The sequence below is a fragment of the Aquarana catesbeiana genome, linkage group LG10 (assembly GCF_042186555.1).
Source record: "Aquarana catesbeiana isolate 2022-GZ linkage group LG10, ASM4218655v1, whole genome shotgun sequence".
NCBI lineage: Eukaryota > Metazoa > Chordata > Amphibia > Anura > Ranidae > Aquarana > Aquarana catesbeiana.
The window spans coordinates 58,951,515-59,239,872 of NC_133333.1; the positions used below are offsets into that span (position 1 = coordinate 58,951,515).

At 43.2% G+C, this 288,358-nt stretch overlaps 2 protein-coding genes across 5 annotated transcripts; one reads left to right on the forward strand and one right to left on the reverse strand.

The window, feature by feature from the left end:
* The first annotated feature begins 1,080 nt into the window (after positions 1 to 1,080).
* Positions 1,081 to 126,483, forward strand: AP2A1 (adaptor related protein complex 2 subunit alpha 1). Of its 3 annotated transcripts, XM_073602245.1 has the most exons (24): positions 1,081 to 1,431; positions 45,503 to 45,571; positions 51,372 to 51,514; positions 53,751 to 53,944; positions 54,342 to 54,471; positions 68,271 to 68,372; positions 76,814 to 76,922; positions 79,025 to 79,175; positions 79,334 to 79,502; positions 81,252 to 81,389; positions 83,461 to 83,643; positions 83,888 to 83,985; positions 85,419 to 85,650; positions 88,475 to 88,639; positions 94,673 to 94,830; positions 96,011 to 96,073; positions 99,421 to 99,486; positions 105,796 to 105,878; positions 105,981 to 106,069; positions 113,142 to 113,266; positions 113,344 to 113,460; positions 113,871 to 113,940; positions 114,482 to 114,616; positions 121,644 to 126,483. In XM_073602245.1, exons 1-24 carry the CDS (start codon positions 1,365 to 1,367, stop codon positions 121,719 to 121,721), a joined length of 2,934 nt encoding a protein of 977 aa, XP_073458346.1. In that variant the 5' UTR covers positions 1,081 to 1,364; the 3' UTR covers positions 121,722 to 126,483. The 3 variants fall into 3 exon arrangements, with proteins under 3 accessions (XP_073458346.1, XP_073458344.1, XP_073458345.1); XM_073602243.1 differs by lacking the exon at positions 96,011 to 96,073 and having other exon boundaries at positions 1,083 to 1,431; XM_073602244.1 differs by lacking the exons at positions 96,011 to 96,073; positions 99,421 to 99,486 and having other exon boundaries at positions 1,086 to 1,431.
* Positions 126,484 to 224,522: 98,039 nt separating this feature from the next.
* On the reverse strand, positions 224,523 to 249,713 carry LOC141110713 (transcription factor Spi-B-like). Of its 2 annotated transcripts, none has more exons than XM_073602247.1 (6): positions 249,549 to 249,713; positions 242,576 to 242,603; positions 239,991 to 240,078; positions 232,527 to 232,699; positions 229,483 to 229,627; positions 224,523 to 227,178 (listed from the first exon to the last, which is right to left on the reverse strand). In XM_073602247.1, exons 1-6 carry the CDS (start codon positions 249,569 to 249,571, stop codon positions 226,859 to 226,861), a joined length of 777 nt encoding a protein of 258 aa, XP_073458348.1. In that variant the 5' UTR covers positions 249,572 to 249,713; the 3' UTR covers positions 224,523 to 226,858. The 2 variants fall into 2 exon arrangements, with proteins under 2 accessions (XP_073458348.1, XP_073458347.1); XM_073602246.1 differs by having other exon boundaries at positions 239,991 to 240,081.
* Positions 249,714 to 288,358: the final 38,645 nt, after the last annotated feature.

The window sequence follows — 288,358 nt, forward strand, 5'->3', positions numbered from 1 at the left end:
TCAATGTTAAGTTGGCCCACCCTTTGCAGCTATAACAGCTTCAACTCTTCTGGGAAGGCTGTCCACGAAGTTTAGGAGTGTCTCTGGGAATGTTTGACCATTCTTCCAGAAGAGCATTTGTGAGGTCAGGCACTGATGTTGGATGAGAAGGCCTGGCTCACAGTTTTCGCTCTAATTCATCCCAAAGGTGTTCTATGGGGTTGAGGTCAGGACTCTGTGCAGGCCAGTCAAGTTCCTCCACCCCAAACTCACTCATCCATGTCTTTATGGAACATGCTTTGTGCACTGTCATGTTGGAACAGTAAGGGGACATCCCCAAACTGTTCCCACAAAGTTGGGAGCATGAAATTGTCCAAAATGTCTTGGTATGACATGACGCCTTAAGAGTTCCTTTTACTGGATCTAAGGGGATGAGCCTAACCCCTGAAAAACAACCCTACATCATAATCCCCCCTCCACCAAAGGATTTGGACCAGTGCACACACACAATTTTGATGATTTTACATTTTTCCTGAAAATATATGTTTAATAACAAGTTGTACAAATATTCGATTACGTAAAAAAAATGCAACTACCTCAATTTTATTCTGCAGGTCCTCTGCTGACAAAATATATAATAATCTGTGTGTGTGTTTGTGTGTGTGTGTGGGGGGCGGGGGGGTAATTTTTTGGTCAAAAATGCACATTTTTTGCAATGTGTACAAAAAAATGCTCTAGATCCGGATTGGTTAATATAGATGAGTGACGTTTCCACCAGCACCAGTGATTTACACCGTCATCTGTGATGGGTATCCCCGCTGGAGTGACGTCATGGCAGGCAATCACCTCCGCCCTCTTTAGGATTGGGAACCGTTAGCTTCTACTGTATATAGGATACCAATTACGAACGGGGGCCGCCTGGAAAGCCCACCCACACCATGACATTCAGTCCAATCAGCGCCTACCACTGAACCCCGCCCAGCCACTAGTATTGGTACTCTGTGCAGAACTCGGCAGCGTACACTGATACACTAAGTTGGAAGAGAAACGTCATTTCCCACTCCACACCCTTCTTCCCCGCCCTCTGGCCGCTGCTTTGATGGACATTGCGTTGGTACAATCCCTGGCGAGACGTATCAGGCGCGGTCCAATGACGGAACAGGCGGGGCGGGAGAAGCCTGCGCGGCGGATTTCCTGCTGTTCTCCGTCAGCCTGTCTGTTTCAGGCGCTGGTCAGGTCCATTAATTAGCCGGGGGGGTCGCTTTGCTGCAGCGGAGAGTTCAGGATAAGCCCGGTATTCGCCTCAGTCCCTCACTGCCTGGCCTGTTCCGCCTCCGCTGTGTGAAGTCTTCCTTTCCTGGGTCTGGACACTCGTAGTCTACAAGATGCCGGCCGTGTCAAAAGGGGACGGGATGCGGGGACTGGCTGTCTTCATCTCCGACATCAGGAACTGTGAGTGGGGCCCCGGGGAGAAGGGAGGGGACTGCGGCCTGTATGTGTGAATGTGGGCGGCTGTCAGGAAGTTTGAATGGGGTGTGGAGAGCCTGTCATGGCAGAACAGACCTCCTACTAAGGGGGGGTCATTCGTATATCTAGATCAGGGCCTGACCCCGACCATTGATTGTCACATCCACAACCTGATCTGTGAATATGGTACTCAATATATATCAATGTCTGTTCAGTCACCAGGGTCGTCGTGCGGGGCGTCTGTCCGCCGGGGTCATCGTGCGGGGGCGTCTGTCCGCCGGGGTTGTCCTATGGGGAGCGGGGGCGTCTGTCCGCCGGGGTTGTCCTATGGGGAGCGGGGGGTCTGTCCGCCGGGGTCATCGTACGGGGAGCGGGTGGTCTGTCCGCCGGGGTTGTCCTATGGGGAGCGGGGGCGTCTGTCCGCCGGGGTTGTCCTATGGGGAGCGGGGGCGTCTGTCCGCCGGGGTTGTCCTATGGGGAGCGGGGGCGTCTGTCCGCCGGGGTCATCGTATGGGGAGCGGGGGGTCTGTCCGCCGGGGTCGTCGTACGGGGAGCGGGGGGTCTGTCCGCCGGGGTCGTCGTACGGGGAGCGGGGGCCCCATCACTCACCTTTCTCCTGACTTCCATGTGGCATCATCCTCCTCTAAGGAAACCCTTTGGAATGCAAAGAAGGCCAAATCTTTTGAGAAGAGAATATTAAAGCAGAAGTAAACCCTCCTAATCTTTTCAGCCATGGAAGCTGCCATTTTAGCCTTTTTTTTGATTTGCAACTGCCATGGGGCTGCATATGTGATCAGTTGTGACACCAGTCATTTGAAGGTTTGACAGTTGGGTTGAGAGCACAACCAATGTGACAGTTAGCATTCCTTGCGTGCTGATAATGTAACTTTGATTTATTTATTTGTAAAACCACTAAGGCCCTTTTCACATTTTGCGACTTCAAAGTCGCGTAATTTTACTGCGAATTGGGATCAGTACTGCTTTGTACGACTTTACAGGGTTGGGGTTTACAAATGCTGCGTGTGCTTACAAAGTTGTACTGAAATTGTGTCTATATTATTCAGGTACGATTTGCATGCTATTTGAAGGTTTAACATTGAAGTCTATGGACATCAACTCGCATGGAAGTTGGACCAAAGTAGTGCAGGGACTACTTTGAAGTCGGTACGACTTAAAGTCGTGCCAATATGAATGGTAGTCATTAAAAATCATGGAGAATGACTTGTCATGCGATTTTTGTAGTACAAAATCGTGGGACAAGTCATATAAGTGTGAAAGGGGCCTAAATCGTTTGTTTCACTGTCATTTATCCATTTATACTTCCATCAGAGGACCCGTTAAAGGGGAGTTCCAGTCCCCCAAACATTAAAAAAAAAAAAAAAAAAAAAAAAAAAAAATTATATATATAAAGACTGCTCTGTAACTGTCTAAACCTGTAAATGAACATTTCTAACATGTCCTATTTTTTTGCGCTTTTACTTTCTTTAAAAATAGTTACTTACTGATTTCGGAAGCAGGCAGGTTCCATTTTAGTTGTGGGCATCTGAAGCCCTCTCCTGTTAATTTCCTGGATTTTTGTGCAGCTGTTTACCCATCATGCACCACCAACACCAAAATCTCGCTATATATAATAGAAATGCTGGATTAAGATCATGTCTGGGGGTCGGATCGCAATCTTTTAACAACTAATCGTGCAGCTCTTGCTATAAGCATAATGTGTAAAAAAAAAAAAAAAAATATATACACACGCGCGTATGTAGCCCACGCTGAGACGGTACAACATTACATAGGTTGAAAAAAGACACAAGTCCATCCAGTTCAACCTTACTGAGCAGACTTGTAATCTAACTGTGTGCAGGGAGAGAGAGGAGCTGACAGAATTCATCAGGGGTGGGCGGGACAGAGCAGCTATTGAACACCAGCCAATTATTGGGCTTCTTAAGAAAGGGGGCAGAGCCGCATACATGTAGCGTCCCGCCTTGACCCCATCCTATTGGCTGGTGTTCGATAGCTGTTCGGTCCCGCCCAGCCCCGACATCATCGATGAATTCTGACAGCTACTCTGTCTCCCTGCATACGCAAGATTTCAGCAGTAGGTGATTCGCAAGGAGTCATGGGATACGTGATGCCGCTATCCCAGGGACACTTGCGAATCACCTAGTGACGCAATCGCCTAGGCGATCACAAGGAGGAAGTAATGTATAAATAGAAAAAAATGGGTATTTATCAGCAAAAAAAAAAAAAGGCCATTGTGAAAACTATGAGCTAAGGGCTTTTCCCTCACTTCCATATATCATAATGTTCCAGAGAGACTGTTTTTAACCACTTGCTACCCTGGGCAATTCTGACACTTTCGCTTTTATATGTAAAAATCATTATATATATATATAGCAGAGACCCTAAGGAATAAAATGGTGGTCGTTGCAACTTTTTATCCCACACGGTATTTGTGCAGTCATTTTTCAAACGTTTTTGTTTGGAGAAAAACAGTTTCATGAATTAAAAAAAATAGCGCCATGCAACGCTGTACCCAAATAAAACTGATATCCTTTTTTTTTCTCCACAAATAGAGCTTTCTCTTGGTGGTATTTGATCAAAAAAGACAGACAATTAAAAAAAAAATTTTTTTTTTTGCTTTAATACATATCCAAAGAAAAAAAAAAAAAGATCAGTTTTGGCCAATATGTATTCTATATATTTTTGGTTAAAAAAATCGCAATAAGGGTATATTGATTGGTTTGCGCAAAAGTTATAGTGTCTATAAAATAAGGGATAAATTTATGGTGGTATTATTATTATTTTTTATTATTAATCAGCTATTTTTTTAGCTGCACTGCAATATTGTGGCGGATAGATCGGACACTTTTTTTTTATTTTGAACCAGTGACATTATTAGAATAATTAGAGTTTAAAAATAAGCACTGATCGATGTATAAATGACACTGGCAGTGAAGGGTTTAACACTAGGGGGCGATCAAGGGGTCAAGTGTGTCCTAGGGAGGTGCTTACTGACTGGGAGAGATCGCTGTTCCCTATCGTTAGGAACAAACATTAGGAACAAACAATCTCTCTGTACTCCCATCTGCTTTGCTTACGTAGGCAGATCCCCATTCTCCCTTTCTGAGGAGCTATCACGGGTGGCCAGCGCAACAGGTAAGTCGTTTAGCACAAAAGGGCAGCCCTGCCACAACATATGGGCAGTCCCTAACCACTTCAGCCCTGGAAGGATTTACCCACTTCATTACCAGGCCATCTTTTTGCGATACGGCACTGCTTCGCTTTAACTGACAATTTGCGTGGTCGTGCGATGTTGTACCCAAACAAAATTGATGTCCTGTTTTTTTGTTTTTTTGTTTTTTTGTTTTTTTTTTTCTTCCCCACAAATAGAGCTTGCTTTTGGTGGTATTTGATCACCTCTGTGGTTTTTATTTTTTGCGCTTAAAACAAAAAGAGGCTGACAATTTTGAAAAAAAACCCCAACATTTTTTACTTTTTGCTATAATATCCCCCCAAAAAATGTGAAAAAAAAATTTCTTCCTCAGTTTAGGTCAGTAAGTATTCGTCTACATATTTTTGGTAAAAAAAATCTAAATTTTGCACAAAAGTTATCGCGTCTACAAAATAGGGGATAGATTTATGGCATTTTTATTATTCATTATTTTTTTACTTTTACTAGTAATGCTGGTGATCTACGCTTTTTATCGGGACTGCGACATTGCGGTGGACAGATCGGACACTTTTTTTTTTTTTTGTGACAAGTGACATTTTATACAGCGATCAGTGCTATAAAAATGCACTGATTACTGCCAAGACACTGTCAGGGAAGGGGTTAACACCAGGAGCGATCAAAGGGTTAAATGTTCCATAGGGAGGTGCTGTCTAACTGTGGGGGGAGTTGACTGACGGAGTGGAGAGAGATCACTGTTCCTAATCAATAGGAACAGACAGTCATACTCTACTCCCCTGACAGAACAGGGGTCTGCTTTGTTTACACTGGCAGATCCCCGTTCTGCCTCTCTGTGGAGCGGTCACAGGTGATCGATGGACCGGCTGATTCGCTCCACCGCTAGAGAATGGGCAAGCGCGTGCCCACAGATCTTAGTGGACACGCCCGACATACAATGACGGTGATTCGCGCAGCCAAGCCAACCTGCCGCAGTCTAACTGCGGCAGTTGGTCGGCAAGTGGTTAATGAACAAAGCGAACAATTTTTTAAAATGATTAATAATTAGAAAATAGAAGTAAATGGTGAAAAAAATCTCCTCCAGTAAAATAATTTAAATGGAGAAGGAGAATAAGGCATTAATAAGGCTGTTTTGGAGTAAATTAAGGGTTAACAAGGGGTTAAACAAAAACAATTTAATAAAAAAACAAATTTCCCTCTCCTCCTCATTTGCTGGGGGGGGGGGTTAAGTCATAAGAACGTCAATGAGAGCTGCAGAGCATCTGTGTGTCTGTAAATCCAGGAACTGAACAAGCAGCAGCTTCAGCTTCCCACAGTTAAAATGGATGTAGCCAGACTCGGTGGAGGGAGACTTCTGCAGCATATTTGGCAAGTACAGAATCACAGTATATATGAAACAATATGTAAAGTGGTTGGAGTGAAGCTTCAGAATGGCAAATGTGGTTTTTATTACAAATTATGTGAGCAGACTGCAGTTCCTCTTTAAACTGACTTCACTTGCAGACAAGTTCATCCCTTTTGAGCTGTAAATGAATAAACAGAAGGACAGCTACGACGATACAATGCTTCTTTTTATCTGTTTTTTTTCAGCAGCTGAGCAATGTTGTTGATAAATATTGGCAGCTGTTTGTTTGGTGTTTTTTTTTTTTTTGTTTTTTTTTTTTTGTTTTTGTTACAGCTGTGAGCAGGGAAACTTCTCTGACAGCTGATTGAGTCATTGCTTGTTAAGCAACCAATAGAAATGCTGGATTAAGATCATGTCTGGGGGTCGGATCGCAATCTTTTAACAACTAATCGTGCAGCTCTCGCTATAAGCATAATGTGTAAAAAAAAAAAAATAAATAAATAAATACATTTTTTATATATATATATATATATATATATATATACTGATTACTTCCCCAGAGCAGTACAGTGTTACTATGGTAACATATTGCTTTGCTCAGTGTGTTTTAAAAAACAGTAAAACTATATATATTTTTTTTTTTCCTCTGTAATGTCTTCAGTCGGTGTCCCTGACCACCTCCACACCAGTTATGACAACGCTGTACTGCACTGGTGACAGTATTTAAAAAAAAAAAAATTGTGGAAACTTAAAATCCTGCCATGCCTCTTACTAAATATCTTGGACTGTCTACTTTCCAAAAAAGGGTAATTTGGGGGGTATTTCTACTGTCCTGATGTTTTTGCATCTCAAGAAATGATAGACAGCTGAGAGTAACATCAGTACAATTTTCAGATATATCATAGTTTGTGGACTTTCCTACAGGCTAAATGTACACTGATTTGGGTTAGTTCCACTAAAGAAATGTAACAGAATACATTTTGTGTTACATTTATGAACAATTATTTGCAAAATTGTATAACCGATTGTAAATGTAGGGTAGAAGCTAGGGATTATACTGTGCTCAGCGTATAATAGTAAACAATATGTTTGTGGTATAAAAATACTTTTTATTAATTAAAACCAACATCCATACATACTAGGGACAATTTAGACAGGATCCAATTAACCTACCAGCATGTCTTTGGAGTGTGGGAGGAAACCGGAGTACCCGGAGGAAACCCACGCATGCACAGGGAGAACATGCAAACTCCAGGCAGGTAGTGTGGTGGTTGGGATTCGAACCAGCGACCCTTCTTACTGCTAGGCGAGAGTGCTAACCACTACACCACTGTGCCGCATGGTCAATACTGGCCAAAATATCCATATAACTAGGGTTGTCCTGATACCGATACTAGTATCGGTATTGGCACCGATACCAACCATTTGCCCAAGTACTTGGGCAAATGCTCCCGATGCTTCACCCGATACCTGGACAGTCAGCGGTGATCGGTGAGTGGGGGATTTACAAGCTCCCCCCCCCCCCCCCCCCCGCTTTCAGCTGCTTTAGTGAAATCTATACAGCGGTGATCGGTGCTTGCAACTCTCCCACACACAATCACTGCTGACTGTCCCCTCATCCTCCTCCAGTCCCCCTCCATGCCCCCTCCGTTCTGCTGTCCCACTCCTTTCTTCCTCCATATTCTGCTGCTGTCCCCCTCCGTTCTGCTGTCCCCCTCCTTTCTTCCTCCGTGTTCCCCTCCTTTATGCTGCTGTCCCCCTCCGTTCTGCTGTCCCCCACCTTTCTTCCTCCCCCCGCCGTTCTGCTGCTGTCCCACTCCAATTTTCCTCCGTGTCCCCCTCCGTTCTGCTGTCCCTCTCCATGTCGTCCTCCTTCCTTTTCTGTATGAACAGAGTCACTGATCACTGACTCTGTCCATTCACATAACTAAAACATTGTAACCTGTGATTACGATGTCTCAGTTTATGAATGGAGAGGAGCCGCTGTCTTCTCTCCATTCATTTTCAATGCAGCTGAGACTGCAGAGAAAGGAACTGGGGAATCTCTATCCTCTGTGTCTTTCTCTGTCTCAAGGGGGAGATTTAAGGGGTCTATTAAGACCTCCGATAACTCACAAAGCCCCCCAACAGGGCTAATAAAAAAAAAAAGTATTGCAATAAATAATAAAAAAAAATTATTGAAAAAAATAATAAAATTTAAAATAAAAAAAAAACACAGACACCATCCACCCCCTCCCTCCCTAAAAAACAAAAAAAAAATTGTAAAAAAAAAAACCCCAAAAAACACTGTCACGTGACATTAAAAAAAAAGTATCGGTAATCGGTATCGGTGAGTACTTGAAAAAAAGTATCGGTACTTGTACTCGGTCTTAAAAAAGTGGTATCAGGACAACCCTACATATAACGGCAATTACTGGTAGCGATCCCTACATGTTTCGCCAAACAATGGCTTCTTCAGGGGAGTTAGTAATTGCCAAGCGCGATAATGGCTCTAATAGTAATGTATACAGAAAAACAATTTAGCAAAAAGTGATAAAGTATACATAACCATATTAAGTACTGTGTTGATCGTTCGGCATGGCTCATAAACCATACTCCCAATGGTCCACCGCCCCACCTACCACAAGCGTTCCCTCCCCACTGAATGAAACACGCATCCGGGCCGTCCAAAGGCAGCAGAGGGGATACAATGAAGGGCAGTTGCGGGGGGCATATAAGGAACCAAGCTAAAACTAAAAAGGAGGACGAAAAAAAGGGAACAATAAATGTCTAAGGATGGACATAATTAGTCTATTCCAGTGGGCTAACGTAGCCTCAATACTTACAATTACTCTGTAGGAAAATAAGCACAAGTACAGGGGTGCCAAAAGTAGTTGCGCTAAAGATAATAAATTTGAACAGGTGGCAAATAAGCCCTGTATGTGAAATAATGAAGAAAGGAAGGGTTAAAAGAAACAACGATGGAGGAGTAAGTAAACTTAATAAAAATTGAAAAATGTGAATAAAAATCACAAAAGGATTACAAAAAGAAGGAAGGGAAGTGTATGTGTGTAAAATACATATATAAATGTACACTGGATTAGGTGCACACATGCATCAGTATGCCTGATGGGGCAAGGTGCTAATCACCCTAGGTCCCTAGCAACCTAATTGTAAATTTATATTTTGTTGCACAACCAATCAAGGGGCTGAAGTGGCAAGGAAAGAAAACAATTCAATGGGAAACCAAAAAACAAATGATAACGTTATGAGTGAAAAGTTGCTACTAAAAGATCAGGAGTGCATCAAACAATTAGTGGGATAGCAAGGCAAAACAGATATACCTGGGTATCGTGCAGTATCAGCGAGGCTGCCCCTGAACACCAGCAGGAGTTGAACTGGCAATAACGGCCGTATATAGCACCCCCACTCAGTCGGCGTCTGACGTCACCGGCCGAGTGCGGACGAGGAAAGGCCATGGCGCATGCGCAAGTGTGTCCACCACCCACCCACAATTCCCCAAGGTGCCGTGCAATCACATGATGCTGAGCGTCAGACAACACTAGTCATGTAGAGCGTGGCGTCAGAGGCACAGATAGAGGTATAGAGTGAATGGGTGGGATCAAACAGCTAGATGACCCGCCCAGACAGAGCAGGTGGCAGGGAAATGGTCTTGGAAGTACTGGCAATCTTGCCAGTAGAAGGAATGGGCGCCATAGGCACATCATGTGACAGATGGGTCCCCCTGCTGGCCTATAAAAGGCTGCCACTGTCTGACCCAAATTGCTGGATTGTCGTCAGCTTCCTGTACTCCTGAACCTCTGTTACTTTTTGAATCTCCTGTTCTTGTCCCGGCTCGTTCCAGACCTGTTGACCTCCTCTCCTGGCTCATCCCCTGGCTTGCTCCTTGACCTTCCTTCTGATGATTATCCGTGCATGACCCTGGCTTTGCTATATGGACTTTGCCTTTGCCTGATAACCTGTGCATGACCCTGGCTAGCTATATGGACTTTGCCTCTGCCTGATTTCCTGTGCATGACCCCGGCTTGCTATATGGACTTTGCCTCTGCCTGATTACCTGTGCATGACCCCGGCTTGCTATACCGACTTTGCTCCTGCTTGATTACCAGTTTATGACCTCAGCTTACTTCCCAGACTTGCTCTTGCTTCTGGCCATCCTGTGTTTGACCCTCAGCCGGGTGTCCACTGCTGTCCTCTGAAGCACGGTCTATTCCAAGCACAGCGGGAAGTTCCTGTGCACCACCACAACCTGGCAGTCCTCACAAGGTGACGCTCTTCTGGACCCATCCGGATCCTGCCGGCAACCCATGCTACTTCAGGCTGTATACCTTCTGTGGCACTTTCAGAGGTATACCGCACCTAGCCGCAAGGGGAGCCCCTCTCTGCATATTTGCTTTGGCTCAGGTACATGACAGCAGGCAGCCAGATCCCAGGGGAGAGCATATGGAGTGGACGAAAACAGCATATAGGGCACCGGCCAAAAGGTGGGCGAGAGACCCGGAGGGTACCCAAGCCCTGGGCGTCCGTACAACCACCCATGGTACCCGATCAGTGCCAAAAGAAGGTGCCCAAATGCGCCACCAGGCAACAAGGGAACACACAGGCAGGGGGCGGCAAAGAATCAGTCCCTGTCATCAGGAGCCATGATGGTCGATCAACAGAGTAATACAAATTTACACAAGGAAACGTGACAAAAGAAACAGAATCCTATGATAGAATAACAATTATTAAAGACAATAATAAACAAGTATTAATGCATACATAGGACAATACTACTGTGAAAAAATTAACAAGAAATAACGGAGTTAAACTTGGCATGGTAATACAAAAAATACAACAAAACAGCATCATATGAACAGATAAGGAAATCACCAAAAGATAGTGGTCAAGATGGAAACGGGGGAGAGTATAGGAGGGAAAAAGACCTTATAAACAGGTATTGTTAAGGCCAAAACAGCTGGTATTAAGGGTCAGACACCAAATGATGTTCCCAACAAGGGCAAATCAGAATAAATATACATTCTGTTTGATTCAGATTTTATACGGAGGATTTGAAGCTAATATATTTAGTTTAGGCCCGGATATTGGGTGGCATCTAAGGTATGGATCCACCGAGTCTCTAGTTGTAATAAAATACGATCGATGCCTCCGCCCCTAGCATGTAAGGGGACATGCTCAAGGGCAGTAAAGCTAATCATGCTGGGATCAAAGTCATGTTGGAGTCCAACATGTCTGCTGATGGCAATAGTCATGAGACGTTTGGAAATGGGTATTGTATGATCGCTGATTCGTTTAAAAAAAAAAAAAGACGCTTGGTCTTGCCGAAGTAGAAATGTCCACACTGGCCAAAAAAACAACGCCTATAGTATTGCAAATGACTCTGTGTTTAATATTATGAGTAAGGCTGCTGGGTAAAAATTCTGAACCACCAGGGATAAAGTGGCATACATCGCATCTCTGGTAAAAGTGCCAGCAGGAGGGCAGCTGTCTGAAGTAAAGGGGGAATGGTGACGATCAGACGATCCTTCAGGGAAGGTGCATGTCGATACGTGATCTCAGGGTAGGGATTAAAATATTTAGTAATGATAGGCAGTGAGAAGGGCCCAAAATGTGGTCAAAACATTTTTTACTTGAGCATGTTGTAGAGCCCTTGCACACGGGGGCGGCGTCGGCGGTAAAACGCCGCTATTATTAGCGGCGTTTTACCGTCGGTATGCGGCCGCTAGCGGGGCGGTTTTACCCCCCGCTAGCGGCCGAGAAAGGGTTAAATACCACCGCAAAGCGCCTCTGTAGAGGCGCTTTGCCGGCAGTATAGCCGCGCCGTCCCATTGATTTCAATGGGCAGGAGCGGTAAGGGAGCGGTATACACACCGCTCCTTCACCGCTCCGAAGATGCTGCTGGCAGGACTTTTTTTACCGTCCTGCCAGCGCATCGCTCCAGTGTGCAAGCCCTCGGGGCTTTCACACTGGAATGAAAGCAGCGGCACTTTCGGGGCGGTTTGCAGGCGCTATTATTAGCGCAATAGCGCCTGCAAACCACCCCAGTGTGCAAGGGCTCTTAGAATACTGGGTGATAATTCTGACTGATTGTTGGGTATTCACTACCTTATTAGAGAAAATAAGATCCTTTTCTCTCCTTTTTTGTTGACTTGATTGAATGCTTTCTTTAAAAGTTTGCGACTATAGCCTCTTTCTCAATCTATTGTGGAGTTCCCTAGCAGCCTTCTGAAAATCAGAGTCAAGCGTACAATTTCTTTTGAGTATTAAATATCGACTGCAAGGAATACTTCGTAATAAGGGTTTAGGGTGTGCAACTGTGCATATAAAGAAGAGTAAAGTGCTCCCTCTGCGTCAACAAATCTAATTTGATGTTGGCTACATTCCATAGTAAATTTTAAATTAAATTCATTAACAGCCAGTTTGTCCATGAACTGAGAGCTCATCCCTAGTACCAGACCAAAAGAGCAAAATATCATCTATATATCTGTGCCAAGAAATGACATGACAAACTATTAGATTAGCACCTGAACGACCACAACATACAGGGATATACAAGGTAATACTGACATATAATCACACACATAGGTTGGACTTGTGTCTTTTTTTTTCAACCTCACCTACTATGTAACATATTGCAATAAGCCAGAAGAGTCACCAGCTCCAAAAAGTTCCCTTTCCCATCCCCCCAGGTACAGGTTGGCGTAAGATTGGGCACAATGTGTCCCCATAGCCACCACCTGCACCTGGAGGAAATGGGAGGGTCCAAGCATAAAAACATTCCGCTTAACCACTATCTGACCGCCCACTGTCATATGATGGCGGGACGAGGCAGCTGTTGTTGTGAGCGTTCTGTTGTTATGACGTGATCGCCCTCCTGAGCCACTAGGGGGCGCGTGCCCGCCGCGTTGCTCGGGACCCTATGTGCGTGCCCGGTGGCCGCGATGTCCGCTGGGCACCCGCGATTGCCGGGTAACAGAGCAGGTCCGTGGATCTGTGTATGTAAACGCACAGATCCACGTCCTGTCAGAGGAGAGGAGACCGATGGTGTGTCCCTTGTACAAAGGGACACCGATTGGTCACCTCCCCCAGTCAGTCCCCTCCCCTACAGTTAGAATCACCTCCCTAGGACACACATTTAACCCCTCGATCACCCCCTAGTGTTAACCCCTTCCCTGCCAGTCACATTTACACAGTAATCAATGCATTTTTATAGCACGGATCGCTGTATAAATGTGGTCCCAAAAATGTGTCAAAAGTGTCCCGATATGTCTGCCGCAATATCGCAGTCACGAAAAAAATCGCAGATCACCACCATTACTAGTAAAAAATAAATAAATAAAAATGCTATAAATCTATCCCTATTTTGTAGACTCTATAACTTTTGCGCAAAACAATCAATATACGCTTATTGCGTTTTTTTTTTTTTTTTTTTTTTTTTTTTTTACCAAAAATATGTAGAATACGTATCGGCCTAAACTGAGGAAAAAGTTTAACAAAAAAAAAATTGGATATTTATTATAGCAAAAAGTAAAAAAATTGTGTTTTTTCAAACTTGTCCCTCTTCTTTTGTTTATGGTGCAATAAATAAAAACCGCAGAGGTGATCAAATACCACCAAAAGAAAGCTCTATTTGTGGGGAAAAAAATGTTAAAAATTTCATTAGGGTACAGTGTTGCATAACCGCGCAATTGTCATTCAAAGTGCGACATCGCTGAAAGCTGAAAAATGGCTTGGGCAGGAAGGGGGTGAAAGTGCCCAGTATTGAGGTGGTTAAGAATGAACTCTAACAGGTCAAGGACAAACTGGCTGTAAGGATCTGCCAAGGGTCCCCTCTCTTAAATGGTTACAAATTACTTCCACGCCCTTTCTATGTGGGATGTTCATATAAACTTTTCACATCTATGGTTACAAGCCAAACATTTTTGGGGAGATGTTTACCTTCAAGTGTACGGAAGAGATCAATGGTATCCTTGATGTATGAAAAAAGGGATGTTACATGAGGATATAAGTATTTATCAACAAGAGAACTGTTATTTTCTGTTAAACCCTGGCAGCCCGATACAATTGGACGGCCTGGGGAATTGATAAGTGATTTGTGCACTTTAGGCAGTGCGTAAAAGGTAGAAATTTTGGGCTCTTGGATATTTAAGTAGCTCCAAGTATTTTGGTCAATTACTCCTCGATGAAGGGCTTTGAGGATAATGGTATGGTATTTAAGAATGTAATTCTCAATCATCGTTTGGGCGGTAGCAATCCCTGTTGTCAAGGATGTCGAGGCACATACGTTCATATCCCTCGACATCCATGACAACAACATTACCACTCTTGTCGGCGGGTTTAACCACCAGCCTGGGGTGATTCTGAAGGGATCTAAGCGCCTGTTTTTGTTTCTTGGAAAGATTGTTAGTATGAAGGTTTTCAAGATCAATCTCATCTATCTCGTTAGTAATCGGTTGAACAAAAGCCCAAATGTTGGCGTTAGTGCTGAGAATAGGGAAAGCTGGTGATTTTGGTTTAAGAGGCGACACCGGGGACAACGACGCCAGCCATGAGAGGGAATGGAGACGCATCATCGCCAGTGTGTCCCTCCTCCCACAGATCAGTTAGATCATCAATAGCCTGCAGTTCCTCAAAGCAAGAGATTGATGTTCTCTAGTCCTGTGTCTCAATGTTGTCCTTGCATATTGGAGGGGTCGAAGCTAAACTCAGAGTGCTCCGGTGTGTGGATGTAAAAAAATAGGAGCAATTTTGGGATCAATAGATTGTGCACAAATTAGAGCTGCACGATTCTGGCTAAAATGAGAATCACGATTTTTTTGCTTAGAGGATAGATCACGATTCTCGCGACGTAACATCATCTTTCACATTAAAACAAAAAAAATTGTGCTAACTTTACTGTTTCGTTTTTTTTTTTTTTTATTTATTGAAGTGTATTTTTTCCCAAAAAATCGCATTTGAAAGACCGCTGGGCAAATACAGTGTGACATAAAATATTGCAGCAATTGCCATTTTATTCCCTAGAGTCTCTGCTAAAAAAAAAAAAAATATTGAGAGATAAAATATATATATATATATATATATAATGTTTGGGGGTTCCAAGTAATTTTTTTTTAGCAAAAAATATTGATTTTAACTTAAGAAAGAAGTGTCAGAAAAAGATTTAGACTTTAAGTGGTTAAACTTCCTGCATTTACATGTTTAAAGCTTGGCAGATTGCCCAGGTTATTTGTTTACACAGAGAAGTTTATCCCTTTGATCTAAGAAGGAAGTTAGATACAATGTTTCAAGTTCTAAACTTGGCAGACTGCCTGGATAATCTCTCCACTTGTTTATATGAAAGAATCGGCAAACTCAGCAGGAGAGATCGTCAGGGGAGGTGAATCGAGATCACGATTTTTTAACGATTAATTGTGCAGCTCTAGCACAAATAGGAAACATAGGGCTCACTTACCCGTCTAGTGGTGATAGAGGCCAAAGATGAAGGCGTTATAGATGTGACAGTTCTCTGTGCAAGAGTGGAGGATGGAGAAGACGTGCCTAGTGTACTCGGCATAGAACGTGAGAGAGGAGTGAGGGATTGTGAAGTGGAGCGAACCATGGATTGTCATTGAGTGAGCGTAGGCCTGAAGGTACGTTGAAGTGACTCTTTGGATGTCGCGTTGAGTTCACCCTTTCGTTTCTTTGGTACTCTGTGGTGGGATACATCCTGATAGGTAGTTGATTGATTAGATGATAGGGAGGAAGCAGAAGAAGCATTATGCATATCGTTATCCATTTTAGGTGCAGTAAAAGTAGAAGGTCTAGTCATAGGTTTACTATATGTAGATTGATTCCACTTGTATGCATATCCGTTATCGTGTGCAGATTTGTCTCTAATAAATTTACCTTCCTTAGCATTGATAACATCCAATGTGTACAAATACTGCAGCTGCTGACTTTTAAAATATGGACACTTACCTGTCCAGGGTGCCCGCGATGTCCTCACCCGAAGCTGATCTGACCCTCTGCTCTCGGGTAGAGGCGCGTCCATCTTCGGTAAGGGAACCAGGAAGTGAAGCCTTGCGGCTTTACAGCCTGGTTGCCTACTGCTCATGCGCGAGTCGCGCTGCGTGTCCTCACTGATCCCTGCTGTCTGGGACCTGTGTCTCCCAGAAGACAGTGGGGGGGGATGGATGAGGGCCGGACATGGTGTAGATCGCTGCGGAGCCTGCGGTTATCTATGCCCAGAAGTGGGAGCAAATATCTGCATGAGCCAGGTATCTGCTCCCCCCTAAAAGGTGCCAAATGTGACACCGGAGGGGGGGAGGAATCCAAAAAGCAAAAGTTCCATTTTTGGGTGGAACTTCGTTTTAAGTATTATTGCTAGGAAATTACTTATAACCCCCAAACATTATATTATTATTATTTTTTTTTTTTATTATTATTTTTCGGGGTGCGATTTCCATTGACATCTGTGCACAAACCCGCACAGATGTCTCTGAAATCGCCATCAAAGTCGGGACTGGCATGCGAGAATTAAATTGTGCAAGTTCAGCTGAACTTGCACGATTTCATTCCCGCAGTCAGTGTGAACCTAGGCTTAAAGTGCCTCTGATCAACCCCAAATAAAGTTCAGCAATTCTAGTAGGTCTTTCCTGACATTTTCTCAGTGGCATCCTACAGCAAAAGCCATGGTCCGCAGAGAGCTTCCAAAACATCAGAGGATCTCATTGTTAAAGGGTATCAGTCAGGAGAAAGGTACAAAAGAATTTCCAAGGCATTAGATATACCATAGTGCAGACAGTCATCATCAAGTGGAGAAAATATGGCACAACAGTGACATTACCATGAACTGAATGTCCCTCCAAAAATGATGAAAATACAAGAAAATTACTGGTCAGGGAGGCTACCAAGAGGCCTACAGCAACATTAAAGGGGCTGCAGGAATATCTGGCAAGTACTGGCTACGTGGTACATGGGACAACAATCTCCCGTATTCTTCTTCATTTGTCTGGGCTATGGGGTAGAATGGTAAGGCAGAAGCCTTTTTTTACCAAGAAAGACATCCAAGGCTGGCCAAATCTTGCAAAGAGACATCTGAAGTCTCCCAAACGCATGTGGGAAAATGTGTTCTGGTCTGAAATCAAGGTTGAACTTTTTAGCCATAATTCCACCACCAAAAGAACACCTTACCCACAGTGATCCATGGTGTAGTATCATGCTTTGGGGCTGTTTTTCTTCAGCTGGAACAAGGGCCTTAGTCAAGGTAGAGGGAATTATGAACAGTTCCAAATGGCAGTCATTATTGGCACAAAATCTTCAGGCTTCTGCTAGAAAGCTGAACATGAAGAGGAACTTCATCTTTTAGTATGACAACGACCCAAAGCATACATCTAAATTACATTACAAAGGAATGGCTTCACCAGAAGAAGAATAAAGTTTTGGAATGGCCCAGGCAGATCCCAGACCTGAATCTGATTGAAAGTCTGTGGGATGATCTGAACAGGGCTGTGCACAGGCGATGCCCACGCAATCTGACAGGTTTGGAGTGTTTTTGCAAAGAGTGGGTAAATATTGCCAAGTCAAGTGCTGTAATAAAATCAAAAGGTGCTTCAACAAAGTATCCTTTTAACCACTTGCTTACTGGGCACTTAAACCCCCTTCCTGCCCAGGCCAATTTTAAGCTTTCAGCGCTGTCACACTTTGAAATGACAATTGCACGGTCAAGCAACACTGTACCCAAATTAAATTTTTATAATTTTTTTTTGTTTCTCACACAAATAGAGCTTTCTTTTGGTGGTATTTAATCACTGATGGGTTTGCTAAAAAAAAAAGGAAAAAGACCGAAAAAATAAAAATTAAGTTTGTTATAATATTTTGAAAACAGGTCATTTTTTTTTTCTTCATTGATGTGCGCTGATGTGGCTGCACTTATGGGCACTGATTAGAAGGCCTTGATGAGGTGGCACTGAGAAGCTGCTCTAGTAGGTGGTGCTTGTGGAGGGCACTGGTAGGCACAGACAAGGCAGCAGCTCTCTGTGTGAGGGGCCGATGTCCCTCTGACAGAAGCCAGTTATCGGCGATTACCGATCTTTTGTTTACATCACTTGATCAGCTAAGGGGCTGGGATCGGCCCCTTACTCCGATCTGTGATCAGCTGAGTCTCAGGCTCAGTGATCACAAAGCGCACCCTGCAGGGACGCGCTGGCAGTGCATGCTTGATAGGACGTCTATTGACGGCCTCCCGGCAATTAAGGCCCGCGTTGTAGCCATCATTCTGCTATAGCACGGGCGGGAGGTGGCTAAAACATGTTATGACAGTGCTTGTCCTGTGTCATTTGACCCCCTGTAACATCTAAAAAACCTGACTGATCCTGCCAGTTTCTTCCCTCCCCTATGTAAACTGACCACGATGTGTCATGGCTGCTGAGCCCTGACACCGCGATCAGTTTACGTGCCTCCGTCATCTGCAGCCTGCTGTCCTGCGTCTCCTCTGTGCTCCTGTGTTGTCCTCCCCCTCCCCTCGCTGCCTGTTGGCTCATGAGTGTGCCGCCCCCTCCGCTCCTGCTGCTCAAATAACTGTAATTTGTATGCACCATCTGCGCTGTCTCCTTATGCAGTGTCCCCCCTCGGTGTATAATTTATAAAAGTAAATGCCTCATGTAAGAGCCGAGATTGCGATCACATGACCGGCCGGGTCTCTCCTCCTCCCTTCCCAAGTGACATCAGCGGGAGAATCTAGGCCCCTCCCGCTGCATCTGACAGGAGGAAAGGAGAGACCTGGCCGGTCATGTGATCGTGGTTATCGGCTCTTACATGAAGTATTTACAGCATTTATTTTTATAAATCGCACACAATGAGGGATACTGCATAAGGAGACGGCGCAGATGGTGCATACTTGTTAGAGTGGCTTAACAACAACTTTAAAGGTGGAAAAAGTTCTGAAATGATTTCTTTGTCTCATGTTTTTTTTTTTTTACATCACAGAAACCTGACATTTTAACGGGTGTGTAGACTTTTTATATCCACTGTAAGTATGCATTTGCTTCTGTGCGTGAGCACGGAGGGATGAGGGCGCTTTTAAATTTTGTTTTTTCATTTTTTATTTATTTTTTTTATCACTTTTATGCCTATTACAAGTAATTTAACCATGTCTGCCCGGCCTTCATTTTGCTATATTCCATTATCCTGACTAGACATCTTATGACTTCTTTCAGGATAACAGCCGGCGCGTGCCTGCAACACACACTGCAACACCAATCTCGGTAAAGAGTCTCTGACGGATACTCTTTACCACGTGATCAACTGTGTCCAATCACTCACAGCTGGTGATGTGAACAGGAAGTGCCGTGTATCGGCTTTTCATCACAGACGCGAGTGTGTGTGTGTGTGTGTGTGTGTGTATATATATATATATATATATATAAATTTCTCTAATATAAGCAAACAAAATTGGTGCTAAATTTTGTAACAGCGGTGAAGTAATCGGCGTATAAAAGAGAAACGTCCAGATCTGCAACAAACTTATAAAAAATTTATTCATAAATGTCCATGATCAAAAATTCCCAAGTGACTTGTGCAGGATACCAAAGTGATACTTTATCACAGCTTCCGTGTCAGATAAAGTGACTTTTCGTGATCCCCTCTTGTTTATGCACTCACCAGATCTCTTTACCCCTGCAGGGGTAAAAGGCATATAATCAGATCTTCCTCTGGTCCTGATGTCCCGGGGGTCAATATGACTGCCTCCTCCGTGGCGTTTATGCAGTGGGGTATTCACATGTAACTGAGTGTGAATAACGGGCAGACCACAGTGCAAAAAAAAAGTTCTTTTTTTTTTTTTTCTTTTACGGAACGTCCGTTTTTTGCGCTGTGTTCTGTGGAACGCACACAGTCCAGACCTAGGAAGCTGTTTTATTTCTGTGTACGTTTGGGCGAGTGGAGCCCCTTTTTTTTTTTTTTTTTAAAGATTATACTCTTTTAGAAAATAAATTTGTTTAACCGAATTTATGCTGAGTGCCTGTTTTTCACACTCATCGCTCTGAAAAAGCAGAGCGAAAGCACACCGGTGTGAAAGGAGCCTTATTATGTATTTCTTTGTGGCATTTCTCAGAAATGCAGAACTGAAGAAGAGGTAATGATCTGTGTGCAGCAGATATTATTGGGAAGGGTGGAATTGTCAGCTCAAACGTATATAAAACACAGAAATATGAATAAATGGAACTGGAAAACCTATACCTCAGCCCTGCAACCTGCCCCTGTCCACACAGCATCTTCTTTTTCTTTGAGACTGAATTCATGGTGTACAGATGCATCTTAAAAAATTTAGAATATCATCAAAAAGTTTATATATTTCAGTAATTCAATTTGCATTCAATTCGCACTGAAACAACGCAATGGTGTCAAAACGGCAACCTTTGAGCTGGATCTTCATCTTTGAGAAGAGGGCGAAGTCCACAGGAGCCAAATCTGGTGAGGTCCATGATGAAATAGCGGACGTGGTAACGCATGTTTCAGGCAGGGCACCCTTAAGCCCAGGTTCACTCTGAGCTGCGGGAATGAAGCCATGCGAGTTCAGCTGAACTTGCACAATTTCACTCCCACATGTCAGTCCCGATTTCGGCTGCGATTTCAGACTTCTGTGCGGGTTTCTACACAGATGTCAATGGAAATCGCACCCCAAAATCGCAAAAGGTAGTACAGAAACGACTTTTTGAAATTGTTGCGGCGCCGCAAATGCAGCGTCGCACTGATTAGGAGGGTGCAATTGCCGCCGATTTGACATGTCCAATAAACCAATAGTTTTACATAATGCAGCAACATCCAACACGTAGGACACCCAAAATTAGAAGTGAATTATTCTTACAAAGCAAATACACTGGTACTGACTAGAATTCTAGTTTTTCTCTTCTCACTCGATTTTTTTTTTTTCCCTCACTCAACTAATGTGACCCCAGTGCTGATGGAGAGGGGCAGGGAAAGGGCAAAAAAGGATGGTGTTCAGGTGTCATGTGACGCTGTACCTAAACACAATTGACGTCCTTTTCTCGAATCGTCTTCCAGAGCAGCATCCGAGAGATAGGCTCCTCCTCCCTAAAACAGGAAACACATTAGTCCACCATTATAAATTTCACAGTCTTACCTGTGTGCCTCAGTTGTTTTGTGTTTCCTCCGGACCCACAGGAGCTGCAAAGAATGTTTGTTATTTTTTCACTTGTCTGTGCTTGTTGCAGGAGACCCCCTGCCAGCATCCCATAAAGCCCAACGGGCCTTGGGAGGGCGAGCAGGAGCAGCACTGAGCAACCTTGCTCAAAGCCTGAGATTTTGCCCCTACTGAGGGGTCTGCAATCATCCTCCCAGGCTGCAGGAGGACTCTGTCATCCCCCCCCATGCCGCTGCTCTAGGGCCTGCCATTCTGTTTTTTTAGCAGGTTTGACCATCCCTCTGATATGCTTTCTATGAAAGCCGTTTCTCTAGACAACTGTGTCTGGGGGCCGCCAGGGGGATACATCAGCATGTACTGGATGGCCGCCAACCCCCCCCCCCCCCCCGCCGCCGCAGCACTCCGATTGGATAGGTTATTTTTACCTTCCATCTAGGTCCCAGAGCGATGCGGCTGATCCAGCCGGCCGCCCGCTGTCCGTGCGGCGCGGTGGCGTCCTCGGCACGCCGCCATACAGGGCGCCCCATGGAGACTGTGGGTGTGCCAAGATGGCGCCGGAGCAGAGGCGTTTCCGGGTGGCGGCCATTTTCCCGTAGCCTATCTCCGGGAGGAGATAGAGCGGGACACCCAGGACTTTCAGGGGCGGGAATTTAAAAAAAAAAAAAAGAAAAAGCAGATATATACACTTAGATTACAAATTAACCTTTTGATACATGCCCTTCCTATCACTACCATGGAGGAGTATACCAAAAGGCAGCGGCATGTGCAGGTGTGTCCACCAACCTGCACGGGGTCAGCTGGGGGCGGGGCCGGAGCTTATGCAGGAAGCAGTTAAAAAGGCCCTCTAAGCAGAGGATCCTGGTGGCTGATCATGTCTGACGCTTCTCCACCCTGCCCTGCAGATCCTGCGAGCCAGGACAGCTCCACGGTAAGCCAGAATACTCTAGAATTATCTCTGTCTTAACCTCTCTACAGAACTGCCTACCTACAGGCAGTCTTTGACCTCCTGCCTCACGGGGACTTTGTTTACTATGCTTGCTTCTAGGCAAAGACCCCCGAGGAAAGGAAGGCGAAAGGCAAAACGTGCCTCATGCAGCCACAGGCTTTCCCCAGATTGGAAAAAACCCCTATGTCAGAAATGCATAGACAAAATGGTGGCCAAAGAATCGCAGGGATTTTTGAAAGACCTGCTCAATTCTTTTAAGAAAGAAATTCAGTGCACCATGGCGCCACTACGCTCAGCTATTGAAAAATTAGAAGCGCCATCAAGTGTCGGTCAGGCCAGTATCCCATCTACCAGCGGAACATACATTCCGGCGGGTAACAAGGTACAGGCAGAACAAGAGGTGGATTCAGATGAATCCGAGCAATCTGAATCGGAAGACGGAATCTGTTCAGACTCAGAGGAGGAAGATGACACTGCAGACTGCAACCTGTTTCCCTCAGAGGACACAGTCAGTCTTCTTAAAGCCATCACTGACACTCTAGGCATTAAAGAACAGAAAACCGCAGAGCTCACTATACACGACAGGATGTACAAGGAGCTACAGCCCAAGAAGCCAAGAACATTCCCTGTACACCAAACCCTTAAAGTGGAGTTCCACCCAAAAGTGGAACTTCCACTCATTAGATTCCTCCCCCCTCCGGTGACACAGTTGGCACCTTTCAGGGGGGAGGGGGGTACAGATACCTGTATATTACAGGTATCTGTACCCACTTCCGGCGTAGATAGCCGCAGAATCTGCGGGTATTTACGCCACATCCTGTTCCCCCCCCCCCCCCCCGCTGCCTGCTGGGAAACACACGGGTTCCAGAGGCAGCAGGGACCATTCGTATTGCGCTGCGCGACTCGCGCATGCGCAGTAGGGAACCGGGAAGTGAAGCCGCACGGCTTCACTTCCTGATTCCCTTACCGAAGATGGAGGCGGCAGCACCCGAGGACGGAGAGACGCTTCGGCCTCGGGTGCCGACATCGCGGGCGCCCTGGACAGGTAAGTGTCCATGTTTTAAAAGTCAGCAGCTGCAGTATTTGTAGCTGCTGACTTTTAAAAATTTTTTTTTCGGTGCCGCTCCGCTTTAAAGACATAGTCAAAAAAGAATGGGAAGACCCAGAGAAAAAACTTTTTATACCCGCCACAATCAAACGCAGATACCCGTTTGCGGAAGCAGACATCAAAACCTGGGCTAAATGCCCCAAGGTGGATGCCTCTCTGGCAAAAATTACAAACAAATCTGACTTGGCCTTTGATGACGCAAGTACCCTAAGCAACCCCATGGACAAGAAAATAGAAGCCCTCCTGAAAAGGGCATGGGAAGCAGGGGCGGCAAACCTAAATCCGGCTATTGCTTCCACCTGCACAGCCCGGACTTTGCTAATCTGGTTAACCCAGCTGCAAGAACTGCTGGAAAACGACACGCCCAGGGAAGAACTAATAAAAACCATCCCCACACTAACTAGAGCGGCAGCCTTCTTAGCAGATGCCTCAGCGGAAACTGTCAGAATATCCTCTAAGACCACGGCACTACTGAACTCAGCCCGCAGAGCCCTGTGCAGATACAGGTATCTGCACCCACTTCCGGGTATAGCTAGCCGCAGACTCCTCGCCCACCCCCGTTGTGTTTTGGGAAATACCCAGTTCCCACAACACAACGGGGACCAGTGTAGACGCGCAGCGCGACTCGCGCATGCGCAGTAGGGAACTGGGCAGTGAAGCCGCAACGCTTCACTTCCTGATTCCGTCAGTGAGAATGGCGGCGGCAGTACCCGAGGGACGGTTCGGTCTCGGGTGCTGACATCGCTGGACCCCGGGACAGGTAAGTGTCCTTATTTTAAAAGTCAGCAGCTGCAGTATTTGCAGCTGCTGACATCTAAAACATTTTTTTTTCGTGAAACTCCGCTTTAGGACCATGTGATATTTCAGTTTTTCTTTTTTAATAAATCTGCAAAAATGTCAACAATTCTGTGTTCCTCACTCCCCACTGTGTATAATGCGTGTGTGTGTGTGTGTGTATGTGTGTGTATATGTATGTATATATGTATATATATATATAAAAATTCACTTGATCTTTCTGGTGTGAGTATGCGATGCCTTGCCTGTGTTTTGCCACCAGAGGGTGTAAAAGCTACTACACTACATACCTGGCTTCCAGCATTCCATGCTTCCCCTGTGATGTGCTCAAGTGTTGCTATTTCTCCTGCTCTGTCAGCAATCAGTTGGGGTTTGGGGGGACCATCCACCATCAGAGAGGTCAGGTTCTCCCCTGCTGAAGACCCCCACCCCCCCTCGATCCGCCCTCACTACAGGGCCGGCTATCTCCGCGCAGAGCGCGGGAAAGGGGAGTAGAAATGAAGCTGGCCTTGAGTATATAATCAAAGGTCAAATTTCGGCCTTGGCAGTGGTTTTCCAAAGGCCTCTTGCTTCACACTCTTTAGTCCAGGCATTCATACAAAGGGTAACTCGGATAACTCCAGCAGATAGAATACACTTGTGCTGAAAAGGCTTTTTACAGCGTGGAGTGGCCCTACCTCTTGGAAATCCTGGCAAGATTTGGTCTGGGAAGTCAATTTTTGCTTGGGTAAAATTATTATACTCGGGACCCAGGGCTAGGATTGGTGTCAATAACAATTTGTCCCCACCCTTTAATCTACACAGGGGCACTCATCAGGGATGCCCACTATCCCCATTGCTGTTCGCCTTGGCGGTAGAGCCTCTAGCCATCCTGATTCGCAATGCTTCAGGTTATAGGATTCCGTAGAGACCTATTGGAAGACAAGATATCGCTGTATGCGGAAGACGCACTCCTTTATCTGGGTGACACCGCTGCATCTCTGCGAACAGTAATGGTGATTATAACTGATTTTGGCGGATTCTTTGGCTTTACCATAAATTGGTATAAGTCAATCTTAATGCCTATTGACCCCCTGGCGGCACCTTTGCCGGCAGGAGCAAGTCAGATTGACATAGCACACAGCTTTAAGTATTTGGGGGTGGTGGTGTCCCCAGACCCTACACATTATCTCAGACTGAACTTGGGTGCGTTAATAGACAGGCAGAAGGCTAAATGCAACAGTTGGTGTAAATTACCCTTGTCAGTAGTAGGACGAGTAAATTTAATTAAAATGGTATGGGCCCCGCAACTTTTGTACATGTTCTATAATTCACCTGTGTGGGTCCCAAACAAATGGTTCAAACGCATAGACTCCCTAATGAGAGATCTGATATGGAAAAAGAAAAAAAGCAAGAATCAGCCTGACCACCCTGCAATATGGAAAGGATGGGGGGGGGACTAGCTGTACCACACCCTAAAATGTATTTTCTAGCCTCACAAATTCAACTAGCGGGGTGGGGAAGGGATGCAGGTGATGACTCCGTAATTAATCTGGTAAAAATGACTAACCCCTCACTGAAGGCAGCTTCCCATATGGAAATGGACCTACCAAGTATCCCGCACTCGGCCCCTATCAATGGCCTCCTTAAAAAAGCATGGGAGGGATTTCAGAAGGCAACCCTAGATATCCAGAACTTCGGGTATTACAGGGGTTCTCCTCACGGAGAGAAAGTGGAATCTGGTACATCCCGCAGCTATACGAAGGGACAGTACTGAAAACCTATGAACAGATATGCAGGGAATTTCACTTGACACCAAGGGGTTTCTACAAATACCTCCAACTTAGATATGCCCTGAGGGCGCAGCAGCAGACCCAGTCCTTAATAGTGTCGTCGTCTCCTCTGTTGATGGAGGTCCTCCAGGCTGAGACCTGGAAGGGACTTATATCCAGGATATACTTGGAACTGTTGTCCTCCCTCCAGGATCATACCTCTCACAAGTGGGTAGAGGATATCGGAGACATAGACGGTGATCAGTGGGACATGGCCCTGGAGTCAACACCCGCGGTATCGGTTTCAGCGTTTCATAAACTGTCACAATTATTTATTCTACATAGAGCCTATAGAACACCAACACAACTCCACAGTTGGGGAAGTAGAGACTCCACCCTGTGCCGAAAATGTAAAGTACATCTGGGAGACTTTATACATTTGCTATGGAGGTGCCCGAAACTCCACCGGTATTGGGCGGAAGTATCACAATGCATATCCAGACTGGCTCAGGTTCCTGTTCCCCATAACCCCCTGGTGTACTTGCTTGGGGCAATAGATGAAGAAATGTACCCAAAGGGCACGTATTATATGATCACTAGACTGATGTACCTAGCCAGAAAACTCATAGCACGGTATTGGATGGCACCTGCGATCCCCACAGGAAAGCAGTGGATTGCATATGTTAATTCTTTACTTCTAAGAGAACAGTTGGCCTACAGCCATGGAAAGGCTGCGGGAAAATGTTACCTTTTTTGGCAACCATGGCTGGATGACCCTAGTTTAAAGGTTATGCACTAGACTTCGCATTATTCGTGAAATGAAGAAAAGTATAACACAGGTTTATCATACTTGGTCGAAAGTGCTGGTTAAACCCCTTTCAAATTTTTCTTCTTTAGGGATGGAAGGGGTAAAAGAAATGTATTATATGCACTATTTTCTGTTATTGCTCAGACCCTTTGTATACCCACAGAAACATATACTACATGTATTGTTTTTCTTTGTCTTTATACTGCAACAACTGTGTGTATCATATGAGCAATATATTAATAAACAAGTTTTGATTAAAAAAAAAAAAAAGAATACACTTGTGCCCATGGAATTTGAATCTGGTTTTGTCGGTGTTGCAAAGACAACCCTTTTGAACCTATACGGAATATTCCTTTTGATCCTTTTGACAAGGAAATTGGTATTCCTAGTTGCGATAACCTCTGCAAGAAGCGTATCAGAATTGGCTGCTTTCCCCTGTAAAGAGCCATACTTAATTATTCACAAGGATAAGGTTGTGCTGCGTCCGCACCGAACCTTATTGCCAAAGGTAATGTCTGGTTTTCATCTGAATCAAGATGTTTCTTTACCTTCCTTTTTCCCAGAACCTTGCTCTGCTGAAGAAAAATTACATTCTCTCGATTGTAGTGAGAGCAATTAAAGCCTATATGAAAGCGACTGCTTAGATACGGAAAACTGATGTTTTGTTTGTGTTGCCGGAAGGCCCTAGAAAGGGTCAGGCAGCATCGAAATCTACTGTTGCTAAGTGGATTCGTCAGGTGATTAGTCAGGCTTATGGCCTGGAAAGAAGGGTTCCTCCCTTTTAAGATTAAAGCGCACTCTATCAGGGCAGTCAGTGCTTCATGGGCAGTGCATCACCAAGCCTCTGTGGCTCAGGTTTGCAAGGCTGTTACTTGGTCGCCAGTACATACATTTACGAAATACTATACTAATGGATGTAAAATGGCAGGAGGACACCGCCTACGGGCGCAGTGTGCTGCAGGCAGCAGTATAGGTTCTCACGCCTGGCGGCTGCTATTTCCTTTGTGTCTCCCTTCAGGTGGCATTGCTTTGGGACATCCCATATAGTTATTACTATGGTGCTCTGTGTCCCGTGATGTACAATAAAGAAAATAGGATTTTTATAATGGCTTACCTGTAAAATCCTTTTCTTGGATTACATCACGGGACACAGAGGTCCCTTCCCTCTTATTGGGATATGTGTATATATTGCTTTGATACAAAAACTGAGATACTCCCAGTATGGAGGGGTTATATAGGGAGGGGCACTTCCTGTTTCCTTTTTGGTTATATCAGTGTCCATTCACCTAAAGGTGGCCTATAACCCATATAGTTATTACTATGGTGCTCTGTGTCCCGTGATGTACTCCAATAAAAGGATTTTACAGGTAAGCTGTTAGAAAAAATCCTATTATTTACTTTGGCATATTCTGGTACCAGTCCAATTGCTGCAATATGGTAGCTTTAGGGCTTATGTATTTGCTTTTGGTCCTAGCATTCTTTGTTTTCACGGCACAGGCTCCTGTTTTGGGGGCTATTATAAGATGCTAAGCATGTTTTCAAGGTTATTTTCTTTAACTACTTGCCGACCGCCACATGTCGGCAGAATGGCACGGGAAGGCTAAAGGGCGTACCTGTACGTCCCTTTTAATTAGCTGCCTAGTGGGTGCGCGCGCCCACAAACTCGATGTTTGCTGGCGGCCCGAGATTGCGGTGGAGAGATGCCTATGTAAACAAAGCATTTCCCTGTTCTGCCTAGCAACATGACAGGAATCTAATGCTCCCTGTCATCGGGAGCAGTGATCTCTGTCATGTTTTGTGAGCCCATCCCCCCTCTGGTTAGAACACATCCAGGGAACACACTTGACCCCTTGATCGCCCCCTCGTGTTTAACCCCTTCCCTGCCAGTGTCATTTATACAGTAATCAGTGGCTATTTGTACTATTTGTAGCTCTGATCGCTGTATAAATATCAATGGTCCCAAAATAGTGTCCCATCTGTCTGCCATAAAATCGCAGATCGCCGCCATTACTAGTGAAAAAAAGTATTAATAATAAAAATGACATAAATCTACCCCCTATTTTGTAGACGCTATCCCTTGTGTGCAAACCAATCAATATAAACTTATTGCGATTTTTTTTTTTTTTTTTTTTTTGGGGGGGGGGGGGGGGTAATATTTATTATAGCAAAAAGTATTTTTTTTTTTTTTTTTTTTTTTTCTTTTCAAAATTGTTTTTTTTTTATAGCGCAAAAAATAAAAATTGCAGAGGTGATTAAATTCCACCAAAAGAAATCAATATTTGTGGGGAAAAAAAAGGACGTCAATTTTGTTTGGGTACAGCGTCCCACAAGCGCGCAATTGTCAGCTAAAACGACGCAGTGCCGAATCACACAAAAATGCTCTGGTCAGGAAGGGCGTAAATCCTTCTGGGGTTGAAGTGTTTAAAAGCAAATTTTGATAACTAATTGTTAAACATATGCACTTTCCGGGGAATTGCCTAAGCTTCATGCATTATAATAATGTCAGGAGTGGCCAAAACTGTTTTAGGTCTATCTATGTCAGAGTGAAATACAAACTAGCACAGGTCTGCCCTTAATTAACAGAAGGAATGTGTCAGTTTTCTGCCAGGCGTGACCTATCGTTCAGGATGTGAGCTGTCAGGCAGTTCATATCCGTTTTATCTGCTCGTGCAGTGGTTGCACAACATGAGCAGAGTCTGCAGGGGTTACAGCTCCCTCCTGCTCTGAGTTGAGCAGGGGGAGAAGATGGCAAAGAAATTGGAGCATGCAGCGCCGGTTGCCTGTTCAGATACGGTAGAACAGAGATCTGGCCACTCCTAATTAAAGGAGAAGTAGGGAACTCTTTGAAAGGGGGGAAGAAGAGAGGCCCCAAGCCGCCAATGGTGCAGTAGAGTTTTATTGAATCAAACAATGGTAACATAGAAGTATGCACTCACAAGCATTTCGGTGGGTAAGACATGGAGGTAAAGTCTGGCTGACAGTGTCCCCATTGAGCTGCTGGGATTGCTGGAGCGCTGTCAAAGCCTGGGTGAGGATGCAGAAAAGCTGACAGGAAGCCGCCACAGGGTACCCAGGAGAGCTGCAGCGGTGCCCATTCAGTTCAATGGGCAGGAGCGGTGTATACACCGTTCCAAACATGCTTCTTGCAGGAGTTTTTTTAACGTCCTGCAAGCACACTGCTCCAGTGTGAAAGCCCAAGGGCTTTCACATTGGAAAGACAGGAGAGGCACTTTACAGGCTCTATACAGGCACTATTTTTAGCGCCTTTAAAGCGCCTCAGTGTGAAAGGGGTCTTAAGCCAAGATAGACTCCATGGAGGTAGTTAAAGTACAGAGGAAAATCCACATAGTGTAGTATTTCACCAAGATTTTAATAAAATGACACTTACATTTTTGAAAGGAATTACATAGCATGTGTTACAAACAACCAGTAGGTCCAAGCAGTCAGGTCGACTTGCAGAATAACGTCACTCGTGAGGCTCCTCCCAACACATAGTTACATAGTAGGTGAGGTTGAAAAAAGACACAAGTCCATCAAGTCCAACCTATGTGTGTGATTATGTGTCAGTATTACATTACATATCCCTGTATATTGCGGTCATTCAGGTGATTAATAGTTTCTTGAAGCTATCAATGCTCCCCGCTGAGACCACCGCCGCTCTTACAGTAAAGAACCCTCTACGTAGTTTAAGGTTAAACCTCTTTTCTTCTAATTGTAATGAGTGGCCACGAGTCTTATTAAACTCTCTTCTGCGAAAAAGTTTTCTCCCAATTGTGGGGTCACCAGTACAGTATTTGTAAATTGAAATCATATCCCCTCTCAAGCGTCTCTTCTCCAGAGAGAATAAGTTCAGTGCTCGCAACCTTTCCTCATAACTAAGATCCTCCAGACCCTTTATTAGCTTTGTTGCCCTTCTTTGTACTCGCTCCATTTCCAGTACGTCCCTCCTGAGGACTGGTGCCCAGAACTGGACAGCATACTCCAGGTGCGGGCGGACCAGAGTCTTGTAGAGCGGGAGAATTATCGTTTTATCTCTGCAGTTGATCCCCCTTTTAATGCGTGCCAATATTCTGTTTGCTTTATTAGCAGCAGCTTGGCATTGCATGCCATTGCTGAGCCTATCATCCACTAGGACCCCCAGGTCCTTTTCCATCCTAGATTCCCCCAGAGGTTCTCCCCCCAGTGTATAGATTGCATTCATATTTTTGCCACCCAAATGCATTATTTTACATTTTTCTACATTGAACCCCATTTGCCATGTAGTCGCCCACCCCATTAATTTGTTCAGGTCTTTTTGCAAGATTTCCACATCCTGCGGTCAAGTTATTGCCCTGCTTAGCTTAGTATCGTCTGCAAATACAGAGATTGAACTGTTTATCCCATCCTCCAGGTCGTTTATGAACAAATTAAATAGGATTGGTCCCAGCACAGAACCCTGGGGAACCCCACTACCCACCCCTGACAATTCTGAGTACTCCCCATTTATCACCACCCTCTGAACACGCCCTTGTAGCCAGTTTTCAATCCATGTACTCACCCTATGGTCCATGCCAACGCACCTTATTTTGTACAGTAAACGTTTATGGGGAACTGTGTCAAATGCTTTTGCAAAATCCAGATACACCACGTCTACGGGCCTTCCTTTATCTAGATGGCAACTCACCTCCTCATAGAAGGTTAATAGATTGGTTTGGCAAGAACGATTCTTCATGAATCCATGCTGATTACTGCTAATGATATCATTCTTATTACTAAAATCTTGTATATAGTCCCTTATCATCCCCTCCAAGAGTTTACATACTATTGATGTTAGGCTAACTGGTCTGTAATTCCCAGGGATGTTTTTTGGGCCCTTTTTAAATATTGGTGCTACATTGGCTTTTCTCCAATCAGCTGGTACCATTCCAGTCAATAGACTGTCTGTAAAAATTAGGAACAACTGTCTGGCAATCACCTGACTGAGTTCCCTAAGTACCCTCAGATGCAAGCCATCTGGTCCCGGTGATTTATTAATGTTAAGTTTCTCAAGTCTAATTTTAATTCCGTCCTCTGTTAACCATGTAGGTGCTTCCTGTGTTGTGTCATGAGGATAAACACTGCAGTTTTGGTTACTGAAGCCCCCCGATTCACTCGTGAAGACTGAGGAGAAGAATAAATTCAATACCTTTGCCATCTCCCCATCCTTTGTAACCAGATGTCCTTCCTCATTCTTTTTTTTGGCCAATATGGTCTGTCCTCCCTTTTTTACTGTTTACATACTTAAAGAATTTCTTGGGATTTTTTTTGCTCCTCTCCGCTATGTGTCTTTCATGTTCTATCTTAGCCATCCTAATTGCACCCTTACATTTCTTATTGCATTCTTTATAAATTCTGAATGCTGTGGATGATCCCTCAACCTTGTATTTTTTGAAGGCCTTCTCCTTTGCTTTTATATGCATTTTTACATTGGAGTTAAGCCATCCAGGATGTTTGTTCGCTCTTTTAAATTTATTACCCAATGGGATACATTGGCTAATGCCCTTATTTAATATGCTCTTAAAGCAAACCCATCTCTCCTCCGTATTCTTTGTTCCTAATATTTTATCCCAATTTATGCCTTTTAGCAAGGTTTGTAGTTTAGGGAAGTTGGCTCTTTTGAAATTCAGTGTCTTTGTGTTCCCTTCATGTCTCCTATTTGTGTGATTTATACTGAAACTAATTGACTTGTGATCGCTGTTACCTAAATTGCCCCGTATTTCCACATCTGTTATCAGGTCTGTATTGTTGGTAATCAGTAGATCTAGTAATGTTTTATTTCTAGTTGGTGCGTCTACCATCTGACCCATAAAATTGTCCTGCAAGACACTAAGGAACTGGCGAGCCTTAAATGAATGCGCGGTTCCCTCCGCCCAGTCTATGTCTGGATAATTAAAATCCCCCATTATGATAACACTTCCCATCCTTGCTGCTAATCCAATTAGTGATAATAGATCCGTCTCCACTTCCTCCCTCAGAAGGAAGGGAGGGGGATATGAGGCTTTTAATGTTGGGATCCACCCAGAAGCCTGGACCAGCAGCTAACTCCGCCTCTCAGCAAGTCGCTGAGTGCCTGAGCTATCCACTCCAACCCCCTGCACAGACCGGCGCTCCAGTGAGCATGGGGGGGGGGGGGGCAGAGCAGAAAGTTGGTGACTGACAGTCACGGGCTCACTGAAGACTGAGCACAATCAGAACTATCATCTGTCTTTGACCACTCTCAGCTCTCAGTCTTAGAGGCAGCAGGGGAATGATGCTGCATCTACCTATTTGAGTATAATTACCCGGTGTTTGCTATTATGGATATTACGGATCAGTAGAATCACAGACATCTCTTGACTGTTGAATCTCAGTGACTATGAATTGAGTACAGCGTTAATTTTATAAGGAGCATGCAGAGTGCAATAACCCACAGCAACCAATCCAAGATCCTTTATTATTTGTGCCTAAACTGAAGGAATTTAGTAATCTGATTGCTCTGATATATACCTGTGCTTCATCTTCATTCATTTCTTTACCATCTTTTCAAGTTTTTAAAGTGATTGTAAAGGATTGTTTTGGTTTTTTTTTTAATATCATACTTGCCTCCACTGTGCAGCACATTTTGCACAGAGTGGCCCTGAACTTTAGGGGTGCGCATCTTCACTGGTCTCACGATTCGATTACGATTATCTGGTCAACAATTCGATTCGATTCCGCGATGCATCACGATTACCGACGAGCTCCCACTTCCGCTTGGGCCGCCTAGGCGGCCCTTCCACCCTGCAATCTTCTGGGAGACATCACAGTTCCCAAAAGATTGCCCGGCTATGCAGGAAAGCGCAGTGAGACATGCGCACCCGGCTGTGAAGCTGCAAGCTGTCACAGCCGTATGCCCACAGTAGTATTGCCAGCGCTGTGGACAGGCAGGGGAGAGAAGGGAGGGTTTGGGTGGCCACGTCGCTGGATTGTGGGACAGGTGAGTGTCTATTAAAAGTCAGAAGATACTTTTTTTGTAGCTGCTGACTTCTAATAAACAAAAAATTGACTGGAACTCTGCTTTGAATTAGGAATAACCTCACTCCCTTAAAGAGTGCACTACAGGGTACAGAGATTCACACACACACACGGCTGCTTGGAGGTCAGAAGGGATAGAATCCACAGATGACAAACAGCCCTGTGAAGTTCCCTGTACTGTCTTTGTGCTGACCAGTGGCAGCTGGTGCTCAAAATTTTTTGGGGGGGGCACAAACAAACTGAAAAATACTGAACCTCCCCCATCAAATGCAGCCTCACTGTGCTCGTCAAACGCAGCCACCTGTGCTCGTCAAACGCAGCCATCACTAACCCCCCCCCCCCCCAATTACTTTCTTTTAATAAATGTTGTATTACAATGGATGCTGTGCCCCCGCTGTATGTGCTTTTTAAAAAACGATGTCACTTCATACCGAATTTCTCCGTAGTACAATCATGTGACTCCCGGCTCGTCTCTCCGCTCTCCTCTCCGCTCTCCTCTCCGCTCTCCTCTCCGCTCTCCTCTCCGCTCTCCTCTCCGCTCTCCTCTCCGCTCTCCTCTCCGCTCTCCTCTCCGCTCTCCTCTCCGCTCTCCTCTCCGCTCTCCTCTCCGCTCTCCTCTCCGCTCTCCTCTCCCGTGTCTCCTGAGTCCTGATGTCAGCAGGGAATTCTCAGTCCCGCCCGCTGACTATAGTTATCATATCAGAAGAGAGGCGGGCGGGACTGAATTCCCCACTGACGTCAGGACTCAGGAGACGAAAGAGGAGAGCGGAGAGGGGCGGGACAGGCAGGAAATCTCATATGATCGTACTACGGAGAAATTCGGTATGAAGTGATATCGTTTTTTAAAAAGCACATACAGCGGGGGCACAGCATCCATTGTAATACAACATTAATTAAAATAAAGTCATTTTAAAAATACGCTCAGAGCGCTTTCCCGGGAGGGGTGGGGCTAGTAATAATGACGTCACCGGACATCGATTTTACGGTCCTTATGCATCGATGCCGCATTGGGGACACCCGAATCGCGATGCAACGATTAATTTCAGCACCCCTACTGAACATCCTCTCCTGGGGTCCCCCGGCGGCTCTCACGGCTCACCCCTGCATCAGATAACCCCCTAGGAGAAGTGCTGTCCCAAGGGGGTTACCTTGCGGGCGCACTCCTGAGTCCAGCATTTGCGTCCACAGACATGAATGCCGGACTCGGCCCCACCCCCTGGCGCCCGCGTCATTGGATTTGATTGACAACAGCAGGAGCCCATGGCTGCGCTGCAATCAATCTATCCAATCAAGAGCCGGGACACTGAGGAGATGAAGGTTTCGGGTAAGTAAAACGGGTTGGCTGGGGGGCCGGTGACTGCCAGGTGTTTTTTCACCTTCATGCACAGGATGCATGAAGGTGAAAAAACACGAGGGTTTACAACCCCTTTAAACTTGACATATAATATTATGCGTACTACGGTTGCACTGATACCAGTTTTTTAAGACCGAGTACCAATACTTTTCTTGAAGTACTCGCTGATACCGATTTATTACCTATTTTTACACTTATTTTTTTTTAAATTTACATTTTTATAACTTTTTTTTTTTTTTTTTTGTGGGGGGGTGTTGCTTAGGGTGGGGAGGGGGTTATTGTTTGGGGTGGGGAGGGGGTTATTGTTTGGGGTGGGGAGGGGGTTATTGTTTGGGGTAGGGAGGGGGTTATTGTTTGGGGTAGGGAGGGGGTTATTGTTTTGTTTTGGGCGGAGAGGGTGGAGGGGAATGGGGGGTATTTGGGAACCCAATCACTGCACTAAAACACCCAGCAGACCTGCCCTCCCACTCTAAGAAGTTCTGCAGCAGCAAAGCCTGGCTCAGTGCAGGACACACTACTCACCAGGCAGGCAGATCTGGTCTGTAATTCCCAGGGATGTAACCTGGCCCTTTTTTAAATATTGGCTTTTCTCCAATCAGCCGGTACCATTCCAGTCAGTAGACTGTTCGTAAAAATTAGTAACAATGGTCTGGCAATTACTTGACTGAATGCCTTAAGGACCCTCGGGTGCAAGCCATCTGGTCCCGGGGACTTATTAAATGTTAAGTTTCCCAAGTCTATTTCTAGCTCTATCCTCTGTTATTATTATTACTATTATTATAATACAGGATTTATATAGCGCCAAACGTTTACGCAGTACTCTGAAAAATGCTCCTTGGTTTTTACCACGGAGCACTGTGAAAGTAGCCTTAGGCCAGTGTCACACTAGCAAAGGGTTCTTGTCGGCAACAGGATTGCAAGTTTCACATCAACCTTACAAACTTGCAAAAGACCCATATTCTGACACTTCTAGTCTAAAGTAAAGATTTAGCATCAACGTTAGAGCTTTCCAAGAATTAGTTAACTCGCCAACATTAACTTAAGAATGTTCCTTCTCATTTTTATTGGACATAAGCTCTTAGACTCCTGGTTGTTTTTTAGTCTGCTCAGTACTTGAGTTTGTCTCCCTGCAGACTGAACCTTTATGTCTCTGAGGCCAGGACAGACACACACACTCCTCATGTGTTTGAATGTACCTCCTGCTGCCTTTCAACACAACAGGCTGCTGGGGATGGAAGAGACCTTATCAAAGTGACTGCCTTTCCTGGGGGCAACACCTATAACTTCTAATCAGTCCATTACTAAAATCTTGTATATAGTCCCTTAACATCAATTGTCTTGGAGGGGATGATAAGGGACTATATACAAGATTTTAGTAATGACAACAGTATCATTAGCAGTAATCAGCATGGATTCATGAAGAATCGTTCTTGCCAAACCAATCTGTTAACCTTCTATGAAGAGGTGAGCTGCCATCTAGATAAAGGAAGGCCCACATGGTGTATCTTGATTTTGCAAAAGCATTTGATTCAGTTCCCCTTAAACGTTTACTGTACAAAGTAAGGTGCGTTAGCATGGACCATAGGGTGAGTACATGGATTGAAAACTCGCTACAGGGGTGAGTTTAGAGGCAAGTGATAAATGGGGAGTACTCTGAATGGTTCTGGGCGGAAAGTGGGATTCCCCCAGGGTTCTTTCCTGGGACCAATCCTATGTAATTTATTCATAACCGACCTAGAGGATGGGATAAACAGCTCAATCTCTGTATTTGCGGACAATACTAAGCTAAGCGGGGCACTAATGTCTCCGCAGGATGTGGAAACCTTGCAAGAAGATCTGAACAAACGAATGTGGTGGGCAACTACATGGCAAATGAGGTTTAATGTAGAAAAATGTAAAATAATGCATTTGGGTGGCAAAAATATGAATGCAATCTACTCACTAGGGTGAACACCTCTGGAGTTATCTAGGATAGGAAATGACCTGGGGGTCCTAGCAGATGACAGGCTCAAGCTTCTGCAAGCAAAGCAAACAGAATATTGGAATGTATTAAAAAGGGGATTACCTCCAAAGATAAAACGATCATTCTCCCACTCTACAAGACTCTGATCCGGTCGCACCTGGAGTATGCTGTCCAGTTCTGGGCACCAGTCCTCAGGAAGGATGTGCTGGAACTGGAGAGAGTCCAGAGAAGGGCAGCAAAGCTAGTAAAGGGGACTGGAGGACCTTAGTTATGAGTATAGGTTAAGAGAACTGAACTTGTTGTCTCTGAAGAAGAAACGCTTGAGAGGGAGTATAATTTTAATGAACAAATGCAATACTATCTTTTCCAGAACAGCCCGGTTTGGATAATGGCATCTTTCTTTCGGGATGTGGACCACTGTATCAGCTCCTTTTTATATGGAATGGCTCCATCCCTCGTCTAGCAAAATCCACACTCCATTTACCAGTACACCTGGGGGGGTCTGGCATTTCCAAATTTACAGGTATATTACTGGGCAGCGATGCTGGTTATGACCTACTGGTGGTTCGAAGTGTTGCGTTCTAATGCCATGGTATGTGTGGAGGCGGCTTGGTTGAGCTCCTTGCAGGAACTGCAAAACCTAGTGTACAGTGGGTGAGGGCTTATGCTGAAATGCCTGATCCAACTAGGAAGACGTTGCGGGTGTGAGTTACGGCTCGACGTCGGTTCCTCCCAAGTGGAGCGCTGGTCTCCTCCTGTCCAACCTCTCTGGGGGAAACCTAATTTGTCTCACTTTAGAACGATTCTGGACCCCCAGGTGTGGGCAAGATTTGGCATTAAGACCTTAAGGGAGATTATGTCTGAGGGTGCATTATTGACCTTCTCCCAGCTCTCTAGGCTGCACAACCTGCCCGGCTGGATGTATTTTTGCTATGCCCAACTCCGTCATGCTGCCAGGGCCCAATTCCCTGAACCTCCGCTCCTTCAATTAGACCCAGTGGAGGATCTCCTGTCTTGCAGTGGTCTAGAGAAGCCTTTATCTGCCTTATATGGTACCCTGTTAACCATTGACTATCCTAAAATGGATAAATTGTTGGACATGTGGAAACTAGATATTTCTACCTTGGACAGGGAGGACTGGTTAGACGGCTTGGAGCACGGTCCTAAGTTGGTAATCTCTTCAGGGGATAAAGTAATACAAATCAAGTTTCTACATTGGGTCTGTTTTACTCCTATGCGGTTGTGTAGGATATATCCTAACAGAGACCCACACTGTCCCTGTTGTCGGATGCAATTGGGCACTTACCTTCACATGTTCTGGGAATGCCCCACTCTCTCGACCTTCTGGTCAGGGATTTTTGAACAACTTAATGCCCGGCTTGAACTGTCTGTCCCTATGTCACCAGAGCTGGCCCTGTTAGAGATTCACGAGGATGAAGAAAGACCCCACCACAGTAAACTGTTGATTTTGTATCTTTTATTCTACGCAAAAAAAAATTTTCTGTAAATGGTCTTCCCCTGCTCCCCCTACTCTGTCGTCCTGGGAAGGTAAAATAAATGCCGCTCTGCCCCTCTACAAATTGACGTACGTTAGTCGTGGCTATCTCTGGACGTTTGATAAGGTGTGGTTGCCTTGGACCTGGACCCGGCTCCTGAGTATGTTATGTTTCTTTAAACAACCTGTCATACTGTTTTACCGTTCTTAATGCTGTTTGGACAATGACTACAGATCACCCAATGTCTCTTTTACCGTATTATACCATGTCTTGCTGTTTATGATGATTGCATACTTCATTGTATTGTTATTTAATCCTTCAACAAAGCTCTCCTGATTGTTAAAGAAAAAAACAAAACAAATACCATACTGGTGACCCCACAATAGGGATAAAACTTTTCCGCAAAAGGGAATTTAATAAGACACGCGGCCATTCACTAAAACTAGAAGAAAAGCAGTTTAACCTTGACCTGCGTAGAGGGTTCTTTACTGTAAGAATGGATAGGATGTGGAATTCTCTTCTACAGGCAGTGGTTTCAGCGGGGAGCATTGTGAATTTCAAAAAACTATTAGATAAGCACCTGAACGACCACGACACAGGGTTATACAATGTAATACTGACATAAAGTCGCACAAATAGGTTGGACTTTATGGACTTTTTGTCTTTTTCAAAATGGTTTTGCACTTTTTGCACAGAGCAGGTAGGTAGAACATGTTTGTTATTAACCAAAAAACAAACGGCCTTTACTACTACTTTAACCACTTCAATACCAGCCACTTAGACACCTTCCTGCCCAAGCCAATTTTCAGCTTTCAGCGCTGTAGCAATTGGAATGACAATTGCGCGGTCATACAGCACTGTACCCAAACACATTTTTTTATCATTTTGTTCTCACAAATAGAGCTTTCTTTTGGTGGTATTTGATCACCTCTGCGATTGGACACGGCTGATCACGTGGTAAAGAGCCTCTGTCGGAGGCTCTTTACCGAGATTGGTGTAGCGGTGTGTCAGACTGACACACAGCACCACCGATCACCGCCCCCACGGGCTTGCGGCGGCTTTTATCCTGAAGGACGTCATATGACGCCCAGTCAGGATAACTGAACCACTGCCCGGCCCTTATTTTGCTATAGGCCGGGCGGGAAGTGGTTAAACCCTCTCTAGGGCACCAAATCTTATTAAAGAAGTGCAGCCCATTTATTTAAATCTAAATCATTTTTTATAAAATCGTGGTATATTAATATTTGCTAGCAACCAGTTATGCTATCCCTATAAAACAGGTTCTTTTTGTTTGTATAGCATGTTTGGTCTGCTGCTTGTTTGTTTTTTTTTGTTTTTTTGGGCTTTACAGCTTTTAAAGGATAAGTTCACTTAATTAAAAAAAAAAAAAAAATGCACATTTTTTTTGCATGTAAAAAATGTGCAGCATTTTTTGTTGCAGGAGCCTGGAAAACATTGTATCAGCAGATCACTGATGCAGTGCAGGCTTCCTGCACACTGTCAGGGATATCTGCTTTCCCATATGGGTAAGCCGATACTTGCTTGACAGGAAGACTCAATGAACTACCACAGCACTGTGGTAGTTCATTGAGAAATACAAGCCGACAGCCACAAAGGATGTCGGGGCTTGTAGTTCATTCAGACACACAAAGCTGTGTGTCTGAATGACGTGGGCAGAGGGAGGTGGCTGCAGCGCTGGGAACATATTACATGTTCCACCCTAAAATCAAGTGGAACATATAACATGTTCCCAAAGGTGAACTTCACCTTTAACATAATGTAACTTTTTTTTTTTTCTTTTCTATGAATGTTCTGGCAAATTGAATGGCTTGCATGATCTATTGCCCATTTTGTGCATCCTTTTTATTATATGTATTCCTGGCTAATGGCACTTCTTTTAGCCCCTTCCCACTCACAATCTCCAGCATAAATGAGTACATCCCAACAGATTTGTCAGAAAACCTTTCCTTTCCTTTCAGAATCAACATTTTCTATGGGCCACTGCAGTTAGCTAAAGAAGTAGAAAGCCAAACTGTGGTAATTGTTTCTTGTGACACAATACGGTGCACACTGCAGGAATGGCATGCATGGGTGTCGTCCACAAATGAAGCCTCTCCCAAAGCCCATGCACAAAAAAGCCTGCCTAGAATTTGCCAGGGCCCATGCTGAAAAAGACTGCTGGGACTCTGTACTCTGGAGTGATGAGACCATGATAAATGTTTTTTGGAACCAATGGCTTCAAAACTGTATGGTGTCGTAAAGGTGAGGAATACAAAGAAAAATGCATGGTGGTGGCAGTGTCCTGTGGGGCTGCACGAGTGCTGCTGGTGTCAGAGAGCTGCATTTCATTGATGGTATCATGAATTCACAGATGTACTGCTCTATATTGAAAGAGAAGATGGTACCATCACTCCGTGCCCTTGGTCTTTGTGCACTTTTCCAACATGATCCAAAACACACATCTAAGGCCACTATTGCATTTCTGAAGAACAGGGTGAAAGTGATTCAGTGGCAGAGTATGTCACCTGATCTGAACCCAATCGAACACGTATGGGGAATTCTGAAGCGACAAGTTGAGCATCACTCTCCATCCAGGCTCTAAGGCTGCATTCACACCTGAGCGTTTTCAGCTCATAAAACACCTGAAAAAACGCCCAACAAACAAAATCCTATTCATTTCAATGGCACCTGTTCACATCTGAGCGTTTTGACCTGGACAAAATTGCAGTAAAAACGCACAACTTTGAAACGCTTATGGGTGAATGCAACCTAAAAGAGGTCATTCTTGAAGAATGGAAAAAGATGTTGCAATATGTTGCCAACTTGTTTATTCCATGCCTAGAAGTCTTGGTGCTGTCCTTACAAATTATAAAGGTCATACAAAATACTAGATGGAGTAGTTTTGTTGTGGGGTGTGTATTCCTTTTTGCATCAACTAATTTGAGTAAAACTGAAGATTTTGTAATCTAAGTTATATTATCAACCTTGCTTTCATGTAATGAGCTAAACAAATGTTATATAAAACTCAGTTTTGTCAAAATTTTGAAAAATTTTCTTGTGTTCATTGAGATATTAAAATATATTTTCTTTTTTAATTTATGCTGAGCACTGTCTTTGTTAACCAGCACAATACCTGTTTCAAGGATACAGTAATATACATTCCACCTTTTGAGAACCAGCAGCTTACATTTCACATGGCTGCTAGTTCCTAATCACTCTATGGGTTTTCGCTATCGCTGTATGGGTTTTTATTTATTTTTTGAGTTTTGGAAAGAGTGGGGAAGTATTAGAGCACATCAGGTTTTTATTTCTGTTTGTGTCCCCATTAAGAAGATTCACCCTCTCTTTGGGCTGCAACTAACCATTATTTTCATAATTGATTAGTTAGCCGATTTTATTGTTTCTGTTAATTGGATAAAAACCAAAACGTGTATAATTTTTAGTTATCTGAAGTTTAAAAAAAAAACAACCATTTATTCTTCAATATCTATATGTAGGGTTAAGTATAAATAACCGGCTATATGATTGGGGAACAAAATATTTTTTACTTTCTACTATGAACCAATCCAATAATTAAAAAAAAAAAAATCAAATTTCTTCATAAACTTAGGCCAATATGTATTCTGCTACATATTTTGGTTAAGAAAATCCCAGTAAACGTATATTGATTGGTTTGCGCAAAAGTTATAGCATCTACAAGCTATGGTGTGTGTGTGTGTGTGTGTATGTATGTGTATATATATATATATACATTTTTTTTTTTTTTTGTCTTTTTTACTGATAATAGCGATCAGCTCCCACCCCCCATCGGAGCGGCTCTGTGTCTTCCCCGCAATTTGCAGGTGCCAGCGGACATCCAGTGCCTGGCACCCACAGATCAGCTTCTACTGTGAGTAATCACAGCAGAAGCCGCCTCCCTAAGTGGAAGTGCAGAGTTACTTTATACATTTAGAGCTGCACAATTCTGGCTAAAATGAGAATCGCTTTTTTTTTCCTTGGTTAAAGATCACGATTCTCATGGCGTAACATCCTCTTTCAAATACTACAAAAAAATTGGGCTAACTTTACTGTTTAGTTTTTTTTAAATTCATTGAGATGTGTTCTTTCCAATTTCCAAAAGAATTGCATTTGAAAGACCGCTGCACAAATACAGTGTGACCTAAAATATTGCAATGACCACCATTTTATTCTCTAGGGTCTCAGCTAAAAAAAAACTGTATAGATAGAGATATAGATGTGTGTGTGTGTGTGTGTTTGGAGGTTCTAAGTAATTTTCTAGAAAAAAATACAGATTTTAACTTTTAGTTTAGTCTTTTTAAGTGATTAATCTGACCTCATTTGCAGACGTTATTACCGCTCTGCACTTGTTTAACATGAATCAGGCAAATGCTCTATTAAGATCGTGGGGGGGGTTTGAATCACAATTTTTTTTATGATTAATCGTGCAGCTCTACGCTGATGCTAACTAGCGTCACCCGTGAGACTGATTAGAAAAAAACTCTGTACACTGTACCAATGACACTGTGACATGGAAGGAAAGGGTTAACTGGGGTGATCAAGGGGTTAATGCTTGATTAGGGAATATAGGTTTAGGGTACCCGCCCTATCTGGGATGAATGCTAACTGCCCCATTGCTGTTTAGCATCACAAGTGACACCAATACAGTAATCTGTAAAAAAATCTGTACACTGTACTTGGTGACACTGTGGCAGGGAGTGAGAGGGTTAACTGGGGAGGGCGATCAAGGGGTTAAATATTTGCCTATGTGATCTGCAGTCAGTTTAGTGCTTGTGTACTCACGGTACATGCTCTCTCCTCTCATGCTGGAACCAAAAAGGGCTCCAGGAGGGGAGATTGCATTGTTTCCTGTACCTGTGTTTCATTGCACAGGACATTCTGTGATTCGTCAGAACTGATCAGTAGGTCCAGGCCATAAATCATTGGCCTGGGCCTGTAGATCAGTTCTGTAACAAATCCGATCACTGCAGGGACAGCGGGCGCGCATGCGCACCCCCCACCCGTGGGCACGAGTGACATACAGGTACATTGTTTTGCGTAGCCGGGCCGCCTTGCCGCAGTAAATGTATGGTGGGCGGTCCGGAACTGATTAAAGTAGTACTAAAGGATGAGACTTGGATTTTAACAAATTTGTCATACTTACCTGCTCTATGGAATGGTTTTGCACAGAGGAGCCTCAATTCTCCTCTACTGGGATCCTGTACGGGTGCTTCTAGCTTTTCCTGCTTGAGTGCCCCTATAGCAAGCCGCAAAGTATAGTAAAGATTGCCCCTATAGCAATGTAAAAAGAACTTTGGAATCACTCACTTCCTTCTTCTGCCAAGGACTACATGTCCCATAAGGCATTGCTTCTCACATTCACAAGTTCTCAGGCACTTACTGACATGTATACATGGTGTACTGAGCTGTATGTGTGCTGCACTGTATTTCCTGATATGTACACAAATAATACATTTTGTATGCAGGCCAAATAATCGGCTTAGCAACAAATTGATTATGAAAATAGTTAACTATTATGTCGATCAGATATTTTCTGCCCTGCCATCTCTATTTTTCCTAGTGATCATTGTCACAGAGAGTGAAAGAAAATCTAAAATTTGAGATTGTCCCCGGAACAGTAATAGAGGGGAAATTTTACCTTTCGTTCTGTTTGAAGGCTCCATTGAAATCCATCTGCAGATGATCACAGCCACCTTAAGGCTGCAATATATAAAATGTTTGCTTTTAGGTTCAGGCACACTTTTATTATTGATTGCTTCTTATCCATAATTATCTGTGGGCAATTTTGGAAGCACATTGAAGATATTACCCTGGTGATTTTGCTGCTTTTGACGTTACCAGGGGCAGAATTATGGAAATCCAGCTGCCACCTTTCCCTGTAGATGTTGCTTGCAGACAGTCTGTGTTCAGGGCCAGTTATGCGGTGATGAGAGAGAAGAAACGAGTCAGTTTGGGAGCACGAAGGGAGGAATCCTATAGGGTTTTAGTTTTATGCCACACTTATTCAAGAGCACGGCTGCATCTTTTGAGACTTATGGTGTTGTCGGTCTGTCAGGGTTGTAGCACTCAGGGCCTTATTCTGTGTGTAGTGAGGGGAGCAGGTCACATTCCTTTTATTTATATTTTTCTCTACATTTATATGCTGACAAAGCTGTCAGATGTTGTGATTTCAGGGGCTGAAACACACCAAATGAAAGTAGTTCTAACTTATCCTAGAAGGATAAGTTCACCTTTAGTAACATGTTGCATGTTACGCTCATATTCAGGGTGTAACATGGAATTGAAGCATCTGTCTTGCTCGACCCGTGTTCCTCCATTATGACGGCGGGCGGGGGATCTTCTCTCTGGAGCCCAGCACAGCCACGTCATCGACTTACAATGAGCAGAACAATGAGCCTGCCCATAAATGGAATGAAATTGGGCTGGTTCCAGCTGAACCAGCCCAATTTTGATCAGTCTATGGCCAGCGTAAGATGACCCTGTCTACAGGGTAACAACCCAACCCTTTTTTCTTTTTTTTTTTTTCTGCATCAAAAACGCATGGAAAGTAGGTTATACAGGTTGTTCACACCATCAGTGCTTTTCTGTTCCAGAAAAAAGTACAACATGCTGCTTTTTTTCCCTGCCCAGAACTGTACTGAAACGCTGTAAAAAGCATCAAAAACGCACCGGACCCAGTACAGTGGGAAAAAATGCAGGAAAAAAAATGCATCTGGAAGCACATCAAAAGTGTAACAAAAATGCTGAAATGCATTAAAAATGGAGGATGTTTTTATGATGTGACTGGGCATTTAGGGATGTATAGCTACAATGAAGCAGCCGCTGAGGCACAATCCTTCACATTCTGTCATGCTTTTTAGGTGAGCTGTTCAGTTTTGCACTGGGTAGATCCCTTGTCCTCCCACAGTAGTGAGTCTGTGCATGAATGCTTATTAAGGTTTTGGGGGTGAGCTGTCACTCTACCTAAATCTTGGCAGTACCCATATATGTTGAAACATTAATAATTCTCTTTTCTAATTGTAAAGCTTTAGTAGTGTTGGAATTTCAGTTAGTTATTGTTAATGGCACTTTGAAAGCCTAGTATGTAATTATTCTATGGAATGAGTTGTTTAGGTTTTTGCTTTTCTTGTTCCAGGTAAAAGTAAAGAAGCTGAAATTAAGCGAATCAACAAGGAACTGGCAAATATACGGTCTAAATTTAAGGGTAGGTAACAGTTTAAATGTTTTCTGAGTCTATTTTTCATGAAGGAGAACACCCTTCTTTTTCAGTATAATAAATAAGAATGGCTAAACCAGTGTTTAAAGGAACACTATTGTTAGTACGAGACCAGGAGCTGTTGGGGACAGCGCGGACTCTAAGCTGGGAGAGTGCTGTGTAGTGCGTTTCCAGAACCCAAATGCAGGTAAGCACTTATCACGGAAGACAGCCCATTCATTTTATTTTGGCCACATATGTGCTGAGGGTTAAGCTTATTGTGTGTGTGTGTGTGTGTGTTCAGTTGGGCTACAGTTTCCACAGCTTCCTGCAAAATGTTTTTTTTTTTGTTTCTTTTTTTGTTTTTTGTGGAAGGAGTTTCTTGTCACTAAAATGCTTACAAGTTCCCATATTGTCCTTTTTTACCAGTTGTAAGCCGTATTGTGAGCAGGAGCTTGGTGATCTGCGGTTCCACCCTTTTCCTTCTTTCCTGCAATTGTATGCACTGTCTGATCATCCCTGACAAGAAAACAGAACAGTCTTATTTCCTGACCATATCTACATTTACATTTGTTTTGTTCGATTGTTGTATCCTAGGCATATATGGGAATAAAAAAAAATAGCTTTTTGTTTTTTTTCCTCTTCTCTGTATATTGGGTTAACCCATAGGTTTGGCATCTTAAACTGCAATTCCTTATTGTCTGGTAAAACTTGGGACCACAGTCCCATAAAAAAAAAAACCCACTGACTATGTCAGGTGATAAGAACACACTTGGGAATTCATAAAAAAACATCTGCGACACTCTGGTAATCTGTCATGCCTCTGCGCAACAAATGTCTGGACATTAATTTATCGGAGACATGGTGGGGGACAGCAGTGAGGTCAGTGTCCATAACACGGACACTTCCGTCCTCAGGGCCAGTTCACCCTGCATGCAGTCCAGTGCGTTTTTTTTTCTGCATCAAAAACGCATGTAAAGTAGTTTATATGGTTTTCAATGGCATAGTTCACACCAGTGCTTGCAGTTCCAGTGCATTCCAATTACAGAAAAAAAGTTCAGCGGAGAGCGGTCTGAACTCCGCTCTCTGCTGACGTCACTGGAATCAGTCCAGGCAGCGCATCATCCCGAATTAGGATGTCTGGATTTGCCAGGTGCCTGGACTGATGGCAGTCTCAGCATCGGTCTGATGCTGCATCCACCTAGGTAAGTATGGTCTCCTGTGTCCTGGTAGCCACAAGCTCTCTGCACGAAGCTGTTACAATCATGACCATGTCCCAGCAAAAAATGTCCCACTCAGGGCATCGGCATCCCTCTGTACACCTACTCTGAGCTGTTCCTAATTACTGCCAGTTTGCTTATCTGTGAACAGTGGTAATTCTTTTATCATCTGTTGCAACCATAGCAACAGATTCCTAGTGGCAAAAGAAGAACTAACTATGGTGCATGTGTTGGATACTGTGTTGACACTGTTGTAATGCTTTTCTAAATTAGTTTGAGGCCGTTTGAAAGGGGCCACGCCTCCAAAAAAGAGTCATAATTGCTTTATTGAATTCTCCCCAACAGTGTTTCCCATTGACTTGGACCATGAGCTAATGTTGATTTCATATGTGAAGATGTCAGGTCTTCTGACCGTAACATTCAATGCAACAGTCTCCGGCACCGTCAGGCCTATCAATTAGGGATTCTGTTATACTTCAGGTCATTGCAGCTGCCTATGTTCATTATTGCAGCCTCAAGTTACAAATAGCTGGTTCTCAGCTCGTCACAACCTCTTTATTCATGATGTAGAATGATGTAACTGGCTGCAAATGAGACTTTCACGTAACAAAATAATAATGATCTTTGAATGGTGCTCTTGTGAACAGAAGTAATGGGAGAGCTCAATGGAAAGGTGTTAATGAGTGCGCAAGTCTTGAATTTATGGGTGTAGGCTGTGCATTCTGTTCAGGAGGAGCTTTAGTATGGGATCACCAAGCTGATTATTTGTAGAGCGTGGGTGTTTTGAAAATTGCACCTTTTTAATTGCGTTTTTCAACAGATATAATAACTCTTTTAAGGTAGAATAAATTGAACCAACCAATTCATGTATATGAGAGATCGAAGCGTAAGCATAGAGGCATTTTGCAAATGTAGTAAACAAGTTCTAGGGAAAAGTGCTAACAAAAATAAACATTTAACATATTGCATTTTAGAAAATCTTAGATGTGATGGCTGCATATATTTCTTGTTTTTAGCCTTTTTTTTTTTCCTTTTTATTTTTACCTTGTGATCATTTAGTTTGTTACTTTCTCATCTTCCTGTAACAGACCAAGCTGTCTAGCAAAAGTGGCAATTGGCGTTGAGGCAAACCATTTTGACAATGCTGCTATCCAAAGGGGTCTCTGTTGCTTCTCGCACGTAAAGTATCACTAAATGCCAAACTTTTAGGTTTTGGATAGAGTAGAGAGGGATTAGAATGCCTGTCTGGTTTTTATTGCTGTCTGTGTCCCTGTTTAGTAGATTCACCCTATTTGTCCTGTTTACCATTATCACTGAGAGTTAAAGTAAAGGAAAACGCCCAAATTGGGTTGTCACCAGAACAGGATTAGAGTGGAAATCTTCCAAAGTGACACAGGTGTGCAGAGTGGCACAAATGTCTATGGATCTTGCTAATAGCAGAGCCAGATGTGAAGTCCAGGCCAAGCAGCAGGAAGCTGATGGACCATAGCGGAGCAGGTAAGCTGGGTAGTGGTAGGTCAACAGTAGGCTGGAACAAGTTGGCACTGGCAGCAGTGAGCTGGTGTGGAGTATGCACTTGACAGGTAGCAGACAGATGCTTGCAGCGAAGGAGCAGCAGCAGATAGGACAGTAGCGAAGTCAGACAAGCTGGGTCAGATGCTGGTAATCGGATCAAGGTAGCACAGACAGGAGCATAGTCAGGATACAGGCCAGAGTCTATAACAGATCAGCGTTGCAGAAGAATAGGTCAGGAGACACACTGGGATTGGTGCAGGCAGCGTTCAAGTAATGAATATATGCAAAATAATCCTGCGCTGCTCATAAGGGAGAAAAAGCAGCTAACACAACCAACAAAGTGTATATGCAAAAGACGACAAAAAGTGTAGCGCTAAACCTTATCATACATAACCCTAGATGGGTAGGTATACAGTGAAGGGGATCACCAATATAAAGACCCATACATAGATGGGAAGTCCCGTTATAGGTGTTTATGGCCAAACAATAAATAACAATGTTTAGTCCTTAGATAGAAAAATGAATAAATCCAGTATCTCAAAACAGCAGATCAGCTCACTACCACCGAGAGAAAGGAAGGCTTACCAGATGTGGTGGACCCGACAGGGCATACGCCGAATTGGGTCAGATAAGGCTTGAGTGGTACGAGGCTGTGGATGTCTGTGGAGTCGCAGATTGCTGGATTCCTCCAACTGGTGTCCGGGTCCTGGAAGGTGTGCGGAGTCCCAAGAATATGGATGGTTCTGTAGATCCCAGGGGGGAGGGGATGAGGTGTTCCGTGGATGGATCCCTCAAACCAACATTCATTGGGTATAGATAATGATATTAATGGGGAAAAAAGAAAAGAAGGGCCACATAGTGTAAATCCGAGTAAAAAAAAATTTAATAAAAACTTTAAGGAAATACACTCACGTATAAGTCCAAAGAATAATACAGCGCTGTGACAAAGTGGCGACAATGGGGTCCTTCCCGACGCGTTTCGTCCTAAAAAGACGTCATCTGGGGGGTTCCCCAGATGACGTCTTTTTAGGACGAAACACGTCGGGAAGGACCCCATTGTCGCCACTTTGTCACAGCGCTGTATTATTCTTTGGACTTATACGTGAGTGTATTTCCTTAAAGTTTTTATTAAATTTTTTTTTACTCGGATTTACACTATGTGGCCCTTCTTTTCTTTTTTCCCCATTAATATCATTATCTATACCCAATGAATGTTGGTTTGAGGGATCCATCCACGGAACACCTCATCCCCTCCCCCCTGGGATCTACAGAACCATCCATATTCTTGGGACTCCGCACACCTTCCAGGACCCGGACACCAGTTGGAGGAATCCAGCAATCTGCGACTCCACAGACATCCACAGCCTCGTACCACTCAAGCCTTATCTGACCCAATTCGGCGTATGCCCTGTCGGGTCCACCACATCTGGTAAGCCTTCCTTTCTCTCGGTGGTAGTGAGCTGATCTGCTGTTTTGAGATACTGGATTTATTCATTTTTCTATCTAAGGACTAAACATTGTTATTTATTGTTTGGCCATAAACACCTATAACGGGACTTCCCATCTATGTATGGGTCTTTATATTGGTGATCCCCTTCACTGTATACCTACCCATCTAGGGTTATGTATGATAAGGTTTAGCGCTACACTTTTTGTCGTCTTTAGCGTTCAAGTAATGGTCAAGACGAGCTTGGTCAGTAACTGGAATCAGATGCATAGTAACAAAACACAGGTTGCACGGGAATGCTGTGGATGAGACAGCACTGGGGCCAAGCACATGCACATTTCTTAAGTGCAGGGTTAAGGGCAGTGAATTGGTCTGCAACTGCGCACAGAAAACTGCCCAGAGAGGCCATCTTGCTTACAGGCATGCCTCTCCTGACATTGTGTGAATCCCAAATGTGGCCAGACATAGTTCAAAATATTTTACCAGTTTGTTTTTACCATCCAGGAAGTATCAAATTGATCTTCCTGGCTGTGGAATTAGGCAAAGAAATGTAATGAAACTGAGTAATGGGCTTTTTCTTTGACTTCACAGTCTCTCTATACCTTCTTGGTAACTTTTCTTTAAAAAAAAAATTAATATATTTTGCACAAATACAGGCACTTTGACTTTAAACTCAGAAACAAATGCCAGAAAAATAAGGCACCTGGGTACACAACAATAAATCCACAGTGTTAGTCATGTACAGCATAATTGCACTACCACACTGTGAGCAAGTGAGACCCCGCTATGACAGTTCTTACATTATAGGTTAAGCTGGGCACAAGATACGACATCTTAATTAGCCAAATTGAATGGTGCCAAGACCTAAGTGCACAAGAGGCCAGTGCCTTGAACAGTGCAAAGTGAGAAAAACAAGGAGAGGAGTTAGGAAAGTAGAGAAGATGTCCTCCTTGCTAACTTTTCAAGTGCTTCACTAGTACCATGGGAGATCTGTCCTTGCAAGCTTGGAACGTTTAAAGCGGGGGTCCACCTATCTATCGTTTTTTTTTTTTTTTTTTTGAGTTAATTCACAAACTTTTCTTCTCAGCATCACATACTCACATATTGTGTGTAATATGTCCGCCTGTGTCAGATTTCGTCGGAAAGAATAACTTATATTATTCACTGCAGGCAGTTTCCATCTTCATTGTGGGCATTTGAAGCCCACAAGCATTTATTTCCTGGATGTGGTGAATGCTGTGCTCCCAGCATTCACCGCTTATTCCCGCACATGCTCAGTGGCATCCTGGGAAGCCTGAGACTAGCTCCCAGGAGTCTGGGAGAGGCTAGAAACACGCCTACTCCCACGGGAGGAGAACCAGGAAGTGCAAAGAAGAATAGAAAAATAAAAGGTAATTACGGCGATTTCAATTTTTTTAAACGGCACGTCAGCATCTAGGCAAGGAAGAGAATACATACAGATATTGTTCAAAATTTGGGTGGAACCCCGCTTTAAAGTGGAGACACTTTCTGTTGTTTAACAGCCTATTTTCTTGTGCAAATTCATTTTCCCTAAGTAGCAAAAGATTATTTTTTTTCCAAGGCTTCATGTCTGTTCCCATTTTTTATTTTTTTTTCTTTGGATTAGGAGATAAAGCCCTGGATGGCTACAGTAAGAAGAAATATGTATGTAAACTGCTCTTCATCTTCCTGCTTGGCCATGACATTGATTTTGGACACATGGAAGCGGTCAACTTGCTGAGCTCAAACAAATACACAGAAAAGCAGATTGTAAGTAGCAATGCAAGTGTTCTTGTCAACATTTTCCTGAGAATATATTTTTAATTTTTTTGTAGACAGGGAAATTTACCCTATCACACCCACTATGGGCTGTCTGCAACATAAAGAATGTATAATGTATCAAGGTGTTAGAACTAGGTTCGGTGGAGTTACTTAATCACAGCCATCAATCCGATTTCAAACCTCGCTGGAGAGCTTTTAAATCTTGTTGATGCATGAAGCTAATAAGAAAAACAAGTCCTTAACCCATCACACATGTGAGGGCTCTGTGAAATCTGGCTGCAGTGGGTTACATAGAACTTGGTGTAAGTACATTGAGTAGACTTTGCGACTTTACCACAGTTGCAGTACATGCTCAGCATTAGTAGCTCGCTAGTTGTCTTTACTTGAAATTGCTCTGTAAAGTAAGCCTTTCGTTCAAGAAATATGAATGTCTTACTTTTTTTTTTTTTCTCACTGCTTCCCACCTGGCCTGTAGACAAATAACTGCCAGACGGGAACTCTGTTATTCTGGGTGGATGCCATATGATGTCCTCCCAGGATCATGCCTTACACATGCCCCACGGGCAACACTGTAGTGCAACCTGTCACCCACTGTGGATGACAGATTAGTGTACTGGGCCGCTGCCGGTACCATGTGATTGCTGTGACCAATCACAGCCGTTCACATGTCAATTTTAAAGAATGGATTGCTTCCATTCATACCATTGTGTACTACTGTGTTGTTCTCTCTAATTGGTCACAGTGATCACATGGTACAGACATAGCCAATCACAGTCCATCTCTACCATGTTATCACAATAGTATACACTGACTGAATGGATTTCATTTAGAAAAAGATGGTCGTTTATGTTATAAACGATCATAGTGTGTAAAAAAAAAAAAAAAAAAAAAAATCCTGACCACCACCCCAGAGTACTACAGTGTTGCTATGGTAACGCTGTGTTTCTCTGGTCACAGTATGTAAAAAAAAAAAGTGGGGGAAAAATTATATAAAAGAAAAACATATATATATTTAGAGAAATTGAAGAAAAAAATGTATTTACATTTTTTTTTCTTCTTTCTTTTTTTTTTATTATTACTTACTGCCAGTCGGTGTCCCTGATCACCACCCATATCAGTTATATGATGATGCTGTACTGTACTAATATATATTTTTTAATTACTTCATTTTCCAAAAATTTTAAAACTTAAAAAAAACTCACCATGTCTCTCTAAATATCTTGGGCGGTCTTCTTTCCAAAAAGGGGTCATTTGGGGAATATTTGTCCCGGCAATAATATATACTGATTTGGGTTGTTTTTTTTTTTTTTTTTTTTTTTTTGTTTGTTTTTTTTAACCAAAGAAATGTAGTAGAATAAGTTTTGGCCTACATTTATGAAGAAAGAAAGATTATTTGCAAAATTTTATAAACTAAGATTTTTTTATTTAATTTTTTTTTATTTAGCAAAACATAATTCGGTGGTGATTAAATACCAAAAGAAAGCTCTGTGTGAAAAAAAAATTATAAAAATTTCATATGTATACAGTGTAGCATGACTGCGCAATTGTTATTCAAAGTGGGACAGCGCTAAAATCAGAATATTGGACTGGACAGGAAGGGGGTGAAAGTGTATTGAGATGGCTAATATGTTTTTTTTGTCAGAAACATCATTTCCTATTTCCCCCCAACCCCAGCTTGTTTTTTTCCTGACCTCCTAACTGTTAAACTGGGTTGTCCTCAATTTGCATACTTGCCTGTCCAGTGAATCCCATTTTCTCCTACTGTGATCATCTACTCAGGTGCCGCATCTTGGGACATGCACTACCATCTTCTCCTCTTAAATCAGAAGCTCAACTTTCTCTTCTGGGCTGTTGCAGCCCGCCCCCATGATGCACGCCAGGCTGCCCATTGGCTATTGTGAGACCCTGTTCCTGCAGCCTCCTGGGAAATGTGACAAGGCTATGCGGGACAGAGACATGTCCTTCTTGCCTAGTCTAGAATAGGGTGGTGGGGAAAGACATATATAGTTAAAAAAAAAAAAAAAATATGAAAACAAAAGCATTTTCATATTGCAGAGGATGGGGAGGTTGTAGGGAGCAGAACTTCCTTTCCTTAGTAAAGGTCCTTTTAAATATTTGCCTATAGCACAAACAAAATCTTATAAATAAATACTAGGAGCATAAGAAATTATTTGTGGTACTGCCAGTGACTTTTCTAATGAATTGTGTTTCTTCTCTGTTCTAGGGCTACCTTTTTATCTCTGTTTTGGTGAATTCCAACAGTGAACTAATCCGCCTTATTAATAATGCAATCAAGAACGACCTGGCCAGCCGCAACCCCACTTTCATGTGCCTGGCATTGCATTGCATCGCCAATGTTGGCAGCAGAGAAATGGCAGAAGCTTTTGCATCAGAGATCCCCAGAATCCTTGTTGCTGGGTAATTGCTTTCTAAAACATAGGTGGGAGGCTTGCCAACTGAAAGTGGCAATCAGGCCGGTGGTGCCTTGGGTTTAAAGGAATGGCCTGAAATGAAATATTCAGGTGGGCCAAGTTGAGAGGGAAAGATTCTGAGTGGGCATAACCAGTGTGGCAATATTTAATTGCAGGCAGGAGATGGTGTCTGCAAAACTGCAGCTTCTGTTGTGTTGTCGCCCTTCTATTGAGCAGCCAAACCGCATAAGAGCAGAAACATTTCTTCTGTGTGTTTTTAGCAGATAGGCTAAATGCAGATATATAGCAGAAGTTCCTCTTTTGGATGCATAATATCGGCCATCCTGATCAGAGTAACTCCTGCAATCCTCCTAACACGTTTTCTTGTCATGTCCTTTTAATAGTGACACAATGGACAGCGTAAAGCAGAGTGCAGCTCTTTGCTTGTTAAGACTCTACAAGACCTCACCCGACCTTGTGCCTATGGGCGAATGGACATCACGGGTGGTCCACCTCCTTAATGATCAACACATGGTACGTGCTTTAGATTTGTCTGGAGGTAATTCTTTGGTTGGAGAATAACTTATAAAAGTTAAGTATTGTAATAAGGCAAATGTTGGATTTCCTGCTTTATTTGACAGTGTTAACTATACAGACTCCCATTCCATCATATATATAAAAAATTGTTCCCTATTACAAGACAGTGGACAGAGTCAAACAAATCATTTATTTGTACCCCAAACAACCAGGCCAAAATGTCTGAAACTGTATGCAGTTTGGAATAAATGGCTCTACTACATCATGTTATATTTTATATTGCAAACCAGTAATTCTGGATTTGCAGTTGGCTGTTTTGGATGTAAAGCAATGATTTGCACAGTCTCTTGAAATGGGGAATATTTCTCTTATCTTAGGATATACAGTATGATGGAATGAGACATGTGAATTCCTTCTGTTTTATAAAGGCTTTATTGTATTGCACACTTGCTTTGTTAGACTAAAACAACATAAATATGGTACAGTGCATGCTTGCACAGGCTGCATTCTGTGGGTAGTCCCTTATTTTCAATGGGCTGCCCTATTTGCAGAAACATAGTTGGAAGAAGTCCCGGGTCCTTTCAAAATCCCGGCGTAGGAAATTTTGGATTTTCATGTTTTGCAGGTGGCAAAACGTTGGCATTTTGCCAATATGTTTGCACCCTCGTGCATCTAGGCAGCAGCATGTTTCAGGATCACACAATGGTGTGAACTCCACGCATTTAAAAACGCAGCACGTTTGTGTTGCAGCTGCCCTGTGGGTGCATTTCGGGAAAATGGGGCCAGGGAAAATGTTATATATAATAATTGTTTGTTTAACCCCTCAACCCTTAGGGCAAGTTCACACTATGTGCAGTGATCTGTGTTAATCTGCACAGACCAAGGCGGGCTCACTGCAAGGCTGCATAGTTTTTTTTTCTGGTGTTTTTTTATTTTCTGGGAGGGTTTACCAACACCATTGTACCTTTCTTGCCATGCATGCAATATTGCCTAAAGAACGTTTTTAGATTTGTCCTGAAAAAAATGTATAGTACTTTATCTTAACATCCATAGTCATTTTTTATATATATATATTTTTAATTTCTAGTTTTAAATTGGGCAGAAAAGGGTTACGACCCTTGTCAGTTTATCCTTTGCTGCCTGTTACCATTGGGGAAATTTCCCTTCCTGGCCTGGAGACACAGCAGGAATAGAGATAAAATCTTAAAAAAAATGAGAGTTGTCACTGAAACAGGTGGAAGACTTACCCTAACTTCTTGTTTTGATGGCAACTCTAGAATTTTAGATTTGTACATAAGCTCCTATTTTGCTGACAATTTTCACCAGGACTAATACAGGTTTAACGACATCTCAAAAACTCAGCAGGGGTTCTAGCTAGACTCTAAACTCTTTTTATCAAAATTCTTAAAAAAGAAAAAAACATTGGCTATATCTGCACTTTAAAGTGGTTGTAAAGGCACAAGGTTTTTTTAAAAACCTGTGTGCAGCAGCCCCCCAGCCCCCCCCCTCCCAATACTTATCTGAGCCCCCTCTCGATCCAGCGATGTCCACAAGAGCCTTGCCTCTACGGGGACTCGCACTCCTGATTGGCTTTTGGCAGCAGCTTGATTCTCCTTTCACTGTCAATTTATGGGCTAGGACGACTTGGACTTTGAGTAAGTGGTTTTAATTAAGCCCCTTTTACAAGGACAGATGACAGGTCTGTGTCTGCTCGGTTTATGCAGAGCACAGCCTGCTCTATGGGCAGTTGGATGTAAAAAGGCCGGCTGTTCGTTACATCTGACTGCCTGCCGATCCGGTTAGATGGAGGTGAATGGATCCCCTTCTGTTTTGGTTTTTATCTGAAGTTTTTCCAGGTGTGTTTTTTTTTTTTTTTTTTTTTTTGTTTTTTTTTTTTGTTTTTTGTTTTTTTGTTTTATGTCAAAGCTTATTTAACAAGCTGAAGTTAGAAGCTGATTGGCTACCATGCCAAGCTGTACCCAATTTTCTACTATTCAATTTTAGTAAATCAACCCTATTGAGTTTTTTTTTTTTTTCCATCAACCGGGCTGAACAGAAATAAATTCAGATTCCTGCATCCACGCAAGTGAGGTGGATAAATGACTGGCTTCTTTTTTTTTTTTCAAAAAAGTTTTTATTTGAATTTTCAGAGAATACAAAAAAAATATACAGTATAGTGTACAGTATGTAATTGTGACATATACGGAAGTAACAAAATAAAAGGGTTACTTAATTGTAAACTAAATTTTAAACTAAATTTTTAAGACGTGGGAGGGTTTCCGGTATATATACCCATGTAGGGTGGCTGCTTGGAGCGTGTGTACCTGTACATAGCATTTCAATAAATGATAACAGTTAGTGGGTATCTGGATACCTGGATGGATCTGTTTGAAACCCTGAGTACATATTATAATTGAACTTGAAAAATAATAATAAAGAAAATACGAAAACTGGGGGGGGTGGGTTGGTTGGTTGAGTGTGGGGGGGGGGGGCCCTGGAAAGAGTAAGAGAGTTGTTATGGTAAGTTGTAAAGCCATGCAGAATTATCCAGTAATCCCATTTACATTTGCATTGGCAAAGGGTCGGTTGGTGCCAGGGATAGGAGTGTGGCATCGGTTGTGGTCTTGAGATGGCAGCGGATGGGAGGGATCGTAGTAGGAAAAGGAGGACGAGGAGATGTTTGCTATTTCCGCTTGTGAGAGAGATGATCGCATGAAGGCGAGCCATTTGAAGTAGAAATGTTCTGAAGATTTTTTGTGCTTGAAGTCCGTGTTTAGGCGGTCCTTGTATAGAAGATGCATGAGGTCCCGTTTGACTTGAGAGATATTGGGGCTTATTGGTGTAATCCAGTTTTTCAAAATGGTTCTCCTTGCGATTAATAGGCAAGTCAAGGACCACCCTTTATGTGATGTGATTTCTTTCGGGTTTTTTGGGGAGCCGTCCCTGGTGGTGGCGGTTTTGGACCAGGGTAGTAGAATTGGGTCCCAGTGGCCGAAGATAAGAAGCAAAGGATCCTTGGGTAGTTTGATTAGGGTCACTTCAAATATGTAGGCAAGAACTTGGTCCCAGAAGGCGGAAATGTAGGAGCAGTGCCAGAAACGATGAGCTAGGGATGGTTTCTGATGGTTGCAATGTGGGCAAAGAGCTTTGTTTTTGTCAGTTTTCGAGGTTGAGAAAGGCATGTATGCTCTGTGGGCTATTTTCAGTTGTGTTTCTCTCCATATTTCATTGGGTGTTAGCTTTTGTACAGCGTTGAGCCCTTGGATGATTTTTTCTACTAGGTTTGGATCGGGGAAGTCTTTGTTCCAGTTTTTGATTGAGGATGAAGAGAGAGGTGGAGAGGACTTGTTGAGGAGTGGTTTGTATATGTCTGAGATTTTGTAAGCATTGCTCATTATCATTAGATCCGTGACGTTTGGTTGGAACCTTTTTTCGTTGTGATTGCACGCCTCCTTTAGGAAGCTGATACATTGCCCATAGTGGAAGATATGTGTGGAGGGTAGAGTGAAGGATTCAGCGATATCAGCAAAGGGTAATGGTTGACCCGTCTGGGTGTTGCAGAGGAGGGAGAATTTCGTTAAACCTTTTTGTTCCCATGTTTTGAAAGATTTATGTTCTAAACTCGGCGGGAATGCTGGATTTCCTTGGATCGGGAGGTGTATTGACACAAAAGGGGATAGCTTGAGGATCTTTCGTGTTTCTCTCCAGGCTATTGCTGTATCTCTTAATAGGAGATTATGTTGGTGGGGATGGGGGATCGACTTCCATCTGCAGTGTAGGAGGGCTACTAGTGAGTAGGGATGGGCCATGGCAGATTCCAGAGAGAAGTTTGAGTAACGAGAGGACTGGGTTATCCAGTCTAGACTTGTTCTTAGCAAACATGCAAGGTTATACATTCTAACATGAGGGAGACTAATGCCCCCTTCGCGTCTGGGAAGATAAAATTTTTTAAGAGCAATGCGTGGTCTTTTGTTCTGCCATAGAAATTTAGATATAGCGTTGTTAAGGGAGGTCACATCTTTATGGTGGAGGAGTAATGGGATGGTTTGCATTGGGTAGAGTAATCTTGCAAAACTGACCATTTTCACTAAATGACATCTTCCCAAAAGCGAAAGGGGCAGATCCATCCAGGTATTTAGTTCCTGAGTTATTTTTGACAATAAAGGAGGGTAATTGAGGTGGTATAGTGAAGAAGGGAGTTTTCCTATTTTTATTCCTAAGTAGGTGATGTGAGATTTAGCAACAGGGAAGATTGATTGCTGGGTCCATTTTGGTGTGGAGTGAGTGCCGATGGGAAGAATTTCGCTTTTGCTGTAATTGATACGGAGGCCCGAGCACAAGCGAAATTCATCGAATACGTTTTTTATGGTTAGCATATCTGATGTAGGGTTGGCTGAAAATATAAGGACGTCATCTGCAAAAAGTGAGGTGTGTAGGTTATGTGGGCCTATCTTTAAGCCATGTAGTGGGGCTACTGTCGTTAGATATCTGGAGAGTGGTTCTAGTGCTATATTGAAGAGGAGTGGCGATAGGGGGCAGCCCTGGCGAGTGCCCTTATGGAGGTGAATTTCTTCTGATAGCAGGCCTGCTGCCACTAACCTTGCTGTCGGAGCTGTGTACATGGCAGTAATTAGATGTTTGAAGGGGCCAGTGAATCCTATTGCCGTCATTGTCATGGATAACCAATCGAAACTGACGTTATCGAAAGCTTTTTCCGCGTCTAGCGTGATAATGGCATGATCGGTGTTCGGGTAATGCATTGCATGTTCTAGGGCCAGCATGACTTTGCGGATGTTAAGGGTGGCCGTACGTCCTTTAATAAAACCTGACTGGGCGGGGTGGATAAGGGAGGGCATAATATCTGCTAGTCTAGTGGCAACGATTTTTGAGAGGATTTTCACATCTAGGTTAAGAAGCGATATGGGTCTGTATGAACCCGGTTCTAGGGGGTCTTTACCCTTTTTTGCCAGTAGTTTTATGATGGCTTGGTTCCCCGAATGTAGGTATGCACCCCCTGCCCATATATGTTGATATACTTGGAGGAGAGTAGGTTCTAGTAGGGGTTGTAGGGTTTTGAAGAATTCGCTGGTGAATCCATCTGGGCCTGGGGCTTTGGACAGGGTTAAGTTGCGAATGGTTGTCGATATTTCAGGGATGGTGATAGGTGCGTTTAAGGTTTCTAATTGTGTTGGGGATAGTTTGGGTAAGGTTATTTTATCTAGAAAAGCGTGCGCAGTAGGTTTGTCTATGGGGTCTGGGGCATAAAGAGTGGAGTAGAATTTTTGCATGACTTTGTTAATCGAAAGTGGAGTGGCGTGTAGGGCGCCTGATTTGTCACGTAGGGACGTGATGTGAGTGGGGCGATATGGACCTTTGCATAATCTAGATAGGAGTTTTCCTGCTTTGTTTCCAAATTTATGGAATGTGGCATCTAAATGGGCCTTCTTGGTGTTTTCTAAGGTGTTTACCCAAGTGTCAAATTCCCTCTTCGCTGTCTGCCATTCAGAGCGTGTTGTTGGGGAGTCATTAATGTACATTTCTCGTTGTGCTTGGTGTAAGCGTGAGCTGGCCTCTTTGTATTTAGTTAGGGTGTTACGTTTAAAAGAGGTTGCATACGATATGATACGACCCCTTAAGAAAGCTTTACCAGCGTCCCAGAATAGGTTGGGGTTGTGTATGTGTGGGGAGTTATTGGAGGAATATTCAGCCCATGCGTCAGAGATGTAGTTTTGGAAGTCAGTGTTGTTGTGTAGATAAGATGGGAACCGCCATAAGTTGGGGTGTGGGGGTAGGTCTAGATTGTCCAGTGTCACCTCAATAGGGGCATGGTCTGAGATAGTTATGTCGTGGATGGTGGAGTTCTGGAGGTAGGGGAGAATGTTGTCAGAGCCAAAGAGGTAGTCTATCCTGGTGAATGTTTTGTGAGGGTTGGAGTAGAAAGTGAACTCCCTGTCTGTTGGGTGAGAAAGGCGCCAAAGATCTTGGAAATGTGTGGATTCCATGGTGCTGGCCAGGAGGGAAGGGGGTGGTGGGTTAGTGCCCTGTTTTGGACGTTTTTGTGAAGATCTGTCGTCTATCTGATGGATGATGTCATTGAAGTCTCCTCCGATTAGATGAGGGAGATGTGGGTTATTTAGTATCCAACTGGATAATTCAGTGTAAAATTGTCTGCCTGGGTTATTGGGTGCATATACATTAGTTATGAGTAGTTCTTTGGAGCCTATTTTGATGTGGACCGTGATCAGACGCCCCTGAGCGTCGTTTTTCACAGACAGGACTGTGCACGGGAGGTTCTTGTGTATGAGCAGGAGAACGCCAGCTTTGCGTCCTGCTGCCTCTGAGCCTAGCACAGTGCCTACCCATAGTTTCTGCATGCGATGAAAATCTGAAGCTGGTAGGTGGGATTCTTGTATTAGTGCTATATCAGTTTTGAGACGTTTGAGATGCCTTAGGATTTTCATTCTCTTTTGGGGGGATCTTAGACCCTTTACATTCCATGAAGTTATTTTCATATCAGGGGGGTCGAAAGGGGGTATGTGCTGTTAAGTATGGTTTACTATTGTGAGGTAGGTATGATAGAGTGCCAGTTGTGTCCAGGGGCTTGATGTTGTTGTATGGGAGGGATAGAAAAAAGGAGGTGGATTTGAGTTGGCTAGGGCCGTGTGGGAGAGAGGGGAGATGGGGAGAGGGGTTAATCTGTAGGAGAGTCAACATAGGGGAGAGTATCACCAATAAAACAAATGAACATGGAAACTTCGCTTTTTTCCGCATGGAGTCACTGTGAGGGTCAACTCCCATTTCGGGACGGTAATGATAAAGCCCCAGAGAGCCCTTGGCCGTGAGACAGATGTTTATGTGGACACCAAGGGGTCGCATACATGGGGGAGGGGGAGAGGGGAGTGGTTGTCCGCACACAGTGAAGCCAGGAGGATGTAGAGAAAAACACTTAAAAGTTGTAACTTGCTAGGATGAATCCTAAAAGGAGAAAAACATTTAAAATGGAAGAACAAACATATGTATAAGAGACATTATACATTACGTGTTGGTGAGGAACAGAGGATATGTGGAACCTGTGGGGGGACAGAAAATTTACTGTCCAAAAAAGAAGATGGTGGAAACCAGGTGAAGGTAGGTTTCTGGTTTCTGTTCAGCGGTGGGTGTAGCGATGCTGGTCCGGAACCGAGGGTCTGAATCGCTTGGGGGAGTCTTTGCGCGGGCTGCGTTGATCCAGGGAGCGGTTGATTGAAGTGCCTTTCGACGGGGTGTGTTGTTGGGCGTTGGGGAGCAAAGACCGCATGTAGGCTTCTGCTTCTGAGGGTTCCTGGAAAGATAGCTGGTCCCCGTTGGGTGTCTTGAGGCGTAGGATAGCCGGGAATGCCAGAGTAAATTTGATCTGTTGTTTAAAGAGTTCAGAGCATATCTGTTGGAAGGCCTTGCGCTTTTTTGAGACTTCGATGGAGTAGTCAGCAAAAATCAGGACCCTCACCCCGTCGATTTGAAACGAGCGGGATTGTCGGAATTTTTGAAGAATTAGAGCCTTGTCAGAGTAGTTCAGATATTTGGCTATGATGGGCCGGGGGTTCTTGCGTTCTTCACTATATGACCCCATCCTGTGAGCGCGTTCCACCGTGCAAGGGCCTGTTAGGCCTAGCGCCTCAGGTATGCGTTGGGAGCAAAAGTCCATTAGGGCAGATGCTTGGAGAGATTCGGGAATCCCCACGAATCGCAGGTTGCTCCTTCTGGACCTATTCTCCAAATCGTCGAGTTTTTGGATAATGTATTGGTTGGTTTTGTCTTGTGCTTGTTCCGTGGCTTGAGCTTGATACAACTCTTCCTCTATGCTTGATTGGCGATGTTCTAGCTCGTTTAGCCTAGTGTTGTGTTCTCCTAGCTGGGCCTTTATCTGTTTCATCCCCGCATTAACAGCCTTTTCTACCGAGGCAGATATCATGGGGGACAGAAGTGCTGCCACTGCCTGTGCAATGCGTTCAGTTTTGTGGTCCCCGGCGAGCTGTGGGGATGTAGCTGGCATGGAGAAGGCTTGTGGAGAGGGTACTTGAGGAGAGGAGGCCTGAGAATGTGGGTGGGCAGGGGATGCCTGTAGGGATGTGTGTGGAGCTGTGCTTCCACTTACTTCCATCTCCGCCGTGTACTGATGCTGCTGCTGCGCGCCTGTGTAGACTTCCGTGCAGGCCGAAGCCGGGGCCTCGATTTGCGGCAGGGCCGGCGGCGCCGTCAGGGCCGTGTTGGAGCGGGAGCCGCGGACCTCCACGAATCGGTCCATAGAGCGGGTATAGGTGCCCGAGGTGGTTGAGGGGGGTTTCTGGCTTCTGGGCCGGTTTTGTAGGCTGGTTTGGGCGTCCTCAGAGCGGGAGCTGATAAAGGGTGCAGCTACTCCATGCGGCGCCGGAACCGGAAGTAATGACTGGCTTCTGTTGAACTGGGAGGCCTACACACAGATCCGGATTCAGCCAGTCCCTGCTAAACCGGCCGTTTGAATCGATCTTTAGGGCAAATCTAGTGGCAGAAGTAAATACTAGGGTTGCACCAATACCACTTCTTTAAGACCGAGTGCAAGCACCGATACTTTTTTTTTTTTTTTTTTTTTTTCCGAGTACTCGTCGATACCAATTACCGATTTACTTTTTTTTTTGGTCATGTGACATTCGGTTGGTCGCAGGCTGGTTGGTAAGTTGAGCTTGGAAATTCTTTGGTTTTATTTTACATGCGTTTGCCCTTCCAGTGCTCCTTACTGTGAAGACCAGTTATAGGTGGGGGCAGTGACCTTTTTTTGCACTAATATGCAGCACTGATGACGCGTGGACTGTCAGTAGTTTTATTTTTATATATTTTTTACAATTTATTTTTAATAAAAAAAAAATATATATATATATATATATATATATATATATATATATATATATATATATATATATATATATATATTAAGCCCTACCCTGTTTCCCCGAAAATAAGACCTAGCGTGATTGTCGGTGATGGCTGCAATATAAGCCCTACGCCCCAAATAAGCCCTACCCTGTTTCCCTGAAAATAAGGCTTATTTGTCTGGTAGGGCTTATATTGCAGCCATCACCGACAATCACACTAGGTCTAATTTTCGGGGAAACAGGGTAGGGCTTATTTGGGCCGTAGGGCTTATATTGCAGCCATCGCCGACAATCACGCTAGGTCTTTATATATATATATATATATATATATATATATATATATATATATATATATATATATATATATATATATATATATATATATATATATATATATAAATAATAAGACCTAGCGTGATTGTCGGTGATGGCTGCAATATAAGCCCTACGGCCCAAATAAGCCCTACCCTGTTTCCCCGAAAATTAGACCTAGTGTGATTGTCGGGGTATATATATATATATATATATATATATATATATATATATAATTTATATTTTTACAATTTTAGCTTCTTAAATAAAAATGGTAACATATCTATCGAGGAGGAGAAGTGGCTGTCAGCTGCTTTATTGAAATATCTACATTCAAGGATAGAGGGGGAAGTGCCAGGGAAGGCCGATCCTGGGCTGGAGCATCCCAATAAGTATGCTCCATTGAGTGACATTGGTGAAACCGGACAGGGACCAGCACTGCTGGAGCTGAGGGACTCTCCTAGCTGCCAGGGGAAGAACTCCTCCAGTGAGAGTGGGGGGGGAGCGGAGTGAAAAATATAGACAGATTCTGGTTGGTAGGGGACTCAATTCTTAGGACAGAGAGGGCAATCTGTGACAAAGACCTGAAGCGCCGAACTGTATGTCTACTGGGTGCTCTCTTTCGGCACATCACGGATCTGGTGGACAGATTACTGGGAGGGGCTGGGGAAGATGGTGCACGTTGGCAGATCTGCTAGAGATGAAGATGGCCAAAAAGTTAGAGGGGTTTTTAAACTAGGCAACCGGGGAGGGTCCAGAGGTAGAGATAGTCAGCAATGAACATATTCCAGAGGGTAGTATTGGGGGCATTAGTGGTAGGTTGACTAAAGCACATAAAACCGAGGTAAGTATAGAAACGAGTCCTATTTGCAATCTCGGAACACCCAATAAGAGGACAGTATGCAACTGGTCTAAACTACATGGCATGTTCACCAATGCCAAGAGCCTGGCGGACAAGATGGGTGAACTAGAGATACCATTGAACGAGGAGGATTTATATTTTGTAGGAATTTCAGAGACCTTGTTCAGCAGCTCTCATGATTGGCTGGCAACCATTCAAGGGCATACCCTTTATCGCAGGGATATAAAGGGGAAAAAAAGGGGGAGGAGTATGCCTATATATCAAGAACAATGTACAAGTGAATGTGAGAGATCACATCAATAAGAGAGCTAAGGAGGAGGTGGGATCCTTATGGGTATAGCTCCAAAGGAATGACGCTAAGGAGAAAATACTGGGAGTATGCTATAGGCCCCCTAACCTGAGGGAGGAGGGAGAGATGGACCTCCTATCACAATTTGGATTAGCAGCAAGGATGGGAAGTGTTATCATACTGGGGGATTTTAATTACCCAGACATAGACTCGGCAGGGGAACCACCCATTCGTCTAAGGGCTCTTTCACACGGACGTGTCCGTGTATGGAGCCCGCTCTGCTCAGCGGGGGATCGCTCCGTCGGTCCCCGCTGAGCAGGCAGATGACGGGTGCAGCGACGGACCTGTCAGAGCGCCGCTCTCCCCTTTGGGGGATCGCATGAAGACGGAGCGTAGAGTCCGTCATCATCCGATCCGATGACGGATGGAAAAGTAGGTTTTTCCTCCGTTACACTTTTTCTGATCGGAGTGGGTCGGATGTCAGCGGACATGTCACCGCTGACATCCGACGCTCCATAGAGGTCTATGGAGCGTCCATTCAGGTCCGCCTAAAAAACTGACAGGCGGACCTGAACGGATTTTTCCTGTGAAAGAGCCCTAAGGTTCGCCAGTTCCTAAATGTCTTGTAGGACAATTTCATGGGTCAGATGGTAGACGCACCAACTAGAAACAAGGTGTTACTAGATCTACTGATTACCAACAATACAGACCTGATCACGGATGTGGAAATAAGGAGCAATTTAGGAAACAGCGATCACAGGTCAATTGACTTAAGTATATAGACCCCCCTAAATGTTTCACTCTTTGTTATATTGCAGCCATTTGTGCCTTGCCACAATTCTGTCTCTGAGCTCTTCAGGCAGTTCCTTTGACCTCATGATCCATTTGCTCTGACATGCACTGTGAGCTGTAAGGTCTTATATAGACAGGTGCATGGCTTTCCTAATCAAGTCCAATCAGTATAATCAAACACAGCTGGACTCAAATGAAGTTGTAGAACCATCTCAAGGATGATCGGAAGAAATGGACAGCACCTGAGTTAAATATATATGAGTGTCACAGCAAAGGGTCTGAATACTTAAGATCATGTGATATTTCAGTTTTTCTTTTTTAATAAATCTGCAAAAATGTCAACAATTCTGTGTTTTTCTGTTAATATGGGATGCTGTGTGTACATTAATGAGGAAAAAAATTAACTAAAATGATTTTAGCAAATGGCTGCAATATAACAAAGCGTGAAAAATGTAAGGGGGTCTGAATACTTTCCGTCCCCACTGTAAATCATACAAATAGGAAACACAAGGATGCTGACTTTCAAAAGAGCCTAATTCCCTCATCTACGAACTTTGCTAGAAGATATAAATTGGGATAAAATCTTAGAAACAAAGAACACGGGGGAGAGATGGGTTTGCTTTAAGAGCATATTTAATGAGGGCATTAGCCAGTGCATCCCATTGGGAAATTAATTTTAAAACGGCGAACAAAAGTCCTGGATGGCTTAACGCCAGATATGTTAGGGCGGCTAAGATGGAACATAAAAGACACAGAGAAAAAAAAATCCCAAGAAATTCTTTAAATATATAAACAGTAAAAAAGGAAGGACAGACCATATTGGGCCCCATAAAGAACGAGGAAGGACCTCTGGTTACAAAGGATGGCGAGATGGCAAAGGTATTGAATTTTTTCTTCTCCTCAGTCTTCACGAGGGAATCGGGGGGCTTCAGTAACCAAAACTGCAGTGTTTGTCCTCATGACACATCACAGGAAGCACCCTCATGGCTAACAGAGGACAGAATTAGACATAGACTTGGGAAACTTAACATTTATTAAATCACCAGGACCAGGTGGCTTGCACCCAAGGGTACTTGGGGAACTCAGTCAAGTAATTGCCAGACCATTGTTCCCATTTTTACTGACAGTCTACTGACTGGAATGGTACCAGCTGATTGGAGAAAAGCCAATGTAGCATTAATATTTAAAAAAAGGGCCCAAAATACATCCCTGGGAATTACAGACCAGTTAGCCTAACATCAATAGTATGCAAGCTCTTGGAGGGGACGATAAGGGACTATATACAAGATTTTAGTAATGAAAACGGTATCATTAGCAGTAATCAGCATGGTTTCATGAAGAATCGTTCTTGCGAAATCAATCTATTAACCTTCTATGAGGAGGTGAGTTGCCATCTAGATAAAGGAAGGCCCGTAGACGTGGTGTGTCTGGATTTTGCAAAAGCATTTGACACAGTTCCCATAAACATTTACTGTACAAAATAAGGTCCGTTGGCATGGACCATAGGGTGAGTACATGGATTGAAAACTGGCTACAAGGGTGAGGTCAGAGGGTGGTGATAAATGGGAAATAACCGGAATGGTCAGGGGTGGGACGTGGGGTCCCTCAGGGTTCTGTGCCGGGACCAATCCTGTTTTAATTTGTTTATAAACGACCTGGAGGATGGGGTAAACAGTTCAATTGCTGTATTTTTAGACACTAAGCTAAGCAGGGCAATATCTAATTCTAATAATTCTCCGCAGGATGTGGAAACCTTGCAAGAAGATCTGAACAAATTAATGGGGTGGGGCAACTACAAGACAAATGAGGTTTAAATGTAAAATAATGCATTTGGGTGGCAAAAATATGCATGCAATCTACTCACTAGGGGGTGAACCTCTGGGGGATCTAGGATGGAACAGGACCCGGGGTTCCTAGTAGATAGGCTCAGCAATGGCATGCAATGCCAAGCTGCTGCTGCTGCTAACAAAGTAAACTGAATATTAGCATGCATTAAAAAGGGGATTAACTCCAGGGATAAAGCGATAATTCTCCCACTCTACAAGACTCTGGTCCAGCCTCACCTGGAGTATGCTGTCCAGTTCTGGGCACCAGTCCTCAGGAAGGATGTACTGGAAATGGAGCGAGTACAAAGAAGGCCAACAAAGCTAATAAAGGGTCTGGAGGATATTAGTTATGAAGAAAGGTTGCAAGCACTGAACTTATTCTCTCTGGAGAAGAGACGCTTGAGAGGGGATATGATTTCAATTTACAAATACCATACTGGTGACCCCACAATAGGGATAAAACTTTTTTGCGGAAGGGAGTTTAATAAGACATGTGGACACTCATTAAAATTAGAAGAAAACAAGTTTAACCTTAAACTGCGTGGAGGGTTCTTTACTGTAAGAGCGGTAACTACCCCCACGGCCGTATCGATCACCCTGACTGCCCAGGTATCGGGTCAAGCATCGGCGCAAATGCTCAGTATCGGCGCCAATGCTAGTATCGGTGCAACCCTAGTAAATACTGTGGGTGAAATCTCTAGACTGAGATCGAATGTTGCAGCAAACAGTTTTTTATATTTTGTCTTTAGCCAGCTGTTTTATTTTTATCTTTATTTTTGATTGGTTTCACGTCCTACATCTACTTTTTATTTTTGTCATTGATACAGGGAGTGGTGACTGCAGCTGTCAGCCTCATTACTTGCCTCTGCAGAAAGAATCCAGATGACTTCAAGACATGTGTGTCTCTGGCAGTTTCCAGACTCAGTCGGGTAAGTTTTTTTTTTTTTTTTTTGTTTTTTTGTTAAAGGGAGTCTCAACTACAAAGAAAAAACACTTGGGCATGCAGATGTTTGCTAATGAAAGAAGCATGTGTATATAGAGCTTGTCTGCGTCAGAAATATTATTGGGTTAAGTTTACAACTGTGGCAGTCTGCTGCCCCTCTGAAAAGGAAGGCGGATCGCTTTTCAAAGATGTTTACCAGGCTTTGATGAGACGATATGTGGCTATAGTCTTTTTTAACATTGCACTGCACACTGTTGCAGGCCAGTTAATGATGCGGCCCCATTTACATAAGTGTGTTACTTCCAGCAGCAGTTCAGCCCGCTGAATGTGACTGGGGTGTAATTTTTGTTGTGCCATGTGTACAGCCTTTGCAGTTCACGGGGGAACGGTAAAACATCGCTCAGACACCTGCTTTTACCATTCACCTGACCACAATTCTTAATGAATACTTATGCCCCATACACACGGTCGGATTTTCCGACGGAAAATGTGTGATAGGACCTTGTTGTCGGAAATTCCGACCGTGTGTAGGCTCCATCACACATTTTTTCCATCGGATTTTCCGACACACAAAGTTTGAAAGCAGGATATAAAATTTTCCGACAACAAAATCCGTTGTCGGAAATTCCGATCGTGTGTACACAAATCCGCCGGACAAAGTGCCACGCATGCTCAGAATAAATAAAGAGATGAAAGCTATTGGCCACTGCCCCATTTATAGTCCCGACGTACGTGTTTTACGTCACCGCGTTTAGAACGATCGGATTTTCCGACAACTTTGTGTGACCATGTGTATGCAAGACAAGTTTGAGCCAACATCCGTCGGAAAAAATCCTAGGATTTTGTTGTCGGAATGTCCGAACAAAGTCCGACCGTGTGTACGGGGCATAAGAGTGACACAAATGGACACTAGGAACTGCCATTTTGAACATGGCTTGCAGCGACCTGTGAATGGTTGCATTGGGCTTTTAGGGCTCATGAACATGGGCGATTAGTGATGGACACTGCCCAGATCAGTATATTCTCGCAATTGGTGCTGCTAGGGGTTTCTGTTGACTTGCAGACCGTAAGCACGTACACATCAATGACAGATTGATACTGTCCACAGCTATTTATTGTAATCCCACACAATGTATTATCTGTGGTTAGGTACAGATGTGCACCCTTGGATGCTGACACATCTGTCTAATTTGTTAATAATCGCTCCATGTGCAATTACATGTAGTGGCTGTAGACAGCATCAGCCTGCCCTTGATTTGTAAAGGTTTACTGTCCGCAGCTGAACAGAAACACTTGCCAGTATCTGCCACAGAAATAGGCTGATCTGCGCAGTGTATGGTCCTAGTCCATGTGTGTGAGCACTTAAATCCTTTGGGTATAGCTTTGGTAATGACTTTCTATTTTTTTTTCAGCTCAACATGCACTTGGCAATCTGATCCTCCTATCGTACAATTAACTTTAGATTTTCCAAAACTATGTAAAAAAAGGGACTGACCTAAACTATCCAATCAATCTGCATCCAATAAAGCAGTTGCATTTGTTTTTTGGTAGATCTAAAGGGGATTTTAATGTCAGATTGTAACGTATATGGTGGCTTCTTGCTGACTTTAAACCCAGTGTAGTGATTTCCTTTCACTTATCTTTCCGACCCCACGACAAAACATGGTTGGGGGGGGGGGACAGCTGTCACTGGGAAAGAAGGAATCGGTAAAGAAAACCTTAACTGATTGTAACCTTGTCTTGCTTTACAAAAAAAGTTTTCCTTTCACTCCAAAAATATTCTATTGCTTCTGCTCTGGGGACACTCCGTCAGCAGTTCTGAAAGTTGGGGGAAATCTCCCTAAGGCTAGAATCAGATCTTTGCATGATTTGGAACACGCACAACATCACACGCTTTCCCAACACACAGAAATGCATTGCCCTTTAGCAGATATGTGGTGATGCCATTAATTAATGGCCATCCCCACACATCTGCAAGCGTGTAAGTTTTCGCGTACGCCAAACCGCATGGTGTCGTGTATTTTTGGAAGAGTCCAGGGCTTTTCTGTATTTCTTGTGCATAGGGAAGCCCATGGACTGCTCTAAATGTGATGTGCAGAAACTTGCCCGTATATGATCACACCTGGTAGATGTAAACCTTAAGCCTTAACAGATGGCCTTAAAAACGTGACAGCCTTTACAAGTTTTTGGTTTCATGTGGGTTTTAAAGTGTTTTTTTATTTTTAGCTCTGCAGTGCAGTATCCTCACTCGAAACTAACACCAGGTGCAAAAAAAAGTGAGCACACAAAAAGTGAAGAACACAAAAAAGTGCACAAGGTGTACACATGGTCGTCCTCTGAAGAGAAAAGATCCTCATCCCCCCCAGGTCACAAGATACCTGACGGGGACTGGGGTACTCATGGTCCACCTGACCAAAACCAGGTGGACATCATTCTTGAGGGACCGGCTGAAGCAAGGTCCCCCAAGTATTGGGAGGGGCTTTACCAAAGGGAGAACCCTATGGCAGGGGGTGAACCTGACCAAAAGACTTTCAGGGCAAGTCCGAGGATCTACACTCTACTAATCGTGAGTGCTATACAATGGCTGGCCCTCTGGCCGGTATAAAATACCTCTGGTCTTGGCCAAAAGGGTCCAGCCCAGGAGACAGGTGTGCAATGAGTGATGTGACTAAGGTGCCGTACTTAACTCAAACTGAGTTGTTCTGGCAGTCCTGGACTGCCACTCCAGGGGCGCAAGCACTGCAGGCTTTTCTCTGCCCAGCCCCTAGCTAGACAGATGTATCACCATCCCTACCAGTAAGGCAGTAATATTTAAGGAGTTCTCTGGCCAAATTCAACTCAGGAGGAAAAGAGCCCTCCTACAGCACCACCTTATTACATTGGGAAAAGTTGGGCCTTATAGGAGAAGTCCAGCCAAAGCTTGTTTGGCTGGGCTTCTATGAATCCCAGGAGTGCAATTCGTTTTTTACTCCTGTGACCCGTTTTCAGCAGAGATCAGGCTGAAGTCTCTGCCGACATCACAGAAATCAGTCCAGGCACTGCGTCATCACGACAGTCTGAATCCGCCAGGTGCCTGGACTGATACCCATCTCAGAGCTGAGAGCCTGAGACGGCCGCTCCCCGCCCCTCCACAGGTTAGCTCTCGGGGCTGGGGGGGGGCAAAGCGGAGAGCAAAACAGTCTGACAGGCAGCAGCTCTCTGCTCGGCGTTGTTCGATCGCTCGGTTCTCAGTGCAGAGGTGTCGGGGGGACAGATGCAGCATCGGTTTGATGCTGCATCCACCTAGGTAAGTATGATTCTGGGGAGGGGGGGGGGAATATCTGTTTTAAAGTATGACTTCATTTTTTTTTTTTTTTTTTTTAATGTAGATTTTATACAGCGTACAAACTTTTTTGGAATTAGGGATGTAAAAAAAAAAAAAAAGTGATTTGCAAATCTCATAAACCCATGTTTTATTAACAATAAAAAAGTAGAAAACATCTCAAATGTTTAAACGGAAAATTTTCCATTTCAAGAAAAAAAAAAAAAAAGGTAATTTTAAAATTGATGGCAGCCACGCTTCTCAAAAAAGTGGGACAAGGCAACAAAAAGTTGGCAAAGTGGTACTAACAAGGACGAGCTGGAAGAACATTTTGCAGCTAATTAGGTTAATTGGCAACAGGTCAGTTACACGATTGGGTATAAAAAGAGCATCTTAGAAAGTCAGTGTCTCAGAAGAAAAAATGGGCAGAGGTTTACCAGTCTGTGAATAGCTGTGTCTAAAAGTAGTCAAACTATTTCAGAATAATGTTTTTCAATGTAAAATTGCAAATACTTTAAATATATCATCATCTGCAGTACAATATCAAAAGATTCAGAGAATCTGAAGAAATCTCTGTGAGCAAGGGACAAAGTTGAAACACAATATTAGATGCCCAAGTTCTGCGGACCCTCATACGGCACTGTGTTATAAACAGGCATGATTCTGTGAAGATCACTGCACGGGCACAGGAATACTTCCAAAAATCACTCTCTGTCAAGGTAAAGCTCCATCATGCAAAGAAGTTTGTCCTATCTGAACATAATCCAGAAACGTTGCCGTCTTGTCTGGACCAAAGCTCATTTAAAATGGTCTGTTGCAAAGTGGAAAGCTGCTATGTGTTCAGACAAATCAAAATTTGACATTCTTTTTGGCAACCATGGGAGCTGTGTCCTCCGGCCTAAAGAGGAGTTGGGCAGCTGGCTTGCTTTCTACGTTCCTTCCCGGATCCTGCATCCTTTACCAGGCATCTCACCCCATTTGAAGACCTCCTACCTCAATGAAGGTCCTATTCGTAAATCGCTCTCTTCCTCATATCATATCCTGCATAGCTTATCTTCCCAGCAGGATCCTCCATACCTATCCAAATGGGAAAGGGACCTGAATACCACATTTACTGTCGATCAGAAGAATGGTATACTCTTCTTTGCCCACAAATCTTCCTTGTGTAGCAAATACCAAGAGACTACATTTAAAATGCTGTCGCAGTGGTACCGGACCCCTCAGTTGTAGTGTCCATGTTTCTTGGACACAGCCCTTGTTGGCGATGCGGAGCTCAGGTCAGTACGATATAGGCTTTTTGGCAGCAAGTCTTGCAAATTGATCACAAACGAACAGACGTCTCCCTTTTTGACAACCAGCAATGCTTCTCAACTTAACCCCTATGTTCAGTAAGAGTTACTGTAAATCACTACTAAAGCATTTACTGAAGGCTCTGAGCAAGATGGTATCTCTTCGAAACGCGTCAACCAGCAGTGGTCCTCGTGTCCTCTCGTTCAATACCTGGAGACTGTTGATATCGGGCCGATTGCTATCGGTTATAAGCTTTTATTTTGCCGGTTTCTTTCACATGCTTGTGAGTAGTTTTCAATTATTTTTTTTAATAAACCTATCAAAGGATAATGCACAAGGCTTGTGCGCCCTCTTTTCTCTTTCGTTTCTGACTGCTAGGATACCCCTATCCTGGAGGGCAGCAAGGCCTGAGACATTATCCACCCTGAACTTTATATCACCTGATCATCACACTTGTGCGCAAGAGTATTTGTTCGCTGCTATTAAAAATTTACTGAATGCTGTCAGGGACTGCATACCCAGTATGTGGAAAAAACAATCTCCACCTACCATTTCTCAGTGGTTAACCGGGGTGAAGGACATCCAGCACATGGAGTATTTGACTGCCACCCTTAGAGACAAAATAGAGGAGCACAACACGCGATTGTTTTACTATTCAAATGAATACTTTGTTATCCTAACCTGCAAGCATTTTCTGCATTGGATTCGATTTGAAGATTCGTCGCCCCCGCCATGGACTCCTACCCCTTCCATTCGCCCACTTATTCCACTTCTTCCTCTAGCCCTCTTTTTTTCCCCTCTTTTTTTAACCTATTCCCTCCCCCCCATTATAAATACGTCAACATGTTTTATGGTGTGCAATAATACCATGGGTATGACTGCTCAGCAGGTTCTGAATCTTGTGCTCCACCTGAACTCTTTTCACTAGCCAATATTTTAAGGTGTATGTATATGGGATTTAATGAGTTCTCAATTGTAGTTTTGATTTGGAAGTGTGCCTTTATGGTGCTAGTGACTCCAAGCAGTCTTCTATACACTCTTGTTCTATAATTTTCTAATTTTGTTTTGCTGCTGATTGTTCTTCATGGCCTGTTTGTACCCATTCATATTGTCTTTTCATGTTGTGGTGTTTTGATGCATACCAATAAATAAATAAAAGGGGGGGGGGACCTTCTGGCTTTTGAGTGCTCAGTTCAAAAGCCAAAGCCTACATCTCCGATAGTATGGGGGGTGCATTAGTGCGTATGGAATGGGCAGCTTTCACATATGCAAAGGAACCATCAGTGCTGAAAGATATATATCCATGTTTTAGAGCAGTATATTCTCCCATCTAGATGACATCAGGGAAGGCCTTGCATATTTCAGCAGGACAATGCTAAACTTCATACTGCATCTATGACAACAGCATGGCTTTGTAGTAGAAGAATCTGGATGCTTAATTGGCCTGCCTGTAGTTCAGACCTTTCACCTGACAAAATATTTGGCAAAACAAAAAATAAGACAAAGACGACCCAGGATTGTTGAGCAGTTAGAATCCTATATCAGGCAAGAATAGGACAACATTCCTCTCCCAAAACTCCAGCAACTCCGTTATCAGGCGTTTTCAAAGTGTCATTAAAAGAAGAGGAGATGCTATACCCTGGTAAATATGACCCTGTCCCGACTTTTTTTGAGATGTATTGCTGCCATCAATTTCAAAATTACCTTATTTGTTTCTCAAAATGGTATGTTTTCCCAGCTTAACGGCTTTCCGCCCAGCATATTGTATTATGACAGCTGGGTGGGGGCTCTCTAATCTTGAGTGGACGCTGTATGACATCCTCCCAGGATCGCAGCGCTCTGAACACCGGACATTGCAGATGACAGATCAGTGTACCAGGCCACTGCCCGTACCATGTGATCACTGTGACCAATCACAACAGATCACATGACAATTGTACACAATGGATAGCTTCCATTCATTATGTACTATTGTGGTGTTCTGTGATTGGTCACGGTGATCACACGGTACAGAAAGGGCCAACCACAGCCTATATGTACCATGGGATTGGCTGTGACCGATCACAGCTAATCAACATAGTGCACACTGAATTAATGGATTTCATTCAGAAAAAATGGTTGCTTATGACAATGAATAATCATTAATAGCAATCATAGTGTGGAAAAAAAAAAATCCGGATCACCTCCCCAGAGTAGGAACAGTACATTACTTTTGTAACATTGTATTGCTCTGGTCACAGTATGTAAGAAAAAAAATATATAATTTTTTTTTTTCCTTACATAGTGTCACCATCACCAGTCAGTGTTCCTTATCACCACCACACCAGTTATATGATGACGCTGTACTACACTGGTGACAGTATGTGTAAAGGAAAAAAAAATATATATTTTTTTTTAATTTAACTTTTCAAAAAATTATAACAAAAATGACAACTTCAAAAAAACTTGCCATGCCCTGTACTAAATACCCTGGGCAATTTTCTAAAAAGGGGTAATTTGGGGGATATTAGTACTGTCTTGGCATTTTTGGGCCCCTAGAAATTAGGCTGTCAGTACACCAGGATTGATCAATTTTCAGATATATATCCCATAGTTTGCAGACTAACTTTCCTACAGACTAAATAATAAAGATGGATTTGGGTTATTTTCACCCCAGAAATGTAACCGTACGCATTTTGGCCTAAATTTACAAAGAAATATTTTTTATTTTGTAAAATTTTATAATCGAAACGAAGAAAAACACTTTTTTTGTTTTTTTTGTTTTTTGTTTTTTTTCTTTTTTTTTTTTTTTTCTCACAATTTTCTGTCTTTTCTTTCATTTATTTAGCAAAAAATTAACAACACAGTGGTGATTAAATACCACCAAAAGAAGGCTCTATTTGTGTGATAAAAACTTAACTTGGGTAGAGTGTTGCATGACTCCACAATTGGCATTCAAAGTGTTACAGCGCTGATAACTGGCCTGGGCAGGATGGAGGTGAAAATGTTCCGATTATTGAAGTGATTAAACATTTGATATGCCTTCTATTTTTTTTTCTTGTGCTTTAAAATATGGGTTTGAGATTTGTAAATCCTTGCATTTTGTTTTTATGTAGATTTTACTGTGTCCCAGGTTTTTGGAATTGGTTGTAGTTCTGAATAGAGTGGAGAAGGGTTAGAACCCCTGTCAAGTTTTCTTTGCTGTCTGTGTCCCCGTTGGGGAGATTCGCCTTCTCTATTTGTCCTGTTTACTATTATCACCGAAAGTGAGTGCCCCAAATTTTGGGTTGTCACCAGAACAGTAATAGAGGGGAAATCTTCCTGTGGTAACATTAGTTTTGGTGAGAAACAGGGATTCCCTCACTTTAGAGATATTTCCTCCTTCCTGTTTTGGGTATGGGATAGGAAGTGAAGAGAAATTTCTGCAGAGAGACCTAGATGGCAAAAAAAATCTCAAGTCTTCTAACCCTTTCTTTCTTTATCCAGAATGAAGAAAATGTGTTTTTTGTTCTACTTGAATGTGAATCTGTGGCTAGGCAATAGATATGAGCCATTTACATATTCTTAGTCATATTTACGTTAAAACATTAAGGAGGCTAGGGGCATGGAGATGAGCAGGAATTTCTGTACCTCTTTTGTGAAATTTTTTTTTGGGGCGGGGGTTTATAAGTTACTGTAAAATTTTCAATAAACATGAATAATTACAGCCTATAAGGCCAGCTTATCAAAAATGCTGCCTTGTGAAACTACTGGACCGTCTGGAAACCTGTGTATATTTTTTTTCTTAAATATGCGTGGAACAATATGATTAAGTAATCGTAGTACCGTTCTCTAATATCTCTGCCCCATTTTGACAGATTGTATCTTCAGCCTCCACTGATCTGCAGGATTATACATATTATTTTGTCCCTGCTCCCTGGCTTTCTGTAAAGCTGTTGCGCCTTCTCCAGTGTTATCCTCCTCCAGGTAAAGTCATTTTCTTAACACAATCTCCTACGCTCGGGGGCCTAGTCTATAGGTGGGTGGTGCAGCCAACCCTTTGGCTAGAGTGTGTAATGTCAGTGGTTTTGCTGCCTTCCTCAGAACAATGGGTATCCTTAGAACTGAAACATATGGAGAAGAAAGGAGGGTGCACCGACTTTGTGCATTACCAACGATAAAATTTATTAAAAAATGTAAAGCAATAGTAATAGTCACAAACGTGATAAAAAGGCTTGTCAGTACTCCAGCAAATGGAACCGTGTCTCTAGACACCTGCAACCTGGACCGAGTGTTAGGGGGACCAGATGGCATTGCAAACGGCTTACGCATTAGGAGGGAGGACCCTCTTCCTCAGAGCCACAGCGGTAAAAAAAAAAGCTGTGCCTCTGAGGAAGAGGGTCCTTCCTTCGTAACACAGAAGACGTTTGCAATGCCATCTGGTCTCCCCCAACACCCGGTACAGGTTGCAGATGTCTAGAGACACGGTTCCATTTGCTGGAGTACTGACAAGCCTTTTTATCACATTGGTTTGTATTTACTATTGCTGTTACATTTTTTAATAAATTTTATCTTTTGTAATGCACAAAGTCGGTGCGCCCTCCTTTCTTCTCTATATGTTAAAGTAATTTTCTTGACATTAACAGTCGTATGTTCATGTTGTTAGTGGAGTTTAAAGGGAATCTGTGTTCACTTTAAAAGCAATAAACCTTACAGTGTTTGTTAACCTAAAAAAAAAAAATCCTGTTCCTTAAAAGCATGTTATACAGCACAGTGTGTCATTTGGCCTCCTGTATCACCTGAAATACCTGGCTGATCCTGCCTGGTTCTGCCCAGTTCTGCCCTCCCCTTTGTAAACTGACCACGGCGTATCACGACTGCTGAGCCCTGACACCCTGGTCAGTTTACATGCCTCTGTCATCCGCTCTCTCCTCTGTCCCCCCCCTCTCCTCTGTCCCCCCCCCCTCTCCTCTGTCCCCCCCCCCTCTCCTCTGTCCCCCCCCCCTCTCCTCTGTCCCCCCCCCTCTCCTCTGTCCCCCCCCCCCCTCTCCTCTGTCCCCCCCCCCTCTCCTCTGTCCCCCCCCCCCCTCTCCTCTGTCCCCCCCCCCCTCTCCTCTGTCCCCCCCCCTCTCCTCTGCCCCCCCCCCTCTCCTCTGCCCCCCCCCCTCTCCTCTGTCCCCCCACCTTCTCCTCCGTCCTCTCCTCCCTCCTCTCCTCCCTCCTCTCCTCCCTCCTCTCTCCTCCCTCCTCTCCTCCCTCCTCTCCCCTCCCTGCTCCCCCCTCCCTCCTCTCCCCCCTCCCCTCCCTGCCTGTCAGCTCCGTGTCCGTGCACGCCCCCGCCCCCCTCCCCTCCTGCTGCTGAAATTAGGGTTAAATTTACACTATCCTCTCTGTTCATGTAATGTGCCCCTGTGTCTCTCCTCCTGACTGACATTGGTGGGGGATCCTCGGCCCCGCCCCCTGCAGCTGTCAGGCCGAGAGAGGCGAGGCAGAGGGTCTTTTTCCTTTTTCCTTTTTATAAGGCACAGACACAGAGGCACAATACATGAATAATCAGAGAAGATAGTGTACATTTAACTTAGTGGGTTAACAACCACTTTACAAGTTTTGTTAAGGTGCTGACTGGGTCAAGGCCAGGCAAAGGCCTTTGCTTATTAGTGCATCCCAGGCTTTGTGCCTCCTGAGGATCTCTGCAGAGTACGTAAACATACATGTTTTCTTTTTAGCTTAAAGTGAACACTAGTGCATGTTTTAAAGGAAACCCATTCTTAAGGCAGCCACTGAGTTAGCATGCTTGCCAGACCAAAAGTATTTTTGTAAGAAAGTTACCATTGCTATCTCTTAGGCAAAAATCTTTTTTCTTTCTAACAAGCATGCTGACTCTGGCTTAGTTACATTGAATCACCAGGTTGGAAAAAGTATGTAGTCCTGGATTTCTGATTACGTTACTTGTCCAAAATCTGTAAATAAAAGTAGGGAGATCTGAGGAACAGCACCAAATCCCAAGCAGCTGTTGGGCCAGCAACGGAAGTCGAGGTATTTCTGTCAGCCCAAGTTTTCTGAAATAAGTCACCTCTTGTGTTTTTCAGAGGATGCTGCTGTGAAGGGTCGTTTAGTGGAGTGCCTAGAAACTATCCTGAACAAAGCACAAGAGCCACCAAAGTCCAAGAAGGTGCAGCATTCCAATGCAAAAAACGCTATTCTATTTGAGGCCATCAGTCTGATTATCCATTATGACAGGTAGATGATATAGTAAAAGATTTTGTGGCTTTAGTGGAACTGTTTGTTGGAGCTAAAATCTTTATGTAACCAAGCATTGGGCTTTGTAGATAGTTATATTATTTCTTGTTTCATGTTTCACTGATTTGATGCATTTATTTTGTTTCTTTTACTCTTAGTGAACCTAATTTGCTGGTTAGAGCCTGTAACCAGCTGGGCCAGTTTCTGCAGCATCGGGAGACCAATCTGCGCTATTTAGCCCTGGAAAGTATGTGTACATTAGCCAGCTCTGAATTTTCCCATGAGGCTGTAAAAACACATATAGAAACAGTCATTAATGCTTTGAAGGTAAGTAAATACCCATCTGCATACTGATGCACTTTAAAACTAATCTCCAGACAAACTGCCCAGATAAAACATGAATTGTGAATGGTTACCTGCTGAAATATTTTCAATTGTGTTAAAACTTTCATTGACCTTGCTTTTCTTCATGCAGTTTAGCAATATGTCCTCGAAAATAACTTTAATCGTTTTAGTGATCTGCCTAAAATTATTCTTTAACAATTTGCCTTTTAACAGTAAAAACTGCCAAGAGAGTGTTACTGCAGCTCTTTGTAAACAGGCCTAAACAAAATTAGAGCCTGTATGGGCCTGGGCACAGGGTGTAGCTCAAGACCATCCTTATGTTTTGCAGGGCACTGTCCTTTTTAGTAGGCTTTAGAGGAATTTTTCTTTTAAAGTGGAATTAAACTTTTTTTTTTTTTTTCATGGGCCACCAGGTGGTTTATGTCATAGTGTCATAGTATGCACCGCGTATTAGCACATTATGGCAGACTTGCCTATCAAACAAAGCCCTCCAGCGCCATGGCTTCAGCTGGACCCGGGCGCTTCCATCTTTGCTCAGTCTTCCAAGTTTGCTCTGTTTGGCCATTTGAATGGCCTGGCTACAGTGATGTCAGTCTACCACATAGTCATATCTTCATTGCACAAAGCAGGGCCATAAATGTAATGTGGGGAAACATTTATGACCAAGACCCCAGTAGTTATAAAAACCCTGCTTGCCAATGTTTTTTCAAACTTGCGAGTTTAATTTTGCTTTAAAGCGGGGGTCCACCTATTTATCGTTTTTTTTTTTTTTTTTTTTTTGGAGTTCATTCACAAACTTTTCTTCTCATGATTATCTACTCACATGTTCTGTGTAATAAGTCCGCCTGTGTCCGATTTCGTTGTAAAGAATAACTTATAAAATTCACTGAAGGCGGTTTCCATCTTCATTGTGGGCATTTGAAGCCCACAAGCATGTATTTCCTGGATGCGGTGACTGCTGTGCTCCCAGCATTCACCGAGATGTTGTGATGACACTGTTGCACAATGCATGCTAGCTAGCTCCCAGGGGACTGTGGGAGGTCTGGGAGAGGCTAGAAACACGCCTACTCCCATGGGAGGAAAACCAGGAATTGCTAAGAAGATTAGAAAAAAAAGGTAATTACGGCGATTTAAATTTTTTTACACAGCATGTCAGCATCTAGGCAAGGAAGAGAATGCATAGAGATAATGTTCAAAATTTGGGTGGAACCCCGCTTTAAGTCCTGTTCACACTATCGCATTGCAGTAACGAAAATTACACCAAGCATTCAAATGACTTTTACACTTCCAGTACAATGGACCTCATCTCATGCAACATATAAGTTGTTCCCGCTCCTGCAGCTCTCCCCCTGCCTACTACAGCCTTTGCGGCTGATGGCTTGTAGTTCTCCATTAACTTCAAGGGTGCTGATGAGTATCCTCATAGTACATTGATTCTTCCTGGACTGAAGTAACTGCCTGCCTTGCCGTATTGGAGGTAGGGGCAGTAGTAGCTACATTGACAGTTTGCAAGAGCCTGCCATTGCACCCATAATCTGCTGATTGTGGGTGCAATGCTCTACAGGCTACTAAGAAAAAAAAAATAGTAAAATTTTTTGTAATTTGTCATTTTTTTTTTTTTCTTTTAAAGGTGAAATTCTTTAATTGGAGAATCAAAAAGATGTGTTTCTTTGTTTTGCACTCACTAAATTTGCCGATACTATTTTTATCTTTTTTTTTTTTTTTCTGTAGACAGAGAGGGATGTAAGTGTAAGACAGCGGGCTGCTGACCTCCTGTATGCAATGTGTGATCGTACAAATGCTAAGCAGATTGTATCCGAAATGTTGAGCTACCTGGAAACCGCGGACTACTCAATTCGTGAGGAAATTGTAAGTGGGTTTGGTTCTTTGCAATCAGACTGCATAATAGCTGCTTCACTTAGCAGTGTAGCCTACACTTTATCCATTTGCTTATGAATGTTTTGTTTTTGTTTTTTTCTACAGTGATAGTGTTTATCGTGTGGTTTTGCTTCGTGTTTATCTTCATCAGTTGCGTAGGGGAATTTTAAGGATGTTTCGAGGCAAAGAAAATGCACCCTCTAATTCTTTTAACCACCTCAATACAGTAAACTTACATCCCCCTTCCTGCCCAGGCCATTTTTCAGCTTTCTGAGCGGTCATACTTTGAATGACAATTGCGTGGTCATGCTACACTGTAACAATGTGAAATTTTTATCATTTTCTTCACACAAATAGAGCTTTCTTTTGGTGATATTTAATCACTCCTGTTTTTTTTTTTTTTTTTTTCCTAAAAAAAAATAAGACCAAAAATTTTTTTTAAAAAAAGTGTTTTCTTTAGTTTCTGTCAGTAAATTTTTAAAATAAGTAACTTTTCGCCTTCACTGATGGTCGCTTATGAGGCAGCTCTTATGGGCACTGATTAGGTGGCACTGATGAGGCACGAATATGCCACACTTATTGGCACTGATGGTGGGCACGGATAGGCGGCACTGGTGGACACTGACTGGCGTCACTGATGGCCAGCACTGACTGGCATCACTGATGGCCAGCACTGATTGCTGGCAGTGGCATTGCTGGCACTGTTTGGCACATAATTGTAATCAGGGCACTGATGATCAATGCCCTGATTACATCCCTAGATGTCCTCTGTGAGGAGATGCTGATCGGCTCTCCTCTCCTCACACTCTGTCAGTGTGAGACAAGGCGCGCCGATTACTGGCATCTCTGTGTTTTACATGTGACTGACTGTGGTTGGACACAGCCAATCACATGGTTAAAGAGCCGCAGCTCTTTACACAGATCAGAGTCGCGACATGTCCCAGCAACACGGCGCTGCCGTGGTTGCCGCGCTGCGCGCCCCAAGTCCCTCTGGAGGGCCGTCATATGACGTCCACCCAGAACGAGAGCCGTGCCGCCCAACCGTCATTGGGCGGGCAGGAAGAGGTTAAAGACTGGAAAATGCCTGTTGATGTGTCACCGATGTACTTGGCTCCTAAGCCTTTTTATGGACTTGGAAGACACAGCTTTTCTTGTGTGGACTGAGTGGTATCATCCCTGCTCACTGTATTTGTAGCTAAACTACTCAACCACTCCAACTCTGACATCTCTACAACATAAGACAAGACTAATTATTCTGTAGTCCATGTTAAGAACTGAGGGCTTCATTTTTTTTCAAGTGGTTTATTTTTCAGACCAAAGAGGAGCAAATAAGAGAAGTCCACAGATAGGGCTTGCATACATTGTTTAAAGAGTTTCTCCTTCTCACAATCAGATCTCTGATATATAAGCACAGAATCATTTCAATTTACCGCTCTTCATATTTTAGAAACTTGGGCATTTTACGTAACTGCTAATCCTACATTCTTCCTTCCATCTGATCTTGGCTTTACTTTGTTACTAACGACTCAGCTTTTCAACTTTGCACCTAAACTAAATATGTGCATTAGCCAGCCCGTCTCATAAGAGCACCTTTGTAAGGCACTCTCACTGGACAAGTGAAAGACAATGCAGGGCTCCGCTCTTGGGGTGTGGGTTATATTCAAAGTCGAGGTTAAGCTTTTAGTAACAAAGCATGCACTCCGCAGAAGAGTCTTTGCTGGCTAACAAATCTAGTAAAGCACCAATTGTGGTCCCTACTCTTAGGTTCACTTTAAGAGTTTTATTTCGCACAGGGTAACCTAAAGCTTTCAAGACTAGCTAGGTGGTATAATCTGAGCAGAGGATTCAGAATTTGCCATAGATAATTTTTCTTGAGTGCAACCTTATTCTTTCATGGTCTTAAATTCTCAAGACGTTAGTCATGTATGGAAATACAGGCTGTACCACAATCTCAAAATGTCTTCAGATGTGAGAAGCAGAGTTCAATGTTTAAAACATTTAATCCCGTGACTATGAATTTTACATGTGTTTTTTTTTTTTCATCTGTTTTATTTGAAAACAGGTTCTGAAAGTGGCCGTTCTAGCTGAGAAGTATGCTGTGGATTACAGCTGGTACGTGGACACTATCCTGAACTTGATCCGCATTGCTGGAGATTATGTCAGTGAGGAAGTCTGGTACCGTGTCATCCAAATTGTTATTAACCGGGATGATGTGCAAGGCTATGCGGCCAAAACCGTTTTTGAGGTAAAATCTGCAGCTCTTAAACTGTCCTTCTCCTAGTTCTGTTCCCACTAAAGCACTGCCTGCTAGTGGTTGCTCTGCTTTGTTCCTCTGGTTGCTCTAGCTTCTAATCTTCTATTTTAAATCCTTCAATTATTCATTTTTTTTTTTTTTTTTTTTTTTTTTATTGCTGATTATTTGTAAGTGAATTCTGTAACTTGGTAAGCAGAACAGTAATTCATTTTTTTTTTTTTTATATATCTTTCAGGCGCTTCAGGCTCCTGCCTGCCATGAGAACATGGTAAAAGTAGGAGGATATATCCTTGGAGAATTTGGTAATCTTATTGCAGGAGACCCTAGGTCCAGGTAATCATAGGTGACAAAACAGTCAATTTTGTGTCTGTAGATATTCAAAAAGTCAGTTTGGCATGCGAGGTTGCGTGTGACTTGAATTTATTTATTTATTTTAACCGGTTCCTTGGGTTTTCTACTTTCCAAGGACACAGCAGAACTTTAAAGTGTTTGTAAAGGTAAAAGGTTTTTTACCTTAATGCATTCTCTGCTTACCATGTCAGCTCCCCCCAGTACTCCCTAAAATATTTACCTGGGCTCGATCTCCATCCAGCGCTGTGCCTGTCTGCAGCAACACTGCTCCTCTTTCCTCTCTTCTCACAGATGGCTCGGCAGGAGCCATTGGTTCCTACTGCTGTCAATCATAACCTGAAAGTGGGGTCGGGACTGAACTATACTGTGTGTGTGTACACACACACACACAGTGCGGCTTTGGATTGAGCCCGCATGAGTGGCTTGCTATGGGGCACTCAGAAGAGGAGTGCCAGCGGGGGACCCCAGAAGAATCTCGAAAACTGCACAAATCTATTGCACAGGGCATGTAAATATAGCATGTTTTGTTATTTTAAATTTGAACTTTTACAACCGCTTTAAACATGAAATCCAGAAAATACTTTAAAGTTGTGGATTGAGTGAGGAAAGATAAAAACCACTGGAATGAGAATCTCCTCAAGGACTGAAAAAAAAAATGGCAAATCTTATAAAACTTCCCACTCTATTCAAGACTTTAAAGCATAACTCCACTTTTGTTGAAAAGAAAACATTCCCCTCTGGGTGATCTATGTACATCACAAGGATTTTAACAAACTTTGTTGCAGATTGCTACCTTTTTGTTATTCTGAAGAAATCCTTGTGTAATTGTATCCAAATGGTAGTGGTTTAATAATTATCAATCAGCTGCTGCACCTGCAGGGCTCTAATGAGGAAAGCTGCTGGGCCTGTATCCCTTTTTAGATGTCATTTCCTATTGGAAGTATCTCACCAAAAATTACATTTTTGTAGCAGGGGATGCCTGAAATCTCACTTGTATCTTAGGGCAGACTTCTGGCAAAATCAGTGAGCCAATCACACAAGCAGGGGTACATTGTGTGTACAGAACACCTCTAGGTACCCATATTGCATTGCATTTTCAGAAAATTACAGAGCTGCAGATTGAAAAGCATTTTAATAGCAATAGGACTTGTCGCAATTGTATACGCTAAATTATTTTTTCCCCCACGAAAGAAAAAAAAAAAAAAAATCTGTTTAGAGTAAATTTCCACTGTAAATTTTCAAGTTAGCCAGCCAAACCGCTACATGTGCTAAAATAAAAATACTGGAAGTTAGTACCTGATATTTACCTATGAGCAACAGCTTCTTTTTATCCTTCATGGTTTGTAACCCCAATGTGTACTCTATGGTTCATGAAATAAAATGCATCGACTTGAAAATTCTGCTTTCCCCTCCAGCCCACTGGTACAGTTCAACCTACTGCATTCGAAGTTTCACTTGTGCAGCGTGTCAACTCGAGCCCTTCTCCTCTCCACCTACATCAAGTTCATCAACTTATTCCCTGAAACCAAACCCACTATTCAAGATGTGCTACGTTCAGATAGTCAAATCAGAAATGCAGATGTGGAGCTTCAGCAGAGAGCAGTAGAGTACCTGAAACTCAGCTCTATTGCAAGCACTGATGTCCTTGTAAGAATTTTTATTATTATTATTATGTACAGGTGGCTATAAATATCCCAATACAATTGGAAATGCATGCCACTTGCAGAGATTTTCTATCTTTCCGTGTCTGTCTTTACTATTTCTGTTTAGAAAAAGGGGATCACCTTAAATACTTGTGCATAGTACTATAATGCAGGTCAATTTAGGTTTAGGCCCCTTTCAGACGGGGTGGATTCCTTCAAGCGGATCCACCTGCTCGGCAGGAAATCTCCCTGCTATGTAGAGAGCGGACAAGGATGCAGCCTGCTGTTTTCTTTGAGGCGTTCAGATGGAAACTGACTGCCTGTCCTTTTCCATCCGACTGTCATCTGATCCGCCGAACAGATGGGGAGCGGATCCCCATATGTCTGTTTTTAGCAGACCGGATGCCGGCAGGTGTCAGTGGACACATGTCCGCTGACATCCGCCGCTCCATAGAGAACAATGGGTGTTCCGATCGGGTCCGCCTGTCCATTTTTCAGGCGGACCCCATCGGAACACCCATTGTTCTCTATGGAGCGGGTGATGTCAGCGGACATGTGTCCACTGACACCTGCCGGCATCCGGTCTGGTAATCTGCTGATCGGTTCTCTGGTGTGAAAGGGTCCTACGAGATACAGCTAAAGGCAGGTATAACGTTCTTCCTCTCTAAATTTTGTGCCTATCTTATGGTCAAACTGTCAATATAAGCTTACAGTTAGGTTTCCTAATATACAGTAAATGAATTACTTACGGCATCTCTTAATCTGGCCTTGCGCATAAAGATATCTAACCAATTCCTCCATCCTTGCCACACAGCATGAATGGATGAATCTCCTGCTGTGGTTATTGTACTATTACAGCTGGCCCTGCAGGCGCTCTTTGGCTGACAATTTTCCGCCTGGACCCTTTTGGATTATTTTTTATTTATTTATTTTTCATCGAAGAATGTCAGGCAGGAGGCAGATGATGGAGCCAATTGTGCTCCATGTATGGGCAGCTTTAAAGTGTATAAAAAACCCATACAATGGACTTCGATATGTCCATGTCGAAGAACTGTCAAGCTGCAAAACATTACATTTTTGTTCTAGGGTTTGGATACTTTTTTTTTTTTCAAATAATTTTTTATCGATCATAAGAGTGGATACTCTTTAATGACCGTTATCTCATGTGTTGGTTAGTTGTTTGTAAATGTGCATCAAATATCCATTTTCTGTTAAAGCAGAACTCGAGGATTTTCAAAAAATCCCCAGTTAGTACACCCCCCACACAAAACACTAAACAGTTTTCATTATTTGTGAAATTTCGTTTAAAGAGGTTGTATACCCTTATTTTTAATTTTTACCTACAGGTAAGCTTATAATGAGGCTTACCTGTAGGTAAAATGAATATCTCCTAAACCTGTAAGGTTTAGGAAATATTCACTTTGCATGCAGCCACTGACGTCAGCGGCGCATGTGCTGTGAATGCCCGGGAGATAAAACAAAGACGCCACTCTAGATGCAGTAAATTACATAATCTTTAATAAAAGCTGAAAACCTGGTACTCACAAAGGTACACTGGTCACAGGCATTAGGGCATGGACTGCCGGGTATCATTGAAGTGAAACGCATCCTTGGTGCTGGATGGCTGCTGACACTTCGTGTTGTTGGAGCGCACGCCGACAACCAGGGGGATGAGGTCACTTCCGCAAACTGGAGCCAGACCTCTTTAAATCTAAAATGGCACAATTGGCACAGTGCGCTGTCAATCATCATGGAGGATGGCGGGACACCAACGATCTATGTTCTCGTATACAATACCTGACACAGTGGGAGATCCGTGCTGTGTCATACAACTGGTTACTGATAATAATCCCCGCTCTGCACAGGGATAGCAGGAGGGGGGGGGGGTGGAGGGGCGTACCACCAGTCAAGGACGAGGGAGGTGAGAGAAGGACACCTCGACCATGGGCGGCACAGACCGGAAACAGAACTCCCTGCTCGGCTTTCAGAGGACTACAAGGGGGCATGCCAGACCGCTGGCTGAGCTGAGGAGATGGATTGAATCCAGCGGTCTTACAAACAGGATGTCAGCAGGCAGTAACAGTTTTTGCAGCAAGTTCAGCAGCCCATTACAGAGCAACTACAGAGCTCAGAAGAACATGAATGGCAAAGTTGGTGAAGGTAGGCGATCAGCAACAAGGACATGGAAAAAAATTTTTTGGCTGGAGTTCTGCTTTAAGCAGTTATCAGAATATCCTTCTGCTAAGTTAAGTTGGCATTTTTGGAAAGTCCAGCTTGAAAGGGACTCCAGTAACTTTCATTAATTTGGGGGGGGGGGTAGTTTTCTAACATTTTAAAAACAATGCATTTCATGTTTTAACTATTCTACAAGCCAGCTATATTTAGTGTACTTTACCGAGTTAAAACGAAACAGTAAAGTTAGCCCAATTTTTTTGTATAACGTGAAAGATGATGTTACGCCGTGAGAATCCTGAGAGAATCGTGATCTTTATTCTAAGAAAAAAAAATGTGATTCTGATTTTGGCCAGAGTCGTGCAGCTCTAGTTTTAATGTAGGGTGGCCGCTAAGAAGGCATATTGTTCCATCACATTTTACAGTGTTTTATGCTGTATTTTGCATTTTGAATAATTGTGTTCCTTTTTAATTGGAAATTCCCCTGTTGCTCCTGGATGTTTTACCATAGAATTTTTTATTTATTTTATCTGTACAACAAAATAAAGGGTAAAATCTGATTGCTACATGTAATTCAACCAACGTGCTTACTCTACTTCAAATCTTTTTCACTAAAGTCATTTTAGAATGTTGCTATTGTGTGCCTGTATGTCTAGGCTACAGTGCTGGAGGAGATGCCACCTTTCCCTGAACGAGAGTCCTCTATTCTGGCCAAGTTGAAGAAGAAGAAAGGACCAGGTGCAGTTAGTGAGTTAGAAGAAGGAAAGAAGGATCCGAACGCTGAGATTAACGGTGGAGTGGAACCTACACCCAGCACTGCAGTGAGTTTTTAAATTATCTGGATAACTATACAAGTACTGTGAGATAAACATTGTATTTTACAGTCTGACTGAGAAGTATACAAAAGTGATAATTATTTGGCCCCTTCCTGTTTTTTTTCTTTTTGAATATTTATCACATTTAAATGATTCCGATAATCAAACAAATTTTAATATTACACAAAGATAACCCGAGTAAATACAAAATGCAGGTTTTAAATGATGATTTAATTTGTTAAGGGAAGAAAAGCTGTCCAAACCTGCCTGGCCCTAGGTGAAAAATTAAATGGCACTCATGGGAGAGTTCCAAGGCGAAAGCCACTGCTGACCAAAAGAACACAAAGCCTTGTCTCGCATTTGCCAAAAAAAAAAAATTCTGGATTACTGCAAATATTGTGTGGCCTGATGAAACCAAAGTTGAACTTTTTGGAAGGCATGTGCGTCCCGTTACATCTGGTGTAAAACTAACACAGCATTTCATAAAAAGAACTTGTAAAGCTTTGCAGCTTCATGACCTGGAAGACTGCGCTCTACAGGAAAATCTTGATGGAAAATGTCTACCACTGCATAACCCAATTGCGCTTGGTTTATGCAGCAGGACAGTGATCTGAAAAATACCAGAAACTCCACCTCTGAATCCCTCAAAGAAGGTTTTAAGGTGACTTAGTCAAAGTCCAGACTTAAATCCGATTGAGATGCTGTGGCATGACCTTAAACAGGCTGTTCTTGCTCAAAAACTCTAGTTAAAACAATTCTGCAAAGAGTGGGCCAAAATTCCTCCACAGTGATGTGAAAGACTTATTTCTCATTCGTTCGTTGACAGACACAGCCTTCTTTATTCAGAACGGTAGGGTTATATAAACTCCACAGGAGTAGGACTAGGCAGAACAAAAACAAAACAACCCCTGGCTACGCCCATGGGGATGTCCGCCGTCAGTATATAACCCCCTCCCTGCTCTAGGTATTCAGGAGTAAGGACCTATTTCCCTGCTGGGATCTCTAGTCCTGGGAATTTTTTTTGTTTGTTATTTTCTCTTTTTTTTCTGGATTTTTTCCGGTGAGATCTACAATCAACTGCCGGGCTGGGCGACGGGCTGGATGCTTGATCCAGTGGTTGCCCCAGTCTGGCCAGCAAGCGTGCGCAGACCACAGCTACACACTGGACAGGGGCTGGCCCTGCGAGTTAAACGTTTCACGAGGTCGCATACGACCGTGTCTCGTGCCTGTGTTACAGCGTTCCTCATGGCCGACAACCCCCCACTTCGGTGGCGAGGAGGATGTGTCTGGGAGCGCTACCTGCTACCTTTTCGCTAGAGAGGTAAGGGGTCCCCTCCTCTCCTTCCCACACCACTCCGGGGTACTCCCTGGGGGGTGATCGGTCCCTCCGTGGTTCTCCACCCCCCTTCCTTCCCCCTTCCTCAACCCCCCCATCCCTGGTGAGGCCCAGGCTCCCGGCCTAGGGGCTTTGGGACATGGTTCCCCTTTTCCAGCTTTGGGTTGTTACTGGGGGGGGGGGGCATCTAGGGTTGGGCCTGGGAGGTGAGTGGCTGCCATAATTTAGGCCACGGCCTTGCGGCCTACCAGCTAGGGGGCCACAAATTTAGGCCGTGGCTTTACGGCCTACCCTACTCGCGGCCGGAAATTTAGGCTGTGGCATTTCAGCCTACCGGCTTGGAGGTCCGAGAGTTTAGGCCGCAGCCTACCGATCGGCTGTCCGGTCCCACAGTGGGCTGCGTGCTCGCAGCGGGCGGCCAAAATTTATCCCGTGGCTTTTGCGGCCTACTGGGCCGCATTTTTGTACCTATTGGGCCGCGGCTTCTGTGGCCTCCTGGATCCGTGCCCCCTGTGCGGGGGCCCTCGGTCTGCGCCCCCTGTGCGGGGCCTTGGTCGACATCCCATATGTGGACCTCGGGCGGTGGGAGGTTCCAGTTGGTGGCCCCCTCTTCCTGTGTTTTTTAGGGTAGCACTTAGGCATATAGCTTAGTATATGGCATCCCTGCCCTCCCCCCTCTGTCTCCTATCTGGCTCTGAGGACATGGCCCACCTTGCGGGGTGGTGGCCACGCTCCCTATCTTGTCAGGGAGTGAGGATGACTGCAGTAGGGCACAAAAAAGCGCTGTTTTTTGCACTTAATACATCTGTGCAGGAACCTTTCAAGATGGGGGATGCAGCGGTGGCTGCGGCGGAGAGCCGATACCTCATAAGCCGTCTTGTGCAGCGAAAGCGTTCCCTTTTCCCTCTTAGCTTAACAATATTGTCCTTGAAGACTGGGAGGGTCTAAAGTGCATTTGTGTTTAAAATCAAAATAAAATGCTTGCTGTGAGGTACCCATTTGGGAATCCCCCTGCCTTTGCTGTATTGCCGTACCTATGGTCTAGGCACTGCAGTATGTCAGCTATGCCTCTTGGACGTAGTTCCCCTGGTTGCTGAGCTTCTAAGCTCTCCTCAGTGGTGCTTAGACAGGTATTTTGGGGGCTACACTGAATGTCAATCATTCCAATGGGCGTCTACTGCTGGACCGCTTATTGTTCTCCGCGGAGGGGATATGAAAGCTCCCTTGCTGCAGAGTGTGGTTGTCACGGTTCCCATGTCGGGAACAGTTTAAGGCCCTGACCTGCATTGTGTGGGTACAGAAGGTCAGGATGGAGTCCGTTAGCACGGCGGCAGCACCCCTTCATCATGTGGACCTTCTGGTTTCTATCGACATCACGAATGCTTATTTACGCATTCCGTTATGTGCCTGAATCCAGCACTTCCTCCGTTTTGCTGTGGGTGAGGCGCATGATCAGCGCATAGTCTGGCCACTACTCCTCGGGTATTCGCGAGGTGTTGGCCCCGAATCGGGCGTGCTTGCATCTGTGGGGGTTTGCAGTCCTGGCTGCCTGAACAATCTTCTTCTGTCACTCCTCGGCTACCCCGAGGGGCAATGTAGTTTCTATACAGACCTTGACTGGTTTCAGTAGGCATCTATACTATCTGAAGTCTGCTTGGGCCCTTCCAGAACGTCGGATTATCTAAGCCCAAGCTTCAGCTCTAGCCAGCATGTTTTCTTCTTAGACAAACGCCAGAAGTTGCATGCTGCGTTTTTTATTTTTCTGTCCGGCAGGTAGGCCCTCTGCGGACCTGCGTGTGGGTGTTGGGTGTGAGTTTCTTCCTTTTTGAAAAGATTCCATTTGCGCAGTTCCATACAAACTCCCTTCAGGGAGATCCTGGCATGAGACAAATGCCCGAGGTCTTGGGACAATCAGATTCGGCTGAGTTAGGAAACCAGGATTCCCTGGTCTGGTGGCTTGCTCTCCGGTTCTTCAGCGGGATAAATCCTTTCTCCCCTTATATTAAACAGAGTGACCACCAATGCCAGTCGGTCCGGGTAGGATGTCCTGGGACTGAGCTCTGCTCAGGGTCATTGTACGCTGGTGGAGTCCAGACTACCGGGTAATATCCTGGAACTTCGAGCGATCAGGCTAAGTCTGGATCATGAACGGATCGACTTCAGGGGCTCCCGGTATGGTTCTAGTCAGACAAGGCAACCACGATGGCTTAGGCCCTTCGCCAGTGCGGGTCAAATAGGCTGTGGCGGCCCTGGCTGTTGCCAGTATTCCCCGATGAGCAGAACGTTTCGTCCGGCCCTTTTCCAGTGTATGCATTCCAGGAGTGGCGAGGGTTGGACCACAGATGGGCCCTTCACAGGGCCGCATTTCTTTGGGTTTGTTCCCGCTGGGACACTCATGCGGTAGTTCTCTTGGTGTCCTGGTTCAACTGGATGGTACCAAGGTTCCTGGTAAGGTTACGGGTTTCTCTGGTGGCCCATGGGGCCAGTGACGTTTCCCTATGCTTTTCCTCCTCTCCAGCTTCTGTTGCGGCTTTTACGCAGGATTGTGGCTACGGGGGTTCATTCTATTATACCCGAAATGGGTCCATTCGGTCTGGGTATGCCGACCGTGTGCGCCTGGTCGCCGGCGTTCCTTGTTGACTGCCTCTCAGGAAGGATCTATGGGCCCAGGGCCGTTCTTCCATCCTGCCTTAGAGTCACTGGTTTTAATGGCCTGGCTGTGTTGAGCCAGGTGCGACAGTTCCGACACTGTTGATGGCTAGGGAGTCCATCTATTAGGAGATTTTAATTTAACTAATTTAATTAACTTTTTAGGTGGCTCCAATTCCGACCCCCATTTACGGGGGGGGTTTAGCAGGAATGCGCTTCGAGTACCATCGAGGGCCAGGTGTCAGCCTGGGTGGTCGTCTTCAGCATCCCCTGGTCTCGCGCTCCCTGGTGCGTACCTTTTTTATTCAAGGGGTTAGATGTCTGTTTCTGTGCGTTTTTTGTTTTTTTGTTTTTTTTTCTACCGCCGTGGCTTCTGAACTTAGTGTTTTTGGTTCTCCAGGAGTCTCTCTCTCTCTCTCTCTCTCTCTCTCTCTCTCTCTCTCTCTCTCTCTCTCTCTCTCTCTCTCCTCTCTCTCTCTCTCTCTCTCTCTCTCTCTCTCTCTCTCTCTCGAGATTCCACTCGGAAGGTGGCCTCTTGGTGGCTTTTACCTCTGCTCACAGGGTGTTGAAAACGGTGGCGTTATCTTCTCGTTCACCTTATCCAGGCTTAGGCGGTGCTTCGCCCTTTTCTATAGTTTCATCCCTGGGTTTGCATTTGAACAAGGACATTGTGTTTCCTTTCTTGTGTCCCTGGCAACACATACCAAGGAATTTGCCTTATCTGCCCGGGATGTGGTGTGGGGGATTCGGTTGTATTTTCCAGCCACTGAGTCTTTTGGAGGTCAGGCTCTCTGTACTCATGGACAGGCCAAGAATGGGGTTGTCTGCTTCTTCTGCAACCTTCTTCTGGATGGATCAGACAGATGATGACTATTCTGTCAGGAATTGGGTTCATGCTTACCCTGTTACGGCGCATTCTTTTCAGGCTCCTAGTGCGTCTTGGGCCTTCTGTCTTCAGGCGTTCGTGGCGCATTTTTCACAAGTTCTACGAAGTGAATGGGTTGGCATCTGCGGGTGCGGGGTCTAATCCCTCTTGAAGGGGTATCGTTCAGATTGGGTTCTAGTTGTCCTGTATGAAGCTCCTGTTACCTGGTTGGCTTTTGTGTTAGCCTTGGGATTTTTCGCTGTTCCACCCCTCATGTTCAGCACTGCTTTGGGACGTCCCTACCGTTCTGAATAGAGAAGGCTGTGTCTGTCAATGAATGAATGAGAAAATAGGATTTTTTACTAACCGTAAAATCAGTTTCTCTGAGTTCACAGCACCCACCCCTCTATGGAGTTTTTTGATACTTCTATTACTGCTTGCTACTAAACTGAATACCTAGAGCAGGGAGGGGGTTATATACTGACGGAGGACAGCCCATAGCATAGCCAGGGTTGTTTTTTTGTTCTGCCTAGTCCTACTCCTGTGTAGATGATATAATCCTACCGTTCTGAATAAAGAAAGCTGTGTCTGTCAATGAACTCAGAGAAACGGATTTTACGGTAAGTAAAAATTTTCCATTTATCGAAAATGCTTGATTTCAGTTGTTGCTGCCAAGGGTGGCACAACCAGTTATTAGGTTTAGGGGGTAATTTTTCACATAGGGCCAGGCAGGTTTGGACAGCTTTTTTCCCTTAATAAATTAAATCCTCATTTAAAAACTGCATTTTGTATTTATGCGGGTTGTCTTTGTGTAATAAAATTTGTTTGTTGAACTGAATCATTTAAGTGTGACAAATATGCAAAAAAAAGTAAAAAAAATCAGGAAGGGGGCAAATACCTTTTCACAGTACTGTACCTGCATATAATGTATATTGACAAAACATTGGGTGTTTCTAATTGCAGTTCGTCACTTTAATTTGTTTAAAGGGAACATACACTTAATATAATAAAGGTTGTCTCAGAATACCGTTGCTTTTCTGCCGTAGTGATCTAATTGGTTTAGTAATTATGAGTTTGTCTATGAACAACTATCTGCAGTGAAGGTCCATATATTTTCCTCAGTGCAGGTATCCAGTAGAATGTTACAAGCTTTATAAAACCTGTTTCACCATGGGCTTTGTTTTCACAGTCTACCCCATCGCCATCTGCTGATCTCCTTGGTTTGCGGAGTGCTCCTGTAACAGGATCAGCAGCACCCAGTGCTGGAAACCTCCTGGTGGATGTTTTTTCTGACTCTCCCTCTGCCACTGCTTCTGTAGCTCCTGGTACTGACGAGAACTTTCTAAGGTATTCTGCAATCCTTAAACCTAAGTCGAATTGCAATGATTTGTTTGAGTGAAACACATTTGCCTTGTATATTATTGCTCCTGAAAGTATGCCCCTATAGCTTTATATAGTATTTACATTATAAAACACTGTATATAGAAAATGAGGGGCAAAAAATAGGGGAAAAACCAGAGGAACATAGCCAGGAGGAGCTCAGGCTTAAGCTGCATCTTTACTTCTACAGTATCTTACAAAAGGGAGTACACCCCTCACAGGTGACAACACTGAAGAAATTACACTTTGCTACAATGTAAAGTAGTGAGTGTATAGCTTGTATAACAGTGTAAATTTGCTGTCCCCTCAAAATAACTCAACGCACAGCCATTAATATCTAAATCGCTGGCAACAAAAGTGAGTACACCCCTAAGTGAAACTGTCCAAATTGGGCCCAATTAGCTATTTTCTCTCCCCAGTGACTCCTTGGTGTTACAAGGTCTCAGGTGTGAATGGGGAGCAGGTGTGCTAAATTTGGTGTTATCGCACTCACTGGTCACTGGAAGTTCAACATGGCACCTCATGCCAAACAACTCTCTGAGGATCTGAAAAAAAGAATTGTTGCTCTACATAAAGATGACCTAGGCTATAAGAAGATTGCCAAGACCCTGAAACTGAGCTTCAGCATGGTGGCCAAGACCATACAGCGGTTTAACAGGACAGGTTCCTCTTAGAACAGGCCCGGTCGACCAAAGAAGTTGAGTGCACGTGCTCAGCGTCATGTCCAGATGTTGTCTTTGGGAAATAGACGTATGAGTGCTGCCAACATTGCTGCAGAGGTTGAAGGGGTAGGGGGGGGATCAGCCTGTCAGTGCTCAGACCATACGCCGCACACTGCATCAAATTTGGTCTGTATGGCTGTCGTCCGTGAAGGAGTGGGATGCTGTATTTCCATCTCTCGTCTTCTGATATGTTTCACCTAGCCTTTCCTAGTGTTATATAGGGGTGAGGTTGTTTTTGTTAATACATCACTTTATATTGTACAGCTGTGTGTATGCCGCTATTTGTCTGTCTACTGTCTAATTGCATGTGAGTTTTCTGTCTTCTCTTTTGGTCTTTGTCTTCCTTTTCTTGTTTTGCTGCTGGTGGGATTGTTTCTTGTCTTTGTCTGTCTTGCTGTGCCTGCCTATGATTGGATGGTGTACAGTGACTTGGACCCGCCCTCTGAAAGTCCTGCGTCCCTGTTGGTCAATGCAGACCAGCCTTCAGAGTAAGGGCTGATTTAGTAAAAATTAAGGCATGCTCGGTAGATATCATTATCAGTGTTCACTACATTTTTCAACCATTTCCTGAAGAAACCAGGCTGTTCAGATCACACGCTACAGGAGTCGCCAGTGTTCTTTCCCACATTAGCATGATGGCCTTTGAGGCAGTACTACAGTACAGCTACTGAACCCTTAATAATTAGAGATCAGTGAGCTGGCAACCACATGTGGCTCTAGGGTAACTTTAATGTGGCAGCGCATCTTCTTCAGTTCCTGTCTTTTATGAATATGTCCTTCTTTGTACCGTTCATATAAACATGAAGCCAATCAGAACTTTCCAATAGGTTTTTTTTTTTTTTTGGTTCAACCAACAAATGTGTGAATGGGGGAATCCTTCCTGCTGAGCTATTGTATTCTGACAGTGGGCGACAGCTACGCTGTCGGAATACACTGATTAAAGCGGGGTTCCCATTTAAAATAAAATAAAATAAAAGTCAGCAGCTACAAATACTGCAGCTGCTGACTTTTAATTGGACACTTACCTGTCCCAGGGTCCAGCGATGCGGCGGATCGAAGCCCCGCTCGTCCACCCCCTTCCGCTCGGCGGCGCCAGCATTCTAACTGTGGGTGCCTGGCTGTGACTTCACAGCCAGGCACCCACTGCGCATGCGCGAGCTGTGCCGCGTGCTGTCACTGGCCCCGCAATCATCTGGGACCGGTCACGTGTCCCAGATGATTGACAAGAGGGAGGGGAGAGAGGCAATCTCCCTTCCTGCGCCGAGGGAAGTGACGTCAGGAGCCCAGGCACCAAAGGAGGCAGATTGCTAGGGACCCCCTAGCAACAGGCATTTAGAGGTGAGTAAAAAAAAATTTTTCTCCAAATGTTTTTTTTTTTTTTTTAAACACATTACTATTTTTTTTTTTTTTTTTTGGGTTAGAACTCCACTTTAATGCTGCCGGCTATAGCTGGCAGTGCCGATAGAGCAGAAATTTTCCAACAGGGCGGTTGTACAAAAGTCTAGCAGTAGATCAACATCTGTACAACCTCCCTACCCATACATGGATCAAAATTCGTCCGGTCCATGCTGAACTGACCGAATTTTGAGCCATGTATGGATGGCTTAAGGTTGCCATTGTCAAGACTAATTGCTGTCTCTGGATGCTCTTACGCAGGAATGAGTATAATGCTTGACACAGCGGGCTAATTTTTGTCCAATCCAACAAGGTTTTGTTAATACCATGTCTTTTGACCTGCATTTTGCATAGATTAAAAGTGGTTGTAAACTCTCAGGAAAAAAAACAAACAACCTGTAACACAAAGGCGTAATGAGCTAGTATGCCAGTAGCTGCGCTGGTCACGGCACAGCTACTGAAGAAATGGCACGAGCGAGCCATTTCTTCAGTGCGCATGTGCCGATGTTGTCTGCACACGCGGATACAGTGAATATCTCCTAAACGGTGCAGGTTTAGGAGATATTCACGGTACCTACAGGTAAGCCTTATTATATGCTTACCTGTAGGTGTACAGGCTGTACAACCCCTTTTTAAGGAATATTTTTCCTTGTGCCCTGTTCACACCATGACGGTATATTAAGGTACGCTGCACATAAAAGCAGTATGGCTACATTTTACAAAGCACATCGCACATCATGGCACCGTGGTGCATAGAGTTTAACGAAATGTCATTTTGTGACATTTTATTAAAGTAAAAAAAAAATTAAAGTACAATCTGTCTTGACAGTGTTTCACACCGCAGACCAGCAAGCATGCAATATAAGATGCTTAAGGTGAAAAAACTTCTGTCACTGACCCCCCCCCCCCCCCCCCATATTTTACTCACCTGAGTCCTGTGATTCACACACTGGAGATACGCTCTTCCCGTTGTCTCAGCTCTTGATTGGATAGATTGATAGCAGCGCAGCCAATGGCTCCCGCTGCTGTCAATCAAAACCAATGACGTGGCGCCGGGGGGGGGGGGGCCGAGTCCGGCATTCTGCATCTATGGACGCAAATGCTAGACTTGGGAGCGCGCCCACAAGGTGACTCCCTGGGAGAATGCTTCCTCTAGGGGGTTATACGATGCGGGGAGGAGCTACCAACGCTGGGGGACCCCAGAAGTCGAGCAAAACGAACTGCACAGTGGAGGCAAGTATGACATGTTATTTAGAAAAAAAAAAAAAAACGAAGCCTTACAATCACTTTAATGCATGTGAGCTAAAAAATCTGGTGCAGCTCTGCATAGAAATCAATTGGCTTCCAGTTTTTTCTCTTTTTTTTTTTTTTTTGGTCAAGGCGAAGTTGGAAGCTGATGGGCTACCATGCACAACTGCACCAGATTTTGCGCACTCTAGTTTTAGTAAATCAACCCCTATGTGTTTCGATAAAACTTGCTAGATACAGCACCAGATCAGACCCTAAAAAGATTCTCTGCATTCAAATCATCTTTTCTATGTATTGTTGACAAGCTCCTTTTTTTGCCTCTTTCTCATCGCTCAGCTCTATTTTAATTTGCTCCTTTTTACTCTATAGGCACTTGTGGACAGCACTAGACCAACTGGGAGCTCTGACTACATTCTAGTTCAGGCCAGTCACTTCAGTTGTAGAGTTAAGCCGACCATAGTTGGTTCGAATCCCGGCCGGTCCCTTCTGAACTGGCTGAGATTCTAATCGTCTATGGGCAGGCTGAGTGTACCCAAGTCGATCCATCGATCGGCTTGGGTACAAACAGAATGTTGGATATTTACATGCGATTATTGCCAGTGGCTATAGCTGCTAGCAATAATTATGTTCTCCCAGCAGGGACGGCTCCCTACGCCCCCTCACTGGGAGAACACAATAGCTTCATGGGAGGGATTCCCCGATCAACACTGACTGTGTTGATGGGGGAATCGGGCCATTATCTTTAATCACATCATCTATGGCTTGCCTAAGTTCAGGCCAGTGGCTTCAGTTGTAGAGTGGTTGAATAGAAGCACATTTTTGCCCTAGAACTTGCATGTGGTATGAGAGCATGGTACCATATGGTAACTAAATTCCTTTTTGAGTGTGACCCATTAAGATGATAATGACTGTAGTACAGTCTCAAGACCATTACACCTCCATCACGGTTTATATAACAAATTATATTTTCACATCAGAGCTATAAGGCTCAGAGTTCCTTAATGTTAAAAAATGTGTTGTGCTGCTTTTACTCCTGTCTGTGATCAAAGGTGCTGCTCTTAATTCTGGGTCATGTGATCATGTCAGGACTAACGCTTTTTTTTGTGTGGCTAACAGATTAATTTTGTTTTTCCCCTTTTGGTTGCTTTCTCTGCCCTTTTTCCATTCTTTCCTCCTGTCCTTTTGCTCTCAGTTCTGGCTCTACTGTTTCAGAGGATCCTGCTTTGCCTATCGCTGAGGCTGATGAGCTTCTTAACAAGTAAGATTAGCATGTGTATTGAAGCGTGTACATGTTGTAGAGGTGTAGATCCCTTGTCTGTCTATATCATATATGTACAATTCAGTGAAGTGATTTCATTTTTTTTTTTCTGTAAAGTAGTAATCCTTCCAACTATTTTGTAAAACATAATTGTATCAAATAGATTTCCACATTTTAGATGACATTTAGATGTGTTTCCTGCCAAGTTTGAATGGCTGTCTGGAACCCCAGAGGGGGAGGCCTTCCTTGATCATAGTATGGCTGTGACAGATACTCATTAGCTTTTCATCAGAGCCTCTGATGTCAGGAGACAAAGAGAATTCTCTGTATTTTCCTGCAATCCTCCCTGGAGAGCCCAGAGCACAAAAAAACTCAGCAGCAGCTGTGACAGCAATGCTGTATTTGGGGAAATGAATTCTAGAGCAGTTCTTTAAAGTGAACCTGTGTGTACTAAGTTGTCACTACACACACACACCTGTTGATGCTCGAATGTATATTTACACACATTATAAAGCACCACAGAGTCAAGACCTCTTGAACACTTTAAATGCACTTTTTAGACATCTTCTTTACAAAACTTAGACCTACCCTCTCCCAGCCCTAACTATTATTTGCTAAGGGCAACCAATGTATTTATGGGCCAGTGGTTGAGCACAGGAGATATCGAGCCAGAGCTTCTGATCACAGAAGGTGGTAGAGCTTTACATAAGATTCCTGGGTTTGGGGGCTTTGAGGCTCTCGGGGTCTGCAAGGTAAAGAACTATTCATGCAAGCATCTCCAGGTGCTTTCTCTTCATTTCTGGTAACCATTCAGAATGGTGAATGTGAACAAAGATGCGCTTTTTTATTGTGTAAGTTAATTTATTTAGGCTTGGTTAATTTTAAATGTGCTTTTCCCCACATTTTTATTTAGTAGTAGATTTATTGTTTTTTGCATTACATGCAGACTCTCAAGAGTGGTGATATTAATTTGATTAATATTGATGCTTGTCTGTCTCCTCTAATATTACTAACTGATGTCAATGCCCTGGAGAACACAGATTTGTCCTTCTTACTATAGAATTTGCTTTAAACCACACATGGCTGAACACCAGTTTAGGGCAGATGCTGACTGGGGGAAAAACATCTCCCTATTTTCCTTGTCAAAAGAAGTTTATTGAGTATACAATGTTATAAATATACATAAAGTAAGTTTACAAGGATCTATAAAGTAAGCTCATTGTTTTACAGTAGGGTTTATATAGGTAAATATCATGAAATTTCAAATATTAAACATTGGGTTCACGTAAACCTAAATTAAAGATATATATCATTTCCTTAGTTACTTTTGTAGGTATTTAAATGATTTATACCTACTATACATATTGTTTACAAGTAGAGTGTATATAGGTCAAATAAATTCTGATAATGAGCTTTAATCGTAAGGTGGAGAAAAGGAAAGAGAAAGAAGAAAAAGGGTTGAAAGGTAGAGGTATGGTCCACAAGGTTGTCCCGCTCGTCAGTTTATTATTCTTTTTAGTTCTCTTTGAAGCCTTAGAATGGGTGTCTCTGTAAGTCATTTAATCTGTTACCATGGCAACAGGACAGAGTCATTGAAGTTTGACAGGAACTGTTGTTTTATCCAAGGATGCCAAAGTTTTTCAAATTTTGGAATTTGATTTTGATCGATGGCTACCATCTTAGCATGGGACATTGTATTATTCATTCTGTGAATTGTTTCTGCTAGTACCAATGTAGGAGATTTCCATGCCTTGGCCACTGTTTGTTTTGCAGCCGTTATTAGTTGGATCATAAGTTTGAATTGAGAGAGTGTTAACCATTCCGGTTTTAGATTAAGTAAAGTCAAATATGGATCTGGTTGTATTATTTTTTTAAATATTTTAGATGCAATCACGAAGACTTCCTTCCAGAAGGTTTGGATTACTGGGCACGTCCACCATATGTGTAAATATGTGCCTATTTCTGGGCATCCTCGAAAACAAAGAGCTGAGGTATTAGGTGAATATTTTGCCACTCTAGCGGGTACAAGGTACCAGCGAGTTAGGACTTTATAATTTGTCTCCAGTGCTAAGATGTTGGGTGAAGATGACTTAGATGTGAGCCATATGTTAGACCAGTCCGTGTCTTCTAAAGTTCGTCCCAGGTCCTCCTCCCACCTCTGAACGTAAGAGGGTCTATTAAGATTTGCTACTCCATATAATTGATTATAAAGTGATGAAATTGTACCTTTAACAAATGGATCTTTTGTACAGATTGATTCAAAAATGGATAATTGGGATAATGGTGTCTCCCCCTTTAGGAATGGTGTATAGAAATTTTTGATTTGGAGATATCTAAATATCTCAGAGTTTGGTAGATCATATTTTTCTCTAAGCGATGGGAATGAAAGGAATGATTTAGATGCTATGAAGTCATTTAGTGTCTGAATGCCTGATGTTGTCCAAGCTTTAAAAGAATTTGGGTAGATCCATGCCGGATAAAAGGCCGGATTTCTGATAAAAGAAAGGAGAGGATTGTGTGGAGATTGTAACTGATATTTGGTTTTTAGTTTATCCCAGAGAGATAAGAAGTGTTTAGTTATGGGATTATGAATTTTAAAGCGGTCTTTAGGATCAAGCCATAATAAGTTTGATATTAATAGAGGGTCATTTTCTGAAGCCTCTATAAATACCCATAATGGGATTTTCTGTTTTGCATGGTATTTGGACAGACTGGCCAAATGTGCTGCTCTGTAGTAGTTAGTAAAATTAGGGTATCCCAGGCCTCCTTTATTTTTGGGAAGATGTAGTGTGTGTATAGGTATACGTGGTTTAGAAGAGCCCCATATAAACGAAGTTGCTCTTTTTTGTACTATTCTCAAAAAATAGGAAGGAATTGGAATAGGGAGGACTCTGAATAGATAAAGCAATTTGGGTAGAATAGTCATTTTGATTGCATTAATCTTCCCTATCCAGGATAAAGGAAGTTGCGACCATTGTTTTATTAGATTTGTGATCTGTCTTAATACAGGAGGATAATTGGTTGAGAATAAGTCAGAATGAGATGCTGTTAAATGAATTCCAAGATATGGGATTGATTTTTCTGCCCATGTGAATGGGAGTGCAGCCCTAGCCGGAATCAATTCCATGTTTGTGAGTGAAATATTAAGCACTAGGCATTTCTTAGGATTAATCATAAGGCCGGATAGGGCTGCAAATCCATCAAGAGCTGGTATTAAGTTAGGACCAGAGACCTGTGGTGATGATAGAAAAAGTAATATATCGTCTGCAAATATACATAATTTGTGTGTAATACCTCCTACTTCAATGCCAGTTATAGTTTGGTTTGTTCTGATGTATTGGGCCATGGGTTCGAGTATAAGGGCAAATAATAAGGGAGATAATGGGCAACCCTGTCGAGTACCTCTTTCGATATTAAAGGCTTCAGATTTGTATCCAGCATATTTTATATAGGCTTTGGGTTTATTATATAATGCTTTGATCCATGTTAAAAAGTGGGGTCCAAAACCCCATTTTTGTAATGAATATTGCATATATTGCCAGGATACTGTGTCAAATGCCCTCTTAATATCGAGAGATAGAAAACATAAAGGGATTTTCCGTTTTTTAGCAATATGTGCCAATAACACTGCCCTGCGTATATTATCGCCTGCCTGTCTATTTGGCATGAAGCCTACTTGATCTCTATGTATTAATTTTCCTATAATGCTATTGAGGCGTTTTGCTATTATTTTTGCTAATAATTTAATATCGAGGTTTAACAGAGAGATAGGCCGATAATTCACACAGGAAGTATCATCAGAAAGGGGTTTTGGGATCATACAAACAATTGCCATTAGTGTTTCTTGCCGAAAAGAATGTCCATCTAGAAGTTTGTTAAAAGTTTCAGTGAGAATGGGAGAGAGTATTTCTGAGAATGTTTTATAGTATAAAGCCGAGTAGCCGTCTGGGCCTGGTCTTTTGTTAAGTTTTAGGTCTTTTATGGCGTTAGCAACTTCATCTATAGTTATAGGCTCATCCAAACTGCTTTTTTGATTCTGAGATAACTCAGGTAAGGTTATTTTTGAGAAGAAGGATTCAGCCTCTGTAGGATTAAATTCATTGTTTGTCTTGTATAAAGTTGCGAGATGTGAGTGAAATTTATGGACTATTTTAACTGGATTACAAGTGTAAACATTTTTTGATAATTTCAAACGTATTGGTTTGAAAGATTTGTTAGTTGAATTTAATGCCCGAGCCAAATATGTACCTGGTTTGTTTGTATTCATGTAGAAATTGTGTTTGGAGCGTTTGAGGGATTTATCAACTGACTCAGTGAGAAATAGATCGTATTCCAATCTAGATTTTTCCAGATGAGATTTTGTACTCTGAGATGGATTATCTTGAAATGATATGTAGGCTGCATTAAAATTGAGTTCTAGTTTTTTTTTGCTAGATTTTTGCGTTCCCGTTTAAATAGTGCCATTTGTCTTTGTATTGTACCACGCAAGAACATCTCCCTATTTTCATGCATCTTGGAGAGCAGATTTATACACATTGGAATTCATAGTTATCTGTAATTACTGAATAGGGTACAAATCATAGCACTGGGGTCACTGAAAGACACCAGTAATTGGAGTATACTTCAGCCTACCCCATTTCTATGCCATGTATAAATAGAAATATACAGGTATTGGCTAGATTGTTTATTAAGCATAAACTCATGTTTAAAGGCTAAGCTGACCTTTTGTAAAAAAACATTTATAAAAATAACCTAAAAATTCCTATCCCATTTACGGGAAGCTTTTGAATTTATGCAAAGCTTTTTCCGATTGGCTGAGAAGGAGATTGTGACATCATCCACCTGCTTTTCCACCTCAGCCAATCAGAGGAAGCTTTGTGTTCATTGAATACAAAACTTGTGAATAGCTGAGCAACAGTCAGCTGAACTCTATTTTGTTTTGGGAGTGGGAAAGGAATTACCCTTCCTACTCCAGAACACTGCACAACGTGCCCAGCAAGTGCACCTGTTTAAAGCATTTATTAGTTCATTTGCGCCACCTTGCCCTTGACCAACTATTTACAGGGACATTAAATGTGTAGCTAAGCAGCACATAGATGATTCAGGTTTTTTCATTTAACTAGGATAAACCTAAAAAAAACCTGATATCCACCATCCTATTGTATTCTGACAGCAGGGAGACTTCCTCGCCGTCAGAATACACTGATGAGCTCTGACGGCTATAGTCCTTACTGAACCAGCCATATTTTGATCCATGTATGGCTGGCTTAAGGCTTTAAATTGTATGCAATGTCTAACCTCTCCCTTAGCTATGGAGCACAGAGATGTAACCATTATAGAGTTTACAGGGAGTGCAAGGCTTTTGTACACTAGGAGTTTTTTTTACAAACACTATTTTATATGATCATTGTTGCATTTTTATCCTCACTATGGATTTCATTTTTGGAAGCTCCTAGCTTTTTACAAAAAGTTTAGGAAGTACTCTCATGCCAAATCTGTCAAATGTCCATCTTGATTTGCCATGATCTTCTTTTATCAGCTTTGTTTCCATAACTGATTTCTCATAATTCGCTCTGGGCATAAAAATCCTTATTAGTATTACATTCCATTGGCAGAAAATTAAACCTCCCATCATGCTGGCTATAATCTATTTTAGTTTTAAGTTTTTATATAGTGGTCTATAGTTTCAAATTGTATTCTTCTACATTTAAGAAGCACAGCTCCCACTGTATCTCTGTGCCTGCTGGTATGTGAATGCTGCAGATCTTCTCTCTTCCTCCTCCATGCCCCTTAACAAAGCTCACAGACTCAGCCTTAGTTTTATGAATGCTCTGGAGAAGAGGGGGGCGAAGATGCAAACTTAGTCTCACATTTTGTTCTGTTAATGGCCTGGATGAGAGGGAGGCAAGGATGTGACCATGGCGGTGGGATTGCAGTACTTACACCCAAGCAGAGACAAAGTACAATGAATTCATAGGAACAGATTTGGCATCTGTAGAATAAAGCCAGCATGACTGGAGGTTTCTTTTCTGTTAATAGAATCTATAACTGCTGTAATACTGATGTGCCTGGAGTTGTGGTTTAAGAGGTATTTAATATAAAATTACAACACTATTTACGTGACAAACTGAGATTCCCCATACTTTTGTTTCATGCAATTTGAGGATTGGCAATCCCTTGCACAGAAGAGCACGTTTGATCTTTTGTTGACATAATTTCTACTTGCATGCGTTTGTGCTTAGAACTGATTTACAGTTTATGTGTAAGTATTGATTGAACATAACAGATGGGTTATCCCTGCGGTTTTAGGTTTGTTTGCAAGAACAATGGAGTACTTTTTGAGAACCAACTTTTGCAGATCGGGGTAAAGTCGGAATTCCGGCAGAACCTAGGTATGTAACCAGAACGTCTGCTAGCATTTTTCTATTGGTGGCTGGTTTCTGTAGGCCTGCAAGTTTCTCTCTGTAAACCATTTCCTCTCTACTTTACTACAGGACGTATGTACTTGTTTTATGGGAACAAAACATCGGTGCAGTTCCAGAGCTTTACTCCAACAGTATCGTACCCAGGGGAGCTGCAGAACCATATCCTTTTGCACTTCATTTAAAGGCATACTGGTTACCAGTCCTGCAAAAATTTAAGATAATAGTGCTGCAGTCATTACTGTTTCTTTTGAAAACAAAAGCAAACGTCCAGTTAAAAATGTAACTTATATCCAGCTAGTTTGTTTTGGTGGAGTAGAAAAAAATTACGTCTGTCAGGTCTTTATATTAAAGGATAAATTCCCCTTTTTAAAAATAAATAAATGCACAATTTTTATTGCAAGTAAAAAGTGAATTTATTGTTTGGTAAGAGAACATGGAGGAAAAGGAAAGCCGCGGGATCACAGAGTGCGCATAGCCCACTGTAACAGCTTACATTACAATTACCTCCGCTGTGCTCGCCGTCATACACAGCCCTGCTATCCTGACCCTCTGTAGAGAGCCCTCTACACAGTTTAAGATGAAACCACTTTTCTTCTAATATTCGTGAATAGCCGGGGGTCTTATCAAATTCCCTTTCACGGAAAAATTTTATCCCTATTATGGGGTCTGTATTTGTACATTGAAATCATATCCCCTCTCAAGCGTCTCTTCTCCAGTGCTCATAACCTTTCCTCATAGCTAATGTCCTCCAGTCCCTTTATTAGTTTTGTTGCCCTTCTCTGGACTCTCTCCAGTTCCAGCACATCCTACCTGAGGACTGGTGCCCAGAATTGAACGGCATACTCCAGGTGCGGCCAGACCAGTGTCTTTTAGAGTGGGAGAATTATTGTTCTATCTCTGGTGTTAATCCCCTTTTTAATGCATGCCAATATTCTGTTTGCAGCAGCTTGGCATTGCATGCCATTGCTGAACAGCTCAAAATTGTGAGATATAATCAAAACAATGAATACAAAGGAAAAGAAAAAGCTGCGCAAAATTATTAAAATTTAAAAGTGAGTGAGTAACCGTGGTGAAACGAGAAACAATCTAGATACCACTGAGAACAATAAATTTAAAAAGCCCTCAATAAGTAATTAAACAGTCCTGTGATAACAGTGAAGGTGAAATAAACTCCTTAATACAAAGACACCACCCTCTGATGTGATCCTCCACCACATAGAATGCACGCTTATTGGAGGGCAAGCTTAAATAAGCCTGTATAATTGGTCAGTGTCCGGACATCTATCCAGCAGCAGCAACTATCTGTAGTTACACCGAAGGCAAGCCAGGTGACCTCAAATCAATGGGTATACAGGGCAAGGCACCGATCAAAAACCCAAGAGAATGGAGAGAAGCTCACCATAGTGTAAATCAGGCTATTATAGGTTTATTAAAAATTAAAAGTTACACTTACACGAAACTGAAGATAAAACATCCTTAAAAAATTGCCGGCTGGCTTGCAGACACCCGTCCGCACACAAAGTACACCGCAATGACGTCAGCACGTCAACCTCCCGATGTACATTTCGTCTCACAATGACGTTGCTCCCCAGACAACGTCATTTTGAGACAAAACGTAAGAGTGCATTCTATGTGGTGGAGGATCACATCAGAGGGTGGTGTCTTTGTATTAAGGAGTTTATTTCACCTTCACTGTTATCACTGGACCCATTTCACTGGACTGTTTAATTACTTATTGAGGGCTTTTTATATTGTTCTCGGTGGTATCTAGATTGTTTCTCGTTTCACCATGGTTACTCACTCACTTTTGATTTTAATAATTTTGTGCAGCCTTTTCTATTCTTTTGCATACAATTGATATTAGGCTAACTGGTCTGTAATACCCAGGGATGTATCTTGGCCCTTTTTTAAATATTGGTGCTACATTGGCTTTTCTCCAATCAGCTGGTATCATTCCAGTTAGTAGACTGTTAAAAAAAAAATTAGGAACAATGGTCTGGCAATTATTTGACTGAGTTTCTTAACCTCCCTGGGGGTATGATTATATCAGGTTTTGCATAGAAATTTGGCGTTTTTTATTTTGTAGGCCTGTAATTCTTAGCAATAGCACACTTAAATCTGTCCACCAAGAGTCTAGTAGATATCCTGGGTATGATGAAGTTTGAAACACAAAATCATAAATTATAATATAATAAATAATTATAAAAAATAATAATAAAATAAATTTCCCCACGATTCACTATCGCTCAATTCTGCAAGTGTTCTAATTTACTATCGCTGTTTTCTAGCTGGTCTAAAACCACTTTTGATGTAAAGGGACACTTTTTGGTTGCCATGGACAATCTCCAGTTTCCAGGCAGACAGAACAGTATATATCATTTTAAAACTGCATGCAGGGCATTGGACAAAGCACTGGGGACAAAAGGGATGTTAAATAATTTCATACAGTAATGTAATCTGTAAGATTACAGTGTACTGTATGTGTTATGAATTTTCACTTTTTTTAATTTGCCGCCAGGCTCCGCCCCCATGCGACGCTCGCAGGGAGAGGAGCCCGGCACATAGGACATCGGGGCGGAGGACAGAGCCCGCAGACACAACGGGGGGACATCGCAGGATCCTGGGGACAAGGTAAGTACACTGCACCAGGATACTGAGATGTAATCCTGAGTGTGGCTCAGGGTTACCGCTAATGGTGCTCAAATTTAGCCCCGAGCCACACTCGGGGAAAAACCGCCAGGGAGGCTACGGACCCTCTGGTGCAAGCCATCTGGTCCCAGTGACTTATTAATGTTAAGTTTTTCAAGTCTATTTCCAATTCTGTCCTCTGTTAGCCATTAGGGTGCTTCCTGTGACATGTCACGAGGATAAACATTGCAGTTTTGGTTACTGAAGCCCCCTGATTCCCTCATGAAGAGGAGAAAAATAAATGTAATACCTTTTCCATCTCTTCATCCTTAATAACCAGATTCCCTTCATCATTCTTTATGGGACCAATATGATCTAACCTCCCTTTCTTACTATTTATGTACTTAAAAAATTTCTTGGGATTTTTTTTTTTACTCTCCTTTATGTGCCTTTCGTGTTTACTTCCCTAATCTCCCTGTGCCTTTCTGGTGTAGCTCGAAGTACCGGTACTGTTTCTGAGAAAACCTTGGAGGTCCTTTACCTCAATTTAGTTCCTAAGTCCTTAAAATCTTTTTTTAGGACACTCCATCTACCTCTGAATTTGTCATTGGTGCCAACGTCCACCATGACAGCCGGGTCTTCCCCAGCCCTTCCCAGTAATCTGTCCACCAGATCCGTGATGTGCCGAACCCGAGCGCCCGGTAGACATCATACAGTTCGGCGGTTCAGGTCTTTGTGACAGATTGCCCTCTCTGTCCCTCTTAAGAATTCAGTCCCCTACCACCAAAATCTGGCGGCTAGGGGAGTCACTCAGCTCCAGCAGGGCTAGTCCCTGGCTTGTTTCACAAATGTCACTCAAAGGGGCGTACCTTTTGGGATGTTCCAGCCCAGGACCGGCCTCCCTGGCACTTTTCCCTCTATCCTTCCTGACTGTCACCCATCTACTCTGCTTTGGTGTCTGCCCCTCATCTCCACCCACCTCTGTGCTGGCCCCTGCCAGGACCTGCCGGGTACGATCCCAACTCTCCTTTACAGGTGATGCTCGAAAAATTTGAATATCGTGCAAAAGTTCATTTATTTCACTAATGCAACTTAAAAGGTGAAACTAATACGAGATGGACTCATTACATGCAAAGCAAGATAGTTCAAGCCGTGATTTGTCATAATTGTGATGATTATGGCTTACAGCTCATGAAAACCCCAAATACACAATCTCAGAAAATTAGAATATTACATGCAATCAATAAAACAAGGATTGTACGTAGAACAATATCGGACCTTTGAAAAGTATAAGCATGCATATGTACTCAGTACTTGGTTTGGGCCCCTTTTGCAGCAATTACTGCCTCAATGCGGTGTGGCATGGAAGCTATCAGCCTGTGGCACTGCTGAGGTGTTATGGAAGACCAGGATGCTCTTCTGCATTGTTCAGTCTCATGTCTCTCATCTTTCTCTTGGCAATGCCCCATAGATTTTCTATGGGGTTCAGGTCAGGCGAGTTTGCTGGCCAATCAAGCACAGTAATCCCACGGTCATTGAAATTGAACCAGGTTTTGGTGCTTTTGGCAGTGTGGGCAGGTGCCAACTCCTACTGAAAAATGAAGTCAGCATCCCCATAGAGCTTGTCTGCGGAAGGAAGCATGAAGTGCTCCAAAATCTCCTGGTAGACAGTTGCGTTGACCCTGGACTTAATGAAGCACAGTGGACCAACACCAGTAGATGGCATGACTCCCCAAATCAACACTGACTGTGGAAACTTCACACTGGACTTCAAGCATCTTGTAGTGTGTGCCTCTCCATTCTTCCTCCATACTCTGGGTCCTTGGTTTCCAAATGAGATGCAAAATTTGCTCTCATCAGAAAAGAAGACTTTGGACCACTGAACAACAGACCAGGTCTGTTTTTTTTTTTAGCCCAGGTAAGACGCTTCTGACATTGTTTGTTGTTCAGGAGTGGCTTGATAAGAGGAATACAACATTTGAAACTCATGTCCAGGATCCGTCCACTCCTTGTGAAAGTCCCCAACACTTTTGAATGGCCTTTTCCTGACAATCCTCTCCAGGCTGCGGTCATCCCTGCTGCTTGTGCACCTTTTCCCTTCCACATAACTTTCTATTAATGTGCTTTGATACAGCACTTTGGGAATATCCAACTTCTTTTGCAATTACCTTTTGAGGCTTTCCCTCCTTATGGAGGGTATCAATGATGGTTTTCTGCGCAACTGTCAGGTCAGCAGTCTTTCCCATGATTGTGATTCCTACTGAACCAGACTGAGACCATTTAAAGGCCAAGGAACCCTTTGCAGATGTTATGGCTTAATTAGCTGATTAGAGTGGGACACTTTGAGCCTAGAATATTGCACCTTTTCACAATATTCAAATTTTCTGAGATTGTGGATTTGAGATTTTCATGAGCTGTAAGCCATAATCATTACAATTATGACAAATTATGGCTTGAACTATCTTGCTTTGCATATAATGAGTCTATCTCATATATTCGTTTCACCTTTTAAGTTGCATTAGTGAAATAAATGAACTTTTGCACGATATTCAAATTTTTCGAGTATCACCTGTAGTATAGAGTATCTTCTCAGTGTTGACAGTTGCTTCCCTAGATTCAAGACCTGGGCTTCCAGGGAAACAACGTGCTTACATTTTTTACAACAGTATTCTCCCTCGAACGAATGATCAAGGAACGCATACATGATGTACACCGATTTGCATCATCGTACTTACTAATTTAATGGGAATTGGGGGTTATACCTTGTCCAAATCAACTAGCTTCCTGACACTAATCATCAACAATACATGGGTTCTCAACAGGACAATACACTGGTACTCACAGCCAACGTGCACTTACACTAACTATATATATATATATATATATATATATATATATATATATATATATATATATATATATATATATATATATATATATATATATATATTGTCGGTCTTTTTTTGTTTATAGCGGAAAAAAAATGTAAAAACTTGTGTTACATGACTGTGCAATTGTCAGTTAAAGTAATGCAGAGGTCAAGTGGTAGTGGTTAAAGCCCTACTCCATTTGTTTTTAAAAATGTATATCCTAGCAGTGGGAACCCCCTGCACTGCAGTGGTTGCACACCTGTTAAGTCTAGAGATAAAGTAATAGGCTGTTATAATTACATTCTTCCCCACCCCGGGCAGGCTTCCACCAGCCTGTTTGACTGGTCCCCTGAAACATCTTTACTTTGACCCTTTGGACGGTAGCTGCACTCTGACCTCCTCAAATACAATGCAGGAGTAGCAGTCCAGTATTGTACATGGGAACAGCAAGGGCCTCTTTAAGAGGAAAGCGCCAGAGCTTGCCAGAGAGAGGGTAAGTATTACATACCATTTCCCTACCCACTGCAAGGGTATTTTTTCTTAAAAAAAAATCTGCTCAGCTGTAAACAAGCTGCCATGCTTTTAACCAGCTTTAGGTAGGGCCGAAACCTGCTAACAGCCTGTGTAAAGTGACAGTCCACACTCCCACTGAGATCCGTGTTTAATTTCCCCAAACTAGAGTGGAATGGTGCTTTTAAGGTGTATAAATCCTAATGAGGAGCTTCTCTTATTTGCTTTCTTTGGCGTGTTAAATTTACTATTAGACGTATTGATCTCTATTTGATAAGTGTTTATATGTATGTATATAATTGCGAAGGTAAGGGTGACATAGTGGTGGTGGGGTTCTGTAGTCATGTCCTAGTATGACAACGCTGCTCCTCCATAGATACAGTACAATGAGTGTTGCCAGTGCCACTAGGGAATGACCTCAGGCATGTTCAGACATGAGTCCAAACCCAGGTGAGCTATCTTGTCAGGGAACTGTCAAAGGTGATGGCCAATCAAAGGGAGCAGAGGCTGCCCCACAGCCACATGTATACAAGGTGTGTGTGTGTGTGTGTGTTTGTAGGTGTGGTTGTTGGGCAGGGGATGCCTCAGTTGCCTGTCATTGGCTATTGCCTTTTACATATTCCCAGCAGGATAGCTCAGGCAAATTTGAATTCCTGTCCAAACACGCCAAGCTCATCCCTGGTTGTGACCCTAGGACAGAACTAATTTTTTGCTCTTGGGTTTCGGTTACACTTTAGCAAAGCTGCTGCTGACTAAAGGCTTCATGTTTTGTGAAAGTTAGCTGTGCACACTGGTCTTATACAAGCTGAATCCCATATGTACTGGGTCTTAAAACATGACAAAGGGCATGTGTAAGGGGACTTCATGCAAATCATTGATTCATGGAATGTTAAATACATTTAAAAGGTAAACACTGAGGCTGGGTTCACACTGATGCGAATTGGATGCGAGTTTTTCGCATGACAGGAGTGTGACCGGCTCTCAATGGAGCCAGTTCACACACCTCTGGGGCTGCCGTGGCCCAGATTTGGAAAGGGTCTTGTGCGTCTTTGGCTTTGAATCAGGTGTGAGGTAGGGCAGAAATTCGCACCTGAATCGGGGAACAGGGATGTACTGGACCCCCTGCGGTGGACTGCAGCTGGTCTGAACCAAGCCTGAAAGGACAGCTGATATTTTTTACATGGCCTTCATATGATGCAGTCATCCTTAACTTGCCATCTCACAGCTCAACATTCAGACTAAACCAGTGGATCCCATGGTGGAGGGTGGAGCACAGGTCCAGCAGGTGTTAAACATTGAGTGCTTGGCAGACTTTGATGAGGCTCCACTAACTAATATTAAATTCAGGTATTGGGAACCTGGTGTTTGTGCGAGTAACATTTATGGGATTATGTTTGTTTAACCTCGCCATCTACGTATTTTAGGTATGGAGGAACGTTGCAGAACATCACTTTAAAATTGCCGATAACAATCAACAAGTTCTTCCAAGCAACTGAGATGCCGTCCCAAGACTTCTTCCAGCGTTGGAAACAGCTCAGCCTGTAATTGCTTTACCTTGTATTTTAAAGAGCGTTTGTAATACTAGAGGAAGTAAATAAATTTTTAAAGTGCTTTGGAAGGCTGATTTTGAGTCCTTGCCTCGCTTACCAACAAAAACTCCTTCCATTTGCCATATCTCCACTGTAAATTAGTTTAACTGAACTAGTTTGACGTCTCCTAAACTGATGATCTTAGTGGTGCAATGACAGGTGAGGCTGTTGGCAGCTAACACACGTGTTGTTGCTTTGTTCACATAGTTGACTCTGACAACATGGATGCTCACAAGAATGTGTTTTTAAGTGCATCTAAAGCCGAAACCTTTTATTTTTTTTCTAAAAAAAAGTTAACATATTCTTAGGCATATACAGTCTGTGTTATTGCATTTAGCTGTCATTTTTGCTTGTTTTTCTAGGCCACAGCAAGAAGCACAAAAGATTTTTAAAGCTAACCATGGCATGGATTCTGAAGTGACGAAAGCAAAGGTAAGTCTTGTGCACAGGCCACTTGGGTAATCATCACACAGTTTAGGAAATCAAAGTTATTCTAGTGTCCCTCGGATCCAGCTATTTCACCACATATAGAACAGAGAGGACGTCATTCCATTGTGATGGTTTATTGTAAATTATATTTTATATAATGTATATATATTACTATCCTGTACTTCGTGTTTCTTCCTTTGTGTGAAATACCTGGTGTTCATGCCATGTCCTCTGCTTTCCTATTAAAAACTGACCAAACTAAGCAGCACAACACACAGTGGTCAGTTCTCTAGCTATGCCTGCTCTTCTCCAATGATTAGACTTGTCCTGCATATCATCCCCCCCCCCCCACACTGGACTGTACCTGCTTTGATCATTTCCTCCGCCAACTACATTTATATTCCTTAGAAATCTTCCTTTTCTTCTCAGCCCTATATTCTGCCTTTGATGTTATTGTGGCATAATCAACGTAAAGGCAAAAGTGATCTTTATTATTGAATGCTATACTGATTTCTGATCCTTAAATTGTTTTCATGTATTCCAGTTGTTGGGTTTCGGTACTGCGCTACTAGAAAATGTGGATCCTAATCCAGACAATTTTGTGGGTGCTGGTATCATCCAGACTAAAACTATTCAGGTTGGCTGTCTCTTGCGTCTGGAGCCCAACATCCAAGCTCAGGTAAATGGAGAAAGACATAAGACAACACAGAGGATTTGTTGGTATAATAACATTCATACGCTTTCCTATCTACACAAACACGTAAGGCCTGTTTCACACAAGCTTCAGTTTGTATAAGAGCTGCATGAAAAGCAAGCTTTGACAAGCATTTGCAGAGCTTTCAGCAAGCTTTATGTCTTTTAAAGCATCATTCAGCTCCAGTTTGTAAGACCCCTTTAACACTGAGCAGTTTTTCAAGCGCTTTTGCAATAAAAAAAGCACCTGAAAAGCTCACGAAAACTGCTTCCTATTAAAATCAATGGATGCTTTTACACTGGTGCAGGGTGGTGCGCTGGCAGGGAGGTGAAAAAACTCCTGCAAGCAGCATCTTTGAAGCATGTTTGGAGAACTAAAAAAAGCACCCCTCCATTGAAGTTAATGGAAAGCGCTCAGTGTTTTATTAGCAGTTTAGAAGCACCTCAGTGTGAAAGGGTCTAAATGTTGAACACAGATCCTAATGGGAGTGCTGATTGTTTATATAAACTCTTTTTATTGAAAAAGATCTGACAGCAACAGTAATAAAAGTGCTCAACATGAGCATAGAAAACAATGAGGTACATTTACAGTGTACAAAAGTTGTTCATAGTAACAAATACCTGATACATATGCTCAGTAACATATAAGCACAAAATTACAGATAACTGTTACTTGATACCCATAGCAATTCTCTCAAGCCTTGGTTACAGTAAGAGCAAATGAACTCAAGCATCCCACACATTATTATACTGGGCAACCTCTATGTTCAAAAATAAGTTTTTCATAAGGTAGTACCTGATTTACCAACTGAAGCCACTTAGGGAGTGCTGATTGTTAACAGGCTTTATCACTTCTTGTTGAAAACTTGTGAAGCCTGCTAGCAGCTTGCCTAAAGTGGCAATCAACACTCCCATTAGGATCTGTGTTCAACATTTACAAACTAGAGTTGATTGGTGCTTCAACAAAACTTGTTGAAAACTAATGCTTTGTCAAATGTTGCTGTTTACACTAGAGGTCGACCGATATATCGGCCGGCCGATATTTGGCGTTTAATTAATCGGCATCGGCCAATTGTGCTGATAAAAAAGGCCAATTATAACTTCAGAGCGACTTGCAAATGACTTCTGTAATAGAAGTCAATGCAAGTTGCCTGAAGTCTTCTGTGGAGTGACTTCTATCCTCTCTGGGCAGCCTGCCAAGTCTGATAAAAGAAACTAAAAAGATACAATGTTTCCACTTGTCAATGAACTGAACTTTGTGTGGAGGAGTTCTCAGTTTAACCATATAAAGACTAAATCTTTTCTGACATTTGTTGCTTACAAGTAAAAATCCTGTATTTTCTGCTAGAAAATCATAGAACCCCCAAAAATTATATATATTTTTTTAGCGGAGACCCTAGGGAATAAAATAGCTGTTGCTGCAATATTTTATGTCACACGGTATTTGTGCAACGGTCTTTCAATGCAATTTTTTGGAAAAAAATACACTAATGAATTAAAAAAAAAAAAAAACTAAGCAGTAAAGTTAGCCCATTTTTTTTTCGTCCAAAAGTTTTGATTACCTGTTTAAATGTAAGAAATTTTCTGTATTACTTAAGGCTGCTTTCACACTGGAGCAGGCGGGCGTTGCCGGTAAAATGCTGCTAGTTTTAGTGGAGCTTTACCGTCATTTTAGCAGCGCTATTCAGGCTGCTAGCGGGGCACTTATAACCCAGCTAGCGCCCGAGGAAGGGGTTGAATGCGCCCGTGAAGCGGAATGGTGGAGGAGCGGTATACACCACTCCAAAAATGCTGCTTGCAGGACTTTTTTTTTAACACCCTGCCAGCGCATCGCCTCAGTGTGAAAGCACTCAGGCTTTCACACTGAGACTGCAGGGGAGCCGTTTTGCAGGCACTATTTTTAGCCCAAAAACGCCCCATTGTGAAAGTGGTCTAACTGTTAGATTTTATGAGATGAAGGGGAAAAAAAAAAAAAATCGGCTTAACATATCGGCCCAAATAAAATTGGCATCATATATCGGCCATCGGCCGCCGCAATTTCTAAATATCAGCATTGGCCAGAGAAAAACCCATATCGGTCAACCTCTAGTTTACACTGCGCTTATACAAGCTGAAGCCCGTGTGAAACAGGACTAAGGTCTAATGGGAATAACGCTGTGTCCTCTAAAATATAAGAGATATATATATATATATATATATATATATATATATATATATATATATATAAGGATGTCTACACGTTTATTAAATCATATGCAACATTTGTTGAATGTCATACGTTGCTTGATTTTATTATGCTTTATCAGGCCAACATTGAGTTAGTGACCATTGTTTTAAAATGCTAAAAGGTAAAAATCTGATTGGATGTTATGGGTCACTGTGCCTTATGCAACATCAATTCTCTCCCAGCTGCCCTATTATGTGACTACTAACATTCACCATCATGTAAAATCTTCCACACCTGTATACACATTGAGATCTTTCACTTTTGTGTAATATTTCATACAGCATAGTTTTCTATGTCATCTATTATTGTAGGCAAAAGTAGACTAAAAGGTTGGTAGCGTTTTGTCTTTTTTACTGAATAGGAAGTTAGTTGTATGTTAAAGGATCTGCCCACAACTATACCACTTTAAGTTTATTATCTTATGCCATGATAGTGTTATACAACATAATATAAATCCTCACTTGTTAAAACATCTTCTACATAAAATGTGTAGAGCTTTTCAATCAAGAGATAGAAGAAAAGAAAAATAAAAGACCACAGGAGAGAGGCTTTTGAGCTTAGTATTATATATCAGAGTTTTTAAGGTTCTTAAAAAAAAAAAAAAGTGGCAAATCTACTTTTCCTTGTATGGTTGTGAGAAACCCATCAAGGTTTCCATGCAGGGTGAAGGGTGGTCGCATTCAATGCTCATCGGAGAGTTCAAGATGATCATACACCCTGCAGTGTTTGAATTCCGGGAAGTGATTTATATGAGCTGATGTTTGCCCCAAAATATAGAACATTGTTGAGTTCAGCAGAGGTGTCTGTTAGTAGAAGGAAGAACTTGTAAGTGTTATCGGTCAAACATAATAAGATATACCATGAAACACAGAAAAAAAGGCATGAAGAGCATAGTGCAGTATAAAATAAACCAATGTTTATTATATGTAATAATATATAAGATACAGATAAGGTGACCAGGAGGACAGTAAGTTCAAGTACATGTAAGGGCCCTGGAGGGTTCACTCCACACAGAGACTGGGGAGTTTAAATAAAGCCTGGCCAGGTTAGCAGATTGCCGCACTTGGGGTATACAAGAGAAGCTGGGAAAGCATATTGATGTATTTTATTGTTATTTGACCAATAAATATATAGCCTATGACCAAGAAGACTTCCAAGATCTCTTTTCCTTTTGAGTGTGTCTGCTGCCTTCAACCTCTTCTTCTTTTTTTTTTTTTTTTTTTTTTTTAATCAAATTTAATCTCCTATGTTCTGTGTACTCAGGGGGGGGGGGATATTGGGTGTCGGCGCCAAAATACAAAAAACAATTAGTTGATTATGTACCAATGCTGCACCTAAAATTAGTGGAAAACTAATAACAAAACAAAAATAAATATATAAAGGGCGCAAAGGAAACAATACAAAAATCAAATATCAAATTAATAATATACACTGTGTATCTGATTTAATAGCGTGCACAATAAAATAGGCCATCAGAAATGTCCATAATAATCATATGTGAACAAATCTTCTTGTGTATGCTCCAACACTGTGAAAAATAAAATGCACACGTGCTTCAGTAAACTTGCTTAAAGTGCTTCACCTGAAGTGATAACAAAATGCGCTCACCAGATCGCCTCGGCCACACAGTGACCTCAAAGCATGACTATTGGGAAGGACTCCTTAGTTCAATGCTGTAGCTCCTTTATGCATCCCATTCCAATCAAGCAATCATATATGGAGGAAACTGGATCCCAATCCACTTTGCAGGTATACAAATGTAGATGTCTTCACCTTATAACATCTCTCCACTGCATATATCAACCTGCATCAAGTAGATCTGTGAAAAAGCTCCCCAACAAAGAGCCACAGAAGGCAGAATATAGTGTAATACAGCTTTTATGTTTTATTGCTTAACCACCTCAGCCCCGGAAGATTTGGCTGTTGAATGACCAGGCCATTTTTTGCGATTCGGCGGTGCAACGCTTTAACTGACAATTGCGTTGTCATGTGAAGCTGCACCCAAACAAAATTGACGTCCTTTTTTTCCCACAAATAGAGCTTTCTTTTGGTGGTATTTGATCGCCTCGATGTTTTTTTTTTATTTTTTGAGCTATAAACAAAAAAGAGCGACAATTTCAAAAAAACACAACATTTTGTACTTTTTGCTGTAATAAATATCCCCCTTATTTATTTATTTTTTTAAAGCAAATTTTTTTCTCAGCTTAGGCTGATATGTATTCGTCTAAATATTTTTGGTAAAAAAAATCGCAATAAGCGTATATTGATTGGTTTGTGCAAAAGTTATAGCGTCTACAAAATAGGGGATAGATTTATAGCATTTTTATTATTTTTTTTTTTTTTTTTTTTTTTACTAGTAATGGCGGTGATCTGTGATTTTTATCATGACTGGGACGACATAGTGGACACATTGGACAATTTTAGCACATTTTTGGGACCATTGGCATTTATACAGCGATCAGTGCTATAAAAATGCATTCATTACTGTAAAAATGTCACTGGCATGAAGGGGTTAACACTAGGGGGCGATCAAGGGGTTAACTGTTCCCTGGGAGGTGACTCTAACTGAAGGGGGAGTGGAATAACTAGAGGAAGTGTGGTTCCTAGCTAATAGAAACACAATCTGTCATTCCTCTCAGAGCAGAACACGGATTTGTGTGTTTACACACACACTTCCGTGTTCTGTCCCTCGTGCTCGCGATCGCTCGTGGCCGGCGGTCATCGCGACCATCGGCCACGAGCAACAGCACCCCCCCTGTGCAGCATGCACGTGCCTGCTTTCCCGATCCCCGACATATAGCTACGACTGTTCGTGGGATCGTGCCAACCTGCCGCAGTATGACAGCGGCTGGTCGGCAAGAGGTTAAACAATCCACTCAGGGGGTAGCAGAAACCGGTGCCTTGACGTCCTGATGACACGCGCTCTAGCGTGAAATGCATAGAGGTGAGACCTGACGCTTACAATCATAGGAGCCCTATACTATTGCTTGCACAGCTGAGATGCACCACGCACATTGCGAGTTTTATACCGGCATCAGACCGGTTTCTGCGTCCCCCTCTGAGCAGATTGTTTGTGATTTCATGCTGGACTATGTAAGTGCTCCTTTTAAGTAATAAAACATTAAAGTGTTGTTGCACTATATCCTGCCTTCTGTGGCTCTTTGTTGGGGAGCTTTTTCACAGACCTACTTGATGCAAGTTGATATATGCAGTGGATGCAAGTTGATATATGCAGTGGAGAGATGTTATAAGGTGAAGACATCTACATTTCTATACCTGCAAAGTGGATTGGGATCCAGCTTCCTCCATATATGATTGCTTGATTGGAATGGGATGCATAAAGGAGCTACAGCATTGAACTAAGGAGTTCTTCCCATTAGTCATGCTTTGAGATCACTGTGTGGGTGAGGCGATCTGGTGAGCGCATTTTGTTATCACTTCAGGTGAAGCACTTTAAGCAAGTTTACTGAAGCACGTGTGCATTTTATTTTTCAGTGTTGGAGCATACACAAGAAGATTTGTTCACAATATGATTATTATGGACATTTCTGATGGTTTATTTTGTTGAGCACTTTATTAACCACCTGCCCACCAGCCGCCGCAGTTGTACTGCGGCAGAATGTCACGGCTGGGCGAAGCGACGTTATGTAACGTCGATTCGCCCTGTGGCCACTAGAGGCGCATGCCCCCTGCTCGCCCACAGAGCCGATGCAAGTGCCCGGCGGTAGCGATCGCTCAGGGCACACGGAGAACCGGTATCTGTGTGTGTAAACACACAGTTTCCGGTTTTGTGAGGGGAGAAGTGACTGATCGTCTGTTCATGCAGAGTATGAACAGCAATCTGTCACCTCCCCTACACAGTCCCCTCCCCTGTTCAGTTAGAACACACACTAGGGAACACAACCCCTTGAGCGCCCCCTAGTGTTAACCCCTTCCCTGCCAGTGACATTTTTACAGTAATCAATGCATTTTTATAGCACTGATCGGCAGTGGTCCCAAAAATGTGTCAAAATTGTCCGACGTGTCCACCATAATGTCGCAGTCCCAATTAAAAATTGCAGATCGCCGCCATTACTAGTAAAAAAAAAATTTATAAAAATGTCATAAGTATCCCCTATTTTGTAGACGCTATAAATTTTGCGCATATCAATATATGCTTATTGCAATTTTTTTTTACCAAAAATATGTAGAAGAATACATATTGGCCTAAACTGAGGAATAAAATACTTTTGTTATATATATTTTTGGGGGATGTTTATTATAGCGAAAAGTAAAAAATATTGCGTTTTTTTTTTTTTCCCCAAAATTGTCGCTCTTTTTTTGTTTATAGCGCAAAAAATAAAAACTGCAGCGGTGATCAAATACCACCAAAAGAAAGCTCTATTTGTGAGAAAAAAAGGACGTCAATTTTGTTTGGGTGCAACGTCGCACGACCGCGCAATTGTCAGTTAAAGCGATGCAATGCCGAATCGCAAAAAGTGCTGTGGTCAGGAAGGGGGTAAAATCTTCCGGGGCTGAAGCGGTTAATCAGATACAGTGTATATTATTAATTTGATTTTTGTGTTGTTTCCTTTGCGCTATATATATATATATATATATATATATATATATATATATATATATATATATAATATATATTTATTTATTTATTTTTTTTTGTATTGTTATTAGTGTTCTGTGTACTCGTTTAAAATAATGTAATTTGTGTATAGTGGAACTTTTAGCTAGACTTTATCAATATAATGGAGCAAATAGCCCTAACTTCATCTTTTTTTTTAAATTTCAGATGTATCGACTTACCCTAAGAACCAGCAAAGAAACTGTCTCCAAGCACCTATGTGAGCTTTTATCGAAGCAGTTCTAAGCCAACAAGAATATTATGGCAACAGACAGTAAAACTGGCAAACTTACACTACGTGGAGGGTTTACCATGCATCGAGCAAATGTGTGTGTCAGTGTGCATGTGACAGCAGAGGGCAGGGCTTTCCATGTCACTTCTCTGCCGATCATCCTTGTTGTGTGCGCGTGTATGTGTATGCATGTGTGTGCAGTCTATGTCCGGTAAAGCCCAAGAGACTCTGAGCGAAAAAATTCAAGGTTAACTATTAATATTCTTCTTGTCCTAAGATATGTGGTCGTCCTTCTAGATTTTGTCGTTTTTTGCTGTGACTTTAAATTTAAACTTGTTTGAAAGGGATGCATGAAGCCGGGGACCCTGACGTTCTGGAAAGGGGTGCCTCCCTCCATGCGGACTCTGCCTGTACTGTGGATAAGGGATCAGGCATCGGTGCATGCTGGCCCAAATGCATATCACTTGCTAAACAGTGGAAAAGCTGCTTATTTGGAAGGATGTTTTGACAAGCTGAAGTTTTCCTCAAAGGGGAAACCGTGTCAGTGGTCACTTGTATTTTTAACTTTAGTATTGTCTGCCCATGTGCTCTATCATAACTTTTTTTTTTTTTTGTTCCTTTTTGTGTTCCTTCTCATCTCTCTCTTTAGAAATTACACGCATTTCAGCACTTATGTTATTACAGAGAGTTAAACAAGTGGGAGTAGGTAGCTGAACAGGGCTGCGCCAGTTTTGTGAAGCCAAATTGCCTATGGAACCATATTTGCAACTTTTTTTTTTAAAGGGATCAGTTTTACACCCGCTTTTTAAATGGGATGTCACAGCTAAGCCTAAATATACATGTGTAAAGGAGTCTTTGTCCTATATATAGGGTCTTGTTGAATGCCAGTGTTAAGTCAGAAGTGTTTCCTCCTTGTCTATTCATGAAGAAATTAATATAGAATTGCATCTCGCTGTAACCAGCAGCAAAAATCCTAGTCTGCTGTGACATAACCTGTTATCTGATGTATTTGTAAATCAGTGCGATGAAGTCTCCTTTTTTTTTTTCGAAAGCATTCCATGTTTCAGTAGCATTTTCAAAGAGCTTACATTGACTTTGTACCATGTAAAATCATTCCATATACTTACCTTTTTGTTCTGCTCTAACACACCTTTTTCTTTTTGTGTAGACAAAAAACAAAACACTGGTTAGAGTTGTGTATTTTGAGCCTGTTCAATGATTTCACAACTACCCATGCTCATCAGATGTTGGGCCCATCCCACGCTTGGCTCTTCTCTAATACATCATCAAAGATTCACTTCACAATACAGTCTGTGAGGAGATGCAAGTCAAACTAAGGACAGCCAGTAGAATGTGAAGTTAAGGCTCATCAGGTTCTATGCACCCTGTTCATTCTGTGCCTGTTACCCTTATAGTGCCTACACCTGAAGTTTTGATATTGTAGTCTAATCTACAAAATATCAAACAGTTTGTGGGCATTTTTCCATGTAAAGCCTGAAACTACATTTTTTTTTTTACACTATTGGTGCAAAGGAAACTTCAAGCATGTTTGACACCATCAACGAAACAAGATACAACATTCTAGTCAGGCTCTACAAAGAAAATGACTGATGCTAGTGTAGCAAGTTTTAGGCCTCATACACACGGACGTTTTAAAAAACGGGCTGTAAAGCTAGTAACAACGCTTGGCAAAAAAGCAGTGTTAAAACACGATTTTATTAGCATTTTGATTTGCCGTCAGTACGCGTTTAACGTCGTTTGTAAGCGTTAACGCTAAGGTGCGTTTTTATTTATTTATTTTTTTTTAAATCCCTCTGCTATTTTCCACTCTCAAATTACCCACATAAACATTTTTACAGCTTAAAAACGCTGACGCTAAAAAACGTCGGTATATCGCTTATTTGCCTTTTTGAGCTTTTTTTTCGGCGTCAAAACAGCTCTTACGCTGGAGCCTCAGAACGTGCTGGTCCTTGGGTTTTTTTGGAGCTTAAAAAAGACCATGCCTGTTACAGCTCAAAAACACCATGGTGTGTATGAGTCCATTGAATAACATGGAGTGGCGTTCTTAAGCAGCAAAAAAAGTTAAAAAGAAAGCCGCTGTTAAAACGTCCGTGTGTATGAGGCCTTAGGCCTGATTCACATCTGTGCATTTTTAGTGCTTTTTGCATTTTGCAGATTTGCACTACAGAACGTGTTCCATAGGAAACAATGTTAAATGGACTGTAGTGCAAATCTGCAAAATGCAAAAAGCACTAAAAATGCATAGGTGTGAATCCAGCCTAAGAGCTTATTCAGCGCAAGGCAATAGCGTGCCGTTGTGAAAGTCCAGTAAAACAATTTGCTGTTTTTGTCAGGGCATCTGTATACTTTCTATTCATTATTAGTATTATACTGATACACTTTAGCATCAACACTTTAAAGTATTACGCATGCAATATTATCATTGCTTTTCCTTGTTTTCTAATGTTCTTCTCTATCCGGTAAAGGTTTTATTGTAAAAATCTGCTGCATTCACCTTATGTATGGTATGTATTCAAAAAATTCTGCTAACTTCAAGTCTTTGATCTGCCTGCTGTAAAAAGCAGAAAAAGCAACCATTCCATCTGGAGATAAAATAACGACACATGAGATGACATACAGATTCATTAGTAATAGAGGCTTTCAATAAACAGCAATTTCACACCCAGTGCAATTTTTTGAACATTTTCACATGAAAATGTGATAACGATACGATAACCCTTGTGGCTTTGTGAATTGAGACCATTATCAGAGGAAATCTCAAGTAATTCTTATGTATTTACAAACCCTTTAAAGCTTACCTCTGCTTTTTCAAATGGACAAATTATATATATTCTAGTTTATATTGTAAAGTACTCATTCAGCACTGTAAAACGAAATAACACTTTTTGTGCTTGTAGCCCCAAATACAACCTTGTTACTATTGATGACATTAAATATACATCTTCAAATTTATGTGCTAACCACAGCTCCTTGCCCCTCCCATTCGTTCCCTCCTGACCCTGCCTAACAACCTTGCGCTTACTAGTTTTACTATCAGTTGTGTATGGCCTGTAATTGCCACAATTGTCCGATTTATTTTTATGGCTGGTTAATGGCCTGCCAGTGTATATAGGTATATATAAATATATAAAATATTATGTAAATGTTAATACGTGATCGAGAGGTACATAGATTCATCAAGGATACATCCCTGCACTTTTTTGTTTCTAATGAGGGTCCTGGAAATCGAATAGCAGCCCAGTTGAACTCACTCTGCCATCTAGTGGTCTATTAAAAGAAATGCAATGTAAATTCTCCTATTAGTCTCAACTATGGACAATTTACAGTATCTTGGTATGTTTACTCGGCTAAGCTTTTTTTTTTTTTTTTTTTTTTTTTTTTTTCTTTTCTTTTCAGGCATCTGCATCAATTAGATTGGTACTTCTGCCACTGTTGAAGGGGGTGTCCATCCTTTTACACTCTCTAATTTTATGTAGATGAGCTGCTAAAACCAAGCTTTATCATTTAGACATTTGTCAAAGTGTTACTGAATCAGCTGAATAAAATCTTCCTGCATGTGGCCAGATTAAATAGGTAGGGAACCAGTAAAGCTACATTTTGGTTTCACCTATGTTAAGGGAAAAGCAGGGACAAATAGGATAGTTGACAGAACTTACTGTGTATTCACTTTAAATTATATATTTTTACTTTGTTCTCTAAAATGCCAATATAATGGGTTGCCTTTCCTGGTGTAGCCCTGTTTATAGCAATATTTTCTACAACCACAGACTCCTGCCCATTTGATCATATTCTGCGGTGCTTTGCAGAAGTTGTTACCGGATGTTGAGCTGCTCCCTCATTTAGTTCAAAGCAAACCTCTGGTCTCCCAGTAGTATCTGTTAGAGATGGCCAGGGCAAGCTAAACGGGAAGTAAAAATGGCCATGGAATGTTCAGCAAAGGAGTTCCATCATATTGGCTGTTTTTTCATGCATTGCTGGAAAAAAAGCCCACACATTTAATGATTAAACTGCATAATGAGAAGCTTTTTTGTACAGCTGCATAATTGCCAAATACCATACAATAAAATTACCACTAGGTAGAAATAGTTCCTGCTTTAAGAAGTTAATCATTTAAAATATCTTGACAACTAACAGTTAGAGGCACGTTCAAATATATATAACTGTTAGTGTACAAAAGCATTTTTGGGTTACTGGTCTCCCAATAGCGTCACTTTGGAGATAATTAGCTAGTCCGCTTCGCTCAGGGACAGAATTCTGCAGGAGATTGGACACCCCCCTTTAACTGTTCTCACCTTTTCATTCATAGCAGAAAAAACATATTCAATGTGCAAACTTGTCACCTCCTATACAAAGCCACTGTTACTTACAATTGTGTGGCAACCAAACTAAATTTTAATGCAGCTGATTTAGTGTAGGAATTTGATCTCATTTGTGTTTTTATTTTTTTATTTTATTTTTACATTTCTTGATTTTATTTTTTTTATTGTAATTTTTTGTTGTTCTGGAGTGCAGTTCCTGCTGGTGCTGTTTCTTATGTTGTGTAGTGCACTGCTAGTTATAACGGCTCCTGTCTGAGAGTGTGTGTGTGTGTGTGTGTGTGTGTGTAGCTGCATTGGGATGTATTGCTGAAGCTTAGTGCGTTCTGTACCATATTAGACTCTCATCTTTTCTATCTGTATTTTATAAATTGTATCATTCCCACTGAAAAACTCCTGGAATAAAAGGTTGAGCCATGGCGTCCTCTCATCTACCCTATTTTGAGTCTTTTTTTTTTTTTTTTAATGTAATGCATATAATGGGGAAGGTTCCTGAAAAATGAATGTGCTGCACCAGGAACTGAGGTTAAAACAAGCTTCCACCTCCTGATCTGTGCTGCAAGATAATTGGTGGAATCCACCTGAAAACCTGCTTTGCTTTTCTATTTAAGTATTTGTTGGGTCATCTGTATTAAGAAAATGTGAGGAAAATATGGATGATACCTTTGTTCCCTACTGAAAATGCTAGTTATCTGTCATGATAGTTTTGAATCTGACACGCAAATCTAGAAATGGGAATGCAGCCAGTGAATTAAGGGCTTCTGATCTGCATACTTGTTCTAAGTCAGGTCCTGTATTTGGTATTCAAGTCAAAGGGGTCAGTATGGCAGCCTGGCAACCAGTGTTTTTAGAAGCAGGTCTGCAGTGTCGTCTCTTCCTTAATATACTGATGACCACTTGAGTATACCTTTTCACAAAAGAAATATTAGCCAACCGTTTTAACAACTTGACCACCAGAAGGTTTTACCCCTTTCATGACCAGACATTTGTTTTGTTGTTCTGCACTGCCCTACTTTAACTGGCTATTGCGTGGTCATGCACCATTGCACACAAGTTGAATTTATATAATTTCTTCACACGGAGTTTTCTTTTGGTTGTATTAGACCACCACTTGTTTTTTTTTTTATTATATAGACAAATACCAAAATTGATTTGAAACAGACAATATTTACTACTTTTGCTATAAAATATATCCAATAAAAAAAATTCCATAAATGATAAATTTAGGCCAAAAGGTATTCTGTTACATGTCTTCGGTAAAAAAAAAAAAAAAAAAAAATCCCATTTGTGTGAAAGTTCTAGCATCTACAAACTGGTGTATATACAGTATACTGGAATTTCTGCAGCTATAGACACTATACTGTAATGGCAGTGATCAGCGACTTATAGTGTGGCAGACAATCTGGCACTAACAGACACTGGCTGGGAGAGTCACGGACGTCGCTAGTGGCACTAATACAAACAACAAATGAAATTGTGGCGCAAACAAATGCTAATGCACCATCGAGATAAGTTGGCCTCTAAACCCCTAGATAAATGTGAAGATACATTTTGTGTAGCAGAAGTAGTTAACAAAATGTTCATAGAAGCTTATAAAAATCCCATAGGAAGGGTGTTTTACTTCAGTAGGCTGCTCCACCTGAGGCGAGAAAGAATTTCTGAAATTACAAAAAGGAACACAAGGGGGTGCCAGTTAAGTGCAGCATCAATGGGTTTATAACGATTAAGTAGCCAAATGCAAACTCGCAGAAATATAAAATCAAAGAACCTATCTGCAGCCAATGCCGTATTGGATGAAATGCATTGCCATAGCAACCAGCCCACCCCAGGTGTGACATCACATCTTGCCCTCTTTCCACAGTGGCTCTCCCCACTTCCTGGAGCATTGAACTTGGTTTCCTCACTGACAACATGCTGTTTGCTGTCACAAGTGGCTCTTCTGGTGGGTGGCTTCTATCCAGTGTGGAATGGCTGCAGATAAGCTCTGTTATTTTACATTTCTGTGAGCTTGCATTTGGCTTTTTAATCATATTAAACCCTTTGATGCTGCACTTAGCTGGTGCCCCCTTTTTAGTTATGATACTGTACACTGGCTAGGAAGGTGTTAACTGTGTGCCTAACAAGTGTAATGTGTGCTGCTTTTACCTACTAATCTGGCTATTTTTTCTCTCTGCTTTTCAGGGATAAGAAACAGCCAGATCACTGTTCTGTATGTTTGTAAACACAGAACTGTGTGTGTAATTGGACTCAGCGGATCAACAGGTTTCAGCTGAATTCTGTTGGCAAACTTGTGCTGTGCCCAATCACAGCAGGGGGCAAACCAGAAACGTTGCATGTACGTTGTGAAGCCTGTACCTGGCGCCTGCTTGCACTGTATTTACTGTGTTGTTGGCAGGTGGTTAATGCACAGAGTTAAAGGAAATATGGAGTCTGCCATTGCTCACCTACCCTTCTGAAAGTGCTACTTCCCTAGCTGTCACACAATCCTGGTGGCTTCTGTACTGTGGGTCAGGGGCCCAAGAAACACGGGAAGATGAGGATTCCTGGTTTTGCTAATTTCTGTACTTGTTTCAGTGCTACATAGTTACATAGTAGGTGAGGTAGAAAAAAGACACAAGTCCAACCTATGTGTGTGATTATATGTCAGTATTACCTTGTATATCCCTGTATGTTGTGGTCGTTCAGGCGCTTATCTAATAGTTTCTTGAAACTATCGATGCTCCCCGAGGAGATCACCGCCTGTGGAAGGGAATTCCACATCCTTGCCACTCTTACAGTAAAGAACCCTCTACGTAGTTTAAGGTTAAACCTCTTTTCTTCTAATTTTAATGCGTGGCCACGAGTCTTGTTAAACTCCCATCCACGAAAAAGTTTTATCCCTATTGTGGGGTCACCAGTATGGTATTTGTTTATTTTGAAATCATATACCATCTCAAGCGTCTCTTCTCCAGAGAGAATAAGTTCAGTGCTCACAACCTTTCCTCATAACTAATATCCTCCAGACCCTTTATTAGCTTTGTTACCCTTCTTTGTACTCGCTCCATTTCCAGTACATCCTTCCTGAGGACTGGTGCCCAGAACTGGACAGTATACTCTAGGTGCGGCCGGACCAGAGTCTTGTAGAGCAGGCGAATTACCGTTTTATCTCTGGAATGAATACCCTTTTTAATGCATGCCAATATTCTGTTTGCTTTGTTAGTAGCTTGGCATTGCATGCCATTGCTGAGCCTATCATCTACTAGGACTCCCAGGTCCTTTTCCATCCTAGATTCCCCCAGAGGTTCTCCCCCCTGTGTATAGATTGCATTCATATTTTTGCCACCCAAATGCATTATTTTACATTTTGCATTATCTACATTGAACCTCATTTGCCATGTAGTTGCCCACCCCAATAATTCAGATCTTTTTGCAAGATTTCCACATCCTGCGGAGAAGTTATTGCCCTGCTTTAGCTTAGTATCATCCACAAATAAACAGATTGAACTGTTTACCCCATCCTCCAGGTCGTTTATGAACAAATTAAACAGGATTGGTCCCAACCCCAAACCCTGGGGGACCCCGCTACCCACTCCTGACCATTCCGAGTACTCCCCATTTATCACCACCCTCTGAACTCACCCTTGTAGCCAGTTTTCAATCCATGTACTCGCCCTATGGTCCATGCCAACGGACCTTATTTTGTACAGTAAGTGTTTTATGGGGAACTGTGTCAAATGCATTTGAAAAATCTAGATACACCCCATCTACGCACCTGGGGCGGATCCTATATCTGGCACCCCCCCAAGTGGACAGGCAGCGCACCGTACTTCAACGTCAAGTGATGTTAGGGTAGTATACTGGCAGATTGGGGTAATATAGTGCCAGGTTTGGTGATAGTGGCAGGCTAAGTGATAGTGCCAAGTTAGGTGATATACAATAGTGCCAGGTTAGGTAGTAGTGGCAGGTTAGGTGATGGTGCTAGGTGGTAATAGCAGACTAGTTGGTAGTGCCGGGTTAGGTGGTAGTGCCAGTTTAGGTGATATACAATAGTGCCAGGTTAGGTGGTAGTACCAGGCTAGGTGGTAGTTGCAGGTTAAGTGATAGTGCTAGGTGGTAGTGCAGTGTTAGGGTGGTAGTGCCAGGTCAGGTGGTAGTGGCAGGCTAGTTGGTAGAGCCGGGTTAGGTGGTAGTGGCAGGCTAGGTGATAGTGCCAGGTTAGGGTGGTAATGCCAGGTTAGGATGGTAATGCCAGGTTAGGGTGGTAGTGCCAGATTAGGGTGGTAGTGGCAGGCTAGGTGGTAGTGGAAGGCTAGGTTATAGTGCCAGGTTAGGTGGTAGTGGCAGGGTAGGTGGTAGAGCCGGGTTAGGTGGTAATGGCAGGCTAGGTGGTAGTGCAGTGTTAGGGTGGAAGTGCCAAGTTAGGTGGTAGTGCAGTGTTAGGGTGGTAGTGCCAAGTTAGGTGATATACAATAGTGCCAGGCTAGGTGGTAGTGGCAGGCTAGGTGGTAGTGGCAGGCTAGGTGATAGTGCCAGGTTAGGGTGGTAGTGGCAGGCTAGTTGGTAGTGCCGGGTTAGGTGATAGTGGCAGGCTAGGAGGTAGTGGTGGCGGCAGACTAGGTGGTATTGGCAGGTTAGGTGATAGTGCTAGTTGGTAGTGGCAGGCTAGTTGGTAGTGGCGGATTAGGTGGTAGTGCCAGATTAGGGTGGTAGTGGCAGGCTAGGTGGTAGTGCCAGGATAAATACATGACAACATGAATAGGTAGGAGTCCTGTTCGCCTCTTCCTCTATCACCTGCACTAAAAGTATCAACATATGACTATCCCTGCTGCTTCAGAACCTCCTTCTCCCCCTCCCTGAAATAAACAAAGAAAAAAAAAAACTCACATGGGTGCTGGCAAGCTGAGGACTGATTCTGGCTTCTTCCTGGAACTGAAGTCAAAATGTGGTGGACAGGAGGGGAAGAGGGAGGGGCTGCAGCACGGACAAAGCATTAATGGCTAAGATGAAATGCAAATATCCCCCTCCCTGTGATGGTCGGGAGTCAGGACACAGACATCATGCAGCCCTGCATCTTACTGCTATGTACACTTCTCCACACATTACAGGTTGGAGATGTTGTTTTGCACACACACAGGGGCGGGCTTAGAGGTGGAAGCGCTGCTGCTGGAGCTGGCTCTGTCTTCTGTCATTATGACAGGCAGGAGACCTGGACTGCAAAGTATACACATTACACAACAGAACAGGGAGCACGGCAATTGCATAGCGATGCCTTCTGTGTCTCTCCCTCCAGCAGCAGAGAGCCTACAGAGTATTGCTCTGTAATTGCCCTGCCGATCGTTTTAAATGGGGAGACACAGTATGATGAGTGGTCAGGGCCCCCTGTGGCCCCACCCTGGTGACGCCATTGCACTCCCGCACACTGAATCTTAAGAACAGCAGCCTTTAGTACAGTTGTTTTGCTCTGTATGTGTGACTGTACTTTTGTCTCATTGAGAAGACTTGCTGTCTTCCTTTCTGTATTAGATGATAATGTATGCTGTATTATTCACTTCAAATCGGTAAGGAGTGTGGAAGGGAAGCTTAGCCTAATGTCTTCCACTGTGCAATGCGGTCTGGATTACAAACACTGACCCATGACATTTGGTTTACTGTCTTCAACTGTTGCCATTTAGGTATAGGTGTGCATTTTAGTTTAGACAGGCATGTTAATTGTCAAGCATTGCTGCATGGGCATTACTGCATTTATGAGGTGGCTCCACCTACACTCCATATATAAAGCAGTATTAAACCCAAAAGCAAACATTTAGGCTACTTTCACACTGAGGCATCAGCGGTAAATCGGTGCTATTTGGCCCGCTAGCGGGGTGCTTTTAACCCCCACTAGCGGCCGAAAAAGGGTTAAAACCACCCGCAAAGCGCTACTGCAGCAGCACTGCCCCATTTATTTCAGTGGGCAGGGGCGCTGCACCATATACACCGCTCCTACAGTGCTGCGAAGATGCTGCTTGCAGGACTTATTTTTACCGTCTTGCAAGCGCACCGCTCCAGTGTGAAAGCCTTCGAGCTTCCACACTGGAGAGGCTCTTTACAGGCACTATGCAGGTGCTATTTTTAGCACTGCAGTGCCTGTAAAGTGCCTCAGTGTGAAAGTAGCTTTATTACATTGCAGCTTACCAATTTCTAGATGTGATGGCTACATTAGTTTCCTTTTTTATGCTTGCTTTCTTCTATTTTCATCTGGTGATCCAGCCACCAAGTCTGTTGTTTTTCAAAAGTTCAAACTCTCCAGCAGAATGTATTAGTTTACATGGATGAGACAAACCACTTACATTGGCAGAGGTGATTAAAATGATCAGATTTTAGTTAACCACTTGCCAACTGCTTGAAGTGGAATGTCACTCTTTCAGTCAACATTGACTATTTTTAATCCTTATGCTGCTAGCATTAGTAAATAGATATGAAAGTATATTATCCACTTGCCGATTGCAATACATATATACAGTATCTCACAAAAGTGAGTACACCCCTCACATTTTTGTAAATATTTTATTATACCTTTTCATGTGACAAAACTGAAGAAATTACTTTGCTACAATGTAAAGTAGTGAGTGTACAGCTTGTATAACAGTGTAAATTTGCTGTCTCCTCAAAATAACTCGACACCCAGTCATTAATGTTTAAACCACTGGTGACAAAAGTGAGAACACCCCTAAGTGAAAATGTCCAAATTGGGCCCAATTAGCAGTTTTCATTCCCCGGTGTCATGTGACTCGTTAGTGTTACAAGGTTTCAGTTGTGAATGGGGAGCAGGTGTGTTACATTTTGTGTTATCGCTCTCACTCTCTCATACTGGTCACTGGAAGTTCAATATGGCACCTCATGGCAAAGAACTCTCTGAGGATCTGAAAGAGAATTTTTGCTCTACATAAAGATGGCCTAGGCTATAAGAAGGTTGCCAAGACCCTGAAACTGAGCTGCAGCACGGTGGCCAAGACCATACAGCGGTTTAACAGGACCGGTTCCACTCGGAACAGGCCTCGTCATGGTCGACCAAAGAAGTTGAGTGCACGTGCTCAGCGTCATATCCAGAGGTTGTCTTTGGGAAATAGACGTATGAGTGCTGCCAGCATTGCCTCAGAGGTTGAAGGGGTGGGGGATCAGCCCGTCGGTGCTCAGACCATACGCCGCAAACTGCATCAAATTGGTCTGCATGACTCGTCATCCCAGAAGGAAGCCTCTTCTAAAGATGATGCACAAGAAAGCCTGCAAACCGTTTGCTGAAGACAAGCAGACTAAGGACATGTATTACTGGAACCATGCCCTGTAGTCTGAGACCAAGATAAACATACTTGGCTCAGATGGTGTCAAGCGTGTGTGGCGGCAACCAGGTGAGGAGTGCAAAGACAAGTGTGTCTTGCCTACAGTCAAGCATGGTAGTGGGAGTGTCATGGTCTAGGGCTGCATGAGTGCTGCCAGCACTGGGGAGCTACAGTTCATTGAGGGAACCATGAATGCCAACATTTACTGTGACATACTGAAGCAGAGCATGATCCCCTCCCGTCGGAGACTGGGTCGCAGGGCAGTATTCCAACATAATGACCCTAAACACACCTCCAAGACGACCACTTCCTTGCTAAAGAAGCTGAGGGTAAAGGTGATGAACTGGCCAAGCATGTCTCCAGACCTAAAACCTATTGAGCATCTGTGGGCCATCCTCAAATGGAAGGTAAAGGAGCACAAGGTCTCGAACATCCACCAGCTCTGTAATGTTGTCATGGAGGAGTGGAAGAGGACTCCAGTGGCAACCTGTGAAGCTCTGGTGAACTCCATGCCCAAGAGGGTTAAGACAGTGCTGGAAAATAATGGTGGACACTTTGGGCCCAATTTGGACATTTTCACTTAGGGGTGTACTCACTTTTGTTGCCAGCGGTTTAGGCATTAATGGCTGTGTGTTGAGTTATTTTGAGGGGACAGCAAATTTAGATGGTTTATACAAGCTGTACACTCACTACTTTACATTGTAGCAAAGTGTCATTTCTTCAGTGTTGTCACATGAAAAGATATAATTAAATAGTTACAAAAATGTGAGGGGTATACTCACTTTTCTGAGATACTGTATATGGGATAACCATCATTTTACATGTTATGTTAGATATCAAATTTGAACCTCAAACTCTCAACTACCCATCTCAAAAATCTGTGAGGTCCCACAATTTACTCAAGGGATACCTATGGCTGATTTTAAATCTCGCTGTATAAAATGGATCTATTCACAAGGAGGAACATTAGATAAATATCCCATTCCATTATAACTCATAAGCAGTCTAAGAAATGGTCTAATTTCACACCTGGGTGTTGCCAGGCCAAGTCCAAGGTGAGTTACGATAAAACCTTCCTTTTCAAGATTGTAACCACAGTGAAAAAGAAATGTACAAATTTAAACTGGTGTGTGCCAATATAATTATATCGCATATCCAATGTCTCAATTCATATGCTGCTCAGTACCTTGAGTTAGAACAATCATTCAGCCAGTGGTCTGCAATTTTTTTAGGTTTAACCACTTACCGACCGGCTCATGTAGATATACGTCGGCAGTTTGAAGATGGATATCTCGGTAACGGCAGCAACTGCTGCCGCAACCGAGGTATCTATCTTTAGAGCCGGCGGTTCTGTTTACGATAATGGTGGTCTCTGCAGCGGATTTGCCGCAAGATCACCGCTATCGGTGACAGGAGAGGTGCCACCTGCCACTCTCCCGTGCCCTCCGCCGCTTACCAGAGCCGTCGGTAGCGGCGGAGGTGATCGGGACCTTTCCGTGTCTGTGTATGGAGACGAGTGAGGGGAAGATGGCCCCCACCCGTCTCCATACCATAGGAGGGCGGAAGCGACATGAAAACGTCACTTCCGCCCATACAACTTAAAGGAACATTTTTCTGTTGCAATTTATTCAAAGGACTTTTTTTTTGTGCATTTTGGTCCAAATATGAGACCCCAGATCTCATATTTAAGAGGACCTGTCATGCTTTTTTTCTATTACAAGGGATGTTTACATTCCTTGTAATAGGAATAAAGGTGACCCAATTTAAAAAAAAAAAAAAAAAACAGTGAAAAAATAAATAAAATTAAGTAAAATAAATAAGAAAAAAAATATTTTTTAACGCGCCCCGTCCTGACGAGCTTGCGCGCAGAAGGGAACACATATGTGAGTAGCGCCTGCATATGAAAATGGTCAAACCACGCATGTGAGGTATCACCGCAATCGGTAGAGTGAGGGCAATAATTGTAGCCATAGACCTCCTCTGTAACGGAAAACATGCAACCTGTAGCATTTTTTAAACGTAGCCTATGGGGATTTTTGAGGGTAAAAGTTTGATGCCATTCCACGAGCGGGTGCAATTTTGAAGCGCGACATGTTGGGTATCAATTTACTCGATGTAACATTATCTTTCACAATGTAAAAAAAAAATTGGACTAACTTTACTGTTGTCTAATTTTTTTATTCAAAAAAGTGAATTTTTTCCAAAAAAAGTGCGCTTCTAAGACCGCTGCGCAAATACGGTGTGAAAAAAAAAGTATTGCAATGACCGCCATTTTATTCTCTAGGGTGTTAGAAAAAAAAATATATAATGTTTGGGGGTTCGAAGTCATTTTCTAGCAAAAAAAAACTGTTTTAAACATGTAAACACCTAAATTCCAAAACGAGGCTAGTCCTCAAGTGGTTAATGACTGAGAAAATTTTGGAGCTAATGAATAAGGGTATATATAGTGCAATTTTTGTATTTATTTTTTTTGAGACATATCTGTTTGCTGGGATAACTTTAACCAATTCAATACTGGGCACTTTCTCCCTTCCTCCCCAAGCCAATTTTTAGCTCTGTCGCTGTTTAAATGACAATTGTGCGGTCATGCTACGCTGTACCCAAATACAATTTTTATCATTTTCTTCCCACAAATAGAGCTTTCTTTTGGTGCTATTTGATCACCTCTGCTCTTTTTATTTTTTGCTAAACAAAAAAAGACAGAAAATTTTGGAAAAAAAAAAAAAACATTTTTCCTTGTTTCTGTTAAAAAATTTTGTAAATAAGTACATTTTCTTCTTCACTGATGAGGCTGCACTGCCAGGCACTGATGAGCACAGATGAGGTGGCACCAATCAGGTGGCACTGATGTGACATGGCGCTGATGGGCACTCATAGGCGGCACTGAAAGGCTGCACAGATGGGTGGCACTGATAGGCAGCGCTGATGGGCACCGATAAGTGGCACTGCACACTAATGAGTGACATTGATGGATGGCACTGATTGGCATCACTGATTAGGAGGCACTGACAGGTATTGCTGGTGGGCACTGATTGGTATCGTGTGGGCACACATGGCCACCAGGGATGCCATTCCTGGTGGTCATCGGTGGTGGCCATCCGAGGGGGGGCTGCACTGATAAACAATCAGCGCAGACCCCCCCGTCAGGGGAGCAGCCAATCAGCTCTCTTCTACTTGTGTCTGTCAGACGCGAGTGAGGAAAAGCTGATAAACAGCTCATCCTGTTTACATCGTGATCAGCTGTGATTGGACACAGCTGATCACGTGGTAAAGAGTCTCTGTCAGACACTCTTTTCCTAGATCGGAGTTGCGGTGTGTCAGAATGACACGCCGCAACAACGATCACCGCAATGCGTGCCCCCCGGGGGTGCGCAGCGGCTTGTTATCCTGACCATGTCATATTAAGTGCGGTCAGGATATCGCAACCACTTTGCTAATGTCATTTTGCTATATGGCGGGCAGCAAGTGATTAATATGTAACTCCAAGAAGGGGTTCCCCTGAGAGAGAATCTGACAGAAGGGAACTAGGGATGCTTGTGGATCTCCGCTAACAAAGATAGCAAAACACTCTCGTGAATTAACTGCTTCCAGCCTGGCCCATAGACAAATGATTACTGGGTGGGAGCTTTCTTGTTCTGGGTGGATGCTATATGACTTCCTCCCCAGAATGAGCCTTTTGCGGCTCCCACGGGCCGTGCTAAGGCGCAATCTGTGACCCATAGTGTCCACCGAACACAAATGACAGAACAAGGTCCAGGCCCGCTGCCGGTACCATGTGATTGCTGTGACCAATCACAGCAGATCACAGGCCAATTGTACACAAGGGATGGCTTTCATTCATGCCATTCATTGTGTACATTTATGTTGCTCACTGTGATTGGTCACAGTGATCACATGGTACGGACAGGGCCAGTCACAGCCTATCTGTACCATGCCATTAGCTGTGGCTAATCACAATGGTAAACAAAAAACCTGATCACCACCTCAAAGCAGTTACTATATATTGCTCTTGTCGCAGTAAAAAAAAAAAAGCCATAAAAAAGAAAAAACATATTGCTAAATTTTTTTTTTTACAAATTGTCAATGTTCCGGATCACTGGGACACCAGTTATATGATGGTGCTGTACTGCACTGGTAAAAAATTGTGGACAAAAACATTTTTTTTTAATTTCTTTGTTTTCCAAAAAATTGTGATAAATTACAACTTCAAAAAACTTGCCATGCCTCTTACATACCTTGGACTGTCTACTTTCCAAAAGTCGGTCATTTGGGGGATATTTGTACTGTGCTGGCATTTTTGGGCCTCAAGAAATAAGATGGGCCTTCAGTAAATGAGGAGTCATCCTGGACTTTATAACTTTCTTACTGACTAAATAATATACGCTAATTTGTTTTTTTTCACCAAATGTAGTAGTATACATTTTGGCCTAAGTTTATGAAGAAAGATTATTTGCAATATTTATTTATTTATATTTGATAAGAGAAACAAAGAAAAACTTGTTTTTGTTTTTCAAAATGTTCTTTTTGAAAATCTGACAAATTTTTTTGTTTAACAAAAAATAAAAAACCTAGTGGTGATTAAATACCAAAAAGGTTCTGCAGGCTGTGGTCTAGGGGTGTCAGGTGGGTTCCAGGTTGTCTGGTTGGCCTGGTTTTTTGTTGGCTGCCCCACCCCTCATGTTTGGCACTGCTTTGGGACATCCCTATGGTTCTGAATAAAGAAGGCTGTGTCTGTCAATGAAAGAATGAGAAAATAGGATTTTTTACTTACCGTAAAATCCGTTTCTCTGAGGTAATTGACAGACACAGCACCTGCCCCTTTATAAAGTTTTAATACTTTAATTCTGATACTGCTTGTTACATAACTGAAGGCCTATAGCAGAGAGGGGGGTGTACAGTGAGGACAGAAAGTTTTCAGATCCCCTTAAATTTTTCACTTTGTTATATTGCAGCCATTTGCTAAAATCATTTAAGTTCATTTTTTTCCTCATTATTGTACACACAGCACCCCATATTGAAAAACAGAATTGTTGACATTTTTGCAGATTTATTAAAAAAGAAAAACTGAAATATCACATGGTCCTAAGTATTCTGACCCTTTGCTCAGTATTTAATAGAAGCACCCTTTTGATCTAATACAGCCATGAGTCTTTTTGGGAAAGATGCAACAAGTTTTTCACACCTGGATTTGGGGATCCTCTGCCATTCCTCCTTGCAGATCCTCTCCAGTTCTGGTTGGGTAGTAAACAGCCATTTTTAGGTCTATCCAGAGATGCTCAATTGGGTTTGTCAGGGCTCTGGCTGGACCATTCAAGAACAGTCACGGAGTTGTTGTGAAGCCACTCCTTCCTTATTTTAGCTTTGTGCTTAGGATCATTGTCTTGTTGGAAGGTAAACCTTCGGCCCAGTCTGAGGTCCTGAACACACTGGAGAAGATTTTTGTCCAGGATATCCCTGTACTTGGCCGCATTCATCTTTCCCTCAATTGCAACCAGTCGTCCTGTCCCTGCAGCTGAAAAGCACCCCCACAGCATGATGCTGCCACCACCATGCTTCACTGTTGGGACTGTATTGGACAGGTGATGAGCAGTGCCTGGTTTTCTCCACACATACCGCTTAGAATTAAGGCCAAAAAGTTCTATCTTGGTCTCATCAGACCAAAGAATCTTATTTCTCACCATCTTGGAGTACTTCAGGTGTTTTTTTTAGCAAACTCCATGCGGGCTTTCATGTGTCTTGCACTGAGGAGAGGCTTCCGTCGGGTCACCCTCCATAAAGCCCCGACTGGTGGAGGGCTGCAGTGATTGGTTGACTTTCTACAACTTTCTCCCATCTCCCGACTGCATCTCTGGAGCTCAGCCACAGTGATCTTTGGGTTCTTCTTTACCTCTCTCACCAAGGCTCTTCTCCCCCGATAGCTGAGTTTGGCCGGATGGCCAGCTCTAGGAAGGGTTCTGGTCATCCCAAACATCTTCCATTTAAGGATTATGCAGGCCACTGTGCTCTTAGGAACCTTAAGTGCAGCAGAAATTTTTTTGTAACCTTGGCCAGATCTGTGCCTTGCCACAATTCTGTCTCTGAGCTCTTCAGGCAGTTCCTTTTGACCTCATGATTCTCATTTGCTCTGACATGCACTGTGAGCTGTAAGGTCTTACATATACAGGTGTGTGGCTTTCCTAATCAAGTCCAATCAATATAATCAAACACAGCTGGACACAGCTGAATGAAGGTGTAGAACCATCTCAAGGATGATCAGAAGAAATGGACAGCACCTGAGTTAAATATATGAGTGTCACAGCAAATGGTCTGAATACTTAGGACCATGTGATATTTCAGTTTTTCTTTTTTTAATAAATCTACAAAAATGTCAACAATTCTGTGTTTTTCTGTCAATATGGGGTGCTGTGTACATTGAGGAAAAAAATGAACTTAAATAATTTTAACAAATGGCTGCAATATAACAAAGAGTGAAAAATTTAAGGGGTTCTGAATACTTTCCGTCCCACTGTATATCGCCTAGGACTGCCCATGGGCATAGCCAAGTCTTTTTTTCTGCCTAGTGTCCTACTCCTGTAGGGGGCAATATAACCCTATGGTTCTGAATAAAGAAGGCTGTGTGTCAATGAACTCAGAGAAACGGATTTTACGATAAATCAAAAATCCTATTTTTCTTTTTGATTTATAAGTGGTCACATAATCTCTGTTCAGAGCTGCTCAGAGGAGTTCCTGCCTGGGGGAAAAAATTAAGTCGGCAGCTACAAATACTGTAGCTGCTGACTTTTACTATATGGACACTTACCTGTCCAGGGATCCCATGATGTCAGCACCCCAAGCCAATCGGTCAATCGGCTCCGGGTGCAGGCGCTGGCATCATCACTAAGGGAAACAGGAAGCTAAGGCCTGCCCCTTCACAGCCTGTTTCTTGCTGTGCATGCGCGAGTCGTGCTGCACTTTCTGAATGGTCCCGCTGTCTTCTGGGACCCATGTGTCTCCCAGAAGGCATTGGGGGGAGGGCTGCACAATGATTGTGGCGACCTTACCCGGAAGTGGGTGCAGGTACCTGGTTTTGACAGGTATGCGCTCCCCCCTGAAATGTGGCAGTGGAGGGGGGAAGCAAACAAGCTGAGCTTCCCCTTTTGGATGGAGCTCTGCTTTAAGGAGCTTTGAGAGGTGGGGGTGGAGAAACAGCAGGACGCTGATCTTCCCAATAAACGGCTGTGCAGGGGGGGTGTCATCAGAAGTCTGACCATTGGAGGAGAGGTAGCAGTTCTTCCAGCATCGCCAGAAAACTGACCACGCTGGATTGGATGTGCTACCACGTCTAGTGTGGTCAGTTTGAAATAGGAGAGCAGGAGGACTGGCAGGAACACCAGGTATTTCACACAAAGGAAACAATGCAAAGAGAACAGGATACTTTTTAACATAAGCATATTAACTGGTTCCGGACCAGCCGCCGCAGTTATACTGTATCAGGTTGGCCCCGCTGCGCAAAGCGTCGTAGCTATACGTCGCACGTGACAATCTGATTCAATCCAGAACTGATCAATCCCCAGGTCCAGTCCAATGGTTTCTGGCCTGGACCTGGTGATCGGTCCTGGCAAATGAAATCCTTCCCCTGCATGTGTAAGTGTAAACACAGCAGGGGAAGTGATGTCATCTCTCTCCTCGTGGAACTCTTTTCCATTCCAGAGAGAGGAGAGGAGACATTTCACAGTAAGTGCACCAACACTACTCTGACACCAGTTCACGTAGGTACACTTGTCACCCCCTGATCGCCCCCCCCCCCCCCCCCCCAAGTTAACCCCTTCACCCCCTGTCACTGTGTCACCCAGTGCAGTGTTCATATATTTTTTTTTATCACTGTACTGGTGTCATTAGTGACAACAATCAGTGTTAGGGTACTTAGTGTAGGCCCAGGTAGGTCTATGGACCCCCCCAACCCCCCTAATAAAGGTTTAACCCCCTGTCACCAATGATCACTGTATTAGTGTCACGGGTGACGCTGGTTAGCTAATTTTTTGTTATAGCATCAGGGCACCCATCGTATATTACCTAAATAAAGGTCTAACCCCCGATCACCCGGTGGGTGATATCACCGGTTTTAGTGTTAGGGTCTGCGTCGCCCCAGGCAGCGTCAAATCAGTGCCAGTAGCGCTAACACCAATGCACGCACCATACACCTCCCTTAGTAGTATAGTGTTTGAACTATAGCAGTTTAGGGTTCCCAAAAACGCAGTGTTAGCGGGATCAGCCCCAGATACCTGCTAGCACCTGCGTTTAGCCCCTCCACCCAGCCCACCCAAGTGCAGTATCAATCGATTACTGTCACTTACAAAAACACTAAACACATAACTGCAGCGTTCGCAGAGTCAGGCCTGATCCCTGCGAAACCTAACGTTTTGTGTTTTTTTTTGTAGCGTTTGAAGCAGTCAATGACGGGAGCTCTTTTTTTCCCGTGAGTTTTCACTACTGTACCAGTAAATTTAGAGACCAAAATGTCAAATTGAAGGTACAGTAGTGAAGAGGCCTACACGTTTTTAAGCATGACAGATAATGAAGAGGAAGTCATCCATCTGTCAGATTCAGGCTCAGAATACGAACCGGTAGACAGTAGACAGCAATGGCACCCTGACAGATAGCTCTGATGATGGAGTAGTGGTCCCTGCCAAGGTCAGGCGTACCCGACCCCATTCTTCTGCTGTCGTTGAGGTGCAAGAACCGCAGGGCTCTCGTATGGAGCAGAGAGCCAGTACTAGTGCTGCTCATCCTTCTGGTGAACTGACAAGCACCAGCGGCCTAGTACATCCTGATCATACATCCAGCAGTTCAAGCTGGTGAGGTGGCTAGCGCGATTAGTGTCCCGCAGCCACCAAGAAGACAAAGCACAGACCCGTCGAGCCCATAGTGCCCTTCCTGCTGCAGTTGCCAATCCTAATAGGAAGCCCACCACTTCTGCAGCACCCGTACTCCCCCCATTCACTGGCCAACCCGGAATTCAGGTGGAAACAGTTGATTTTACGTCACTTGATTATAAATCACTGTTTTTCACAGAACATCTCTATAGATCTATTGTGGACCAAAGGTCTGGTCAATTCATCACCACTAATCCCCAGTTGACCCTTGCCAGAGATTGGAGACCTATTGCGGTCTTCGATTTTAAGACCTACCTGGGCCTATCCCTTCTCATGGGCATAACTAAAAAGAGTGAGTTGCGGTCATATTGGTCCACTGACCCAATTCACTATATTCCCGTGTTGCTCTGCCTCCATGACCAGGACACGATACAAGCAGATCTTGCAGTTCATGCACTTCAATGATAATGAACTCTGTTGTCCTCGGGGTGACCCTGGATTTGATCGGCTCTACAAAATTCAGCCCCTCGTAAACCACTTCAACCAACAGTTTGCAGCCTTTTTTACTCCTGATCAAGTTGTCTGCATTGATGAGACCCTGATTAAGTTTTCTGGACGCTTGTCTATCAAACAGTATCTTCCCAGCAAGCGTGCCAGATATGGGGTCAAGATGTATAAGCTCTGTGACTAGGCAACAGGCCATACATATAGTTTTATGGTTTACGAGGGAAAAGATAGTCGCGTAGAGCCGGAGAATTGCCCAGACTACATAGGGAGCGCTGGTAAGATTGTGTGGGACTTGGTGTCACCATTATTTGGAAAGGGGTACCACTTGTACGTGGACAATTATTACATGAGCGTGCCACTTTTTAGTCACCTTTTTGATTATGGAATTGGCGCATGTGGCACCGTGCCATCTAATCGCCGGGGCTTCCCCCAACGGTTTGTAGAATCCTGACTTAGACGGGGGGAGAGAGCCTGCTTGAAGTGTAATAATTTGTTAGCAGTGAAGTGGAGGGATTCACGGAATGTTTTCGTTCTGTCCTCCCTTCATGCAGATACGACAGTCCAGATTCCTACGGCGACTAGTGTTGTGGAGAACCCCCTCTGTGTCCACAAATACAACCTTAATATGGGAGGGGTGGACCTCAACGACCAGTTGTTGACGCCATACCTAATTGCCCGTAAGGCCAGACGCTGGTACAAAAGTGTCTGTATATTTATTTCAGTTGGCTCTGCTGAACGCTTTTTTGCTATACAAAGCTTCAGGACGAACTGTATCCTTCCTAAAATTCCAGGAACAGCCCTTCTGTTTCCAGACGGTGCTATGGCCCACCTTCCCAACGCAAATGCAGTGAGCCGGCTGCATGAGAGGCATTTTCCATATGTCCTCCCTGTTACCCCTACCCTGTCTGCAGAAAACGCGGATTTAGACGTGACACCCGCTTTTATTGTCCCTCCTGTCCTGACCAACCTGGTCTCTGCATCGGTGACTGTTTCAAATGCTACCGCACACTATTGGAGTATTAGCGTAGGGTACAGCACTACATAGTCCTAAGGTACAGGGTCTCGAAAGATGAGATGGCCATCACATTTTGAGAGACCCTAATCTGCAACGTTCAGTTTACAGTTTTTATAAAAGTGAAAAAAAAACAAAAAAATATATCAAATAAAGCCAAAAATAGTTGTGGTTTTATTTTTCTTCTCTCTCTCCATTGTTCTCTCTTATGTTCTTATGTTATGTTCTCTCTCTACTGTCCTCTCTATTGTTCGCTCACTATTGTTCGATATCTATTGTTCTCTCTCTGTTTTATTTTTACTATGTTTTATTGTATTTGCTTTGCAGGTATGGTATGTCTTACTGTTATACTGTAATGTTACTTTGTTTTATTGTTAACCATCATTTGCTTGGCAGGTACACCATTCAGCTGCAGCACAGGTTTAATTATTCTAACGGCAACAGCGTTTGCTCCCACGATACGTACAGCCATAACTGCAGCCTTGATTTCACCACCACAGTTAAAAAAAGAGCATATATGTCGAAGCATGGGGGCAGGAGTTGAGGAGAAATTTGCTCCTAACATTAGGAGCAGATTGCCCCCATTCTTCAGCATATATTTTTTAGGCACAGATTGCGTTAAAAAATGTTTTATTTTTACTATGTTTTATTGTATTTGCTTTACAGGTATGTTAAGTCTTACTGTTATACTGTAATGTTTTATTGTTAACCATCATTTGCTTAGCAGGTATGCCATTCAGCTGCAGCATTGATTTATATATCTTGACAGCAACAGCGTTTGCTCCCACGATACGTAAATCAGCGACTCCAGCGCTATAGGAGGTGTTTTCACCACCACAGTTAAAAAAAAAAAAAAATGCCCATCATTGGAAGTGGGTGGATGGAGGGCGGTATTCTAATGGTGGGCATACCCACCGATCAATCTCTTTTTTTCGTTCAGCTCACAGGTCGCATGAAAAAAAGAACATTACAATGTATACCCAACAAGGACTAGCGACATACTGGTACGTTGCTCGACTTTGAGTGGTTATACCAAAATGATGCCTGCAGGTTTAGGTATCATCTTGGTATCATTCTTTTCAGCCAGCAGTCGGCTTTCATGTAAAGCAATCCTGGCGGCTAATTAGCCTCTGGACTGCTTTTACAAGCAGTGGGAGGGAACATCCCCCCCTCCAGCCATCTTCCATGGTTTTCTCAAGCTCTCCTGTCCCAACAAGGAACCCGAGAATGCAGCCGGTGGTTCCGCCAGCTGACCATAGAGCCGATCAGAGACCAGAATGGTTCCAATCATCAAAAGTGTGAACAAGATATGGAGAAAAATACTCCTGCGCTTGTGAGATCGTTTGCTGTAAAACAAAGGTAGTATTGTAGTCAGAGATAGGACTGGGGGAGATGATGGAGCGTGTCCCGCTGCCTTAGCTGACCAGGGGTGGTCTGCAAAGGACTGTTTAGTAGGAAGTGGATGGAAGGCGCGTGATCAGATGCTTACATCAAGAAATGTATGGTTTATTTATGTAAAAGAATACAGACATATAGTCATATAGATATAAAATCATACAAATACTACATAATATTATAAAAAAAAAAAGGAAAAACAGGTAACAAAATAAGTACTAGGAAGTTAAAATTGGGGTGTGCCCATATTGAGGAAGGTATTAAAGAAATGGTGACGCGTTTCGAGGAAAACCTCTTCATCAGAGCCAGGAGAACTGGAGCACAGTCTGTATGGGCCGGTAGGCCGACATGTGTACATGGGGAGAGGTGGTGTGGCTAGTAGGAGGATGTGTCCTGTAATGGACAATTGATTATTCCAAGTTCCATACCCAGGTGTTCTAGATGGGGTATAAATAAGAACAATATATACCGTACACTACAGACTGGAGACGTAAGATAAGTTTACATTGAAAAATGCATTCATAAAATGATAAAAAGTATATAATATAAATATATTAGAAATAAAAATTACCATATCAGTACAAAGAATTAATGATAGGTAGTGGGATTTTGAAACACAGAACATGAGATTGTAGTCTAAATACATACAAATGAAAAAATCTACGCATACATAAGTGTACACACACATACTCGTGTACACATACATGCATATACATACACGTGCATAATACAAACGCATGTAAATGCATTAAAAAAAAAAAAACATATATGCATATGAGGGGGGGCGATGGTAAATGAAGTAAAAAGTGCACTGAGACACATTGAGAGATATTGTCTCTCCGCATGGTAAAACCGGTTGTGCTTTTGTCCAAAGGACATGCGCATGCGTGTAAAAACTCTGCCAGCACGTAAAACGCTGTGCTGGAACAGATATGTGGAGGTATGACCCTGTTCACGGAAAGTACAAATGGAGGCACAAAGATGGCCATGTGGTTTGTGCAAAAACAGAAATGTGTTCATTTAAATGGAAATCCACAAAAATATATACAAAAATGCATATATCAAATGTACATAAAAATCTAAAACGCATATGCATATATATATAGATAAAGAAACAATATGCACAAAATAAATATATGTATATATTCACATAAATCTGTACATATATAGAACCAGTGTCATGGCGGTAGGGTAGGAATGTGTAGTTTGTGCAACGCAATAGCGGAGAGTGGCGGGAGTGGATACGTTAGGGGGATAATCTGGTGTTGGTGACCAAATATTGGAGGTGGCAGACAGGTGGGGACAGGAGAGGGTATACAGGGTTTACCGTATCGTGGAATGATGGTGATGATATGAAGGGGATCACAGGTAATAAGGGGGGGGGGGCTGGGGATGGCTAGGATAGAGGGGGGGGGCAAAGCATGATGGTGATATTCTGTATCTAGATGGCACCGTGGATATCTAGATCTTCATTCATTCCATCGGGAACCAATGATTCAAGCGTGAAAATCCAGAATGATTCTTGTTTACAGAGTCTTCTGAATCTCCTCCCATTGTCAGCGTCTTTTTTGATAGCTTCAATTCATTGATAGCTTCAATGCCAAACACTTTGATGCCTGTTGGATTGCTGTTATGACATTCTCTGAAATGCCTAGGTACTGAATAGCTGTGGCATTTTTTATTTTTACTCTGATGGTACGTGTTACTATTGATTATGCTGCATTTGTGTTCGCTAAATCTTGTCCTGAGTGGATGTATTGTGCGCCCAACATACAGAAGACCGCATGGACAGGTAAGACCCTAGACTACATAGGAGGTACCGCAATTGATGAACTGTTTGATTTTGTGGTACTGGCCGTCGGACCCCATGATTTCTTTTTTGCGGTGTGCCATGAAGGCACAGGCTCCACAGTTTTTGGTTCCACACTTGTAGTTGCCTTTCTGGTCGAAGATGGATGCCCACTGGCAAACAAGAATCATTCTGGATTTTCACTCTTGGGTCATTGGTTCCCGATGGAATGAATGAAGATCTAGATATCCATGGTGCCATCTAGATACAGAATATCACCATCATGCTTTGCCCCCCCTCTATCCTAGCCATCCCCAGCCCCCCCCCCCTTATTACCTGTGATCCCCTTCATATCATCACCATCATTCCACCATACAGTAAACCCTGTATACCCTCTCCTGTCCCCGCAGTTTCATGTACACCATTTCTCCTCATATTATCCACCTCTGCTGTTATACAACCCATATAAACCTGTGTGTGTACATGTGTGTGTATGTGTATGTATATATGTGTATATATATATATATATATATGTATATATATATGTATGTGTATATATGTGTATATATATATATATATGTACATGTTCTGCACGAAATACCTCCGCTGCATTCTGCTGCTTCTCCTGAGTACGGGGACACCACATGTGAGACTTTTTGGGAGCCTAACCGCGTACAGGACCCGAAAACCAATCACTGCCTTCAGGCTTTCTAAGGGCGTAAATTTTTTATTTCACTCCTCACTATCCATCACAGTTTCGGAGGCCATGAAATGCCCAGATAGTACAAACCACCCCCCAAATGACCCCATTTTGGAAAGTAGACACCCCAAGCTATTTGCTGAGAAGCATGTTGAGTATTCTGCAGATCTTGCTTTTTGTCACAAAGTTTTGAAAAAAGGAAAAAAAATACATTTTTCTTTTCTTTCTTCATTTTCAAAAACAAATGGGAGCTGCAAAATACCCACCAAGCCTCTTAGCAAATACCTTGGGGTGTCTACTTTTCAAAATGTGGTCATTTGTAGGGGGGTTGTGCTATCTGGGCATTTTATGGCCTTTGAAACTGTGATAGGTAGTGAGGAGTAAAATCAAAAATTTACGCCCTTAGAAAACCTGAAGGCAGTGCTTGGTTTTCGGGGTCCTGTACACAGCTAGGCTCCCAAAAAGTCTCACACGTGCGGTATCCCCATACTCAGGGGAAGCAGCAGAATGTATTTTGGGGTGTGATTCCACATGTAACCATGGCATGTGTGAGCAATATATCATTTAGTGACAACTTTGAAAAATGACCAAAAAAAAATATTACACAATCACTTGTGACAAAAAAATAAAATATTCAATGGGCTCAACAAGCCTCTCAGCAATTTCCCTGGGGTGTCTACTTTCCAAAATGGGGTCATGGGGGGGGGGGGTGTTTGTACCACCCTGACATTTTAGCACCTCAAGAAATGAGATGGGCAGTCATAAACTAAAAGCTGGGTAAATTCCAGAAAATGTACCATTGTTTGTAGATGCTATAAGTATTGCGCGAATCAATAAATATACGCTTATTGACATTTTTTTACCAAAGACATGTGGCTGAATACATTTTGGCCTAAATGTATGAATAAAATTGAGTTTACTGGATTTTTCTTATAACAAAAAGTAGAAAATATAATTAACCACTTGAGCCCCGGACCATTATGCTGCCTAAGGACCAGAGGTCTTTTTCCAATTTGGTACTGCGTTGCTTTAACTGCTAATTGCGCGGTCATGCAATGCTGTACCCAAACGAAATTTGCGTCCTTTACTTCCCACAAATAGAGCTTTCTTTTGATGGTATTTGATCACCTCTGCGGTTTTTATTTTTTGCGCTATAAACGGAAAAAGACCGAAAATTTTGAAAAAAAATGATATTTTCTACTTTTTGTTATAAAAAAAATCCAATAAACTCAATTTTAGTCATACATTTAGGCCAAAATGTATTTGGCCACATGTCTTTGGTAAAAAAAATGTCAATAAGCGTATATTTATTGGTTTGCGCAAAAGTTATAGCGGCTACAAACTAGGGCACATTTTCTGTAATTTACACAGCTTTTAGTTTATGACTGCCTATGTCATTTCTTGAGGTGCTAAAATGGCAGGGCAGTACAAACCCCCCCCAAATGACCCCATTTTGGAAAGTAGACACCCCAAGGAAATTGCTGAGAGGCATGTTGAACCCATTGAATATTTTTTTTTTTTTTGTCCCAAGTGATTGAATAATGACAAAAAAAAAAAAAAAATATTTACAAAAAGTTGTCACTAAATGATATATTGCTCACACAGGCCATGGGCCTATGTGGAATTGCACCCCAAAATACATTCTGCTGCTTCTCCTGAGTATGGGGATACCACATGTGTGGGACTTTTTGGGAGCCTAGCCGCGTACGGGGCCCCGAAAACCAATCACTGCCTTCAGGATTTCTAAGGGTGTAAATTTATGATTTCACTCTTCACTGCCTATCACAGTTTCGGAGGCCATGGAATGCCCAGGTGGCACAAAACCCCCCAAATGACCCCATTTTGGAAAATAGACACCCCAAGCTATTTGCTGAGAGGCATATTGAGTCCATGGAATATTTTATATTTTGACACAAGTTGCGGGAAAGTGACACTTTTTTTTTTTTTTGCACAAAGTTGTCACTAAATGATATATTGCTCACACAGGCCATGGGCCTATGTGGAATTGCACCCCAAAATACATTCTGCTGCTTCTCCTGAGTATGGGGATACCACGTGTGGGACTTTTTGGGAGCCTAGCCGTGCACGGGACCCCGAAAACCAATCACCGCCTTCAGGATTTCTAAGGGTGAAAATTTTTGATTTCACTCTTCACTGCCTATCACAGTTTCGGAGGCCATGGAATGCCCAGGTGGCACAAAACCCCCCAAATGACCCCATTTTGGAAAGTAGACACCCCAAGCTATTTGCATGGTGAGTATTTTGCAGCTCTCATTTGTTTTTGAAAATGAAGAAAGACAAGAAAAAACATTTTTTTTTTTCTTTTTTCAATTTTCAAAACTTTGTGACAAAAAGTGAGGTCTGCAAAATACTCACTATACCTCTCAGCAAATAGCTTTGGGTGTCTACTTTCCAAAATGGGGTCATTTGGGGGGGGGTTTGTGCCACCTGGGCATTCCATGGCCTCCGAAACTGTGATAGGCAGTGAAGAGTGAAATCAAAAATTCACGCTCTTAGAAAGCCTGAAGGCGGTGCTTGGTTTTCGGGGTCCCGTGCGCGACTAGGCTCCCAAAAAGTCCCACACATGTGGTATCCCCGTACACAGGAGAAGCAGCAGAATGTATTTTGGGGTGTAATTTCACATATTCCCATGGCATGTTTGAGCAATATATCATTTAGTGACAATTTTGTGCAAAAAAAAAAAAAAAAAAAATTTGTCTCTTTCCCGCAACTTGTGTCGCAATATAAAATATTCCATGGACTCGACATGCCTCTCAGCAAATAGCTTGGGGTGTCTACTTTCCAAAATGGGGTCATTTGGGGGGGGTTTTGAACTGTCCTGACATTTTATGCACAACATTTAGAAGCTTATGTCACACATCACCCACTCTTCTAACCACTTGAAGACAAAGCCCTTTCTGACACTTATTGATTACATGAAAAAGTTATTTTTTTTTGCAAGAAAATTACTTTGAACCCCCAAACATTATATATTTTTTTAAAGCAAATGCCCTACAGATTAAAATGGTGGGTGTTTCATTTTTTTTTTTCACACAGTATTTGCGCAGCGATTTTTCAAACCCATTTTTTGGGGAAAAAACACACTTTTTTAAATTTTAATGCACTAAAACACACTATATTGCCCAAATGTTTGATGAAATAAAAAAGATGATCTTAGGCCGAGTACATGGATACCAAACATGACATGCTTTACAATTGTGCACGAACGTGCAGTGGCAACAAAATAAATACATTTTTAAAAGCCTTTACAGGTTACCACTTTAGATTTACAGAGGAGGTCTACTGCAAAAATTACTGCCCTCGATCTGACCTTCGCGGTGATACCTCACATGCATGGTGCAATTGCTGTTTACATTTGACGACAGACCGCCGCTTGCGTTCGCCTTAGCGCGGGAGTAGGGGGCGACAGGGGTGCTTTTTTTTTTTTTCTTTATTATTTTTTTGCTTTTTTATCTTATTTTTAAACTGTTCCTTTCATTTTTTTTTTTTTTAATCATTTTTATTGTTATCTCGGGGAATGTAAATATCCCCTATGATAGCAATAGGTAGTGACAGGTACTCTTTTTTGAAAAAATTGGGGTCTATTAGACCCTAGATCTCTCCTCTGCCCTTAAAGCATCTGACCACACCAAGATCGGTGTGATAAAATGCTTCCCCAATTTCCCAATGGCGCTATTTACATCCGGCAAAATCTAAGTCAGAAAATGCTCGTAGCTTCCGGTTTCTTAGGCCAAAGAGATGTTTGGAGCCACTCTGGTCTCTGATCAGCTCTATGGTCAGCTGGCTGAATCACCGGCTGCATTCTCAGGTTCCCTGTTGAGACAGGAGAGCCAGAGAAAAACACGGAAGACGGTGGGGGGGGGGCATTCCTCCCACGGCTTGTAAACGCAGTCTAGAGGCTAATTAGCCACTAGGATTGCTTTTACACGAAAGCCGACCGCTGGCTGAAAAGAATGATACCAAGATGATACCTAAACCTGCAGGCATCATTCTGGTATAACCACTCAAAGTCGTGAATGGCGTACCTGAAGACAAAAAAATGGTTAACAATAAAGCACAGTAAACGGTAAAGTATAAAAAATTGCATACCTGAAAAGCAAACATGATAAAACATAATAACAATAAAACATTGCAGAATAGAATACAGTAAAAAAGAGCAGAACAATAGGGAGCGAGAATAGAGAGAGAGAGAACAATAAAACGACAACTATTTTTTTTTATTTTATATATTTTTTTTTTTTTTACACTTTTTTTGTAACTAACTTTTATAACTGCAACCGGTTCCAGGTTCGGGTCTCTCAAAATGCGATGGCATCTAGGGAGACCCTGTGAAAGTGTGCCCAGTCTGTGCAATGCTGTACCCTACACTAATACTCAACTAGTGCATGGTAGCGTTCAAAACATTCACCAATGCAAAACCAGGATTTTCAGGACAGGAGGGACAATAATAGCGGGTGTCACGCCTATATCCGCGCTTGTTGCAGACATGATATCTTTTTTGTGGGGTTCGTTGGGTAGGGGTACTCGGGAGGACATAAAGAAAATGCCTCTCATGCAGCTGACTGCACTTGGTTGGGGATGTGAATGGGGGAAGTACGGGCGCTGCAGAAGTGGTGGGTTCCCAATTAGGATTGGCGAATGCAGCAGGAAGGGCATTATGGGCACGACGGGCCTGTGTTTGTCTTTTTGGTGGCAGCGGGACACTACTTGTGCTTGCCACCTCACCAGCTTGAACTGCACTTATGGGACTCGCCACGTCACCAAGTGTTACTGCAGTGCTGGTTTGACTACGACCGGGGTGTACTAGGCCTCTGGTGCTTGCCACTTCACCAAAACGCTACAAAAAAAACTGTTAGCGATCGCAGGGATCAGGCCTGACGCTGCAGTTATGTGTTTAGTGTTTTGTAAGTGACAGTGATCGATCGATACTGCACTTGGGTGGGCTTGGCTGGGCCGGGCGGAGGGGCAAAACGCAGGTGCTAGCAGGTATCTGGGCTGATCCCACTAACACTGCGTTTTTGGGAACCCTAAACTGCTGGGGACGCTAGTATAGATCTGATCGGATCAGATATTGATCCGTTCAGATACTATACCACTAAGGGAGGTGTACGCTGCGTGGGTGGGTGTTAGCGCTACTGGCGCTAACCTGACACTGCTTGGGGCTGGTGCTTGCCAGTTCACCAAAATGCTACCAAAAGAACTGTTAGCGTTCGCAGGGATCAGGCCTGACTCTACGAACGCTGCAGTTATGCATTTAGTGTTTTGTAAGTGTCAGTGATCGATCGATACTGCACTTGGGTGGGCCGGGCGGAGGGGCAAAACGCAGGTGCTAGCAGGTATCTGGGCTGATCCCGCTAACACTGCATTTTTGGGAACCCTAAACTGCTGGGGACGCTAGTATAGATCTGATCGGATCAGATATTGATCCGTTCAGATACTATACCACTAAGGGAGTTGTACGGTGCGTGCCATGGGTGTTAGCGGTACTGGCGCTAACCTGGCGCTGCCTGGGGCTGGTGCTTGCTTGCCAGGTCACCAAAATGCTACCAAAAAAACTGTTAGCGATCGCAGGGATCAGGCCTGACTCTGCGAACGCTGCAGTTATGCGTTTAGTGTTTTGTAAGTGACAGTGATCGATCGATACTGCACTTGGGTGGGCTGGGCCGGGCGGAGGGGCAAAACTCAGGTGCTAGCAGGTATCTGGGCTGATCCCGATAACACTGCGTTTTTGGGAACCCTAAACTGCTGGGGACGCCAGTATAGATCTGATCAGATATTGATCCGATCAGATACTATACCACTAAGGGAGGCGTATGCTGCGTGCGTGGGTGTTAGCGGTACTGGCGCTAATCTGACGCTGCCTGGGGCGACGCATATCACCGCCGGGCGATCAGGGGGCTAAACCTTTATTCGGTAATAAACGGCGGGTGCCCTGGCACTATAAAAAATAAACGAACTAACCAGCGTCACCTGTAACGGTTATACAGTGATCAGTGGTGAAAGGGTTAACTAGGGGGCCATCAAGGGGTTAAAACATTTATTAGGTAGTATATGGGGGTCCCTGACGCTATAAAACGCTGACGGCGAACCTAAATATTTACGTCCCTAACTAGCGTCACCAGCGACACTAATACAGCGATCAGAAAAATGATCGCTTAGTGACACTGGTGACGGGGGGTGATCAAGGGGTTAAAACTTTATTGGGGGGGGTTAGGGGGGTATCCTAGACCTACAGGGGGCTAATACTAACTGTCCCAACACTGTAACTGTCACAAACTGACACCAATACAGTAATCAGAAAAAAAAAAAAAACTGCTAGGTGTCAGTTTGTGACGGGGGGGGGGGGGGTGATTGGGGGGGGATAGGGGGGGGATCGGGGTGTTTTGTGTGCCTGGCATGTTCTACTGTGTGTGTTTGTGTTTTACACTCACGTAGATGTCTTCTCTCCTCGGCGCCGGAACGGAAAATACCGAGCCGAGGAGAGATGACATCACTTCCTTTGCTGCTGTTTAGCATACAGCAGCAAAGGAAGATTCTCATTGGCCGGCGGCAATCGCGAGGGGGGGGCCACGAACGGATGGCCTCCCCCTCACCTCCAATCGCCGGGGGACAAAACAGGACCGCCTCGGGCACCGGGGGGGGGGGGGATCGGACCTCCCACCCGCAGGAGGCAAATCACGTATATGTACGTGATTTTGCCTGCCCGTGCCGCCTTGCCGACGTACATAGGCGTGAGGCGGTCCTTAAGTGGTTAAATAAAATTAAAAATAATAAAATTTTCGGTCTTTTAAATAAAATCGCAGAGGCAATCAAATTCCATCAAAAGAAAGCTCTATTTGTGGGGGGAAAAAGGACGCAAATTTAGTTTGGGTACAACATTGCATGACTGCGTAATTACCAGTTAAAGCAGCGCAGTGCCAAATTGTAAAAAGTGCTCTGGTCATTGAGCAGCATAATCTTCCGGGGTTGAAGTGGTTAATAGACGCATATCAAGAATAACAAATTCTAGGGTAACATATTATTTGAGGGTATATGATTACAATGTACAAATATATCAAAGATGACTGCAGTAACTGTAATATACTGTTTATCCTATGGTCCCTGAAGAGGATATTCAGCCATGATTTGAGGTTAGAAAAAAAGAGATTTACCGTAGATTGTTAGATTTTTTACTGTTAGGGCAGTGAAAACGTGGAACACCCTCCCCCAGAAATACTACTAGCTGAGAGTGTCAACGACTTCAAAAAATGTTTAAATCAGTGGCGGCTGGTGAAGTTTTAGGATGGGGGGGTGCCAGACCATGCCCTTCCTTTTTAACCTCTCCCACTTCTCATAAGCCCCACCCCTTATACAATCCACCCACTCCGTCCCCTGTACTCCACTTTCTTCCACCCATAGTGTCAGGAGTATAAAGCTCCAGCATCACAGACCAGGGTATACAGCTCAGCCTCACAGACCAGGGTATACAGCTCAGCCTCACAGACCAGGGTATACAGCTCAGCCTCACAAACCAGGGTATACAGCTCAGCCTCACAAACCGGGGTATACAGCTCAGCCTCACAGACTAGGGTATACAGGGCAGCCTCACAGACCAGGGTATACAGATCAGCCTCACAGATCAGGATATACAGAGCAGCCTTACAGACCAGGGGGGTATACAGATCAGGGTATACAGAGAAGCCTCACAGACCAGGGTACAGCAGCAACCGCCACCCCCCATGGGCCGCCCGGCGGCACTTACTGCTGAGGCTCTCCTCTGTTGCGGGGCTTGCTCTCCTCCTCCTCTGTGGCGGGGCTCGCTCTCCTTCTCCTATGTGGCTTGGCTCGCTCTCCTCCCCATCTGTGGTGGGGCTCGCTCTCCTCCAATTCTGTGGCGGGGCTCGTGCTCCTCCTCCTCCTCCTCTGTGGCGGAGCGGGCTCGCTCTCCTCTTCTTCTAAAGCGGTGGCTCCAGTGTCCACTCCGACTCCCAGGCTTCCTGCGCCATGTCTCCTCTTCCTGCCAAAGCTCCTCCAATGGGACCACCTGACACTTTGGCCAATCGGGAAACAGGTCTCACAGACCTGCCTCCTGATTGGCAGGGAAGAAGGTTAGTGTGAAAATAGCAAAAATTATTCGCTATGTCGCAGAACAGGGTGGGATCGGGATGCAGTACTCTGCACCTCCAAGCCCACCCTATTTTGAAAGCCTCTGGCTCTAATCACGTGCTTCAAAATACACCCCCCCGCCTATCCCCACCAAAGTAATTCATGTGTCCGGCATCCTGAAAGGGGCCGGGCACATGGATAGGGAAGGAGGCGGAGGTGTCGGGGGGGTGGTGCCCGCGCGCCCACAATGCACGGGCTACCACAGGTTTAGATGTCTTCCTCAGGAAGCAGAATACACAGGGCTATGAGAGAGGATAAAAATAACACACACCTAGGTTGAACTGGATCTTTCTTTCTCGGACATCACGGGACACAGAACCACAGTAATAACTGATGGGTTATGTAGGTACCATTATGTATTGGACACTAGTCACACCCAAAGCAGGAAGTTCAACCCCCTATATAATCCCTCCCCTTCCAGGGATACCTCAGTTTTTACTCCAGTGTCTTAGGTGTCGGACGTGTAAAGATGTCCTGTGCTGAAGCTCCAAAGGGAATATCCTGATATCCTATACTGGGGCAAGCCAGGCGAACCGGATCCATTCAAAGTGTCCTTTCATGGCCTAATTGATGGTACCCGGACCTCGTGTCCAAAGAAACGAGGTTTTACCTGTAACGCTTCTCTTTTTAGAGAGCTGGACCCCGCAGATCAGAAAATGGCTTTAAATCTCCTAATTTCTGGCTGGGTGCTTTACAGGGCCAGAACTGCAGGATCCCCCTATTTGTAGGGGGCCCCAGTCTCTGACGGTTTTTTTAAACGGAGCCCACCATGAGAGGTGAAGATTGGGTCTGTGTATACAGAACCCTGCAGATGGATAAGGTAAGAGGAGATTCCACAGAATTTTTGAATTCTAGTAGGTTTTCTCCTTTAAGGTAAATGCACGCTTTGCCTATTGTGACCACTGGGGGTTGCCAAGAGCACATACCTTCTCATGCTGATCTGTCTCAGCGTTCGACGCTGCACAGCTCCTCCGACCGGCTCCAGGTAGGATGGGATGGGGGGATTTCTCAGGAATGTTCCCCCCAGGCCAGGGGAGGCTACAGATGGGCTGTAAGGCGGTCTTAAACCGCACTGCCGCCGCCAGGCAGCCATTGCTCATGCAGGCCCCATCACTGCCGGCCTCCTCCTCCTTCCTCCACCCCCAGCCTGCCTCCAGGCTTGTCCCCGAAGGGTCGGCTAGCGCGGGGAGCACTCTTTTTTGAAAACAAAAAGGGGGGCGGAGCGTCAGCACAGTGTCAGCGTGCTCAGATGCTCACAGTGCCAGAAGCATGGCTATTTAAAGCACACTTTACAAGTGCTCTGAGCCTTGGAGGGACACAGAGCTGACGGTCGCATGTAAGGTGGGACACAGGCATTCTCCTAGGCTGCATTTACTAAGTGAACACCAGACTGGGCATTTGGTAGCAGGGCTTTGCCGGACTACATCGCTCAGCAGTCAGTGTTCATTTTGGACACCTCACACCTTGTTGCTTTGCACTATGGGTAGAAGAGGTTCAAGTACCCCCAGAACCAGAGACACTAGGGGATCTCGTTCAGGTTCTGAGGACCCCCTGTCTGCTACATCCTCCCCCCCGAGGGGCCAGGGACGGCTGGTCAGGGAGAGCCGTTGGGGTCTGGGGCTGTACCAGCTTCTGGCACTTCAGCCCCTGTATACATTACACAAGAAGTTTTCTCCTCAACCATTACTGGGTTAGAGGAAAGATTAATGGCCGTGATTACTTCTTTACTCAGTGGAAAGAAACGTACTAGGCTTTCCTCTGTTTCCCAAGACCCTCAGGTAGAGGAGCTCTGGGATAAAGGAGACGAATCCCTTTCAGAGGATCGGGATGGGACGGATGATTCCTCTTCGGAGGAATCGGGTGGAGAGGGACCCTCTTCGGCTTCCCAAGAGGAGAAGGTCTTAGTACAGATCCTTACTGGATTGGTCCGCTCCACATTTAAGTTGCCGGTACCTGAAGCTGTTAAGGAACCCTCTTCTTCTTTGGGGTCGCTGAAACCCTCTCAAATAGCACCTGCTTTTCCTGTTCATAATTTATTTGAAAAGCTCCTTTATTCTGAGTGGGATCACCCAGATAAGCGATTTCTTCCACCAAAAAAGTTTTCAACACTTTATCCTATGGAAGAAAAATGTATTAAGATGTGGGGAATGCCGGCCATTGATGCGGCCATTTCCTCTGTAAATAGTAGTCTGACTTGTCCTGTAGACAACGCTCAGATGTTCAGGGATCCTGTGGATAAAAAGATGGAATCCTTATTAAAGGGTGTTTTTTCCTTAGCAGGATCAGTGGCTCAACCTGCAGTAGCAGCGATTGGAGTCTGTCAATACTTAACAGACCATGTTAAGCAGGTCATCAAAGTTTTACCTGAACAGCAGGCCCAGGGGTTCGCTAACCTTCCAGCGGCCTTATGTTATGTTGTTGACGCCATCAGAGATTCTATCATGCAAACCTCTTGTCTTTCACTCAGGTTGGTACATATGCGTAGAATCTTATGGTTGAAAAATTGGTCAGCCGAAGCACCATGTAAGAGGCTGTTGGCTGGGTTTCCTTTTCGTGCTGCAAGGTTGTTTGGAGAAGACTTGGATAACTATATCAAAAGAATCTCTTGTGGGGAAAAGCACTCTCTTACCTGTTAAGAAGAAGAGTAAGCGTTTCTCTTTCAGACGGACTCTTTCCCCAGCACCAGGGGCTTCAGCCTCCAGGCAGTCACAACGGCCTCCTCCATCTGGGGAAAGAAACAAGAGTCAACCCCAGGGACAAAAGAAGTCCTGGGGGAAGAAGTCTTCTAGATAAGACACTAAGGCCTCTTCATAAAGGGGCGCCCCCGCTCGCTCTCCACCGTAACCTTAGGGTACAAGCTGGAGTTCCAAGAATTTCCCTCTCCTCGTTTCCTCAGATCAAGTGTCCCCAGAGACCCAGAGAAGAAGCAGTCGCTCCTTCTAGCATTAGAGCGACTTTTGTTGCAAGAGGTCATTATGGTGGTTCCCACAAGGGATCAAGGATTTGGCTTCTATTCCAACCTTTTTACGGTCCAAAAGCCAAATGGGGATGTCAGACACATTCTGGATTTAAGAGATCTGAATCGATTCTTAAGGATACAGTCCTTCCGCATGGAATTGATTCGGACAGTAGTCTCCATCCTGCAGGGAGGAGAATTTTTGGCATTGATAGACATCAGAGATGCATACCTACATGTGCCCATTTTTCCTGCTCATCAGAAGTTTCTACGCTTCGAGATAGGAGGGCGCCATTTCCAGTTTGTGGCTCTGCCTTTTTGGGATAGCCACTGCACCTCTAGTGTTCACAAAGATCTTGGCTCCTCCTCTGGCCAGATTAAGGGCTCAGGGTATAACTGTCATAGCATACCTAGACGACCTGCTCTTGATAGACCGGTCGGTAGCTTCCTTGAATATGAACTTGAGGACCACGGTCAAGTATCTGGAACATCTAGGTTGGATCCTCAACCTGGAAAAATCTTTCCTAAAACCAGTAAGAAGACTGGAGTATTTGGGTCTGATCATAGATACAAGCCAGGAGAAAGTATTTCTTCCTCTGGCAAAGATCACTGCTTTAAGGGAGCTGATTCTGACAGTCAGGACCAAGAAGGGTCCTTCTGTCCGCCTTTGTATGAGGCTGCTGGGGAAGATGGTGTCTTTATTTGAAGCAGTTCCCTATGCTCAGTTCCATTCAAGACTACTGCAACACAGTATTCTGTCGGCCTGGAACAAGAAGGTTCAGGCATTAGACTTTCCGATGCACCTGTCGCATGCGGTGCGTCAGAGCCTCAATTGGTGGCTCATACCCGAAAACCTGCAGAAGGGGAAATCCTTTCTACCGGTTACCTGGACGGTGTTAACAACAGATGCCAGTCTGTCAGGTTGGGGAGCAGTTCTGGGACAGTCTGCGATCCAGGGGCTATGGTCCAAGACCGAGAGGACCTTATCCATCAACATTCTGGAGATCCGGGCGGTATATCTAGCCCTAAAGTCCTGGACTACCAGGCTACAGGGTTGCCCGGTCAGGATCCAATCCGACAATGCCACAGCAGTGGCTTATGTCAATCATCAGGGAGGCACCCGGAGCCGGGCTGCTCAAAAGGAGGTGAACCAGATCTTAGTCTGGGCAGAGATGCATGTGCCATGCATATCGGCAGTTTTCATTCCAGGGATAAAGAATTGGCAGGCAGACTATCTAAGTCGCCAGCAGTTACTCCCAGGGGAATGGTCCCTGCATCCTGACATCTTTCGGGCCATATGCCAAAGATGGGGGGGGGGGTTCCAGATGTAGATCTCTTTGCATCTCGATTCAACAAAAAGATAGACAGATTTGTGGCAAGGACAAGGGATCCTCTTGCATACGGGACGGATGCGTTGGTGAGTCCGTGACATCGGTTCTCACTGATTTATGCATTCCCGCCTATTCTGCTACTGCCACGACTCCTTCGCAGGATCAGGCAGGAAAGGAGGTCAGTACTTCTGGTGGCCCCCGCTTGGCCCAGAAGGACTTGGTATGCAAAAATAGTAAGGATGACGGTGGGTTCCCTGTGGACCCTACCAGTACGCCCGGACCTGTTATCTCAAGGTCCAGTGTTCCATCCTGCCTTACAAACGCTAAATTTGACGGTTTGGCTATTGAGACTCACGTTCTGAAGAGTCATGGGCTTTCAGGTCCTGTGATATCTACCTTAATCAATGCAAGGAAGCCAGCTTCCAGAATGATTTATCATAGAGTCTGGAAAGCTTATATATCCTGGTGTGAATCCAGGGGTTGGCATCCCAGAAAATATGTGATAGGTAGAATTCTTGATTTTCTACAATTAGGATTAAAGATGAAGCTGGCCTTGAGTACCATCAAGGGCCAGGTCTAGGCCTTATCAGTATTGTTTCAACGGCCACTTGCTTCACATTCTTTGGTCCGAAACTTTATACAGGGGGTGATGCGTCTTAATCCTCCGGTTAAGGTGCCCCTAAACCCCTGGGACTTGAACTTGCTTCTGTCGGTGTTACAGAAACAGCCTTTTGAACCAATACATCAGATTCCTTTGATCTTGCTGACAAGGAAACTAATTTTTCTGGTAGCCATCTCTTCTGCTAGAAGAGTATCGGAATTAGCAGCTCTTTCTTGTAAAGAGCCTTATTTGATTGTACACAAGGATAGAGTGGTACTGCGCCCTCTTCCTAGTTTTTTACCAAAGGTGGTTTCAGATTTAAATCTAAACCAAGACCTTGTTCTGCCTTCCTTTTTTCCAGATCCCTGTTCTCCGGAAGAAATTTCACTACATTCTCTGGATGTAGTAAGAGCAGTCAAGACCTATCTGGAAGCAACTGCTCAGATTCGCAAAACTGATGTTTTGTTCATGCTGCCAGAGGGTCCCAATAGAGTACAGGCAGCGGCAAAAGCTATCATTTCTAAATGGATTCGACAATTGATTATTCAAGCTTACGGTTTGAAACCGAGGATTCCTCCGTTTCAGATCAAGGCACATTCCACAAGGGCTATTGGTGCTTCTTGGGCAGTGCATCACCGGGCCTCTATGGCTCAGATCTGCAAGGCCGCAACCTGGTCTTCAGTCCATACATTTACCAGATTTTATCAGGTGGATGTGAAAAGGCATGAGGATATCGCCTTTGGGCATAGTGTGCTGCAGACAGCGGTACAAGGTCCTCAGGTCTGATTGCACCCTACTTGGTTTTGATCCCCCCCCTCAGTTGGCATTGCTTTGGGACATCCCATCAGTTATTACTGTGGCTCTGTCCCGTGATGTCCAAGAAAGAAAATAGGATTTTTTATAACGGCTTACCTGTAAAATCCTTTTCTTTCGATGAACATCACGGGACACAGAGGTCTCGCCCCTCTTCTAATACACTTATATTGCTTTTCTACAAAAGTGAGGTATCCCTGGAAGGGGAGGGATTATATAGGGGGTTGAACTTTCTGCTTAGGGTGTGACCAGTGTCCAATACCTAATGGTACCTACATAACCCATCAGTTATTACTGTGGCTCTGTGTCCCGTGATGTCCATCGAAAGAAAAGGATTTTACAGGTAAGCTGTTATAAAAAATCCTATTTTTTGCAATCTTTTAAACTATGTAACTTGAAAGGTCTTAAGGTGACAAATCTGTTTAAAATGTTCCTCAAGAATGCAGTGCATGTTAACGTTTCCAGCTATCTCCTTAGTGTGTACTCCCAGTGACGTTGTCACACATGCGGACCATAACTACCAAACCCATCCTGATGAAGCCTAAGGCCTAAAACATTGTTGTCCGTTGGCATGTAGTCGGGATTCACAAAGCTAAGTGCGGTTTTAAAAGCCCCTTGGGTGAGAAGACAGTCACATTTTTCACTTTTTCCACATTTTGTTATGTTACAGCCTTATTCCAAAACGGATTAAGTTCATTATTTTCCTCAAAATTCTACAAACAATACAGAGAATTGGACAAATTGAGCGGACTTTACCATCACCAGTAAAAGGACCAACACTACATAATAATACTAGCTTATTTTATTACAAAAAATATTTGTCAGGAAATTATTAGGTTAAAACATGTGTTTCTACACTATAAAAACAAGAAAAATAGAGCTCTCATTAATATAACTACTTATGTGATATCATAATAAATCTCTGTTACTACTGGGTTAAAGAGGTCGACATTTCGCTTTATGCTTCCTCAGGACCTTATTCCCGTGACCATAGACAGAGAGTCTATACAGAAAAGAAACAAGGGAAACATCACGTTATGGTCAGATTATAAGTGCAGCCTATACATAGTGTGTAAGAGGTGCCACTTACAGATGGAAAGAGGCCCTCTTAAAGGGGGCGTGCCTAGTGTAGGAGGCAGTTCACAAACAATATAGATACTGTAGATAAACCACCCGACAAATGGTCCTATTTGGAAAAAAATAATAGTAGGTAAAGAATGGTTAGGCATCCTTAGGATAAGGATGCAAGGGGTGCTCGCTACAGTCAGGGCTTTAATGATATGATACTTACTGAGTACAGGACCTCCAAAAAGAGAAAATCAAGAGAGAAGAGTCAGCTATCAATTCCCTTACTGCAATATTCTTACTGCCTGATATCTCAGCATGAGCCCTAGAGAATCTAAATAAAAAACAGAATCAATATTGCAAATACAGAGTCCATTGTCCTGACGTTACCATCAAACATAATCAGACAAACTAATACATACCTCAATAATTTTGAGGTGGCAATCAATACTGATATTAAGCATCAGGACATAATTCCTCTATGCCAGAATATTCTGTCGAGCAGAGTCTAGGCATAATAACAAAATAATATATAGTCAAAAAAGACCCCTATTTGCTCAGCCATTATAAGATATAAAAGAGGAAACTGTCCCAGTAAGGAATGATGACCAAATGCAGACTCCCCAACAGACCTGTAACCAGGGATCCAAATAGGTATCTATCCGATTGCCGGCCGTCATATGACGGCCAGGCGGCACGGCTCTTGTTCTGGGCTGGCGTCATATGACGTCCGTACATTTAAACGGGGCATGTGCGCGATCGTGTGCGCGCACCCTGTACCTTTGGTGCCAGCGTTTCACAGAGACACCGCTCGCCACCGAGAGGGGTGAACAGCCATTAAGCATGGCTGTTTACCACATGATTGGACATGATTTGGTCACGGCCGATCACAGATGGTACCGCCCCACTTTGCACGGCGCATGCACGCACGTCGATGGCAGCGTGTTCCCGGGAACACTGCTCATCACCGACGCTGGTAAACAGCCATTGGCCAGCAGCTGTTTACCATGTGATCAGCTGTGATCCTTTCACAACCGATCACTAAATATAAACATAGAGCGGTAACGAGATGTTACCGGGTTCTCCTCCTCACACACTGATCGTGTGTGAGAAGGAGATTGTGGTAACATCTTGTTACCGCTTACAGTGTACACCAACACACACTGATTGCCCCCCCAATAAAGAGGACCTGTCACCACCCATCAAAGTACCTGTCACAGTTCATCTGAGTACCTGTCACAGTCCATATGAGTACCCAAGTACCTGTCACAGTCCATGTCAGTAACTGAGTACCTGTCACAGCTCATCTGAGTACCCGAGTACCTGTCACAGTTCATATGAGTACCGAATAACTGTCACCACCCTTCAGAGTACCCAAATACCAGTCACCAGCCCATCAGAGAACCCGAGTACCTATCTGTAGCCCATCAGAGTACCTGTCACCAGCCCATCAGAGGAACCAAGTACCTGTCACCAGCTCATCAAGTTACCCGAGTACCTGTCTCCAGCCCATCAGAGTACCCGAGTACTTATCTGCAGCCCATCAGAGTACTGAGTACCTATCTGCAGCCCATGCCTCATAGAATATACGTTGGGGTGTTTGCTTTCCAAAATGGGGTCATTTTGTGGGTAATTCCACTGTCCTGGTGCTCCAGGACCTTCAAAGGTGTGATAGGTAGGAATGAAATGAGGTGTAATTTAGAACGCCTGAAGGTACTACTTCAATGTTGGGCCTCTGTATGTGGCCAGGCTGTGTAAAAGTCTCACACATGTGGCATCGCCATACTCAGGAGGAGTAGCAGAATGTATTTTGGGGTGTCATTTATGCTATATGTTGAAAATATCTTATAAATGGACAACTTTGCGTAAAAAAAAAAAAAAATGCGTTTTCATTTTTTTTCCACATTTTCCAAAAACTTCTAGAAAAAAATGAACTATTGAAAAGACTCATTATGTCTCATAGATTATACGTTGGGGTGTTTGATTTCCAAAATGGGGCAATTTTGTGGGCAATTCCATTGACCTGGTGCTCCATGGCCTTCAAAAGTGTAATAGGTGGTTGAGAAATGAGATGTGTAATTTATGCTCATAGAACGTCTGAAGGTGCTACTTCAATGTTGGTCCTTTGTATGTGGCCAGGCTGTGTAAAAGTCTCACACATGTGGTATCGCCATACTCGGGAAGAGTAGCAAAATGTATTTTGGGGTGTAATTTGTTATATGCGTATGCTGTGTGTGAGAAATAACCTGATAATATGACAATCTTGTAAAAAATTAAAAATTAAAAAAAAAAATCTTAATTTTGCAAATAATTGTGGGAAAAAATTACAACTTAAAAAACTCACCATGCTACTTAATACCTTGGAATGTCTACTTTCTAAAAAGGGGTCCTTTTGGAGGGTATTTGTACTTTCCTGACTTGTTAGTGTCTCGATAAATGAGATACACCTGATGTACTGAAGGCCTGCTCAGATGTGATCAGTTTTCAGTGATTGGCACCATAGTTGTAGACTCTATAACTTTCACAAAGACCAAATAATATACACTAATTTGGGTTATTTTTATCAAAGCTATGTAGCAGTATAAATTTTGGCCAAAATTTACGAAGAAAAATTATTAATTTGCAAAATTTTATGACAAACAAAGAAAAAGGCATTTTTTTTCACAAAATTTATGGTCTTTTTTTATTTATAGCACAAAAAATAAACAACCCACTAGTGATTAAATACCACCAAAAGAAAGCTCTATTTGTGTGAAAAAAAGGACGCAAATTTCATATGGGTACAGTGTTGCATAAATGAGTAATTGTCATTCAAATTGTGAGAGCGCTGAACATTGGTCTGGGCAGGAAGGGGGTGTAAGTGCCCTGTATTGAGGTGGTTAACCACTTCAGCCCCGGAAGGTTTTACCCCCTTCCTGACCAGAGCACTTTTTACAATTCGGCACTGCGTCGCTTTAACTGCTAATTGCGCGGTCGTGCAATGCTGTACCCAAACGAAATTTGCGTCCTTTTCTTCCCACAAATAGAGCTTTCTTTTGATGGTATTTGATCACCTCTGCCGTTTTTATTTTTTGCGCTATACACGGAAAAAGACCGAAAATTTTGAAAAAAAATGATATTTTCTACTTTTTGTTCTAAAAAAAATCCAATAAACTCAATTTTAGTCATACATTTAGGCCAAAATGTATTCAGCCACATGTCTTTGGTAAAAAAAATGTCAATAAGTGTATATTTATTGGTTTGCGCAAAAGTTATAGCGCCTACAAACTAGGGTACATTTTCTGGAATTTACACAGCCTTTAATTTATGTCATTTCTTGAGGTGCTAAAATGGCAGGGCAGTAGAAAACCCCCACAAATGACCCCATTTTGGAAAGTAGACACCCCAAGGAAATTGCTGAGAGGCATGTTGAGCCCATTGAATATTCATTTTTTTTGTCCCAAGTGATTGAATAATGACAAAAAAAAAAAACAAAAAAAATTACAAAAAGTTGTCACTAAATGATATATTGCTCACACAGGCCATGGGCATATGTGGAATTGCACCCCAAAATACATTTAGCTACTTCTCCTGAGTACGGGGATACCACATGTGTGGGACTTTTAGGGAGCCTAGCCGCGTACGGGGCCCCGAAAACCAAGCACCGCCTTCAGGATTTCTAAGGGTGTAAATTTTTGATTTCACTCTTCACTGCCTATCACAGTTTCGGAGGCCATGGAATGCCCAGGTGGCACAAACCCCCCCCAAATGACCCCATTTTGGAAAGTAGACACCCCAAGCTATTTGCTGAGAGGCATGGTGAGTATTTTGCAGCTCTCATTTGTTTTTGAAAATAAAGAAAGACGAGAAAAAACATTTTTTTTTTTTTTTCTTTTTTCAATTTTCAAAACTTTGTGACAAAAAGTGAGGTCTGCAAAATACTCACTATACCTCTCATCAAATAGCTTGGGGTGTCTACTTTCCAAAATGGGGTCATTTGGGGGGGGGTTTTGCCACCTGGGCATTCCATGGCCTCCGAAACTGTGATAGGCAGTGAAGAGTGAAATCAAAAATTTAGGCCTTAGAAAGCCTGAAGGCGGTGCTTGGTTTTTGGGGTCCCGTACGCGGCTAGGCTCCCAAAAAGTCCCACACATGTGGTATCCCCATACTCAGGAGAAGCAACAGAATGCATTTTGGGGTGTAATTTCACATATTCCCATGGCATGTTTGAGCAATATATCATTTAGTGACAACTTTGCGCAAAAAAAAATAAAAAAAATAAAAAATTGTCTCTTTCCCGCAACTTGTGTCACAATATAAAATATTCCATGGACTCAACATGCCTCTCAGCAAATAGCTTGGGGTGTCTACTTTCCAAAATGGGGTCATTTGGGGGGGGTTTTGAACTGTCCTGGCATTTTATGCACAACATTTAGAAGCTTATGTCACACATCACCCACTCTTCTAGCCACTTGAAGACAAAGCCCTTTCTGACACTTTTTGATTACATAAAAAAAATAATTTTTTTTTGCAAGAAAATTACTTTGAACCCCCAAACATTATATATTTTTTTAAAGCAAATACCCTACAGATTAAAATGGTGGGTGTTTCATTTTTTTTTTTCACACAGTATTTGCGCAGCGATTTTTCAAACGCATTTTTTGGGGAAAAAACACACTTTTTTCAATTTTAATGCACTAAAACACACTATATTGCCCAAATGTTTGATGAAATAAAAAAGATGATCTTAGGCCGAGTACATGGATACCAAACATGACATGCTTTAAAATTGCGCACAAACGTGCAGTGGCGACAAACTAAATACATTTTTAAAAGCCTTTAAAAGCCTTTACAGGTTACCACTTTAGATTTACAGAGGAGGTCTACTGCTAAAATTACTGCCCTCGATCTGACGTTCGCGGTGATACCTCACATGCATGGTGCAATTGCTGTTTACATTTGACGCCAGACCGACGCTTGCGTTCGCCTTAGCGCGAGAGCAGGGGGGACAGGGGTGCTTTTTTTTTTTTTTTTTTTTTCTTTATTATTATTATTTTTTTTATCTTATTTTAAAACTGTTCCTTTCATTTTATTTTTTTTTAAATCATTTTTATTGTTATCTCAGGGAATGTAAATATCCCCTATCATAGCAATAGGTAGTGACAGGTACTCTTTTTTGAAAAAATTGGGGTCTATTAGACCCTAGATTTCTCCTCTGCCCTCAAAGCATCTGACCACACCAAGATCGGTGTGATAAAATGCTTTCCCAATTTCCCAATGGCGCTGTTTACATCCGGCGAAATCTAAGTCATAAAATGCTCGTAGCTTCCGGTTTCTTAGGCCATAGAGATGTTTGGAGCCACTCTGGTCTCTGATCAGCTCTATGGTCAGCTGGCTGAATCACCGGCTGCATTCTCAGGTTCCCTGTTGAGACAGGAGAGCCAGAGAAAAACACGGAAGACGTTGGGGGGGGGGCATTCCCTCCCACTGCTTGTAAAAGCAGTCTAGAGGCTAATTAGCAGCTAGGATTGCTTTTACATGAAAGCCGACCGCTGGCTGAAAAGAATGATACCAAGATGATACCTAAACCTGCAGGCATCATTCTGGTATAACCACTCAAAGTCGTGAATGGCGTACCTGAAGACAAAAAAATGGTTAACAATAAAGCACAGTAAACGGTAAAGTATAAAAAATTGCATACCTGAAAAGCAAACATGATAAAACATAATAACAATAAAACATTGCAGAATAGAATACAGTAAAAAAGAGCAGAACAATAGAGAGAGAATAGAGAGAGAGAGAACAATAAAACGACAACTATTATTTTTTATTTTATATTTTTGCTTGTGTTTTTTTTTTTTTTTTTTTTTTACACTTTTTTTTGTAACTAACTTTTATAACTGTAACCGGTTCCAGGTTCGGGTCTCTCAAAATGCGATGGCATCTTGGGAGACCCTGTGAAAGTGTGCCTAGTCTGTGCAATGCTGTACCCTACGCTAATACTCAACTAGTGAATGGTAGCGTTCAAAACATTCACCAATGCAAAGACCAGGATTGTCAGGACAGGAGGGACAATAATAGCGGGTGTCACGCCTATATCCGCGCTTGCTGCAGACACGACATCTTTTTTCGGGGGGTTCGTTGGGTAGGGGTACTCGGGAGGACATAAAGAAAATGCCTCTCATGCAGCCGACTGCATTTGGTTGGGGATGTGAATGGGGGAAGTACGGGCGCTGCAGAAGTGGTGGGTTCCCAATTAGGATTGGCGAATGCAGCAGGAAGGGCATTATGGGCACGACGGGCCTGTGTTTGTCTTCTTGGTGGCAGCGGGACACTACTTGTGCTTGCCACCTCACCAGCTTGAACTGCACTTATGGGACTCGCCACGTCACCAAGTGTTACTGCAGTGCGGGTTTGACTACGACCGGGGTGTACTAGGCCGCTGGTGCTTGCCAGTTCACCAAAACGCTACCAAAAAAACTGTTAGCGATCGCAGGGATCAGGCCTGACTCTGCGAACGCTGCAGTTATTTGTTTAGTGTTTTGTAAGTGACAGGGATCGATCGATACTGCACTTGGGTGGGCTGGGCTGGGCCGGGCAGAGGGGAAAAACGCAGGTGCTAGCGGGTATCTGGGCTGATCCCGCTAACACTGCGTTTTTGGGAACCCTAAACTGCTGGGGACGCCAGTATAGATCTGATCGGATCAGATATTGATCCGTTCAGATACTATACCACTAAGGGAGGTGTACGGTGCGTGCGTGGGTGTTAGCAGTACTGGCGCTAACCTGACGCTGCCTGGGGCTGGTGCTTGCCAGTTCACCAAAACGCTACCAAGAAAACTGTTAGCGATCGCAGGGATCAGGCCTGACTCTGCGAACGCTGCAGTTATTTGTTTAGTGTTTTGTAAGTGACAGTGATCGATCGATACTGCACTTGGGTGGGCTGGGCCGGGCCGGGCGGAGGGGAAAAACGCAGGTGCTAGCAGGTATCTGGGCTGATCCCGCTAACACTGCGTTTTTGGGAACCCTAAACTGCTGGGGACGCTAGTATAGATCTGATCGGATCAGATATTGATCCGTACAGATACTATACCACTAAGGGAGGCGTATGCTGCGTGCGTGGGTGTTAGCGGTACTGGCGCTAATCTGACGCTGCCTGGGGCGACGCATATCACCGCCGGGCGATCAGGGGGCTAAACCTTTATTCGGTAATAAACGGCGGGTGCCCTGACACTATAAAAAATAAACGAACTAACCAGCGTCACCCGTAACACTTATACGGTGATCAGTGGTGAAAGGGTTAACTAGGGGGCAATCAAGAGGTTAAAACATTTATTAGATAGTATATGGGGGTCCCTGACGCTATAAAACGCTGACGGCGAACCTAAATATTTACGTCCCTAACTAGCGTCACCAGCGACACTAATACAGCGATCAGAAAAATGATCGCTTAGTGACACTGATGACAGGGGGTGATCAAGGGGTTAAAACTTTATTAGGGGGGGTTAGGGGGGTACCCTAGACCTAAAGGGGGCTACCACTCACTGCCCTAACACTGTAACTGTCACAAACTGACACCAATCAGTAATCAGAAAAAAAAAAATACTGCTTGGTGTCAGTTTGTGACGGGGGGGGGGGGTGGTTGGGGGGGGATCGGGGGGGGGATCGGGGGTGTTTAGTGTGCCTGGCATGTTCTACTGTGTTGTGTGTAGTGTTGTGCACTTACATGTCTTCTCTCCTCGGCGCTGGAACGGAAACTGCCGAGCCGAGGAGAGATGACATCACATCCTCTGCCTGTGTGAAACTACACACAGGCAGGGGAGGATTCCGATTGGCTGGGAGCGATCGCGAGGGGGGGCCACGATCGGATGGTCTCCCCCTCGCCTCCCAAAGCTCCCAGTCACAAGCCGACCGCCGCTGGCACCGGGGGGGGGTCCGATCGGACCCCCCGCCCGCGGGAGGCAGATCACGTACAGGTACGTGATTCTGCCTGCCCGTGCCATTCTGCTGACGTATATCTACGTTAGGCGGTCGGCAAGTGGTTAATATGTATGTTATATGGCCACCAATCCTCTTCACATTTACATCAGACCGTTCAACCAGAAAATCTATAGGGTATGCATGTAAATACAAACAATAAGCTACAATAAGGCCCTCCTTCAAGATGTACAAAGTATCCATTATTCGAGCCAAAACACTGACATTCACTTCCAAAAATGATATTGATTGCAAATCACGATGCAATACGATTCACGATCAATATCATTTTTGGACATGAATATATTTAAGCAGGAGGTTGGAACACTGGGCACTTCTTTGTATAGGAAGCCCACTGCGGGAAATACTTTACTTCATGCGTCCAGTGCCCATCACCAACCTCTAATTAGAAGTATACCCTACTCACAGTACCTACAGATTAGACTAAATTGCTCCAACAAAGAAGATTTCTTGAAGGAATCCAAATAGTTGAGAACAAGGTTACTAGAAAGAGGTTATACGAAAACAACTCTAAAAAAAAAGTGTATAATAAAGCATGTCAGAAAAGTAGACATGAATTATTGTTTTATAAACAAATAAACAGCTTGAAACTATGAGGATTGTTACTATATATTCCAACAACCATGGCATAATGAAAAAAACATTGGATAGATATTGGCATTTCTTAACTAGTGACCCTATCCCGAAAAAGTATATCGGGGACCATCCCCAGCTCACTTACAAAAATGCAGATCACTCAAGGACCGTTTAGTCCATAGTCATTTCCAGGAATCCCCAGTGACTATTGAACCAAGAAAGGGCATGCATCAATGTGGGATGTAGGGATGGGCAAACAGTACGGCTCGAACTTTGGTTGTTCAGACATTCGGCGAACAACGAAAATTATATGCGGTGTTCCTGGCAAATTCGAAAGCCGTGGAGCCCATTTAAAGCCTATGGGACGCTAACATGAAAAACCAAAAGTGCTAATTTTAAAGGCTTATATGCAAGTTATTGGCATAAAAAGTGTGTGTGGGCCCGGGTCCTGCACCAGGGGCCATGTATCAATGCAACAAAAGTTTTGAAAACGGTCGTTTTTTCGGGAGCAGTGATTTTAATAATGCTTAAAGTGAAACAATAAAAATGAAATATTTCTTTAAATATCGTGCCTGGGGGGTGTCTATAGTATGCCTGTAAAGTGGCACAGTTTTCCCGTGTTTAAAACAGTCATTTAAAGTCATTTAAAACTGATCGTGGCTGTAATGAATTGTCGGGTCAGGTTCACAATTGTTACAGCGGGAGGCCATATGGATTTTTAAATTAAATGCTACCAGCCCACCAGGCCTCAATGAGGCCCTCAGTTATAAACCATTCTTGGGTTCATTTTCAGGTTTACGGGTATTATACCCCATGTTCCTTCATGACAATCTCATTCACTTATCCTATATGATAATGTGACTACATTATACCTGTATATCTGCATGCGTTATAGTATGTTCTGTTTATCTTAACCAATTGATTGAATCATGAGCTACAATAAAAAAATAAATTGTTATAAATTGTATTGAAACTGATGTTAATATGAAATATTAGATTGTAAGGGATTCTGGATGTAAGTGCAGTATCTAGGAAGTTCTATAATCTATACGGGTTGAGAATTTCTCTCCCGCTACATCAGAAATGTATTTTACATGTGCATGATGGTGGCGTCCCATGGTGCTTCTGTATGCGGTTCCAATCAGTGTCTTCGTGTTTTTTGCAACTGGGACCCCCTACATGGCAAAAGATCTGGGAGGAGGATGGCTTGAATGTGGCCCTTGCTTGTCCAAGGTGGTTGTGTTACGGTGGTTGGAGTAGGGGGAACCCTTTGCAATTACAATTTTTATTCCTAAACGCTACGGTGCATGTATGTATTCCTATTCACTTGTTTACTTTCTACTGCCTATGCCCGTACTTTCATTTCTGACTTAGTCACGATTAGTACACAGCGCATGCTCATTGGCGCTATATGGGCATTTTTGGACGCTCCTTCAGAGGTATTGGCCCCCGCCTGGCCCTCCCTCTTTCCAACTGATACTAATCCAATTATCTATAACCAGCCTTTATTAAGGCTGGTATGTGATATGGGCAGCAATGGACGCTGCAGTTTGTCTAATGTAGGTGATGTGAGGTGAGTGTCAGTGTTTTGGCTCAAATAATGGATACTTTGTACATTTTGAAGGAGGTCCTTATTGTAGCTTATTGGTTGCATTTACATGCATACCCTATAGATTATCTAGTCGAACGGTCTAATGTAAATGTGAAGAGGATTGGTGGCCATTTAACATACATATTAAATACCTATTTGGATCCCTGGATACGGGTTTGTTGATGAGTCTGCATTTGGTTGTCATTCCTTACTGGGACAGTTTCCTCATTTATATCTTATAATGGCTGAGCAAATGGGGGTCTTTTTTGACTATATATTATTTTGTTATTATGCCTAGACTCTACTCGACAGAATATTCTGGCATAGAGGAATTACATCCTCAAGCTTAATATCAGTATTGATTGCACCTCAATATTATTTAGGTATGTATTAGTTTGTCTGATTCTGTTTGATGGTAATGTCAGGACAATGGACTTTGTATTTGGAGTATTGATTCTGTTTTTTATTTAGATTCTCTAGGGCACATGCTGAGATATCAGGCAGTAAGGGAATTGGTGGCTGACCCTTTTCTCTTGATTTCCTCTTTTTAAGATCCTGTACTCAGTAAGTATCACATCATTAAAGGCCTGACTGTAGCGAGCACCCCTTGCATCCTTATCCTGGGGATGCCTAACCATTCTTTACCTACTATTTTTTCCAAATAGGATCATTTGGTCAATCTTGTCGGTTGGTTTATCTATCTATAAAAGATATTGTTTGTGAACTGCCTCCTGATGACACTCGCCACCTTTAAGAGGGCTCCTTTCCATCTGTAAGTGGCACCTCTTGCACGCTATATCTCCATGTATATACATGGGGATTATTTTGGTAAAATGTTATGCTGCACTTATCTGACCATAACGTGCTGTTTCCCTTGTTTCTTTTCTGTATAGAATCTCTGTCTATGGTCAGTGGAATAAGGTCCTGAGGAACCATAAAGCGAAAACTCGCCTCTTTGACCCAGTAGTAACAGATTTATTATATCATATAAGTAGTTATATTAATGAGAGCTCTATTTTTCTTGTTTTTATAGTGTACAAACACGTTTTAACCTAATCATTTTTTGTAAAATATTTTTTGTAAATTAGTATTATCATGTAGTGTTGGTCCTTTTTCTGGTACCAGTAAAATCTGCTCAATTTGTCAAATTCTCTGTACATCTTCGTATGGATGTCGTACCCCCTTAGCCGATACATTCTCATATATATATATATATATATATATATATAATATATTTTTGTATAGCATGTATCTACAAACAATATCCCATAATGACAGCGTGAAAGAAGTTTGTTTGAAATCTTTGCAAATTTATAAAAAAAAGAAAAAACCATGTGTAGCAGTGCAGTATTCACAGCCTTTGCTCAATAGTTTGAAGAACCTTTGGCACCAATTACAGCCTCAAGTCTTTTTGAGTATGATGCTACAAGCTTGGCACACCTACTTTTGGGTAGTTTCCCCCATTCTCCTTTGCAGGACCTCTCAACCCAGATAGCAAGGATAACTTTTGTGGCAGTATTGATTTGTAAGTGTTGTGAACTTGCTGCACATTTTCCCTGGCAAGTTGTACACTTGCAGAGCACTTGAAGCACAAGTTCTAGTTGACACTTTTCCAATTTGTAGCAAATTTGCATGGTAAGTCTCTAGCAAGAGCAAATTTGCAGCTGTAAGGCTACAGCAAGAGCCCTGCAAGTCTATAGCAAAAGCCCCGCAAGTCTATAGCCAGAGATATGCAAGTCTCCATTTTTGGCAAGAAAAAAGAAGCAGAGCAAATCTATAATTCCACAATCTGGTGATAGTGAACCCACTGCTATTAACCTAATCCCTTACTGTACACATGTGAAATACGTTCAGTCCATTGCATAAAATAATTTATCTATCATGCAAAAAATAATTAGTTGTTTCTATGAAAAAAATTAAAGTGCAAATGCTGTTAAAAAAGGGCAAAAGAAAAAATATTGTGCTGACACAGTAAATAAAAAGTGCTTAGTGCAAGAATAGATTATTCATTAGTAGAGTGCATGCATCAATTCATGTGTTCAAAATATTTGCAGACCATTTTGCAATCCCATAATTATTATTATCACTTTCTTGGATTTTTCCTGGGATTGCATAATGGACTTCAAATATTTTTAACACATATGAATTTTTGATGCATGCACTTTACTAATAATAATATTTTCTTGCACTAAGCACTTTTTGTTCACTTTGTCAGAACATAGTTTTTTCTTTTGCACTTTTTTTTAACAGCATTTGCACTTGGTTTGTTTCATAGAAACAAATAATTTTGTATGATAGATGAATTATTTCATGCAATGAGTTTATCATTATACATGATTGTTGGATTGAATTAGTTCACATGTGCACAGTAAGGGATTAGGTTAATAGCAGTGGGTTCACTATCACAAGATTGTGGGATTATTGATTTGCACTGCTATCTTGTTTTTTCTTGCCGATTAATTTGTGATCATAGGCATGCGCAGGGGGTGTGCCTGGGCACACTCTAATTACTCCGAGCGCATTAGCATTATCGCTCTGTGTGCAAGCAGGGAGACGGGAAATATCTCCCTCTGATCAGTTTTGCCATTCACGAAGTGCTACTGTACTTCTCTTTCACTGCACCGGCTCTACCATAAGAGTGTGTGTCTGTATGTGTATGTAATATATATCACACACACACTCTATATGTATATATATATATATGTGTGTATATATATATATATATATATATATATATATATACACACATGTTTGTTCTTTGGGGTGCGCACCCTAATGAAATAGGCTACACACACCTATGCTGTTGATTCAACGGTACTTAGGTGGCAGCAATCTTATTTAATCCCTCAATCTTCCATTAATATCTTTGGCACTCGTTTTTCTTGTTGTTTGTCTAAGTGTCCTTTTTATCGGGCCTATTCACTAATAAGTGAAGAGAGGTGAATTATCAGAAAAATCTAAGCCTAAGGCTTAGCTTTTCTGGCCAATATTTTACCATTTCCCTAAAAAATGTACCTCAGCTCACTGAATAGTGCATTAAGACAAAACTGATCTTTAAAAAAAAACTTTATTTGAATAAATTCAATACATAACACTGGATTACATCTTGGGTATTTTTTTTATTAGGGTGAACATTTAACTAAACAATTAAAAAAAAAAAAAAAAAAACACAAAACAAAAATCAGGTTCAAGTTTGGGCTCTGGCTGGGCCACTAAAGGACATTCACAGAGTTGTCCCCTAGCCACTACTTTGTTATCTTGGCTGTGTGCTTAACCCCCCTGGCGGTATTCCCGAGTCTGGCTCGGGGTGGATTTTTTATACCAAAAGCGGTATCCCCGAGCCAGACTCGGGATCGCATCGCAGGATCCAGGAAGAGTTTACTTACCTTGTCTCCTGGATCCTGCGATGTCTCCCCCCTGTGATCGGCGAGCTGCTGTGTCTCGCTCGATTCACAGTGCCGAGCTCCGTTCCCTGCGAGCGTTGCGACGCACAGGGACGGAGTTCGGCGGTAAATTCAAAAAGTGAAACACACAGTACAGATACAGTATACTGTAATCTTACAGATTACAGTACTGTATCAAATAATTACACATCCCCTTTGTCCCTAGTGGTCTGCCCAGTGTCCTGCATGCAGTTTTATATATATAAAAACTGTTCTTTCTGCCTGGAAACTGGAGATTGTCCATAGCAACCAAAACTGTCTCTTTACATCAAAAGTGGTTTTAGACCAGCTAGAAAACAGCGATAATAAATTAGAATCACTCGCAGAATTGAGCGATAATGATTTGTGGGGAAATCCGTCATCAAACACTAAAAGTAACGAAAGTGACAATTCTGCAACTGAGCAAATTTCAGTGTTTTTGATTTGATTACATTATTGAATAATTTTTATTATTATTATATTATTATTTGTTATAATTATTTATAGTTATTTATTATATTATAATTTTTTATTTCGTTTTTCAAACTTTATCATACCCGGGATGTCTACTAGACTCTTGTTTGGACAGATTTAAGTGAATTATTCATAAGAATTACAGGCCTACAATATAAAACGCCAAATTTCTGTGCAAAATAATGGTACCGCTTTCAGCACCTAAAATCTGAAATAATCATACCGCCAGGGAGGTTAAGGTCATTGTCCTGTTGGAAGATGAACCTTCACCCCAGTCTGAGGTCCAGGGTGTTCTGGAGCAGGTTTTTATCAAGGATGTCTCTGTACATTGCTGCATTGATCTTTCCCCTAATCCTGACTAGTCTCCCAGTTCCTGCAGCTGAAAAACATCAGCACAGCATGATGCTGCCACCACTATGCATCACTGTAGGGATGTATTGGCTAGGTGATGAGCAGTGCCTGGTTTCCTCCAGACATGACGCTTGCCATTCAGGCCAAAGAGTTCAATCTTTGTTTCCTTAGACCAGAGAATTTTGTTTCTCATGGTCTGAGAGTCCTTCAGGTGTCTTTTGGCAAACTCCAGGCTGTCATGTGCCTTTTACTGAGGAGTGGCTTCCATTTGGCCACTCTACCATACAGGCCTGATTGGTGGAATGCTGCATAGATGGTTCTTCTGGAAGATTCTCCTCTCTCCACAGAGAAACGCTGGAGCTCTGTCAGAGTGACCGTCGAGTTCTTGGTCACCTCCTGGACTAAGGCCCCTCTCCCCCGATCAGTCAGTTTGACCGAGTGGCCCTCTCCAGGAAAAGTTCGGGTGGCTCCAAACTTCCATTTACGGATGATGGAGGCCACTGTGCTCATTGGGACCCTCAATGCTGCAGACATTTTTCTGTACACTTCCCCAGATCTGTGCCTCGATACAATCCTGTCTCGGAGGTCTACAGACAATTCCTTGGACTTCAAGGCTTGGTTTGTGCTCTGACATGCACTGTTAACTGTGGGACCTTATATAGACAGATGTATGGCTTTCCAAATCATGTCCAATCAACTGAATTTACCACAGGTGAACTCCAATCAAATTGTAGAAACATCTTCAAGGATGATCAGTGGAAACAGGAAGCATCGGAGCTCAATTTTGAGTGTCATGGCAAAGGCTGTGAATACTTATGTACATGTGATTTTTTTTTTTTTTTTAAATTTGCCAAGATGTCGAACAAACTTCTTGTCATTATGGGGTATTGTTTGTAGAATTTGAGGAAAATAATGAATTAAATCCATTTTGAAATAAGGCTGTAACATAACAAAATGTGGAAAAAGTAAAGCGCTGTGAATACTTTCCGGATGCACTGTATAAAACTGATATTGCAGCAAGTATCACCGCTTTTCTTTTTCTCAGGTTCACACCAGTGCGATCACAGACATCGCATGTGGTTCGCACCCACATCTGCGCTGCCGATCACATGCGATATCTGTGAGATGCGAGTTCAGCCATACAGTTGTATGGCTGAACTCGCATTAGATTCACACAGAAAAAAGTGCAAGCACTTGTTTTTCCCCGTGATAAGAAAAATGGGGAGATAACTGTGCTACAGTGAAATACATAAACAATAACAATTATAGCTGCGATTCATCTATGCAACACAGACACAGTGAAATTAAATAAGAAAAAAAAGGGGGGTGAATCGCGCTAGAAAAGATTGGTGATCATACACATCATCACTAAACCAAATATTTAGAACTAAATGAAAAGTTCCCCTTATCAAATTAGTAATCAATCCAAACATTAAACGTACAAAAGTGATAATTAAAAGTCCATGTATAAAAATAAATCACCCAAGTGATATAAAAGTATCTTAAAAAAGTTCCAAAAAACATTCTTGCTGTGAGAAAAAAAAAAAGAAGCGTGCTTGTTCCACCACCGTGAAATCAGACTGGCCGCTTACAAGAAACTCATGATCCCCCGTTACAGAGGATCAGAGAAGGCTGTTTGTTAATATTGCTTCGGACCATGACCAATGGATCAGAGACCTTATATCAAGATGGGTCATCAAAGACTGCAGGGTGAGGATGTTAGTAGACAATAGTAGGCACGTAGTGTAGTCTGGAACACCGGCCGGAAGCTCACAGACAGCCCGTCCTACTGGAAATAACAGCAGCAATGGGAGGTGACGAGAACACGTCGCTCTGCCCTACGCGGCATTCCGTGATAGAGTCACATCATCCAGGGGCACGGGCGGCGCGTCTCATCACCTCCCCTTATAGTACTAAGAGCCTGACCAAACCTCGCTTTGAATTCCACTCCATCGGCGGACCTGCACAGAAAATTAAAAAGTCCCAAGCGCTGATTGGTGCCTCACTAAACCAAGCCTTACTGTGGATACCGAATCATCAGCGAGCCTACCCAGGTTGGATAATCCCAAACACTGAGTGATATCAGGTGAGCAAGTGTGTGCACAATCACTGGAGAAAGAAATAATCATAAATTGAAATACACCGCTGACTGGAAGGGGGTATATGGTCAGGTATCTGGGAACCATAGAGCTCATATAGAGATAGGTACCCCAAAAAATACAATAAAATGTCAACAGAATACTAAAATTATCAAGTCAAACAGTGCCATCCGTGTCACAGACCGGACTTAAAATGATTTGAGCATAAGGGGACATTCTAAAAATGAACAAAGGCCACCCAGTGGCCATATTGAAAATTGCAACAAATTGCAAAAAAATGTATAAATAAAACTACAAATAAAAAATATAATAGATAGTGGGTAATAGAACTGTGAATCTTTACGAACACACAAAAATCATACCTATATTATATAAATAAAATAAAGGCAAAAAAAGCCTCCATATATTCAAAACAAATAAGTCTCATCTACCAGCACGGTCCGTGTCACAGACCAGAACCGGCTTATAAAAGACATAAGGGGACGTATCAATAAAAAGCACAGTGGCCACCTAGTGGCCATATTGCAATTGGCACAGCACTGTAGAGCCATGTTAGAAGACTAGTCCCAATGGATGTATTAAACCAAATGGAGCCAATAAACCTGATCATGACTGTAGTAGGACCATAGTCCCACAAATTCGTCTTAAGGAAAATATTGATAGAAAAAACGTTCCGAGAATAGATCCCAAAAGGCAAATAAACAATATATATTAATAATATTGATATTTTTAAGTGAATTGTAATTTTTAATTTTTTATTTTTAAGTGGAAGTCAAATGGGCCATCGGAAGATAATGAATATAAAAGACAAAATGTTTACCCCACCCCCTCATTAATGCGGCTATGTAGGTGGTCTAGATGGATGGGAAGTCAAAGCATAGGCCTTCAAAAAATTCACCAAGGGCACAGTTTGAACATGGAAATACAATACCATCTCTCAAACGCAGCTCATCCAAATACCTAGAAATTGGGCTGCCTACTTCATATATATTGGTTAATGGCAAAAAATTGCAATGCCCTTTTGGTCCTCCCCACATACTGAAGCCTATGAACATATAGGGAACATCAAGAGAGGTTATGACAAGCACCCTGTGTCCAGACATTACGACCAGGTACATAACAGGACCCCTCCAACACCCTGTTTGTGGGTATTGATAAGTATAAACCACATTGGCGAGGTAGCCTGTTGGTCAGGGAGATCTCTAAGAGTGAGATGTCCTGGATCCACAGGCTCAAAAGCTATGTACCATACGGCATGAATGTCGATGTGGATGTGAATGCCTTTATTAATAATTCCTAAGGAGGGATACCATTTTTTGCCATTAACCAATATATATGAAGTAGGCAGCCCAATTTCTAGGTATTTGGATGAGCTGCGTTTGAGAGATGGTATTGTATTTCGATGTTCAAACTGTGCCCTTGGTGAATTTTTTGAAGGCCTATGCTTTGACTTCCCATCCATCTAGACCACCTACATAGCCGCATTAATGAGGGGGTGGGGTAAACATTTTGTCTTTTATATTCATTATCTTCCTATGGCCCATTTGACTTCCACTTAAAAATTAAAAATGACGATTCACTTAAAAATATCAATATTATTAATATTTATTGTTTATTTTCCTTTTGGGATCTATTCTCGGAACATTTTTTCTATCAATATTTTCCTTAACACGAATTTGTGGTCCTACTACAGTCATGATCAGGTTTATTGGCTCCATTTGGTTTAATACATCTATTGGGACTAGTCTTCTAACATGGCTCTACAGTGCTGTGCCAATTGCAATATGGCCACTAGGTGGCCACCATGCTTTTTATTGATACGTCCCCTTATGTCTTTTATAAGCCGGTTCTGGTCTGTGACACGGACCGTGCTGGTAGATGAGACTTATTTGTTTTGAATATATGGAGGCTTTTTTGCCTTTATTTTATTTATATAATATAGGTATGATTTTTGTGTATTCGTAAAGATTCACAGTTCTATTCCCCACTATCTATTATATTTTTTATTTGTAGTTTTATTTATACATTTTTTTGCAATTTGTTGCAATTTTCAATATGGCCACTGGGTGGCCTTTGTTCATTTTTAGAATATCCCCTTATGCTCAAATCATTTTAAGTCCGGTCTGTGACACGGATCGCACTGACTTGATAATTTTAGTATTCTGTTGACATTTTATTGTATTTTTTGGGGTACCTATCTCTATATGAGCTTTATGGTTCCCAGATACCTGACCATATACCCCCTTCCAGTCAGCGGTGTATTGCAATTTATGATTAATTCTTTCTCCAGTGATTGTGCACACACTTGCTCACCTGATATCACTCAGTGTTTGGGATTATCCAACCTGGGTAGGCTCGCTGATGATTCGGTATCCACAGTGAGGCTTGATTTAGTGAGGCACCAATCAGCGCTTGGGACTTTTTAATTTTCTGTGCAGGTCCGCTGATGGAGCAGAATTCAAAGCGAGGCTTGGTCAGGCTCTTAGTACTATAAGGGGAGGCAGGCTTGAATGGAGGAGAAGATTCGGATGTCGCACACCGGATGTAGTCAAAAAATTTTCACTTTATTGAAAAAATGGGATCATCAAAATAACAAGACTGTCATGCAGAAAGTACAGATAAGCTGACGCGTTTCGCACTCGGGACTGAGTGCTTACTCATAGCTATGAGTAAGCACTCAGTCCCGAGTGCGAAACGCGTCAGCTTTTCTGTACTTTCTGCATGACAGTCTTGTTATTTTGATGATCCCATTTTTTCAATAAAGTGAAAATTTTTTGACTACATCCGGTGTGCGGCATCCGAATCTTCTCCTCCATTCAAGCCTGCTTTGCCTAGCATTCAGCCAGCACCTGGAGCTCTTCTGCTCTGAAACTTCTACTTACACCTGGGTCAGTGTCAGCCTGAGCGGTGGAAATATTTTCTTTGCTTGTCTGCATCTAAGGATACATACTATAAGGGGAGGTGATGAGACGCGCCGCCCGTGCCCCTGGATGATGTGACTCTATCACGAAACGCAGCGTAGGGCAGAGCAACGTGTTCTCGTTACCTCCCATTGCTGCTGTTATTTCCAGTAGGACGGGCTGTCTGTGAGCTTCCGGCCGGCGCTCCAGACTACACTACATGCCTACTATTGTCTACTAACATCCTCACCCTGCAGTCTTTGATGTCCCATCTTGATATAAGGTCTCTGATCCATTGGTCGTGGTCCGAAGCAGTATTAATAAACATCATTCTCTGATCCTCTGTAATGGGGGATCATGAGTTTCTTGTAAGCGGCCAGTCTGATTTCACGGTGGTGGAACAAGCACGCTTCTTTTTTTTTCTCACAGCAAGAACCTATGTTTTTTGCAACTTTTTTTTAAGATACTTTTATATCACTTGGGTGATTTATTTTTATACATGGACTTTTAATTATCACTTTTGTACGTTTAATGTTTTGGATTGATTACTAATTTGATATGTGTTATGTATACCCTAAAGGGGAACTTTTCACTTGGTTCTAAATATTTGTTTTAGTGATGATGTATATGATCACTAGCGCGATTCACCCCCTTTTTTTCTTACTTGTTTTTCCCCGCACTAGAATTGGATTGCATGGGTGTTCTCACCTATGCAGTCCGATTCCTGTGCGAGTTCACAGTTCGCACTGCAATCTGTGAACTGATCTGGGGGTGTCATTAACAATGTAATGACACCTGCAGCGGTTCGCAGAAGGCAGTGTGAACTGCTTGCGGTAGAGGAGCGATGCGGGAACCGGTGCTATAATCACTCTGGTTCCCCCATCACATTAGTGTGAACCTAGGCTTAGGCTTGTGAACTTACTCTGGGTGACTACAGTCCAACATTACCCCTGTAACACTGGGAAAGTTACTGAGTTGCAGAACTTTATTTGTCCACAAGATGGTGCTGCCAATTAATCTTGTCTAACTGTGACTGGATTACAGTCACCAGGAGCAGTCTGAGAGATGTAGCTTGAAGAAGGAGCCTAACTATAGCAATCTATAGGCCGTAACTACAAGGCCCATAATCACATGGGACCAAGAGGGACAATATAAAAGTAAAAGCCTGGGAAGAAGCTGGGCAGTTGGCGGAAGCGTGCCAATCATGCTGTGCTGAGCCGAGTTGTGCCAGGCTGAACTGTGATAAGCTTTGCCAAGCTGTGCAGTGCCAAAGATAGAGAGGACTGCTGTGCCAGATGCCAGAACCAGGAGGCTTATCTGAATGTGGGCATCTGCAATCCGGAATCGCTCTTCAAGTCACTGCTGTCTGTTGTACCCTTGCTTAAGGAGGGATACAGACCACCTGCTGCCAGTCCCCACAGAAGAATCTGGTGAGGGTCTGGGACCCACAAAACAGCTGTACCTAATTGTTAACCCTTCCTTCAGTCTAAACTAGATAAAGAACCACTTCTTCCCATTGATACTTGCTACAAGAGATCTATGTCACTTACAGCAACCATCAAAGTCAAATACAGAGCCCAAAGCCATTAGTATCCCGGAACGCTGACTTTGCTTCACTTTCCATCTGCTCCCCCTTGCTATATAATATTCTAGTAATTATACCCCAACTACTCTTTGAACTTGCCTCACTTTCTGTATTGCTGCACTAAGCAAGTCTACATGCCTACTGAGTCTAAATTTAGGCTAGACTGCTGTTGAATGCCACCCTCTTGAAAAAACTTCACCTTTCTGCCGGCCAACATTTTTTTAAAGGGCCCCAACATTGCTGGCAGAAGCTCACCATAAAGACTAAGTCATTACATTTCTTGAGGCCAGAACTAGGTTGCTATTTTTGAGTTCAAATTTCAAGGCCTAAGTTTAGCCCATTTGTCTGAGAACCCTCAGGTGACTTAGCCTGTCACATCTCTTTATAATACTGTTTGGTCACTGGAGGTGTAACCTCTCATTTGGAGAGCTATTGTTTAGGCTCTTAGTACTGTAGTATACTCTGGGTTTAACTCTGGTGATACCTCTGTTGGGTGCATGTTGATGTACCAGTCTACTTTGTTATATTTGTGATTTTAATCTACCAATATAGTCTGCTTATCTTTTTAAAGGGCAGTGTGTGTAATCTTTGTATGTCTGCTGGGAAGTTTTTTGGTGGTGTGTCATGGAGGTTAAAGGCTAAGTTCACCTTGCAGAATGGCTATTAAAGGTAACTATCCTCACCTGTGATCAGTTTGCTTGTAATTAGCGTGTGTGAATAAATGGCCAATGCGTTTCTGGGCTCCTGGCAGATGCTTGCATCTTTCATCCAGTGCTGCACTAATGTTTCTGGATTCTGAGTCATGGGGAAAGCAAAAGAATTGTCAAAGGATCTGCGGGAAAAGGTAGTTGAACAGGAAAGGGATATAAAAATATATCCAAGGATTTGAGAATGACAATCAGCAGTGTTCAAACTCTAATCAAGAAGTAGAAAATGAGGGGTTCTGTTGAAACCAAACCACGGTCAGGTAGACCAACTAAAATTTTAGCCACAACTGCCAGGAAAATTGTTTGGGATGCAAAGAAAAACCCACAAATAACTTCAGGTGCCATACAGGACTCTTTAAAAACAGGTGGTGTGGCTGTTTCAAGATGCACAATAAGGAGGCACTTGAAGAAAGATGGGCTGCATAGTCGAGTCGCCAGAAGTAAGCCATTACTACGCAAATGCCACAAAGACCAGCCTCAAACCTTCTGGCACAAAGTCATTTGGAGTGATAAGACCAAAATTGAACATTTTGGCCACAACCATAAACGCTACATTTGGAGAGGAGTCAACAAGGCCTATGATGAAAGGTACAGACATGGATCGCTGATGTTTTGGGGATGTGTGAGCTACAAAGGCACAGAAAATTTGGTCAAAATTGTTGACAAGATGAATGCAGTATGTTATCAAAAAATACTGGAGGAACATTTGCATTCATCAGCAAGGAAGCTGCGGATGGGACCTACTTGGACATTCCAACATGACAATGATCCAAAACACAAGGACAAGTCGACCTGTCATTGGCTGTCAGGGCCTGGATGGATTGCTATCATCGAAGGAAAAATGAATTCCCAAGTTTATCAAGACATTTTGCAGGAGAACTTAAGGCCATCTGTGCACCAGCTGAAGCTCAACAGAAGATGTGTGTTGCAACAGGACAACGAACCAAAGCATAGAAGTAAATCAACAACAGAATGGCTTAAACAGAAGAAAATATGCCTTCTGGAGTGGCCCAGTCAGAGTCCTGACCTCAACCCGATTGAGATGCTGTGGCATGGCCTTAAGAAAGCGATTCACACCAGACATCCCAAGAATATTGCTGAACTGAAAGTTCTGTAAAGAGGAATGGTCAAGAATTACTCCTGACCATTGTGCGCGTCTGATCTGCAACTACAGGAAACATTTGGTTGAAGTTTTTGCTGCCAAAGGAGGTTCAACCAGTTATTAAATCCAAGGGTTCACATACTTTTTCCACCTGCACTGTGAATGTTTACATGGTGTGTTCAATAAAAACATGGTAACATTTAATTCTTTGTGTGTTATTAGTTTAAGCAGACTGTGATTGTCTATTGTTGTGACTTAGATGAAGATTAGATCACATTTTATGACCAATTTGTGCAGAAATCCATATCATTCCAAAACGGTTCACATACTTTTTTATTTTTTGCGCTATAGATAAAAAAAGACCGTAAATTTTGAAAAAAACTTAATTTTTCTTAGTTTCTGTGATAAAATTTTGCAAATTATTAATTTTTCTTCGTACATTTTGGCCACAATTTATACTGCTACATAGCTTTGGTAAAAATAACCCAAATTAGTGGATATTATTTGTTCTGTGTGAAAGTTAGAGAGTCTACAAGCTGTGGTGCAAATCATAAAAAATTTATCACACCTGATGTACTGGTGGCCTATCTTGTTTCTTGCGACCCGAGCAAGCCAGGAAAGTACAAATACCCCCCAAATGACCTTTTTTTTTTGAAAGTAGACATTCCAAGGTATTTAGTAAGATGCATGGGGAGGTTTTTGATGATGTCATTTTTTCCCACAATTTTTTGCAAAACGAAGATTTTTTTTCCCCACAAAATTGTCGCTGTAATAGGTTATTTCTCTCGCATGGCATGTGTATACCACAAATGACGCCCCAAAAATACATTCTGCTACTCCGCCTAAGTATGGTGATACCACATGTGTGGGACTTTTTCACAGCCTAGCCACACAGAGAGGCCCAACATGCAGGCAGCACCATCAGGTGTTCTAGGAGCATAAATAAACAAGATATTTGGGGGGCACACTCTAAAAAATGCATTAAAGATGGGTGATCCTTTGGGGTGCAGAGCACCTCACTACATAACATAAGTACCTTTAATTAGTGTCCACTTGTGACATGGGTGGAGACCTTATGATTCTCCCATTTAGAAGAGTGCAATGCTCTCATGGTTCAGAGATGCAGGTTCTCCCACTCCATGGATAGTGTAGGACCCACTGATTATGGGGTACTTTGTCGCAGTAAGTGGGCTTAGCACCATATAGCAATATGGTGTGACCAAATCCCCATATTTTTTGAAAATGTTTTTCTAGAAATGCTTAGGTGTTTTAAACTAGCCTTGCTTGAGGTAAATGTCTTTTTTGCATGTGTGCGCTGTAATATTTTCTTCTAGGAGCATAAATGACACATCTAACTTGTTGACTACCTATTACACTTTTAAAGGCCCTGGAGCACCAGGACAATGGAAGTGCCCACAAAATGACCCCATTTTGGAAAGCTAACACCCCAACATATAATCTGAGGCATAATGAGTCTTTTGAAAGGTTAATTTTTTTTTCCAGAAGTTTTTGGAAAATGTGTGAAAAAAATGAAAACGCATTTTTTTTACACAAAGCTGTCCATTTATAAGATAATTCCAACACATAGCATGTACATAGCAAAAATAACACCCCAAAATACATTCTGCTACTCCTCCTGAGTATGGCGATACCACATGTGTAAGACTTTTACACAGCCTGGCCACATACAGAGGCCCAACATGCAAGGAACACCATCAGGTGTTCTAGGGACACATAGCATGCACATGCCAAGAATTACACCCCAAAATACATTCTGGTGAGCAAAGGGTAAACAAAAGAATACCTGTGGTTTTAGTAGCGCAATTATTCACAGGAGGATAGCACTGGTCCAGGCAGCAGGCAGGGACTTGGTCAGCAAAAGCGAACGCAATTGTCCTGGCAACAGGCAGGAATACTGTCCATAGTCAGTACAGGCAGCAGGCAGGGATACTGTCCATATACAGTCCAGGGTCAGTGCAGGCAGAGATTGTCAGCAGTGCCAAAATATTGGTCCTGGTAGTAGGCAGGAACATGGTCCTGTGGTGTGGTCAGTTCATGCGACAGGCAGGGGCATGATGGCATAGGTCCTACAGGCAGCAGGCAGAAGTAGGGCCTCGTTCAGGAGAGAATGGGGACAGGGGTAGAGGCTTCTCCCACCCAAATCTCTTTGAAGCCTCGGAGTTTCCAGACCCTAATCTAGGAATGAGAAAAAAAAAATGTTTTCTTCATCCAGAAAAACAATTCTGGAGCCCCTCACATATGTGAGACCCCTGTGTTATGAATCCCACTAGTCCAGTGGCAGGGTACAAGATCAGTCCAAGAGGCAGGCAAAAAGCATGGTCAAACAGTCCAGGGTCAGTTCCAGATCAGGCAGAGGTATGAACAGAATTGGTAGGCAGAAGCATGGTCAAATAACAAGTCAGGGTCAGTTACAGAGCAAGTAGAGGCATAAGGGGTGTGAAGGTAAATGGCAGGAAGTGAGGGTTATGTTTACCATACTTCACTAATAATTTAGTGAAGTATATTAACCACTAGGCGTCCGCGCTCTAGCCGAAAGATGGCTACAGCGCGGACTCCAATTGCTGGGAGGGCGTCCCTGGACGTCCTCCTGTTTACTTCCGCGTTGTGCGCTCCCGCGGGCGTGCATCGGGGAAGTTTTGAGCTGGTCGTGTCCCTTGGACACAGCCAGTCACAGATCGCTGAAAACGGCCAATCATAGCAGCCGTTTTCAGCGCGATCGGCTGTGCCAATGAGAGACTATCTCATATGTAAACATATGAGATCATCTCTCATCGCTGGCTCTTCCTCCTCACACAGAGACAGCGTGTGAGGAGGAAGAGCGAACCACTGCGGCGGTAAGTGAAAAGAAAAAAAAAAAACGAAAAAAAAGTGTCCCCACTGCCATCGGTGCTGCCATCTGTCCCTGCTATCTGCCCTGCCATCTGTCCCTGCTGTCATGTTCCTGCCATCTGTCCCCAGTACCACGTATAAGTGCCATCTGTCATCAGTGCTACCTGTCAGTGTCACCTGCCATCTGTCATCAGTGTCACGTGTCATCAGTGCCACGTATCAGTGCCATCTGTCATCAGTGCCATGTATTAGTGCCATCTGTCATCAGTGCCACGTATTAGTGCCATCTGTCATCAGTGCCACGTATTAGTGCCATCTTTCATCAGTGCCACGTATTAGTGCCACCTGTCATCAGCGCCACGTGTCATCAGTGCCACATATTAGTGCCATCTGTCATCAGTGTCACGTGTCATCAGTGCCACGTATTAGTGCCATCTGTCATCAGTGCCACGTATTAGTGCCATCTGTCATCAGTGCCACATCAGTGTCAGTGCCACGTATCAGTGCCATTTGTCATCAGTGCCACGTCAGTGTCACATGTCATTGTCCTGGTTCGCCGGGGCCTTCAAAAGTGTAATAGGTAGTCAACAAATTAGATGTGTAATTTATGCTCCTAGAACACCTGATGGTGCTCCCTGCATGTTGGGCCTCTCTATGTGGCCAGGCTGTGAAAAAGTCCCACACATGTGGTATCCCCATACTCTGGAGGAGTAGCAGAATGTATTTTGGGGTGTCATTTGTGGTATATACATGCCATGTGAGAGAAATAACCTTACAATGACAATTTTGTTGGGAAAAAAAAAATCTTCATTTTGCAAAGAATTGTGGGAAAAAATGACAACATCAAAAACCTCACCATGCATCTTACTAAATACCTTGGAATGTCTACTTTCAAAAAAGGGGTCATTTGGGGGGTATTTGTACTTTCCTGACTTGTTCGGGTCGCAAGAATTGAGATAGGCCGTCAGTACATCAGGTGTGATCAATTTTTTATGATTTGCACCATAACTTGTAGACTCTCTAACTTTCACACGGACCAAATAATATCCACTAATTTGGGTTATTTTTACCAAAGATATGTAGCAGTATAAATTGTGGCCAAAATTTATGAAGAAAAATTACTAATTTGCAAAATTTTATCACAGAAACAAAGAAAAATGCGTTTTTTTTCAAAATTTTCGGTCTTTTTTCATTTATAGCGCAAAAAATAAAAAACCCAGAGGTGATCAAATACCACCAAAAGAAAGCTCTATTTGTATGAAAAAAAGGACAAAAAATTCATTTGGGTACTGTATTACATGACTGAGTAATTGTCATTCAAAGTGTGAGAGCACTGAAAGCTGAAAATTGGTCTTTGAGCACAAGGGGGGTTTAAGTGCCCAGTTGTCAAGTGGTTAATGGCAAAACCAGTCAACTATGCAGAGGCCTGGTTGGGAAGGACTGAGGACAATGACAAGTGGTGTCTCTTCTAACTCCTCCTCTGGTGCACACCCGGCATTTTTTCTGATGTTTTTGCCCTGTTGGTCTGGGAAGGATTTTATCGGGAAAGTGGCATTCGGAGAGTCTGCTAATCACATCGGAACGAATGTTTTCTGGTGGGCTGTTCGGAAATATAAGGGAAGTGGTAATTTCTCCCTGGTAGCCAAGGAAGGATTTGGGGTTTTCAGTGGAGTTGCGATATAACCTCAATATGGGAGGGGTGGACCTCAACGACCAGTTGTTGGCGCCATACCTAGTTGCCCATAAGGCCAGACGCTGGTATAAAAAAAGTGTCTGTATACTTATTTCAATTGGCTTTGCTGAACGCTCATGTGCTATACAGAGCTTCAGGACAGACTGGATCCTTCCTTAAATTCCAGGGACATCGTCAGAGCCCTTTTGTTTCCAGACGGTGCTCCACCTCACCTTCCCAATCCAAATGCAGTAAGCCGGCTGCATGAGAGGCATTTTCCTTATGTCCTCCCGCGTACCCCTACCCAACGAGCCCCCCAAAGAAAATGTTTTCTCTGCAGAAAGCGCAGATATAGGCGTGACACCCACTATTATTGTCCCTCCTGTCCTGACAATCCTGGTCTTTGCATTGGTGAATGTTTTGAACGCTACCATACACTAGTTCAGTTTTAGCGTAGGGTACAGCACTGCACAGACTAGGACACACTTTCACAGGGTCTCCCAAGATGCCATCGCATTTTGAGAGACCCGAACCTGGAAACGCTTACAGTTATAAAGATTACAAAAAAAAGTGTAAAACAAAAAACAAAAAAAAAAAAATAGTTGTTTTATTGTTCTCTCTCTATTCTCTCTATTGTTCTGCTCTCTTTTACTGTAGTCTATTCTGCAATGTGTTATTGTTATTATGTTTTTATCATGTTTGCTTTATAGGTATGCAATTTTTTTATACTTTACGGTTTACTGTGTTTTATTGTTAACCATTTTTTTGTTTTCAGGTACGCCATTCAGCTGCAGAGCGGATTTATTTATCTTGACAGCAACAGCGTTTGCTCCCACGATACATAAAGCCGTGACTCCAGCGCTGCCGGAGGTGATTTCACCACCACAGTTACATACTTCAGCATATATGCCGAAGCGTGGGGGCAACAGTGGGCGGAGAAGCGATTTGCTCCTACCTTTTGCGGGAGGATGCCCCCATGCTTCTGCATGTATATATTTTAGGCACAGGTTGAGTTAAATGTTTTATTTTTTACTATTTTTTTTTGTATTTGCTTTGCAGGTATGGTAAGTCTTACTGTTATACTGTAATGTTACTTTGTTTTATTGTTAACCATCATTTGCTTAGCAGGTACGCCATTCAGTTGCAGCGCGGATTTATTTATCTTGACAGCAACAGCGTTTGCTCCACGATACATAAAGCCATGACTCCAGCACTGTCGGAGGTAATTTCACCACCACAGTTACATACTTCAGCATATATGCCGAAGCGCGGGGGCAGCAGTGGACGGAGGAGCGATTTGCTCCTACCTTTTGCGGGAGGATGCCCCCATGCTTCGGCTTATATAAACAGTGCATGTATGCCCATCATTAGAAGTGGGTGGATGAAGGGAGGTATTCCAATGGTGGGCATACCCACCGATCAATCTCTTTTTTTCGTTCAGCCCACAGGCTGCATGAAAAAAAAGTTTACAATTTATGCCCAACAAGGACCAGCAATGTACTGGTATGTTGCTGGACTTTGAGTGGTTATACCAGAATGATGCCTGCAGGTTTAGGTATCATCTTGGTATCATTCTTTTCAGCCAGCGGTCGGCTTTCATGTAGAAGCAATCCTAGTGGCTAATTAGCCTCTAGACTGCTATTACAAGCAGTGGGAGAGAATGCCCCCCCCCCCACCGTCTTCCATGTTTTTCTCTGGCTCTCCTGTCCCAACAGGGAACCTGAGAATGCAGCCGGTGATTCAGCCAGCTGACCATAGAGCTGATCAGAGACCAGAATGGCTCCAATCATCTCTATGGCCTAAGAAACCGGAAGCTACAAGCATTTCATGACTTAGATTTCGCCGGATGTAAACAGCGCCATTGGGAAATTGTGAAAGCATTTTATCACACCGATCTTGGTGTGGTCAGATGCTTTGAGGGCAGAGGTGAGATCTAGGGTCTAATAGACCCCAATTTTTTCAAAAAGAGTACCTGTCACTACCTATTGCTATCATAGGGGATATTTACATTCCCTGAGATAACAATAAAAATGATTTTAAAAAAATGAAAGGAACAGTTTAAAAATAAGATAAAAAAAAAAAGAAAAAAAAAAAAAAAAAAAGCACCCCTGTCCCCCCCTGCTCTCGCGCAAAGGTGAACGCAAGCGTCGGTCTGGCGTCAAATGTAAACAGCAATTTCACCATGCATGTGAGGTATCACCGCGAAGGTCAGATCAAGGGCAGTAATTTTAGCAGTAGACCTCCTCTGTAAATCTAAAGTGGTAACCTGTAAAGGCTTTTAAAGGCTTTTAAAAATGTATTTAGTTTGTCGCCACTGCACGTTTGTGCGCAATTTTAAAGCATGTCATGTTTGGTATCCATGTACTCGGCCTAAGATCATCTTTTTTATTTCATCAAACATTTAGGCAATATAGTGTGTTTTAGTGCATTAAAATTTTTAAAAAGTGTGTTTTTTCCCAAAAAAATGTGTTTGAAAAATCGCTGCGCAAATACTGTGTGAAAAAAAAAAAATGTAGCACCCACCATTTTAATCTGTAGGGCATTTGCTTTAAAAAAATATATAATGTTTGGGGGTTCAAAGTAATTTTCTTACAAAAAAAAATATTTTTTCAAGTAAACAAAAAGTGTCAGAAAGGGCTTTGTCTTCAAGTGGTTAAAAGAGTGGGTGATGTGTGACATAAGTTTCTAAATGTTGTGCATAAAATGCCAGGACAGTTCAAACCCCCCCCCCCCCCAAATGACCCCATTTTGGAAAGTAGACACCCCAAGCTATTTGCTGAGAGGCATGTCAAGTCCATGGAATATTTTATATTGTGACACAAGTTGCGGGAAAGAGACAATTTTTTTTTTTTGCACAAAGTTGTCACTGCTCAAACATGCCATGGGAATATGTGAAATTCCCCCCCAAAATACATTCTGTTGCTTCTCCTGAGTACTGGGATACCACATGTGTGAGACTTTTTGGGAGCCTAGCCGCGTACGGGACCCGGAAAACCAAGCACCTCCTTCAGGCTTTCTAAGGGCGTAAATTTTTTATTTCACTCCTCACTGCCTATCACAGTTTCGGAGGCCATGGAATGCCCAGGTGGCACAAAACCCCCCAAATGACCCTATTTTGGAAAGTAGACACCCCAAGCTATTTGCTAAGAGGTATAGTGAGTATTTTGCAGACCTCACTTTTTGTCACAAAGCTTTGAAAATTGAAAAAAGAAAAAAAAATTTTTTTCTTGTCTTTCTTCATTTTCAAAAACAAATGAGAGCTGCAAAATACTCACCATGCCTCTCAGCAAATAGCTTGGGGTGTCTACTTTCCAAAATTGGGTCATTTGGGGGGGGGGGGGGTGTGCCATCTTGGCATTTTATGGCCTTCAAAACTGTGATAGGTAGTGAAGAGTGAAAGTAAAAATTTACACCCTTAGAAATCCTGAAGGCGGTGCTTGGTTTCGGGGCCCCATACGCGGCTAGGCTCCCAAAAAGTCCCACACATGTGGTATTCCCGTGCTCAGAAGAAGCAGCAGAATGTATTTTGGGGTGTAATTTCACATATTCCCATGGCATGTTTCAGCAATATATCATTTAGTGACAACTTTGTGCAAAAAAAAAAGTTTGTAATTTTCCCGCAACTTGTGTCAAAATATAATATATTCCATGGACTCAACATGCCTCTCAGCAAATAGCTTGGGGTGTCTACTTTCCAAAATGGGGTCATTTGGAGGGGGGGGGGTTGTGCCATCTTGGCATTTTATGGCCTTCAAAACTGTGATAGGTAGTGAGGAGTGAAATCAAAAATTTACGCCCTTAGGAATCCTGAAGGCGGTGCTTGGTTTTCGGGGCCCCGTACGCGGCTAGGCTCCCAAAAAGTCCCACACATGTGGTATCCCCATACTCAGGAGAAGCAGCTTAATGTATTTTGGGGTGCAATTTCACATATGCCCATGGCCTGTGTGAGCAATATATCATTTAGTGACAACTTTTTGTAAATTTTTTTTTTTTTTTTTGTCATTATTCAATCACTTGGGACAAAAAAAAAAATGGATATTCAATGGGCTCAACATGCCTCTCAGCAATTTCCTTGGGGTGTCTACTTTCCAAAATGGGGTCATTTGGGGGGTTTTGTACTGCCCTGCCATTTTAGCACCTCAAGAAATGAGATAGGCAGTCATAAACTAAAAGCTGTGTAAATTCCAGAAAATGTACCCTAGTTTGTAGACGCTATAACTTTTGCGCAAACCAATAAATATACGCTTATTGACATTTTTTTTACCAAAGACATGTGGCCGAATACATTTTGGCCTAAATGTATGACTAAAATTGAGTTTATTGGATTTTTTTTTTAAAACAAAAATAGAAAATATCATTTTTTTTCAAAATTTTTGGTCTTTTTCCGTTTATAGCGCAAAAAATAAAAAACACAGAGGTGATCAAATACCATCAAAAGAAAGCTCTATTTGTGGGAAGAAAAGGACGCAAATTTTGTTTGGGTACAGCATTGCATGACCGTGCAATTAGCAGTTAAAGCGATGCAGTGCCAAATTGTAAAAAGTGCTCTGGTCAGGAAGGGGGTAAATCCTTCCGGGGTTGAAGTGGGTAAAAAATGGCTAACTGCTTCAATCCCCAATGTATGGTTGATGCAAGTATACAGGGAGGCCACATCGGCAGTGGCCAATATATAGTCTCCATGTATATCTATAATCTCCAGGAATCTAATGGTGTCCCTAGTGTCCTTAAGGTATGAAGGAGTCTGGCTAATGGTTGGAGATAGAAATCGACATATAACAACCAATGCGGGAAGTGACTGAGTTGATACCACTCACAATGGGACATCCTGGGGGGGGTTGGACTGAGTCCTTGTGAATTTTGGGCAAGTAGTACATAGTTGGAATTCTGGGTGCAATGGGTACTAAGAATGCTCTTTCTTTTTATTTATTTTTTTTTTTTTAGGATATGTTGATCATATCCCCTTGTGACAAGTTTTTCTAATTCTTTTTTAAAAGACGAATTGGGATTATTGGGTAATTCTTTATATGTATCTTGGTCACTTAGGATCCTGTACATTTAGTTTTCATAGTCTGTTCTGTCCAGTACGACAATGCTCCCACCCATGTCGGTAGGTAAAGGGTGACTGTAGATCTTTTTAGATGGTAATTTCGCTAAATCTTTGAGGACCAAGTCCTTAAAGATAGTAATGGCTGGGGCCACATGAACAGGTGGATTGAACAAAGGGATTTTTTTTAATCTTTCTTACAAATTTTTGAATGTCTATAAATGTATTAAACGTATCTAATTTTTTGGGAGGGGCAAACTTAAGGCCCTTATCCAAAATCATTAGTTCCTCTGTGGTTAGTTCCTTAGTACTAAGATTAAATACTCCTTTGCCAATTAGGTACTTCTTCTTTTTTCTCTGGGTTCGCCTCCCCCCTCTGAAACCTCTCTTGGGTCAGGAGCCCTTTTTCTCCCTTGGATGTCCTGAAGAAAAGCCTGATTTCCATAGGCATTATGGTCATATTGATTATGTCCATATGAGGGTCGCTCGTATTCCTCTTCCATCTGGGATTGGTAATCATCATTATATGTGTCATTAAGAGGAGAAAATCTATTATATGTGGTTACTGGGGGGCGATTATATATACATTTATAGACATTCAAAAATTCATAAGAAAGATTAACATTCAACGTTACCTTATGTCCTTACGTCCAATCCCTTTAGGAACCCCCCTACCATGGAACCCCCCCCCATGTATGCGTTCCTTGATCATCCGATCGAGGGTGAATACTGCTGTGCAAAATGTAAGCACATTGTTTCCCTGGAAGCCCAGGTTCTGAATCTGGGGAAGCAACTGTCAGCACTGAGAAGTTACTCCATACTAAAGGAGAGCCAGGAACATACACGGCAGGTGCCGGCAGGGGCCAGCATAGAGGCGGGTGGAGAAAAAGAGGTGCAGGCACTAGCAAAGAGTAGATGGGTGACAGTCAGGAGGGGTAGAGGGGGAAGTGCCAGGGAGGTCGATCCAGGACTTGAGCATCCCAATAAGTATGCTCCATTGAGTGACATTGGTGAAACCAGTCAGGGACCAGCACTGCTGGAGCTGAGGGACTCTCCTAGCTGCCAGGGGAAGAACTCCTCCAGTGAGAGTGGGGAGGCAGCAAAGGGAAAGGAAAGACAGATTTTGGTGGTAGGGACTCAATTCTTAGAAGGACAGAGAGGGCAATCTGTAACCAAGACCTGAAGCGCCGAACAGTATGTTGTCTAACGGGCGCTCGGGTTCGGCACATCACGGATCTTGTGGACAGACTACTGGGAGGGGCTGGGGAAGACCCAGCTGTCATGGTGCACGTTGGCACCAATGACAAAGTCAGAGGCAGATGGAGTGTCCTAAAGAACGATTTTAGGGACTTAGGAGCCAAATTGAGGAAAAGGACCTCCAAGGTAGTATTCTCAGGAATACTACCGGTACATCGAGCCACACCAGAAAGGCAGAGGGAGGTTAGGGAAGTAAACAAGTGGCTGAAGAGCTGGTGTAGTAAGGAGGGGTTTGGGTTCCTGGAGGACTGGGCCGACTTCTCAGTCGGTAACCGGTACTATAGAAGGGACGGACTGCACCTAAATGAGGAGGGTGCAGATCTGCTGGGAATGAAGATGGCCAAAAAGTTAGAGGGGTTTTTAAACTAGGCGATGGGGGGGAGGGTCCAGAGACAGAGATAGCCAGCGCGGAAGATATTCCAGAGGGTAGTATTGGGGGCATTAGTGGTAGGTTAACCAAAGCACAAAAACACAAGGTGAGTATAGTAGCAAGTCCTAGTTGCAATCTCGAAACACCCAATACGAGTACAATATGCGACCGGTCTAAACTATGTGGCATGTTCACCAATGCCAGGAGCATGGCGGACAAGATGGGTGAACTAGAGATACTGTTGTACAAGGAGGATGTGGATTTTGTGGGAATTTCAGAGACCTGGTTCAACAGCTCTCATGATTGGCTGGCAAACATTCAAGGGTATACCCTATACCGCAAGGATAGAGAGGGTAAAAAGGGGGGAGGGGTATGCCTATATATCAAGAATAATGTACAAGCGAATGTGAGAGATGACATCACTGAGGGAGCTAGAGAGGAGGTGGAATCCTTATGGGTAGAGCTCCAAAGAGATGAAGCTAAGGGGAAAATAATACTGGGAGTATGCTATAGGCCCCCTAACCTGAGGGAGGAAGTGGAGACGGATCTCCTATCACAAATTGGATTAGCAGCAAGGATGAGAAGTGTTATCATAATGGGGGATTTTAATTATCCAGACATAGACTGGGCGGAGGGAACCGCGCATTCATTTAAGGCTCGCCAGTTTCTTAATGTCTTGCAGGACAATTTTATGGGTCAGATGATAGACGCACCAACTAGAAATAAAACATTACTGGATCTACTGATTACCAACAATACAGACCTGATCACGGATGTGGAAATACGGAGCAATTTAGGTAACAGCGATCACAGGTCAATTAGTTTCAAGTTTAAATCACACAAATGGGAAACATGAAGGGAACACAAAGACACTGAATTTCAAAAGAGCCAACTTCCCTAAACTACAAACCTTGCTAAAAGGCATAAATTGAGATAAAATATTAGGAACAAAGAATACGGAGGAGAGATGGGTTTGCTTTAAGAGCATATTAAATAAGGGCATTAGCCAATGTATCCCATTGGGTAATAAATTTAAAAGAGCGAACAAAAATCCTGGATGGCTTAACTCCAATGTAAAAATGCATATAAAAGCAAAGGAGAAGGCCTTCAAAAAATACAAGGTTGAGGGATCATCCTCAGCATTCAGACTTTATAAAGAATGCAACAAGAAATGTATAGGGTGCAATTAGGACGGCTAAGATAGAACATGAAAGACACATAGCGGAGGAGAGCAAAAAAAATCCCAAGGAATTCTTTAAGTATGTAAACAGTAAAAAAGGGAGGACAGACCATATTGGCCCCATAAAGAATGAGGAAGGACATCTGGTTACAAAGGATGGGGAGATGGCGAAGGTATTGAATTTATTCTTCTCCTCAGTCTTCACGAGTGAATCGGGGGGCTTCAGTAACCAAAACTGCAGTGTTTATCCTCATGACACAACACAGGAAGCGCCTCCATGGTTAACAGAGGACGGAATTAAAATTAGACTTGAGAAACTTAACATTAATAAATCACCGGGACCAGATGGCTTGCATCCGAGGGTACTTAGGGAACTCAGTCAAGTGATTGCCAGACCGTTGTTCCTAATTTTTACAGACAGTCTATTGACTGGAATGGTACCAGCTGATTGGAGAAAAGCCAATGTAGCACCAATATTTAAAAAGGGCCAAAAATACATTCCTGGGAATTACAGACCAGTTAGCCTAACATCAATAGTATGTAAACTCTTGGAGGGGATGATAAGGGACTATATACAAGATTTTAGTAATAAGAACGATATCATTAGCAGTAATCAGCATGGATTCATGAAGAATCGTTCTTTCCAAACCAATCTATTAACCTTCTATGAGGAGGTGAGTTGCCATCTAGATAAAGGAAGGCCCGTAGACGTGGTGTATCTGGATTTTGCAAAAGCATTTGACACAGTTCCCCATAAACATTTACTGTACAATAGGGTGAGTACATGGATTGAAAACTGGCTACAAGGGCGAGTTCAGAGGGTGGTGATAAATGGGGAGTACTCAGAATGGTCAGGGGTGGGTAGTGGGGTTCCCCAGGGTTCTGTGCTGGGACCAATCCTATTTAATTTGTTTATAAACGACCTGGAGAATGGGATAAACAGTTCAATCTCTGTATTTGCAGACGATACTAAGCTAAGCAGGGCAATAACTTCTCTGCAGGATGTGGAAACCTTGCAAAAAGACCTGAACAAATTAATGGGGTGGGCGACTACATGGCAAATGAGGTTCAATGTAGAAAAATGTAAATGAATGCATTTGGGTGGCAAAAATATGAATGCAATCTATACACTGGGGGGAGAACCTCTGGGGGAATCTAGGTTGGAAAAGGACCTGGGGGTCCTAGTAGATGATAGGCTCAGCAATGGCATGCAATGCCAAGCTGCTGCTAATAAAGCAAACAGAATATTGGCATGCATTAAAAGGGGGATCAACGCAAGAGATAAAACGATAATTCTCCCACTCTACAAGGCTCTGGTCCGGCCGCACCTGGAGTATGCTGTCCAGTTCTGGGCACCAGTCCTCAGGAAGGATGTACTGGAAATGGAGCGAGTACAAAGAAGGGCAACAAAGCTAATAAGAGGTCTGGAGGATCTTAGTTATGAGGAAAGGTTGCAAGCACCGAACTTATTCTCTCTGGAGAAGAGACGCTTGAGAGGGGATATGATTTCAATTTACAAATACTGTACTGGTGACCCCACAATAGGGATAAAACTTTTTTGCAGAAGAGAGTTTAATAAGACTCGTGGCCACTGATTACAATTAGAAGAAAAGAGGTTTAACCTTAAACTACGTAGAGGGTTCTTTACTGTAAGAGCAGCAAGGATGTGGAATTCCCTTCCACAGGCGGTGGTCTCAGCGGGGAGCATTGATAGCTTCAAGAAACTATTAGATGATCACCTGAATGACAACATACAGGGATATACAATGTAATACTGACACATAATCACACACATAGGTTGGACTTGATGGACTTGTGTCTTTTTTCAACCTCACCTACTATGTAACTATGTAACTATGTAACTAGCTGCCACCTCGGGAACAGTCCACTCTGGATTGTCCAATTCTTCTTTGTTCAATCCACCTGTTCCTGTGGCTCCAGCGGTTACTATCTTTAAGGACTTGGCCCTCAAAGATTTAGCAAAATTACCATTTAAAAAGATCTATAGTCACCCCTTACCTAGGGTCGGTCTCAAATCACTGTGTGACAGGAAAGACTTAGTTATTCGCCCTGCCGACAAGGGTGGGAGCATTGTTGTACTGGACAGAACAGACTATGAAAAAGAAATGTACAGGATCCTAAGTGACCAAGATACATATAAAGAATTACCCAATATTCCCAATTCGTCTTTTAAAAAAAAGAATTAGAAAAACTTGTCACAAGGGGATATGATCAACATAACTTAAATAGAAAAGAAAGAGCATTCTTAGTACCCATTGCACCCAGAATTCCAACTATGTACTACTTGCCCAAAATTCACAAGGACCCCCAGGACATCCCATTGTGAGTGGCATCGACTCAGTCACTTCCTGCATTGGTCATTATACCAATTTCTATCTCCAACCATTAGTCAGATGGACTCCTTCGTACCTTAAGGACACTAGGGACACCATTAGATTGCTGGAGAGTATAGATATACGTGGAGACTACATATTGGCCACTGCCGATGTGGCCTCCTTGTATACTTGTTCCCCATACATTGAGGTTCGAAGAAGCCATTGTTTAAGCCGTGATAATTCTCTCACTGAGCTACAGGGCAGTTATCTTATAGAGCTATTGGAGTTTGCTACTAAACATATTTACTATTGGTTTGACTGTAGATTTTTTCTTCAACAGAAAGGCTTCGCTATGGGCGCAAAATTTGCCCCTAGCCTTGCCAATTTATTTATGGCCAAGTGGGAGGAGGGTGTTGTCTATTCTGAGAACAGACTATTACTAGTCTTGTGGGCTAGATATATAGACGACATCCTCCTGCCATCATAGACCTTGGCTCCGGTCGGTCCCACGCAGCCAGTTTCTGCAGTTAAGCAGGAATTGTACTGAAACTGGGACTTTCAAAACACAAGCTTTGACCCACAGACAGAGGTTTAGATCCTTTTCACACTGAGGAGCTTTTCAGGTGCTTTCATTCTTAAAAAAGCACCTGAAAAGCTCACGAAAAACCTAGTTCCATTAAAATCAATGAATGCTTTCACACCGGGGCAGTGGGCTGGCAGGGCAGTGAAAAAACGCCCCTCTCAATTGAAATTAATAGAAAGCTCTTCAAAAGCGCTCAAATACTTTACTGGCAGTTTAGAAGTGCCTCAGTGTGAAAGGGGCCCTATAGAAAAGACCCAGTGGAAGTTGACTTGGAATTCAAAAACACTCTAAAGGTAGATAGGTGTTCCTTACTGGTGGGCAAACCCCAACTTGATACTGATGATTCCTTCAAATGGTCGATGCTAACTTCATTCTCAGTCCTAGAACATAGAGAGAATAGAGCCATTATCAAAAGACATTGGAACATCCTCAGGAGTGACCGAGTCTTGGTCCCTTTACTATCAGAACAATCCAAGGTCACTTTTAAGGGAGTTCCTTCCCTACAAAGTAAAATTGCCCCCAATATTATTAATCCACCTGTCCGTCCTTCCTTTTTTTTACCATTTAGTTGGCTATTACCTCTGTAAAAAGTGTGTTGTGTGGCAACACAACACACGAGGTAGACGCAAATCTTTGGAGTTCAAATCAAATGTCACCAATCATGTGTATCTGATTGAACAATTTTGCACGTTTCCTTAGACTTGTCTATATGATAACATGTCCTTGCAGAAAATAATACGTGGGTCGAACGATCCATACATTCACCACTAGAGTAAGTGAACATATTGCTAAAATAAAAAGTGGTGACACCAAACATAGTGTACCTAGGCACTATAGACAACATCACAACCGTGACCTTAAAGGTACTGAGTTTCTTATTATTGACAGATATTTCCCCCCTGGAGAGGCGGAGCCATGACTAGAGGCATTTCATGTTTACAGTGCCACTCTCTATTCGGGTTGAATGTAGAGTGGGACATTAATGCCTTCCTTGATAAAGTCTAGACAAACTAGGTGTTTTGACTTTTTAGAATTTTTTGGAGAATTTTTTTTGGAATTCTGGGAGTATTATTTATATGTTTGTTGTTTCTATGTACTATGCTCTCACAAATTCCATATAACACAGCAGTTGTATTAATTTATATTTCATTATAATACTGTTCCATTTATCTATAATCTCACTGTATAACATTGACCCCTGATTAAAGGTCAGCTCAACACAGTGGTGTATATCAAATTATAGCTAAAAACTAGTTTATAGTTCGTTTATTATTGATTTTTATTATTGATTTTTGACTTTTTGCCTAAATCCATAATTGCACACCTTGCTAAAAACAAGCACAATATGATGTTGCCGACTCTGTGTTTGCAGTCCCGGTTTCTTATTGGGTCCTATGTCCAATCTAGAGCTATGTGGTGGGCAATGCTATTATGGCGCATTGCAGACTTCCGTCAAGCTCGTTTTTTTCGAAAATGAGGCTCGATTTCCCTTTCCGGCACCTGATTGTGAGGCTTGGTCAGACATAACCTCAAGTGGCGTACGATGACTTTAGTGCACACGGTGACGTCATTTCTGCTGCTGTCCGAAGTCATTCATTTCAAAATGAGGCTTGAACCGCACGCTACCGCGCCATTTTGGCTGTAACGGGAAGTAAATATTAACACATCCAATTAACACCACAGAGCTGTATCTCGTTATGTGGGACACGTTACTCTATTCAAACGCAGTGGCCGCAGCGGACCAGCACCCCAGATGATGTCTTATTAGACAAAACACGTCGGGACGAGCTCTGCTGATGCCACTGCATCATATTTTATACCAAGCACTTTTTTATCTTCACAAATGTGAGTGTTTCTTTTATACAATAAATACCATTTTTTCTTAAATGGAATCACACTATGTGGCCCTTTTCCTTTATTCCTTATAACTACATCATACGGGATTATTCATCTGGCTCTCTTTCTCAATCCTTTTGGAGGGCTATCCTTTTGGAATGCCATTGTGAGTTCAATCTTTTTTATGTTTAAACTTTCTTTATTGTTGTCCATCACATCTCAACAAATACAGTTCCATACAATTGCGTTAGTGACAGACTTTTTCTCATATCAACATTAGCAATAACCTGCATATATGTATTTAAGATAAATAAAGGATGGGAAGAAATGACAAAGGGAAAAAAGAAGAGAGGGGAGGTGGATAGTCTAGGGCTGTGTTAAGATATCTGTTGAGACCGTGAGAATTTGTGTCTTTAGTGGTACCAGTATATGCTACATTGAGGTCTTCAGATCCCCGGGGGCGGAGACCAGCTGTAGCCACCACCCACCGCAGATCCTACAACCTAAGCGATAGTGATCTCCCAGACCGGGGAGAGGTAAGCCGCGGCAAGACTGAGCCACCACCGCCCGGCGTGCCCACCGGAGGAGGGGGTCACAAGGCCTCCATCTATCCTCCCCCGACGCGCCCACGGGCCCGCCCCCGCCCACACGGCCCCCCCGGCCAGGAGAGCATCTCCTTTTCGACTTTATCTGGTAAGATATGTTAGTTGCTAACACTCTGTGCAATCAACAAACAGTGCCATTAATTACATCACTTGATAGGATAGGAAGAGCAGAGGGAAAAAGGGAGAGTGTAGAAAGGGGGGGAGGGGTAATAAGAAGAGTAGGTGGGGTAAAGTGAGGTAGACAGGATCAAACCTTGTTTACACGTGCATCTCTGATCGTCCACTCCCCCAGGCAGCCTTCTAGTTCTGGTAAGGACATATGAATCCATATGTGATCCATATTTCGTTCTTTGGGAGAAACCATGGTGGGGACTATTTAGGGTGAGCACTATGACCCAATGTAGGATCCGCTAACTTTAGTAGGGACATGTCCAGGCTAGAGGGTACATAAGAAGTATCTTGGAAGTGTTCTTGCAATATTGACCATATGGCTGTGTGCTTTACTGTAGTGTTTTTGCCCACTGCCACCCATTCCTCTGCTTCCCTTATTGCACTAACCCTGCGTATCCACTCCTCTTTGCTCGGTATCTGCTCTTTCTTCCAGAAGATAGGCAACAGACGCTTAGCGGCGTTAAGCAAGTGCGGTAGTGCGCTTTTTTTGTAGCGACTAACTGGTACAGGAGGGATATGCAGGAGGAAGTGTTCTGGGGAGAAGGGGATCTCTATCCCGAGAATATCTTTGATCTGGTCCTTAATCATCTGCCAATATATCGTTATTCGTGGGCACTCCCACCACAAGTGTAGGAGGGTGCCTCGGCCTCCGCATCCTCGCCAACACCGATCTGAACTAGCAGGATAAATCCATACCATGTCGGATGGGACTCTGTACCAACGTGCTAACAATTTGTAGTTTGTCTCGTGTATCTTAGAGTCCAGTGAGCTGGAGTGTGTGAATTGATACATACATGTTAGTTGAGACTCGGAAAACTCCTTCCCAAGGTCTTTCTCCCAGGCTCTTATATAAGTAGGTTTAGAGGCCGAGGCCGAGGACCCCAGTAATTGATAAAGTTCGGAGATCATGTGGGGGACCGGTTCTTCCAGTATAAACATTCCCTCAAAAGGCGAGAGTGTTGAGATATCTCTAATAGAGTTGCCGTGTACTGCAAAAAAGTGGTGCAATTGTCTGTACTTCCAGAAATTTAGGTGTGGGCTGCCTGGCCTATGTCCCAGAGACTCAAAGGGCAGAAGTCTCCCATCTCTCAGTAGTTTGCCACAGCTGGCGTTCTTGTCGTCTACCCAGGCTTCAAAAAAGCCTGCGCGTTCCCCCGGTGTGAACCAGAGGAAACCGCCCAATGGAGCCAGCGGGGACACAGGGGGGGCTAAATTCAGCCTTCTGTTTACTCTATCCCATGTGTCTAGCGTGGATATCGTTAATGGGGACGTAGATTCTGATAATCCCCTGTGGTCCCGCGAAAGCCACAGAGCATAGGACAAGTTTCTGCCCGCCATATATTTTTTCATAGTCACCCACAGTTTGGAATGTCCATGGAAGTGCCAATTCAGAGTTCTCTGTAGGGCAATAGCCTGGCAATATCGCTGTAAGTCCGGGACTCCCAGCCCTCCATATTGTTTCGAACGTCTCAGCACCTTCATAGCAATCCGCGGTTTCTTTGAATTCCATATGAAGGTGGTGATCAAGTTGGATACTTGTTTAAAAAAGGTTTTGGGCAGGTGTATGGGGAGCATCTGCATATAAAACAGAATTCTGGGGAGTACGTTCATTTTTATTATATTCGTCCTGCCTATCCATGTAAAGGCAGTCTTCGTCCAACGTATTAAGTCTTGTTTAATTTCTGTCAAGAGTCTGGGGAAGTTTGTGGTATATAGAGTGTCAAAGCTGTCCGTCAGTTGTATGCCTAGGTAGCGTAGAGAAGAGTTAGTCCACATGAAGGGGAATGCCGCTTTTAAGCTATTTGTCATGGGGGTAGACAGATTAACAGGTAGAATTTCCGATTTATTATAGTTGATTTTAAAATTAGAAAGTGTACCAAAGTTTTTGAGTTCCTGCATCAGGACCGGCAACGAGATCAGGGGATCAGTTAGGTGAAACAATACGTCATCTGCGTAGGCTGAGAGTTTGTGCTCCACAGCGCCTACAGTCAGCCCTGTAATATCTGTGTTTGCTCTCACTCTTCGTAGCAGTGGTTCTAAGGCCAGGGCGAAGAGGAGGGGGGAAAGTGGGCACCCCTGTCTCGTGCCATTCCCGATCGGGAACTTGGATGAGAGAATCCCATTAACCTTAACCTGTGCACTAGGTTCCGAGTAAAGGGCCAGTATTCAGGCTAGCATATTTGGGCCCAATCTCATTGAGGTTAATACCTCTCTGAGATAGGACCAGTCTATGCGATCGAACGCCTTCTCGGCGTCGGTGGAGAGTATTAGGTAAGGGGGGGTACCTCTTTAGTTTTAGCCCAGTGTATAAGTTGAATCGCACGGATTGAGTTGTCTCGAGCTTCGCGCCCTATAATAAAACCCGTCTGGTCTAGGTGAACTATAAGGGGGACAAGGTGTTTCAGTCGGTTTGCTAGGATTTTCGCCAGGATTTTTACGTCCGTATTCCATAAGGAAATGGGGCGGTAACTCTGTGGGACAGTTGGGTCTTTGCCCTCTTTCGGTATAACCAAGATGTGTGCTAAAAGAGCCTCAGATAGGATTCTGCATCCCTTTACTAGGGAATTGAAATATTTGCACATGTGGTTCGTAAGAAACGGGGAGAATTTATCATAATATGCTATAGTAAACCCATCAGGGCCTGGGCTTTTCCCGTTGGGTAAAGATTTGATGGTGGACTCAAGTTCAGTGGTAGTGATAGGGGATTCTAAGTCAGATAGTTGGTCTTCAGTCAGGGAGGGCAGTCCGTTAGTGGATAAGTAGTCTTGAATTTTGGTCAGTCTGTTTTCTTTAGCTTCTTGGGTTGTGTTTGCATCTAAATTATAGAGTTCGGCGTAGTAGTCACGGAACCCCTCTGCTATCTTGGAGGAGTGGAATGTCATATCACCTGTAGAGGAGAGAAGTTTGTGTATTTGCATTTGGGCCCGTTTTGCACGAAGCGCTCTTGCAAGCATGCGTCCGCACTTGTTACCATGCTCGTAGTATCGGTGGGATAGGTGTCGCAGTTGTTTACGCACCTGTCGTTCTAACAGCCGTGAGAATATGTCTCTGAGTTCCGTTAGTTCTCGTAGGGCTTCTGAGGTACCTCCCGCTTTGTGTTTAAGTTCCGCCTGCTGAAGTGCATTAAGAACTCTATTATAGTCAGCTTGCCGTTCTCTCTTTAATCTCGAACCCTGTGCAATAAGCTCGCCTCGTACAACGGCCTTGTGACATTCCCATATTGTACCCTCACTCAAATCTCCTACTGTGTTCTCTCGAAAGTAATTTTTTATCGTGTCTGAGACCTGGGCTTCCACTACAGGGTCATCTAATAAGTATTCGTTAAGGCGCCAGTTCCACGTTTTCCGGGAGCATGTTGGAATGATAAAAGAGGCCTGAACCGGGTCATGGTCTGAAATGGTTATGTTTCCTATGGAAGAGCTTTGAAGGAGCTCCAAAGTCGGGCGGTCGAAATAGATCAAATCTATATGTGTGTAGACATTGTGTACCACTGAATAGTAACTGTAGTCCCTCTCTGTGGGGTGTAAGGCCCTCCAGCAGTCAACTAGGCCCACCGTCTGGAGGGATTTTCGAAAGTGCCTAAGGAATGCGTGTGAGTGGGAGGGCCTGCTGTGTGAAGTATCCAGGGATGGGTCCGGGCTCACATTAAAGTCACCACCTAAAACTAGGGACCCCTCTCTGAACTCCTCTAGTTGCTCTATGATTGAATCAAGGAAGGTCAATTGATTCGAATTGGGGGAGTAGATATTGGCGAGGGTGTATTTTGCACCCGCAATGGTCCCTTTCAGGAAGACGTATCATCCCAGGGGGTCAATCTTGGCTTCTGAATATTGGAAGGGGCAGTTTTTGTGGATAGCTATGGAAGTGCCTCTGGACTTGTTGACCGGGGAGGTACTATGGTACCACTGACTATAGATATGTGTCGGTAGTTTGGGTATGGAATGGTGTGTGAAGTGCGTTTCCTGTAGGAAAACTATCTGCGCCCTGAGTTTTTTCAGTTCCCACCACAGCTTGCTCCGCTTACAGGGTGAGCAAAGACCACGGACATTATAGGAGATTACCTTAACCGTTGTCATTGAAGAATGGTGTTGTAGGTCGGCTGCGGTCCCGGGGGCGGAATCCGGAGCGGGTGACAGCAATTGGGTAGATCCTGTTAGGGAAGAGGAGAGCAAGCAGGAGGCCAGGGGGGAAGAGAGAATAGAGGAGGAAAGTGAAAAAACAAAATTAAAACAAGCATTAACATCAGCATAACCATATGCAACATTTAAATATAAAGAGAACCTAATAATGGTTCTGTATAGGCACAGACTGGGCCCAATGTGCCCCCCTTCCTCAGGGGACCCATTTTGTCCAGGTCTGGTATCCCAAATGGGATTAATACCCGAACGTGGGCAGCCTACTGGGGGAACGTGGGCCGACATGAAGGGGAGAAGGGAGAGAGGGTCCGCCCCGCTCCCACCTCATAAATGCTGCTTTGTGACCCGTTGATCGGGGGGTGTAAATGGCATGATAGGGGTTAGGGGGGGATTGTATAATTGGGGAAGTCCCGGGGAGGGCAAAACTAGCAGCTAAGGAGGTCTGGAAACAGCCTCCAACCGTGTCTCTCCAGGATGTGGGTGAGAGCCTTGTCCAGCTTTATGTAGTCAAAGTTCATTATCGGAACCAAGTCAGACCAGGCACAGCAACAATCAAATTATAAAGGAAGTTCCAGATCTGTAGATGATCTAATAATAAAGGGTGCCTCCGAAACAGGGGAGTAAGGACTCAATTCGGGATATTGGCGTTACCATCAGTCTCTTAGTGTAGAGGGGCCAGGGGAAGCATCTGACTCTTGCTGGTGGCGACTGCGTCTGCGGCCTCGGCGTTGAGGCATCTGCGTCCAGGGCTGGGGGAGTTCAATATTTGGAAAGTTCACCATCGCATGGTCCCCTCGCCAGTCTGGAAAGTCAACTTTACCAAGTCCCAGGGCAGAGAGAAAGTGAGGGAGGTCATCTCTGGTGCGCAGGGTGGCTGAACGTCCATCTTTAAAGGCTTGTAAGTAGAAGGGAAAGCCCCAGCGGTACGTGAGGCCCGCTTCTTGGAGAGCCAGCAAGACAGGTTTTAGGGCTCGACGTTGCATTAGCGTGCGTCTGGAGATGTCCTGGAAGAAACATAGGTGGGCGCCATCGAAATCAAAATAAGGTCTGTTGCGCATTTTTTGCATTATTCGTTCTTTGAGAGTATATTTATGCAACTTGCATATTATATCTCGTGGGTTGTCAGCATCTTGGGATGGTGGTCGCAGGGCTCGGTGGGCGTGGTCAATCTCAATGGGTTCTGTGTCTGGTAGGTCCAGGATTTCCCTGAATATGCCTTGCAGGAAAGGGATAATGTCCCTGGGGGCTGTTGCTTCTGGCATACCTTGGATACGGATGTTTACCCTTCTGCTGCGATTTTCAAAATCGTCAAGTTGTGACAGTAATAAGTCCAGCTTTTGATCTTGGGCTGCACACCTAAGCTGTAATGCTGACATAGTGGGAAGAGCCTCATCCAGCCTTTGCTCTATAGCTTCCACTCTGTTGCCCAGGTGTGTGGTGTCCTCCTTGAGTTGTGCTATACCCTCTGTAAACGCCTTTTCCACCCTGGCTGTGAATCTTTCCAAATCCTCTCTAGTGGGGAGGGACCAGATGTGCTTTTTAATTTCCCCTTCCTCTATAAGGTCAGCAATGTCCGATCCCCCTGCTCTGGACACAGTGGATCCCGGGGATGTCGGGGGTACAGAGTCACTCACCGATCCGGGTGATGGCTGTGGGGATAGCGCGGGTGACGTGGTTTGTTTCTGTGCCGGCGCATGCTGTTTCCCCGTCTTACTGACCGGCGCCATCTTGGATTTTTCCGGGGCCTTGCCGCGGGTCCCGGAAAAGTATGAATCCAGCTGCCCCCGTTGAACGTTCTCTGTCCCGGAGTTGTGGGCTGTATTCCGCCGCCTTTGTGACATGTTCTGGGCCGTGTCAGGGCCCGGGATCGTGGGTATGCTGCTGGGTAAGTGGCGGCGGGAGCGGAGCACGGACCAGACACGTCCCCACAGCTCCATGTTCAGGACACGCCCCCCCAGTTCAATCTTTTGGGTAAGCCTTTTACATATTGGTGGTGGCTCTTCTATCGGCAACTTTTCTGCACAACCCCATATTTGAAGTCAAAATGATGTTTTACACATACATTTTTGGACTCTGAATTACTTTTGGATTCTTGCTTCATTGTCATGTTCATTTGTTTTGTGTTATTCACTTGACTGTGTATAGATTAGTGATATGTCACTCTAATGCCGCGTACACACGATCGAATTTTCTGACAACAAAACCAGGGAATTTTTTTCCCAAGGATGTTGGCTCAAACTTATCTTGCATACACATGGTCACACAAATGTTGACCAAAATTACGAACGTCAAGAACGTGGTGACGTACAACACGTACAACGAGACTATAAAAAGGAAGTTCAATAGCCAGTGCGCCCCCCTTTGGACTCCTTCTGCTAATCTCGTGTTTATCTCGTGTTAGTAGAAGTTTGGTGAGAGCCGATTTGCGCTTTTTAGCCTTGTGCCTTTCAGTTCATTTCTGCTTTTCAGTTTGTGCTTGTGGGTTCGTATCTGTTCTTCAGTGCGTGTTGTCAGTTCGTTCCTGTCTTTCAGTGCATTCCATTTAATAGTTCGCTTCTGTTTTTCAGTGCATTCTTATCCACTCGTTTCTGATTTTCAGCTCGTTCTTCTCAGGTCCCTTCTGATTTTCAGTGTGTTTTGTCAGTTCATTTCTGACCAGCCGACCGTTTTCAAGCCATGTTGCGGGTACGTACTCATCCTAGAGTTCGTGCTGTGCTTGGGCTTGGTGTTGGAGTTCTTGCTTTGGCCCAAGTCCAGTCCATGAACAGCGTCAGGAGGAGTCCATGGATGAAGAATTGGTTGCTCCAGCGTGACCAATTCTCTCACATGCCTTTGCTGCGGGAGATCCAGGAGAATAATCCTGATGATTTCAGGAATTATCTCCGGATGACAGACCCCGTTTTTCACCATCTGTTGGCTTTACTGTCCCCTTATATTATGAAGCAGGACACCTGCATGCGGCAAGCCATCACTCCCGAGCAAAGGCTCGTCGCCACCGTGCGGTACTTGGTGACGGGGAGAAGTCTCCAGGATATTAAGTTTACGACTGGAATCTCCCCCCCAGGCTCTGGGAATCATTATTCCAGAGACCTGTTCTGTCATAATTTAGGTCCTGCAGAAAGACTATATTAAGGTAAGTTTTATCCTTTAACATCACATTCTATGTATTTAATGTTTGCTAATGTATTGTATTTATTTAATCATTCCATAATTACCATAATTGTAATATGCTGTGAATGTCCTATTTGTCCTCATGCATGCTGGAAGCTTTTACTGCTCCTTTTTTGTCCTTCATGCATATTTGCCTTCATTTACCTTCTCAGCATGCTATCCTGGGCCCATACACACCTAGCCTAGTCACTTAACAATGTATTTTGTCAGCTCCATTGTAGTGCTTACCCTAAACACCCCTAAAATGTGTCCAAATGTTATTGTTGTCCTTTAATTCAGGCAGAGTACAAGATGTTTTTCTTTTGTGGGCCAAAACTCATTTGGAACCCTCCCTCCCCCCCAACCACTAAGTCAACCAATACCAATACTCTATCTGCTGACTTTGCCAAACCCATACACACTATACCTACCTCTTTAGTGGTCATATTTATAGATTAATTCACTAAAGCATGTAGTGCAAGTGCCTGCCTGAATACTTTCAAATGGTACTGTTTCAAGTTTTGTTCTCCTATTATCTTGATAGGTAATTGCAGAATGTAAAAATGTGCTTCAATTTGGACAGTGTGTATTCATATTATTGTATTATGACACTTCTTGCCTGTCCAGTGGGCTTCCAATAGTGTAAGAACAGGGGGCTGGCCAAAGTAATACACATTATTTATGCATGCAGCTCTCAATGAAGTGGAGAGGGTTACCTGTCCAAAACATCTCCCCCCCCACCATAAATTGTTTACATTGGGCCATCGGGGGGGGGGGGGGAATCTGATGAGTGGACCTTTATACTTTTGTCTTTAAATACTCATTAAAATAAATGTTATACTTATGTTGGCCAAGAATGTTTGTGTGTAATCTGCTTGCAATGTTATGTGCAAAAGTACTAATTTTTTTTCTTGTTTGACGCTACAGATTCCTTCAAACACACAGGAATGGCAGACTGTGGCTTCCCAGTTTGCCCAGCAGTGGGACTTCTGCAACTGCGGTGGGGCAATAGATGGGAAACACGTCCACATCCCCCCCAACTTGGGGTCATACTATTATAATTATAAGGGGTATAGTAGTATCGTGTTATTGGCGGTGGTGTCGGCGACTTACGAGTTTTTGCATGTGGACGTGGGGAAAAATGGCCAGTTGTCGGATGGTGGAGTCATCTCCCATACAGAGTTTTACAGACGGCTCCAGAATGGCAGCTTGGGCTTGCCACCTCCAGAAGACAATGTGGCGGGACTTCCATTCATCTTCGTTGGGGATGAAGCATTTGCGCTGGGGGACCATCTTATGCGGCCATTCCCGATGGGGACCCTCACCCCGGACCAGTGGGTTTTTAATTACCGGGTGGCCAGAGCCAGAAGAGTGGTGGAGAATGCCTTTGGCATAATGGCCAGCGGGATCCGCCTATTCCTCACTGCTATTAATATGGCGGAATATAAACTAAATCACATAATTCTTTCATGCTGTGTTTTACACAACTATTTACGCAAAAATGCAGCCAACTATGTGGCCTCAGTTGTGACTGAGGCCGGCATACCGGATACAAATCTGACGGCACTTGAAGCTGACCGTCCTGGCTTGCCCCCACCAAAGCGCCTGTGAAGATATCTAGAGTACTTTGCGGGTAGGGGGGCCATTGATATACCAGAGAATGTCTAACCTGTTTTAAATAAATTGTTAAAAAAATTAACTCATATTTCATTTAATTTACTGCTTGTGTTTCTTTTAGCTGTCTCCTAGGTTCTCCAATGGCCTTTTATTTTTGGTCATTTTCTTCAGTAGTGCAAACGTAACTTATTTGATACATGAGGTGACAATCTCTTCTTCAGCTAACTATTATGTTGTGCTATGGGTCTGCTACACACACACAATGTTTTTGTTGTTAATGTATGTAATGCATTAATGATAAAAATAATCATCCTTTTCAAAATCCTTTTGAAAGTGCAAAGTGGATTTGCCTTTAGTAAATAACCCCCATTGTCACTGTAACTACACCAACTTACTCCAAAAACTGGTGTTGATCATTGAAAGAAGAAGCCACACATTGTTGAGTATAAAACATTTTACTCCAAGCACATTCACATGTGCATTATAAAAGGGTTTTTTAACAAACCAACATCTTGGTGTATAACATGTATGTTTGACAGTATATACCTTTTTGTGGCTAAACAGGCATGTTTAAAACCAGAACATCCACAACTCAGGAACTTACAAAGTTCAACTTTTATAATATGAGACAGTAGGTCAAAACTGTGTTGATTTTGCCTTCATCAGATGGGGTGATGTCACTCCTGTAAAAGCCAAATTTCAAAGATGCACACAAATTGGGACCCAAAAATGTGGATTTCCATCATGATCCCATGCCTAAAATGTGTGTCTTTTCCCTACATCTATTTTGATAGATGTAGGGAAAAGACACACATTGTGTCAACATGTGCTATCTGCCATCATGGGATATCAGTGTACGCGTTTTGTGGGTGCAAGCCCTTCCTTGCAACTAAAGTAGATGAGAGGAAGGGGTTGCACCCACAAAACGCCTACGTTGATATCCCATGATGGCTGATAGCACATGTTGACACACTGTGTGCATCTTCAAATTTGGCTTTCAAATTACTTAAAAATTTTGATAAAAACATAAAAAATAACAACAACATTGACTGTTTTTTTTTGGTTATATTTTGGCTAAAACATCAATGATGTTGGTGAGTATTTTTTCAACATCATTGATGCTTTCCTTGACCTTCTCTAATTCACGATTGCACACCATTATTTCGCTAATCAGGATCTGTGCACTTGCACTGTTGAAGTGAGTTTCTTCTTCCACAACATCCACATCATCTAAAAAAAAAAATTCACACCATGTACTATAAATATGCAGGCATACATCTATTACCTGAAGCTGGGGTCTCAGACACTGACCTGTTGTGGTCACTATTTCACCCACTTCATGTACCTTGGAATCCATATCTTCATGTGGGGATTTCCCCTTCAGGAGATGTGGGGTTCCTGTGGTCCTCGGATGTCCCGATTCTTTTCTCCCCTATGTAAATATAAAAAAGGTATACTTAGCACACAGATATTTGGGGCAAAAAAATAGTAATATGAAACATTGCTTGGAAGTAAGGTCCAATTGTCTGTTTTGGCAGAGTTCCAAGCTGAAGACATGATATTTTTCCCTTTCCAAAGCTGGAATACTTACCTGTTTTCTTAAAGTTTCACACATGGAGAGACCCCTAGTAACCACTGGAGCACCTGCGTGGGACACCATAAAAAGGGTGTTCTGGTGTCCCACACTATTGCTCCTGCTTACAGATGTGTAAACAGCTGCTGAGTGTCCTCTCCTTACACTGAATTAAGTTTGCATTTCATTATATTACAAATACATCTAGACAACAATGTACCAAACTCCTTTTCATAGAAACAGGTATGAACAAGTGTAGTTAACCTGCATTTGCCAAAAACTTAGTATTAGTGTTCGAACGAACGATGTTTAATACGAACCTTTTCTGTGCCCACGAACCTCAAACTTTATTTTTGAACTGTACAACAGTAAAGAAAAGCACATGTACCAGCACAAAAGTAATAATAATAATATGAACACACGACAAATACTTACTTTTTTTAAGCACTTTCTTATCCTTCTGTACTGATCATGCTCCCTCAATTTCAGGTCTAAACAGCATTTCCTCAATTGCTCCATGGATTGTCGTACCCCAAAATTCCTGTGCAGACTTCTTACAACTTTAGACATGATCTTGGCCTTGCTCACATTTGGGTTTGGGTAAGGTTCATGCTTCCCATCATAGTTGGCCCTCTTTAAGATGTCCACCATCTCTACAAAGGACATATTTGAGACCTTATATCTCGTCCTGAATTGAGACCTTTCTTGCTCCGGGCTTTCCTTGTCCTCCTCGTTGCTGCTCTCTGCATACACCTGCTCTGTCTCCATGTGCTCTCCCACTGCGCGGAAAGAGAAGGGGCAGGGGATACACTAGAAAGAAGGTCAGGGGCAGAGGTTCATTCATGCACAGTGTATATAAAGCACAACACGCGTGCATCGTACGTACGATCTGGACAGAGTAGCGTAAGCGCCGATTGTGCAAATAAAGGTACAATTTTAACTTGGGGCATCAGTGGTTAGTGGCCTATACTACTGCTTATAGATTGAGTCCTATATTGGGACAAGATTAGGAGAGTTTAGCCTGGCATTAGGGTTTGTCTTGTGTTGTGTCTTGCAGAGAAAATGGATACATTTACTGACCTAGACTTCCTGCCAAACTTTATAGACACAGGGAGCTGCCATGTCTCTGGCAAGTCAAAAACAGAGAATACTCCAACAAGCTAAAGAGGAAGGCAGTACTGGAGCAACTGTTGGAATTGGTGAAGCCTGTGTATCCCACAGCAGACATCAACTATTTGAAGACCAAAATTGGTGGCCTGAGGAGCACATATAATAGGGAGCGCAAAAAGGTACAGGATTCCATGAGATCAGGAGCAGCAGCAGATGACGTTTATGTACCCAGGTTGTGGTACTACGACAGACTGTGTTTTTTTGTCAGACCAGACGGAACCCAGGCCATCGCTATCTACACTTCCTTCCACATCAGATGAGGCTTCAAAAGTCAAACCTGGGCCTTCCACCCAGGAAGAAGATGTGGAGGATCCCAGCTTGAGCCAGGTGTAGCATTGTTGAATATATTTCTTGTCAAAAGTGAATGAGGTTAACTAGATGTTATTGACCACTAATTTCTGATTTAACAAAGTGGTTTACATATCAATAATCAGTAGTAGCCAAAAATGATTGGGACAAGAATGAAAAATGCTGGGGTCAGAAGGATAGTCTTTTCTATTTGTTAACATTCAATTTGCAACAGTCGTGAGCTCAAAATTGTGTGTGATTGATGACCAAAAAACTAAAACTGTCCCATTTTCATACACAGGAAAGTCTCAGCCAGGAGGAGGCTGCGGGAAGTCTCAGCCAGGAGGAGGCTGCGGGAAGTCTCAGCCAGCAGATGGCTGTGGGAAGTCTCAGCCAGCAGGTGGCTGTGGGAAGTCTCAGCCAGGAGGTGGCTGTGGAAAGTCTCAGCTAGGAGGTGGCCGTGGAAAGCAGCCTGACAGACTCCCAGGTTCCTCCCCTCCACCTTCCAACAAAAAGGACAAGTAAGGTGAGGAACCTGGAGTAGTCAGCGACTACTTTGATTCGGCAGGCTACTGCGGTCCTCACGACAACCCCTGGAGTCCTTTGGCTGTGTGATGGCCAGTAAACTGGAAGGAATGGAGGAGGGCCAACGTTTCATCTGTGAGGAGGTAATACTTGAGGCCCTAAACAAGGGATGAGGGGCCAACTCGCAAATAAAAGCTATGTGTGTGAGTTGGACCATACTCCTCCACCACCTCCAGCAACACCACCACCACCTCCAGCAACACCACCACCACCACAGCCACCCAACCTGCCACAGCAGCCTGGAAGGAAGCATGGAAGGAAGTGTTGAGAGTGATGGCCTGGGTTTGGTGTGGTCTGGCAAAAGACGCAGGCTGTTGTAAGCCTCAAGACATATATGTCATCTGCTACTGCTCCCGATCTCTCTGAGTCCTGGACCGTGTTGTGCTCCCTAATACATGGACTCCTCAGGTTACCAATTTGACCTGTCAAATAATTGATGTCTGCCCTGGGGTACAAAGGCTTTACCAATTCCAACTGTTTCACCAGCGTTGCCTTCCTCTTTATTTTTTTAGGACCCCTAATACATTTTAAATTTTTGTTTTGACAAATACTTGGCTGTGTGTTTTACTTAAAAAAGGACAGTTTGTTTGTGAGTAGGCAGGTACATTTCAAAAATACAATGTCAGATTAACCACTTCTGCCCCGGACCATTTGGCTACCCAAAGACCAGAGCGTTTTTTGCAATTCGGCACTGCATCGATTTAACTGACAATAGCGCGGTCATGCGAAGCTGTACCCAAACAAAATTGACGCCCTTTTTTTCCCACAAATAGAGCTTTCTTTTGGTGGTATTTGATCGCTTCTGCGGTTTTTATTTTTTGCGCTATATACAAAAAAAAAGTGACAATTTTGAAAAAAACGCAGTATTTTTTGCTACAATAAATATCCCCCAAATATATATAAAAAAACATTTTTTTTCCTCAGTTTATGTATTCTTCTACATATTTTTGGTTAAAAAAAATTGCAATAAGCGTATATTGATTGGTTTATGCAAAATTTATAGCGCCTACAAAATGGATAGTTTTATGGCATTTTTATTTTTAATTTTTTTTTATTACTAATGGCAGCGATCTGCGATTTTTATCAGTTCTGCAACATTATGGCAGACACATCGGACATTTTTGACACATTTTTGGGACCATTGTCATTTATACAATGATCAGTGCGAATAAAAATGCATTGATTACTGTGTAAATGACACTGGCAGTGAAGGGGTTAACCACTAGGAAGTAGTGAAGGGGTTAAATGTGTCCTAGGGAGTGATTCTAATTATGTGGGGGGCTGGGCTTGAACACACAGGACAGTGATGACTGCTCTCGATCACAGAGAGCAGTAGGCCACTGTCCTGTCACTAAGCAGAACGGGGAATGCTTTGTTTACATAAGCATCTCCCCATTCTTCCTCTCCATGACACGATTGCGGGCACCCGGCGGACATCGAGTCCGCGGGACCCGCGGTCACGGAGACCGCGGTGGGTGCGCCTCCGGCAGTGCGCACGCGCTCGCGTCACTGCTTCTTAAAGGGGACATACAGTACCTGTGCGCCCTGCCTGCCAGTGCCATTCTGCCGACATACATCGGCGTGCGCTGGTCGGCAAGCGGTTAATAAGGGACGCCAACACCAACCAACCTATTTGAGGTAAAAAAAATACAAGATAATAATGGTGTCTGGAGATCTGGAGAAATAAAAATAAAAAAAAGGAGATCACTATAAAAACTAAAAAAAAAAGATTTTTCTGGAGATCTTGATAAAAGAAAAGAAAAAAACAAAGATTATTTATGAGATCACGGGAAATACTAAAAAATCCGTTTGTCAGAACGTTGCGTGAATATCAGCAGCAAAGCAATAGGGATGGGCCAAATACCCCCCGTTCGGTTCGCAGCAGAACATGCGAACAGGCAAAAAATTTGTTCGAAAGGCGAACACTGTTAAAGTCTATGGGACACAAACGTGAAAAATCAAAAGTGCTAATTTTAAGGGTTAATATGCAAGTTATTGTCATAAGAAGTGTTTGGGGACCTGGGTCCTGCCCCAGGGGGCATGTATCAATGCAAAAAAAACTTTTAAAAACGGACGTTTTTTCGGGAGCAGTGATTTTAATAATGCTTAAAGTGAAATATTCCTTTAAATTTCGTAACTGGGGGGTGTCTATAGTATGCCTGTAAAGTGGCGCATATTTCCTGTATTTACAGTCTGAGAGCAAAATTACATTTCTAAAGGAAAAAAAAGTAATTTAAAAGTACTAGCGGTAGCGCTGTCAGCTATAATGAATTGTGGGGTCTCTGCAATACTCATAAAAGTCATTGAAAAAAACGGCTTGGGGAACCCCAAACCAAAATTTAAAAAGAAAATGCATGGGGGGGTCCCCCCAAATTCCATACCAGGCCCTTCAGGTCTGGTATGGATATTAAGGGGAACCCCGCGCCGAAATATTTAAAAAAAGGCATGGATGTTGCCCTCAAAATCCATACCAGACCCTTTAGGTCTGGTATGAATTTTGAGGGGAACCCTGCGCCAAAATTGTAAAAAAAAAAATGGTGTGGGGATCCCCTAAAAATCCATCTAAGACCCTTATCCGAGCACGCAACCTAGCAGGCCGCAGGAAAAGAGGGGGGGCAAGAGAGCGCCCCTCCTCCTGAACCGTACCAGGCCACATGCCCTCAACATAGGGAGGATGTCCCCATGTTGATGGGGACAAGGGCCTCATCCCCACAACCCTTGCCCGGTGGTTGTGGGGTTTTGCGGGCAGGGAGCTTATCGGAATCTGGAAGCCCCCTTTAATAAGGGGACCCCCAGATCCCGCCCCCCCTTGTGAAATGATAATGGGGTACAAATGTACCCCTATCATTTCACAAAAAAAGTGTAAAAAATGTTAAAAAAGACAAGATACGGTTTTTTAAAAATCCTTTATTAATGTCTTCTTCTTTCCCCGCTTCTTCTTCCATCTTCTTCTGGTCTTCATTCGGTTTTCTTCCTCCATCTTGTTCTTCCCCCGCTTCTTCCTCCGATCCTCTGCTTTATCCTTCGGTCTTCTTGTCCGCATCTTCCTCCGGCGTCTTCTTCCCCGCTTCGTTCTCCGGACAATCTGCATCCATGGGAGGTTCCCGCTGTGTGACCCTTCTGTTCTTCTCACAGTTCTTATATAACTGAGGGTGGGGCCACCCGGTGACCCCGCCCCTTCTGACATTCGGGAACTTCACAGGGACTTCCATATGGCTTTCCCCGTGATGTCAAAGGGAGAGGGGTCATCCAGTTACATAACAGGTGACCCCGCCCCCTCTGACACCACGGGGAAAACCATAGGGAAGTCCCCTGTGTGTCAGGGGGGGCGGGGTCACCGGGTGGCCCAGCCCTCAGTTATATCACCATTACGAACGCTAGTTTTACAAGACTGAGCACTTCCGTCTCGTACTTGATTCTGAGCATGCGTGGACTTTTATGCGAGGACTTGTGTACACACGGTTAGACTTTCCGACAAAGTTTTGTTGTCGGAAAATATGAGAAACTGCTTTCAAACATTTGTGTGCGGAAATTCCAAAAGCAAATGTTCAATGGAGCATACACACAGTCGGACTTTCCACCAACAAGCTCACATCGAACATTTCCCATCGGAAAATCCGATCGTGTGTACGCGGCATAAGTATTACATTGAGTGCCATGTCCCTTTTAAGATTTGTTCTCATCAATTAGCCTTGTATATTGTGTATATTTAATTTGTATGCAATCACGTTTATTTCATCACGAGTTTTTTTTTTTTACCATATAAGGGGTTCACATATAGTGTACACCTTGCACAAATATTCAGTCTTGGTTTATTCTAAGACTATATCAGCGCTGCACTTATTTATAAAATGTTCCCAATGTTGGTGCTTGAATGAAACAGACTAGGGGAAAGTATACCCCCCAGAGTAGTAGCCCGACAACTGGGAAAATGGCCACCTGTTTTCATGACGTCATTAAGTTCTCTATCTGCAAGTAATACTGGTAAGTATTAATGATGCCTTTGATCTGATTGAATTCCTGTGAATTAGTGGTGACAAAAGTTGCAATTCCCCTTTATTTTTCCCTCATCGGGCATTTACCAAAAGATCACTCCTATCTCCCGTAGAGATCATGTCTCTATATCCAGAGATTTGTAACATCGTGCTCTAAGCCTAGAAGCAACAATATCACACTCCTGGGAAAAACTCCTAATATTAGAGCAGTTACATATGGTGCTGGTAAATTCACCCATTGGGACTGATCGTATCATGCGTGCCGGGTGACAGCTGGTAGCTAATACAAGTGAATTCCCAGAACACTCCTTATGATATGTCCTTGTATGTACACTTCCATCCTGATGATCCCCTTCCAGGGTGATATCCAAAAAATTGAGAGACTTGCTATGATATACTGCACTAAATTCCAAATCCAAGGAATTATCATTGACATAAGCAATAAAAGAATCAATTTCCTCCATAGGACCTCCCCATACTAGAAGCAGTTCACTAAATATCCACCATACCACTTAATATGATCTGAAAAGAGGTTACAAGCAATAAACAGGAACCTCTTTTCCCACCATCTCATGTACAAATTTGCAAGGGAGGGGGAGAAGTTGGCCCCCATAGATGCTCCTCTGGTAGAAGGTGTTCTCCAACATAAAATAATTATGCCTTAGTAAAAAATCAACTGAATTTATAAACTCCTTCAATTCTGCTGAATAGGTGCTATATTGTAGATGAAAACCCAAGGCTTCCAGTGACAATTCATGAGGAATACAAGAATATAAGGATCTGTCCATAGTAATCCATTGGTAGCTATTTCTCAGGAGGGGGGACCAGGTGCAGCGAAGAGGGACCTGAGAAGAGGAGAATCCAGGCTGCCTTGTGCAAATTCACTTCACAGAGCAGGAAAGTATAACATGTTTGTTGTTAAAAAAAAAAAAAAAAAAAAAAACACGACTTCACAATCACTTCAACTTCTTGTTGCTAATCTCTTTTGCAACACATTACCATTGTTTTACAGTTGAAGTGTTTCTTTAGACAGTGGATTTGTGCTAGGTAGTGATTAAATTAGAACTAAAGGAAAAACTTTTATTGTCATTTTGGATAAAGTAAGGGAGAGTTATAACCCCTGTCAGATTTTTGCTATCTGTGTCCCATTGGGGAGATTTTTTCCCTTCACTTCCTGTCCCATTACCAAAAGAGAAAGTCAGAGAAAATCCTTCCAATATAAAGGGAATATCTGTAGTTTTCACCAGAACTTTTTCCCCGTATGAAGATTTCTTTTCTATACCTGTTCTCGGGACAACACATATTTTAGTATTTTCCTGCAATTTCACTGATAAATTTGAAAGGTGTTCTTATCCCTCTCCACTCTCTCCGAAATTGAAAAACAATGTTGATTATGGTAGTTTAGAAAAAATCAAACAGATTATTCTGTCCACCTGTTCAAACAAGGTGGATGGGGGAATTCTCACCCTGCCAGCACATTTTACGCTGACATTCAGTGCTGTCAGAAGGTTGCAGCTGCTGATCAATAAAAGTGTTTAAAGTTGTTCAATCGTCAGAAGTTGATCAAACAATCGACTTCTGTTGAACATGGACAGTGACACATGGATCGAAATTGGGCCAGTCCCTGCTGAACTGCCAAATTTTGATCCATCTATACTTTTATACTTTCAAAGCTAAATTCTAGCTAGATATGTTCATTCATAAAAGTTTTTAATGTAAACCCCACCTTTCCTTGCTGATCATCTTTTTAAAATAATTGGTGGAATCTTTGCATTTGAAAATTTGCAAATTTACTTCTTTCCCAGTTGTCAATAAGCCACACTTGGCCATTTAATCAAGTACCTAAATATTTTATCATTACATTACATTTTACATATGAATTGAGATCAGCTACCTGGGCTTTGCTACTTCGCATAGTTAAAGGGGTTGTAAAGGAAAAAATGTTTTCCCCTATAATTATTCCTTGTCAGGTGCTTATATCAAAAAAAGTAATTATTTTCATTAAAAAAATTTAGATATCTGTTAAAATAGCGCTTATAAATCATCCTCCGGCTTTCCTGTGTAGTTAGTATGCTGTACTTCCTGGTTTGCGGTATGCGTGCACTACAGCGACGTCACGGCAATAATGGAACTACAGTTCCCATTACGCTTAGCGTCATCGCGCATGTGCAGAGCCTTTTTTTTTTTTCGCCTTACGAGAACGAGCAAAGTTCTCGTCCACACGCCACCCATAGTATCCACCCATTCCCGCCTCCCCAGCCTACGCAGCAGGACTATTTCATCTAGGCAGCAAGGGGGCGGGGTCAAGGCGGGCCAGTGAAGAATAGAAACTAAGCCAAGGGAGGTGGCGCTGCTGTGTGATATACACGCCCACTAACACACAGCCCTTGTGTCTCTATGTTCAACGTAGAGAGCGTCCTGACGCACTCCTGTAGTCCAAGGGTGGGGGTGAGCACGACACTCACCACCAGGCAGAACGGCTCGCCTGATGGTGAGTAGTTACATACAGAGTAACAGGAAGTGGGGATTTTAATGAAGAAAAAAGGACATTTGCAAAGGAAATCAATGGAAGAGGTTAGTGAACGAGCACTGCATTAGGTAAAAGGAAGCTAGTTAGGAGATAATATTTTTTCCTTTACAACCCCTTTAACATTGATAGATTCACAACATTTTGCAAACGGGATAGGAGAACAAAGGTGCTTTTCCTGTTGTATGGTCACAGGCTGGAGTGGAACTTGGGACTGGCTGTATTGCTTAATAGTGGTTAAAGGGCATGTAAACCCTAACCGTGAACTTCTCCTGTTCTCCTTTTGGACTGTGTAATATACCATTAAAATTATTTCTATAAAAATTCACATAGCTGTCCATCAAAATAGCATGTACATTTGTTCTGTGTGAATGGGGCAAAATTGAATGTTCTCAGGCTATATTCTCTGCAATTGGAATGTGTGAATGTGGAAAATGCTGCATTATGGCCACTAGATGGAGCAGAGGAATATACTTATTTCCTATAATAGCGCCATTTAGTGGCCATAATGGTGTATTTTATGCATGTACACATTAGAACTGCTAAGACTATAGCCTGAGGACATGCAATTTTGCCTCATTTGCACAGAATGACTTTACATGCAGTTTTGATGGACAAAACAATGCATTTTTTTAAAAAATACACCCCTAAGTGTCTGGTTCATATCAATGTACTGCAGTTCAATGGGAAATGGAACTATAAGGACCTATTCATACCTATGTATGTGTGTTACCACGCACGCTGCATGCACACAGAATGATGTGATTGTGGGCAGATTTAAAAAAAATCAGATGGCAGCTGATTGATATTAATGTAACATTCATTGTAATGTAATTAAAAATTACCTTGCTAATTGACTTTGACTTAAATCATTTTGACAGTATAAGTTTAAAATGTTGTTTTCTCACTCATAGAAGCATCACTAAAGTGATACTAAACAGAGAAATGCTAATTTCCATAATTCATTCACATAAATAATATATATTATTTCACTGTATTTTTTTTATTTTTGTTTAAACCTCTAAATACCTTATTCCTGCAGCACTATTGTGTGGTCACACACATGATCTTTCCCTTTTCCTTGGTATCTGCAGGGAACGATCTTCAGGAGGGGCTTTTATTACTCTGCTGATGTATGCTCTCTACAGTGTGAGCCTGTGTCTGTCCAGGCCTGATTGGTACTGTGCCAGTTACATGGCTTAGGCTCCTTTTACATGGGGTGGACTCCGCTAGAAGTGGAGAATCTGTTTGCTGATCCCCGCTGAGCAGGCGAATGGCTTGTCTGTGTCTGCTCTGCTTATGCAGAATGGCGCACAGACACAGCCCACTGTCCCCTATGGGCAGTTGGATGTAAACCAACCGCCTGTCATTTTATACCCGATGGCCATCTGATCCGATCCGCTAGACGGATGGAGAACGGACCCCCATCTGTCTGTTTTTAGCAGATCAAATCAAATGTCGGCAAGTGTCAATAGACACATGTCCGTTGACAACCTCCGCTCCATAGAGGGCAATGATTGGATGGTCCGATCGGGTCTACCTAAAAAACTGACAGGCAGACCCGATCAGTCCTCCCGTGTGAAAGGTTTCAGAAGAGTAGATCAAATTAGGATATACATATCAAATAACTGTTTTACAGCTCCCAATAAATCTTTGTTGTACATCAAATGTGTATTTTTTTGCAGTAATATGGCATAGATGAAGTCAAAGATGATTGACACTAGCTTTCATTTTGTGCAAACGGCATCTGCACCCAAGGCTTTTTTTTTTACTTTACAGGTATTCGCAATTACATTAAATATATTTAATACTGATTTGTATTAAAACTAAGCATTCTTGTGAGTTTCTTAGTGAATGTAATCAATCAACATACCAGATTCCGCCTACATAGTGTTTAGCAGTAGGAGGTAATGGAGGAGGATGGAGGGAGGGGAGTGTTGTTTAACACTGTGTATAGGCCCATAAGTGTGACTCTATAGTCATGTGGGCTGCACAGATAAGAAAAAGGAGGAAATAAGAACTTAGAAGGGAACTGAAAATGAGCATGCTCCATAGAGGACTACAGCTGGTCTATACAATCTTAACATGCAGTGGGGACACTGAGGAGATGGGAGGGACAGCTGAAGGCAGGATCAACCAGGTATATTTCGCTCTACACAAAACAAATGCTTTAGTGGCTTTGTGAGTATGAACACTCTGTTATATAGCATGTAATGAGAGTTTTTCATAATCTGGGTTTAACGACACCTTAAAGGACACGTATATTTAACACACACTCACTCAATTTATTTGGAAAAAGAAGAAAAATGGATGACAATTTACATCTATTTATATATTAACATACTTTTTTCACAAATATATACATAAAACCTATAACAATGTTCATATTATAGGGCAGTACAGCAAATTAAGTTTGTAAATATCAATCATTACTTATATTGTTACCTTATGCCATTGTGACTAAGGAAAAATTCAAATTTTGCTGATTGTAGAGAAGGAAATGGGACAATCTACTCTGACATAGTCACCCTCCTCTGTTCCACTGAAATAGCACTTCTCAAGGGAGCTCCACTCCTCTTTGGATGAAGTTGTATACATTTTTTGAATTCTTGGCCTGTGATAGCACATCTTCTTAGGGCAGCTTCACACTGTCTTGCAGCACTTTGGCCGCAGGGCAAGTGTAGCATTGTGTACCTGGGGTTTTGGTGCAGGTTAGCCGCACTTTGCCATAGGCCTTTGTTATATCCCACAGTTTTGGCACATTTTCTGATAGCGCACCAAAAATCCTGCATGCCAAAGTGCAGTAGCTCAGTGTGATGCCGCCATTACTTATAGGCCCCACCAATTCTTATTAGAGTTACAGTTGGTGCACCCTATTGCACGTAAAATATCTTACATATAGTACAAGGATAGGAATGGCAATCTGTATTTATGCCCCCAGGGCTTATGTGTAAAAAAAGTGTGCTAGAAAAAAAGAACAAAAAAACTTGTGTATAACCCATAACCAGTCAGAATCCTTGTTTCATTTTCAACTCTGGACTGTTGAAATGACTGTTGGAAGCTATGTGCTATTTTTTATTTAGCGCACTGCTCATTAAAAAAAAAAAACCTTTCAGGTTTTGTTGGTTTGAATGTCTGTCTACAGTTTGACTTCAATGCGAGTTTTTTCAAAAATAAAATCATTTTAAAAGGCTGCACCTTAGTTGGCTCCATACAAAGATTGATCAAAAGTAATTATTATTATTACGTATAAATCCTGTATAATAGAATTATACATTTATTAATTTTATATATATATACTCTTGAAGAATAGCAAATGCATGCATAGTCGCAGCAGCCATAGTGTAGACTTAATCAACATTCATGAAAATGTGACCTATCTGTTTAACAGAAAGTGATAGCAGTGAAGATTTTTTTACCAAAATGGCTTCAGTAATGTCACTTTCCTAGTCCATCATAATTTGATTAAAACGTATGGCTGTCTTGTCTCATTGATTTTATAAAAATTAAAAAATTGACAAGCTATTGGTTTATGAATTAAAATGACCCATGCTATGTTTAAAATAATATTACTTGTACAGACAGTCTAGATAATTAGTATTTGTTTACAACTTATCCCTAATCTATCCAATATGGAAGAAAGGAAATGAGAAAGATATGTGAAGAATTAAATGGCATCACCCGAAAAGCCAAACCTGTACACAATGATAAGATAAAAAAAACAACTTAAAAGGTATAGTGGCAAGGCTGGTCTTTAGCGTCATACCTTAGAAGCCACTATTAAAAAAAACAACAACATGCAGATCCACATGATCCATTAGATTCTTGGCAAATTCCTATGAGGTTGATGAAGATTTGTTTTAACAAAGTCACACTATCAGTAATATCCAAATAAATGACTGGTAGTTTAAAGACTTAAAAGAGGTTTCCACCATCAGATGACTATAGATGGTACATGTTTGTTTTGTAACATCTACTGAACACATTGCTATTACACTCTAGCTACATTGCATTATCATGGTAACTAAAGGCAAGAAAATGTGTTTTTGTGCATGCCATAAAAGAACGCAGTTATGCTGGAGAACATGCTGGGACTGTGTTGTATCCTAGGGTAACAGAACTGCTATCTCTAAAAATGTATGTAGCTTACAAAATAAAGCTTCAAAAAGAAGGAATATATTTAGTTACCATTGTTCAATAGCACATGGAATCCAGTTGATTAAAAAGCACTGGCAGTTATAGATAGCACAGAACATTTTGTTTGCATAAAAATATCCAATGACTTCATGCATCTATTTATTTGTGGTCGCATCTCCTTAAAGAGTTTATTTTCTTGTACAAGTCAATGTTTTGCTTTTGGTTTTCCTATACAGAGTTCTTCAGGAGGCTATACACCACAAGTGAAGAAGATCCATTGGCAAAAGCTTGCTCCTTCCCTTCCATCCAGCCATTAGTTAGTGAATATGCCCCTGTGGACTGCCATTCAGTGACGCTACTGATAAAGTAGTCAGTCAAATGTTTTTGATAGCATAATGCCCTCTAAACTTTTCAGATACAAAAAAAAGCTGCAAGAACGGAGTCTTGGGAAGTGCTGGATGGCTTACAAGTGTGAATGGATGGTGGTCTCTGTCTTCCTCTCACCGAGCAACACACTGTCAAACTGATACGTCAGCTTCTTCTTGACTTTCCTGATCTCTCCAGTCTTGCCATAGTTCCTCAGAGCACGCGCCATCTTCTGGTAAGTCATTTTTTTGCGATTTCCTTTTTGTTGACCCCATCGATGAGCAAGCACTTCTTTGTGCTTGGATGAAAATTGGAAGGTCCCCCTCTCACGGTCCAACCACCATATGCAATCTCGCATGTCGCCATTCTGCAGGAGTTCCAGAAGAAATTTGTACAATCGAACCTTCTTACGAACACCTTCAAGTAAACAAAGATATTACATTAAAATTACAATTTTATTTCATTAACAAAGGAAATTAAAAAAAAATTCAAAGATGGCACCAAAAGAAACTTGCAGGTTTTGACCAAAGGCATATTATAGCTGGAGTTCGGCTTTATGCCAGGATAGTAAGTGGGCCTTGCCAAATCAGTAGCACAAATACAGGCTTTACAGGGGAAAAAGGAGGGTGTAAGGGTTCTAGATTATATAAAAAAAAAATAAAATAAAATGCCAACATGTAGCTTTAGGAAAATTCTCTGTATGTAAGTAAATGAAGAATGATCATTTACTCAGTGGTTTTTAATGGTTGCTACCCCAGAAGAAAAAAATAAAATAAAAATGTATGTACATAATGTATGCCAACTTGTTAGTTTTAGTAATGTATTTTATATAGGAATCATATACTGCAATAATCTTTGCAGTTATGAATAATATGTTTTAAGAGGTAGCCTGAAACAACAAATTTCTAACATCTGGATTAAGTCTTCTCTGAAGACCAATGATCATTCATGGAAGCAAATATTAAGAAAATAATTGGATTTATGTAGCAAGCTGTATTAACATTTACCCAGAATTAACAAAGAAATGTAAGTTTTCAGAATCCTTCTGTCATTTATAATTAAATCTGATAGGTCTGTGGCTCTGACATGGCATGCAGCTACTGGATATAATTGCAAACAACTATTTATTTATTTCAGGTACTTATATAGCGCCGTCAATTTACGCAGAGCTTTACATATACATTGTACATTCACATCAGTCCCTACCCTCAAGGAGCTTACACTCTAAGGTCCCTAACTCACATTCATACATACTAGGAACAATTTAGACAGGATCCAATTAACCTCCCAGCATGTCTTTGGAGTGTACCGGGAGAAAACCCACGCAGGCACAGGGAGAACATGCAAACTCCAGGCAGGTAGTGTCATGGTTGGGATTTGAACCAGCAACCCTTCTTTTCTAGGTGAAAGTGCTATCCACTAGACCACTGTGCCGCCAGATTAGATGGCTGAGCATTGAGAATTTTGTATTGTGTGTACATTTAATTATTTAGTTTCCTCTCCAAACATGCATTGTCAGTGTTAGTTTTATATTGGTCAAACAGCCTCCATTTTCCCTGTTAAATCTGATTAAGAGATAAACCAGTTTATAATTACATTTATAGGTAATAACACCAGAAATTGGTGATCCAGGAAATATCCAAGATCATGAAGGATTTTCTTTTTCCGCTGCTGGAGCAAATTGGATCATCCTTCATAGGGTTTTTTTTTTTTTGCCTTCCGCTGGATCAAACGATTACGGGTATAGAATTCTGTATATGGAGGTTTTCTATTCATTTTTTATTTTTTCTAACTGTGTAGCTAAATAATGATCATTCTCTGCAATGACATGCTAATACACAAGACAATGTGTGTTAAAGAATGACCCTCTATCATCAGCTTGCTAATTTTTCAAAAATGCTTTCATAAATCCTGTTTTTTTTTTTATTTATCTCCCTCCACAAAAATGTTTTTTCAATGGCTTGGACAAAGTCCACTGTAAAGGATTTACATAGCTGTGTGATATATTGCTTTATAATAGCCATATATAATACTGATTTATTGGAACATGATGTTGCTCATTAGTCTTCTGTGATTTATGTGACAGCCATATAATCATCACTTTTTGTTCTATATTTAGCTGTCCTGCATGCAGAATATAAATATAAAGACAGCCAATCAGTAAGGACTGGCAACTGTTTGTGAGGTCATGATCATAATTTTTGCCCTTTTGATGTTAACTGATAAACAAAGGGATTAAAAAGGCTGTAATGTAATTGCTTCCCTGTATTTTTTTTCTCACTTTTTAGAAGCTCCAGTAAAGTTTAAAGCAATGCAAGTCTGGTTTCCCTACAGATTAGTAATAGAATATGATTATATTAGTATCCCAAATAGGCACAACTTTATAGCTGAATAAAATCAACTTGAAAAAATATGTCCCCTTCACCTTTCTTTGTACAGCTTTAGCTAAAGTAGAGATAGCCGCAAAGAAAAAAGATACTGCTGTGCTCCCTTTTCAGAAGACATACTGTAGAATACTCTGCAGATCCTGTGACATGAGTGCACCATGTATCAAATGTTTTAGTAGAAAAAAAATAGTGATTTTTTTTTTAATATAAAATTTTAAAAACCTGTAGCATTAAAAAAATGTAAAAATATTCAAAGACCAATATATTTATTTATATTACTCATAGTAATTTATAGTCATTTTAAAAGTGTAAAATAAAGTAATAGATTAAATACCGGGTTCAGACCATGCTTGAGACTCATCAGTGTCGCTATCTGACACCTCTAGACTTGGTATGTCCCGAAAGTCTTCTTCCTCGGACAGAGATGGGCTGCTGACGGTGCACAGTAACTGATAGGCCTGTGGGTATGAGTTGATTATCTGGGGGAAAAGTAAATATGCGCTTGTTTACATGACTTTAGATACAGAACTGTGTTATCTGAATAATAAATCTACAGCAAAAATTAAATTCACCCAAAACCATTATAGTTTCTGCACAATGAGTGCAGCTGCAACATATGTGGAAACCGAAAGGCAGCAGAGTTCCTAAGATGTAACAATCACTTGTTTTGTTCTACCATCAAATAACCAAACATTGTAGCATATGCCCCAACTAAAGTCTGCCATAGACTGTTTGAATCTCGACCGGTTCAACAGGGACTGGACGATGTTCGAACCATGCATGGGCAAGCTGATTGTACCCAAGTCAATACAAGTCAATATCTCCTATTCCTATAGCCATATCTTTAACTCCACTATCTCCTCCATTACTGCATCACAGGGCTCAGACATACTGCCCCGGGGGAAAGTACATGCAAGAGTGCATCAGAGAAAGAGCTTGCTCCTGTTATTGTGGGGTTGAGCAATAACAGCCAGGAGTGTCTTAGCTACATTATATAGCAAGGCAGGACAGGATAGTGCCTAAGTAAAGTATTACTGATGACAGAATGTTCTGTCTAACTCAGAGATTGCAAAACAAAAGCAACAGATTCCTTCCTTTAGTTAAAATAGCAAATATTCCAGTTGCCCAAACCACTCCACTCGTGATAAAATCTGATACCAGTAAAATTAGGCGCTAAATATAGACAAAGATCATCTCTCAAGCCATATAAATACTTCTCATGTACAGTATCTCACAAAAGTGAATACACCCCTCACATTTTTGTAAATATTTTATTATATCTTTCTTTATATCTCAATGTAAAGTAGTGAGTGTACAGCTTGTATAAAAGTGTAAATTTGCTGTCCCCTCAAAATAACTGAACAAACAACCATTAATGTCTAGATCTCTGGCAATAAAAGTGAGTTCACCCCTAAGTGAAAACATCCAAATTGGGCCCAATTAGCAGTTTTTCCTCCCTGGTGTCATGTGACTCGTTAGTGTTACAACGTCTCAGGTGTGACTGGGAAGCAGGTGTGTTAAATTTGGTGTTATCACTCTGTCTCTCATACTGGTCACTGGAAGTTCAACATGGCTCCTCATGGCAAAGAACTCTCTGAGGATCTGAAAGAAAGAATTGTTGCTCTACATAAAGATGACCTAGGCTATAAGAAGACTGCCAAAACCCTGAAACTGAGCTGCAGCACAGTGATCAAGACCATACAGCAGTTTAACAGGACAGGTTCCACTCAGAACAGGTCTCACCATGGTCAACCAAAGAGGTTGAGTGTACGTGCTCATCATCATATCCAGAGGTTGTCTTTGGGAAATAGACATATGAGTGCTGCCAGCATTGCTGCAGAGGTTGAAAGGGTGGGGGGTCAGCCTGTCAGTGCTCAGACTATATGCCGCACACTGCATCAAATTGGTCTGCATGGCTGTCGTCCCAGAAGGAAGCCTCTTCTAAAGATGATGCAAAAGAAATCCCGCAAACAGTTTGCTGAAGACAAGCAGACTAAGGACATGGATTACTGGAACCATGTCCTGTGGTCTGATGAGACCAAGATGAACTTATTTGGTTCAGATGGTGACAAGCGTGTGGGGCGGCAACCAGGTGAGGAGTACAAAGACAAGTGTGTTTTGCCTACAGTCAAGCATGGTGGTGGAAGTGTCATGGTCTGGGGCTGCATGAGTGCTACCCACACTGGGGAGCTACAGTTCATTGAGGGAACCATGAATGTCGACATGTACTGTGACATACTGAAGAAGAGCATGATCTTCTCCCTTCGGAGACTGGGCCACAGGGCAGTATTCCAACATGATAACGACCCCAAACACACCTCCAAGACAACCACTGCCTTGCTAAAGAAGCTGAGGGTAAAGGTGATGGACTGGCCAAGGATGTCTCCAGACCTAAACCCTATTGAGCATCTGTGGGGTATCCTCAAACGGAAGGCGGGGGAGTGCAAGATCTTTAACAACCACCAGCTCCGTGATGTTATGAAGGAGTGGAAGAGGACTCCAGTGGCAACCTGTGACGCTCTGGTGAACTCCATGCCCAAGAGGGTTAAGACAGTGCTGGAAAATAATGTTGACCACACAAAATATTGACACTTTGGGCCCAATTTGGACATTTTCACTTAGGGGTGTACTCACTTTTGTTGCCAGCGGTTTAAACATTAATGGCTGTGTGTTGAGTTATTTTGAGGGGACAGCGAATTTACACTGTTTATACAAGCTGTACACTCACTACTTTACATTGTAGCAAAGTGTCATTTCTTCAGTGTTGTCACATGAAAATATATAATAAAATATTTACAAAAATTTGAGGGGTGTACTCATTTTTGTGAGATAATGTATACCCATACACATTTGTCAAATCCTTATGTGATTTTGGGCTTGTATTAAGTAATCAGATTATTTTCTATTTAATGTACTTTTGCAGAGGGATAGCTAGAATTAGATTTTCTTGTTGCAGGCAATAGATTATTTGTATTTATTTTTTATAATTTCTTTAAACATTTTTAAATTTTTATTTAAAAAAAGACACGAGTACAGAACATAGTAAAGTCATACAATTGAGATTTTATGACTCAAGTGATATTTGTACAGTGATAAGGTAGGTAGTGTCAGGTATACTTATCTCATCTTGAAAATTCATATATATCCTAAAATAAGTCTCCTATACATGGTATCTTTGTTAATTTTCCAATATACATATATCTAATATTACCCTGCTGTTGCTTGATTAGAGTTCTACTATTCAACTTCACATATATTGTATGTGCACTATTACCTTTCCTACTAATTGTAGATAGGCGTCTGCACAGGCAACAAATTCTTATACTGATCAATGTGGACATTCAAACCTGGAACTACTGTATTTATTGCCATCCTTACCTCAGTGCTGTATGGGTCTTCTGGCATTGGGCATGGTGTCGGGCAAGGAGCTGTGACATCTAGATTCTGGCTGTATTGGGGGTAGGCTTCCTGAGTATAAGGCACCTGGACGTTCCAGAGTGCTGTAAGTTGATCACTCTCATTAACTTGTGGCTCCATCCAGTTCACATAGTCTGAAAGAAAAAATGAAAAAGTCAGCAAACAAACATACTTAGCAAACTCTGAAACACCAAAGAGAAGGGCTGAATAGAAAATGTAATTCAGCCTCTCATTATACCAGTTTCTCAAGTGATCAAATTGTTTGTGTATGGAGTGAAGCTAGCCATACTCCAGTAGAATTTAATTTGCACATTAATACAGAAATTCAGAAAAATGGTTTTCAGAACATTTGATCTTGCCATCATTGAGTCAACTAGATTCGCTCAAAATCCTTTAAATGTTTGTCCAGACTTGCTACTTGAATGGAATTCCAGACAAATAAACAGGTTTCTTTGTGCATTAGAAGCTTGTTTTTTAAAAATCTTGGATAGAGTAAAGGAGAGTTATAACCCCTGTCTAATTGGGGAGATTTCCCTTTCTGTTCCATAGCAACAACACGAAGTAAGAGAAGATTCCTCTAAAGTGGGCAGAATCTCTGGTAGTCACCATAGTCACTGGAACTAGTGTTCACATTGAAAGATTTCCCCTCTATTTCTTTTCTTGGGACAACCCAGAATTTGGGATTTTCTATACTTTAATTTTCAGTAATAACGGTAAACATGACAAATAGAGAAAGTGAATCCCCTAACCAGGGCACAGACAGTAAAAAAAGCTTACAGATGTTCTAATCCCTCTCCACTCTATCCAAAACTGAAAAAAAAAGTTTTTTCCTTTTAGTTATACCTTTAGTTATAACTAATCACCCTATTGCATTGCTTACAGTCCATGCTATGGGGTCTTTGAGTGCTGCTAAAGCCATGTTTAAAAAAAAATGTAAAACGTGCCTTGTTCATTTGTTAACCACTTGCCGCCCGCCGGTATACTTCCTCACTTTGAGGACGGATATCATTGTTATGGCAGCAGCTAGCGGCCATAACCCCAGTATCCCCGTGTTCGGCCGGTGACCGGCTACAAGCTAAAAGTGGTCTCTGCCGCCGATTCACCGCCAGTTTACTTTTATCGGCTGCGGGAGAGGGGGGGCCCCTCCCGCCGCGCTCCGGTGCTCTCCACTGCTTACCGGAGACGTCGGCAGAGGCGATCCGGTCCTCTCACTGACTGTGCATAGAGACGAGTGAGGGGAAGATGGCCCCCAGCAGTCTCCATGACACTGCAGGGCAGAAGCGACGTCAAAACGTCACTTCCGCCCATAGCTTTTAAAGGGACATTTTTTTTAAATCATTTTTTTAATGACAATTTTTTTTTTTATTGCATTTTAGTGTAAATATGAGATCTGAGGTCTTTTTGACCAGAGATCTCATATTTAAGAGGTCCTGTCATGCTTTTTTTCTATTAAATGTTATTAAATTATTATGTTTACATTCCTTGTAATAGGACTAAAAGTGACACAATTTTTTTTTAAACAGTGTAAAAACAAAAAATAAAAGGTAAAATAAATAAGAAAAAAAAATGTAAACGTGCCCCGTCCTGCCGAGCTCGCGTGCAGAAGCATACGTAAGTAGCACCCACATATGAAAATGGTGTTTAAACCACACATGTGAGGTATTGCCGCGATTGGTAGAGTGAGAGCAATAATTCTAGACCTAGACCTCCTCTGTAACTCAAAACATGCAACCTGAAGAATTTTTTAAACGTCACCTTCCACGAGCGGGTGCAATTTTGAAGCATGACATGTTGGGTATCAATTTACTCGGCGTAACATTATCTTTCACAATATAAAAAAATATTGGGCTAACTTTACTGTTGTCTAATTTTTTAATTTAAAAAAGTGTATTTTTTCCAAAAAAAGTGCGCTTGTAAGACCTCTGCGCAAATACGGTGTGACAAAAAAGTATTGCAACGACCGCCATTTTATTCTCTAGGGTGTTAGAAAAAAAAATGTATAATGTTTGGGGGTTCTAAGTAATTTTCACATCTAAAAAAGAGGCCTGGTTCTTAACCACTTAAGCCCTGGACCATTTGGCTGCCCAAAGTCCAGAGCACTTTTTGCAATTCGGCACTGCGTCAGTTTAACTGACAATTGCGCGGTCGTGTGACGTGGCTCCCAAACAAAATTGACGTCCTTTTTTCCCCACAAATAGAGCTTTCTTTTGGTGGTATTTGATCACCTCTGCTCTTATTTTTTGCTCTATAAATAAAAAAAATAGCGACAATTTTGAAAAAAATGCATTATTTTTTACTTTTTTATTTTTTACTTTTTACTATAATAAATTTCCCCAAAAAATATATAAAAAAAAAACTTTTTTTTTCCTCAGTTTAGGCCGATATGTATTCTTCTACATATTTTTGGTAAAAAAAAATCACAATAAGTGTTTATTGATTGGTTTGCGCAAAAGTTATAGCGTCTACAAAATAGGGGATAGTTTTATGGCATTTTTATTAATCATTTTTTCTTTACTAGTAATGGCGTTGATCAGCAATTTTTATCATGACTGCGACATTATGGCGAACAGATCGAACACTTTTGGTACGATTTTGGGACCATTCACATTTATACAGCGATCAGTGCAATTAAAAATACATTGATTACTGTGTAAATGTGACTGGCAGTGAAGGGATTAACCACTAGGGGGTAGTGAAGGGGTTAAGTGTGTCCTAGGGAATGATTCTAACTGTGGGGGGGAGGGGCTATGTGTGACACTACACTGATCACCGCTCCCGATTACAGGGAGCTGTGATCAGTGTCCTGTCACTAGGCAGAACGGGGAAATGCTTGTTTACATCAGCATTTCCCCGTTCTTCCCCTCTATGAGACGATCGTGGGTATCCCCGCGGATATTGAGTCCGCGGGACCCGCGATCACACTCACGGAGGACGCGGCAGGCGCGCCCGCAGACTGCTTCTTAAAGGGCAATGTACAGGTACGTTAATCTGCCTGTACTTGGCCCTTCTGCCGACGTATATCAGTGTGAGCCAGTCAGCAAGCGGTTAAGTGGTTAAATACATTAACTGATTTCCTGATTTAGCCTAGGTTCACACTGACAGCGGGAATGAAATTGTGGGTGTTCAGCTGAACTCACAAAATTTCATTCCCGCATGTCAGTCCCGACTTCGGGGATGATTTCAGAGACATCTGCGCGGGTTTCTGCACAGATGTCTATTGAAATCGCACCCAAAGTCACCACAAGTAGTACAGAAACTACTTTTGGGAATCAATGCATCACATCGATTTGAACAGTGCCATTGCCATTGACATGTCAAATTGCATGCCATATTGCTGCAATGTGAACCAGGGCTGTTACATTTGACAGTCATTGTATATTTTACAGAACTTCAGCAATTTTAATTTATCCTGTTGTGTACATTTTGTATATGACAGGTAGCTTAGAAGTTCTCTCAAATGTATATATTTATAAAAGAACAAATCATAATTTATCATTTGTTCAACTTTGACACAGCAAACCATAACTAACTGTAAATAAAAATAAAATTAAAAAATGAACTATTTAAATAGTGCTGAGGCTCACAGATGTCACTTTATAGCTGCCTATATGGCACTTCTAAAGCAATTTGCATAAAAACTGCTGAGTGATGGTATTACAGGCAGGTCTGTTTGGTGGGAAGCTGGTGCTGATAAGCATACAGCTGCTGCTGGGCAGAGCAGTCAAACAATGGTGTGACACTGAGACAGTTACATTCAAAATATAAGTAATGTACTGTCAAATAACTGTTACCTACACCGTGTCAAAAATGTAAAATGTACGAAAGAACCAAACACCATTGGATTTATTTAGTATTCTGCATGTTCAGTCTGAAAGCACGACTTCAGATTTTTTTTCATGGTTCCACGTCATACAAAAAAAAAAAAGCCAAAAAAAACAACTACACTCCAACACCATTTTCCACAGTTCCTGGCTACGTCTCATCTTTTGGGTTGAATGATGCCCAGTATCATTTAACCCACACCCTGTATGCCTAGGCTGTCATAGGCTCACTTCCTGGAGCTGTGCAACCTGCGGTCACAAAAGGATACAGCAGAGAATGGAAAACCCATTACTGACACTAGAGGAGTGCAAGAAGATATCCTGGCCATCATATGAATGCCCAAAAAAAGAATAGATGTAGAATTTTGTAAGGCTGGCCATACATGTTCAGTTTTCTTTTAGATTTACCAAAAAACATATAATATTAGGTCAAAAACTAAACAACACTTTCAATTGTATCCAATTAGGCAGGCCCTTGCACAACATAGTTGAAGGTAAATCTAAAGAAAATTGTATGAAAATTGTATAATGTATGGCCAGCCAAATGAACTGTGGCAAATTAAGACTATGTACAATATACTGCGTATGCAGTGTCCCATTATCAGGGGGTTGGCTTCTAGGACCTGGAACAAACAGCCAGCCTCCTGCTGACGTCAGTAAAGAAGATGGGTACATTGTGTGCAGTGGCTTTCAGTGGATTACTGCAAAACAACTATGGATTCACTGGGTATTCACTAAGTATAATATTTGTGTTCATTCAAGCAAACTAGGTAAGAGGAAGTTAAGAGGAAAATAGGCAACTTAACTGGAGGCTTGACAGGTAGTGTGTCCTTTGGCCTACACACATTTTGCTAAAGGGTGTCCCTGTTAGCCACCTCAGAAAATTGGGAAGTTTACTCATAGACATGAGATAACAATTTGTCCATTTATTTGTCAGTTGGATTTTGTAACAATCTAGTATCTATGGTTAAGACTATACAGGTGTTGATTGCTATATTTCCCTAAATAAACCAGTGCTAGCAGTTGTCAGCATGCATCTTCCCTCTACCCAATGCATGAGCTAAACATATCAACTCTACCCAGTGCAGAGATGTCAACCCTCTACCCAATGCATGAACTAAACATGTCAAGTCAAACATTTGTGTTTAGTGATGTACCAGCAGACACAACTGGCTTATGCACCTTGAGAGCCTGTTTTAGGTTAGGGAAACCTAAATCTCACTTGACCTGGCTTATAACCAGAGATATGGGCAAACCAAGGCTGCATATAGCTTGAAAGAGTGTAGGCTCCAGTAATGAATGGGTTACTTCAAGTTTATGTCACTTGTCATCATTTTAAGGGGGATGAGATAATAGCAACACACAGAGATAGTGATAACTGGAGTGCTAGTGACAGGGTTCAGTTGCAGGTAGGAGACACTAGTACCTTTGTTTCACCATGTCATTTATCTGCCAGCCACAATTTTCCATACAGCACTCTTGCAAATTTTCTAGAGGGTCATTTGCATGCCATCCCAAGTCATGACAAGGTCTTTGTATTTGTGCCTTAAGCATATGAAGAGCTTAAGTCGTAAAGTAAGGTCAGATATTTAGGACAGAGTAAGAAGACACAAGCAAGCCAACATCATGTGAAAACTATAAATGTATATATACAACTCCAGGCAGATCTCAATGACACAAACAATAATGTAATCATCAATACATCTACTGTATATGTGTGTGTATATGTGTATATATATATATATATATATATATATATATATATATATATATATATATATTTATATTAACATGTAAGTACCTGAACTGGTATCAGCCTCATGCAAGAGGGGAGGAGTGAGAAGCAGCACAAGAAGCTAATCAGATGTGTTGCTGTGCAAGGAGCATGCTGATGGGAGGAGAGAGCACAGTGACAGACAGTTGAGCTCAACATTTTGTTGCTCTTCCTTTTACTGTCCAGTGTCAGGATAGAAGTGAGTGCATGTAAGTACAAGTGAAACTGCAACCAAAAAAGATTGGGTCCTCTCCCCTGCCAGGTAGGACTTTACTGTTTGGCAGAGCTGTGTGAATTTCAGGACTAAATAAACAGAAATACAAAGCATTTGTCAGGTAAAGCAGCTTCCCAATATCTGTGTATTTAGCTGGTTGCCTGGAGTTCAGCGTTAATTCATCTCTGGCCCACCAAAGGGGTCCTCTTCTTGTTTGGCTATTTACCGTTTTGTACTGACTGTTTTTTTTAACTAGTATTGTTATGTGTGACACTACAGTGCTATATAAAGTTTAGCATAAAGACTAGTAACAGTCATATGTAAGCCTGAGAGTCCCTTACATCTTCTATTTAATAACCAAAACTCACCCCACACCAAGCCATCAACAATATACTGTTTAAGAAAACAATTGACTACCTTTTAGAAAAGGTAGCACCCATAGTATAGTATAGTCCTGAACAGAGCTATTGCTTCCAACCTATTTACCCAGAGTGAAGAGAGGAAGCCCCATCATCAGGTCAACCTGGTCAGAGCTTACACAGGGTAAAATATTCTCTTTCCAACACTGGTGCCCTGAGATATGATATTTGAGCACCCTACACTCAATATGTGTACCCTATTGGCTTTCTAAATGAGTTTGTTCATATGCAGGATATGAATCAATGATGTTTTCTACACATGATAATAGTATGCTGTCTCCAGATATCATCCTTATTTAACTAACAAATCCTCATGATATTAGTACTCAAACACTAAAGGCCTTGTTCGCACCTGATGCATTGTGCCTTTTGCTGCATATTCCTGCAAAGGCAAAATGCATGGACATAAGAAATTCTATTATAGTTCTCATTCACATGAAGGCTTTGCATTTAAAAAAGGCCTGTCGTATTTGGAACCTGCATCTTTTTTCCTGGTTAAGAGTCCCTGATTGCTAGGAATGCTGACACGTTGCTATGTAAGTCCTAATGGAGTTCCACTCTATCCCCCCTTCAGTCCATAATGAATGCCGCTGCAAGACTCATCCACCTTAGCAACCATTCAGTGTCCTCGACCTCTCTCTGCCAATCCCTCCACTGGCTTCCACTCACCCAACGAATAAAATTCAAAGTACTAACAATAATTTACAAAGCCATCCATAACTCTGCCCCCAGCTACATCACTAACCTAGTCCCAAAATACCAACCAAGCCGCTCTCTTTGGTTATCCCAAGACCTCCTACTCTCTAGCTCGCCTCCAGGATTTCTCCAGAGCTTCTCAAATCCTTTGGAACTCCCTACCCCAATCTGTCCGACTTTCCCTTAATCTATCCATCTTTAGGCGATCACTGAAAACCCTTCTCTTTAAAGAAGCCTATCCCACTTCTAACTAACTCTGTTTTATTTCCTCCATCAGCTCATCCCCCCACAGCTATTACCTTTTGTATCAATTGACCCTTCCTTTTTAGGTGGTAAGCTCTAACGAGCGGGGCCCTCTGATTCCTCTTGTATCAAATTGTAATGTTACTGTAATGTCTGCCCTCATGTTGTAAAGTGCTGCGCAAACTGTTGGCGCTATATAAAACCTGTAGAATAACATAATAATAATGTATGCCTTTTAAAAGATGGATAAATCTTTACCTATGTGAGGATCAGCCTCGGTGGTCTGTGGGAAGTTATTAAGGTGTTTAGGAAAAGCTTCAAATTCTTGAAGCATCATATCTGGATACTGCTAAAGAGAAAAGCCAGTAAAAAAAAAAACAGAACATTAGAATAGCTTTAATTATATTATGAATAATTAAAAAAGTGTCACAGAAAAATTATTCTAAATATATATATATATATATATATATATATATATATATATATATATATATATATATATATATATATATACACATATATACACATCTTTCCTTCCACTCTGTTTAGTCTAGGGAGCCAAAGGAAATACCTAGTACTTTTGGGTATGGGTATGGAGGAGCATGTGACATAGTCCATGTGACAGCGTTGGCTTGGGCCAGTCACTGCTGTCACATGAGGGGCCATGTGTAAGCTATAACTCCAGTGGCCTGCGTTTACACATGGCTTTTGCTCCTGGTGACTGAACAGAGCAGCAGGGAAACAAAAGGAAGGCAAGTATAAAAGTTGGTTCAACCAAAACCAATATTTCAAATTTTGATAGATGCTGGAGTAATAGACTATTGGATAGTTTCTTAGATCACTCGGGCACTCTAATGGTGAAAAACTCAGTCTTGATCTTCTCAGTCTGCTCACATGATGTGGCGATTGTTTCAGCCCTCTCAGCTAGGTGTCTTTTTTATATTGTGAAGAATACAACAGGGAGGAGCTTAAACACATGTGGGTGGTCAGGTACACCCTAAATCCTAGGAAGACTGATCCCATTGTTTGAAATTCCAAGACATTTAAGAAACCAGTTTGACTCAGCCCATCATGCTTTACCCATACTTTAAATATTGGAAGTGAAGGAACTGAACCTTTAAATTCCAAGTACCTTATGGAAGAGTTCATGTTGGAGGATCTGTACTTCTAATTTGGTACTTATCATTTGCCAAATCTGCTTTTGGAACTGAGTGCTATATTATTCACAGTGGCGGTGCATCCATTAGGGGTGCTCAGGCACCGCCCCCTCTCTCCAGCCACCCCCTTTGTGTACTATGGATAGATTCATGCATTGCACGAATCTATCCACGGCCACTGTAGACACCCCCTATTCAGGTGTCCGGCCCCTTTTCGGGCGCCGGGCGTCTGAATTATAGCGGCAGGGGGGGTTTATTTTAAGCACCTGTTTAGAGCCATAGGCTCTAATAGGAGTAAAAAAAGGTGACCTGCAAGGGCAATCCATTGCGCTCGCAGTGCACCCAGGTGTATTAGCAAAGCAAATGAATATTTGCATTGCTAACACAGAACTGCCTCTCAGCCAGTCAGGAGGCCTGGAAGTAATACTGGGCACCTGATTGGCTGAAGGCACAGACGCTCCCATTGGCACCAAGGAATACAGGAAGAAGACATGCACGGAGGAGTCGGAGGAGACACAGGAGCCATCGCCATGCTACCGTCCCACAGCTCGCTGCCTGTCCCGCTGCCTGACCCAACACCACGACGGGGTAAGTGCCGGACGGGGGGGGTCACAAAGGCTTCATAGGATGGGTACAGTTAGCTGCATATGATGGGCACAGAGGCTGCATATTATGGGCACAGTTGGCTGCATATGATTGACACAGAGTCTGCATATGATGGGCACAGATTCGGCATATGATGGGCACAGACTCTGCATATGATGGGCACAGGTGGCTGTATATGATGGGCACAGGTGGCTGCATATGATGGGCACAGGTGGCTGCATATTATGGGCACAAGTGACTACATATGAGCACAGAGGCTGCATGTGATGGGTACAGGTGGCTGCATATTATGGGCACAGTTTGCTACATATGATGGGCACAGTTGGCTGCATATGATGGGCACAGTGGCTCCATTTGCTTGGCACAGTGGCTCCATTTGCTTGGCACAGTGGCTCCATTTGCTGGGCACAGGTGGCTGCATATGATGGCCACAGTGGCTGCATTTGCTGGCCACAGAGTCTGCATATGATGGGCACAGTTGGCTGCATATGATGGGCCCAAAAATTTTGAGCACCGGCCACCACTGATTCACACAGAAAACTCTGTCAAGGTATAGGAGTGTGTTTTCAAGGTTCAATGACAATGACAACTGTAGTAATCAGTGGTGGTAATAATGAATAAAACAAAGGAAGCCTTAAAACCTTAAAAGTCTCAGCCTTCCTATGTTAAAATGAGAGCAGCCCAGGGTGCATTTGCCTTCTTTCACCCCTCACCATCCTTCCTTTGCCCACAGTATGAGGTAAAACTATAAATCTTAGCATACAGATAATACAAACTGCATATACTTTGCCAGTGCCTGCCTTGTTTCTGCTGCCTCCAACAATGTTCAAAGTGTCAGAGAGCAGGAGGAGGAAACTTTTTTGGGGGAGATTTAGTAAAACTGAAGCACTCAGAATCTAGTGCAGCTGTACATGGTAGCTTCTAATGTCAGGATGGTCAATTAAGCTTTGACAATAAGACCTGAAAGCTGATGCACCAGATTTTGCACACTCCAATTTTAGTAAGCTCTCCTCCCGTTGTGTAACAAACTGATAAAGACAACCATATATAAAATATATAATAAAATAAAAAAATACTTACTGGGCAATTAAAGGGGAGATTGTCAAATCTGTAGAAAGTAAAAAAAATATATAAACTGTTAGGCAAACATTAAACATTTTATTATATGTCTTAATTGAACATTACATTTCATGTCTTCTATTATATATCAGGAGCTATTACAGGATAATGCTTACTATATTCACTAAAAAAGTTTGCGACTCCTTCTGAAAATTGTATTTTCATGTATTTTGTTGTTTTCTAAAGGCTTCAGTACTTCCTGATATACCAACTACTAAAGCATGCAGATTAGAAGTTCTGATTTCCCTCACTGCCTATGCATTCAAGGTCAGTGAGCATCACATCTGAAACCAGAGACAGCCAGACAACATCTTCAGAAGGAAGTCAGATGTGGTAAATCCCCATATTCTTAGGCCGGGTTCACACCTATGCGAATTAGATATGGGTTTCCCCGCATCTAATTCGCATAGCAGGAGAATGTGACTGGCTCCCTATGGAGCCGGTTCACATATCTCCGTTGCGGCTACGGAGCGCACTGTGCATCTTTGTATCCATTTCAGGGCCGGATTCGGGCATAGATTTGGTCCTGATTCATCCCTGAAATGGGAAACAGGGACGCACAGCGCTCCTGTGCGATCCGCAGCGGGTTCCAGTGTGAACTGAGCCTTAATCACAGGATTCCATTAAATCAAAATTGCCAAACTACCTGCTGAATGCCCATGATAGCACAATTTAGTCAGAACCTCAAAATAATTTTGTAATGATAGCATTACCTGGTTTCCATTTCAGTTTATTCTTTTTTGTTTGTTCCTAATTAACCGCCAACAGTTTTATTTACCATTAAAGATTAAATAGGATTCTGGGCAGAAGGAGCTTGTTTAAGAGAAACCCATGAATTTCATGTTTTTTTTGTTTTTTTTTGTTTTTTGTTTTCTGTGTATCTAGTTACAAACGTATACATTTTTGGAAAAATCCTTTTTAATCCCTGCATCTTCCACTGTCCACAAGCTAATTCTCTGAAGATTTGAAGATGATTGTAGAAAATGAAAAACCTCTCAGCAATGTTTTTGTACTTAGAATTGAGAATATTTAACAAAAAAAAGATGGACCAAAAATAATTACAGTAAAAAATGTTGCGTATAGCCAGCTTTTCACCTATTGGAGGTGATTCTTTCTTTGGAACTGCATAAGAATCAAGGGAATGGACAGTGTGGACAGTCAGGATTCTTGCAAAATGTAAAATCCTGATGCAATCAGTCTAATTCTCTAGGTCAACAGATACAAATTCAATTTTTTTTTTTTTGACTGGATTGATCCCTCCTGCTGTGCTACTTACACTAATTGATACCTAACAAGCTTAATACACATTCTTGAGCTAAAGTATTGGGCTCTATGGGGAGGGCTGTTATCTGAAAGCTGGATAGTTGGTTTAAGTTGGTCATAGGCATGATGGTAGTAATCTAGTTATGATACATTCATATGGAGTTTTCTTTTGGACAAGCTTTAGGCATAAATATAAAGGCACCCAAGCTATGCTATGTTATGATATAGAGAAGGGAGAAGAAAAGCATGAGCAATCACTTAAAATGTTGGACTACCTGGGAGAGTTTACAAACTTGATTTCTAAAAGTTGTTATGTACAACTAGGGAATGCCATAAGCAACAGCGAGAATTTTGTTTCCATTTCCTCTGCTCCAGATTTTCTAATGCCACTTTTAAGATTTTCTTTCGTATTTGTGTAATATATTTGCTATTTAGTAAAAGATCTTGGAATGCACCAGAAACTGATTTCAGAGAAATTATTTGTATGTCCTCATATAATAATGTACACAAAGGCACACTTTAATACACATTGTAAATGCATGTTAATTTCCCAAAAATTAACACAGAACCACATGTAACAATGCACATCAATGTAATTTCATGTGTGTAGATGTAAAACAGAGCTTTAATCCCAAAGGAACTGAAAAAAATGTTTACAGCTTTGACAATACAATTTCATATTGAGCACTATTTCTTGTATAATGTATGCTTAATTTAAATTCTGTTTCACACAGTTTCCAAGCATGCTGCGAAATTTCAATAATTTGAGAACCCCCCACACAAGAAATTTTTAAAATAGCAGTCATCTGAGTTTTACAATATTATTCATCCTCGCTGAAAGGTTTTCAGACTAAAAAAGGAAAAATTATGGAGAAATTTGTAGTGCCCATTATTTGCTATCTAAAAATCAATGTATATTTTCTTGTCTTTTGATAATGTTTGAAAAATGAGTATAATGGCTCAACTGTGGCTGGCACTGGCTGCATCACCCATTATATCTGCAGTTATAGAACCAGAGGAGTTACTGCTTTGTATAAAGTGGTTTTTGATAATTTATAGTGAGGCTTTGGCCAATGGGAGTCCTTAGACACAAAGTAGTTTAAGGTGGTCCCTGATTCATGCAAGAAGAGGCAAACTCAAAGGGTGTAATGATTTATTAGGTCTGCCTCTTTTCTGAGTTGAGGAAAGTGGAAATATAGTGATGGACCCATAAGTTTATCTTATTGGTATCGATATCTTAAAGTTTTGATGTTGATGTAAGCCAGTTTTTGGGGAGGCAGCTTCTACACCCCAGAAGATTTCCATAGTCTCATTGTAGATTAGTGTAAATTGAAGCGCCACACCACTGCTAAAAGGTCCAGATATGTCAGGGGGAAAATCCTACACATTTTAGTGGTCCAAAAATGCCCCCTTCATCAGGGCTTGATTGAAAACAGTATAAGTAGGCTAGAAGTGAACTGGACCTTTGGGTATTTCAGGTGTGACTACAAGCACAAGTCTTGTCAGCAGCTAGTTTGCTCCTCAATGGAAATATATCCAGGGTTTCATTCTTTTTGCCAAAGAAATGTTCTGATGTTTACAGTATAAACTGTTTGTAGTAATTGACAATAACCAATTAAGTTTAAACTTTTTTTTGTAATTTATTACCTTGTGGCTACTGAGAAATGTTTTAGTTTAAAAGCTTAATAAATTAGGTCCTTGTCCACCTAAGATGGAACTCGTAGAAAGTCCTAGTGTTCCACAGACCTTATGGCTTTGTGGTCATTCTCTGCTGAGCCCTGTTGTTTAGTTTCCTCTTTCTCAGAATACTTATACTTTATAAATGTCAGCATCTTTTGTTTGGTTCTCAAACTTTTAGGGCGCCATTACCAGTAACTGCTTATGTGTGTGCTTTGTCGGTCCAACATGTGCTTCTATAGTCAGAAACAGCATCACTTTGGTTAAACTAGACTAATGCATCATTTATTACGCCTCCTTACTCATGATCTTAAGAAGTAATATTCCACTCACCCACAATGGCTCTCTTTCTGTGCCTGTCACTGTCCCAGGGGACACTATTTGCATAACAGAGAAAGGGCAATGCTACGGAAGTCACAGCAAGCAATTCTATTTTAACACAACATTGTACAATAAGAGATAGGTAACATTTATTGTACATGCCAAAGATGGCTAATTTGAGGCACAAATATCCTAGGTATTCTAAACCCATAAAAGGCCTTAAATTCATTCTTAAAGGGTAAGTCCAGGTTAATTTACCAAGGCTTCTAATACATTTTGGAATCCCCTAAAACATGATCTCAATACAAGGGTTCACGGCCTTAAGCATTATTATAAAGTTTAACTTTTGCTGCTGCATTTTTGTATGCATTTTTAGGAATGGATCAGAAGTGGGATTTTGGATTTGCAATGGGTTTAGCTATTGAGTGATTCTCCAGTAGCTGCCAATACATGGGCTATGAATCTGTCATTCTAAACAGGAACTTGAAGAAATGTGCCATTTGTCAAATTTAAGTTAGGTTTCTTCCATGTAGAAACCATAGACATGTCCTAAAATTGATCTCAGTTTGTATCTGTGTTGCAAAAGATACTTACATTTACCCCATGTAGGAGCTGTTATGAGAACTCGACTGTAAACCCTGTTTGCATGATATATCTGCGCTCATTTTAAAGCAAAGGCATGATTCTAAGCCTATTCTATTTTTAAAGCATGTTTACGCATAAGGGAACGAGATAGGTAATTCATATACACAGCTGCTGATTCCACCTTCTTCATTTATTATAAAGGTGAATTGTGCATGAACATAGCATTGAATATTATCACATTTGATAAGAAGCCAGAAATCAGCTCATTTCTTCTTGCACATAGCAAGCAACTGACTTTTAAACATTGGTCCTGCTTTTCAAAAATAAAAAAAAAAAAGTCCTGCAACTCGTGATTTGAAAGCTAATTGCTAGTTGCTTTAAGCACCAAAACATCTTTTTTTTGTTGGCGCATCCTTTGATGGCAATGGACACTGAACCACACAACCAGAAAATGTTTACAGTTAACAGTTATCAATGAATTGGCTAAAAGCCTATGCATAAACCTACTATGAACCAAGGAAGGTAATTTACAGTAAAAAAAAATCCCAGCACTCATTGTAGACTTATCTAATCAATTTTGGTTTATGAATATACAACTTTTCTTAGTGGTCTTTGGGTCTCATAAGCTTGATCTAAGTTTATTTAATGTTCAAATATGCAGAATGTTTCATTGCTGGCACTCATATAGGTTAGATACAAATATGCCAACATGCAGCTTTCATGTATATTTGTAAGCATCTAAGACCTCTGTTTTTATTTCATTTTAGAAGTAGAGGATGAGTTCTGTGTACTCACCAGCACAGCTGGGACTATGCAATTTTGTACTGTATTGCACAATTAGTGAATTATCCCTCCCATTGTGCACTATACATAATAGGTTTAGACTCAACTGCTGAGTGAGTCACTGGACTCACATCTAAACTCCCATCAGCTAGAGGATGGTAGACCTGACAATTTGACTTCGGTCACTTAGACACACAAAACGGGGGGGGGGGGGGGGGGCTTGTATTCCACGAGGTAGGGGCAACCCAAATTGACACAGAATGGCATGATTTCTGTTGATGTTAGACTATCTTTACTGATAAAAGACCGATTGATGGGGAAGCCTCTTATTTTAGATGCTAACATAACCACTCAGTGAAGGAAACTACTGTACAAGTGTCACATCAACATGTGTGTGTATAGTGTGTCTGTATTTTGCCTGCTTGTGTGATCACTCACAATTGTAATTTGGTGGCACCAGCAACCAAGGCAATGGATGGAGTGTTGGGGAATAAGATCTGCCTATGTATGGCTTTAGCTAAATAACCCACTACTAATTTAGTTTAATTTTTTATTTAATATTCATGTGTAAACTTTGGGCTTCCCGCAAATGATATAACATTGTTCATTTTACTGGATGTCAACAACAATTAATCAATTTAGGATGCTCTAATAAATTACAGAATATAACGCCTTAATTACAAAGGAGAAAGGATATTCACTACTGTACTGCATAATTTTACTTGTATATTAAGGTTTTCACATCTGCCCAGACTTTGATCGGAAGAAGAATATAGCAGATAAGAGCATAGCACACATTGTAATATTTTCTTTGCATCAGTAGAAAGCATGCTGCCATATCAGTTGACATTTTAGCCAAATATTTTCCTATCCTCCCCAACCCAAACACAAGTTGTCTTTGTTTGAAAATCAATATTTTAGGAATGATTAATGAGTCCTATAAAACTGTGTTATCTGTTTAAAATAAATACTGTACAAAGAGCAGTCATTACAATCCAGGTGCAAGAACCATACTCCTTTCAGCAAATACTCTATATCTGACGGAGTTGTAGGAAGTTAATATGATAACACATGATGTTATGGTCTGTCACCATTGGTGGGAGCTTTCCTCATAACTTATCCCCAAAGCTTTTGTACAGTTCGATAGATAATTCAATAGTTCCAAGGCAAAAGGAAGCATATTGTCAGTGTTACTCAATGATGACTGGAAGCACAATGTTGAAGTCCTTTTTGTTTCTGGCTAATAGGTTTTTTGAATCAAGAGAATATTTACTAAAACAAGTAATCCTAAAGCTGATACTGGTGAAAAAAAGGCTGAAATTCTCTGGAACCTACAATCAAAGTAAAGGGTCAGTCCGCCTAATGCTGATCAATTCCTGGAGAATCTAAATCGCCCACCAGTATCTCTTAGAAATACCAAGGGAGAGATCTTTTCATCAGTGTCTGGCATCTATATCCAGAAATCATGACATAAGGCTTTGACTCATCCTGTTGGATATTCTGTTTTTTTTTTTTTTTTTTACATAATAGAGACTACAGCAGAAGGAGCGAGACTCCATGAGAATATGGGACCAGAAACTCAGAAAGGAAGAATTTGCTGCTGAGGTTGCTGAGACATATGAGGTGACCTATAATATCAGATAAAGCAAAAATAAAAATAAAATAAAAAATACTGATTTTAACTGAAATAACCTTTTAAAAGAAATGTATTTTTATTTTCAGTGTACTATACTACTGGAAATAATATGTATCTATTGACTAATTTAAAAAGTGTTGCAAAAAAAAAAATTTCCTTTATTTTCACCTGAGAACTCTAAAAAATATATAACACCTAAATATATGGTCTGGGACAAGTCAAGTGAACAGGGGTTTATGTGTATATATAGATCTATCTATCTATCTATCTATCTATCTATCTATCTATCTATCTATCTATCTATCTATCTATCTATCTATCTATCTATCGTAGGAGATTATGCATATATTTACATCAGTATAGTAAATCAGTAGGGGTAAAAGTAAAAAATTGGACAATAATCAAAGTGTAAATTTCTAACGGCAAGAACATTTATATATACATCAATGATGTTTAGAACTACAGTTATTAAATGTTAAAAAGACAAATAATTTCCACTTTTGTTATTCCTTATTACAGTTTACTGTAATTACTACAGTTTAATTTTTTAAAGTGCACTTAGATTTTAGGACTTTTTCATCTTTGCTTTAAAAAAAAGAAAAAAGAAAAAAGAAAAAAAAGTCACAGGTGGGAACAAAAAACAACTATGACCAACAAGCGTTGACCTACCTTAGTGAGTCCAAACCGAGCATCTTGGGACAGGACCGGTAAGCCTCCTCAATGACGGATGCCTCCTTCTACAGAATGTTTTACAACTGTGGTACCAATGATCACTTTGTGGAAACCCTTTCAGCTTTAATGTGAACATCTCCAACTGCAACTGTTTTAAAGTTTGCCTTGGAGGGAGGGGAACATGAGCTAATGTTAGAACTTCCCCATGACAGTTACATGGGAGGGGACAGATTTCACAACATCAGCAATTGCAATACACTATACTGGGCTGCACAGCTGTTTTAAGTGTTTCAAAAAGTTTTCATTCTAACTAATTTGTCTTCAGCATAACACAAAACTTTAGAGAACATATAGACTTTGAAACAGTGAGCACTGTGTAATCAATAAATGTAAAGGCACATTCAACCAAAAACTGATATTTCATATCTGGGACAGCACCATTGGGTTGAAGTGTGTTTTCTTTCGGAGTCTCCACTGAAACAAGTGTTAACTGTGGTAGTTTTTGTCTCATCACAATTTTAAAGCAACATTGAAGGGGCCATGTTCTGTTGTACTCTAAAATCAGTTATTTATTCTACATTATGGATTATCATTCAGGACCCTGACAACAATTTTGTTGTTTTAATGATCATGGCAGCATTGTAAAAATGTTGAATTTGGGTTGGAATAGTCAATGCTGCACTCCTCAAAGGGTATCAGTTTTGGGTGGAGTTGGCTGTTAATACATCAGGTCACCTAAAACTGATTTCAGGTATAGATGGCAATCTTTTACTGGCTTTCCACTCCTCCATGGGCTTTTACTAGTAAGCTCCTTTTCCCCATGTCTGCTAGCCTTCTTCACTAGGATATTCTTCACTGCCTATTATGGCAAATTACTAAGACTCCAGGTTGATATTTTGTCAGAAAAAACTGGACTGCTGCTGCTCTTTAAAGCATGGGATATTTCAATTGTTTGGCTGGCTGAAACTAGGAAACAAATTAAAACTAAATTAAAAAAAGATGATTCAGGTTAAGGCCCCTTTCACACTGGGGCAGTGGGTGCGTCGGCGGTAAAGCGCTTTACCGTCAATTTTGCGGCGCTATTCAGCTGCTAGCAGGGCGCTTTTACCCCCCCGCTAGTGGCAGAGAAAGGATTAAAACCACCGCAAAGCGCTGCAGCAGCAGCGCTATGCCAGTGGTATAGCCGTGCTGCTTCATTGATTTCAATGGGCAGGAGCGGTGTATACACTGCTCCAAAGATGCTGCTTGCAGAAGTTTTTTAACGTCCTGCGTTTTTTTAAGGTCCTGCAAGCGCTCCACTCCAGTGTGAAAGCATTCAAGCTTTCACACTGGAGAGACAGGAGCGGCGCTTTACAGGCGCTATGCAGGCGCTATTTTTAGCGCTGTAGCACCTGTAAAGCGCCTCAGTGTGAAAGGGGTCTAGAAGCTAATGGAAAGCCATTTATTAGACCCTTTTCACACTGGAGGCGTTTTCAGGCGCTACAGTGCCAAAAATAGCACTTGCATAGCGCCTGAAAAAAGCCTCAGCTGCAATCCCAGTGTGAAAGCCTGAGTGCTTTCACACTGGGGCACTGCGCTGGCAGGGCGTCACAAAAAGTCCTGCCAGCAGCTTCTTTGCAGCGGTGTAGGAGCGGTGAATACACCATTCCTACACTGCTCCTCCACCGCTCCTGCCCATTGAAAACAATGAGGCAGCGCCGTCATACAGCAGCGGCATTTTGTGGGCGGATTTAACCCCTTTTTGGCTGCTAGCAGGGGGTGAAAACCGTCCCAAAAGCGACTGAATAGCGCCGCTAAAATGCCGGTAAAAATAGCGCACATTTCCCGCTGACGCCCGGGGCGGCTCAGTGTGAAAGGGGTCTTAATGTAGCCCTGATGGGAGAGGAACATTACCTTATTTTGGAACTTCCCCATGGTCAAACATGCATGCACAGACTTTGGTTGGACATGCGTGGTGGTTTATGGTTGAACATGCATGCACAGATTATGGTTGGACATGCGTGGTGGTTTATGGTTGAATATGTGTGGACAGATTATGGTTGGACATGTGTGCACAATCCCCCCAACCCACAATATTTTCTGGTTAAGATTCGTACATAAACATGAGCAGTCATTCTATCTCTATAATCATCAATGCATATCTAAACATAAAACAATAATTTCATACATTGCACCATACCAGTCTTTAGATAAGTTAGCTGCAGTCGTTTTATTTTTTCAGGCCTTTCTTTCTTTCATTTCACCTGATAACGCACTTCCAGTCCTTGGGTGGTTACGCTCACTCCCTCCACTGTATCTATGGAGAGAGCCACAGTTATCTTCTTTTCTTCATCAACATTACATAGGGAAAAGGAAGGATTAGTAGTTTGCATAAGATAACATTGTTTCTGCTTTACTTTTAGCTCGTATGAAGTGACAAGAACACTGGATTTCTGGCAAATGTTCCTGCCTGAAAAATGAAAACAAATGCTGCCACCACATCTAAAGACTGCTAAGCTGCGATATATGAAATGATTGTTCTTGGGTTTATAGGTCCTGGGTTTATATGTCCTTTAAAATACAATAGCTTTGTTCACAGGGCAGGTTTTCAGGGACTTCCACATTCTGGTCTTTTTCCAGAACAAGATAAAATCAACATAGACGATTTGTGTAATCCAGTTATAATTAAATAATGCAGAGTCATTAAAGTATACAGAATGTCAATCAAAAAATTATTTTAGGTTGGTGAAGAGTGACAACATTTTAGCAGACAGGAAAGTCTGATGCTTTCCATGCTGATGTCTGTGAACATGTGAGGAGAGTAGAGGAATAATCTAATCAGTGTATTGCAGCACCTTCATGGTCCAATCACAGACTGGAGTGGATCTTGGACCATGTTGCAGGGTAGCCTGGAGAGAGATCCTGGACAATGTTGTCAGAGTTACAAATGCTTTAACAGCTATAACAGTTTAGATTCATTTCATCTGAGTATTTAGCTGTTTGCATGGAGGATTTTGGGTTAACCAATGACAAAAGATGCCAGGATACCAAAAATCCATAAAAAATCCTATATATTGTAAAGACAATTTCTTACTCTGGTAAATGGCAGTGTAGTACCAAGTGGCATAAATGAAGCAGACACCACAAGATACAAGTACATAGCAGTGGTTTTTTAAATTCATCCTCTGTATACCTCGGTAGTGACCATTACAATATGCAAATCCTGATTTTGCTCAAACTTGGAGCTCAGGTACACTCCCCCACCCCCACAACGCAATGTGCAAAACTTTCAATAGGTTGCTAAGACAACTTCTATGAATTGTGGGATGAACTCCAAGTTTGAGTTTAAGATTTGCATGATATGTGCATAAAAACAATATATCATTTAAGACATTCTTGAATCTGAAAAAAAACCCTGTTTGTTTATAAATGAAAAAAAAAAAAATGAATACAGTGCCTTGCAAAAGTATTCACCCCCTTGGCTTTTTACCTATTTTGTTACGTTACAGCCTTTAGTTTAATGTTTTTTTTAATCTGAATAATGTGATGGATCAGAACACAATAGTCTAAGTTGGTGAAGTAAAATTAGAAAAATATATTCATAAAACTATTTTTCAGAAATAAAAAACTGATAATTGGCATGTGTGTATGTATTCACCCCCTTTGTTTTGAAGCCTATAAAAAGCTCTGGTGCAACTAATTACCTTCAGAAGTCACCTAATTAGTGAAATGATGTCCACCTGTATGCAATCTAAGTGTCACATGATCTATCATTACATATACACACCTTTTTGAAAGGCCCCAGAGGCTGCAACACCTAAGCAAGAGGCACCACTAACCAAACACTGCCATGAAGACCAAGGAACTCTCCAAACAAGTAAGGGACAATGTTGTTGAGAAGTACAAGTCAGGGTTAGGTTATCCCTAAGAGCACCATCAAATCTATCATAACCAAATGCAAAGAACATGGCACAACAGCAAACCTGCCAAGAGACAGCCGTACACCAAAACTCACGGACCGGGCAAGGAGGGCATTAATCAGAAAGGCAGCACAGAGACCTAAGGTAACCCTGGAGGAGCTGCAGAGTTCCACAGCATGGACTGGGGTATCTGTACATAGGACAACAATAAGCCGTACGCTCCATAGATTTGGGCTTTATGACAGAGTAGCCAGAAGAAAGCCATTACTTTCAGCAAAAAACAAAATGGCATGTTTGAGTTTGCGAAAAGGTATGTGGGAGACTCCCAAAACGTATGGAGGAAGGTGCTCTGGTCTGATGAGACTAAAATTTAACTTTTAGGCTATCAAAGAAAACGTTATTTCTGGCGCAAACCCAACACATGACATCACCCAAAAAACACCATCCCCACAGTGAAACATTGTGGTGGCAGCATCATGCTGTGGGGATGTTTTTCAGCAGTCGGGACTGGGAAACTGGTCAGGTTTGAGGGAAAGTTGGATGGTGCTAAATACAGGGATATTCTTGAGCAAAACCTGTACCACTTTGTGTGTGATTTGAGGCTAGGACGGAGGTTCGCCTTCCAGCAGGACAATGACCCCAAACACACTGCTAAAGAAACACTTGAGTGGTTTAAGGGGAAACATGTAAATGTGTTGGAATGGCCAGGAGGAATGGGCAAAAATCCCAGTGGCAAGCTCATAGAGACTTATCCAAAGCGACTTGGAGCTGTGATAGCCGCAACAGGTGGCTCTACAAAGTATTGACTTTAGGGGGGCGAATAGTTATGCACATTTACTGTTATTTTGTCCTATTTGTTGTTTGCTTCACAATAAAAAAAACATCTTCAAAGTTGTGGGCATGTTCTGTAAATTAAATGATACAAATCCTCAAACAATTCATGTTAATTCCAGATTGTGAGGCAATAAAACACGAAAAATGCCAAGGGGGTGAATACTTTTGCAAGCCACTGTATCATATATGCAGTATATAAAACTCAATATTATATATTAATATTTATGTAAAATATTTGTTTTGCAAATACACAGTAAATACAGTAAACATGTGAAGAGAAGACTATGGCTCCACCTGCTGGTTACATATGAAAATATAAAGTATACTTACCTACATTATTACAATATTATTATTTTTTTATATTTATATTTTTATAATGGAGAAATAATATACAAACGATGTGCAAAGGTAAAAAAAAATGTTAATTTCTCTTTTAACCACTTGACTACCCACCCGTAATTTTCCCCTTCGTTGTTTTTTTTAGTTTTCAGTGCTGTGAAAGTTAAATGACAATCACCTAGTCATGCAACACTGTACTTAAATGAATCTATATATTTTTTTCAGACAGATAGAGCTTTCTTTTGGTGGTATTGGCTTGTATTTGACTTGTTTTAATATTATATAGTGGAATATATATTTATTTATATTTTAATTTCTATATTATATGGTATATAAAGGAAAAAAGACAAAAGCAGACAGCCCAGGGTAATCTAACTTTTTTCCACAATTTTTTGAAAATTAAGAAACATGCTGGTATTGAAGTGGTTAAACACAGAGACTTGTAATAGTGCACTACAGCACATCAATAATGTACAGGGCACATATAATGGGAAGATGGAAATGAGGGGTTAATGTGCAGAATAAGAGCATTGAAGGGGTTAATATACAGGAACTGCAGAGACAGGATGCAGATTTATAGTGGAGGTGGGGGGGGGTGAAAGAGTTGTTAAAAAAAAAAAAAAAAAAACAATCCCACATTAAGAGAAATCTAATAAATAAAATCTGCATACTGCAGCTTACCAATTCTTAGATGTGGTGTCTGCACTAGTTTTCTATTTTTCCTTTATTTTCACCTGTTAATCTGGCCAGTAAGTCTGTTATTTTTCAATTTCCTTCAACAGAATAAACTGTCTAACAAAAAATGGCAATTGAAGCGATGAGACAAATCATTCAACACTGACAAGGGTGCTTACAATGGTCAGCTTTCATTCATTTATGTTAAAGCATTATCCCAAAAGGGATAAAAAAAACTGTTACAATATTTCTTAAAAAATGTGAGTTCAGCTTTAATTAGTCAAGTCCATCTAAATCTGCTAGAGGATCTAACACTACCCTCTCTCCAGATCAATAATGCTGCTGTCTAAAGGTGTCACTTCCCTAGGGCAGGAAGTATGTTACTAGCTGTTGCTGGCCAGATCACCAGGAAAAGTAAAGAAAAAAAGCCTAAAAACGAATGCAGCCACCACATCTAGTGATCAGTAAGCTACAATGTATTGCATTTTTGTTCTTGGGTTGAATACATCTTTAAATCTTCATTCCTACATTCATCCTTTCTTCCCTTCCTCCATCATGAAAGTGATCACGTCACAGAGCCACTCTGATTGGCTCTGTGCATTTTGCCTGTGATCTAATGACAACCCAACTGAAACACGGAGCTATTTTAAAGCAGCATTCTTGAACACCAGACACCAGTTCACCATTTTATAACATATAGGACAATAATGAAGTGGTTAAGGACAACATGCAGATTAATCCTTTATGTCTCAGCGATCCATCAAGAACTGCTGGTATACAGACAGATGCAGCCTAATACTTGTTTTACAGAGCCAAGTATGTCCCAGCTGTCTCAGGCTTGTTATGCCTCGTACACACGATCGGACATTCTGACAACAAAATCCATGTTTTTTTTCCAACGGATGTTGGCTCAAACTTGTCTTGCATACACACGGTCACACAAAGTCGGTCGGAAATTCCGAACGTCAAGAACGCGGTGACGTACAACACGCACGACAAGCTGAGAAAAATTACGTTCAATAGCTAGTGCGGCTCTTCTGCTTGATTCCGAGCATGCGTGGCACTTTGTGTATTGGAATTGTGCACACACGATCGGAATTTACGCGAGCGGATTTTGTTGTCAAAAAAATTACAGAACCAGGTCTCAAATTTTGTGCAACGGAAATTCTGATGGAAACTGTCCGATGGAGCCTGCACACGGTCGGAATTTCTGACAAAAGGCTCCCATCGAACATTTTCCGTTGGAAAATCCGACCGCGTGTACGTGGCATAAGTCTTCATCACTACCAGATTTGGAAGCTATGGTTTTTGTGGAATGATGTCTGGGTAGTGGCAGCAGAATTGGCTTTTTTTCAAACAGAATGGATTTATATGTCGTCACTATAATAAATCCAAGGGGTTTTCCAGGACCGCTCACAATGAGATATAAAACACACTACAATGAACTGAAAAGCATCAAATTATTTTACATTATTTACTTGCTGTGCGAAGCACCAATAGCAAAGGAATAATTTGTCTTCTTTACACCAGATCAGCTTTGACAGGAGGAGGTTTGCCCACATGCAGCATTGGAGATTCATATCACCACATGCGTTGACGGCAGTTGGAGGAAAAAGACGGATCATAAACAGTATTTATTTTGTTTAAAAGTTTTTTTTTTTATGTATACGGTTACTGACAGTAGTATGCTGTTCTTTGAACTGGATAGACATTCTAAAGTAATAAAAAGTTAATGGCGGTCCAAATATAAATTTATAAATAGGGAGGTAAGGATCTCAATAGAAATCCCATCCAAAGACCAAAAGAAGCAAAAAAAGGATATAAAAACCCTGACTCCAAAGTAAGAAAGTAACATCTGCCACATCTCCTGAACAGAACTATTCACTTTTTTCAGAACCAGGCACCCCTGCCAGAGAATATAGCGACTTTGGTGACCTTACTTTTTTTTTGCAGTTAAGTAACACAGCTTGATAGGTGCCCTGCCTGTAGTCAACTGCCCGGACAGTAATGCCCTGTACACACGGTCGGATTTTCTGACGGAAAAAGTGCGATCGGATTGTGTTGTCGGAAATTCCAATCATTTGTGGGCTCCATAGGACTTTTTCCGTAGGAATTTCTGACACACAAAGTTTAAGAGCAGGATATAAAATTTTCCGACAACAAAATCCGATCGGTTAAATTCCGATCGTGTGTACACAAATCCGACGCACAAAGTGCCAACAACATGCTCAGAATAAATTAAGAGATGAAAGCTATTGGCTACTGCCCCGTTCATAGTCCCAACGTACGTGTTTTACGTCACCGTGTTCAGAACGATCGGATTTTCCCACAACTTTGTGCGACCGCGTGTAGGGAAGACAAGTTTGAGCCAACATCCGGCGGAAAAAATCCATGGATTTTGGTGTCGGAATGTCCGATCAATGTCCGATCGTGTGTACAGGGCATAAGGCTCCGTTCACATTGCAGAAACAGAATCACGGGACGCCTGTCACCCAAAAGAAGTTCTTGAACTTCTTTTGGGTGACAGGCATTCCGCAATTCTGTTTGCACTATTTTACAGAAATTTATCGGGCTACAATCGTGGCAAAATTAAGTCGTGATCAGGGTGCCATCGGAGGTGACAAGGATTTACTGTGATTTGGGATAGCGGGCAGAATCGCTGCGATTCTGTCCGCAATCCGAGATGCCTAGGTGTGAAGGGAGCCTTAGGACCCATTCACACCAGGTGCAGTAAGACTGTGGGGCTGATTTATTAAAACTGGAGAGTACAAACTCCAGTGGAGCCGTCTTTAAGGCAGGGCAAAAGGGGCAGCTGCCCTGGGCCCTGTCATTGTTGTGAGGCCCAAAGAAGCTGCCTCATACTTGCCAACTATCCTGGTTTAAATTCCTTTGTCCCTTGAAGTTTTAGTCCCATGCCGTGTCCCAGTATTGAGATTATGAAGTGCTGCTACAAATGCTGCCCAACTCTGCCCTATCGTTGTGTATGGATGACTTGCCTGCAGACCCTGTGTTTACATGTAAATAATGGCATTAATATGTAAATAGTGGCAACATTCATTTGTAAATAGCTGTGGTCAGCAGCATTAATATGTAAATAAAGTCGGCATTCATATGTATATCATGAACCCCCTGAAGTCATATCCACCATCGTTTCTGCTTAATGCTGCCCACTGGGAAGACAAAGGGGTATGCTTGAAAGTCCTGCCTGCTACTGTGGTCATTAAGCCTAATATCAGCCTGTTCTGCAAAGGTAAGCAAATTGGTGGGGGAGGGTAGTGTGGGGTGTGCAGAGGTAGGCAAAGAAGGAATTACAGTTTGGGGTGCACAGGGGAGCAAGGAAGGGATGTATAGAGGTAATGAAGGTGGGTGCAGAGGAGGCAGGTAGAGTTAAGGGGGAGGGGGTTTGGAGTGGAAAGGATGGGGGGAGGTTTGGGGTGCAGAGGTTAGCAGGGGTTTTAGGATGCAAAGGTGTACTGACAGGGTGGATAAAGATGTAGGTAGCGTGTAGGGCAGCCTATTCATTTCAATGGGATGCTCTATGCGCTAGAAATTTGGAAGAAAGTCCCTAACCCTTTTTCAAAATCATACGGTGCCACAGTACATGTCAGCAGATGCGTGAGGGTGTCATTAATAATTAATGGCACTGCTCTATATCTGCTAAAGGACAGCACGTTTCTGTGGTGTCAGGAAAGCGATTTTGCATGTGTTCCTGACCATACAAATGTGAACGCCGGATAAATGTCTCCGTTACATTGTTGGTCAGTGTAAATCTTGCCATTACATTGGTGCTTGGTGTAGAATCCTTTGATTCACACTAGTGGCCAGTGTGAATGTTCCCCTTATATTAGTGGGCAGTGTAAATCCCTCCTTACATTGGTGGTCAGTGTAAATCTTCCCATTACATTGGTGGTTACTGTGAATGCTTCTATTACATTAGTGGTCAGTGTAAACCCCTATTTTATTGGTGGCCGATGTTGAAAATCCTCTTTATATTGGTAGTCGGTAAAAAAAACAGCATCGCCATTGATCACACCCTCCCCTCCCCCCAGCACTGCCACTGATCCCAGGAGTTCTAGAAGTTTTCTATCTGTTGATGGGTCCGCTCACCTCCCCAGTCCATGGTGCACAGGCAGTGAGGAGATGATGTGCTGTAACAATTGACAAAATTGAATTAGCATAACTTCCCCTTTCGACTGATCGATTGAGACTGGATGTGAGCAAACTGAGTTGATCAACCAGGGTGCAAAATTATTGATCATTTTGCATTGATCAACAGCATTAAGATGCTTTGATCATGAATATAATCATATTTCCATCCATCAGATTATGAAATAAACTTATTTAAAATCATAAAAAGTATGGAAGAGTTCTTTCACACCAGCATTCAGTGGGTGCTTAAAACAGATGGCTGAGGCACTGTTTTACTGCTGCCCCAGCCACCCACTGGAAATCTAACATTACAGCCTGACAAGGCTGTACACATACGGTCACTCAGGCTGCAGAATTTGGCACCGTCTGTCAAACTTGCCTATTGAGATTAATAGGGTTGCACCATAACTGTGAGCCAAATGTTAATATAAAATTAGCATGCAATGTAAAATTGCTATTTATCAATTAAACAAAAAAAGCAAAAAACAAAAAAACAGGCATTAGGAAGCAGCAACAGTGGCTTCTAAATGCCTGCCAGCAACTGCTATATGCTCTTTTTTCAGAGAGTGGTAAGCAATTACACATTTTGACCTGTCTGGCTGATTATTTTTCCAAGACGGAAAAAAAATGATCTGCACAAAAAATAAAAAATAAAAAACAAAACAGATGGAAAACCTCCAGTCATGTGCAGATTGATAATATTGTAAAGTATGCAGACACATGACCTTTGCCAACTTGAATGCTAGCATGACATCAGATTAACCCATGTTAATGACACTGATTCAGTCCACATCATAGTTGTATTTACCATCAAATTAGAATTCTTTCCACCAAAACTGTTGATTTTAATGTAAAAAATTGAAGCAAACCAAAAATGGTTTATTTACGACATAAATGTGCTACTGGGCCTATTAAAAACAAACCAAAACATCTCAGTCCTGCCCTTTTTATTTTATTTTTTTGTAGTTGAAGGCTGTTGCAAATGCACAGGTAAGGTTCTTTTTTTTTTTTTTTGCAGATACAATCAAAATTCTAACCATGATTACTGAATGGTTAGAAATAAATATTAATAATGATAGTGTCTACAAGAAGTCTCTGCATTCATTTCCATTAAACTGTACTGGTACTGTAAGAGAATGTGAAGACTGGAATTCTGCAGTGTAATGTGTAACAGGTGTATTGATAGGGAAGTTTCTCTGTTTGCTCTTCTAACTGCTGCAGCTGAATATTTGATTTTCTACAGCAATGGTACTGACAGTTTTATCCTCCTATATGTCAGCTTTAATATGCCTCCTACCAAGATATCAAGTATTTTCCTTTGTATACCTTCCAACAGCTTACATTGACAAACAGAACATTTACAACATAATCCTTGCACATTGCCTCAAACCTGTTCATATCTAAAGAAAAACCTGTACTGAGGGAACTTTGGAGGCCACCACCTGTACTGAGGGAAATATGGAGGCCACCTGTGTGTGCTCAGGTCGCTATGAATGTCCATATTACTGTAAATTGTTTTCGCTGAGAAACACATGTAATCGTTTTTTTAAGTTATTTACACTGCTCTAATAGTAAAGAACCCCTTATGCAGTTTAAGATTGAACAGCTTCTCATCCAACTTAATTGTGTGGCTGCATTTCCTCCTCTGAGTCTTTATATGAAACAGTTTTTACCAATACAACAGTCACCATTTAAGGGTTTAATTTATTGCTTTTAGTCTTCCTTATAGCTGAGGTCTTCCATTCACCTGGATGGCATACTCAAGTTGTGGGTGAACCAGGTTTTTGTAAAGTGGTATACATCTAGTTTTATCTTTCAAGTGAATCCCCCTTTTAATGCATGCCAGTAGTCTGCTAGCTTTGTTTGCTGCAGCTTGGCACTGCATGCATGCTAAGTCTGTCATCTACTAGGATCTCCAAATCATTTTCCATCCTCGATTCCCCCAGAGGTTCTCCCCAGAATAAGTATTTTGTATGCATATTTTTAGCTTTCATTGCATAACTGCATTTTTCAAAATTAAATCTCATGTGCCATGTACCTGCCCATTCTTCTATTTTATCAAAGTGTTTTTGTAAAGTTGCTATATCCTTGGTGAAGATATTGCCCTGCATATCTTGGTATCATTAGCAAACATTGAAATTGAAATATGTATTCCAACCTCTATCATTGTTGCCAACCGCCCATATTTTTACGGGCAGCTCGTAAAAACAGGGCACTTTTCTCCCTGCCAGTAAATGCCCGTAAGAGTAAAAGTGCCAGTAAAACTTAGCCTTGACCGGGTCGGCTTGGTACTGCGCATGCGTAGTTCTGGAGCTTGGTGAGCCGATCCTGTATTTGGTCGGCAGGAGGGGCCGGATTTCAAAGAGGATGTGCGGCACGCTACTGGCTCGGGCGAGTGATGTCATGGAGAATCCCGCCAGGAGCGCCAACCTTTAAAAACAGTAACCTGGAGGCTGAGCACACGGAACAGAGGAGCCCTCGTGGTGGCCTGTCCACAGGGATGGAGTGACAGCCCAACCCAGCTGACGGTGAAGTGATGGTTGCAGCAGGTGATGGTGACAGATGATGGTTGCAGCAGGGGGTGATGGCAGCAGGTGATGGTGGCAGGGGGTGATGGTTGCAGCAGGTGATGGTGGCGGGGAGTGATGGTTGTGGCAGGGGGTGATGGTGGCAGCCAGCAGGTGATGGTGGCAGGGGTGATGGTTGTGGTGGGGGGATGGTGCAGCAGGTGATGGTGACAGATGATGGTTGCAGCAGAGGGTGATGGCAGCAGGTGATTGTGACAGGTGATGGTTGCAGAAGCTGATGGTGGCAGGGGGTGATGGTTGCAGCAGGTGATGGTGGAAGGGGATGATGGCAGCAGGTGATGGTGGCCGGGGGTGATGGTGACAAGTAATGGTGGCAGAGGGTGATGGTGGAAGGTGATGGTGGCAGGGGGTGATGGTTGTGGCAGAGGATGGCGGCTGGGAGTGATGGTTGCAGCAGGTGATGGTGGCAGGGGGTAATGGTGGCAGCAGGTGATGGTGGCAGGGCTGAAGGATGCAGCGGGTGATGGTTGCAGCAGGTGATGGTGGCAGGGGGTGATGGTGGTGGCAGGGGTGATGGTGGCAGGGGTTGATGGTGGCAGGGGTTGATGGTGGCAGGGGGTGATGGTGGCAGTGGGTGATGGTTGTGGCAGCAGGTGATGGTTGTGGCAGGGGGTGATGTTGCAGCAGGTGATGGCAAGGGGTGATGGTTGCAGTAGGTGATGTTGGCAGCAGGTGATGGTGGCAGTGGGTGATGGTGGCAGGGGGTGATGGTGGCAGGTGATGGTGGCAGGGGGTGATCCCAGCAGGTGATGGTGGCAGGGGGTGATGGTGGTGGCAGGTGATGGCGGCAGGTGGTGATGGTTACAGCAGGTGATAATTGCAACAGGTGATGGTGGCAGGGGGTGATGGTGGTGGCAGGGGTGATGGTGGTGGCAGGGGTGATGGTGGCAGAGGGTGATTGTGGTGAAAGGGGTCATGGTGGCAGGGGATGATGGTGGCAGTGGTTGATGTTTGTAGCAGCAGGTGATGGTTGTGGCAGCAGGTGATGGTGGCAAGGAGTGATAGTTGCAGCAGGTGATGGTGACAGGGGTGATGGTTTTTGCAAGGGGTGATGGTTGCAGCGGGTGATGGTTGCAGCAGGTGATGGTGGCAGCTAGGGATGAGCTTCGTGTTCGAGTCGAACCCATGTTCGACTCGAACATTGGCTGTTTGGTCGTTTGCCGAATTCCGAACGTTATGGGCCGTTCGCGCCAAATTCGTGTGGCGCGTCACGGCCCATAATTCACTCGGCATCGCAGTGCATTGCTGGCTGATGATTGGCCAAGCATGTACTATGACCCGCATGCTTGGCCAATCACAGCGCCGTCGGTAGAGAGAGCTATAATTGGCCAAAGCCAGGGTGGCTTTGGCCAACTATGGCTCAGGGGGTTTAGAACACGCCCCACACTATATAAGGCCGCCTGCACGGCGGCCCTGTGTAGTGTGTGTTCCGGCGTTGAAAGAGAGATAAATAGACAGAGAGACTGTCATTTCATTTGAGTTAGATAGATTAGGCAGGACAATCAGTGAGTTAGCTGCACTTACAGTGTATTGTGTATATATATGCATCCCAGGTGTTGCATATATATATATATATATATACACTGTATTCAGTTTAGCTAGATCCGTTCCTGTTATCTTCTTACTGACAGGCAGGCTTGTCTTGTTACAGTATTTACAGCTACCTGAAGAAAATTGCTGGTGTTCTTTTGATCCTATTTGTACCACAGTCAGGCAGCTAAACTATTTACAGTTAGTGCAGTGCGTCCTGCTCACAGTGTTCAGCTAAAACTACAAGTTAGTGTGGTGCGTCCTGCTCACAGTGTTCAGCTAAACCTACAAGTTATTTTTTTGCGAGCTCTGCACAGTGTTCATCTAAAGCTACAAGTTAGTGCATTGCGTCCTGCTCACAGTGTTCAGCTAAAACTACAAGTTAGTGTAGTGAGACCTCTGCACAGTGTTCATCTAAAGCTACAAGTTAGTGTAGTGCGTCCTGCTCACAGTGTTCAGCTAAAACTACAAGTTAGTGTAGTGAGACCTCTGCACAGTGTTCATCTAAAGCTACAAGTTAGTGCAGTGCGTCCTGCTCACAGTGTTCAGCTAAAACTACAAGTTAGTGTAGTGAGACCTCTGCACAGTGTTCATCTAAGCTACAAGTTAGTGCAGTGCGTCCTGCTCACAGTGTTCAGCTAAAACTACATGTTAGTGTGGTGCGTCCTCCTCACAGTGTTCAGCTAAACCTACAAGTTATTTTTTTTTGCGAGCTCTGCACAGTGTTCATCTAAAGCTACAAGTTAGTGTAGTGCGTCCTGCTCACAGTGTTCAGCTAAAACTACAAGTTAGTGTAGTGAGACCTCTGCACAGTGTTCATCTAAAGCTACAAGTTAGTGCAGTGCGTCCTGCTCACAGTGTTCAGCTAAAACTACAAGTTAGTGTGGTGCGTCCTCCTCACAGTGTTCAGCTAAACCTACAAGTTATTTTTTTGCGAGCTCTGCACAGTGCTCATCTAAAGCTACAAGTTAGTGCAGTGCGTCCTGCTCACAGTGTTCAGCTAAAACTACAAGTCAGTGTAGTGAGACCTCTGCACAGTGTTCAGCTAAAACTACAAGTTAGTGTAGTGCGTCCTGCTCACAGTGTTCAGCTAAAACTACAAGTTAGTGTGGTGCGTCCTCCTCACAGTGTTCAGCTATACCTACAAGTTATTTTTTTGCGAGCTCTGCACAGTGTTCAGCTAAAGCTACCTGTAGAAGGTTGGTGGTGTTTTCCTGATCCTATCACTACCGCAGGCAGCTAAAAAAGCTACAAGTTCGTTTTTTGCAAGCTCTGCACAGTGTTCAGCTAAAGCTACCGGTAGAAGGTTGGTGGTGTTCTCATACTACAGGCAGGCAGTTGATTTTGCTAGCTGCAGTATCCGTATATATATATATATATATATATATATATATATATATATATATATATATATATATACATATATATATATATATCCCAGCTTAGTGCAGCTACAGGCCATTAGTATGTCTGGAAGGCCAAGAAGGAGAGGCAGACAGTCACAAGCCAATAAGAGAGGGCAAGCAGGCTCTGTGTCTAGTGCTGGTCGTGGAGACGGTGCATCCTCATCAGCACGTGGCCGTGGGACACGCTTGGCCATTTTTTCGGCAGCTGGCCGTGTTGAGCCGCAACATGCGGAAGACTTGGTCGAGTGGATGACCGAGCCGTCCTCATCCTCATCTTCTCTCACCCATGCTCAGGGTACTTTGTCTGGCAAAGCAGCGGCCTCTTCTCTCGGCTCAATGTCATCAGTGACTCCTTCCCTAGCCCCACCATGTCCTCCTGAGGAGTCCCTCGAACTGTTTGACCACAGTGTTGGGTACATGCTCCAGGAGGATGCCCAGCGTTTGGAAGGCTCTGATGATGATACTGAGCTCGATGAAGGCAGTAACATGAGCATGGACAGAGGGGGTGCCCAAGAAGGACAGCAATCTGGCAGTCATGCTCCCCCTGCTGCAGCATACTGCCAGGTTTGCTCCAGTGATGAGGAGGGAGGGGATGATGAGGTCACTGACTCAACGTGGGTGCCTGAGAGGAGGAGGAGGAGGCGGCACATCACCAACGAGGCAGGATGCCCTCCAGGGGCCAGCCTAAGGGCAGCACATTGACTGCATTACACCCCAAAGCTCCACATGTGCAGGGCGCTGCAGTCTCTGCGCGTTATTCAAAAAGTTCTTTGGTGTGGGCCTTTTTTGAGACGAGTGCATCAGATCGTACCACTGCTATTTGCAACATATGTCTCAAGCGTATCTCGCGTGGCCAAAACATCTCCCGCTTGGGTACCACATGCTTGACCAGACATATGTTGACCTGCCATGCAGTTCGTTGGCAAGCGTACTTAAAAGACCCACACCAAAGAACAAAGAGGACCTCTCCTTGCTCCTCATCAGCTGAGATCTCCAACCCCACTATACCTTCAGTCCTCTCTGAGACCTGCACTGAGAGGAATGAAGGTGTAGAATTAGGTGTGTCACAGCCAAGTACTTGTGGGCAATCTGTTTTTGGTACAGCGACATCAGATTATACCAGGCAAATTTCCCTGCCCCAGCTGCTGCACCGCCGAAAGAAGTTTGCTCCCAGCCATCCACATGCCCAGCGGTTGAATGCTAGCTTGGCAAAATTGCTAGCACTTCAACTGCTGCCTTTTCAGTTGGTAGACTCTGCCCCCTTCCGTGAGTTTGTGGAATGTGCGGTTCCTCAGTGGCAGGTACCCAAACGCCACTTTTTCTCACAGAAGGCGATTCCGGCTCTCTACCGGCATGTGGAAGGCAATGTCCATGCCTCGCTGGACAGGGCGGTCAGCGGTAAGGTGCATATTACCGCTGACTCATGGTCCAGCAGGCATGGACAGGGACGTTACCTAAGTTTCACGGCGCATTGGGTGACTCTGCTGGCAGCTGGGAAGGATGCAGGACAAGGTGCAGTAGTGTTGGAGGTTGTTCCGCCACCTCGCCTCCAAAATGCCACTACTAATGATTGTGACACACCTCTCTCCTCCACCCCCTCCTCTTCTTCTTCCTCCATGGCCTCTTCCTGTGCTTTTTCCTCGGAGCCAGCGGTGCTCCGTAGCCGTTCAAGGGGCTACGCAAGTACGCAGGCCAAAAGATGCCATGCGGTGCTTGAGCTGGTGTGCTTGGGGGACAGGAGCCACACTGGGGCAGAGGTTCTGTCAGCTCTGCAGGGGCAGGTTCAGAGGTGGTTGACGCCACGCCAACTTAAGGCAGGAATGGTGGTTTGCGACAATGGCACCAACCTCCTCTCTGCCCTCCGACAGGGACAAATGACCCATGTGCCCTGTTTGGCTCACGTCCTTAACTTGGTGGTGCAACGGTTCTTGGGCAGGTACCCGGGCTTACAGGATGTCCTGAAGCAGGCCAGGAAAGTCTGTGTGCATTTCCGCCGGTCATATAATGCCAGTGCTCGGCTGGCGGACCTCCAAAAGGAGTTTAACCTGCCCAAGAACCGCCTAATCTGTGGCATGCCCACCAGGTGGAACTCAACTTTGGCCATGCTGCAGCGGCTGCACACGCAGCAGAGGGCCATCAATGAGTACCTATGCGACTATGGCACCAGGACAAGGTCAGGGGAGCTTGGTTTTTTTTCCCCACGCCAGTGGGCCATGATCAGGGATGCATGCACTGTCCTGTCACCATTTGAGGAGGCCACGAGGATGGTGAGCAGTGACAGTGCATGCATCAGTAACACTGTCCCCCTTGTCCACCTGTTGGAGCACACGCTGAGTGGAATAATGGACAGGGCACTTGAGGCAGAACAGAGGCAGGAAGAGGAGGACTTCCTTAGCGCTCAAGGCCCCCTTTATCCAGACAGTGTTCCTGCATGCCCGCCGATCACACAGGAAGAGGACGAGGAGGAGGAGGAGGAGGAAGATTGTGTCAGTATGGAGGTGGAGCCTGGCACTCAGCATCAGCAGCAGTCTTTAAGGGATCAGTCCCAAGAAACACATGGACTTGTATGTGGCTGGGAGGAGGTGGCTGCGAACCATGTCGTCCTTAGTGACCCAGAGGACTCCGGACCGAATGCCTCAGCAAACCTACGCTGCATGGCCTCCCTGATCCTGCAAAGCCTGCGTAAGGATCCTCGTATTCGTGGTATCAAGGAGAAGGACCAATACTGGATGGCAACCCTCCTTGATCCACGTTACAAGGGTAAGGTTGCGGACCTTATCTTGCCATCGCAGGGGGAGCAGAGGATGAAACATCTTCGGGAAGCCTTGCAGAAAGGTCTGTGCAACGCGTTCCCAGAGACTGGGAGGTTACAAACACCTGTTTCTGGACAGCGTGTTGCTGAGGCTTCGGTCAGTCAAAGAAGGAGCGGTGGAGAAGGTGGCCGTCTGACCGATGAGTTCAGACAATTTTTTGGTCCGCAGTCCCAAGGTATGATCGGTTCCAGCAACCATCGCCAGCGTCTGTTTTACATGGTGCAGGAATACCTAGGGGCAAGATCTGACTTGGACACCTTTCCCACCAAAAATCCTCTGGGTTACTGGGTCTTGAGGATGGATCACTGGCCAGAGCTTGCACAGTATGCAATTGAGCTACTGGCCTGTCCTGCATTCAGCGTTCTTTCGAAATGCACACTCAGTGCTGCTGGAGGCTTTGTAACTCGGTCGATCGACTGACCTTCATAAAAATGAATCAGTCTTGGATCACCACCAGCTACCAAGCACCTGATGCTGATGTAACCGAATAATTTTTTTTTAAATCTCAGATCCCTTCAAAGACTGCCTATGCTGATGCTGAGTGACTATCCCTGAGTAATTATCCTCTTCCTCCTCAATGATCACGCTGATAGCTTGTAAGAACATTTTTGGTTCTGGGCGCCACCACCAGTGCCTAAGGCCTAATTTTTCAGCCCCTGTTTGACAGGAACGTGTAATTACAATTTTTGATGCAATACTTTGCAGCAGGGCTCGTTTCTGCGTTCCAACTAGAGTATCTGTGAGGGGTTGCAGTGTTGTGGCACCAGCACCAGTGCCTAAGGCCCAATTTTTCAGCCCCCGTTTAACAGGGGCGTGTAATTACAATTTTTGATGCAATACTTTGCAGCAGGGCTCGTTTCTGCGTTACAACTAGAGTATCTGTGAGGGGTTGCAGTGTTGTGGCACCAGCACCAGTGCCTAAGGCCCAATTTTTCAGCCCCTGTTTAACAGGGGCGTGCAATTACAATTTTTGACGCAATACTTTGCAGCAGGGCTCGTTTATGTGTTCCAACTAGAGTATCTGTGAGGGGTTGCAGTGTTGTGGCACCAGCACCAGTGCCTAAGGCCCAATTTTTCAGCCCCTGTTTAACAGGGGCGTGTAATTACAATTTTTGATGCAATACTTTGCAGCAGTGCTCGTTTCTGCGTTCCCACTAGAGTATCTGTGAGGGGTTGCAGTGTTGTGGCACCAGCACCAGTGCCTAAGGCCCAATTTTTCAGCCCCTGTTTAACAGGGTCATGTAATTACAATTTTTGATGCAATACTTTGCAGCAGGGCTCGTTCCTGCGTTCCAACTAGAGTGTCTGTGAGGACTTACAGTGTTGTGGCACCAGCACCACCACCACCACCAAAGGCCCAATTTTTCTGCCCTTGTTCAACAGGGGCATGTAATTACAATTCTTGATCTAATATTTCACAGCAGGGCCCATTTCTGCACCCACCAAGAGCGATTGAGGACTTACAGTGTTGTGGCACCAGCACCACCACCAGCACCAAAGGCCCAATTTTTCTGCCCCTGGTCAACAGGGGCATGTAATTACAATTCTTGATCTAATATTTCACAGCAGGTCCCTGTGAGGGCTTACAGTGTTGTGGCCACAACAACACCTAAGGCCCAAATTTCTGCTGAGTATATAGGGCAGGCCCCTACTTTCAAACATCTAACTTACAAACGACTCCTACTTGCAAACGTAAGGAGACAACAGGAAGTGAGATGAAATCTACCCCTAGGAAGGGAAATTCTCTCCTGTAAGAGTTAATATGGGAAAAACATTTCTCCTTTCCACTGATGCTTTCCAATCCTTGTTCCACATAAAACCCCAAATTTTCAAAAAACATTTGTCATTGGGACAAAAAGTGAGGTGAAATCTTCTGAAGAGGAGGACAGACAGCAAAACAAATGTCACAGGGGTGATAACCCTTCCCTATGTTTTCCAAAAAGCTTAAAAAAGATTTTTTGGCTGGAGCTAAACACGTTAAAAATGTACCCGTTCAAAATTACAAACAGATTCTACTTAACAACAAACCTACAGTCCCTGTCTTGTTTGCACCGCCTGTATACTGCTGTTCAGAGTATATAGGGCCTGGTGGCCCCACACCTTTCCTTATTTTAATTTGGGTGCGGGGTTCCCCTTAATATCCATACAAGACCCAAAGGGCCTGGTAATGGACTGGGGGGTATCCATGCCGTTTGTCTCACTGATTTTCATCCATATTGCCAGGACCCGACATTACATAAAACCCGCAAGCAGTTTTAAATGAGATTTTTTCCTTTAAAAATGACATTTTGTGCAGGGACTGTTCTAAACACGGGAAACGCGCCACTTTTACAGGCATACTATAGACACCCCCCAGGTACGATATTTAAAGGAATATTTCACTTTTTTTTTTTACTTTATGCATCATTAAAATCACTGCTCCCGAAAAAACGGACGTTTTTAAAAGTTTTTTTGCATTGATATATGTCCCCTGGGGCAGGACCTGGGTCCCCAAACCCTTTTTAGGACAATACCATGCAAATTAGCCTTTAAAATGAGCACTTTTGATTTTGAACGTTCGAGTCCCATAGACGTCAATGGGGTTCTAACGTTCGTGCGAATTTTCTGTCCGTTCGCAGGTTCTGGTGCGAACCGAACCGGGGGGTGTTCGGCTCATCCCTAGTGGCAGCAGGTGATGGTTGCAGCAGGTGATGGTGGCAGGGGGTGATGGTGGTGGCAGCAGGTGATGGTTGTGGCAGCAGGTGATGGTGGCAAGGAGTGATGGTTGCAGCAGGTGATGGTGGCAAGGGGTGATGGTTGTTGCAGGGGGTGATAGTTGCAGCGGGTGATGGTGGCAGCAGGTGATGGTGGCAGGGGGTGATGGTTGCAGCGGGTGATGGTGGCATGGGGTGATGGTTGCAGCAGGTGATGGTGGTAGGGGGTGATGGTGGTGGCAGGAGCTGATGGTGGCAGGGGTTGATGGTGGCAGAGGGTGATGGTTGTGGCAGCAGGTGATGGTTGTGGCAGGGGGTGATGGTTGCAGCAGGGGATGGTGGCAAGGGGTGATGGTTGCAGCAGGTGATGGTGGCAGGGGGTGATGGTTGCAGCAGGTGATGGTGACAGGTGATAGTGACAGGGGATGATGGTGGCAGGTGATGGTGGCAGGGGGTGATGGTTATGGCAGGTGATGATGGCAGGGGGTGAGGGTTGCAGCAGGAGATGGTGGCAGGGGTGATGGTGGCAGTGGGTGATGGTTGCAGTAGGTGATGGTTGCTGCAGGTGATGGTGGCAGGGGATGATAGTGACAGGTGATGGTGGCAGGGGGTGATGGTTGTGGCAGGTGATGGCGGCAGGTGGTGATGGTTGCAGCAGGTGATAATTGCAACAGGTGATGGTGGCAGCGGCTAATGGTGGCAGGGGGTGATGGTGGTGGCAGGGGTGATGGTGGCAGAGGGTGATTGTGGTGAAAGGGGTCATGGTGGCAGGGGTTGATGGTGGTAGGGGGTGATGGTGGCAGTGGGTGATGGTTGTGGCAGCAGGTGATGGTTATGGCAGCAGGTGATAGTGGCAAGGAGTGATAGTTGCAGCAGGTGATGGTGACAGGGGGTGATGGTTTTTGCAGGGGGTGATGGTTGCAGCAGGTGATGGTGGCAGCAGGTGATGGTTGCAGGGGGTGATGGTGGTGGCAGCAGGTGATGGTGGCAAGGAGTGATGGTTACAGCAGGTGATGGTGGCAAGGGGTGATGGTTGTTGCAGGGGGTGATAGTTGCAGCGGGTGATGGTGGCAGCAGGTGATGGTTGCAGCAGGTGATGGTGGCAGGGGGTGATGGTGGTGGAACGGGGTGATGGTGGAGGCAGGTGATGGTGGCAGGGGTTTATGGTGACAGGGGGTGATAGTGGCAGTGGGTAATAGTTGTGGCAGCAGGTGATGGTTGTGACAGGGGATGATGGTTGCGGCAGGTGATGGTGGCAAGGGGTGATGGTGGCAGGGGGTGATGGTTGCGGCAGGTGATGGTGGCAGGGGGTGATGGTTGTGGCAGGAGGGATGGTGGCAGTGGGTGATGGTTGCCGCAGGTGATGGTGGCAGGGGGTGATGGTGGCAGTAGGTGATGGTGGTAGGGGGTGATGGTGACAGGAGGTAATGGTGGCAGCAGGTGATAGTGGCAGGAGTGATGGTTGCAGCGGGTGATGGTGGCATGGGGTGATGGTTGCAGCAGGTAATGGTGGCATGGGGTGATGGTGGTGGCAGGAGCTGATGGTGGCAGGGGTTGATGGTGGCAGGGGGTGATGGTTGTGGCAGCAGGTGATGGTTGTGGCAGGGGGTGATGGTTGCAGCAGGGGATGGTGGCAAGGGGTGATGGTTGCAGCAGGTGATGGTGGCAGGGGGTGATGGTTGCAGCAGGTGATGGTGACAGGTGATAGTGACAGGGGATGATAGTGGCAGGTGATGGTGGCAGGGGGTGATGGTTATGGCAGGTGATGATGGCAGGGGGTTCGGGTTGCAGCAGGAGATGGTGGCAGGGGTGATGGTGGCAGTGGGTGATGGTTGCAGCAGGTGATGGTTGCTGCAGGTGATGGTGGCAGGGGATGATAGTGACAGGTGATGGTGGCAGGGGGTGATGGTTGTGGCAGGTGATGGCGGCAGGTGGTGATGGTTGCAGCAGGTGATAATTGCAACAGGTGATGGTGGCAGCGGGTAATGGTGGCAGCAGGTGATGGTGGCAGGGGTGATGGATGCAGCGGGTGATGGTGGCAGGGGGTGATGGTGGTGGCAGGGGTGATGGTGGCAGAGGGTGATTGTGGTGAAATGGGTCATGGTGGCAGGGGTTGATGGTGGTAGGGGGTGATGGTGGCAGTGGGTGATGGTTGTGGCAGCAGGTGATGGTGGCAAGGAGTGATAGTTGCAGCAGGTGATAGGGGGTGATGGTTTTTGCAGGGGGTGATGGTTGCAGCAGGTGATGGTGGCAGCAGGTGATGGTTGCAGGGGGTGATGGTGGTGACAGCAGGTGATGGTGGCAAGGAGTGATGGTGGCAAGGAGTGATGGTTGCAGCAGGTGATGGTGGCAAGGGGTGATGGTTGTTGCAGGGGGTGATAGTTGCAGCGGGTGGTGGTGGCAGCAGGTGATGGTGGCAGGGGGTGATGGTTGCAGCAGGTGATGGTGGCAGGGGGTGATGGTGGTGGAACGGGGTGATGGTGGAGGCAGGTGATGGTGGCAGGGGTTTATGGTGACAGGGGGTGATAGTGGCAGTGGGTGATAGTTGTGGCAGCAGGTAATGGTTGTGGCAGGGGATGATGGTTGCGGCAGGTGATGGTGGCAAGGGGTGATGGTTGCAGCAGGTGATGGTGGCAGGGGGTGATGGTTGCGGCAGGTGATGGTGGCAGGGGGTGATTGTTGTGGCAGGAGGGATGGTGGCAGTGGGTGATGGTTGCCGCAGGTGATGGTGGCAGGGGGTGATGGTGGTAGGGGGTGATGGTGGCAGTAGGTGATGGTGGTAGGGGGTGATGGTGACAGGAGGTAATGGTGGCAGCAGGTGATAGTGGCAGGAGTGATGGTTGCAGCGGGTGATGCTGGCATGGGGTGATGGTTGCAGCAGGTGATGGTGGCAGGGGGTGATGGTGGCAGGGGGTGATGGTGGCAGGAGCTGATGGTGGCAGGGGTTGATGGTTGTGGCAGCAGGTGATGGTTGTGGCAGGGGGTGATGGTTGCAGCAGGGGATGGTGGCAAGGGGTGATGGTTGCAGCAGGTGATGGTGGCAGGGGGTGATGGTTGCAGCAGGTGATGGTGGCAGGGGGTGATGGTTGCGGCAGGTGATGGTGGCAGGGGGTGATTGTTGTGGCAGGAGGGATGGTGGCAGTGGGTGATGGTTGCCGCAGGTGATGGTGGCAGGGGGTGATGGTGGTAGGGGGTGATGGTGGCAGTAGGTGATGGTGGTAGGGGGTGATGGTGACAGGAGGTAATGGTGGCAGCAGGTGATAGTGGCAGGAGTGATGGTTGCAGCGGGTGATGGTGGCATGGGGTGATGGTTGCAGCAGGTGATGGTGGCAGGGGGTGATGGTGGTGGCAGGAGCTGATGGTGGCAGGGGTTGATGGTGGCAGGGGGTGATGGTTGTGGCAGCAGGTGATGGTTGTGGCAGGGGGTGATGGTTGCAGCAGGGGATGGTGGCAAGGGGTGATGGTTGCAGCAGGTGATGGTGGCAGGGGGTGATGGTTGCAGCAGGTGATGGTGACAGGTGATAGTGACAGGGGATGATGGTGGCAGGTGATGGTGGCAGGGGGTGATGGTTATGGCAGGTGATGATGGCAGGGGGTGAGGGTTGCAGCAGGAGATGGTGGCAGGGGTGATAGTGGCAGTGGGTGATGGTTGCAGCAGGTGATAGTTGCTGCAGGTGATGGTGGCAGGGGATGATAGTGACAGGTGATGGTGGCAGGGGGTGATGGTTGTGGCAGGTGATGGCGGCAGGTGGTGATGGTTGCAGCAGGTGATAATTGCAACAGGTGATGGTGGCAGCAGGTAATGGTGGCAGCAGGTGATGGTGGCAGGGGTGATGGATGCAGCGGGTGATAGTGACAGGGGATGATGGTGGCAGGTGATGGTGGCAGGGGCTGATGGTTATGGCAGTTGATGATGGCAGGGGGTGAGGGTTGCAGCAGGAGATGGTGGCAGGGGTGATGGTGGCAGTGGGTGATGGTTGCAGTGGGTGATGGTTGCTGCAGGTGATGGTGGCAGGGGATGATAGTGACAGGTGATGGTGGCAGGGGGTGATGGTTGTGGCAGGTGATGGTGGCAGGTGGTGATGGTTGCAGCAGGTGATAATTGCAACAGGTGATGGTGGCAGCAGGTGATGGTGGCAGGGGTGATGGATGCAGCGGGTGATGGTGGCAGGGGGTGATGGTGGTGGCAGGGGTGATGGGGGCAGAGGGTGATTGTGGTGAAAGGGGTCATGGTGGTAGGGGGTGATGGTGGCAGTGGGTGATGGTTGTGGCAGCAGGTGATGGTGGCAAGGAGTGATAGTTGCAGCAGGTGATGGTGACAGGGGGTGATGGTTTTTGCAGGGGGTGATGGTTTTTGCAGGGGGTGATGGTTTTTGCAGGGGGTGATGGTGGCAGCAGGTGATGGTTGCAGGGGGTGATGGTGGTGGCAGTAGGTGATGGTGGCAAGGAGTGATGGTTGCAGCAGGTGATGGTGGCAAGGGGTGATGGTTGTTGCAGGGGGTGATAGTTGCAGCGGGTGATGGTGGCAGCAGGTGATGGTGGCAGGGGGTGATGGTTGCAGCAGGTAATGGTGGCAGGGGGTGATGGTGGTGGAACGGGGTGATGGTGGAGGCAGGTGATGGTGGCAGGGGTTTATGGTGACAGGGGGTGATAGTGGCAGTGGGTGATAGTTGTGGCAGCAGGTGATGGTTGCGGCAGGTGATGGTGGCAAGGGGTGATGGTTGCAGCAGGTGATGGTGGCAGGGGGGGGGTGATGGTTGCGGCAGGTGATGGTGGCAGGGGGTGATGGTGGCAGGGGGTGATGGTTGCAGTAGGTGATGGTGGTAGGGGGTGATGGTGACAGGAGGTAATGGTGGCAGCAGGTGATAGTGGCAGGAGTGATGGTTGCAGCGGGTGATGGTGGCATGGGGTGATGGTTGCAGCAGGTGATGGTGGCAGGGGGTGATGGTGGTGGCAGGAGCTGATGGTGGCAGGGGTTGATGGTGGCAGGGGGTGATCGTTGTGGCAGCAGGTGATGGTTGCTGCAGGTGATGGTGGCAGGGGGTGATAGTGACAGGTGATGGTGGCAGGGGGTGATGGTTGTGGCAGCGGATGATGGTGACAGCTGATGGAGGCAGGGGGTGATGGTGACAGGTGATGGTGGCAGGGGGTGATGGTGACAGGGGGTCCTAAGAATTGGGGACATAAATTCTGGTGATCCTAGGGATTTCCCCTCACTTTCTGTGGTGGTTATGAAACAGAAGTGAAGGGGAAATCTCTCCAGTTGGACATTGGTGACAAAAACTGATGGACTCCCTGTATCGAATACGCGTTGGGGAGGGGACAGGATGGCATGAGGAGCATTTTACCTGCCATAGGAGGAGACGCACATCACCCCATACCTTTCCGGTATCTAATTTTATTGGTTATTGCTGGCAATAGAGTGGTGCACTAGACGCACTTCATAAATGTGAGTACCGTGTGTTAGGGTTTGTTTACTTGTGTTCATTAAATTGTTTAAACCTTACTATACTATCAAGCGCTTTTATTTTTACATAAAACGGAGGTATTTCACTGAGGAGCCCTGGATGCAGTTTTTCCCTTCTGAGCCCAGAAGAGGTTCTAATGCATATTTAGACTTAGTTTAATCACTAAGTCACACGTTCTAAGGTGAGCGTTCACTACCAAGGGGATCACTGAAGGGAGGACACCTTGGCACATTTGAACACCTACCAAGTTGTTTTTGTGATTGCATGGACTACTCAGCATATTAATTAGAAGCACAGCAGGACACTGTCTGCACATGAGCACTTTAATACTTGTCTTATATTTTTTCACATACATTATATGAACTTTTATGAACTTTTTGTATTTTATGAATTTATATGTTTTTTCACATGAGCACTATATATTTACTGGGTATTTGAGTTTCCACTCCCTTATTTTTTATTTTTTATTTATTATTATTTCCTGGCACTTCACTATTGGTCAACATTTGTGTGTTTTTATGTTATGTATGCATTTGGTATCCAATTATTGGGTGTATAGTGCATAATACCTAGCACAGCACTTTTCAATTTAATTATTTATTTTTCACTGCTGTATTTTATATTGATCCAATACCTTTATTAATTATTTTATTTTTGATGAGATCATATTTATAGCATGGCGTATACATTTGTTCATGTTTGTGATTCCTCCATTATATCAATTCATTTAGTATGGATCATTTGCACTTTAAACTATAGATACTGTGTCACTTTAATATTTTTTTTCATCAGTCACCTTACAGCGCAGCCCCACCATTTTTATACTTTCCATATATCTGCTACGGATCAGCTGAGCGGTGTTTGCCGCAATAGTTTGCCTATTTAAGTTACCATACTCCAGTTGACAGAGCGAGAGTACCACCTTTTTATTCCTAAGTAACCATAAGCTCACACCTTCTCTAGGATTATATAATGGCTTAGACCATGTCAATGACATCAGAGTGGAGATAACTTCACTCACATAAGAAAAAAGAAAGGAAAGGAAGAAGATGAGGATTTAACAGAATATCAGTATCCAGAAAGTTACGCGCTTCAGCCAATGCTGAATACTAACTAGCAATTGTTCCAATGGGATGGCCTGGGGAAAGACAGGGAAAGAACAGCCTTCCATATCACTAAGGTCTTACCCATATGGTAAATCATGGGAATAATAGATCCGCCCTGCCTATATATCTCTAAACTTCTTCTGTGTATCATTGGCAGCATGTACCTATCTTTTAGCCTCCATAATTTGGTCCACCTCCCTCCTCCAATCAACAAGAGTAGGACAGGTGGATTGTTTCCAATATCGGGGAATTAAACTTTTAGCTGCATTAAGTAAGTGTGAGGTCACGCTATGTTTGTATGCAGGGGCGTTGCTAGGTCTGCAAAAGACATGGGGCTAGAGCCCATAACAGCGGTCACCAACCTTTTTGCGGGCCCAGGGGGGGGGGGGGGGCGCCGGTGGTAACTGTGGGCAAAGGAAGGCTGGTGTTGGCGTTTCAATCATCAAGGCACCATGGTTGATATGGTGTCAGGGTGAGCAAAGGGCATTGTTTCTATTGTTAAATTCTAATATATAATGAGGTGGTTCAACTCACCATAATTCAGAATCAGTGGGAGCCCTGGGCGTGTCACTTGCCACATCTCCCGCCACCAGATGCATCATGTCACTTGCCACCGTCGCCTGTCACTAGATGCAGCTTTTTAACTTGCCACCATCACCTGCCACTAGATGTGGATTGTCACTTGCCATATCACCTGCCACCATTTGCAGATTGTTACTTGCCACCATTTGCAGATTGTCACATGCCATATCACTTGTCATGTCACCTGCCACCATTTGCAGATTGTCACTTGCCACCGTTTGCAGATTGTCACTTGCCACGTCACCTGCTGTCATTTGCAGATTGTTACTTGCCATGTCACCTGCCACCATTTGCAGATTGTCACTTGCCACGTCACTTGTCACGTCACCTGCCACCATTTGCAGATTGTCACTTGCAATGTCACCTGCCACCATTAGCAGATTATCACTTGCCACATCACCTGCCACTAGATGTGGGTTGTCACTTGCCATGCCAGCCAGTGCCACCAAATGTGCATTGTTGCTGCATTGGTGGTAGGCTGGCAGCACTGGTCCATTCAGTGAGGGCAGGAGAGCGGAGATGCGGGGCGGGTGGTGAAAGATGATGTAACCTCTATGCTCCCCGCCGCACCTCCAACATTTAAGAGGCCCGCACTGTGAGGGCAGAAGAGCGCTGATGTGTGGCGGGCAGTGAGAGATGATGTATCTCTCTGCTCCCCGCCGCACATCGCTCCCACATTGAAGTGGCCCGGCTGTGAGGGCGGAAGAGTGGTGACATGCGGGCGGAGAGAGATGATGTCATCTCTGGTCGTCCGCCCGCTTGTCTCTCTCCTCCACCTCTAATGCTGCCCGCCGCAGCTGCAGCCGTGACCCGCTGGTTAGGCAGGTACGCAAGAGACTCGAGGCTATGGGCTCCAGATTCGGGGCTCCAACCTCGATAGCCACTCCCTGATGATGCCTATGCTTGTATGCTTTGAAGAAGGAATGAGATAATGGAGGGGCGTAAGCTGAATAGGCTTAAGGGTGGTCTTCTGAATTAAAGGCTAAACAGAATCCCAAAATGTTTTAATATTGGGGTATGACCACCAGATATGTTGGAAAGTGCTCCATTGATTACAACCCCACCAACATCTTTAATTAGCCCCAGGAAATATTTGTGCAAAGCAAGTAGGGGTTTTATACCACCCAGTTAGAAATTTATAGCTAGACTTCTGCACTTTTGAGGTTTTAGAGGAGGCATGAGTGGGCCTTATAATCTTTTGGGGCAGTTGGGGTGGTGTAAATTCCTTCTCCTGTAAGTTCCTTCTCCCATTCTCTAACAAAATGGGGGGGGTGAGTAACAGTAGATCTCAAGAGTAGTTTATATAAACATGAGAGAAGGTGTCTCACTCAAGTCTGGAGACATGGAGCATAAGGATACGAATTCAGAGAGGGTGGGGCTTGCCCTCAATTTAGGGGTGGTCTTGCTAATAAAGTCACAGAGCTATCTGTGTCCCCAGTAATCCATTGGGAAAAACCCAAAGGCGCTTCTCAACGTATCCAAGGATAGGCGTTAACCACTGGGGGCTAGCTTGGCACAGGTGGTATTCCTATCCGTCCCCCACAAGTGGAAAAAATGTGTATCCTCCCCGGACCAAACCAGGGGAAGCCCCCCAAAGGGACCGAAGGTGAAGTTGCAGGTGCCAGATTCCCATTGACATTTAGTCTATCCCACACCTTCAGGGTCGTAATCATAAGCAGTAGTGTCCAGTCTTAGATGCTCCAATACAAGACAGGCGTCCACGGGGCTCTCACTAAGTTCCTTCCTGCCATCGTTTTTTTCTAGAGGAACCAACAGTTCATCAGAGACATTGCTTTGTAATATAAAGCAACATCGAAAAGACCTGTTCCACATTGGACTTTGGTCTGCACAACAGCGTGTACGCCAACCGAGGGTGCTTCCTGTGCCATACAAAGGTTGTGAATAACCTCATCAAACGTCTAAAAAGGCCTGAGGAAGGATGATCAGAACAGTGTGTAACAAATATATGATCCCAGGGATGATCGTCATTTTAATAATACCATTTTCACTGGCAAATTCTTGGATATGGACCCTTATCATCATTTCCAATTCTTTACATATTATTGTTCATGTTGGACTAACTGTTCTGTAGTTTCCAGGTATATATCTCAGCCCCTTTTTGAATATTGGCACTGCATTTGTTTTTTGCCAATCAGTTAGTACCATTCCAGTCAGTACATAGTTAGTCAGGTTGAAAAAAAGATATAAGCCCATTTAGTTCAACCAATAGAAAAAAAATCAAACACATAGAAAATCTCCATAAACACACTTATACCCACAGCTGATCCAGAGGAAGGAAAAAAACAAGACAGCATTATCCAATTTTCTTCAGCGGATGAAAAAATCCTTCCTGACACTCTAGGAGGCAATCAGATATTCCCTGGATAATCTAGTAAGGTGTCTTTAAAATTTAGGAAAGCTGATCTTGCTATAACATGGTTAAGTTCTTTGAGGATATAAACTTCTCCAAGATATAAACCATTTGGTCCTGATAATACTTGTTTCAGTGCCTACAGATGCCCCAGGTCTTTTCCAATCCTAGCAATATTCCTGGTGAAGAGGATTGCACAGAAAGTAAAAGTCAAGTGTTCCATCACTGAGATTGAGCTAACTAGCTACTGGATTTAATCCAGGTGTGGAGTTTAAGGTGTATAAACACACTTGCTGCTTTTTTATTTAGTAAAGATTTTGCAGTTTTGCTCTACCTGATTCAGAATTCACTATGGCTATGGTGTGATGCCTCCTAACTAGCTTTACTACATAGGACTGCATAGAATTGTTGACAACATAAGCTGCCTACACTTAGCTGTTTTGTTTGTTGATTCTCACTCCAGCACCTCCAAAAGGTCTCCTGGGGTTCCTTGGCAAACGTTGACTTTTTTTTTTTGTAGAGCTGTAGGCATACCCCCTGCATCAGTAATAATGACATTTTTTCCCAAAGGTTTCCTTCAACAAAACGCAGATTCACTAATAAATATGGAAAATCTAACTAACATCTTGTGGCATGAAATGAAGCTTGAGTCAGACAATGGCCTTAACCTATGTTTTAAGCAACGTAGCAGGCATAAGTCACTATGAATATTGCATTGCATTTTACATAAAAGTGAGTGTACATTATACTCTATATTACGTTTTTTTATTTGCAAATTTTTTTCCCCAAGAAAGTGGAGCTACACTTTAAAGTGTTTGTTAACCCAAAAAAATAAAAATAAAATCCTGATCCTGTTCCCTTAATGCAGGGATCTTCAAACTACGGCCCTCCAGCTGTTGTGGAACTACACATCCCATGAGGCATTGTAAAACTCTGACACAGACATGACTAGGCATGATGGGAATTGTAGTTCCTGAACAACCGGATGGCCGTAGTTTGAAGACCCCTGCCTTAATGCATGTTATACTGCACAGGGCTTGTGCTGTGTAATTTGGACCCCTAAAATACTTAGCTGATCCTGCCTGGCTATACCCTCCCCTCTGCAAACAGACCACGATAATCATGGCTGCTGAGCCCCGGATACCGCAGTCTGTTTGCGTGATTCCGTCAGGCGCTGCTCTCCTGTCTGCAGCTCTACCTGTGTCTGTGTCCTCTGTCCTCCTCCCCCCTCCCCTCCCTGCTCATACCTGCACCCACCCCCCGCTCCTGCTGATCGCAAATCTGCTATTAAAGAGGAGGTCCACCTAAAAAATATATTAAAAGCCAGCAGCTACAAATTCTGCAGCTGCTGACTTTTAATAAATGGACACATACCTGTCCCAGGGTCCAGCAATGTCGGCAGCCGAAGCCGATTAATTGCTAGGCTCTCAGCAGCTACCGCCGCCATCCTCGGTGAGAGAATCAGGAAGTGAAGCGTTGTGGCTTCACTTCCCGATTATCCTACTGCGCATGTGCGAGTCGCGCTGCGCGTCCTAACAGGTCCCCACTATCTCCTGGGACCTGTGTGTTTCCCAGGAGACAGTGCAGGGGGCGGGAAGGGGTGTGACTCCCGCAGGAGTCTATTCCCAGAAGTGGGTGCAAATACCTGTATTATACCCCCCCTCCCCCCTGAAAGGTGCCAAATGTGACACCGGAGGGTTCCGAAAAGCGGAGGTTCCATTTTTGTTTTATTGTCAAATGATGGCTGGGCGGGAGCACTGTTGTTCTGGGAGGACATCATATGACATCCTCCCAGGATTGCGTGCCCCACAGGCTGTGCTCTGCCATGATCTCTCACTGGCCGTGTCTGGATAGATCACTGTACCGGCCCACTGCCGGTACCATGTGACCACTGTGGCCAATCACAGCAGATCACGTGACAGTTGTATACAAAGAAAGGCTTTGTTACATGCCTTTCATTGTGTTCTACTGTGATGAGCTCTGTGATTGATCACAGTCATCCAGTCATCACATGGTACAGACAGGGCCAATCACAGCTTATTAGTACCATGTGATTAGCTGTGGCCAATCACAGAGCTCATCACAATAGTAAACACTGAATGACCAGTTTGCATTCAGAAAAAATGGTTGCTTATAACTAAAATGCACAGTTATAAAGCAATCATATTGTGTAAAAAAAAAAAAAAAATTCTGTTGCCCCCCCCCCCCCCCAGAGTAGTACAGTCGTAACACTGTATTGCTCTTGTCACTGTATGTAAAAAAAAAAATCCCCCCCTTTAAAATAATCGCATGTTGTTGCCTTGCAGCCTGAAATGAAGCCAGACACAGTGTTTGTTTTATCCAACCGTATTTACTCAGTTGAACTTATAACATCCAATTGAAAGATATAACACCAAAATGTCAGAATAAAATAAAAAGATTCAAAAACAAAATCATGGAGTTGGAAAAAAGATCACCCCCCTCCTAAAAATGAAGTGTAAACTCAATCAGGTGTAGCTAATTGCCTGGCACGCAAAGCCATTTGACTTTTAACTGTGGTCAGCTGTGGTCATTTTGATGAAAAGAGCTTTCCTGGAGCATTTCAGTCCCTTGTAGTGCAACTGAAGCAAAGAATAAACTGCGAAAAGTAAGCCACTGTTAAAGGATCTCGGCGATAAAGTTGTGGACTGGCACAAGTCAGGGGATGGATACAAAGAAAATTTCAAAGACTTTAGCAATGTCTAGAAGCACAGTGAAGTCTATTATTAAGTAGTGGGAGGTATTTGGTACAACACAGACCCTCCCTGGATCAGGACGTCGCTTCAAACTAGATGAAAGAGCCAGGAGGAAACTGTCAGAGAGGCTGCCAATAGGCCTACAGCAACTCTGAAGCAGTTGCAGGAATTTATGATAAAGAGTCGTCATTGTGTGCATATGACAACAATATAATAAATTCTCCACAAATGTGGCTTGTATGGGAGGGTTGCAAGAAAAAAGCCACTCCACAAGAAAGACCATTTGCAGTCATGACTGAGCTTTGCCAAAACGCACCCTGAAGATTCTGAAGCCACATGTGTTATGGTCAGATGAGACTAAAACAGTGGCGGCCCGTCCATAGGGGGCGCCTGGGCGCCAACCCCCCCCCCCCCCCCCCCCCCCCCCTTCCGGGCAGCAAAAAAAAAAAAAATTTTTAATACTGGCCCTTTAAAAAAAAAAAAAAAGGGAAAAAAAAGGTCCTTAAGTGCACTGTGTTCGGACGCCGGATACAGTGCGACGCCGGACACAGTGCACTTATAGGAAGCGCCACGTCTATGCAATCACGAGATTGCAAACGTGGAGCTGCATTTGCGGGCATTTAGCCCGCCTTGGGGCGTTTTCTGAAGCGCCGAGTAGCTTCCGCTCGGCCATAGCAATACATACTACAGGCGCCGGGCGGAAGCTACTTGGCACTTCAGATTTGATTGACATCTGCCCTGAGTCAGATGTCACTTCCTGGTTCTCTCTCTCATTGCGCCCGAGAGAGGAAACAGGAAGAATGCTGGTGCCAGTGTGAGGAGGAGGACACCGCAGGAGACCCAAGGTAAGTACCGCTGTGTGGAGAATGGGGGGGACACCTGCTGTGGGGGGGCTCTGATGGGGACACCTGCTGTGGGGGGTTCTGATGGGGACACCTGCTGTGGGGGGTTCTGATGGGGACACCTGCTGTGGGGGGGTTCTGATGGGGACACCTGCTGTGGGGGGCTCTGATGGGGGACACCTGCTGTAGGGGGCTCTGATGGGGACACCTGCTGTGGGGGGCTCTGATGGGGGACACCTGCTGTGGGGGGCTCTGATGGGGACACCTGCTGTGGGGGGGCTCTGATGGGGGACACCTGCTGTGGGGGGGCTCTGATGGGGGACACCTGCTGTGGGGGGGCTCTGATGGGGACACCTGCTGTGGGGGGCTCTGATGGGGGACACCTGCTGTGGGGGGGCTCTGATGGGGGACACCTGCTGTGGAGGGACTCTGATGGGGGACACCTGCTGTGGGGGGGCTCTGATGGGGACACCTGCTGTGGGGGGCTCTGATGGGGGACACCTGCTGTGGGGGGGCTCTGATGGGGACACCTGCTGTGGGGGGGGCTCTGATGGGGGACACCTGCTGTGGGGGGGCTCTGATGGGGACACCTGCTGTGGGGGGGCTCTGATGGGGGACACCTGCTGTGGGGGGGCTCTGATGGGGACACCTGCTGTGGGGGGGCTCTGATGAGGGACACCTGCTGTGGGGGGGCTCTGATGGGGGACACCTGCTGTGGGGGGCTCTGATGGGGACACCTGCTGTGGGGGGCTCTGATGGGGGACACCTGCTGTGGAGGGACTCTGATGGGGGACACCTGCTGTGGGGGGGGCTCTGATGGGGGACACCTGCTGTGGGGGGGCTCTGATGGGGGACACCTGCTGTGGAGGGACTCTGATGGGGGACACTTGCTGTGGGGGGGCTCTGGGGGACACCTGCTGTGGGGGGCTCTGATGGGGGACACCTGCTGTGGGACGCCTGCTGTGGGGGGGCTCTGATGGGGACACCTGCTGTGGGGGGCTCTGATGGGGGACACCTGCTGTGGGACGCCTGCTGTGGGGGGGCTCTGATGGGGACACCTGCTGTGGGGGGTTCTGATGGGGACACCTGCTGTGGGGGGACTCTGATGGGGGACACCTGCTGTGGGGGGACTCTGATGGGGGACACCTGCTGTGGGAGGTTCTGATGGGGACACCTGCTGTGGGGGGACTCTGATGGGGGACACCTGCTGTGGGGGGGCTCTGATGGGGACACCTGCTGTGGGGGGACTCTGATGGGGGACACCTGCTGTGGGGGGCTCTGATGGGGGACTCTGATGGGGGACACCTGCTGTGGGGGGACTCTGATGGGGGACACCTGCTGTGGGGGGACTCTGATGGGGGACACCTGCTGTTGGGGGCTCTGATGGGGGACACCTGCTGTGGGGGGGGGCTCTGATATGGACACCTGCTGTGGGGGGACCCTGATGGGGACACCTGCTGTTGGGGGGCTCTGATGGGGGACACCTGCTGTGGGGGGCTCTGATGGGCGACTCCTGTTTTGGGGGGACTCTGATGGGGACACCTGCTGTGGGGGACACCTTCTGTGGGGGGCTCTGATGGGGGACACCTGCTGTGGGGGGACTCTGATGGGGGACACCTGCTGTGGGGGGACTCTAATGGGGGACACCTGCTGTGGGGGGACTCTGATGGGGGACACCTGCTGTGGGGGGACTCTAATGGGGGACACCTGCTGTGGGGGGACTCTGATGGGGGACACCTGCTGTGGGGGGACTCTGATGGGGGACACCTGCTGTGGGGGGCTTTGATAGGGGACACCTGCTGTGGGGGGCTTTGATAGGGGACACCTGCTGTGGGGGGCTCTGATGGGGGACTCTGATGGGGGACACCTGCTGTGGGGGGACTTTGATGGGGACACCTGCTGTGGGGGGACTCTGATGGGGACACCTGCTGTGGGGGGACTCTGATGGGGACACATGCTGTGGGGGGACTCTGATGGAGACACCTGCTGTGGGGGGCTCTGATGAGGACACCTGCTGTGGGGGGACTCTGATGGAGACACCCTGCTGTGGGGGACACCTGCTGTGGGGGGCTCTGATGGGGACACATGCTGTGGGGGGACACTGATGGCAACTCGGATGTAAGGGGACAGAGGCTGTATTTGGGGGGGCCAGAGGCTGCATTTGGATTTGGGGGGGAGACAGAGGCTGCATTTGGATTTGGGGGGGAGACAGAGGCTGCATTTGGATTTGGGGGGAGACAGAGGCTGCATTTGATGTGACAGAGGCTGCATGTAAGAAGGGACTGCTGGGGACACCTGATGGCATCTGGTTGCAGGCGACGTGGCTAGTGACACACTCGGGGCTCCCACTGATTCTGCATTATGGTGAGTTGAACGATTTCATTTTATATTACAATGTAATAATAGTAATAATGAGCTTCAATCGTCCTGACACCATAACAATCATGGTGCCGGGATGATTGAAGCGCTAACACCAGGTGTTTGGAGTATCTTTATATGCTGATTGTTAAACTTTGTAGAATACACATTTCTTTTGTTGTGTAGGATCTGGGGCTGCTGTCCCTCTCTCCCTCTCCCTCCATCCCTCGTTCATCTCAGACGCTAACCACACCACCTTAGAGCCACGCCCACTATTTCGCTGAAACCACGCCCATTTATTCTAAGTGGGAGGGGTCAAAAAGGAAGGGCGGGGTCTGGCGCCCCCCCATCCTAAAACTTCACCAGCCGCCACTGGACTAAAATTGAATTAATTTGTCTCAACACCAAACAATATGTCTGGTGGAAATCCAATTCAGCTCACCATCCAAATAACACCATTCCTACAGTAAAGCATGGAGGTGGTAATATCCTGTTATGGGGGTGTTTCTCTGCAGTAGGGACTGGAGCACTTGTCAGGATAGAAGAAAACAGGATGGGGAAAAATACGGTCAAATTATTGAGGAAAATCTGCTGCCCTCTGCCAGAAAGTTGTCAATGGGAAGGTTTACCTTCTGACATGACAATGACCCAAAGCACACAGCAAAAATGACCACACAGTGGTTGAAGGGAAAAAAAAAAGTGAATGTCCTTGCATGGCTTAGTCAGAGCCCAGACTTAAACCCCATTGAAAATCTGTGCAATGACTCTAAGACGGCAGTCCACAAACTGTCACCATCAAATTTAACTGAACTTGAGCAGTTCTGCAAAGAAGAGTGGGCAAAAATTGCAAAGTCTAGAAGTACAAAGTTAGTAGAGACATATCCTAACAGACTAAAGGCTGTAATTAAAGTGGTTGTATAGTCTATTTTTTAACTTTTACCTACAGGTAAGCCTATAATAAGGCTTACCTGTAGGTAAAAAAAATATCTCCTAAACCTGTATGGTTTAGGAGATATTCCCCTTGCCATGAGCCGCTGACTGCAGCGGCCCATGCGCACAGGGGATTCTCGGCTGAAGGCCCGGCAGCTGCCGGACCTTGCCAGGAAAGAAATCTGCCATGCACATGCGCGGGAGTGACGACATCGCGGTTTCAGCCACTCACAGCGCTGGAGCCGCGATACCCGTAAGACACACCGCCGAGGCAACATGTCAGCTACCTCGGCGTGGACCAGGTAAGATACCGACGCCTCGTTCTAAGGTAAGTATTTCATAATGAGCTAGTATGCGGTGCATACTAGCTCATTACGCCTTTTGCCTTACAGGGGTAAAAAAATAAATAAAATGTCAGCGGGTATACAACCGCTTTAAAGCAAAAGGTGATTCAACAAAATACTGACATAAGGGGGTGATCTTTTTTCTAACTCAGTGATTCTGTTTTTCAATTTTTTTCTTTTTTCTGACACATTGGTTTTATATCTTTCACTTGGATGTTATAAGTTGGACTGAGTAAATACAACTGAATAAAACAAATCTGTGTCTGGCTTTATTTCAGGCTGCAAAGCAACAAGATGTGATTATTTTAAAGAGGGTGATTCTTTTCTATACCCACTGTATGTACCATAGTTTGTGGGCTCTATAACTTTCCTACAGACTAAACAATATACACTGATTTGGGTTATTTTCACCAAAGAAATGTAGCAGAACACATTGTGACCTAAATTCATGAAGAAAGATTATTTATTTGCAAAATTTTATACCAGTGTCAAAGGTATATAGTTTAATTATTCTGCGCTCACCAAACCTAATAATGTGATCAATATTGTATAAAATACAATATTATAAGTGAAAAAAGAAAAAATATGTGTATATGTATGCTGCTATCTCCAAGAATTAAATACTTAATTCAACATATATAGATAGAAAAAAGATGTGTTTTTTTGGGACTTTTTAACACATTAACAATTGATTCACATGGACTGACTCACTCACATGTTATGTGTTTTTGTATGATTATTTAAACAAGTGTTTTTAGGTTTGCGCAATCTTCTTTTTTCTATCTAAAATTTTATACCAGAAATGAAGAAAAACTTGTTTTGTTTCCTCAAACTGTTCAATCTTTTTTAGTTTATTTTAGCCTGGGCAGAAAGGGGTAAACATGCTCGATATTGAAGCAGTTAAAGTGTACCTTTACTTTTGTTAAGAAAAAAACATTCCCTTCTGGGCGATTAACCACTTGCCGCCCGCCCTATTACAAAATGACAGCGGCAAAGTGGTTTGATATTCCTGACCGGACATCATATGACGTGATCAGGATATCGAGCCGCTGTGTGCCCCCAGGGGCACGCATCGCGACGATCGTTGTTGCGGGGTGTCAGTCTGACACCCTGCAACACCGATCTAGGTAAAGAGTCTCTGACGGAGACTCTTTACCATGTGATCA

What these genes read in the sequence shown, in the direction of transcription:
- LOC141110713 (XM_073602246.1), bottom strand. Translation starts at nt 249,571, where the DNA reads ATGCTCGGTTTGGACTCACTAAG. An exon ending in ATCTCCCCTTTAATTGCCCA is followed by an intron (nt 240,082 to 242,575) that starts GTAAGTATTTTT and finishes TTTTCTCTTTAG; the next exon opens with CAGTATCCAGATATGATGCT. An exon ending in CGAGGCTGATCCTCACATAG is followed by an intron (nt 232,700 to 239,990) that starts GTAAAGATTTAT and finishes TTTTTCTTTCAG; the next exon opens with ACTATGTGAACTGGATGGAG.
- AP2A1 (XM_073602245.1), top strand. Translation starts at nt 1,365, where the DNA reads ATGCCGGCCGTGTCAAAAGGGGACGGGATGCGGGGACTGGCTGTCTTC. An exon ending in AATACACAGAAAAGCAGATT is followed by an intron (nt 51,515 to 53,750) that starts GTAAGTAGCAAT and finishes TCTCTGTTCTAG; the next exon opens with GGCTACCTTTTTATCTCTGT. An exon ending in ACTGACGAGAACTTTCTAAG is followed by an intron (nt 94,831 to 96,010) that starts GTATTCTGCAAT and finishes GATGGTGTACAG; the next exon opens with TGACTTGGACCCGCCCTCTG.